This window comes from Orcinus orca, chromosome 20 (assembly GCF_937001465.1).
Source record: "Orcinus orca chromosome 20, mOrcOrc1.1, whole genome shotgun sequence".
Taxonomy (NCBI): Eukaryota; Metazoa; Chordata; class Mammalia; order Artiodactyla; family Delphinidae; genus Orcinus; species Orcinus orca.
In genome coordinates, this window is record NC_064578.1 from 46,227,069 (window position 1) to 46,470,861 (window position 243,793).

Here is a 243,793-nt window from a genome sequence, read left to right on the forward strand (position 1 = left end):
GCATGGGAACTTTTAGGATGAGAGTCTTCATTGCTACTGGCTTATCAGCTGGTCCAGTTTGGATCTGAACTTGAGCTGGTTTCTACACACAATAATAAAGCTAATTTGTCTTTGTCTTTAAAGTCAGAGTTGGAGGGACTTCCCTGGTGGTCCAGTGGTTGAGAATCCGTCCTGCAATGCAGGGGATGCCAGTTCGATCCCTAGTCGGGGAACTAAGATCCCACATGCCGAGGGGCAACTAAGCCCGCGTGCTGTGACTACTGAGCCCACGTGCTCTAGAGCCCGTGCACCACAACTAGAGAGAAGCCCACGTGCTGCAACTAGAGAGAAGCCCGCATGCCGCAACGAAAGATCTCACGTGCCACAACTGAGACCCTATGCAGCCAAGAAATAAATAAACAATAAAGTCAGAGTTGGAGATAAGAACTTAGGATGTGTTATACTGCCTTATCATTCCAAATACCTTCTTCCTTTCCAAAGTGAGGAATCCATTTCTTGGGGAAAATTATTAATCTCTGCCTTATTGACCTCAGGCTTGGCTATGTCACTTGTTTGGGCCAATGAAATGGGGATGGAAGTGGTGTGTATCATTTCTGGGCAGAAGTTCTAAGAGCCAGTGCATGGTACACCATGTACTCTTACAGAGGTAAGAAATAGTAATGTCATAGAGACAGGAGTAGGCAGAAGAGCATGTTTCCCCAGATTGCAGCCCCAGATTATTCATCTTCTTGCCCCCCTTCCATGGATACTGAATACAAGGACTCTTTGCAGCTTTTTATCAATGACAGTCTTTGAAAACCAATCAATACAATCCACCAAGACAGGCTAAAGAAAAGAAAATCACATGATCATATCAATCAATGAAGAAAAAACATTTGCCGGATTTCAACATCCATTCATGATCTTTTTTTTTTTAATTGGGCTGTGTCAGGTCTTAGTTGTGGCATGCAGGATCTTTCATTGCAGCACACAGGCTCTTCGTTGCAGTGCACAAGCTTCTCTCTAGTTGTGGCACGCGGACTCCAGAGCACACAGGCTTCTCTAGTTGCGGCGCACGGGCTCCAGAGTGCACAATCTCAGTAGTTGCAGCACACAGGCTCTTTAGTTGTGGTGCACAGACTCAGTAGTTGCGGCACACAGGCTCTAGAGCACGTGGGCTCAGTAGTTGTGGCACACGGGCTTAGTTGCCCCGTGGCATGTGGGATCTTAGTTCCCTGACCAGGGATCAAACCCATGTCCCCTGCATTGGAAGGCAGATTTTTAACCACTGGACCACCAGGGAAGTCCCCAATCATGATTTTTTTAAACTCTTAGAAAAATAGGAATGGAAAGGAACTTCCTCAACTTGAAAAAGAGCATCTACAAAAAACCTACAGCTGACATTTACACTTAATGGTGAAACTGAATGTTTTCCCCCTAAGATCAGGAAGAAGGCAAAGATGCCCTCTTTCACCCTTCTTATTCAACATAGTACTACAGTTCTATCCAGTGCAATAAGGCAAGAAAAGGAAATAAAAGACATACAGATCAGACAAGAAAATTATTTGCAGTCAACACCACTGTCTACATAGAACAATGCCCACAGTGGAACTTAATGACTTTTTGGTGACAACTCTCTCTGTGATATTTCTCCCAGCACATCGCCACCCTGACAATAGTCATCTCAGGTTTAGAACCACAGGAGGTTGGGGTGAATGTAACGCAAACACAATTATAACACATATCCTTAGAAATACTAACAGTTATAGACCGTAGGTCCATGATAAAGCCATGGTCCCGCTGATCTGACCCAGACACAGCCTCCTCTAGACATCTTATTACTTAATGTAATGATAGCTTGTGATGCAATGAAATCTTCCATTGTTGTGGCTGAAAACATCCTCAGTGATTTTTTCACTCCTCATTCATTTATTCTTTCATAATCTCTTCATCTCTCACTTCTCCTTCCAAATACAATACACGCACACTCAGAGGGCCACAGTCACATACTCAGTTGTGCAGTCACTTATACAGTCACATATAAACAAGGTCAATGTCATAGACAAATTGTTTATTTTCACACATTTTACAAAAAGTACAAGAATAAATATATTTTAGGGGCTTCAAAAACAAATAGGGATCTGGAAGCAATAATCCAGTGGAGGTAGTTTGTGCATAAATAATATCTAAGATGCTGAGACAGGGCTTCCCTGGTGGCACAGTGCTTAAGAATCCACCTGCCAATGCAGGGGACACGGGTTAGGGTGCTGGTCTGGGAAGATCCCACATGCCGCGTAACAACTAAGCCCGTGAGCCACAACTACTGAGCCCACGTGCCACAACTACTGAAGCCCACACGCCTAGAGCCAGCGATCTGCAACAAGAGAAGCCACCGCAATGACAAGCCCATGCACCACAATGAAGAGTACACCATGCTCGCCGCAACTGGAGAAAGCCCGTGCACAGCAACAAAGACCCAATGCAGTTAGAAATAAATTAATTAATTAAATTAAAAAAAAATAAAAAAGATGCTGAGACAGGTGGGTCTCTGGGGTCAGACACACTGGTCTCCACTGGCAACACATTTCAGGTCCCGGGTGAGGAGGCGGAAGAGGTTGAACACGACAGAGGCTTCGAGGCAGTCCCGGGACTCCTGGGGGCAGAGGGGGATGGCTCAGTAGCTCCCACGTCTGGGCTCCCAGCTGAGCCCAGCCATCGGTTTCCCCTCCCCGGTCACTCACCTTCTTCGGGGCCTCCTGGAGCCGGTGCAGCCAGTGGTGGAGGCGGTCCCGGGGCCTGGGGCCTGCTGTGGGCCGAGCTGGGACCTGTGGGCAGAGGAGGGTGGTGTTGAGGGTGTGAGGCAGGGCCTGGGACAGAGGGGCACGTACAGGTGGCCAGAGCCCAGACGCGGCCCGGGTGCCCCGAGCGCTCACACAGGCCTGGAGCTTGGAGTGGATGTGGTGCAGCGTGTGAAGGGGCTGGTCCAGGATGTGATCCAGGGATGAGTTAGCCGTGGCCTCCAGGACATTCCGTGTCAGGGCCAGCTCTGCCTCCAAGGCCACGGGGCGCTCCCACACCTGAGGAGGAGACAGAAGACAGGTGAGAGTTGCACGTGAGAGAGAACAGGCGAGGAGGCACAGGTGAGGGGGACAGAGGAAGGGACAGTGGAAGGTGAAAGTCGGGGTCAGGTGAGAGCCGATGTGGTTGGCTGAGGGGAAGGGGTCAGGGGACGGGTGGGGAGGGCAGGGAGAGAAGGACGTGAGGGAAGGAGGAGGTGAGGGGCCACCTGCAGAGCAGGAGCAGGGCGAGCAGGTGAGGGCAGGCGGGCCTGACTCTCCCAACTCACCTGCAGCTGCCTCAGGTCCCGGGTCCTGGGGAAGAGGCGGGAGCTGCAGTTCCAGTCCTTCTGCAAGAGCGACTCTTCCTGGAGAGCAAGGGCAAGGTCAGCCCATGGGGGGAGGGACAGAGGGAAGACCCCAGGGAGACTGGAGGATGGCCAACAACAGGAGGACGGGAGGTTGACTTCCAGAAGGACCGCAGAGGCAGGTCCACCGCAGGAGGACAGGAGATCGCCCACCGCGGGGAGGGTGGAGGTCAGCCCAGTGCGGGGAGGGCAGGCCCACCTTCAGCCCAGGTAGCCTGGGAGCGCACAGAGGGAGGGGTGGAGGGTCGCCCACTGCAGGAGGGGTCGGGAGAGACTCACAAAGGCATCCTTGGCCCTCTTGAAGGCCTGCAGCTCTTGTGGGGACAGAGACTTGAACTGGGCCATGTGGCAGCCCCTTGCACCTGGGAGGGCCCCGAGGGGTGAGGGCACAGGAACCGCTCCTGTCCTGCTCGGCGCCACAGTCAGCAGCACCAGCAGCAGCCTGCAGCCGGGGGCCACGTCTGTGTTAAGGAAGGACAGAAGGTGAGGGGAGGGAGGGCGTCGCGGGGGGGAGGGGGAGGCTCTGGGGAGGCGAGGGTCCCAGACAATGATGTAGAGGCTGACCCAGCTTCATTCCTGCTCTCTGGTCTCTGCAGCAGATGGGGATCAAGTGTCGGCTCTGAGGCTGCCGCCTGGGGTCTCTCAGTCTCGTCCGGCGTCTCTGACTTCAGCCTCCTCCTCTGGATCTCAGCTCGCTGCTCTGTCCTCGTCTCTGAACTTCCAGCTCCGTCTCAGGTGTAATTCCTGCCTGAGTTCCATGGCGCAGCTTTTAGCCTGTGCAGCTGGGCAATCCCAGCTGATGTAGGAAAAGTGAAAACACAGCTAGAGGCTGACACTGGCAACAGGGGAGGTGAGCACTGGGAAAGCCCAGAGCAGGGCGGGGCCTGTGAGCCATGTGAGCTGCTCAGGGAAAGAGAAACTGACATGGATTCATGTCCCATTTCACCTCCAAGAAAGTGAGTAAGGAAGTCAAAAGCAGGGCTGGGGCAGCTTCAGCCCCACACGGCAGGTCTCCTGCGCCGGTGCCCAGGCTGATCTAGGACTGCGGTGGGGAGGGGACAGAGGGACTTCCTTTTTGGCAGAGTCCCCAGTACAGGGAGTAGAGGGAAAAGGCACCTGTAGGAGGTGTTGCCATGAAGAGCCTGGAACTTCCAAGAGGGAGGCTGTCTAGGAGACGGCAGAAGGTCCAGGGGTGCTGCTGCGGGTGGGAGGGAGAGTGAGAAAGGCAAAACACTCGCGAATTCAGAGAGGACACCAGCTGCTCCCCACCCTTCCCCACGTGGTACCTATGGAGACAGCATGGGAGCCTGCACCGACCTGCTCTCTGACTGTCAGGCGCACAAGGACCCAGGAATAGGAGGATGTGCTATGAAATGGAGCTGTGACCAGTACTTCAGGGAAATCAGGTGGGGTTGAGAAAAATGCCTTCATTCATTCACCAAGTACCTATTTGCCCTCCCACCCCCGCTTTGGGTCAGACCCTGCTCAAGGTGCCAGGAAGAAAGCATTGAAAAAAGAAAAGACATGAAACAATCCTTCATGGGGCTTTTTACTGGAGAGAGGTGCAAGGTAGTACCTGTGTGGGACACGGGGATTAGGCATGTGGTATGTATTACGTTAGGTAAAGTCAGATAACGGAAAATGAAAGAAGTGAAGCAGGGACGAGAGCAGAGTGCGAGAGGAAATCTGTATTAAATAAGGTCATGAAATGACATTTGAGGGAAGACCTAAAGGAAGTGAGGGAGGAAGCTCTGCGGAGATCTGAGGGGGAGCCTTGCAGGAAAAGGGAACAGTCAGTGAAAAAGAGAAACAGAGACACGCCCCTCCTTCTGGGAGCCTGTACATCTCACCCTGTTCACAGAGGCCCTGCCACAATATGGTTTGTTTTCTTTGTTGTTGTTGTTGTTTTTGGCCGCGCTGCCTGCAGAATCTCAGTTCCCCGACCAGGGATTGAACCGGGCCCTCGGCAGTGAAAGCGCAGCGTCCTGACCACTCGAATGGCAGGGAATTCCCTCACAACGTGCTACTGAATACTCATGGTAGCACCGAGGACATCCTGTGCTTTGCCTACATTGCAAATACAGAGGACACTGCAGGGACTCAGAGGAGTTGAGAGACTTCTCCAAGGTCATACAGCAAACAAGTGGTGAGGGCAGGATATTAACTGAGTTCTCTCTGACACCAGAGAGTAACCACTACACTCAACGGCCCCAGCGTAGCTACATCTCCTGACTTGGAGGTAATGGACGTCTCGAACAGAAGGTGTGGAGTCCTTCTGACTATTACTCCCACCCCCTCTTTCCCTCATTCATAATTCCGGGGAGAGGGTGGACCAAAGTCCTCATTTGGGAATGTCCTTGAGCTCTGATACGTAACGTTTTTTAGAAATTTTTTTATTGGAGTATAATTGCTTTACAGCATTGTATTAGTTTCTGCCGTACAATGAAGTGAATCAGCCATATGTATGCCTATATGCCCTCCGTCCTGGACCTCATTCCCACGCCCCCATCCCACCCCTCTAGGTCGTCGCAGAGCACTGAGCTGAGCTTCCTGTGCGTTAGAGCAGGTTCCCACTAGCTAGCTATTTTACGCATGGTAGTGTATGTATGTCAGCCCTACCCTCCCACTTCGTCCCACCCTCCCCTGCCCCCACTCTGTCCACATGTCCATTCTCTAGGTCCACGTCTCTATTCCTGCCCTGCAGATAGGTTCACCTGTAACAGCAGGTGGACTTCCCTGGGGGTCCAGTGGGTAAGACTCTGTGCAGGGGGCCCGGGCTCCATCCGTGGTAGAGGAACTAGATCCTGCATGCATGCCGCAACTCAGACCCAGAGCAGCCAAAATAAATAAACATGTTTTTTAAAAATAAAAGCAACAGGGCTTCCCTCTTGGTGCAGTGGTTGAGAGTCTGCCTGCCGATGCAAGGGACACGGGTTCGTGCCCTGGTCCGGGAAGATCCCACATGCCGCGGAGCGGCTGGGCCCGTGAGCCATGGCCTCTGGGCCTGCGCGTCCGGAGCCTGTACCGCAACGGGAGAGGTCACAACAGTGAGAGGCCCGCGTACAGCAAAAAAAAAAAAAATAAATAATAATAATAAAAATAAAAGCAACAGCAGGGATGTGCCCAAGTCACCTACCAGTGTTCTTTCTGGTCAGTTTCTATTAATTGCATCGGCCTTACATCAGGGGAGGACGCATTGCAACAACTGTGAATCCTGAAAATTGACAAATTATCTCAAAATCCCTCAACATCATACTGTTTCTCTTAGAAAGGAAGTTCAGGGGAGTGGTTAGGAGCATGGGAGCTGGAGCTAGACTCTGGGGCTCAAACCTGGCTCCGACCCTCTCTAGTTGTGTGACCTTGGCAAACGGGCTTTGCAGTTGGCCACGAAGATTGCCCATCCACAGATGCAGACAGATTTTAAAAGTGCAATTGTTCTGCATTTACGTGTGTGATTATTTAATGCAGACCAATTATTAAGGCCATTCTGTGGCTTCAGCTGGAAGCTTCAGAAACATTATTTCAATGTATAGAACTCACTGCAAGGGAAGTGTAACAATGCCATGGCATAAATGAGTAAACTGAGGCTCAGAGAGAAGTAATTTGCCCAGACACGCAACACTTAAGGGGCAGGGGCAGACCTGAAACTCAGGTCACCTGATTTCCCTGTCTCAGCATTTTGTGCTGAACAGCCCCCCTCAAAATGATCACGGAATAAACAACCCAAAGTAATGCAAAAATAGTTAATAATTCGCAATAAATTAACAACAGAACACAGAACGGCAAATACACACAGGAACTTCATAAGCACAAAACACGCTTAAGTAACGGAACTCAAAAAACTACTTATCCAGAGGACTTTTGGCCCTTTCACTACCCAGTCCCTCAGGGAAAGAGACTTCCCCAGCGGGGACGTCCAAGAGTCACATATTCATGGAATCGCAAAGCGGGCACTGAAGGTTCAAAGCAGGGCTGGGACCTGTCATGAGACAGGGCTGTTCCTGTAACCGCAGAAGTAGATACTGGTCCATGGTACGTGGTGGTCAGTGACTAAGGCGGACACGGACTCCAGTCTTTTCCTGCCAGCCCGGGCCCTGGAAGATCTTAGGGCAACGCATCCCGCGGAAATATCGCTGCTTCCGGGGGAACTCGTTGTGGTCTTTGGGAAAAGGGCGCCTCTGCCACCAGCGCCGGCGGGTCCAGGCTGAGAGATCCACCTGGTCCGATGGGGCCACGGAGGAGGGCGGCGTCCGCAGCCAGGCGCCCCCAGACTTTCGGGTCCCAGGCGGAGCCGCGGCGGGATCACAGACAAGGACCCGAGTGCGCCACCAGCCGCAGGTCCCACGCGAGCAGGCGCAGGAGGTTGAAGATGACGGTGGCTTCGTGGCACCGAGGCGAGTCCTGCAGCCCGGGAAGGAGGCGGAGCGGGGCTGAGTCAGGGATCTCCTTCCCCGAGAGACCCCTCTCCAGACCCTCACGGCTCCAAGCCGGGCTCCCGTCTAGCCGCTTTCCCGCCTGCTCCACTCACAGCTGTGCGAGTTTGGGGACGCCTCCTGGGCCTCCGCAGGGACTTGCTCCGGGAGCCTGGCCGGACCAGCTCGAGCTGGAGGGAGAACAGGAGGTTAATGAAGGCGGCGGGGAACCAAGCCCCCCCCCCCCGCTTCCCCTCCCAGCCGCAGACCAAAGCCCGGATTTGGGGACACCGAGAGGACGTGAATCGTGTCTGCGCCCGTTTCTGGCCTCATGGGACAGATTCGCAGTCGGGGGGCCTGGCCTCGAGACCAGGGGCGCAGAGCGAGCCGGGAAGTGTGCGGGGCCAGGGCGCGGCGCACTCACGCAGGCCGCCACGTCCCGCCCCGCGGCCGCCAGCAGCTCCAGGGTCGGGCCGACGCCGGGGAACAGCTCGGGGCTCGGCAGGCTGCTCAGCACGTCTTGGGCGTCGGCGAGGCCGCGGGCCACCTGGCGGAGCAGCGCACGGGACTGCGGGCACCGGGCGGGAGTTAGACGGGGCCGCGCGCCAGCCCGCGCTCCCCACCCCACCCCCACCCCGCCCGCCGCCCTCGGGCCTCACGGAAGGCCGCGGAGGGTCCCTCCTCCGGCGGAACGAGCAGTTGCGCGGCCTCCAGCTCAGCGTCTCTTCTTCCTGCGGGGCAAGGGCTGGGGTGACGCGGGGTCTACTGGCAGGGGCCCCTGAAGCGCTGGGACGTCGGAGATTCCTGGACGTGGCTGGGGACTGGCCGGGACGGTTGTGCTTATCGTGTCCCGAACCAGGCAGCGCGCCGATGGCTGAGCGGGGCTGAAAGGTACCCGCGCTCCCCGTGCGGAGCCTATGCCCCGATGTGGAGCCGAGTCCGCCTGGAGGGGGCGCCCCTCTGTGACCCGCACCAAGGCCATGCCTGAGCTGACCACCGGGGCCTCCGGGAAGAGGTCGTGGTCACAATTCTGGACCCTGAAATCTGAGATGTGCCTGCTGGACGCTAGGACGCGAGGGCCCCTCGGGACAAAGTCTGGTGTCTCCGAGCCCGGTGGGCCCGCGGTCCAGGGGGCGGGGGCGTCTGAGCATCACTCAAATAGCAGTCCCTCAGTGCCTTGATGGCCAGCAGCGCCCGGGGGTCCAGGGAGCGGTAGTGTGAGAGGGAGCGGCGCGGAGGCTCCACCACTTCGGGGTCCGCTGCCACGCCCACCGTCACCAAGACCCACAGCCCCACGGCCACCGCGGCTGCGCCACTCGGCCCCATCTCTGCTCCTGCAGGACGCGACGGACGTCAGCGAGCTCAAGGAGAAGGCCCCGAGTCCAAGCCCCTGCCTGTGGTTAGACTTGCAGAGGGACTGACGCTCAGAGCGTGGGCTGTGGACACACGCAGGGGAAGAGACAGGATGGGCCCCTCCTACCCTCAGCCTGTCTCCTCTCACTCCTCAGCTACAATGTGTCTCTGGAGCCTGGTGCTGCAGCAGGGCCTGCCTTCCACTGTCCTCTGGGTGGTGTCCAGAGTGGTGTCCACCTGGGACAGCGGTGCCTGCACCCTCCGTGGTGGCTTTTAAGTGCCCAGCTGAGAATGGTGAGCAAGCGGGCTTCCCCGTGCAGGGTAAGCTTTCCCAACGTCATTGCTGGCCATTGACTAGCCCAGAGGGTTGCAGGCAGGGGTTTGAGGACTTTACCCACCTGTGGGCCAGTGCCAGCGATGACTCTGCTCAACCCTCTCTCCTGAGCCAATTGCTACATTTGTTTTCTGCACCTTTTGTGTTTTCTGTGTGTCGGTCTTTCTTTTGCACTCTAGGAATGAACTCAAAACACACCTTTTCCTTTGGCTGGAAGCTGCAAGCTTGGCAGAGGTACCCATACAAGTGCCTGCTGTCAGGAGTTCATACTCGGGTTTCTTTCTTTCTTTTTAAAGATTTTTTTTTTTCATATGGACCATTTTCTAAAAAGTCTTTATTGAATTTGTTACAATATTGCTTCTGTTTTAAGTTTTGGTTTTTAGGGCCAGGAGGCATGTCAGATCTTCGCTCCCCAACCAGGGACTGAACCCACGCCCTCTGCATTGGAAGGTGAAGTCCTAACCACTGGACTGCCAGGGACGTCCCCATACTAGGGTTTCTAATGCTTGCTCTTCAATCTCTCTCTTGTCATTATATCCTTCCTCTCCCTGTCTTTTTTTCCCTCTTTCTCTGCACAAATATCCTTCCCTTCTGTTTTCTCAGCTTCTTTCCTCATCTGGGACTTAGACAAACTCTCTCTGGCTTCCTTAGTCTGTTATTAAATGACATGTATTCCTTTACCAATTATAAAACCATTCTTCGTTTGCTGTTGAAAATTGGAATTGCAAACATGTTTTTCTCAACCACTGTTAATAATAATTATAGTTGGTACATACTGAGCGCTTCCTGTATGCTTGGCTTCCACTTTAAGCTCTTCTCATGTATTTACTGCTTTATTCTCCCCATCAAGTCTGTGAGGTAGGTCCTCTCACTGGCTGACGTTTTATAAGATGAGGAAACTGAGGTACCATGGCCGTGCATCTGTCCAAGCTCACACAGCTTGTAGATGTGATCCCAGGCTGTCTGGGTTATTACTGGTGATGCTCTGCCACTTCTCACCTATATAGACAGATCTATTCATGTGCAGAATAGTTAAGGTATGTTTTCGGCAAGTAAAGCAAAGTTTCCCACATGAGACCACCTTTAATTAATTATAAAGTTTATTAATAAATATTGATAATTACAGGCAAGTAATGGCTGTTTTTCCCATGTATGTCTTCCTCAGCATTAATATGAAAAAATTATTTTGTCTTTCAGTGTATACTTTCCTTATTGAAAGGCACAGAGGTTTTAAAAAACATCAAAGTGGTTGAAGCAGAAGTACTCTGAAAAAAACATGAGAGAAATTCTACTGAGACACTAGACGAGATCAGTCAATGTGTCCACGCGCAAACTTTCCAGGCTTCCATTACCTCTCCCCAACTCATCCCAGCATCCCCCCATTTCAGCTGGAGATCCAAATGGTTTGGGGAAGGTGACTTGACCCCCCGTCTCTGGTTTGGCATATGTGACTTGGCTGCAGCCATTGACCTCAGTTAGCCTCCTTGGCCACAGTGATTGCATTTGGGGGTGGGCATGTGACCTAAGCCAATCTAATCAGAATGAATCTCAGTGCTGGACATCTTATCCCCAGATAGCTGTGTGTATCGAGTTTGTTCCTTTTTATTGCTAAATGGTATTCCGTGGTATGAATGTACTACAGTTTTGGGGTTTTTTAAACAGTTACCTGTTAAAGAACATCTGGGTTGTTTTTTGGCTGTTATAAATAAAGCTGCTATAAACAATCATGTGCAAGATTTTGTATGAATGTAAGTCTTCATTTCTCTGGGAAAATGCTCAGGAATGCAATCGCTAGGTCATATAGTAGTTGCATGTTTAGCTTTTGTAAAAAACTACCAACCCTATTTTCCAGAGGGGCTGTACCATTTTGCATTTACACCAGCAATAAGCGATCAATTTCTCCATATCCTCGTTAGCATTTGACTTTATTTATTTATTTATTTGTTTTTAGGCATTCGGATGGCTGTATAATGATATCTCATGGTGGTTTTAATGTGCATCTCTTTGTTGGCTAACAATGTTGAACATCTTTTCATGTACTTAGTTCCCATCTTTCACTCTTCAGTGAAGTGTCTCTTCATGTCTTTTGCCCCTTCCCAAACGGACTGTTTAAATTTTCTACTGTTGATTTTTGAGAGTTCTTTATCTATTCTAGATACTAGTCCTTCATCAGATAGGTGGTTCGCAAGTATTCTCTCCCAGTCTTTAGCCCGTTCTTCTATCTTCTTAACATGGTCTTTTACGTAGCAAAAGTTTTGGATCAAATTCAGTTGATCAATTTTCCCTTTATGGATTAAGCCCTTGGTGTCAAGTCTAAGATCCCTTTGCCTTGCTCTAGATCCTCAAGATGTTCTTCATCACTTTTTCAAAACGTTTTATAGCTTTATATTTTACATTTAAGTCCATGATCCATATTGAGTTAATTTCTATTTTAGTGTGAAGTTTAGGTCAAGGTTATTTTTTGGCCTATGGAGGTCCAATTACTCCAGCACTATTTTTTGAAAAGGCTAGTTTTCTCCACTGAATTGCTTTCGTATGTATGAGTATTTCTACATGCAAGGAGTGTCACACCATGTATATTATTCAGTGATTTACTTTTTTCACTGTGTCTTGAAGATTTTTCCATGTCGGTGCCTATAGATCTGCTTCGTTCTATTTAACTACTGCAGGTCTAGCTTAACCTGGAGTTCCTGGACAATAGGATTCAGGGGAGGGTGAACTTGCATGGGAAAAAGCTGCATCTCCATCTTCACTGACCTCAAACTGAAATTGAGCATTTCTTTCCATTATGAATGTAAGCAACAAACCACAATAATATCAGCAGAACCTGTGACTTTGTCACTAAAAGAAGCCACAGATATTTCCTAACACATTACAGATGTGGCACATATCTTTTTTTTATTATTTTTTTTAATTTTGGGCTGCTTTAGGTCTTTGTTGCTGCGCGCGGGCTTTCTCTAGTTGTGGCAAGCGGGGTCTACTCTTCTTTGCGGTTCGCGGGCTTCTCACTGGGTGGCTTCTCTTGTTGCAGAGCACGGGCTTTAGGCACGTGGGCTTCAGTAGTTGTGGCACTTGGCCTCAGTAGTTGTGGCTCGCGGGCTTAGTAGCTCCACGGCATGGGGGATCTTCCCAGACCAGGGCTCGAACCCGTGTTCCCTGCACTGGCAGGTGGATTCTTAACTACTGCGCCACCAGGGAAGTCCTGTGGCACATATCTTGAAAAATCATTTACTCCCATTACTCCCTCAACAGTATAGTAATTATTAAACCTACTGCTATGTCTTGTATTTAGTTCATTAATAAAGAGACATATGTATTACTTATCACAAAGTTACTTTAATGTTGTGGTAACTGTGTTTCAAAATAATCGGTTTTCTTAATAGTCCTGTGTATCTAAAAACACATTTCTGAACAAATAAGTGATTATAGCAAGGTTGCAGGATACAAGATTAATATGAAAAATTATACTGCTTTCTTGTATAACAGCAGTGAACAGTTTGTAGTTGAAATTTAAAATTCCAGTTACATCAGCACCCCCAAAAATGAAATACTTAAGTACAAATACAACAAAATATAAATAAAATCTGTGTGAGGAAAACTATAAAACTTTGATGAAAGAAATAAAAGTACATCTAAAAATGGAAATATTCTATGAATATGGATAGGAAGACTCAATATTGTCAAGATGTTGGTTCTTCCCAACTTAATCTATAGATTCAATGCAATCCAATCAAAATCCCAGCAAGTTAATTTGTGGATATTGACAAAGTGAAAGTTTATATAGAGATTCAAGAGACCCAGAATAACTTTCACAGTATTAAAAGAGAAGAACAAAGTTGGAGGACTGACACTCTCTCACATCAAGACTTACTATAAAGCTACAGTCATCAAGACAGTGTGATATTAGTAGAAGGATAGACAAATCAATGGAATAGAATAGAGAGCCCAGGAATAGACCCACACAAATATAGTCAACTGATCTTTGAGAAAAGAGCAAATGCAATTCAATGAAGAAAGGATAGACTTCCAACAAATGGTATTGAAACAACTGGACATTCGCATGCGAATAAATAAAAAAATAAACCAAGCTAGACGCAGACCTTGAACATTTCACAAAAATTAACTTAAAATGTATCATAGACCTAAATGTAAAGTGCAGAATTATAAAACTCCTAGAATATAGTATAGGAGAAAATCTAGGGAACCATGGTGATGATTTTCTATATACACTGAAAGCACGATCCATGGAAGAAAAAAAATGGATGAATTGGAAACATTTTATACTCAGCCCTATGAAAGACACTATTAAAAGAGTGAAAAAGGGCTTCCCTGGTGGCGCAGTCGTTGGGAGTCCGCCTGCCGATGCAGGGGACGCGGGTTCGTGCCCCGGTCCGGGAGGATCCCACGTGCCGCGGAGCGGCTGGTCCTGTGGGCCATGGCTGCTGGGCCTGCGCGTCTGCGGCGGGAGAGGCCACAACAGTGAGAGGCCCGCGCAAAAAAAAAAAAAAAAAAGAATGAAAAAATGACTCCCTTTCTCTCCCGCAGTCTTGAGATCCATGATTTTAACGAAAGACTGGAAAGAATATCAATGCCCACCAATAGGGGATTGGTTATTCAATAATCCTGTTACAATGCAAGCCTTACCAGTGGTATATGCAGGATGTCTCCCATTTGCCCCTCCAAGTTCACTCTTCCCACTTCTCCACCCTCCTCTGGGCCCCAGGAAGCTGGCCTTTGGTTTCTGTTGGGTGCAGCCAATGGGGAGCCTAGCAGTAGGGCCAGAGAGTGGGGAAGGAGAGTAAAGTCAGAGTATTTATTCCCCAGGCTTCCTCCCTGCAGGGGCATCATGACTTCTCTGTCCCTCCCCCTGTGTACGTGACTCCCTCCTTCCCAGGTAAGGTAACCACTCCCTCCCTTCTCCCATTCCTTCAGGCCTAGGGATGACAGACCCTCATCCAGGTGGGCCCCAAGGCCTTGCATTCCTCCTCCTCTGTTCTCTTCACCATCCAATCCCTTTGTAAACACCCTTGATATTAAACCACCACAGATTATCCTACATTGATTAGGCCATCTGTTTCCTGCAGGGGACCTCACTGATACAGTACAATTAAAGATGTGGGCGAATGCAAATGAGAGGTAATGGTAAGACACACAGAGCAGGCTACCAAACTCTATACAGACTCGATCCAATATAGAAGTTGCTCAAAGAAAGAGAAAAAAGAAAAAAGAGGAGAACTAGCAACTAACTGCTAAAAAGATTACATCCAGGAAGTGGGATTAAAGACTTTCTTTAACTCTCCAAGTTGTATTTTTTTTTAATATTTATTTATTTGTTTTGTTGCACCGGGTCTTAGTTGCAGTAGGCAGGCTCCTTAGTTGCTCCTTAGTTGTGGCATGCACGTGGGATCTAGTTCCCTGACCAGGGATCGAGCCCCTGCATTGGGAGCATAGAGTCTTAGCCACTGCGCCACCAGGGAAGTCCCAATGGTATTTTTTTACTGACTGAATCTTTATAACAAATGTGTTACTTCGATAATCAGAAAACATATGTACAAATACATATATGTAACATTTCTACTCATTGGAAAAATTGTTCCAGATCTGGGGTGATGGAAGACAGGTGGGTGGTGAAATTATAGGTGGGTTTTTAGCTTTATCCAATGACCTTGCCTTGCTAATTTTATCAGGAAAAGTAGTAGATTTTATTTTTAAAGCAAAACAAAGAGACTGATTGAGACACATGGAGCCAGAGAGACACTGGCCTGAATGTTTGCTAGAAAAAGGAATGATAGACAGATGGAGTTATCGACAGAGACAAAAACAGGACCAGAGAGACAGAGACAAAAGAGGAGGCAAACAGAGAGGGAAGAAAGAGAAACAGAATGAAATGGGGACAGAAATGGAGAGGGAGAAGGAGGCACTGAATCAGATATTTAGGGGTAGTTGTGGCTTGGAGATCAGGCTTTGGAGCTGGATTGAGTGTAGGTTCAAATTCTGCCTCTGCCAATCACTGACTGTGTCTTGGAAAAGTTCCTTCACTTTACTGTGCCTCGGTCATCCCATCTATACATCGGAGGTGGAACAATTCTTGCAGTGTCATTTTTTGAGCATTAAATGAGACATGTACATATCAGTTACTTAGAACAGGGCCCAGTAACACCAAGCACTGTATAAGGGCTGGTTGTTATTATAGAACAGAGATAAGGACACCCAGGGTGATGAAAAGAAAGTGAGAGGATACAGAAAGGGACAGAGACCAGAACTGGTGGCAGAGAGCTGGGATAGAGTCATCGCTGGCACTGGCCCACAGGTGGGTAAAGTCCTCAAACCCCTGCCTGCAACCCTCTGGGCTAGTCAATGGCCAGCAATGACGTTGGGAAAGCTTACCCTGCACGGGGAAGCCCGCTTGCTCACCATTCTCAGCTGGGCACTTAAAAGCCACCACGGAGGGTGCAGGCACTGCTGTCCCAGGTGGACACCACTCTGGACACCACCCAGAGGACAGTGGAAGGCAGGCCCTGCTGCAGCACCAGGCTCCAGAGACACATCGTAGCTGAGGAGTGAGAGGAGACAGGCTGAGGGTAGGAGGGGGCCCATCCTGTCTCTTCCCCTGCGTGTGTCCACAGCCCACGCTCTGAGCGTCAGTCCCTCTGCAAGTCTAACCACAGGCAGGGGCTTGGACTCGGGGCCTTCTCCTTGAGCTCGCTGACGTCCGTCGCGTCCTGCAGGAGCAGAGATGGGGCCGAGTGGCGCAGCCGCGGTGGCCGTGGGGCTGTGGGTCTTGGTGACGGTGGGCGTGGCAGCGGACCCCGAAGTGGTGGAGCCTCCGCGCCGCTCCCTCTCACACTACCGCTCCCTGGACCCCCGGGCGCTGCTGGCCATCAAGGCACTGAGGGACCGCTATGTGAGTGATGCTCAGACGCCCCCGCCCCCTGGACCGCGGGCCCACCGGGCTCGGAGACACCAGACTTTGTCCCGAGGGGCCCTCGCGTCCTAGCGTCCAGCAGGCACATCTCAGATTTCAGGGTCCAGAATTGTGACCACGACCTCTTCCCGGAGGCCCCGGTGGTCAGCTCATGCATGGCCTTGGTGCGGGTCACAGAGGGGCGCCCCCTCCAGGCGGACTCGGCTCCACATCGGGGCATAGGCTCCGCACGGGGAGCGCGGGTACCTTTCAGCCCCGCTCAGCCATCGGCGCGCTGCCTGGTTCGGGACACGATAAGCACAACCGTCCCGGCCAGTCCCCAGCCACGTCCAGGAATCTCCGACGTCCCAGCGCTTCAGGGGCCCCTGCCAGTAGACCCCGCGTCACCCCAGCCCTTGCCCCGCAGGAAGAAGAGACGCTGAGCTGGAGGCCGCGCAACTGCTCGTTCCGCCGGAGGAGGGACCCTCCGCGGCCTTCCGTGAGGCCCGAGGGCGGCGGGCGGGGTGGGGGTGGGGTGGGGAGCGCGGGCTGGCGCGCGGCCCCGTCTAACTCCCGCCCGGTGCCCGCAGTCCCGTGCGCTGCTCCGCCAGGTGGCCCGCGGCCTCGCCGACGCCCAAGACGTGCTGAGCAGCCTGCCGAGCCCCGAGCTGTTCCCCGGCGTCGGCCCGACCCTGGAGCTGCTGGCGGCCGCGGGGCGGGACGTGGCGGCCTGCGTGAGTGCGCCGCGCCCTGGCCCCGCACACTTCCCGGCTCGCTCTGCGCCCCTGGTCTCGAGGCCAGGCCCCCCGACTGCGAATCTGTCCCATGAGGCCAGAAACGGGCGCAGACACGATTCACGTCCTCTCGGTGTCCCCAAATCCGGGCTTTGGTCTGCGGCTGGGAGGGGAAGCGGGGGGGGGGGGGCTTGGTTCCCCGCCGCCTTCATTAACCTCCTGTTCTCCCTCCAGCTCGAGTTGGTCCGGCCAGGCTCCCGGAGCAAGTCCCTGCGGAGGCCCAGGAGGCGTCCCCAAACTCGCACAGCTGTGAGTGGAGCGGGAGGCGGGAAAGCGGCTAGACGGGAGCCCGGCTTGGAGCCGCGAGGGTCTGGAGAGGGGTCTCTCGGGGAAGGAGATCCCTGACTCAGCCCCGCTCCGCCTCCTTCCCGGGCTGCAGGACTCGCCTCGGTGCCACGAAGCCACCGTCATCTTCAACCTCCTGCGCCTGCTCGCGTGGGACCTGCGGCTGGTGGCGCACTCGGGTCCTTGTCTGTGATCCCGCCGCGGCTCCGCCTGGGACCCGAAAGTCTGGGGGCGCCTGGCTGCGGACGCCGCCCTCCTCCGTGGCCCCATCGGACCAGGTGGATCTCTCAGCCTGGACCCGCCGGCGCTGGTGGCAGAGGCGCCCTTTTCCCAAAGACCACAACGAGTTCCCCCGGAAGCAGCGATATTTCCGCGGGATGCGTTGCCCTAAGATCTTCCAGGGCCCGGGCTGGCAGGAAAAGACTGGAGTCCGTGTCCGCCTTGGTCGCTGACCACCACGTACCATGGACCAGTTTCTACTTCTGTGGTTACAGGAACAGCCCTGTCTCATGACAGGTCCCAGCCCTGCTTTGAACCTTCAGTGCCCGCTTTGCGATTCCATGAATATGTGACTCTTGGACGTCCCCGCTGGGGAAGTCTCTTTCCCTGAGGGACTGGGTAGTGAAAGGGCCAAAAGTCCTCTGGATAAGTAGTTTTTTGAGTTCCGTTACTTAAGCGTGTTTTGTGCTTATGAAGTTCCTGTGTGTATTTGCCGTTCTGTGTTCTGTTGTTAATTTATTGCGAATTATTAACTATTTTTGCATTACTTTGGGTTGTTTATTCCGTGATCATTTTGAGGGGGGCTGTTCAGCACAAAATGCTGAGACAGGGAAATCAGGTGACCTGAGTTTCAGGTCTGCCCCTGCCCCTTAAGTGTTGCGTGTCTGGGCAAATTACTTCTCTCTGAGCCTCAGTTTACTCATTTATGCCATGGCATTGTTACACTTCCCTTGCAGTGAGTTCTATACATTGAAATAATGTTTCTGAAGCTTCCAGCTGAAGCCACAGAATGGCCTTAATAATTGGTCTGCATTAAATAATCACACACGTAAATGCAGAACAATTGCACTTTTAAAATCTGTCTGCATCTGTGGATGGGCAATCTTCGTGGCCAACTGCAAAGCCCGTTTGCCAAGGTCACACAACTAGAGAGGGTCGGAGCCAGGTTTGAGCCCCAGAGTCTAGCTCCAGCTCCCATGCTCCTAACCACTCCCCTGAACTTCCTTTCTAAGAGAAACAGTATGATGTTGAGGGATTTTGAGATAATTTGTCAATTTTCAGGATTCACAGTTGTTGCAATGCGTCCTCCCCTGATGTAAGGCCGATGCAATTAATAGAAACTGACCAGAAAGAACACTGGTAGGTGACTTGGGCACATCCCTGCTGTTGCTTTTATTTTTATTATTATTATTTATTTTTTTTTTTTTTGCTGTACGCGGGCCTCTCACTGTTGTGACCTCTCCCGTTGCGGTACAGGCTCCGGACGCGCAGGCCCAGAGGCCATGGCTCACGGGCCCAGCCGCTCCGCGGCATGTGGGATCTTCCCGGACCAGGGCACGAACCCGTGTCCCTTGCATCGGCAGGCAGACTCTCAACCACTGCACCAAGAGGGAAGCCCTGTTGCTTTTATTTTTAAAAAACATGTTTATTTATTTTGGCTGCTCTGGGTCTGAGTTGCGGCATGCATGCAGGATCTAGTTCCTCTACCACGGATGGAGCCCGGGCCCCCTGCACAGAGTCTTACCCACTGGACCCCCAGGGAAGTCCACCTGCTGTTACAGGTGAACCTATCTGCAGGGCAGGAATAGAGACGTGGACCTAGAGAATGGACATGTGGACAGAGTGGGGGCAGGGGAGGGTGGGACGAAGTGGGAGGGTAGGGCTGACATACATACACTACCATGCGTAAAATAGCTAGCTAGTGGGAACCTGCTCTAACGCACAGGAAGCTCAGCTCAGTGCTCTGCGACGACCTAGAGGGGTGGGATGGGGGCGTGGGAATGAGGTCCAGGACGGAGGGCATATAGGCATACATATGGCTGATTCACTTCATTGTACGGCAGAAACTAATACAATGCTGTAAAGCAATTATACTCCAATAAAAAAATTTCTAAAAAACGTTACGTATCAGAGCTCAAGGACATTCCCAAATGAGGACTTTGGTCCACCCTCTCCCCGGAATTATGAATGAGGGAAAGAGGGGGTGGGAGTAATAGTCAGAAGGACTCCACACCTTCTGTTCGAGACGTCCATTACCTCCAAGTCAGGAGATGTAGCTACGCTGGGGCCGTTGAGTGTAGTGGTTACTCTCTGGTGTCAGAGAGAACTCAGTTAATATCCTGCCCTCACCACTTGTTTGCTGTATGACCTTGGAGAAGTCTCTCAACTCCTCTGAGTCCCTGCAGTGTCCTCTGTATTTGCAATGTAGGCAAAGCACAGGATGTCCTCGGTGCTACCATGAGTATTCAGTAGCACGTTGTGAGGGAATTCCCTGCCATTCGAGTGGTCAGGACGCTGCGCTTTCACTGCCGAGGGCCCGGTTCAATCCCTGGTCGGGGAACTGAGATTCTGCAGGCAGCGCGGCCAAAAACAACAACAACAACAAAGAAAACAAACCATATTGTGGCAGAGCCTCTGTGAACAGGGTGAGACATGTACAGGCTCCCAGAAGGAGGGGCGTGTCTCTGTTTCTCTTTTTCACTGACTGTTCCCTTTTCCTGCAAGGCTCCCCCTCAGATCTCCGCAGAGCTTCCTCCCTCACTTCCTTTAGGTCTTCCCTCAAATGTCATTTCATGACCTTATTTAATACAGATTTCCTCTCGCACTCTGCTCTCGTCCCTGCTTCACTTCTTTCATTTTCCGTTATCTGACTTTACCTAACGTAATACATACCACATGCCTAATCCCCGTGTCCCACACAGGTACTACCTTGCACCTCTCTCCAGTAAAAAGCCCCATGAAGGATTGTTTCATGTCTTTTCTTTTTTCAATGCTTTCTTCCTGGCACCTTGAGCAGGGTCTGACCCAAAGCGGGGGTGGGAGGGCAAATAGGTACTTGGTGAATGAATGAAGGCATTTTTCTCAACCCCACCTGATTTCCCTGAAGTACTGGTCACAGCTCCATTTCATAGCACATCCTCCTATTCCTGGGTCCTTGTGCGCCTGACAGTCAGAGAGCAGGTCGGTGCAGGCTCCCATGCTGTCTCCATAGGTACCACGTGGGGAAGGGTGGGGAGCAGCTGGTGTCCTCTCTGAATTCGCGAGTGTTTTGCCTTTCTCACTCTCCCTCCCACCCGCAGCAGCACCCCTGGACCTTCTGCCGTCTCCTAGACAGCCTCCCTCTTGGAAGTTCCAGGCTCTTCATGGCAACACCTCCTACAGGTGCCTTTTCCCTCTACTCCCTGTACTGGGGACTCTGCCAAAAAGGAAGTCCCTCTGTCCCCTCCCCACCGCAGTCCTAGATCAGCCTGGGCACCGGCGCAGGAGACCTGCCGTGTGGGGCTGAAGCTGCCCCAGCCCTGCTTTTGACTTCCTTACTCACTTTCTTGGAGGTGAAATGGGACATGAATCCATGTCAGTTTCTCTTTCCCTGAGCAGCTCACATGGCTCACAGGCCCCGCCCTGCTCTGGGCTTTCCCAGTGCTCACCTCCCCTGTTGCCAGTGTCAGCCTCTAGCTGTGTTTTCACTTTTCCTACATCAGCTGGGATTGCCCAGCTGCACAGGCTAAAAGCTGCGCCATGGAACTCAGGCAGGAATTACACCTGAGACGGAGCTGGAAGTTCAGAGACGAGGACAGAGCAGCGAGCTGAGATCCAGAGGAGGAGGCTGAAGTCAGAGACGCCGGACGAGACTGAGAGACCCCAGGCGGCAGCCTCAGAGCCGACACTTGATCCCCATCTGCTGCAGAGACCAGAGAGCAGGAATGAAGCTGGGTCAGCCTCTACATCATTGTCTGGGACCCTCGCCTCCCCAGAGCCTCCCCCTCCCCCCCGCGACGCCCTCCCTCCCCTCACCTTCTGTCCTTCCTTAACACAGACGTGGCCCCCGGCTGCAGGCTGCTGCTGGTGCTGCTGACTGTGGCGCCGAGCAGGACAGGAGCGGTTCCTGTGCCCTCACCCCTCGGGGCCCTCCCAGGTGCAAGGGGCTGCCACATGGCCCAGTTCAAGTCTCTGTCCCCACAAGAGCTGCAGGCCTTCAAGAGGGCCAAGGATGCCTTTGTGAGTCTCTCCCGACCCCTCCTGCAGTGGGCGACCCTCCACCCCTCCCTCTGTGCGCTCCCAGGCTACCTGGGCTGAAGGTGGGCCTGCCCTCCCCGCACTGGGCTGACCTCCACCCTCCCCGCGGTGGGCGATCTCCTGTCCTCCTGCGGTGGACCTGCCTCTGCGGTCCTTCTGGAAGTCAACCTCCCGTCCTCCTGTTGTTGGCCATCCTCCAGTCTCCCTGGGGTCTTCCCTCTGTCCCTCCCCCCATGGGCTGACCTTGCCCTTGCTCTCCAGGAAGAGTCGCTCTTGCAGAAGGACTGGAACTGCAGCTCCCGCCTCTTCCCCAGGACCCGGGACCTGAGGCAGCTGCAGGTGAGTTGGGAGAGTCAGGCCCGCCTGCCCTCACCTGCTCGCCCTGCTCCTGCTCTGCAGGTGGCCCCTCACCTCCTCCTTCCCTCACGTCCTTCTCTCCCTGCCCTCCCCACCCGTCCCCTGACCCCTTCCCCTCAGCCAACCACATCGGCTCTCACCTGACCCCGACTTTCACCTTCCACTGTCCCTTCCTCTGTCCCCCTCACCTGTGCCTCCTCGCCTGTTCTCTCTCACGTGCAACTCTCACCTGTCTTCTGTCTCCTCCTCAGGTGTGGGAGCGCCCCGTGGCCTTGGAGGCAGAGCTGGCCCTGACACGGAATGTCCTGGAGGCCACGGCTAACTCATCCCTGGATCACATCCTGGACCAGCCCCTTCACACGCTGCACCACATCCACTCCAAGCTCCAGGCCTGTGTGAGCGCTCGGGGCACCCGGGCCGCGTCTGGGCTCTGGCCACCTGTACGTGCCCCTCTGTCCCAGGCCCTGCCTCACACCCTCAACACCACCCTCCTCTGCCCACAGGTCCCAGCTCGGCCCACAGCAGGCCCCAGGCCCCGGGACCGCCTCCACCACTGGCTGCACCGGCTCCAGGAGGCCCCGAAGAAGGTGAGTGACCGGGGAGGGGAAACCGATGGCTGGGCTCAGCTGGGAGCCCAGACGTGGGAGCTACTGAGCCATCCCCCTCTGCCCCCAGGAGTCCCGGGACTGCCTCGAAGCCTCTGTCGTGTTCAACCTCTTCCGCCTCCTCACCCGGGACCTGAAATGTGTTGCCAGTGGAGACCAGTGTGTCTGACCCCAGAGACCCACCTGCAATGTGTCTCAGCATCTTCGATATTATTTATGTGTCAAAACCCTTTTTTAATTTATTGCCTCCAAATCACTATTTTTATATTTATGTGTGTAATTTCTCAAGCTCAGACCCCATAAAATGTTTATTTTTCTACTTTTTATAAAAACTGTACAAATAAACGATGAAGAAAAGATGCTCTTTGTGGTGTGGGACTGTGTGTGTGTGTGTGTGTGTGGGTTTGTGTGTGTGTGTGTGTGTGTGTGTTGGTTTTTCTTTGCTGCCATAACAAATTCTCACAAACTGAGCATCACAACACAAATTCATTATCTTACGTTTCTGCAGGTCAGAAATCTGAGTGGGCTCAGCTAATTTCCCTGCTGTGGGTCTCACAAGGCTGATCAAAGTGTCACTGGCTGGATTGTTTCGGAGGTTCTGTTCAGGACCCTCTTCCAAACTCATTTAAGTTGTTGGCAGAATTCTGTTCCTTGCGCTTGTCAGACTGAGATCCTTTTTCCTTGCTGGCTGTGAGGGCCCATCCGTAGCTCTTTGCAACTTCTTTCTGGTCCCTGCACATTGACCCTACATCCCAGAGTCTGTAATGGTGAGTCAAATCCTTCTCATGCTTGGAATCCCTCTCATTTCTCCTTCTGCCACATTTCTCTTCTACCTCCAGCCTGAGAAAGTTCTCTGCTCTTAAGAACTCGTGTGTTTAGACCGGGTCCACTCAGGGAATCCAGGATAATTTCTCTCTTTTAGAGTCCATAAATCTTAATTACATCTGCACAGTCTCTGTGGCATGTAACAGGGGATATTCATAGGTCTGAGATTGCGGGTTGGCATCTTTGGGGGCCATAATTCATCCTCCCACAGTATGTGTGTGACGGTATGATGGTGTCATTAGATTGCATTCTGTTATAAGTAAAGTAATATTAACTCCAAGTGCCTTAATAATGAGAACATTTATTATTGTACAGGATGAGAAATCTCAAACAGCAGGGTCCATTTAAGCTGAGCTTCCAGTATGGCTCCCAGATCCCATGTAGCCATTGTGCACTTGAAAGGTAACTAGTGCAAGCCGAGCTGTGCTCTAAGTATAAAATATCCCCCAGAATTTAACGACTTCTTCCTTTTCTTATTTTTCTTTTTTCAGATGTTGCCTGCCTCGTTTCTCCACTGTATGCTTACTATTTTTTCTCTTTGTCGTTAATAAGGATGTGGAGAGAGTTTGAGACCATGTAAATTCCCGTTACTTCTCAAACTCTGACCCATTCATTTTAGCATCCGTTGTTGGAGTTTGCCTTACGGTTACTATTACGACCATTACCGAATAGTGAACCTCTCATGTCATCATTCTTTCTACATTTCTTAGTCGACATTCTACTCTTAGGAAGAGCTTTCCTCCCCTTCCTGATTCATGTATTTACCAATGGCTTTATATCAACATGGACTCATGAGTTATTATTTTATAATTGTAGTTCTTTACTATCATTTATCGTGATGCTCAAGTTGTCCCAGATGAGGCCAATGGGAACCTTTTCAAGAGGGCTCGTGTCCTTTTGATGTGTCCCCATCATTTGTTGAGCACCTCCTCGCTTTCTGGTATCAGATTCCCAGGCTCCTTTTGTAATTATCCTGCCTCATCTCTGTAACTCTGGCCATTTCCCCAAGGAGCTCTGGTTCCTTTTAGTGGAGAACAGTATTTAGAAACCAAGACCTGGGTGAACTGATTGCTACAAGGATATCATTGCTTCTATACTCTCTCAGTGGATAGAGCTAGGAAACAGATGTGTGTACATACAGAATTTTTATTTACTGTTTAAAAGATTTTAAATCATTAATAATTTTACATTGATTATATATTTAAATTATATTTTGGGTATACTGGGTCAAATAAAGTATATTTTAAATTAATTTCATATATATTTTTTAACTTTTTAAGCATGGTTACTGAAAATTTTAAATGGTATGCATGGCTCACATAATATTTATACTGAAGTGTGCCAGTTTAGAGAGCATGATGTCGTAGTAGAGCCAGGGTTTTTCCATCTGGCTGCTCCTCCATCCTCAGTGTATCAGTACTGTCTCCCCTCATGGTGATAAGATGGCTGCCACAGCTCCAGCCAACACACAACCACATAATTGTCTATAAAGCTGGATGGCAGAGACTCCAGCTAGCTGTCTCTATATCTGTTATCCCTTCTTCCTTTACCTAGTGGATTTAAGAGTGCTGTACTAAAGACAACATTTTCCAGCTTTCCCTGCATCTATGGCACTATGTTTTGGCCAATGAAAATGAGTGAAAGCAATCTGAGCACCTTATGAGTTGGTCCTTTAAAGGAAATGGCAATGCCCTCCTCGTCTCCTGTCTCCACTCTTGCTGAATGACAGAAATGAGAGCAGCCATCTTATTTTGCCAATTTTCTAGGATATTTACAGTGGATATAGAATTCTGTGTTGACAGCTTTCTTTTTCTTTCAGTACATTAAAGATTCAAGGGTAATTTATATACGGACTTAGGTCCTCTTTCTCTGGGGCTCCCTCCATATTAGGATTTCTCCTCTCAGTTTCCAACTACTCTTGCCTCCCTGAACTCTAGGGTCTGATACTTCAAGTCAATGACAGGTTTTCTGGGCTTCCCTGGTGGTGCAGTGGTTGAGAGTCCACCTGCCGATGCAGGGGCCACGGGTTCGTGCCCCGGTCTGGGAAGATCCCACATGCCGCGGAGCGGCTGGGCCCGTGAGCCATGGCCGCTGAGCCTGCGCGTCCGGAGCCTGTGCTCCGCAACGGGAGAGGCCACAACAGTGAGAGGTCCCCGTACCGCGAATAAATAAATAAATAAATGACTGTTTTTCTGCTTGAGTTCAAGCTGTCCCTTGCCACACGAACGGAGGTGCGTCCTCAGAGGAAAAGCCATATGAACTTGATCTCACATAGTGTGTTCCATTGTTTTTTTTTTCCTTCAGCTTTAATGAGATATGATGGACACATAACTTCACCTAAGTTTAAGGTATACCACATGTTGATTTGATACATTTATATGTGGCAAAATGATTACCACCCTAGCATTAGCTAACACCTCCATCCATCCCATCACATAATTCTCATTTCTTGTTTGTGGTGAGAACATTTAAGATCCAGTCTCTTGCAACTTTCAAGTATAAAATGTAGTGCTCTGATGAATTCTACACCTAAGTAACTGACATTTTAAGACATGAGAGGAATTCCCTGGAGGTCTAGTGGTTAGGACTCAGCGCTTTCACAGCTGTGGGCCGGGTTCAGGGAAATAAGATCCTGCAAGCCATACGGAGTGGCCAAAAAAAAAAAAAAAAAAAAAAAGACATGAAACCTCTACATCATCCTGTGCCTTTTTCAACTCAATTCTTTCTACGACATAGACAGTCACTAGTCTGCTTCTGGCTGCTGTAGATTAGTTTTTCCTGCCTGCTCTACAAATTCATGTAGTGGGAATTATCCAGAATTATACACTGTGTACTCTGTTGTGTGGGTTCTTTTTTCTTTCACTCAACATAATGGTCTTGAACTGCATCCACGTCGTGTATATCTTGTTTTTTCCTTTCACTGCTGAAAAGTATTCCCTTGTATGGGAATCATTACAAATCATCTGTGACTTTCCGTGTCTGGCTTCTCTAAGATCTTTATGGCGAAAAAGAGCCAAAAGAATTAGAATTGAAGCTTGTGGAGAGAGCTTGGGATTCCACAATGGGATAGAGGCAGTATATATTAGGGTCTTGGCAGTAGCCAGAATGGACCATTTTGTGGCCAAGAGAATGGTCTGTGACAGCCTTCAAATTGCGCCACCTGCTGAGTTGGAAGGAAGGTATTGGACGATCCATATAAACTAGAGATGCAGGGGAGGTACCATCAGGGGACCTGGGAGGTGTATCCATGTTTCCCTTGGAAGAGCTGATCTTGCCTCCCGCCTCAGATAATGGCTGTTGAGCTTCTTGCTGTTCTGACTGAAAATCCTCAGTATTTGGCTTTCTTGAGTTTTGCTCTACGATTCTTTTTTTTTTTTTTTTTTTGCGGTACGCGGGCCTCTCACTGTTGTGGCCTCTCCCGTTGCGGAGCACAGGCTCCGGACGCACAGGCTCAGTGGCCATGGCTCACGGGCCCAGCCGCTCCGCGGCATGTGGGATAATCCCGGGCCGGGCCACGAACCCGCGTCCCCTGCATCGGCAGGCGGACTCTCAACCACTGCGCCACCAGGGAAGCTCTGTTTTGTTTTTTAATATTTTGTTCAGAGTTGGCAATTGCTGTCTGTGGGGAAGTAAGACAGTACCCTCTCACCTGTCCATGTCGTGCCTTTCTCCTCCTCCTGTTTTCCCTCAGGTGAGTGATTTTTCACTTGGGGTCTTTCCCATGGTTGCAGTTGGATGTCAGCTGGGATTTGATTGACCTGAAGGCTTGACAGGGCTGGAGGGAGCTGATGGCTCACCCACAGGGCAGCTGTTGGCGGGGAGCTCAGCTGGGCACGCTGAGCGGAGCACTTACAGGTGGCTTGTCTGCCACCATCGGCTGAACCTTGACCCACCCACACTGGGTGCAAGAGGCATGGATTCTTTCCCAAGACCAGAACGAGCTCCCTGGGTGCAGTGACGTTTCCGTGGGATGCATGGCCAGAATATCTTTCAAGGCGGTCAGCAGAAGACTTGATTCCTGGGTTGCTTTGGTCACTGACCCCCACATACCATGAGCCAGTCTGACATAATTGCCTGGGCTCCTCTGACCATTACAGGCCTGGTCCTCTAATGTGAATCCCCAACACCTTTTGGGGATTTTATAAATCTGTTACTCTTGGACTTCCCCACCTGAGCAGGTCTCGTTCCCTGAGGGATTTGGGGATCACAGATGTCAAAGTTCCCAGTTATGATACTTTGGTTCCTGCTGTTTATGTGTCCTCGTGTTTGCAAACCCTGTACCTCTGGTGTCAATCTTTTCTCCCGGTGTCAATTCATTTTCATTATCAGATGGTGTTACACTTACTAGTGGGAGCAGTCATTTTGAGACAGTGTGACTGGAGGAAGCCCAACTCTGAACTCAGACCTGAATTTGATACCCAGATGGAACATTTATCTGCTGAGTGACATTTAGTAATATATTTGCCTCTCCTGGCCTCTAGATTTCTTCATCTGAAAATACCTTAGGGATACCTCTCTTTGAAAGGTTCATTTATTCATCCACGCAGCCATTCAGTCATCCATTCATTATATACATGGACAGTATTTCCTAGCTGCCTGTTATTTGCCAGTATTGGGAATACAGAGCCACAGGCCCCTCTCCTCGGGGAGCTTCAGACTGGGGAGGGAGCTGGTCATTAAAATTTGAAGAACAGAAAGGAGGCCAGTGTGCTGCAGTCCAGAACTCCACGAAGAGGTGGCTAGGAGTGAAGTTAGACAGGTAGATAGGGACCAGGGCTTTGGATGTCTGTGAGATCTTCAAGCACTTGGATTTTCCTGGAAGATACACAGGCAGTCACTGCAGAGTTTTAAGCAAAGAAGCAACTGCTCCAGTTTATGTTTCTAAAAGTTCAGGCCTCATAAGAGGAGAGCACCCAGGAATGCCTAAGAGTAGAGGAGGGAGTTTGGGTGTGAGATGATGGTGACGTGCATTCACGTAGAGAGGTTCTTCTGTAAATTAGAAACAATATACGTAAAGCAATTAGCATCTCACCTGGTGGACAGAAGTATCTCAAGTACGATAAAGGAGACAGTATGGTTGTAGTGGTTAAAAATGCAAGCTCTGAGGTCACAGAGATCTTAGAATACCAACTTCTGCTCGCTTAGTTACTGCATGACCTTGGGCTAGTCAGTTAAACTTTTAGTTTCCCATCAGTAAACGATATTATAATATCCTTCGTCACTGGGTGGTAGTGGGAATTAAATGTGGTAAATCATGTCAAGTACCAAGGCACAGTCCCTGGCACAACCTAAGGACTCGTTATTAAATCAATATATCACCATTAAAATTTTTTTCTAACATGTGAACTGTCCAAGAGGACAGGAAGCTTTATCCTAGGGCCCTAATCCCTAAAATGGATAAAGGAGACACGGTAGTTGCCAGCCCAGCAAAAATCTCTCACGTCATTCTTTGTGGCACGGCCCTTCCCCCACGTCATTCTTGATTGACCTAAACCAACCTACACGAGCCCTCTTGCTAAAGACTCCCATAGGCTTGGCTCTGTGTCTGCGTCAGCCAGGATCCCCGCAGGAGACCAAATGGTCAAATGGGGTAAGGGAGTTATTTAAGCAACAAAGTACAGATGTGGGGTACGGTTAGGGGAAACCAACACAGGGCAGCACCTGGGCCCACCCAACAGCCGGAAGCTATCACTGTTCCTAAACCACCAGAAGGGGCCTGGGAGGGAGCGGTTACCAGTCCCCTGACAGAGATTCTGGAACATCACTGCTGCCAGCCCACAGCCCATCAGGGAAGTAGGAGAGTCAATACCCACCTGCTCTCTTTGCCTCTCTCCAATATTCTGCTAACACTTCCCACTGCTGAACCCAGCTGGAAGACAGAAGGCAAGGGAGTCCCAACTGATGTAATCCGCATTCCCGGACCTAGAGCAGAGTGGAGAGTGAACCTAGAGGGAGAAGAGAGGACATGTTTTCAGACTTCCCTGGTGGTCCAGTGGTTAAGACTCAGTGTATCCACTGCAGGGGGCACGGGTTTGAACCCTGGTCAGGGAACTAAGATGCCCTCGTGACGCACGGCGTGGTCAAAAAACAAAAGGAGAGAAAACAAACAAACAAACAAAAAAAAAAACAAAAGGAGAGAGAACGTGTTTCACAGTGATCCAGTTGGCCCATGATTAGGGGAATTTGGCTTGCGGGGAGGTGGATGCTCTAAGAAACGTTTTGTTTTTGTTATCTTTCTTTCGGCTCTGTTGGGTCTTCGTTGCTGCGCGCGGGCTTTCTCTAGTTGCAGCGAACGGGGGCTATTCTTCGTTGAGGTGCGCAGGTTTCTCATGGCGGTGGCTCTCTTGTTGCGGAGCATGGGCTCTAGGCGCGTGAGCTTCAGTAGTTGTGGCTCGTGGGCTCTAGAGCACAGGCTCAGTCATTGTTGCGCACGGGCTTAGTTGCTCCACAGCATGTGGGATCTTCCTGGACCAGGGATCGAACCTGTGTCCCCTGCATTGGCAGGCAGATTCTTAACCACCGCGCCACCAGGGAAGCCCTCTAAGAAAGGTTTTATGATGTTTCATGCGGTAGGCTGAAAAATGGCTCTCGCAAAGATATCCATGTCCCAATCCCTGGAACCTGTAAATGTGACCTTATTTGGGGGAAAAAAAAAAGGGTTTTTTTAGATGTGATTAAATTAAGTTTTTGAGATGGGATTATCCTGGATTATCAGGGTGAGACTGAAACGCTATGGCAAGCATCATGATAAGAGAGACACAAAGGGAGGGAATTCCCTGGTGGTCCAGTGGTTAGGACTTTGTGCTTTCACTGACAAGGCCCCGGGTTCGATCCCTGGTCTGGGAACTAAGGTCCCTCAAGCTGCATGGCCAAAAAAGAAAAGAAAAGAAAAGAAAAGAGAGAGAGAGAGGGAGAGGGAGATTACACACACAGAAGAGGAGGAAGGAACATGACCAGGGAGGCAGACATGGAGAGATGCAGCCACAAGCCAAAGAGTGCCGGCAGCCACCAGAAGCTGGAAGAGGCGAGGAACAGATTCTCTCCTAGAGCTGCCAGAAGGAGCATGGCTCTGCTAACACATTGATTTTGGCCCAGTGGTCCTGATTATAGCTTTCTGGCCTCACAAAGGCGAGAGAATAAATTTCTGTTGTTTTATGCCACAAATTGGAGGTAATTTGTTACAGTAGCCATGGCAAACTTATACAGTCCATTACAGAGACCAGGACCAATTCTGGTTAATGTCTGCAGTAAAGGATTTATTATAGGGTGACAAGTGGCTTACAGAAGTGTCAGGAAGGTTGAACAAATAGACTCTGTGTTGACCATTCAAGTATAACTTTAAGAGCCAAACCATAAACCAGAGCTTTTCAAAGGCCCACTTCCTTTCTAGGATCAGGATCCTGACTGCTTAATTAGGAATTGGCTTCCACTGCCATGATCAGGAAGGCCACAGGCCACACACCGGGGATCTGTCACAGTTATGGGACAACTGCCATCTGGAAACTGCTATGATCAGAAAGACCACCACAAAAAAGCAGACACTTCCATGGGGGTAGAGCCAGCAGAAGAATGGCCTCCACCCCTCGTCCATCATTCAAATCTTGTCTGAGTGCATCTGGTTGGAAGAACACAAATGTAAGGCAGATCCCAGCTGCACCAGAGTCAGAAAAGTTGTTTTAAACCTTTCAGCCCCTGTAGGCAGGACGGCGTACAAGAGGGAAGTTGAAGTGAATGCAGAGCATCAACCTACATATTCAAGACAGGGTTCCTGGTTGCTAATAGGACCAGGAGATCCTTCCATCCCCTTCTTACCCTAGACGTCACTGTATCTCCATGTGATGCCTGGAGCTGCAGCAGCCATCTTGGGACCATAAGGATCTGAGGACAAGTCAATTGTCTAAGACTAGCAGATCAGAGACAAGGAAGGAATCTAAGCCTTCCATACTTCCTTCATCTTCTAAAATTCATTAACTACCCTCCAGAACCACCTACATTTAGATTCCTTCATTGTGATGAAATACATTCTCCTTAATGCTTAAGCCCAGGTGAGACAGTGTTTCCAGTTACTTGCAGCCAATGCCTCCTGGTGACCTCACACAGGCAATCTTTCTGTGTGGAAATAGAAGGCCTCATATAAAACAGCAGCGTTCTTTTATGTAAAAATTTACCAGTTTGCATCTGCCCATGTACTAGTCACTGGAGTTTTAGTAATGATAAGACAGACCCTTCCTTGTCCTTGTGGAGTTTCAGACATTCTTCTTTATCCTTTAAGATCTAACGAGATCCCCTCTTCCTCTGAGAGGCGTTCATTGGCTCTATCAGTAAGTCACATTCACCTTTCTTCCTACACACTTTGCACCCAACACATACTGAGTGTATGAGCTCTTTCTTAATGTGGCCTCTGAGTCCTCAGAGGGCTGAGATGGTGGGCCACACTGGATTCCAGTATCGAGGACAAAGTCCTGGACTCTGCAGATGCAAGAATACAGATGGCAGAAATATGTGATTCTTGGGGCTTCCCTGGTGGCGCAGTGGTTGAGAGTCCGCCTGCTGATGCAGGGGACACGGGTTCGTGCCCCGGTCCGGGAGGATCCCACATGCTGAGGAGAGGCTGGGCCCGTGAGCCATGGCCGCTGAGCCTGCACGTCCGGAGCCTGTGCTCCGCAACGGGAGAGGCCACAACAGTGAGAGGTCCGCATACCGCAAAAAAAAAAAAAAAAAAGAAATATGTGATTCTTATATGTGGAATCTAAAATATGATACGAATGAACTTATTTACAAAATAGAAACAGACTCACAGACATAGAGAACAAACTTATGGTTACCAAAAGAGAAATGGGGGTGAGAGGAGGGATAAATTAGGAGTTTGGGATTACCAGATACAAACTACTATATATAAATTAGATAAACAACAGGGTCCTACTGTATACTAGAGGAAACTATATTCAATATCTTATAATAACATAATATAATGGAACAGAATATGAAAAAGAATATATACATGTGTATATATATGTACATATGTATATGTACATATATATAAAACTGAATCAATTTGCTGTACACCAGAAACTAACATTGTAAATCAATTGTACTTCAGTAAATAAGTACATAAATAAGTAAAAGAAATATGTGATTAATGAATGAAGGAATGAACCAACAACTATAGTGAAAGTTATCACCCCTGAGGTGGGACATAACCTCAGGGGAGCCCCTAGGAGAGAAAGTCCAATTGCTCTTGGACCCCAGAAATCATCAAGAAATGTCCTCCCAAAGAATTTTGTCCACTTACTCAATAAGTATCTACTGAGTGAGTACCTACCCCTGTGACAGGCCCTGAACTAGGTGACGACTGGACACTGTGATGACCAAGAGAGCCCAGGTCCTACCCTCATAGAGTTCCCAGGCCAGTTACTCTCAAACTCCTCAGCACTTCGTACTTTCAGTCCTTGTATTTAAAACCATTCAGGTGAGTGAGTAGTGGTGCCTCATTGTGATTTTAACTTGCATTTCCCTAATGACTAATAATGATGAACATGGTTTCATACTGTTATTTACAATCTATGTATCTTTGTTGGTGAAGTGTCTGTTCAAAATTTTTGCTCAGTTTTATTGGATTCTTTGGCTTATTATTGAGTTGCAAGTTTTCAAAAATATATTCTGGATAAAAAGCCTTTATCTAATCATTGTTTTGCAAATATCTTCTCCCCATCCATGGCTTGTCTTTTCCTGTCTTAACCTTGTCTATTTTTTTTTTTTTTGAAATGAGGAGTGACTATTTTTTTTTAAATCAGTTTACTGTTTTTATTTATTCATTCATTTATTTATTTATTTTGGCCGCGTTGGGTCTTCGTTGCTGTGTATGGGCTTTCTCTAGTTGCAGCCAGTGGTGCAGTGTACGGGCTTCTCATTGCGGTGGCTTCTCTTGTTGCGGAGCACGGGCTTCTAGGCGTGCGGGCTTCAGTAGTTGCAGCACGCGAGCTCAGTAGTTGTGGCTCGCAGGTTTAGTTGCTCTGTGGCATGTGGGATCTTCCCGGACCAGGGCTCGAACCCATGTCCTCTGCATTGGCAGGCAGATTCTTAACCACTGCGCCACCAGGGAAGTCCCTATTTTTTATATATAGCTTTTTTGAGATATAATTGACATACAATAAACTGCACATATTTAAGTTTACAATTTGATCAATTTTGACATATGAAAACATCTGTGGAACCATCACCACAATCAAGATAATAGATCACCAACTGCTAAAGTTTTCTCCTGCTACTTTGTAATTCTTCCCTTCCTTGCACTCCTGAAATAAGCCAGAAAAGGGCCACATACTGGGTGATTCATTTATAGACCCTGGACTCAGAAACCACTCAGGCTGGGCTGATCTTTCCTCTGCAGCCTGATGAGGACACACATGGAGATCATCAGGCAGGGAAAATGCTCCTCTGGGGGCTTTTTCTCTCTTATTTTATTTTATTTTTTTAGTACTTTTTATGGTTGCCATAATAACTTACCACAAATTTAGGAGTTTAAAACAACCCACGTTTATTATTTTACAGTTTCTGTAGATCAGAATTTTTTTTTTTTTCGGTACGCGGGCCTCTCACTGTTGTGGCCTCTCCCGTTGCAGAGCACAGGCTCCGGACGCGCAGGCTCAGCGGCCATGGCTCACGGGCCCAGCCACTCCGCGGCATGTGGGATCTTCCCGGACTGGGGCACGAACCCGTGTCCCCTGCATCGGCAGGCGGACTCCCAACCACTGCGCCACCAGGGAAGCCCTGTAGATCAGAATTTTGAATGGGTTGAACTGGGTCCTCTGTTTAGGGTCTCTCACAAGGCCAAAATCAAGGTGTTATCAAGCCTGCCTGCCTTCCTGGAGGCTCTGGGGAAGAATCCATTTCTAAGCTCACTCAGGTTGCTGGCCGAATTCTCCTTACCGCTGCAGGGCCGTGTTCTCGGCTTCCTCCCTGGGTGTCCGGCAGGGACCAGTCTTTACTCTTAGAGGCTGCCTGTGTTCCTGTTCTTGTTTTCTATGCAGCCCCTTCCAGCAACCCTGGGTGGAATCCTTCTCACACTTTGAATCTCTCTGACTTCTCCCTCTGCCTCCACTCTCTGACCCCAGCCACAGAAAGTCCTCTGCTTTTAAGTGCTCATGGGATGAGATTGGGCCCACTCACATAACCCCGGATAATCTCTCTATTTTATTGTCTGAAACCCCAATTACATCTGTAAAGTCCTTTTTGCCTTGTAACATACTTCTGTCACTCGCTTCTATTTTTTTTTTTTTTTTTTGGCCACGCTGCACTGCTCGCTAGATCTTAGTTCCCCGACTAGGGATCAAACTGGGACCCTCGGCAGTGAAAGCCGGGCATCCTAACCACTGGACTGCCAGGGAATTCCCCTGCCACTCACTTCTGTCTTATCCACCCAACAACTTTCTCAGGCCCTGTTCCATCTTCCAATCAACCTGGATTTGCTCAAACTAACCTCAGCCTCTAAGTCTTCTAGACTCACCAGAATCCTTCGCTCAACCCCTGCAATCTGGCCCCCAGCCTCACCAGCCTACCCCGACTGCCAGTGGTAAAGCTTTCGGGGAGCCTTTTGTTCAGTGGGGAGAGGAGGGATAATTGGTAAAGTGACATCCTTTCAACCTCCTTCCACTGTATCATCCTGAATTGTAGAAGCTGGAAACTTAAAAATCTTTCTCAGACTCCTTTCCAGTCAAGTTCTGGATGCAAATTAGGTTTGGCCAATTAGGTGTGGTCACAGAGATTTAAAAGGGAGAAATGACACAAAGACTTTCCTCCCGCTGTCTTGATTTTGTTGTGCAGCAGCATTCCAGAAAATTCCTACAGAGAGATTCACAGGTGTCAAGAAGCAGTAGGGGGCTTCCCTGGTGGCACTGTGGTTAAGAATCCACCTGCCAATGCAAGGGACACGGGTTCGAGCCCTGGCCTGGGAGGATCCCACATGCCGCGGAGCAACTAAGCCCGTGCGCCACAACTACTGAGCCTGCACTCTAGAGCCCAAGAGCCACAACTACTGAGCCCACGTGCCACAACTACTGAAGCCCACATGCCTGGAGCCTGTGCTCCGCAACAAGAGAAGCCACGACAATAAGCCCGCACACCGCAACAAAGAGTAGCCCCCACTCGCCACAACTAGAGAAAGCCCACACGCAGCAACAAAGACCAACACAGCCAAAAATAAATAAATAAATAAATTTATTTTAAAAAAAAAAGAAGCAGTAGGGGGGTGCTTCCTGGTGGCGCAGTGGTTGGGAGTCCGCCTGCTGATGCAGGGGACGTGGGTTTGTGCTCCGGTCCGGAAGGATCCCACAAGCCGTGGAGCGGCTGGGCCCGTAAGCCATAGCCGCTGAGCCTGCGCATCCAGAGCCTGTGCTCTGCAACGGGAGAGGCCACAACAGTGAGAGGCCCGCGTACCACAAATTAAAAGAAAAAGAAGCGGTAGGGGGACTTCTCTGGTGGCGCAGTGGTTAAGAATCCACCTGCCAACGCAGGGGACATGGGTTTGAACCCCGGTCCGGGAAGATCCCACATGCCTCAGGGCAGCTAAGCCGGTGCACCACAACTACTGAGCCTGTGCTCTAGAGCCTGCGAGCCACAACTACTGAGCCTGCAGGCCGCAACTACTGAGCCCACGTGCTACAACTGCTGAAGCCTGTGCCCCTAGAGCCCATGTTCTGCAACAAGAGAAGCCACCGCAATGAGAAGCCCACGCACTGCAATGAAGAGTCGCCCCCACTCACCGCAACTAGAGAAAGCCTGTGCGCAGCAACAAAGATGCAACGCAGTCAAAAATAAATAAATAAAATTAATTAATTATTTTTTTTTAAAAAAAGAAACATAGGACAACCTCATAATCACTGAGTCCCAACACAGGATGTGTTCTTGAAGTCATCTGTTCCAGTGATAACCTCGTGATCTCCCATCTTCAGCTATTTGTGGCAGAGGGATCAGTCAGGGTCCAGTCAGGAAAAGAGAACCACGCTAGGTTATTTCAAGCAAGAGGGTTTTAAATTCAGATATTTGTGCAACTAGAGATTATCATACTAAGTGAAGTAAGTCAGAAGGAGAAAGACAAATACCATATGATATCACCTATATGTGGAATCTAAAATGTGGCACAAATGAACCTATCTACAAAACAGAAACAGAATCAGGGACATAGAGAACAGTCTGGTGGTTGCCAAGGGGGAAGGGGGTGGGAGAGGATTGGATTGGGAGTTTGGGATTAGCAGATGCAAACTTGTGTATATAGAATGGATAAACAGCAAGGTCCTACTGTATAGCACAGGGAACTGTATTCAATATCTTGTGATAAGCCATAATCGGAAAGAATATGAAAAAGAATGTATATATATATATATATGTATGTATAACTGACTCACATTGCTGTACAGCAGTAATTAACACAACATTGTAATTCAACTTCAATAAAAATCAATCAATCAATCAATAATGCAGATATTCGGTTGCACAGAGGTTTGCAAGGCTAAATAAGCAAAAAAAGGATGTCAGAGTAACTGGAAGATTGTAATGGAATAAATCCACTGTCACCTCTGGGACTGAAGGAACAAAAGAAGACAGGTGGTACTCTCAGAATCCAGGGTCTGAGAGATAAGGCCCCACTTGGTGGAGTCCCAGATTACCAAGAGCTGGGGCTGGAACCTCCAAGGAGGCACAAAGGCAGCTCATGCTCTGGCCTCTGAAGGGAGCCCCCTGCATCAGGTGCACAGGCTCTGAATGGAGAGCTGTGAAGCTGATTTTTCTGATCATCAAATGTAGGTTCCCTGCAGCTGGTTCTTTGATCATGCAAAAGTGCATGGCATATTGGCCTACTAGAATATTTTAGGGAAGGAACAGAGTAGCTAAGACTGGGAATACTGCAGTATTCCAGCTGAAACTAGAGTTATCCACTGTGTTGTAGATGCTACAATAAATGACCCAGACTCCCATTCAGGAATGAAGAACTTCTCCAGGTGCCGGCCTTGCTTAGCTGTCGGCTCTCTTTAGGAATTGCCTGAGTTGAAGGAAACTGCTTTGCCTAAATTCACACCTCACTCCAGGGCAGCCTGCATCCAATAACTGATGAACATGGAGGTATAAAGACCCAGATCCTTCACCCCAACTCAAGACAATTCTGAAGAGTCAGCCAGAGGTCCCACAAGGTCGAGAGAGATCGTTACTGGGAAAGCATCACAGCTCAACTTCCCCTCTGCCCAATGTTGATTCAGTTCCCTCTTTCACAGGTGTGAAGGAGCCCTCCCTAGTGCTCTCCCTGGGAACCCCAGCTGTGACACACAGCGACTGAGAGGATGCCGATCTGAGCTAGAAGCAGGAAGAAAGTTCCTGATCCCTTCTTCCCTCATTGGCAGAACTTAATCAGAAGATGGCAAAGGAGTCCAGGAAAATGTAGTCTGTAGGCTTTCGGCCCTATAATCATAGAGCAGAGTGGAGACAAATGAGCTGGAGGCTGAGACTATAGATGAATAATCAGTTCTCCCCATTTGCTCCTGAATTCAACAGTCCCGCTATAGTCTTTTGAACTCCCATCTTCTGTTTGTGGCAGAAAGAGTAAGTTCTGCAGCATTGTTTGAGAGTCATTTCTGGAGGCCAAGCCTACAGCTTTCTCCTCTGAGCCTTTAAGTGATTTTATACGTGTATTAGTCGGGGTTCTCCAGAGAAGCAGAACCAATAGGAGATATAGATTTAGATAGAGAGAGAGAGTCAGAAAGAGAGAGACAGACAGAGGTTTATGATTATGGAAGTTGGCAAGTCCAAAATCTGCAGGGTGCACTGAAAAGCCGGATATCCTGGAAAGAAGGGAGGTGGCCGTTCAAGTCCTAAGACTTTCTGCTGGCAGAACTTCCCCTTGTTCAGAGGAGGTCAGTTCTTTGTTCTATTCAGGCTTTCAACTGATTGGATGAGGCCCACCCACATGGTGGAGGAAAATCTGCTTTACTCCAAGTCCACTGATTTAAATGTTAACCTCATCCAAAAACACACTCACGGAAGCATCCAGGATAATGTTTGATCAAATACCTGGGCACAATGGCCTAGTCAAGTTGACGCATAAAATTAACCCTCACAGTAAGTGCTTAATACTTACTATCAAACTCCTTTCTGTTTAGAATAGCTAGAGTGGTTTATTTCTTCTAGAAATGAACCTGACTGATATCAATATCAGTCTTTTTGCAAGATACTTGGGAGCTGCTTCAAAGTCTTCCTCTTTACAAAGTCTCTTTGTTAAAATTGAGGTGAGTCAGATAGATAATCTCAGGTGAGATCACTGGATTCAGGTCCCAGATCTGCCACTTACTAGGTATGAGCCTTTGATCAAATCATCTAACCTCTCTGTACCTCACTTTCCTCTGAAATAAGAGTAAAAATGACACCTAACTCATAAGGCTATTGAAAATCTAAAGTTAGTTAATGCATATAAACCACAGAATAATTCTCAGCACATCATCTGTGCTCAATAAATGTTAGTTATCATCATCACCACCTCTCCGTGCTCCTGAAGCTTCATTGCCCGCTTGAGTTGAATGATTTCTCCACAAACACTAGAATATAGGGACGTTCGGCCAGTCTTTCCAAGAAATTCTAAACCAGGAGAGGGAAAAAATCAATAAGGACAGGAAGAGAAAAAGACAGACAGATAGATTCAGGCTGTGCGGGAATCTACCTACGAAAAGATTTCAAGAAAAAAGCAAGAAAAACTTGTTTCCACGTTGTTGTCAAAGAATACCAGACTGCTAAAAATGTTTCCATCTTTTTTTTTTTTTTTAAAGAAGATGTTGGGGGTAGGAGTTTATTAATTAATTTATTTATTTTTGGCTGTGTTGGGTCTTCGTTTCCATGCGAGGGCTTTCTCTAGTTGTGGCAAGCGGGGGCCACTCTTCATCGCGGCGCGCGGGCCTCTCACTATGGTGGCCTCTCTTGTTGTGGAGCACAGGCTCCAGACGCGCAGGCTCAGTAGTTGTGGCTCACGGACCTAGTTGCTCCGCGGCATGTGGGATCCTCCCAGACCAGGGCTCGAACCCGTGTCCCCTGCATTAGCAGGCAGATTCTCAACCACTGCGCCACCAGGGAAGCCCAATGTTTCCATCTTGATGCAAAATCTGCAGTGTTTATGCTAGAACAAAAATTGATATTTCAAAATCTTCAAGGCATTTTGTAACCATCAGTGGAATAAATGATTCAGATGAGGGTAATCCACGGATGCTAAAACCTTTGGGTGAAAAGTTGCTGGAACACAGGATATTCACACAATCTCCAGTATCCTCCCACAGATGACTTATCAACTAGAAGGAAGCAAAGAAACCTTTATGATGGAGAAATTTGGCAGACTCCACCTTAACCCAATCACCAAAAAGGAGATAATCTGACAACATGTTCCTTGAGATATGACACACTGAGGACACAATGTCATCTCTGAATTACTCTTGGCCAAAACTTTTAACTTGAATTGAAATCATGAATAAAGAATCAAACAGGGCTTCCCTGGTGGCGCAGTGGTGGAGAGTCCACCTGCCGATGCAGGGGACACGGGTTCGTGCCCCGGTCTGGGAGGATCCCACATGCTGCGGAGCGGCTGGGCCCGTGAGCCATGGCCGCTGGGCCTGCGTGTCCGGAGCCACGGCAGTGAGAGGCCCGCGTACCGCAAAAAAAAAAAAAAAAAAAAAAAGAATCAAACAAACCCAAGACAAAACATCCTACAGAACAGCTAGCTTGGAGTCTTCAAAAATGTCAATGTCATGAAAGAATAAAACAAAACAAAAAGGCTGTGGAACTGCTCCAGATCAAAGGACGGCAAGAGACATGACATTGACATCTAAATGCAATGCACTGTCCTAGACTGGATAGGATCCTGAATTTGAAAACATAGGAAGAACAAAGCTATTATTGGTATAACTGGATAAATTTTAACATGGAGTGCATATTAGATAATATAGTGTTGATCTTGTTACTCTAATGTTAAAATTGTGGACTATTGTGATTTATGTAGGAGATGTCCTTGTTTCTAGGAGCTTCATAGAAAGTTTCTAGGCAGGAAGTAGTGATGTCTGCAACTTACTTTCAAGTGGGAGAGAGAAAGGGAAGCAAAATATTAACAGTGGTCAATCAAGGTGAAGGGTGTATGAGTGTTCATTGTACTACTTTTATAACTTTTCTGTAAGAGTGAAAATTTTCAAAATAAAAAATTGGGGGCAAGTCCTTTTTTTTAAACTTCTACCACATTCCAAACGATTTTAAGTTTGTTTTTTGGTTTTTTTTCCTTCTCCTTGGAGTGTTAGCCAGAAGCACATTCATTCAATTCTTATTGAGTACCTGTTGTGTGCTAGGCATTGTTCTAGGCTCTGGGTAAGCAGTGGTGAACAGAACACATAAAAATCCTTGCTCTCCAATAAGTGGTGCTGGGAAAACTGGACAGCTACATGTAAAAGAATGAGATTAGAACACTCCATAACACCATACACAAAAATAAACTCAAAATGGATTAAAGACTTAAATGTAAGGCCAGATACTATAAAACTCTTAGAGGAAAACATAGGCAGAACACTCTATGACATAAACCACAGCAAGATCCTTTTTGACCCACCTCCTAGAGAAATGGAAATAAAAACAAAAATAAACAAATGGGACCTAATGAGACTTAAAAGCTTTTGCACGGCAAAGTAAACCATAAACAAGACAAAAAACAACCCTCAGAATGGGAGAAAATATTTGCAAACGAAGCAACCAACAAAGGATTAATCTCCAAAATATACAAGCAGCTCATGCAGCTCAATATCAAAAAAACAAACAACCCAATCCAAAAATGGGCAGAAGACCTAAATAGACATTTCTCCAAAGAAGATATGCAGATTGCCAACACATGAAAGGATGCTCAACATCACTAATCATTAGAGAAATGCAAATCCAAACTACAATGAGGTATCACCTCACACCAGTCAGAAAGGCCATCATCAAAAAATGTACAAACAGTAAATGCTAGAGAGGGTGTGGAGAAAAGGGAACCCTCTTGCACTGTTGGTGGGAATGTAAATTGATACAGCCACTGTGGAGAACAGTATGGAGGTTCCTTAAAAAACTAAAAATAGAACTACCACACGACCCAGCAATCCCACTACTGGGCATATACCCTGAGAAAACCATAATTCAAAAAGAGTCATGTATCACAATGTTCATTGCAGCACTATTTACAATATCCAGGACATGGAAGCAACCTAAGTGTCTATCAACAGATGAATGGATAAAGAAGATGTGGCACATATATATACAATGGAATATTAGCCATAAAAAGAAATGAAACAGTTATTTATAGTGAGGTGGATGGACCTAGAGTCTGTCATACAGAGTGAAGTAAGTCAGAAAGAGAAAAACAAATACCGTATGCTAACACATATATATGGAATCTTAAAAAAAAAAAAAACAGGTTCTGAAGAACGTAGGGGCAGGACCAGAATAAAGACACAGAGGTAGAGAATGGATGTGAGGACACAGGGAGGGGGAAGGGAATGCTGGGACAAAGTGAGAGAGTGGCACTGACACATACACACTATCAAATGTAAAATAGCTAGTGGGAAGCAGCCACATAGCACAGGGAGATCAGCTCGGTGCTTTGTGCCCACCTAGAGGGGTGGGATAAGGAGCGTGGGAGGGAGACGCAAGAGGGAGGGGATATGGGAATATATGTCTACGTATAGCTGATTCACCTTGTTATACAGCAAAAACTAACACAACATTGTAAAGCAATTATACTCCGATAAAGATGTTAAAAAAAAAATCCTTGCTCTCACAGAACTTTAACAGTCTAGTGGAAAATGCTTCTCAACCTGACATTGCTGTTATTCTCCACAACAGCACGCTCACCATCTGGCTATAGGTGCTGGGCAAAGACTGTTACTGGCCTGGGCTATATCCATTCTCTACTTTTTCAGTAACAGAACCCTGATTTAATTGCAGATGGCAATGGACCAGGTCAAAAGATGTTTACCAGCTTCCCTTGCTAAAACAAAAAAACTCAAGTCATTGGGTGGGGATTCCAGGAAAGTTTCTTAAAGGGAATAGGCAGCTGACAGGTGCCCTTTATGCCCTTTCCTCCTTCCATGGAATTTCTGCTTTGAATATGGCTTGGGCTCCAGCAGCCACAGTGAACCAAGCAAAGATCTCTTTTTTTGTTTTTGTTGTTTTTTAATGTATAACTGAGTTACCTTGCTGTACAGCAGTAATCAACATGACATTGTAATTCAACTTTACCTCAACAAAAAATAAATTTTAAAAAAAAAGCTGAGAAAACAGATTATTTCCTTGTGTCCTACACCATCCCGCCACCACCGTGTAAACCTCTGTCAGCTAAAATTTGCCAAGTGAGACACCTGAGCACCTTTTCTGGCCCATGGGTGAGAAATCGTAGTTCGTTTCTAGAGATCGCTTCATTCTTCATTCTTTGAAGAAACGATCTTAAGAATGGAATCCATGTGCTGAGACTGGCAGAGCAGGAAGCTGAAAGGAGCCTGGATTCCTGATGCAGAACTGAAATACCAACCCTACCTCTGGATGTAGGGCTAGTATTTTACATGGGAGAGAAATAAATCTCTATCTTGCATAGGTGGTCTCTGTTCTAACAGTCAAATATAATTCATAACTGACATAAGAGCCCTCAGGAACATCAACAATCCAGCCTGAGCTGATGGGGAAAGTGTCAATGATGGTACTATTTATTGAGTGCTACCTACATGCCAGGCATTGATCTAAGTATTTTGCATGCATTAATTTATTTAATCCTCACAACCCTATGAAATAGATAAATATTAACCCATCACCTCCTGCATAAGCCAATTACTTGTAATGCATCAATCTCTAGATATATAGGTAGGTAGGTAGATAGATAGATAGATATTCTACTGATTCTGTTTCTCTAGTAGAACCCTGACTGATACACTTGATAAAATGGTTTTTTAAAAAAGTTTTAAAAATCTACACGAAAGTAGAAAAAATAGCTACTAATCTCTGTTGAAATTAAATTTGAACTTATGATTTTAAATGCCGGATGTGGTTTTAGGTTCTGAGGATTCAACATGGACCAAGACGAACAGAGTCCCTGCCCTCATAGAGCTTGCATTCTAGTGGTGGGCAGGGAGAAAACAAACAGACACACAAATATATATATAATGGCAAGTAATGAATAGTGTTATACAGAAAAGATAAAGTGGGAAAAAGGGATAGAATGGTGGAAGCACTCATTTAAACAGGATGACATTTGAGCAGTGGATGAAGCAAAGAAGTAAGTCATGCAAACATCTGGGGGAAAAGCATTTTAGATAGCAGGAACTGCAAGTGCAAAGGCCCTGAGGTAGTATAGAGGACAGAGGTTATTTTTTCTGTCCAACATGTATTGATTGCTGTATCAGTCTGGGTCCTAAGAGAAGACAGAGACCACCCAGTAAGTTAAGCAGGAGAAGTTTCATATAAGGAAATATTAAGATATTAATATATTTAATATTATATATAATTATTTATTTAGTATAAAGAATTATTAAGCAATGGTAGGAGAGTGACTATGAAGATAAAAGAGAACGCTAAAGGGTACCCTAGGTCCAAGGAGGAATACCCAAGGAAGGACAAACTTGGAAGGGGGGTTCCGACCTCTACCACTGGATGGTGGGAAAGTTCCCTGGGTCACCAGGGCCAGAGCTGGTCACCAGTCATCAGGTAAGCAGAAAGAATGCTGTGGGTGCAGGTAAGCAAAGGCTTTTAGTGGGTGGGTTCACAGAGGGAGTTGGGTGGGCTGAAGGGTGCTATTGGAACTGGGTGCTAAAAAGGACATCAACTTCAGGGGTCTTGTGCACTTCTCTGTGTGGCTTGGCCAAGGCAGATCCAGGTCAGGTGCATGGGACGAGAACTGGATCATCAGCTCATTAGACAGCCAGCCCCATGTCCCCAGCCCCATCCCACCTCATTCCCCGGCATGCACATGCTTGGGGCTATTAACCTAAAATAATAAATCAGCCAGTTATTTTACCAACAAAATGCATTTATTCAGAAGCAGCAAAGAATTGCAATTCAGGACACACAGCTATGGTGAACCACATGCAAGTCCCCTAAGGCAAAGGAGAGGGAACTCTTTTATAGAGGAGAGGGAAAGTTGGGAGGGGCTGTTATAAACAAAAAGCCCATTAGAGGAAACTGGGAGTTTGAAGTATAGTGGCTTCTCCTTGGCTGAGCTGTGAGAGACTCTCATTGTCTCAGCTGTTGCCAGGCAAGTAGAACATTTTTCTTCCTCCTGCTGGTGGTAGCAAACTAGTGTCACTTCCTGCCCAACATGCAAAGTATGTACCTCCTGACTCCTTTTTAGGGAGGTTTCCCCTTTATTAATTTTCACAGGGCTGAGGAAAGGGGGTGAAATCAGTGACCCATCAGGACACAGCCCATGCTGCCTGAGGCTGCCAGATACCCTACTGCCACTCAGGTCAAGAGAGAAAGGACACAGAAGAAGAGAAAAATGTACCCTGCTGTAATGTGGCCAGGAGAAACCACACAGGACCAAGCAGTGGCCAACAAGCCACCACAGAAAGCCTCTTTCTCCTACGGTGTAACCTCTGGCGCCCTCTACTGGCCTGGCTGAACACCTTCCTGACAGGCCAAGGAAAAATTCATAAAAGGCCTAGCTCTATTATCAAAGAGCAGGCAAGGGAATGTCCTGGCTGTCCACTAGTTAGGACTCCATGATCTCACTGCCGAGGGCCTGGGTTCAATCCCTGCTCTGGGAACTAGGATCACACAAACTGTGGCCAAAAAAAAAAAAAAAAAAAAAAGCAGGCAAGAAGAGTGAATGTGGAAACAAGAAGCAGGATGTTTAAAACTGACAACAATATCCTCCCACATTTTGGTAATTTACCACATTACAAGACTCAGACTTCCTCAGGTAGAAGCCAAAAAACTCACACTCCCAGACTCCCTTTGTCCTAGATAGTATTTCTGTAGACACGTGACCTGGGCTCCACCAATCAGATGCATCTGCATAAGTTTGAGTTCAAAAGTGAAAATAACCAAGAGAAATGAAAACGTATACCCCCACAAAAGCTCGTACATAAATGTTCATAGCAGCATTATACATATTGCAAAGAGTGGAAACAACCCGGAAGTCCACCAACTGATGAATGGGTAAACAGAATGTGGTATATCCATGCAATGGAATCTTATCAGGCATAAAAAGAAAGTACTGATCCGTGCTACCATATGGATGAACCTTGAAAACATTATACTAAGGGAAAGAAGCCAGGCACAGAAGACCACATACTCTATGGTTCTATTTGTATGAAATGTCTAGAATAGGCAAATCCATAGAGACAGAAAGTAGATTAACAGTTGCCTAGGGCTGGGGTGGGGTGCGGGGATGGAGAGGAAAAGGGGAGTGACTGCTAAAGCATATAGGATTTCTTTTGGAGGTGATGAACATGTTCTAACATTGATGGTGGTGATGGCTTCGCAACTGTGTGACTATATTAAAATCCATTGAATTATACTTTTTTAAAACTGTAGTTAATTGACAATGTTGTGTTCGTTTTGAATTGTACTCTTTAAATAGGTGGATTATATGGTGTGCGGATTATATCTCAAAGCTGTTACCAAAAAATATGTAAGATGATGTCAGGTAGGGATACAGAGTTTGAAGTACATAAGACAGACTTGAATATAAAGCCTGGTGCCACTTAAAAACCGCTTGACCTTGCGAAGTTTGCTTCATCTTGCTGACCCTCAGTTTCCTCATCTATATAACTGGAATAATAATAATATCTACTTCAGGTAGTGGTTATGAGAATTAAATGAAGAAGATAACCGTATCTGGGAGATAATAAGTGCTCAATAAATGTTGGGTTTTGTTGTTTAAAAAAGGAGAGAGAGAGAGAGCCACAAGAGGTGGGCACAAAAGTGGAAAGCAGTCATCTGGTGGCCTCTGCAATACAAGCCTCTGGGAAAAGAATCTAAAAAAAGAGCGGATATATGTATGTGTATAACTGATTCACTTTGCTGTACAGCAAAAACTAACACAACATATTGTTTATTTTTTTAAGATTTTTTTTGATGTGGACCATTTTTTTTTTTTTTTTTTTTTTTTGTGCGGTACGCGGGCCTCTCACCGTTGTGGCCTCTCCCATTGCAGAGCACAGGCTCCGGACGCGCAGCCTCAGCGGCCATGGCTCACGGGCCCAGCCGCTCCACGGCCTGTGGGATCTTCCCAGACCGGGGCACGAACCCGCGTCCCCTGCATCGGCAGGCAGACTCCGCGTCCCCTGCATCCGCAGGCAGACTCTCAACCACTGCGCCACCAGGGAAGCTCTGATGTGGACCATTTTTAAACTCTTTATTGAATTTGTTACAATATTGCTTCTATTTTTTGTTTTGATTTTTTGGCTGCGAAGCATGTGGGATCTTAGCTCCCCGACCAGGGATCAAACCCACACCCCTTGCATTGGAAGGCGAAGTCTTAACCACTGGACCATCAGGGAAGTCCCCTGACACAACATTTTAAATCAACTATACTTCAGTAAAATTTAAAAAAACAGAAAAGCCTCTGGTTCTTTGGGGAAGGTTGTGAAGGATGTTCCTGGAGCCTGGTTCTGACCTTTAGAGATTCTAAGCCTCAGGTACAGGGTTTTTCTCCCCAGAGAGGCCCTCATGGTGTGGCTGGGGATTGTTCCCGGCTTTCGGCTCCATAAGCTGCCACTCTGCCCTCTCTGGTAATCTGTGAGCTTCCCAATGTCTTTAATTGAATGTCTTTACTGCTCTAGCCAGTGTGGATTCTGTTGTTTGCAGCTAAGAGCCCTGACAGATATAGGCAGGAAGGGGCTTGCTGAAGGGACAGCAGTAAGGTCATGTGGTGGAGGAGAGGGGGGTGAAGAGGGGGATGAGGTTAGAAGACCTGGAGGGCCAGCCCTCAAAGGGCTTTGTAAAGCATGGCAGGGAGTTTGGATTTGATTCTGAGTGAAATGGGAGCCATGAGAGGGTCTTGAATAGAAGGGGGACATCATCGCTGACTGTATGTGGGAGACAGACTAGGGTGGGGGTGAGGGACCAGGGAGGAGGCTGCTGTGATCGTCCAGGTAGGAGGTGAGCATAACAGGACCAGATGGGGGTGCGGAGAGGATGAGAAGTGGGTGAATTTGGAAACACTTTGAAAGTACAGCCAGCAGGATTTGCTGATAAATTGAAAATAGTACAGACCATGTGAGAGAGACAGAGGGAGAAAGAAAAACCGAGTATGACTTGATGGTTACAACGAAGCCTCAATTTCATCGACAGGAGGAGGAAAGCAATACTTACTGCATAGGGTCATCACAGGGAATCTCTATAACAGTGGGTATAAAACACTTAGCACATTTCATATACCACTGTCATCATTATTTATTATGGGATGTGTTTGAGACAACTCATCTAAACCCATCATCTTTATTCTGACACCCCCAAACCCTACATGTGTCCACTGAGATTCCAAGAAAGCCCTCCACTATGCCCCAATTTCTTCAAAAACATTTGACCCCTTATTTTGTGTCTCTCACAAGGAAAATAAGGGTGACTCCGGGCAACTTCCTCCCCTCCCACCATTCCATGGGTTCTAAGGATTTGCCTGTCCAGGAGTCTCTTGCAAGGATACCAGTCTCCCTGTTCTAGCCTCCTTTCTGGTACTCTTCCAAATTCAGTTTCCCATTTGTCATCTCCTGGCCACTGCCCACCTGGGCTTCCTCAGGCCTGCCCAAACCCTGCCAGCAAATTCCAATTCAGCTAGTGTGTTCATTTACTTACATAAACTAGGATTGTCCCTCCAGCTAATCTGGTGGTTCAGGGTCTTTGCTTGCTTTGCAATTACCTGGGGAACTGTAAAGACACCAATGTCTGGGCTGCAGTCCCAGAGATTTGACTGGTCTTAATTGTCACACTCAATCAGTGGTTCTCAAACTTTAATGTGCATCAGAATCAGCTGGAGGTCTTGCTAAACCTGACTGCTGGACTCCACACCCAGAATTTCTGATTCAGTGTAGCTCAGAGAATTTGCATTTCTAAGAAGTTCCCAGTGGACTTCCCTGGTGGCACGGTGGTTAAGAATCCGCCTGCCAACGCAGGGGACACGGGTTCGAGCCCTGGTCCGGGAAGATTCCCACATGCTGCGGAGCAACTAAGCCCGTGCGCCACAACTACTGAGCCTGCGCTCTAGAGCCCACACGCCACAACTACTGAAGCCCGTGTGCCTAGAGCCCCTGCTCCGCGACAAGAGAAGCCACCGCGATGAAAAGCCTGTGCACCGCAACAAAGAGTAGCCCCCACTCGCCGAAACTAGAGAAAGCCCACGCACAGCAACGAAGACCAAAAAATAAAGTAATTTTTAAAAAAAAAGTTCCCAGGTGCAGCTGATGCTGCTGGTCCAAGGACCACACTTTGAGAAGCACTGCTCTATACCAAGAGGTGGTAACTTGAAATAGTTAAAACTCTTGCTCCTCAAGTGTGATCCACAGACCATTGGCATCACCTTGGGAGAATGCTAGAAATGAAGAATCTCAGGCCTGACCCCACCCCCACCTACTGAATCACAAATCTGTATTTTAACAATAACTTCAGGTGGTTCATACATATGTTAAAGTTTAAGGAGTACCGGGTTCAATCCCAGTTCTGCCTATGACTAACTATGAGATTTGGAAGTGGCTTCTTGAGGTCTCAGTTTTCTCGTCTGTAAAATGGGGATAATAATAATACCTATCTCATCAGGGCATAGTCAGGATTAAATGAGTTAACATAAGTATAACAGTGCCTAGCATAGGATATGCACCAAATAAATATTTGCTATTTTTGTTATGAGTATTATCAACACCCCAGGTGTTTCTAATGTGCAGCAGAGGCTGAAAAACACTGAGCAAAGCTGAAGGCTGCCCCCTGGGGCCCCAGGAGCCATGGAAATATTGATAAAATATGAAAACAGACTGAAATAGAGATGCAGACACCAAGATAGAGGCTAGAGCCAGAAAACAGACAGCGGCAAAGTGCTAGAGACTGAGATCCAAGAAATCAAAAGCTGAACCCCAGACTCACGCAACGGGGGGAGACAGAGACTCCGGGAGAAATACACCCACAGAGAAGAAGTACCAACACTTTCCACAGCCAGAAGTTAGAGGCAAAGCTAGGTGAGGCAGACCTCCCTCCCCTGATCAATGCCCATCCATCTATCCATCTATCCATCTGTCCAATCCATGCCCCAGCCGTGACTCCCCTCTCCCTGCCATGTCCTTGTCCCTTCAGCCTGTCCATCCAACAGGTAGGGCTGCAGGTCCAGCCCTGTCCAGGTGGCACCTTTGGGGGCACACACCTGGGAGAGACTGCTGTATTCTGAGGTTCTAGTCGGCAGGCGTCCAAGAGAGCAGAGGCCATCACCTTCGTAAACCTCCCCCATGAGTGTTAAGAAGCTCTCAAGTCAGGCAGACGTGGGATTGAATCTGACTCCACCACCTATAAACTGTGTAGCCTAGGGCAGATTACGTTACTTCTCTGTGCCTCAGTTTCCTCCTCTGGAAAATGGGAGTTCGGTCTGAGTTCGGTCCTAAGACTATTCTGAGGATTAAGGGGGACAACACAAGTGACATATTTAGAACAGTGCCTAGTATAGGGTAAGCATTCAAATGCCACCACTGTGGTTTATGATTTCCCACTTGTCCGGCTAAAGGCTCGCCTCTGGTGCGCTCACTCCTGGCACTGCTCTCTCAGGTCGTCTGTGGACTCACACTCTCCTTCGTTGGGAGATAACAGTGGTAGCTCTTACTGTTGAGGTCTATTCCCCCATCCCTCGTGCTCTGGGCTGAGACCCCCTCCCGCCCTGCCGCTGTCCTCAGACCCACTCCTCTCTGAGGGACCAAGGCAGTAAACATTTGATCACCCAGGGCACACACTGGGGGCTCATTAATATATGATGAGAGAACAGATGAGAGAATCCTTAGGGACTTGGTGGGCATGGCTCCTGCCCCTCCAGAGGACCTGAAAGCTGGGACCTGCTGTAGCAAGCGAGGAGCTGGGGGAGCTTAAAGATGGGTACATGTGAGGGGCAAAGCTGAGCAGGACAGTGGGGTCAGGTGAAGGGGGACAGGTGATCAGTGAGAAGGAGACCCACAAAGTCAGGTTGAAGAGAGAGAGGTGAGGAGACACATTTGAGTGGCACAGGTGGTGGGCACAGGCAAGAAGCAAGTCAGAGAGGAGGAGAGTCCAATGGGCGTTTTAACTCTCCTGCCTCACCTGGCCGCCTCACCTGGCCGCCTCACCTGGACTTTTCATCCGGCTCTCCTCCCCCGCCTCTATAACCTGTCTCCCCTCACCTTTCTCCCTCTCCTAACTTCCCTCAACTCTCTCACTGTCCCAACTCCCTGCCCTCTTCACTCAACCTTCTCAACTGTTCTAATCCAGTTGTGGCTTCCCTCGCCTGCCTTGCCCACCTGTCCCCTCTCAGACACTCCTCACAGACCTCCCCCTTCACCTTTAAACCTCTGCCTCTGTCTTTTTCATCATTCCCCCTTCGCTTATTCCCCACTTGTCTCCTCTTCTGTATCCTTTTTGCTAGCAAGGGCTTCCTGTTTCCCACCCAGGGCGCCCCAAAGGCTCTCAGGGATTCTGGGCACCCTGGGCAGGGTTGGGCAGGGCTATGGACCTCAGGGCTGGGAAGGAATGTAGGGGCCGGGGAACTATTCAGACCTGCGCAGGAGGGATAGGCAAGAGATAGGGAGGAGCGTGCAGAAAAGGCTGTGTAGGAGATGGAGGTTCCCTGGGGTTGCAACCTCGGGGTGGCATCCAACGTTCTGCAGGGCAAGCCGGTGGAGCCAGTCCACCTCCTCTACCCCCAGCAGAACCGAAGTGCCCCTTTCTGCCGTCTCCCAGCTTCTGCCCTTGAAAACGCGCCCCCCGTGTTTGCCCCTTGGGTCCCCTCCACACCTGCAGTGGGGCTCCTGAGAGACGCACCAGAGATTTCAAGGTGGCCCGGCAGGCACCGTGGGAGTGATGCGCAGTGGGAGGGGGGCTGAGACCCCAATCAGGGTCCCCTGACTCAGCCCCTCCCACCCCCACCTGGGAACTCGTGCCTCCCCTTTACTTCTTCCCCCAGACCTACCCTGACCACCCAGGAAAACGCTGGGCAGTTCCAGGAGCACTGCAAAATGAGAAAAGCAAATTGCAGAAAAACATATGACTGATGCCACTTTTGTAAAACCAAAACGAGAATGTGTGCATGAATCTGCATTTGATATAAGTGTATAGGAAAAGCTATGAGTTAACAATGGTTATCTAAGGCGATTGGAGTAGGGCAGAGAGGGGCAGAAAGGGAGGTAAGAAAGAAAGGGGAAAAGGAGTATAAGCTGAAAGGAAAAATGCATATGGAATCATTTTTTTCTTTTAGTACATTTACTGCACAGTACATAAAAAAATAAAAATTTCTAAAATTTTACAATACCATAGACTTACAAGAAGTTGCAAAAATACTACAGAGAAGCTCCCTGTATCCATTATTACCTAACTATAGCACTGTCTCAAAATTAGGAAATTGACATTGTCACAATGCAATTAACTAGACCACAGATCTTACTGGGACTGGGACTTCCCCAGCTTTCCAACGCACTCTTTTGTTTGTTTGTTTGTTTTTGGACTTTTGTGTATAATTCGGTGACATTTTATCATGTGTATAAGTACCACAATCAAAATACAGAATTATCTTCTCGCCACAGAGGAATGCCCAAGTGCCACCCGTTTATACAGTCATACCTTCCCTCCTCTTCTGTTACCCTTGACAACTACTGATCTGTTCTCTATCTCTATAATTTGTCATTTCAAGAATATTATATAAATGGAGTCCTATAGCATGTAACCTTTTGAGATTGGCTTTTTTCATTCAGCACAGTGCCCTTAAAATGCATCCAATTTGTGCATCACTAGTTCCTTCCTTTTTATTGCTGAGTACTCTTCCATTGCATGGATGTGACAACAGAGGAATATTAACCACTCAGCCGTTGAAGGACATACAGATTGTTTCTAGTTTGGGGCTACTACCAACTAATAATATTAACCAGTTTAGCTAGCATTAAATAGTTTAATGGGCTATTGGAGCTGCTATGAATATTCATATCTGATTTTTGTGTGAACATGAATTTTTATTTCTCTAGGATAAATGCCCAGGAGCGTGACTGCTGAGTCACGCTGCAGTGTAAGTGTATGCTTTACTTTTTAAGAAATCTCCAACTGTTTTCTGGAATGGCTGTGCCATTTTACATTCCCATTAGCAATGCATGAGAGTTCCAGTTTCTTCTAATGCTCACCAGCATTTGGTCCTATCGGTATTATTATTAGCCAGGCTAGTAGGTGTGTAGTGAATGATGAATCATCATTTCATCATGATTTCAATTTGCATAATTTTAATTTGCATTTTCCTAACAGCAAGTGATGCTGACATCTTTTCTTGTGTTCATTTGCCACCTGAATATACTGTTTGGTGAAATGTCAATCTTTTCCTCCCCTTTTCTAATTGGATTTTTTGACTTTTAAAAATTGATGACTTCTGAGGTTTTTAAAATATATTCTAGGTACTAGTCCTTGTCAGATATGTGGTTTGCAAATATTTTCTTCCAGTCAGCTACTTATTTTCTCATCCTTTTAAATGAGCCTTTCACAGAGTAAAATTTTTAATTTTGATGAAGTCCAATGGATCCTTTCAGTTTTTTTAAAGAATCGTGCTTTTGGTGTCAAGTCTAAGAACTCTGCCTAATCCCAGGTCATGAAGATGCTCTCCTATGTTCTCTTCTAAAAGTTTACAGTTTTACATTTTACATGAAGATCTATGACCTGTTTTGAGTTAATTTGTGTATAAGGTGTGAAGTTTAGGTCAAGGTTCATATTTTTGCCTACGAATGTCCAGTTGTTCCAGCATCATTTGTTAAAAAGACTATCCTTGGGCTTCCCTGGTGGAGCAGTGGTTGACAGTTCGCCTGCTGATGCAGGGGACACGGGTTCGTGCCCCGGTGCGGGAAGATCCCACATGCCGCGGAGCGGCTGGGCCCGTGAGCCATGGCCGCTGAGCCTGTGCGTCCAGAGCCTGTGCTCCGCAACGGGAGAGGCCACAGCATTGGGAGGCCCGTGTACCGCTAAAAAAAAAAAAAAAAAAAAAAAAGACTCTCCTTCCGTTTTGAATTGTTTTTCAATTTTTGTCAAAATTCATTTGGGCATACTTATGTGGCCCCATTTTTAGGTTCCCTACTCTGGTCCATTGATTAATGCGTCTATGCTTCCCCCAGTACCACACTGTCTTGATTACTGTCACTATCTAATAAGTCTTGAGATCAGGTAGTGTGATTCCTCTAACATTTTTTTTCTTTTTTAATATTGTTTTCACTGTTCTGGTTCTTTTTCTTTCGCATATAAATTTAAATATAATAATCCATGCAAATATAAATTTTAAGATAAGCTTGTGTGTATATACTAAAAAAAATCTGGTTGGCATTTTGATAGGAGTTGCATTGAATTACAAATCAGTTTGGGAAGAACTGACATCTTTACTACGTTGAGCATTCCTGTTCACTGTATGTCTCTACCTTTATTTATTTCTCCTTTGATGCCTTTCTGTAAAAAGAGAAGAACAAACCTGATTCCATATCCGACCTATTCCTTTAGCTCTAACCCTTTGTGCTCTGTTGCCTCTGCTTAGTAATTCTGGCTCTTTGTAAAAGAATGTTGCCTATAGCCTGAAATATACATGATAGCCCATCTGACCTTTAAATATATAACACTTTTCCATTCATACAGAGATAAAAAGTTGCAGGATAGAGAATAACATTTGTCTTTTTGGAGGTTTATAGGAGCATTGCAACCAACCCTACAGTGAATAGCTGTGAGAACAAAGGATTTCCCCACCAAGAAGCTTGCAACGACGAACCACACCCCCTCCCTTTTTAGCATGAAAGGAGCGTGAATTCTAACTCGGGTAAAATGGTTCTTTGGGACACGAGTCCACCACCATCTCGGTCTGCTGGCTTTCCGAATAAAGTCCCTATTCCTTGCCCCAACTCATCTCTCGATTTATTGCCCTGTTGTGCAGAAAGCCATATGAGCTTGGACTCAGTAACATTTCATCAGAATTTTGTAACTTTTAACATACAGATTCTATCCATATTTTGTTGACTTATATCTAAGTGGGGTTTTTTTTAGCAATTGTAAGAGGTATCCTATTTTTAATTTTGATTTTCAATTGTTTACTGCTGGTATAAAGAAACATAATTCATTTTGTGTGTTTACCTTGTACCTTATTCTTGCTAAACTCACTTATTAGTTCTAGGAGTTTTTGTATTTTCCTGGTGTCTCTATACATACACATTCATGTCATCTACAAACAGAGTTTTATTTCTTCCCTTCCAATCTTCCTTTATTTCTTTCTCTTTTCTTCCTTCCTTCCTTCCCTTTTCCCTCCCTCCCACCCTCCCTTCTTTCTTCCTTCCTTCCTTTCTTCCTCTCTCCCTTCCTTCCTTTCTTCCTCTCTCCCTTTCTTTCTTTGTTTCTTTCTTTCTTTTTCTCTCTCTCTCTTTCTTTCTCTCTTTCTTTCTTCCTTCTTTCTTCCTTCCTTCCTCCCTCCCTCCCTTCCTTCCTTTCTTCCTTTCTTCCTTTCATCCTTCCTTCTTTCCTTCCTTTCTTTCTTCCTTCCTTTCTTTCTTCCTTTCTTTCTTTCTTTCTTTCTTTCTCCTTATTGTACTGCCTAGGATCTCCAGCACTGTGTTAAATAAGAGTGGTGAGACTTCTCACTCATTAGGATGGCTGTTACCAAAAAAATAATAATAACAAGTGATGGTAAGGATGTGGAGAAATTGGAACACTTATGCATTGTTGGTGGGAATGTAAAATGGTGCCACCCCTCTGCCAAATAGTATGGCAGTTCCTAAAAAGAATTGTAAATGCCATACCAACCAACAATTCCACTTCTGGGTGTATACCCCAAAGAATTGAAAGCAGGAACTCAAACAGATATTTGTACACCCATGTTCACAATAGCCTTATATACAATAGCCAAAAGATGGAAGCAACTCAAGTGTCCACTGCCAGATGACTGGATAAACAAAATGTGATCTGTACATATGATGGACTATATGTATTATTCAGCCTTAAAATTGAAGGAAATTCTGACACATATCAACATGGATGAACCTTGAGGACATTATGCTAGTGAAATAAGACAGTCACAGAAGGACAAAGACTGTATGATTCCACTTATATGAGGTGCCCCAGAGTAGTCAAATTCATAGAGATAGAAAGTAGAATGTGGTTGCCAGGGGCAAGGAGTAAGGGAGAATGGGGAGTTATCGTTTATTAGGTACAGAGTTTCAGTTTTGCAAGGTGAAAAGAGTTCTGTGGATGCATGGCAGTGATGATAGCACAACAATGTGAATGTACTTAATGCTACTGAACTGTGCACTTAAAAATGTTTGACGGTAAATTTTATATTATGTGTACTTTACCACAATGAAAACAACAAGAGTGGTGAGAGTCGGCATCCTTACCTTGTTCCTGATTTTAGTGTGAAAAGCATTCAGTATTTCACCATTATGAGATTACCTGAATGTTTTTCACTGATTCTCTTTATCAAGTCAAAAAATGTCCTTCTATGCCTCGGTTGCTGAGAGTTTTCAATCAGGAATGGACCTTAGACTTTGTCGAATGCCTTTTCTGCATTGACTGATATGATCACATGATTTTCTTTAATGTTTTAAATTTGTATACAACTTTAAAGGTTACTTTCCGTTTACAGTTATTACAAAATATTGGCTATATTCCCTGTGTTGTACAATACGTCCTTGAGCCTGTCTTACACCCAATAGTTGGTACCTCCCACTCCCCCTCCCCCTCCCCAGTATTGCCCCTTGCCCCACCACTGGTAACCACTAGCTTGTTCTCCGTATCTGTGAGTCTGCTTCTTTTTTGTTATATTCACTAGTTTGTTGTATTTTTTAGATTCCGCATAAGTGAGATCATCAGTATTTATCTTTCTCTGGCTTATTTCACTTAGCATAATGTCCTCCAAGTCCAACCATGCTGCTTCAAATGGCAAATTTTCATTATTTTTTATGACTGAGTAGTATTCCATTGTGTGTGTGTGTGTGTGTGGTGTATCAATCACATCTTCATCATCCATTCATCTGTTGATGGAAACTTGGTTTGCTTCCATATCTTGGCAATTATAAATAAGGTTGTTATGAACATTGGGGTGCATGTATCTTTTCAAATTAGTGTTTTTGGTTTTTTTGGATATATACCCAGGAGTGGAGTTGCCAGGTCATATGATAATTCTATTTTTAGTCTTTTGAGAAACCTCCGTACTGTTTTTCACAGTGGCTGCACCAAACTACATTCCCACCAACAGTGTAGAAGGATTCCCTTTTCTCCACATCCTTGCCAACATTTGTTATTTGTGGTCTTTTTGTTGATAGCCATTCTGACAGGTGTGAGGTGATATCTCATTGTGGTTTTGATTTGCATTTCCCTGATGATTAGGGTTGTTGAGCACCTTTTCATGTACCTGTTGGTTATCTGCAATTCCTCTTTGGAAAAATGTCTATTCAGTTCTTCTGCCAATTTTTTAGTTGGATTGTTTCTTTTTTTTTTTTTATGTTGAGTGTATGAGCTATTTATGTATGCTGCATACCAATCCCTTATAGGTCATATCATTTGCAGATATTTTCTCCCATTCAGTAGGTTGTCTTTTCATTTTGTCAATGGTTTCCTTTGCTGTGTAAAAGCTTTTATGATAGTATGATTTTTTTTTCTTTAGTCTGTTAATATGGTGGATTCCATTGATAGATTTTCAAATATTGAACCTGCATTCATGGAATAAATCTCTGCTTGGTCATTGTGTATGATGTTTTTAAAAAATATAAAACATCTTTATTCACTTTGGACTTCCATTCTTCCCATAAGGTTACCTTTTTCCCCCTTAATTATAGTAAAAAATATACATATAGTAAAATTTGCCACTTTAGCCTTTTTCTTTTTTTTAGATATTCATTTTTAATTATTTATTTATTCAGTTATTTAGTTTTGGCTGTGTTGGGTCTTCGTTTCTGTGCAAGGGCTTTCTCCAGTTACGGCAAGCGGGGGCCACTCTTCATCGCGGTGCGCGGGCCTCTCACTATCGTGGCCTCTCTTGTTGGGGAGCACAGGCTCCAGACGCGCAGGCTCAGTAGTTGTGACTCATGGGTCTAGTTGCTCCGCGGCATGTGGGATCCTCCCAGACCAGGGCTCAAACCCGTGTTCCCTGCATCAGCAGTCAGACTCTCAACCACTGGGCCACCAGGGAAGCCCTAGCCATTTTTTTATCTTTGGTATTTTTTTGTTTTTAGTTTTCTGTGGGTTTTTGTTGTTGTCGTTGTTTGTTTGTATTGGCTGTGCCACATGGCTTGTGGGATCCTACTTTTGCAACCAGTGATGGAACCCAGGCCACCTGCAGTGGAAGCGTGGAGTCCTAACCACTGGACCGCCAGGGGATTCTGCCATTTAAACAATTTTTAAGGGTACAATTCAGTGGCATTAGTGAAACCATCACCAACCATCACCACTATCTGTTTCCAAAACTTTTTCAACACCCCAAACAGAAACTCTGTACACATTAAGTAATAACTCCTCTGTCTCCCATGCTCCCAGACCTGGGTAACCGCTAAACTATTTTCTGTATCTATGAACTTGCCTATCCTAGATATTTCCTATAAGTAGAACCACAGAATATTTGTCCTTTTATGTCTGTCTTATTTCATTTAGCATAATGTTTTCAAGGTTCATCCGTATTGTTGCATGCATCAGAATTTCATTCCTTTTTATGGCTGAATAACATTCCGTTATATGTATATACCACATTTTGTTTATCCATTCATCTGTTCATGGACACTTGGCTTGTTTCCACCTTCGACTATTTTGAATAATGCTGCTATGAACATAGGCATACAAGTACTTTTTGAGTTCCTGTTTTCAATTCTTCTGGGTATGTACTGACTTTTTACATGTATTTTTATTGCTGGATAAAATTTGCTAAAGTTTTAGGTGTATTTTTTTGGTCTATGTTTATGAGGAATACTGATCTTCAGTTCCCTTTTCTTTCTTTTTTTCTCTATTTTTGTTATGTCTTTATCTGGCTTTGGAATGAAATGCAATGCTGGCCTCATAAAATGAATTGGAAAGTGTTGCATCCTCTTTAATTTTCCGGAAGAGTTTGTGAAGAATTCATGTTAATTCTTCCTTAAATTAATATTTGGTAGAATTCTACAGTTAAACCATCTGGGCCTGGTGATTTCTTTCTTGGAAGCCTTTTAATTACAGATTAAATTTCTTCAATAGTTAATAAGATTATTTATATTGCCTATTTCAACTTACGTGAGTTTTGGTAGTTTGTGGGTTTTAAGGAATTTGTCCTTTTTGTCTAAGTTGTTGAATGTATATGCATAGAATTGCTTGTAGTATTCCCTTATTTGTATTTTAATGTCTATGAGGTCTATAGTGATACCTCCTTTCATTCACGATAGTGGTCATTTGTGTCTTCTCTTTTTATTCTTCAGTCTTGCTAAAAGTTTATCAGTTTTACAATATTTTCAAAGAAACAGCTTTTTGTTTTATTGATTGTCCTTACTGTTTTTCTGGTTATTTTATTAACTTCTGTTCTTAGCTTTCTTATTTATTTCCTTCTGTTTGCTTGGGTTTATTTTTCTCTTCTTTTTCTAGCTTCTTGAGGATGCTTAGATTGTTGATTTGAGAAAATATTTTTCAAATATAAGCATTTAAGGCTACAAATTTCACTCTACGCACTGCATTAGCTGTATCTCACATTTTTTTATATGGTGTATTTTCATTTTCATTCAGTTCAGTGTATTTTTTATTTGCCTTGAGATTTCTTCTTTGACCCATGGATTGTTCAGGAGTGCATTATTTCATTTCCAAGTGTTTGAAAAATGTCCTGCTTTCTGTATTGATTTCCAGTTTGATTCCATTGTACCCAGAGAATACATTCTACATGATTTTAATTCTTTTAAATTTGTTGAGGTTGGTTTTATAACCTGGGAGATGGTCTATCTTGTTTAATGTTCCATGTGCCCTTTAAAAGAATATATATTCTACAGTTGTTGGGTGGAATGTCCTACGAATGTCAATTAGATCCTGTTGGTGGATGGTACTGTTCGGTCTACGATATCCTTGCTGATTTTTGTGTCTAGTCATTCTGAGAGAGAGACATTGAAGTACCCAACTGTAACTGTGCATTTTTCTATTTCCCCTTTCTATTCTGTTGATTTTTGCTTAAGCTCTGTACTTTGAAGCTCTGTTATTTGGTGTATACACTTTTAAGATTGTTTTGTCTCTTGGTACATTGACCCTATTATCATTATGTAATGTCCTTCTCTGTCTCTGATCATTTCCTAAAGCCTACTTTATCTAGTATTTCTATTGGCACTCCAGCTTTCTATTGATTGTTATATCTTTTTCCATCCATTTACTTTTTAAAAATTATTTATTTATTTTATTTATTTATTTTTGGCTGCGTTGGGTCTTCATTGCTGCGCACAGGCTTTCTCTAGTTTCAGAGAGTGGGAGCTACTCTTCATTGTGGTGCGTGGGCTTCTCATTGCAGTGGCTTCTCTTATTGTGGAGCACGGGCTCTAGGCACACGGGCTTCAGTAGTTGTGGCACGCAGGCTCAGTAGTTGTGGCTCGCAGGCTCTAGAGTGCAGGCTCAGTAGTCGTGGCACATGGGCTTAGTTCCTCCACGGTATGTGGGATCTTCCCAGACCAGGGTTTGAACCCATGTCCCCTGGGTTTGAGGATTGGCAGGAGGATTGGCAGGAGGATTCTTAACCACTGAGCCACCAGGGAAGTCCCATATCCTTTCTTAAAGAATATTTTTCACTGGATAAAGAAATCTGGGTTGACAGTTCTTTTATTACAGTGTTTGAAAAATGGGTCACTTTCTCCTGGCCTCTATGGTTTCTGAAGAGCAATCCACTGTCAATCAAATTATTGTCCCCCTATAAAATGTAATGCATCTTTTCTCTCTGGGTCCTTTCAAGTTTCTTTCTTTGTCCTTAGTTTTCAGAAGTGTTTTTATGATGCTCCTAGATTTGGATTTCTTATATTTATCCTGTTTAAGGGTTATTCAGCTCCTTGAATTTGTAGGTTTATATAGTTTGCCAAGTTTGGGATATTTTTAGCCATTATTTCTTCAAAAAATTTTTTCAGACCCAGTTTCTTTCTGTTTTTCTTCTGGAACTTCAATGATGTGAATATTAGATCATTTTTTATTGTCCCAAAGGTCCCTGAGGCTCCCTTTGTCCCAAAAGCTCCCTTTTAATTTTTAAAAATCTACTTCTCTTTTGTTTGGACTTTAGTCTGTTTACTCTCTGTTGTGCAAAGTGGATAATTTCTATTGGTCTGTTATGAAGATCACTGATTCTTCTCTCTCTCATCTTCATTCTTCTATTTACCCCTTCCAGTGAGTTTTATTTCAAGTATTGTATTTTTCAATTCAAAAATTTCCATTCAGTTCTTTTTTTTAATATAAATTTATTTATTTTTGGCTGTGTTGGGTCTTTGTTGCTGCACGCCGGCTTTCTCTAGTTGTGGTGAGTGGGAGCTACTCTTTGTTGTGGTGCGCAGGCTTCTCACTGCGGTGGCTTCTCTTGTTGTGGAGCACGGGCTCTAGGCGTGTGGGCTTCAGTAGTTGTGGCACACGGGCTCAGTGGTTGTGGCTCACGGGCTCTAGAGCGCAGGCTCAGTAGTTGTGGTGCACGGGCTTAGTTGCTCCGCAGCATGTGGGATCTTCCCGGACCAGGGCTCGAACCCGTGTCCCCTGCATTGGCAGGCGGATTCTTAACCATGCGCCACCAGGGAAGTCCCTCCATTCAGTTCTTTATGTCTTCTATTTCTTTGCTGAGATTTTCTATTTTTTAATTTGTTTCAAGAGTGTTCATGATTGCTCCTTGAAGCATTTTTACAATAGTTACTTTAAAATTCTTGTCAAATAATTCTAATATCTGCATCATCTTGGTGTTGGTATCTACTTATTGGTTTTTCCCATTCTGTTTAAGATTTTCCTGATTCTTGAGATATCAAGTATAATGAACTATTTTCTTTTGTATCCTGGATATTTGGAGGTTATAATATGAGGCTCTAATTCCTTTCTTAAAATGTTACTGCCAGAGCAATAATCAGAGCTCTGTTTATATATTCCCAGTGCTGGTCACCTTGTACAGTGGCTGAATCACATTTTTTGGAGTTTTGGATAATTTGTTTCATAGTAATTGTAACCAGATATGTATGTATGAATGTATGTATATATGTGTGTGTGTGTGTGTGTGTATATATATATATATATATATATAGCCATTTGTATATAAAAGGGGCGATTGTATATGTATGAATGTATGTGTGCCTATATAATTATTTTGTTCTCTGGGCCACAGAGGCCTGGGAGCAGTAGAGTAAAAATGGCTGTGTAGAGTCCTTGGTGGGGTGGGGATTAGAGATGATAGAGCCCCAACCAGAGTCTGGGGGTTCTGAGAGCTGGGCTGGATGTCCAAGATGTCTCATTCACATGGCTGGTAGTTGATGCTGAGTGAGGGTGGGAGCATGGTGGTCTCAGGTTATTCATCCTTTTCACATGGCAGCTGGCCTTCCCCAGAGAGAGATTCTCAAGAGAAACATGCAGGGACTTCCCTGGCAGTCCAGTGGTTAAGACTCTGCGTTTCCACTGCAGGGGGCATGGGTTTGATCCCTGGTTGGGGAATTAAGATCCCACATGCCCTGCGGCATGGCAAAAAAAAAAGAGAGAGAGAGAGAGAGAGAACCACACAGAAGCTACCTAAGTCTTTTCTGACTTAGACCCAGAGGTCATGCAGCACCTATGGTTACAAGTGAGCCACTAGGTTGTATGATAAGGCCACCCAAGATGGCTTTTCTCTTGCTCTCTGTACATCCCCTGCTTGACCAGTCCCTGCTTCACCTACACCCTACTCACATGACTGACCCTTCCTCTAAATCATAGAGCTTAATCAGTAAACACCTACAGACTTGCCTCCAGCCCCAGCTAGTGATTGTTCTAATCTTTAGATCAGAATGTCTCCACCAAGACAGCTTATCCGAGGGGTGGTGAGGGGCCATGCTCCTCTGCTGTTTTCCCTGGTAACCAGTGAACCAACCTGACATCAGTTCCCCCCTCTAACTGGTAACCTCCCTCCCAAACCCCCGTAGCAAATACTGCTACCACCATGTCCCGCCCACTGTCTGCCACACCCAGTGGGGTGTCACTCCAAGACCTTGCTTCAGAAATGTAAGATCCCCCCACCTATTAAACCATTGATGTCTCTGTCACTGACTCTGGGCTCTTTCTTTGACCTTGAGGCTGGGCAAGTACAGGGCTTGCAGGCCTGCAGGGCACAGCCCAACAAAGGTCAACCCAGATTGAAGGGAAGGGGACAGACCCACTTCTCCGTAGGGAAAGGGTCAAAGTTTTTGAAGACATGCTTTGAAACTACTACAGTCTGCTTTCTGGCCATGAAATATTTACATTCCTTCCACATGCAAAATTCACTCACCTCTATCCTCAACCTCAAAAGTGTCATCTATGTTGCATCAGGCTCATAGTCAAAGTCTCGGACCTCATCATCTAAGTCAGAGCTAGGTGTTGAGGAGGCCACCCTATTGCAGGGATACAGGATCTCTCGAGCACTTCCAAAGGGAATGAAGCAGGTGCAACAATTTGGGAGAACAAGATGAGTATTTAGAACTGCACTGCCCATTATGGAAGCCACCAGCCACATATAGCAATTAGATTTAAATTAAGGGAAAAAAAGAAATTGAAAATTCAGTTCCTCCAACACACCAGCCACATTTTAAGTACTCAACAGCCACATGTGGCTAGTAACTCCTGCATTGGACATTACAGATATAGAACCCTTCCATCATTGCAGAAAGTTCTACGGAATGGTGCTAACTAGACAATATAAGCACAGGTGTGCCCCCTGCCTCAGAAATCTTACTCCTGAATAGGGATCAGGATTTAGTTTGGGATCTCCCCAAAGCATGACCTGAGCAAAGGGTATAGGTAGTTTATCTGGGAGGTATCCCCAGGAAATACAAGTGAGTGGGAAAATTGAGACTGAAAGAGAAAAAAGCTGGGAGTTCCCTGGTGGCCTAGTGGTTGGGATTTGGTGCTGTCACTGCCATGGCCCCGGGTTCAATCCCTGGTCGGGGGCCTGAGATCCCACAAGCTGCAAGGCACAGCCCACAATTTTTTTTTAATTTTTTTTAAAGAAAGAAGGGAAAAGCCAATAAATGGTGCAGAGTGTGGACTAGAGTGAGGCAAGTGAGGCACCTAGGGCGCTTACCTGAACCTGAGGGGGGCTGGCTTCTTAAATTTTGCTCCCTAGACACCTTGTTTCCTCACCCTAGTCCCAGCCCCGAAAGGGTGACCACTGTGAACAACTAGAGCTCATTGGTACCCAGGACCCTCTAAGGAGTTGAGAAATCGTGTAGAACATAACTCAGAATTGACTCACTGAGGAAAAGGGAAGCAAAAGTATTTAGTCACAATCTCCTGAACCTCGCTGGTTGAAGATTGCCCATGGGGAATTAATCCTGGCACTTCCAGTCTGTTCTGCATGCCCACAGGAGAAAGACCTCAGATGGAGAAGCAGATAGATACGGGCACATGAGGTGGGAAGCTGTCAGCACGTGTGGGAACCAGATGTACAAGTGAGAGAGAAAATGAGCTGAAGCGATATGGTGGGGGCACCCGCTTGGGGCTACAGCAGCCTAGAAAACCTCCCACAGAGAGGATGTGTGTGAGCCTTATGGTGATAGGGAGCTGGAGGCAACCTAAATGTCCGTCACTGGAGGAATAAATAAGTGAAGGAGTGCTGTTGGCACACCATGGAATACAACACAGCAGTTAGAAACAGAGAGCTTGGGGGCTTCCCGGGCTTCCCTGGTGGCGCAGTGGTTGGAATCCGCCTGCCAATGCAGGGGAGACGGGTTCGAGCCCTGATCCGGGAAGATCCCACATGCCGCGGAGCAACTAATCCCATGAGCCACAACTACTGAGCCTGCGCTCTAGAGCCCACAAGCCACAACTACTGAGCCTGCGTGCTGCAACTACTGAAGCCCGCAAGCCTAGAGCTCATGCTTCCCAACAAGAGAAGCCACCACAGTGAGAAGCCCGCGCACTGCAATGGAGAGTAACCCCGTTCGCCACAACCAGAGAAAGCCCGCGCGCAGCAACGAAGACCCAACACAGCCAAAAATAAAATAAATAAATTTATTTTTAAAAACCAAAGAAACAGAGAGATTGAGGTACACCACTACATGCAGAGACCTCAGAAACATACTGTTAAGTTTAAAAAAAAAAAAAGAAGAAGGGGAAGGGCTTCCCTGGTGGCACAGTGGTTGAGAGTCCGCCTGCCGATGCAGGGGACGCGGGTGTGTGCCCCGGTCCCGGGAAGATCCCACATGCCGCGGAGCGGCTGGGCCCGTGAGCCATGGCCGCTGAGCCTGCGCATCCGGAGCCTGTGCTCCGCAACGGGAGAGGCCACAACAGTGATAGGCCCGCGTACTGCAAAAAAAAAAAAAAAAAAAAAAGAGGGGGAAGAAACAGAACAAGATTTATAGCCCAATCCCATTTATGTAAATTGGAGACATATACACACACAAAATCACAAAGTATAAAGATATATCTTCGCAGCTATGTATCAAGCACATTAAAGTGGGTGTCTGTGAAGGGGAGGGATGGGATAGGGATTGGGCATGAGGCTGGGGGTAAAACCTTAGAGGGTCTTTCATGGGCCAATTGTGGTTCTATATTATGATCCGAAGAGTATGATTAGTATCTTTCTGCACCTAAGGGCCAAGAAAAAAATAAAGGAATGAAAAATGTGAAGTGCCCGTACATCAGAGCAGTTCCCTTCTCGCTACACAGTGATTATCGCCGCAGGGGATGATGATAGCAAAGCGACCAGACTCTGCCTGCCTTCTGGAAGCCCTACTCACTGCCTTCTTTCCAGGCAGCCCCTCCAGTCCCCAGTACGTGCTCTTGCACCGCAGACGAGGAACTTCCTAGCCTTTCACGCTACCCAGAGGGAGAGAAAGGAAAGCTGGACATCTGTGAGTCCCAGAGGTTCCCATCTTCTGCTTTGGCTGTACACAGAATAGGGAGTAATTGCATGGGATTCTATTCAAACCCCAGCTCTGCCATTAAACACCTGTGGGACCTCAGGTTAAGTCACTTTACCCTCCTGTGCCCTAGTTCCTTCACTGGTAAAATGGGGAATGATCATAAAAATAACTACTCACGGGAATGTTCGGAGCCTAATATGAATGAGTTCGTGGAACACGCTTAAACCGGCGGAGGAAGCTCCCTCTCTGCTGCTCCAGCAGCCCCGCCCACACACACCCCGCCCACACACACCCCGCCCCAGCCCCTGCCCTGCTGTGACAGCTTCCCATTTCTCTTCCTGCCTCAGCCTCAGTCAGGGGCTCCCCAACATCCCAGGGTTTCCTCAACTAGGTTCAGGAACTTCTCAGGCTCCCTCCTGGGATTTCAGTTTCTCTTTCCTTCTGGGCATAGCTCTGAGCTCACCTGGTCCCACCCATACCTGTCAACTCACCTGGCTTAGCAGCTGGCCCCATCCATTCATGCCTTTTAAAGTCAAAGCCCTCAGCCAGGGTTGCGCATTTAGCCTGGCTAAAAAGCCGAGCCAGGCAGCTGGGGAAGCAGTTTGCGATTTGACCATGGTTGCAGACTTGACGCTATTTCTGGTGACGACCATGGGGCTGGGCTTGGCTAGAGCATGTCCTGTCCCCACCACAACCAGGAAGGGCTTCGACATTGGCGTGTTCAAATCCCTGCTGCCAAATGAGCTGGTGGCCTTCAAGAAAGCCAAGGATGGAAATTCCCTGGCAGTCCAGTGGTTAGGGCTCCACGCTCTCACTGCCTGGCCCGGGTTCGATCCCTGATCAGGGAACTAAGATCCCACAAGCCTCGGGGTGCGGCCAAAAAAAAAAAAAGAAAAAAAGCCAAAGATGCCTTGGTAAGTCCCTGTTGTGGGCTAACCTTTACCCCTCCTACCGTAGCCAAGCTGCTGCCCGCTACTGTTGGCCTAACCTCTATCCTCCTGCTAGCTTTTCGGCTATGACTAACATCTATTCTCTCTGCTGTGGATTAAACTCAAGCCCTCCTGCTAGACCTTCATCCTTGCTGCTAGCCTCTGTCCCTCCCGTTGTGGGCTGAACCTGCCCTTGCTCTCTGAGAAGTGTCGCTCTTGCAGAAGGACTGGAACTGCAGCTCCCGCCTCTTCCCCAGGACCCGGGACCTGAAGCAGCTGCAGGTGAGTTGGGAGAGTCAGGCCCACCTGCCCTCACCTGGCCCTGCTCCTCTGGCTTTGCAGGCGGCCCCTGATGTCCTTTATCTCACCTGTGCTTCCCTCTCTCTGGTCTCTCCTCCTCTGTCCTGGGCCCCTGTGCCTCCCCAACTGCTCCCTTGACCCTGTCCCTCCCCTGGGTTCCTTTTTATCATCTCTCTGCCTGTCCTACTTCCCTATCTCCCCCACCTGTCCCTCTCACCTGCACTCTTACCTTGTTCCTTCTCACTTCTCTCTTCTCTCCCGGCTCTGTCCCCAGCCTGTGCCCGTTGCCCTGCCCACCTTGTCACCATCTACTCTCAACACTGATTCCCTCTTCCCTTCTCACCTGCCCTCCCCACGCTCTCACCTCTCTGTCCCTTGTCATCTTCCTCCACTGATCTTTTCCCAGCAAACACTCCTCCTTCCTCCACGCTTCTCACCTATGCAGCCAACTGTCCCGCGCTCACCTACCTCCCCAAACTGTTCTCTTCTCACCTGTTCCCATCTCTGTTCTTCAGACCTCTGTGACCTCCCTCATGAGTCACTTTTCATTTGTCCCCATTTCACTTTTTCACCTGTTCCCTCACTTTTCTTTTCCCTTATCATTCTGCCTCACCTGTATCCCCTTCATCTGCCGCCTTCCTCATGTGTTCCCCTCTCCTGTCTCTCTCTTACCTGTCCCATCACCTTTCCCCACTTAACTGGGCCTTCTTGCCTATCCTTCCTCACCTTTCCACCTCACCTGTTCTCTCTCACCTCTCCTCAGGGGTAGGAGCACCCCACAGCCTTGGAGGCGGAGCTGGCTCTGACACTGAAGGGTCCTGGGGATGGTGGCTAACTCATCCCTGGATCACATCCTGGACCAGACCCTTCACACGCTGCACCACATCCACTCCAAGCTCCAGGCCTGCGTGAGCGCTCGGGGCACCCGGGCCACATCTGTGGGTTCTGGGCAGATAGGACCTCGCCCCTCTGTCCCACGACCTGTCTCACACACCACCTTCCTCTGTTCTCAGGTCCAGGCTCAGCCCACAGCAGGCTCCAGGCCCCAGGAGCCACTTCGAGTACCAGCTGCATTGGCTCCAGGAGGCCCCAAAGAAGGTGAGTGACCCGGGAAGAGGGTGGATGCCTGGGCCCTGGGTAAGGAGGAGGCTGACGCCTGGGCAATGGGAAACCACCTTCTCGTCTCTCCCACAGGAGTTTCAAGATGGCCTCAAGGCCTCTGTCACATTCATCCTCTTCCACCTCCTCACCTGGGACCTGAATTTCATCTGAGCACTGGGACCTACCCCAGCCCATCTGGGAGCCCAGACCTTATTTATGCACTAACCCCAGCCCTGCCTTAAGTTATTTCTTCTCACCCCTGCAGCCCTGACTAAGACCTGAAAGAAATGTTTCTTTTTCTACGTTTATATAATATGCAGAAATAAACAGTAAGGAATTGGAATCTTCTGCGATAAGTGAATCTCTGAGTGTGTGTGTGTGTGTGTGTGTGAGACTGTGGGTCTGTGACTGAATGTGGATGTCTGTGTAGTGCAGGCAACATTCATGACAGGTTGCGTATATTTGCGTGTGCCTGACTTCTGTGACTGTGTATGTATACGCCTCCAAGTGAGTATCTGCCCGAACCTGAGTCCAACTGAAGATGTATAACAGCATATTCATGCCCATGTGTGTGTAAGTGTGTGTGTATTTATGCACATGTTTATATATCTCTCCCTGTCTGTGTGAACTGTATATCTCTCTTTTCCATATGTACCTAGGACAGGTGGAAGTCTGTATCAGTCAGGATGCTTTATCCTATAATGTATCAGAAACCCAACTCAAATGGGTAGAACAAAAATGAATTTATTATGTCACAGTAAACAGTGCATTGGCAGGGCAGCTCCAAAACCCATTCATTCATTCATTCAACCATGTCATTGGGGAACCAGGTTCTTTCCATTTCTGTTGACTGATTCTTACTGTGGCTACCTCACGGTCTCAAGACAGCAGCCATGGCTCCAGCTTTCACACAAACAATATTCTCCAAGTCATAACAAACACCCCAAACTTAGTGGAGTAAAACAACAACTATCTTATTATGCTCACAGATTCTGCGGGTCACGAAATTGGACAGGGTCCAGTGTGGATCACCTGCCTCTACAGTTTGGAGTGGCCATGAGACTAAAGGGCTTCTTAAGTGAGTTAATTTATGTAAAGAATTGAAAACAATTCTTGGCACAGGTTAAGCCCCATATATGCGTTTATTGCTGTCATTTTTATTATTTTCGGATTTTTTTCTTCCCTAACACAAAGAAAACTCTTCCATTTGTTCCCTTCCTTCCTGCTTAGTTCATTGGTATAAGGATGAGAGACCTGGAGCTGTGGTGGCCAATGAGGCAGCAAGCCTGGAATATGAAACTATTCTTCCAAGGAAGGTGGAACAAAAGAGTAGGAGAATGGGTCATTGGTGATATCAATAAGCTGTTGTATTAACAGCTCCAAACTCCCAACTCCAGACATATTAAATGAGATAACCAAATATCTTGAGTCATGTTAATTGGGTTTTGTTTCTTCGGCCAAATGTATCCTCAAAAATCCATCTCTGTATGCCCAGCTAAGAACCCAGAGAAAGAGACCAATTATTTGATAATAAAAATTTGAATCATGTAGGACATGTCTGAGTTCAGGCATATACCCCTTTTCAGTATGAGTGATGTAATTGAAACAAGGTTGCAAACCTCTGCTTGGAGTTGCCAAGGCCTAACAAAGAAATTTTGAACTGGATATACTTTGGTTTGTCTGCCCAGCGTCCATTTCACCTGGTAAAGCTTCTCAATTTTCCTTTGGGGCAGGATCCCCCTTTCCCATTCCCTCATTGGTTGGACACAAGACTCAGGTGTGCCCAGTCAGAGCACTCCGTCTCCAGAGTAAAGTGACCGGTCTTCCCTTGCCTCCCTCATGACAGCCTTTGCATAAGCTGCTCCCTCTGCTTGGGACACGTCCCCACTACTCTCCCACCACTACCACATCTTCATCTAATTTCCACTCATTCCCTATGTCTCAGTAATATCACTTCCTCCACCAAAAATCCTTCTGAGTGGGCTTCCCTGGTGGCGCGGTGGTTGGGAGTCCGCCTGCCGATGCAGGGGACGCGGGTTCGTGCCCCGGTCTGGGAGGATCCCACATGCCACGGAGCGGCTGGGCCCGTGAGCCATGGCCGCTGAGCCTGTGCATCCGGAGCCTGTGCGCCGCAACGGGAGATGCCACAGCAGTGAGAGGCCCGCGTACCGCAAAAACAGAAACAAAATCCTTCTGAGTGGAGCACTGGGGTTGCTATTGCTTTTATATGCCCAATAAGTTTTCCCATCCTACTTTCCCAGTCACTATTTAGGTTCAACCATATGAAATTGCCAATGTTCTGCCATTTCTAACCTACAAAACTGGCAGTTTCATATGGTTCACCCTAATATTTTTAGCACCTCCCCCTTCCCCAGGCCAAACGATCTGGACATGTGACCCCAACCTGGCCAGTCAAAGCATTCCATTCCTTCGGATATCACAATCAATGCAGGGGTGGCATGTGTCCCCAGTCAGGCCAATCAGAGCCCTTCCCTGGGATTGTTTTTTTTTCATTTAGGACTGGAGATTTTGCCATTTTACCTCTGGGCTATGGTGCTAGAAGGATGGAGTCTGTGTCTGTAAATAAATGGCCATTTTCCCTACTACATGCAGTTGAAGGGGATAAATCTGAGTTGAGACAAGCGGAGAAGAGAAATGAATGGGAAGAGTGTCATGATGGAGTTGAGCCTGGGTTCCAGTCTCTAAGGCCAAGTTCCTGGTAGCTTTACCCTTGATTGTCTCCTTCCTAGCTACATGAGCCAACAAATGCACGCTTTTTACACGTAATCCAGTTAAGCTGACTTCCTGTCACTTGCTACCAAGACTCTAACACACTTCCCTGAACCTCCAGGCAGGGTCAGGCAGCTCTCCTGGGCTCTGATAGGCTTTACGTTTCTCCCACCGCAGCCCTATTGCCATATCTGTCTGCCTGAGCTCCAAGAGGGCAGGAACTGGAGCTGTCTTGGTCAGTCAGTCACTGTTGACCAATTGGTCACTGCTGGGTCACCAGTGCCCATCACAGGGCCAGGGCACAGAGCAGATGTTCCAATACTCCCCTCGAATGATACCATGCCCTCTCTCACTAATGTACCTGTTCTTGGGTTTAAAGCTCTCAATTTTGGGAAAAAACAAAACCAAGCATGTCATTGGCATTGATAAATACTTCTCTGTTAAATGAAAGACCTGAAGTTACAGGGGAAGGAAGGTGATGGCTGTCATCCAAACGGCTGAACCAGGGACCATGTGGGTCCCAAATGTGCCGATGGGTGGATGCCAAGTTCTGAGGTGGCGGTTCCTGATTTTGTTTTGAAGACAGGCACACCCTGCTCGAAGCTGGATTCTCCATGGAAATCAGGCCATATACTGCCCCAGCTGAAAACACTCCACGGACTTCCCACAGCTCTGAGAATAAAATCTTTACTCTTGACCACAGCCCACAAGGCTCTGCAGAACCTGCTCCCTGCTTGCCTCTCCCACTTGCTCTCCTCTCACTCTCCCCCTTATTCCAGTCCAGACACGCTATACCTCCAACACACCAAGCACACTCCTGCCTCAGGGGCTTTGTACATGCTCTTCTCTCTGCCAGGAATGCTCTTCCCTGGCTCTTCCCACAGTGGATTTCTTCAGCTCCAACATCACCTTCCTTGACCTTCTATCCTAAAGTAAGCCTCTCAGTCATCCCATCCCAGCATCCTGTTTTCATTCTCAACGTGACACTTATTCACTACCAGACACTCATTATTTACTTGTTTGATTACTGTCTCCTCGCTCCATGGGGCAGGGGTTTCTCGTTTTGTCTATTTTGTTCACTGTTGTATCCCCTGCACAGGGCCAGGTACATAGTACCTGCTCAAGAAAGCTTTATCAGGTGGATCAGAGACAATATAGTCAGATGGTTAGGTGTGCAGGATTTGGAGGCAGTAAACTTTCCAATCATGGCTCTGCCGTTTACTGCCTGCATGATCTTGGGCAAGTCCTTACCTCTCTGAACTTCAGTTTCCTTATCTAAAAAAAGAGGGTACACAAGGCCTCTTGCCTTCTGAGATGGCCCACACTCTGTCTGTGGAGCGTGTTTCTAAGTAAACCCACTTCTTACCTATCCAAAAATAAATAAGAGGGTGCACACACTGCACACATCTGTTGCAGAGTATAGATGTAATCATGCTTACTGTCTTGAGTCCATTTTGTGAGTGCTATGTGCCAGGGGCTGAGCTGCACACTCTCTATTCATGCATCAGGGAGGGTTTGTGAGCACAGTGCCTGGTGTGTGGGAAGCCCTCAGTACTCAGGAGTCGTGATGACTGAGATAGATAAGTGTGGCTAGGCCACTGGGTGATTCTGGCCTGTGATTCTCTGGTGCCTCTGTCCTTGCTGCCTACCACCCTGTCTGCCCAGATCCATTCCCCTCCCTCCTGCTCTGTTTCTATTTCTGTCTTTCTCTCCTCCTCCCCAGGCCTCAGGAGGCCCCTGGCTGGCATGAGGCCTTCTTCCTTCTTCCCCAGGATTGGGAAAGAGTTTTCACTGCAGGGCCCACACGCCAAAACAACTTCCCTTCCCCAGCCACAGCCCACACCTTCACCTGAGAAACTCCCCTCCCCACACCAAGCCCTGCGCCCTAAGCAGACCCCTTCTCTACCTAAGAGCCCTCAGATTCCAGACAGCATGACCAATGAGCCCTTTCCCTCGTCCCCTCCCCCACCAGGCTGGCTTTGGATACCCACGCTCAGCTAACTAAGGTCCTGGGGGCCATTCCCTAGCCTCCAGACACAGACATCAGAGGCTACATTTGGTAGTGGTGAGGGACAGATACTGAGGTCAAACTGCCAGGTCTCCAATGTCTTCACCAGGGGAGCCTCGGGCACGTGACTTCACCGCTCTCGGGTGCAGATTCCTGTCTGTAAAATGGGACCAAATGCATCTGCCTCCAACAGCCGTCCGACCTTGGAGAGATGAGCTGTGCTTAGCACAGTGCCTATGTGTAGAATGAACATTTCCTAGCTGCTCAGCACTAAAGATTCAGAAACCTGCCTGCCTTTTTAAAACCCAATTTTGCCACCTTCTGGTTATGTGACCTGGGGCAAGTTACTTTACTTCTGGGCCTCAATTTACTCATCTATAAAATGGGATAATGGTACTGATGTCCTAGGGCTGTTGTGAGGATTAAACGAATTAAGTGCTTGGCACACAGCAAGCACTCACTAAACCTTAGCTATTGTTTGTGCCTTTGGAGTTTTGTTTGTTTGTTTTGTTTTTGACGTATTATTCCCCACCTCTAAGTCTCTCAGAGGGTAGGAAACTGTCTGCAAATCTTCCTGGGCCCAGTTAGCTGTCCTACCTTCAGACTCACTTAAGAGCCCTTACGCTGTAATCTAGGTCACCCTCCCCCTCAACCTCCCCAAGACACATGGACACACACAGAGGTCAGCAGAGTGGCCTCAGACACAGAAAAATGTTTAATTCTCCTGCGGCGGAGGGTCCCGGCTCCGGTAGGGAGGGGGATTTGGTTTTGGATTTTGTTCATGTGGGGATTTATTTGGGGGTTAAGAGGAAGGAAGAGGGGTGAGTCTGGTCCTTCCAGTGGGACCTGCCCGGGAGAATGTGTACTGGGGAGATATAATCTGGAGAGACAAGGAGGCTGGACGCAATACGGGAGTTCAGAGGGAGAAGAGATGACGGGACAGAGAAATAAGAGACAAACAGGGAAGGACGTAAGACAGAGACGACAGAGGGCGTGACAGAGACAAACGAAGGGAACAGAGAAAGGGGCACCCCAAGCCAGACCCGACGGGACCAGGGAATTGAATGGGGTGGGAGTGGGGGCTTTGGAGGCCGCCGCGGGACAGAATAGGATCTAGTCCAGCCAGATACAAGAAATGGGTCCCTCGCCCCTGCCCCGGGTCCCGGGCAGGGGGAGGGGTCTCGTGTCTCAGTGCTGCAGTGTCGGGGGACCCTGCCCCTCCCCGCGCTTCGCTGTGTAAGGCACCGGCTCCAGCGAGGTCCGCGAGCGCGCGGGGGGAGGGGCAGGAGAGGGGCTTAAAGTCCGTGGGTGAGAGGAGCTCGGCGGCCCACCCTCCAACCCGCCTAAGCGCGGGGGCGTGACTTCGAGCCGCAGCCCAGGCCGCCCACCCCATCCAGGGAGGAGAAGGGCACGCCTCCCCTGCAGTCCGACGTCTTTGCTCGGAGCTTTGTCCCCCGAGTCCTGCCCCGGCGTCCGGGCGGCTGGGCGTTTGTCCGCGGCACCCAGGCGTCCCGGCGCCCGCCAGCCGCTCACACGGTACTCTCCAGCATCCACTCGGTGCTGGTAAAGGCCAGGCGCGCCCTGGCGGCGCCCAGCCCCAGGTCTCCGTCCTCCCCGGCCGCGCCCCCTCCGGCCCCGTCCAGGTGCGGCGTGGACCGGTGGCGCTTTGTCCGCCGGGCGCGGCGCGGGTAACTGTGGCTCTGGAAGAGCGCCCCGTAGTCCCCGTCAAACGAATAGCGCTGCTGCGGTCTCGGCCGGGCCGGGGCTCCCCCAGGAACCAGAGCTAAAGTGGGGGGCGCCGAAGCCAGCGGTCCCAGGGCCCCAGAACGGCTCCTCCGAGGGCCAGCCGCGGCCCAGGACTCCTCCCCGGAGGTTTCCTCGGACGGCAGCAGGCACAGCGAGGTGGCTGAGCCGCCCAGGGAGCGTCCAAGGACCGCCTCCGGTTCCGCGGAAGCCGTGTCGGCCGCCACGGCCTTTGCCTCGACGGCCACCGCCGCAGCCGGAGCTGGCACCTCGCGCAGCGCCTCGTAGCGGTCTTGCGCCGGCGGGGGCGGGGCTTGCGTTGCGCCTGCGCCTGCGCCGTTGGTCTGAGAGCACACGTGGCTGACCCGCGGAGGCGACCTGGAGGTGCCCTTGACTCGGCGGCCATCCCCATCGCCGTAGACCTTGTAGCGGATCATGAGCAGAACTATGAATACGAGGACGGAGGCGACAATGACACCCCCGATGGCGATGATCATGGTGCCGCCCAAGAAATGGGCCCTCAGTGGGCGGCAGGGCGCGGGATCCCCCGCCGTGGTAAACTGCACGCAGCCCACCACTCGGGTGGCGGGCAGCGCCGTGGCCCCATCGTCGTAGACGGCCAGCACGCACAGGTCGTAGGCGCGGCCCGCTGCCAGATCATTCACCAGGAAGGTCTGGCTGGTGGATGGGATCATCCTGCGGGAGGGGGCGGGATCAGCGCGGGGTTAGCTCCACTCTGAACCGCGATGCTTCAGTTGCATGTCCCACCCGGGGGGACCAAACGATACATCCCTACCAGTGTCTCACCCTCTACTGGGACAACAGCAGCCATTCAAGCAACAAATTCTCACCCTCTCAGGGCCTTTGACACAGCCCATGCCCCTTATCTGCATGCCCCACCCTCAGACCCACCCCCTGTCCGTGTCTCATCACCTACTAGGATAATTTTAGCCATTCATCTACCCTCATCTACATATCCTGGCCCCTGCCAGGGAGGAATGCTACAGTTTTTATGCCCTGCCCTCAAGGGGCATGCGCCCTAGCAGTGTCTCATTCCTACTAGGACAAATGCCATTCAAGCATTCTTATCTACATACTCCCACCTTTAAGGGGATGGATGCTACAGGCCATGCCCCCTTACCTGCATGCCCCACCCTCACTCAAGTGGACAGTGAGGTCACCTCACACCCCGTCTTACTCCTACTGGGGCAATGGGTGCTCTTCTAGTTCCTCTCTTCTACACATTCTTGTCCTTTCGGGGAAACCATGATACAGACCACTCCCCCTCATCTGTACATCCTTGGGTATACACATCTCATAGCTGCATCTATTTTCTGGGACAATTTCCAAGCCCCTCAACTACATATTTCCACCTACTAAGGGGCCAGGGCTAAAGGCCACTTCCCTTCTGATTGACAGGTGCCTTCCAAGCCACACCCCACAACGGTCCACTGGAGATGGTTCCCCTACTGTGCCTAGGACCAGGTCTACTCTTTGCATGTCCCGCACGTGTCCAGGTAATAAAGGCAATCACTCTGTGCATGCCCTGCCCCTATACTGCCTGAAGTCACTAAAGCATGCCACCCGGTAAGTTTCATCCATAATTGGGGCAAATGTAGCCAAGAAAGCATGCTCCTTTCTTGCTATGGGCCCCTGCCCTCAAATGAGCAGCAGTGTAGAGAAATGGTAAAGCTGACAAAGTCTGAGAGCCATGATGCCAGGGTTTGAGTTCTCTTCTGCTCCTTGCTAGCTCTGTGACCTCAGGCAAGTTTCTTAACCTCTCTGTGTCTCATTTCCCCCAAATGGGGGTATTAACAATTCCTACTCCATAGAGATGGCGTGAAGTATGATGAGTTAACATAGCCAAAGCCTGGCACTTAATAATTTCACTAACAGCTTGCGTCCCACACGATGCTGGCCAGTAACCCTTGCTGTGGCTCACACTCTCCTGCCAGCTGTGCTCCTCCGCATCTATAAGGCCATTCCCACTAGGCCTTGCCCCTCTTCTGTTGGCACACCCCTTTCATGTCCAGCCTCGGCTAACCTGGGACTGCCACATCCACATAGATTTGCATGCACTCAATCTCGCAAGCTCTCCTCTCCCACAAAGCTCTTAATGGGTCACCAGAGACAAGAACCGCCTCTTCATCTGCGTGGGGACTATGCTGCAGGAGCGCCACCTCCTCTAAAGGCCATGCCCCCATCTCCACAGGCCACCTTCTGGTCCTGAAACCCACCTCAGTTCCTCCACCTCCAGAAGGTTCCACCACCACCAAGAGCCATCCTCCCACCGAAAGACTTCAGGTAAGGCCCTCACCACCTCATAAAGGCCAACCACCTCTCTGACTCTCCCCCTGCCTGCCATTTCACAGACCAGTGCCCCCCCACCCCATCCAACCTTGGGCCCCTGGCTCTAAGTCTTCCTCTTCCTCTCATCATCCCTTCTCAAAGAGCCTTGGATTCTTTTTGCTCCTTCCCCCAAAATAACCAGTTGCTAGGGGCTCCCCCCTTTCCAAGGACAGAGGCTGGCTCCTTAAGAAAGCTTGAGCCCATGTGTCTCTAATTGGCTGTAAGACCCAAGCAAGCAGCAGAGCAGGCTTCTGGTTGGTTGTCACCTCCGCCCATGGCGGCAGTGAGGAAGTTAACCCCTGCAGTGCTGTAGCACAGGGGCCTGCAATGGGGGACGGAGGATTGGAACTGTGGCCCCACAGGGAATGGAAGAGTCCCAGGGTCTGTTGCCCAGCTGGAGACAGAGGGCCACCAACGTCAGCATACATGCAGCGTCTGGGGACCTGTAAACCTCCCTCCACTCCATCATGTAGTGACCATGGGTTAGAGAGAGAAGGAAAAGAGAAAGAGAGAGGTGGAGAATCACAGAAACCAAGAGCTGTTTACAGAAATGTATTATCCATCTCCCCTAATCCCTGCCTGGCAAACAGTAGGTGCTCGATAAACATGTGTTCAGTGTAAAAAGGGCAGAATTAGGTGTTAGAAGGGTAAGAACTGGAATCCTGGCTCTGCCTCTTTCTGTGTGACCTTGAGCAAGTGACTTCCCCCAACTGAGCCTCACTTTCCCGTCTGTAAAATGGGAGGGGGATCATGGCTGCCTCACAGCGGAGTTGGGAAGGTCGAATGGAGTAGAATCCTTGGTAGCACGTTATAAAAGTTTTTGTTTTGTTCATTTGTTTGCCCTAATGTTTGTAAGACTGGGCCAGTGTTTGATCCATCTCGGTAGGCCCGGGCCCAGCATGGAAACTGGCATGCAGTAGGCATTTATTCAGTGTTTGGTGACCAGATTCAAAAAGAGAGGAAAATGAGGATGACAGAGACAAGAAAAAAGGAAGGCATCTACTCATTCAACCAACAATGGGAAAATGCCTACTGTGTGCCAGGACCGTGGCCAAGAGAACGCTGGGCAAGGTGAAGATGGAGCCCAAGAGGCAGACTTCTCAGTGCAGGTCTGAGCACCCCCAAGATCTGAGGTTGCCCACGGGTGGGGAAATGGCTCCACCCGCTCTGGCGCCCCCACGTGAAGTCAAACACAGGATTAAGCATTCAGTGGGCACTCTACAGTGTGTCCAAGGGAGGCAGAGCCAGGATGAAGGAAAGGCGTCCACAGAGTCCACAACCACCTATCAAACTCTCCCACTGTGTGCCAGGTCTGTGGCTGTGAGCCACACTCAAGAACTACCCAGCTGGAGAGGCAACGCAAGGCCAAGGCTGTTAATTCATCGTGTACGGCCTCCTCCCTCTGGGCTGTGAGCTCCCTGAGGGCAGGGACTGCTCTCTTGGTCTCCCTGTGTCCCCTGCACCCAGCTCAGGGCCTAGCAGAGAGCCAGGGCTTAGTGCCTCATGAGGGCAGGAGGGAGAGAAGGTACAGACAGACAGAGACATGGCGAGAACAAGAGAAAAACAGATGATGGGGGAAAGTAACTCTTTAACATCTGTCTACACCATACGTGTCTGTCCTCACCGGGGCGATGGCTTCTAACCCAGTGGATGGTGGAAATAATTTGTATTTGTATCTTTTTCTCATACTTTTCTGTTTCTATAATGTACCCAATGTATTGATACAGTAGCACGGGTATATAATTTCCAAATATGAATGTAACTGTAAATATATATGTGTGAGTATATTTCATGCTCTAGAATGTTTAACTGACAAGGTAGACAATCAGATACCTTTGGCGAGCAGTGACGTAGACCACGAGCCCCACGAGAGCAGGGATCATGCTGGGCGCACTCACAGTTATAACTCCAGTGCCCAGCCCTGGTCTGGCTCATGTGGGTGCGAAACGAAGATATGCAAAATGTGTGAAACACAAAGACAGGGAGACAGAAAGAGAGAGAGAAGGAAATATGGCAAATGAGAGCCGGAGACCACTCTACGTACCCATCTAGAACCCCAGCTGAGCAAGAAGGCCTAGTGAACCGGCAGATGGGAGGGAGGGCCCCTGGGGTGGGAGGAGGTCCTGGGACTGCAGCACCCACCTGTAGACAAGGGAGTCATCCGCGGAGCTGTTGTACTGGACCTGGTACATGCGGATGCCAGGCACGGGCCTCTGGGCTGGCCAGCGGATGAGCACGGAGCTGGAGGTGAGCTCGGCAGCCACAAGCCGGCGCTCAGCCCCAGATTCATTGGCACCAGGTCGGCCAGGTGTGGCGATGTCCGAGGAGCCAGGCTCGGTGAGAGGTGGTGGGGCAGCCGGTGGGGGCGCCATCAGAGGCAGAGGCACCACGCACACCTCCACCGGTGCCGTGGCTTCCCCGGCGGCGTTGGAGGCTATGCAAGTGAACGTGCCACTGTCCCGCAAGGTGGTGATGGTTACATCCAGTGTCCCATCCCCCCGGACCCGGGTCCGGCTCGAGTTCCCCAGCAACCGCCCATCAGGTGCCACCCAATGCACTACCGGCTCAGGGTCACCCACAGCGCGGCACCGCAGGCTGACCGCCTGGCCCTCCACCACCAGGGCCCGGCCGCCTGCCTGCCGAGTGATCAACGGAGGTTCACACAGGAACTCCTCCTCGGGGATGGACCAGAAGTAGCGGTCGGTGAGGTGCTCAGGGGTGGCGCACGTCTCCAGGTCATCCTCCCTCGTCAGCCGCCGCAGCCAGAGCAGCTCGCAGTTGCAGTGCAGGGGGTTGCCGCCGAAGCTGACCGTGAGCGGCGTGGGTGGCTTTGGCCCGGGGCCTTGGGACCTCAGGAAGAGCCCGTCAGGGGGCAGTTTGTGCAGGCGGTTGGAGGTCATGTCCAGGCGAACCAGCTTGTGAAGCTGCACGAAGGTACCTTCGGCGATGTGGTCGATCAGGTTGTGGTCCAGCGTTAGGGTGTTCAGGTTCACCATCTGGCCTACGGCCTCCCACGGCAGGGCCTCCAAGTTGTTGTAGGACAGATCCAGGTCCTCCACGGTGGAGAGAAAGGCGTCGAAGGCGGCCGACTCCACCCGGCGGATCTGGTTATTGCCGAGGATCAGGTGGCGGAGGTTGCCCAAGCCGCGGAGCTGGTCGCCCCGGACCTCCGCCAAGCGGTTGCTGTCGAGGTGCAGGGCGCGGAGGGCGCGGAGGTCTGCAAAGGCGCCGGCCGCCACCTGGCCGATGGTGTTCCGGGAGAGGGTGAGGTGCACCAGGCTGGTCATGTTGGCGAAGTCTCGGCGGCGGACGGCCGCGATGAAGTTGTCGGTGAGCCGCAGCTCCACCACGCGCCGGTCGATGGCCGGAGGCACAAAGAGCAAGCCGGTCTTGGCGCACAGCATGGTCAGCGTGGGCGCCACGTTCTGGCAGATGCAGCGGCCGGGGCAGGGCTGGCCTCGAGATGCCCCCGCCCAGAGAAGCAGCAGAAAGGGCAGGGCAGCAGGCGGCAGCGAGAGGAGCGCCGAGGAGAAGGGGCCTGGAGCCATGGTGCAGGGGAAAGACGGGAGGAGTGGGAGGTGAGATCTGCAAGGAAGGAGAAGGGTCACCCAGGCATAGGGCTTGACCACCAGCCTGGCCACCCTGGGATTTCCTGCTAGGAGTCCGACCCAGATCCCTCCCTTCCTGACAAGCGGGTCCTTTAGAACAGTGACAAGACTGATCATCAGCTGGCATGCACTTGTTAATAGATAACAGTATTTCCATTGCTGCTTAGTAAATTACCACTGCCCCACCTCTGAGTGTCCTACCCACCTCTGCCCTTCTTCTAGGAGCTCCCAGACCTCTTATAATCTCACAACCAGAGGGATGTCATCTGGCCCAGCCTGTGTCTTCCACTACCCATGATATATTTTGAAAAATCACTGCTGACTAGGGCTTAAAGTCATGGATTTCAAAGCCATACTCCCTGGGTTCAAATTCCAGCTCTGACACTTACTAGCTGTGTGACCTCGGGCAAGTGTCTGAACCTCTCTGAATCTCGGTTTCTTCATCTGTAAAATGGAGATAAAAACAGGCCTTACCTCTGTGAGGATTAAATGGATTAATGAGCATGGTATACTCAGAACAGTGCCCAGCACATAAAATGTGTTCAATACATGTAAGTGGATAATTATTATTATTATCATCGTGTCCAATATGTGCCAGAGATAGAAATGTGCACTATTATTAAGAGCAAGGGCTTTAGATCAAATAGACTCAGGTTCAAGTCCTGGCTTCCCCAGCTTGCTAGCTCTGTGACCCCAAACCAATGATTTTCCCTAACTAGGCCATAATTTCCTGATTTGTAAAATGGTCTGATAATTGTACTGTCTTCATTGGGTTGCTGCAAGAGTTCAGTGAACTCATTCATAGGGGTCACTGAGCATCGGGCCTGGCACACAGTAAGTATTCAGTAAATGTTAAGGGTAATACACCCCCCGCAACCTCCGGCTGTAGCAGAGGGGTTCTGATGGTGGGAGAGGCTGAGAAAAACACATCAGTCTCCCTGCTCAGTCTTGAAAAGTCTTTCTCTGAGGCTGGTTTCATCCTGGGCTCTGCTGAGCTCCCACACAGGGGGCAGACTTTCATGCTCACATTAATGGGCACAAGGCCACATGCCTACACACACACACACACACACACACACACACACACACACACACACACACACAAAATCAGGCTGTGCCTCTGCTCCAGGCAAAACCTTCCGGCAGGGATTCCCCCTGCGGCAGCTGCAGCCCACGACATGTCAACTCCCATCACAACACAGGGTGGGTGGGGGGTGAAGAGAAAAGGATGGGAAGGGGGGGGTCCCTGAAACTGTTTTCACCCCACCCCATGCCCCAGTCCCTGCTGGCCCACCTCCCAGGAATCTGCATTTGGGGCCTGTGACCTGATGTGGCCTTGATCCTTCGGCCCATGGGGAGGGGGACTGTGGACACAGAGAAGGGACCAAGAGACAGAGACGAGGGGGAGGGAGAGATGGACTCGCAGTTACAGAGAGACAGATTCAGAGAGAGAGACAACGAGATAACAAGAGAAAGAATCTGAAAGAAAGGTGAAGAGGCAGTAAGACTGAAGCAAAGAGAGCCAGAAAAACTGGGTGGAGGAGACACACACAGAAAAGAGAGACTGAGACACAGAGATGGAGAGGGGGAGAGACAGGAAGAGAAAGTAAGAGTGTTATAGAGACAGATAAAGACGGGAAGAAAGAGAGAGACTGAGGGAGACGGTGATGGGGCTGAAGAGAGAAAAAGGCAAAGTCAGGGTATCCCACCATCTCTGAGGCCCCCCACTAATTTGTCTTGCACTCCCTCCAGGACACTGCTCTACAATGGACAGAAAACCCTGGCCTGGTCGGTGGCGCTCCCAAGGTAGGAGGCCCAGCTCTGTACCTGCTTGGCAGTAGGGTCTCTAGGGCTCAGAACCACAATCTATGCAACGGGAAGTCCCACAGCTTGGGTGGGACTCAAGTTGAAACTGTAATAATAACACTGAAAATAGCTAACATTCATCGAGAGGCAGTGCAGCCTTGCCGGACAGAATCTGGCCCCAACCTTTCCAGGTTCACACCCCCAATTCCCTGCTGTGTGACTTTAATCAGGTGACTTCCTCTCTTTGTGCCTCAGTGTGTTCATCTGTAAAACAAGGATGATAGCACCTGCCTCACAGGATTATTGTGAGGATTAGATGAGATAATACACTGTAACATGCTTAGAGTAGTTGCTGACAGAGTAAACACTATATAAACGTTAGCTGCTATTAGCGTTAAATTATCGTTTTCTCTGGCTTTTTCTCAGCCACCAGCAGGTCTGAGTATCAGGAGATTTTCCCACGTACATGCACATACACACACACAATGGTAAACTATATCCATGCCACTCTCCAAATGCAGGGTCATACCACGTCAGGAAACTCTTTTGGATCCTTTACTGATATGTGGAAACTTCCCTTTTCCGACCACTTGACTCATCCTGAAAGGGGATGCCTCCAGGTCTGAGACCACCACCTACCACCCATGCCATGGTTCTTTCGAGCCCTTACCCAAACACGATGTTCCTGACCTTGTCCCTACCCCCCAGCCTGGGGGGCACCTGGTCCCTGCCATACCCGCCACTGAAATCCATACAAGGCAGTGTTCCAGGGCTCCAGCTGGCTCAGAACAAGCCCAGTCACTCCACATCTCTCTCCCCAGCCTGTGGGACCCCCGCTCACCTCTCTTCAGGGAATCAGGGCCTGGGCCAGTACCTGCAAAGGAACAAAACCACACCGTTAACATTCTTCTGGCTCCTCTCCGGAGACCTGCCTCAGAGACCATCTCAGCCAAGGAAGTCCCTGGTATGATCACTCTCTCAGCTCTCCCGCTGCAGATTCTGCATAGTCTCAGGTGGACCCAGGAAGTCATCTCTGGAAACCAAGGAGTCTGGGCCTAAGACTGTTCACCCTCCAAAACCCAAGAGTCTAGGACTTTTGTCCTTTGTCCTCTGGGGGCTCAAGAGGCTAAGAACCCCACCCTCCCCTTCCCTCAGATTCAAGAGTCCAGGTCTCAGTTCCTGACTTTCTCAAGACACAGGACTCTGGCCCCCCAGCCCTCTTCTCCTTCAAACCCAGGATTCTAGGCTCCCAGCCTCCTCCTTCCAGAATCCACATCCCAGTCCCCCAACTTCGAAGACCTGAACAGTACCAGGAGCTGGGGGAGGACCAGAGATTCTCATCTTCACCATCACACCACTGTCACACCAACATGTGTGGACATGCCAAAACCCACATGGGCCCACAACCCACGACTCTCCATCTGGATTTCCATGGACACAGCAGCATGATCTGTGTGCCCCCCGCCCTCAACAGACTCTTGGTCCGGGATGTGGGCACACTTGTATCCATGGATCCCAGCATACCACAGGTCATGCCACATGGGCCCCAATTCACTGGGCCCATAAGTGGGGTCAGCCTTGTGTCAAGGACACAGGCACATGTGCGCATATCATCCTGAATATATGTATTTGAACATACACAACCCCACCTCCCAGAGACCAACGTGAACACAAAAGTGGACTCACAGTATAGACACATACCCTCAAGGCTGACACACCGACGCACTACCACACATACCATATTGCCTTTTCCCTTGTACACTCACACACAGATGCACACACACAAGAGTGAAACCCACGTGTCCCCAGGTGCGTGCACCTATAACCGATCTACCCTTGCACACTCACCAACACACAGGGGCACACACATATAACAGATGCTCACACGCACCAAGATACACAGGCGCATGCTCTTCAATGCCCAAACACACTCATGCAACTTCACATATCCCCATGATGCATGGTCACATACATTACTACACCAACAGATGCACGAATGCACACACTCGCGAATACACACCTCACACACATACACAGAACCACAACATGCACAGACACCTACAAGGCTGATACACACTCAAACAAGCACACAGGTACAGAAAGACCCACCTTTGCACAGACACTCCCAGGTGCTCACTCATAACAGACGTGCTCACACAACTGCCCTGTGAGGGATTTACACACTTACAAGTACACACAAAATATTGAACCACAGTGGCACAGTCAACAGATAAGCAGAGAACCCCACTCACACACAGTCATGGACACACATGCCTCCCAGACCTGAGGCACCCCCGCCCCACCTACTGCCCAGGCCAAAGAAATCCTAACATCCCTCCCTCCCAGCACAACCCCTCCCCAGCCAGGTCAGAGTTCAGCAGGTCGAATCTCAGAGGGTTGGGGGCCTGAGTCGTAGAGCATTGGTCCAAGGCAATCCTCCCACCAGCAGCCCAAAGGTCCCTCAGCCTGGCTATCTGGATGCAGGCAACTCCGGCCCCATCTGCGGAGATCTGGCCGGTGAGGGAGTGGGGTGGGATGGGTGTGGGAAAGAGCCGGGTCTGCATCCCTCCCCTAGGGCCCATCTGTCCATCCCTCGGCCTCTCATCCCTCCATCTGTCCACCTACCGGCTGCCCATCCCCCCCCACCCAGCCACCGGGAAGGGGAAGACATGGCCGTCTCCCCCAAGGACCGCCGAGGACCACCACCCCCCCGGAGTTGACATGGACCGAGGAAGCGGCAAACTCCCCTCCCCCAAACCCACACAGAGGCCTGGTCCCACGAGGCGCTGAGCCCCAGCCCCCCGCCGGGAACCTGACATGGACGCACAGACACACACCCTCGGAGACATACAACCCGCAGACACACACACACACACGCACAAATGGACACCCAAGCGGGCACACCCGGCTACACAGATCCTGGGATGGACATCCAACCCGGACACAAACACCCAACGCAGCTAGCCGCGCGAAGACACTAGCTGCGGGGGGATAGGGTGGGGGACCCACACCTGGGCACACAACCCACGCACACACACCTGCACACAGCCCCTCCGATGGGCGCGCGACAGCCCCCCAGACACACAGCAGGAGGGGCAGCCACCCGGGGGGACACACACGCACGGCAGGACACAGCACCTCGGCTCGACACCCGGCACACACCCGGATGGCCACACAAGCAGGGCGCCGCACACGCCGGCGCCGGGCACACAGAGGGCCGCGCGAGCGCACGCCGGGCCCGCCGCAGCGCCGCGGACACACACTCACACGCTCGCACGCTCACACCGGCGCTCACACCGGCGCCCCCGCCCGCCGCCTCCCTGGCCGCTGCGGGCCGCGCTCACCCAGTCAAGGGGGGGCCCCGGGCCCGGCCCCGCCGCCGCTGCCTCGCTCCGCGCCATGGTGGGGGGAGGGCCGGGGGAGGGGGCGCGGTGCCGCGGGGCCGCCTCCCTCCCGCCTCCCGCCCTCCCTCCCGAGCCGCCGCCGAGCTCCGCCCTCCGCACCGCCTGCCGCCGGAGCCCCGCCGCCGCCACCACCGCAAGCGGGGAGGGGACGCCGACCGGAGGGGCCGGGCGGGGCGGCTGCACGCCCCCGCCCCCCGCCCCTGGGCCAGCTGCAGACCCCTCTCCCCTGCTGAGCTGCCGGCCCGCCCCCAACCCCTCCCCAGCCCCACCTCCAGCCCTGCCGGCTTCCCGGGAGACCACCAGACCACGCCCCGACTGGCATGGGGAACCCTTGAAGCCCCAGTGGAGACCTCGGATCGTGTCCCAATGCCCAGGGGGACTCCAGATCATGCCTTACCTCCTTTGAGAACCCAGACCATGTTCCTCAGCCACCCAGGACCACAAATCATGTCCTGCTCTCCTTGGTGACCTCAGACTCTGCCCCAAACCCATCAGGGACCTTAGTCTGTACCCCCAAATCTAAGGGGACCCCAGACCACATCCCAGCATCCAAGGGGATCCACAGCACCCCCATCAGGGACCGTAAGTCATACCCCAACATTCAGGTGGGCCCCAGACCACACCCCATCACTCAGGGCCCCCACATCACACCCCAACATCCAGAGAGGATTCAGACTATATGTCAACATCCAGGGAGACCCCAGATCGCGCCTTACTCCCTTTGGGGACCCAAACCATGTTCTACAGCCACTCAGGACCACAAACCATATCCCACTCCTTCCTGGGGACCCTCTATGTCCTTCTAACCTCTCGACCTCAAACCATTCCCTGCCCCCCAATAGGAACTCCAGACCACGTCTAACATCTAGGAGGCCCAAATATGTCTCTTACCCACATGGGAGACCCTAAACGTTCCTGATTACCCCCATTAGATCCCAGACCGTCCTCCCCTCCAAGGCACCCCTTGGTTTACAGAATGCCCAATTTGCCCCAGATTCTTGATCTTCCTCCCCACCGGTGCTGCCCTCCTGAGGACCCAGCCTCCTCCCCATTCCTATTCTCTCTCTTGAACCCTGAAGACCTTTCCCCCTCCCTGTGACTTCTGTGGAGTCCAGAATGCCTTGTTCCTTCCTTGTTCAGACCTCTTTGCCCAACTCCTATCAAATAGCTGACCCCCAGCCCTTCTCCCACTGAGTATCTCAGGCCACTTTCCACCTCTTTTTGAGATATTCACTGGCCCCTAAACCCAGCAAGTCCTCCCCTCAAAATCTGTCTTATTGCAATTCCCCAGCTTCCTGGTGGCGCAAATCCCTCCCATTTTGAATCCCATTTGGATTCCAAGGTCTTCCCCTAAACCCCTTCCCTAAATTCTTCCCAGCCACATCATCACATGGAGCTTGCCCTGCCCCCCAGATCAAGGGCATCTCTGCAGAGCTTCCCTCTAGTGAACCTCCCTCTAGTGAAGCTCCAGTGAACCACTCACAACCATTAGATGCCCCTGGGGCCACTCACAATCCCACCTCCCAGCCCCTAGTCTTTAGATTTCACCATCACCATCACCATTACCACCACCACCCAGGCACCATCCCCACCTCACCATCACCCTGGTATTTGGTGCTCCCTGCCAGGATGTGGAGGACCAGGGCTGGGAGGACAGATGTGGGAGAATAATAACAGCAACAGCAAAAGTGGACACGTGTCAAACACTACTATGTACCAGGAGTGGATCTAAGGGCTTCACATATATGATTCCATTCACTCTTCACAGCAGCCAGATGAGGAAGTCGCATTATTATCCCCATTTTACAGATGAAGAAAATTGAGCCACAGAGAGGTTTAGTCACTTGCCTAAGGTCACACAGATGGTAAATGTCAGAACAAGGTGGAGGCGAAGGGGAAAGAGGGTGAGGGCAGGCCTGGGATGGACGGGAGTGGAAGGGGGCAGGGTGGTGAGAAGTTAATAATAAGAGAGACAAAGGTATACAGAGATGGAGAAACAAAGAGCCTGAGCCCAGGCAAAGACAGCCTCACTCACAGAGCATATCTGGCCCTGTGAGCTCTGGCCCCTGCCCACCTCTTGACATCATCCCTGACCACGTTTGTCTTTTAGCCTCAATAATGTATTTTCTCTTCCTCCAACATACCACCTCAATTCCAGCCCCTTGGCCTTTGCACTGTTTTCCCCTTCCATGGCTGATCCCATCTTTTCATTCAATTCTTAATTCAAATGTAATCTCTTCAGAGATCTCTTTCCCACGACCAATTTACATCCCACCACCACCAATTCTCCTGATGTCTGCAGATTACTTTGAAATACTTTAAAAATAAAAATGGATTCATGGATGGATAGATGGATGGCTATGTGATAAAGCAAGCACAGTCAAAACGTTAATGGTAGGGAATTCCCTGCCAGTCCAGTGGTTAAGACTCCAAGCTTCCAATGCAGGGGGCACAGGTTCAATCCCCGGTCAGGGAACTAAGATCCCACATGGCACATGGCGCAGCCAAAAAGAAAAGTTAATGGTAGAATCTAGGTGATGGATATATGGGTGTTCACTGTAAAATTATTTCAACTTTGCTGTATGTTTGAAATTCTTCATGATAAATGTTGGTGGGGAAAAAACCAGAGGACTCTTCTAGAGACTAAAGAGGCGGCAAAAAAAACACAAAACTCAGATGGGTCCCCCATTTTTATCATCCCATCACCTCATTTTATTTCCTTCATAGCCCTATCACTCTTGCTAATACTTGCTAATACTCTTGTTTGCTTGTTGTTTACCTGTTTATCATTTACTTATTCATTTATTGCTTATTGTCTAGTCATTGAAATGTAAGCCACCTGAAGGAGGTGGCATGGGCACCAATTTTCTCCGGTGTCCAGAGTAGTAATTGGCACCCAGTAGGTGTTCGGTAAACATGTGTTCTTGAACTCCTCTTAAGAGAGGGTCTGGAAGCTAGATCTGCTGCAGACTCACTGGAGAGCCCACACTCAGGAATACACAGGATCTCCCAGCCTGGGGTCCCTGCAAAGGGAAGGATATACCCCAGAGGCAGGGGAATGCCCCATGAGGTCAGGGAATGTGAGATGGCCTGAAAAACAGGGCAACAGGTGGAAGCTGATAGTATGATTAATTCCCTGGGGCCCTAATTCCTGACCTAGACCAGCTAATAGAGATCCAATCTAATTCTTCAACAACTTAGGCCCTGCCCCCAAGCATAGGCTCCACCCTCTGTCTCTAAGGCCCCACCCCACAGCAAAATCTCTCCCCTATCTGACCTAAATAAATAACACCCCTCGGGACATCTCTGGTGGGCCAGTGGTTAAGAATCCCCCTTCCAATGCTTGGGACACGGTTTCTATCCCTGGTCGGGGAATTAAGATCTCACATGCTGCGGGGCAACTAAGCCCACACGCCACAACTAGAGAGCCCATGTGCCACAACTACAGAGCCCACGCGGCCAGAGCCCACGGGCCACAACTAGAGAGAAGCCCACGCACCACCCCCCGCAAGGAAAGATTCCACATGCCGCAACTAAGACCCGAGGCAGCCAAAAATAAATAAATAAATACTTTAAATAACACCCCTCAAGCCTAGGTCTCACCCTCACAGCCCAAGCCCCACCCCTTTACCTTAGTCACCACCCTAAAATTTATAACATTCATACTTCTTCAGCCTGGGCCCTGCCCCCACCTAAGCCCCACCCCTCCACCTTAGGCTCCACTCCAAAAGCGTCAAGCTTTCAGCCTAAGCACTGGCCCTTCAAGCCTAACTTGGGTACCCCATTCTCAGCTCCGACCTAACGTCCAGTCTTCACCTGTTCAACATAAGCCCTGCTTACATTCAAGGTTAGCAGGGAGAAGTGCCCCAGGAAAAGCCTAGGGAGCCTGGATTTGTGGGAACCTAGAGAGGAGGTTGGTGGAAAGAGAGGAGGTGGCTCCCAGTTTGTACCGCCCCTCAAAGGCCTGGCCCCAAACCAAAAGCAACGCCCCATTGAGCCCACTTTGCATTGTACAGCGGTATTCTGTTCTGACCTCTTTGATTGGTCCCTCCACAAGCCCTCTACTCAAACCTACTCTGCATTGGACTGCCCCTCAGAGTCACCCTTTCTGATTGGTCCCTGCTTTCCAAACTCCTTGCTCCTGATTGGGCAAGTCCTTGCACATGCCTCTTTCTGATTGGATCGTTTGCAATCATGAACCTGGAGGCAGACAGTTTAACCGCGGTGTGGGGGGGTAGTGGGAGGAGAAAGAGGAGGTAGAGGAAGAGGAGCGGGTTCCCTGAATCCCCTGCCTAAGAGAGGGAGTGGCCGTGGACCACAGGATAGCTTTGGGTTAAAGTTCTAACTGTACAGACCACTAGCTGTGTGGCTTTGAGCAACTATTTTTGACTTCTGTGCCTCAGTTTCTTCATTTGTAAATTGGGGATAAAACTGGTACCTTCTTCACGGGTTACTGTAGGAATTAAATTAGTTAATACCTGTAAAGTGCTTATAGAAGTACCTGGCACATAGGAAGCCCTCAATCAGAGTTGGCTATTATTATCCATTTGATCATGTAAGTTCATGACCTTGGACAAGTCCTTTTGCCTCTCTGATCCCTGCAGACCAGGAGTTGCTGACCTCTTCATTGAATGACCCGTCCTATCTCCTCATCTCTAGCCTTCAGGAACTGAGGCTGTGCAGAGGGATGTGTAGAGACATCCCTAGCAAGAGAAATGGGATAGGAGCACCAGCATGGGTGAAAGAGAGGAGAGGCGCTCAACCCAACCCTCTCCCCACAGAAAACTGAGGGCAGTGGGGATCTCTCTATAGTCCAGTGTAGAGCGATTCTTTCCTGAATCCCTCATGCAAAGGGCTTGTCCTGACTGGGGACAAGGGGCAAGGGATGGGACAGAGTGGGGTGATGAGGACATGTTAAGGCAGGGAAGGAAGGGGAAGGGTTGGAGCTGGGCTTGTGGACCCTCCCCCAGGAATGACAGGGCCGGGGGAGGGGCAGCCAGGGCCCAAGGTCACTCTGTCCTTGTTACCATGGCAACAGCCACCTCTCAACTGGGAACCTGGAAAAGGGTGGGAGGAGGGAGTTCCCAGGTCCCTGAATCTAGGGACAGAGAGAGGAACAATCAGAGACCTGGAGGAGAGGCAGAGAGAGACAGTGATTCAACTCTGTGAAAACCTGCCCATCTCAGAATCCTCAGAGCCTGGTACACTGTGGGTGCTCAATGAATGTCCCTCAGAAACAGAAAGCCTGAGAGAGTCAAACACCCAGAGATGACAGAGAAAGAAAGAAGAATCTCCAGACAGGGGCAGGCAGTGTCCCTTTCCTGCCTCCTCCACCTCATACTCCTCGGGGTTCCACTGAGAGTCCTGGATCCTCTTAATCTTTCCCAGACCTGGGCCCTCAGGCCTACCCAACTGCACAAACCACCCACCCCCAGCAACTCCCCAGCCCCTAAAGCTGTTCTATTTCACTTTTATAGCAACTTCAACAACTTTTCTGCCTTTAAAATCTTCCTGCCTGGGGGCTTACTGAGAAAATTAGCATAGGTACAAGCTAATGCCTGCTAGGGTGGGAAGGTGAGAGGTGGGGAGACAGGCACTCTGCCTTCTTTACTCTCAGGGACGCAGGTGTCCTTGTCCCCCTTGGGAGTGGCCCCTCCACAGATTCAGATATCCCCCCAATCCTTCTAGGAGACCAGGCCTCCCTCATTTCTCCCTAGGAAATCCTGCAGGCCCCTCCCTTTCTTTCAGAGGAACAGGTACTGAATCCTCCTTTACTCCCAGGCCTCAGCAGGCGTCCACTGGATCTGCCTGCCCTCTACTGGCCAAAGGCTGGTACTGCAGGACTGCCACCTATACAGCCCACAGTGAGGAACAGAAACTGAGCCAGAACTGAGGGTCTCTGAGTTCTTGTATTTTAATTTCTTTAAGGTCTCAGATGTTCAGGTCCTAGGGGGCCTGAGTTCAGGTCCCCCACCCAGAGGTCAGCGAAAGAAAGACAACTTCTCCTGGAGCCAGGCCTCTGTGAGGTCATCAGTGGTGCGGATTTCAAACACCTGGGCAGAGAGAGGGCTCAGTATTATAATCCACTCAGGAACCGAAAAGAGTGAGGGCCCTGACCCCCTCCTCCTTCAGACCCAGGAACCCAGATCCCCAGCCCCCTCATGGCACAGACCAGGAGTCCAGACTCTCCCTCTCACACTCGGGAGCCTCAGCCCCAGGCCCAGACCTTTGTGAGCTCTGCCGTCTGCACCAGCCTGTTCTTGCTTCCTGCGTACATCATCTGTTGTTCAGGCTTGCAGCCTGTGTGGAAAAGAGAAGGAGGAAGCATAACTGGGGGATGCCAGAGTGTTCTCTAAGGCCCTAGTAATGTCCTGCAGACCCTGGAGTTTTCTAAGGGTCCCAGGAACTGTTCTAAGGAGGTCCCTGGAGGCTATAGTCAGAGTCCCCAGGTTTGTTTGGGGGCTTGAAGTTATTTTAGGGTCCCTGGAGATGGTTTGGGGCCAGACAGGGGTTTCTAGGTAAAAGGAAGAAGTGAGTTTGCTTATACGCCTCAGGACTAAGGAGGATGGGGGCTCAGTGTTTCCACCTCCACCCAATGCCCTCTCAGGACTCACACCACATACACCACACTCTCACACAGGCACCTACACACATGCACACAGTCACACAATCACCAGTCACAGGCATGCACACACACTTGCACTCAAACACACACACTTACACACCCTCACACAGAATCTAAGACTACTTTCTCAGGATGAGTAGAGCTGTGTCTCACCCACAGGGCTGGAGAAGATGAAACACAAGGGGTAGGACACTCGGCCATCGGCGTGCGTGTACTTGTAGCTGTAGACCACGAACCTACAGCAGCAAGAGGGAATCCAAACTCAGGACTTGGCCTGGAGCCCAGGCCCAGTGCCCATTACCTGAGACCACAACCTTGAAATCTTGACTGAGTCTGAGAACCTAGGGTTAACAACTGAGACGCAGGGTACTGGCCTCAAACACAATAAATGATTTAAAAAATAATAATAAAAATGGATAACTAATAAGAACCTGCTGTATTAAAATAAATTAATTAATTAATTTTTTAAAAAAAGATAACATAGAACTATACATACAGTGTATAAATGTCAGTTTCCCAGTTTTGATACTGCACGATAGGTAAGATGTAACCATTGGGAGAAACTGGATAAGGGGTACTATATTTGCAACTCTCTGTGAATCTATAATAATTTCAAAATTAAAAGTCTTTTTAATAATTAAAATAATAATAATAATAGTAAATGCTAAATAGAACTACCATGTGATCCAGCAATTCCACTGCTGGGTATTTATCAAAGAAAATGAAAACAATAATTTGAAAAGATATATGCACCCCCATATTTATTGCAGCATTATTTATAATAGCCAAGATATGGAAAAAACTTAAGTATCCATTGATGGATGAATGCATAAAGAAGATGCAGTATACACACACACACACACACACACACACACACAATGGAATACTATTCAGCCATAAAAAAGAACGAAATCTTGCCATATGCAACATGGATGGATGTTGAGGGCATTACGCTAAGTGAAATAAGTCAGAGAAGGATAAATGTCTTAAGATCTCACTTATATGTGGAATTTAAAAAATAAAAACAAAGAAACAAGCCACCAAGTTCATAAATACAGAGAACAGATTAGTGGTTGCCGAAGGTGGGGGTGGGCGAAATGGGTGAAGGGAGTCAAAACGTACAAATTTCCAGTTATTTTATTTCCCATTATTTATTTTAAATAAGTCCTAGGGATATGACGTACAGCATGGTAAGTATAGTTAACAGTGCAGTATTGTATATTTGAAAGTTGCTAAAAGAGTAGATACTAAAAGTCCTCAACGTAAGAAAAAAATTTTTTTAAACTATGTATGATGACAGATGTTAACTAGATTATGGTGGTGAACAGTTTGTAATACAGTATATACAAATATCAAATCATTATGTTGTACACCTGAAACTAATATAATATGTCAAATATATCTCAATAAAAAATTTTTTTAAGAAAAAATGGCTTAGGGACTTCCCTGGCGGTCCAGTGGTTAAGACTGTGCCCTTCCACTGCAGGGGCGCGGGTTCCATCCCTGGTCAGGGAACTAAGATCTCACATGCCAAGTGGTGCGGCCAAAATAAATAAATAAATAAGTGCTTATTTGATTCACAACAACCCTATGATGTAGGTACTATTATTATCCCCATACTACAGATGGAAAAATTGAGGCCCAGGGAGGTGAAGTCACTTGCCCAAGTTTCTATGGATAGATTTGAACCCAGGAAGTTGGCTGGTAGAGTATAAGTGCTCAACCACTATGTTTTACTATACAGAGAACTAGAATCAGGGGCTGAGACTACAGCCAGCTATATAATTTCCCAAGCCCAGCACAAAATGAAAATGCAGGGCCCCTTGTTATAAACACAGGAGAAAGGCTTTTTTCCTTTCTTCTGCAGTCTCTCTCCAGATTGATCTTTTAAAATTTCCTATTTAAAATCACGCTCTCTTGGGCATGGGGACACTCACAGAGGGAATGGAAATGCTCAAAGGCACACCCTGGAACTTGTGCAGGGGGTGAGTACCGACCCTGACCCTGACACCCCCGGAACCTGTAATCAGGTCCCCTGCCTAGGACAGAGGGCAGCAGCCATTGCTGGGCAATGCATGGAGTGGGTAGCTGAGAACCCATCCAGGCTGGAGATATGAGCTGAGGGAGGCTCCAAGCCCCCAGCACATGCTCCATTGTTCCATCACACTTCACACAAAACACAGATTCAAAGATATAACTATAAAGAATTTCAAGACAGCAGGCAGTCGTAGAGCATCAAGCCCTGCATTCAAGGCTCCCTTCTGGGTACGGGGCCCTGTGTGACTGCACTTGTCAGACGCCCAGGATGCTGGTCCTGGCTGAGATCTAGAGCCTGAGATCTCAACTCTGAGGCTCAGAGTTGTAGGGCACCCAAAAATCAGTTGAGATGAAAAATCTAAAGAGACCAGTTTTCACAGAAGTGTCGAAAAGCTCCTCCACACACAAAAGCACCAGGCTCCTCTGGCTTCACACAGGATTCTCCCCAATCATTAAAGGTCAAATAAACCCTTTGCTACTCAAAGTATGCCCAAGTATTGAAAAATAAGGAAATTTTAACTCTTTTTTTAAATGAAGCAAGTGCAATGTTGAGACCAAAACCTGACATGGTTTGTACAAAAAACAAAAAGCAAACTCTAACATTACATATGACTATTAGTGTAAAATTCTGCAATAACATTTTGGTAAACAAACCAAAAGTCCTAGGACAGGAACATTTGACTTCAGAGACATAGATCCCGAGCCCATGAATAGGACTGGAACCCAAACAGTCCCTCAGTCTGTATCCCTATCATCACCCTTCTCCCCATGGCCTGACCGTCCCCTTCCTTCCCCCAGCATACCTGGGCTGTCTCTCTGGCAACTCCATTTTTAGTTCCTCTGGAGAAATATTCTGGGGATGAGGGGAGAGAAAAAAAAAGACTGCCATTAAATGAACACTTACTGTGTGCCAAGGCACTAGTCCAAGAAATACACATACATGGATTAACTCATTGACCTCTCCCAAATCCCAGAGGGGTTGGTCTTATTGTTATCCCCATTTTACAGATGAGCAAACTGAAGCCCAGAGGTGTTAAGACACTTTTCTTCTAAACCCACTACAAGGATTGAATCATTGAATCCACAGACAACCCTAAGAGGTAGGGACTGCTATCACCATTTCACAGATGAGGAAAGAGAGACCCATACGGGTGAAGTCTCTCACCTAGGGTCACAGCTAAGTTGGGACTTGACCTCCGGGTCTTTCTGGCCCCCCATGCCAGGCTCTTAGCATCAGTCACAGTCGCTTGGGTCTCCCAGTCCCACCCTGCCCTTCTTGGAGGTCCCATCCCCCGATCCCCTCACCTGAAATTCTTCCTCCAGCACCACCATCTGTCGGTCTTTGTCCACCTTCACTGAGGAGGGAGGGCACATGGGGGTTAGAGGCCCCTCCCATCTGCCCCCACGCTTGTCCCCATACCCCATCCTTCCAGGAGGGAAGATGACACTCACTTATTATGGCCGCATTGTCCGTCTCTTTTCGGAAGCGAAATTTCCTCAGCTTTTCCTTTAGCTCTGGGTCCACCTCGCACACCACCAGGGAGTCAGACTGTCAGAGGAGCCCAGCAAGAGCTGAGTCGCCTGGCCTCAGCCCTGCCCCCTTCCCCAAACCTCAGTTTCTCCATCTACTAATGAAGAGGAAGACCCAATAGCCCATAGATTGCCTTTGTGAACATTAGGAAAAGTCTCCTTTCCCTCAGGGCAGATGCTGCCCCTTTGCAGAGCAGAGGCTGGACTCGAGCCCTCTCAGCAGGTGCCCTTGGGCAACGCCCAGGGTGGCCCAGGGATCTGCTTGCCTGGGCTAAACCCGGAACCACAGTCTCTTTTCCCCCAGCCTTGACCTCCCTTCCACAGCCTGACCTTCACCCTGGTGTCCTCCTAGCCCCAGCCCCACTCCAGCCCCTAGCCCTTTCCATACGACCCTGGCCCCAACCATGACTTTTCTGTCCACAGGCCTCTTCTTTTCTGGGTTCCGCTGTCCTCTACGGGTGGGGACCAGGGCTACAGGGGGCAGGGTGTGGGGTAGGGGAAAGGTTTCATCTAACACCACATCCTGTTTATGCCCATTCTGGGACAACTGTCACAGATGACTCCTCCCCCTCTTTCCTTCCCCTCATCTGCTGGAACCTCCCAGGCTTTGCAGTCACCCAGACCAGGTTCGAATGCTGCCTTACTGTGTGGCCCTAGCTAAGTAACTTCACGCCTCTGATTCAGGATTGTTATGAGGATAAAATAGTTTCACATATCTCCCAGCATGGTGGACACACTCAATACACAGTAGGTAATGATGAGCTTGATTATTTTTTTAATTTGTATTGGAGTATAGTTGATTTACAATGTTGTGTTAGTTTCAGGTGTATAGCAAACATATACACATACATATATCCACTCTTTTTTAGATTCTTTTCCCGTATAGGTCATTACAGAGTATTCAATAGAGTTCCCTGTGCTTTACAGTAGATCCTTATTACTTATCTATTTTATGTATAGTAGTGTATATATGTCAATCCCAATTTCCCAGTTTATCCCTTCCCCTCCTTTTGCTCACTGGTAACCCTAAGTTTGTTTTCTACATCTGTGACTCTATTTCTGTTTTGTAAATAAGGTCATTTGTACCATTGTTTTTAGATTCCACCTATAAGTGACATATATTTGTCTTTCTCTGTCTGACTTACTTCACTCAGTATGACAATCTGTAGGTCCATCCATGCTGCTGCAAATGACATTATTTTGTTCTTTTTTATGGCTTATTAATATTCCATTGTATGTATGTACCACATCTTTTTTACCCACTTGTCTGTCAATGGACATGAGGTTGCTTCAATGACTTGGCTATTGTAAATAGTGCTGCAATGAACATTGGGGTGCATGTATCTTTTTTCAAAAAATTAATTTATTTATTTTAGGCTGCGTTGGGTCTTCATTGCTGTGCACGGGCTTTCTCTAGTTGCAGCGAGTGGGGGTTACTCTTCGTTGCAGTGCATGGGCTTCTCACTGCGGTGGCTTCTCTTGTTGCAGAGCACAGGCTCTAGGCACGTGGGCTTCAGTAGTTGTGGCACGTGGGCTCAGTAGTTGTGGCACAGTCTTAGTTGCTCTGTGGCATGTGGGATCTTCCCAGACCAGGGCTCAAACCTGTGTCCCTTGCATTGGCAAGCGAATTCTTAACCACTGCACCACCAGGGAAGTCCCTGGGGTGCATGTATCTTTTTGAATTATGTTTTTCTTTGGATATATGCACAGGGATTGCTGGATCATATGGTAGTTCTATATTTAGTTTTTTAAGGAACCTCCATACTCTTCTCCATAATGGTTGTACCAATTTACATTCCCACCAACAGTGTAGGAGGGTTCCCTTTTCTCCACACCCTCTCTAGCATTTATTATTTGTAGATTTTTTGATAATGGAATAATGAGCTCTTTAGCTCCTCCTCCAGGAAGCCTTCCTGGATTCCCACCCACCCAATCTGGAATATTTTAATTCCAGAGCTGAAAGGGGGAACTTAGAGATGTTTGCTGGTCAAACTGCCACTTATTAGGTTGATGGGGAAATGGAGAATAGAGAGAAGATTCCACAGCACCCAAGTAATGATGAATTTTTTCCTGCTATTATTCAACCTCATGGGCCTTATGATGGCGCTACAACAATGGTGTTCCATCCTATCAGACCAATACCTCCTTTTTTATTAAGAGCATTTTGTATTGCCCCCCCCAAGTTCCCATCCTGAAATGAAATTCCTAGATAACGCAACATAGTTATACACATAAGTTCTCCCCCAAATCAATATAATGTCCTAATTGTCATATAAAGGAGAAACAAAAGGGAAGTGATTGATCAGAAACCTGTGCATTTCCGTGAGAAAATATAAGCAAACAATAGAGAATTGTTAAAGGATCCAGCCCCACGATGTCTGGCCCACTGTACTGACTTCCCTCCATAGCAGTGGGCAGATCCCACCCTCTCTCACCTCCTCAAGGGCATTGCTGCAGCTGCTCTCCTCCCTGCATCATCAATGTCTTCACCTCTACTGGATCTTTCCCTCAGCGTACACGCCGTGTTATGTCTTCCATCTTAAAAACTAAAAACCCTGTCTCCCGTCGAGCCACTGCCCATTCATTTCCTTCCCTTTTCAGCAAAACTTCTTGAAAGAACTGTCCACACTCACTGCCTCCAATTTCTCCTCCCATTTCACTCTTCAACTCTCTCCCAGCAGACTCACTCCTGTCTCTCTCCAATGACATACACTTGTCGGGGCCACCAAGGACATCTGTGGTGCTGGACCTAATGGTCAATTCTCAGTCTTCATCTGCTGTGCCCTGTCAGCCACATCTGACACCATCCATCACTCCCCATGCCCAAAACACTTTCTTCACTTGGCTTCCAGGACACCACCCTGGCCTGGTTTTCCTCTGGCTCTTCTGGCTGTGCCTGCTCAGACCTTCTTTTTTTTTTTTTTTTTTTTGCGGTACGCGGGCCTCTCACTGCTGTGACCTCTCCCGCTGCGGAGCACAGGCTCCGGACGCACAGGCTCAGTGGCCATGGCTCACGGGCCCAGCCGCTCCGCGGCATGTGGGATCTTCCCGGACCGGGGCACGAACCCGTGTCCCCTGCATCGGCAGGCAGACTCTCAACCACTGCGCCACCAGGGAAGCCCCAGACCTTCTTTTTTTTTTTTAAATTTTATTGAAGTATAGTTGATTTACGATGTTGTGTTAATTTCTGCTGTACAGCAAAGTGATTCCGTTATACACGTACATACTTTTTTTACATATTCTTTTCCATTTTGGTTTATCACAGGATATTGAATATAGTTCCCTGCGCTATACAGTAGGAACTTGTTGTTTATCCATTCTATGTATAATAGTTTGCATCTGCTACCCCCAAACTCCCAATCCATCCCCTCCCACACCCCTCCAACCACAAGTGTGTTCTCTATGTCTGCGAGTCTGTTTCTGCTTCGTAGATAAGTTCATTTGTGTCACATTTTAGATTGCTCATATAAGTGATAACATATGGTATTTGTCTTACTCTTTCTGACTTAGTATGATAATCTCTAGGTCCATCCATTCATTTGTCGATGGACATTTAGGTTGTTTCCATGTCTTGGCTATTGTAAATAGTGCTGCAAGGAACATCGCAGTGCATGTATCTTCTCGAATTACAGTTTTCTCTAGATATGTGCTTAGAAGTGCGATTGCAGGATCATATGTCAGCCTCCTTTTAACAGTCAGGTGTCCCAGGGGTCAGTCCTTGGTCCCCTTCTCTTTTCCATCCATCTTCCTGTCTTCCTGATAGCAACAGCTTCTTGGTTTTCAAAGGGGATACCTTAATTATTTCTCCAGCTGGGCCTCTCCCTGAACTCTAGGCTCTTATATCCAAATGCCAGTGTGACATATCCATCTGCATGTCTTAAGAGTCATCCTTGACCCGTCTGTTTCCTCTGACAACGTACCTCAGAAATTGTCAGCTCTGAACTTCAAAATATAACCAGAACTGGTCCACTGCTCCCCTCCACAGCCCATATTCTTCTGCCTGAAATCTCACAGCAGCCTCCTCACTGTTTCTCTGCTCCTGCCCGCCTCTCAACACTCTGTTCTTCATAGGACCGTCAGAGACATCCTAAAACAACCCAAGCCAGGAACTCCCTGGCTGTCCAGTGGTTAGGACTCTGTGCTTCCACTGCGGGGTCACAGGTTCGATCCCTGGTCAGGGGAACTAAGATCCCGCATGCTGCACGGCATGGCCAAAAAAGAAAACCAAGCCAGATGACATGCCTGCCCTCTCAAAAACCCTCTCATGGCTCCACTATTATTTGGGTGAAAGCAAAAGTCCTTATAGTGGCCTTAAAAACTCTAAATCATCTGCCACGACCCCTCCTCCATTACTTCTTGGACCTTGTCTTTCAATACTCTCCTCTTTGCTCACTCCTCTCCACCCACACTAGCCCCTTTCTGGTTCTGTGAATGATCCTGTCACTTGCTGGCTCCTCTTTCTGGAACCCTCCTTCCTTCATGGTTCACCCCTTCACTCCTTCAGATTTCTGTTCAAATGTCCCCTGATCAAAGGTGCTTTTCCCCATCTAAAACAGTGCCAGCCCCATCTCTCAATCCCCTTATAAGTTTTCTCCATAGAACTTATTACCAAGTTACATTGTATTTATTTGTTTCTGTCCCCCCCAACTAGAAGGTAAGCCTCATGAAGAGAGGGATTTTTGTCTGCCTCGTTCATTGCTGAATTTTTAGCACTTCGGGTAGTGCCTGGCACATTTTAGGTACTCAAGAAGTCTTATTGAATGAATAAATGAACCAGCACCCTTAGAGCACAACCATTCTATATGGTGTGAAAGTGGTTGCTTAAATGGAGGGGGTAATGCTTAGGGTTTGTGATATCCCCCCCCCACTCTGTTTTAAAATGGCCTTTCCAGGCTTCCCTGGTGGCGCCGTGGTTAAGAATCCACCTGCCAATGCAGGGGACACGGGTTCGAACCCTGGTCCGGGAAGATCCCCACATGCTGCGGAGCAACTAAGCCCGTGTGCCACAACTACTGAGCCTGCGCTCTAGAACCCGCAAGCCACAACTACTGAGCCCTTGTGCCACGACTACTGAAGCCTGCGCACCTAGAGCCCGTGCTCCACAAGAGAAGCCACTACAATGAGAAGCTCGCGCCCTGCAACGAAGAGTAGCCCGCGCTCGCCACAACTAGAGAAAGCCCGCTAGCAGAAACAAAGACCCAACGCAGCCAAAAATAAATAAAATTTTTTTAATTAAAAAATTTTTTTAATAAAATGGCCTTTCCTCACAGCGTCTGAGATGCCATGTTTTCCTGGTTTTCTTCCTCCTCTCTCTCTCTGGCTGTTCCTTCTCAATCTTTGTTGAGAGTGTCAATTCCTTTGCTCAAACCTTATACGTCTCCTCTTCTCAAGGTTCTGTCCAGTCCTTGTCTCCATTCATCCTTCATACCCACCGCACACTAGGTCACTAACTCCCACAGCTTCAATTACCATCTTTGATCACCCTCAGATCTTGGTTTCCAGCCCCAATTTTTCTCTTAAGCCCCAGCCCCAGGGGTGTGGAGCCGCCTAAATCCTCATGCTGGGTGGCACACACTGGGCTCAGCATCTTCCTAACCTGTTTCTCCTCTGGGTCTCCTTCTCAGGGAAGCCCCCAATCCCCCCAACCTTCTAGCCAGAGGGCCTCATCTTGAACTTCTCCCTCCCTACCCCTCTGCGGCCACCCAGTCCCAGAGCAGGTTCCCCGGGCCTCCTGGGCATCCAGCCCTGCCACCCACTCCTCCTCCCCTCCCCACAGTCCCACCCTGGTGCAAACGCCCCTCTCCTACCCCAGCTGCCTCCCTGGACTCTCAGCTCCAGTTCTATTTCCTCCAATCCATCTTCCATATAAAAGCCAGAGACATCTTTGCAAACCCCCACTGACTCTCCTTGGCTTGAAGCCCTTCCATGGCTCCTCAGCGTCCTCGGGACGAATCCAAACTCTCTCAAGTGGCCAAACTTTTGGCCGCGGTGAACTCTATGTTCCACTCCGACTGCCTTTCTTTGGGTTCCTCTAACAACCACGCCTCTGTCACCTGACAGCCTTCTGAGTGAGCGCCCCGCTCTGATTAGTTCACGCTGATCCAGGACAGTGTGCGGAATGAATAGATTACAACAGTCAGAGCAACAACTCCCACTTATTGAAGGCTTTGCGCCCACCGCTTTATCAACAATTTTTTTTAATTTTATTTATTTATTTATTTATTTTTGCCTGCATTGGGTCTTCCGTTGCAGGGCGCGGGCTTCTCACTGCGGTGGCTTCTCTTGTTGTGCAGCACAGGTTCTAGGCGTGGGGGCTTCAGTAGTTGTAGCACGCTGGCTCAGTAGTTGTGGCACGTGGGCTCTAGAGCGCAGGCTCAGTAGTTGTAGCACACGGGCTTAGCTGCTCCCGGACCAGGGCTCGAACCATTGCCCCCTGCATTGGCAGGCGGATTCTTAACCACTGCGCCACCAGGGTAGCCCTGCCCGGCACTTTTAAATGCTTCCTCTCTTTCAATTCCTATCTGAGAGAAGCAGCAACAGGTTCACAGACGGTTGCGGTGGGAAAGCTGAGACTCCAGCAGCCGGAGCGGTTACTCGCAACCTAGACAGTCAGGTGGTGGCGGGGCCCAGGCCTAGAGCGGAGCGTGCAGGCGGGTCGCACAGCCGGGCCTTGAACGCCAGAATCAGGAATTGTGACTTAGCTCGAGGCCGCTGAGGTAGACGCGCGCGAGACTGTCCCCTGCAGGCCGGGAGGCCCAATCCCAGGCTCCGCCGGGCTCCGCAGGGCCCGTTGCCCGTGGCAACGCCGCGCGCGCCCCGCCCCTGCCCCGCCCGCCGGGCTGACTGCCCGTCAGCCGCGCAGCAGGCCAATCCCACTGAGCGGGGGGCGGGCCTCGTGGGCCTCGTTCAACCCCCGCGGCCCCCTTCTCCGCTGGGACCCCGCCTTTCTCCGCGCACACCTCCCGCCCTTCGGGCTGCCCTCGCAGCCCGTTGGCGGGCGTACCGTTCCTCTCCGCGGCGTCAGCTAATGCCGGCGCGCGGCAGTCCCGTCGGGGCGGGGCCAGGGGCGGTGACGCACGGCGCGGTGACGCAGCGCGACGGCGGCGGTGGCGGCGGCGGCGGTGGTCAGTGAGGGAGGAGGGAGGGGAGCTCGCGGGCCGGAGAGGGGGCGACGGCAGTGGCGGAGGCCTGAGGAGGCCCGGGCGGCGGCGGCGGCGGAGGCCGAGGCGGTGAGTGGTGGGCAGGGTCGGGCGGACGCGGGGCGGCGGCGGGTCGGAGCGCGCGGGGCTCACCTCAGGGCGCCCCAGGCCGCGGGCGGCCCCGCCCCCTCAGGGACCCTGGGAGGCGGCGGGCGCGGAGCGCGGGCCTCCGGGGTCCCGACCCTCGAGAGGATCTCCCACACCCATCCCCCGAGTCGCCCTCACAGGCCGCTTCTCGAGCTTCTCTCCGAAATTCTTGCTCCTCGGGGTGGCCGGGGGGCCTGGCAGCAGCCTATCTCGTGACCCCCCCCAGGTGTACGTCGGACACCTCCCTGGAGGGCACGCCCACAGACCCCCCGAATCCGCCCGAAGCCCTCTGTACCTTTCCGCGGTGCGAAAGGCTTCCCGAGAGGCCACCCCTGATATTTCCACGTCTGCTCCAGACCCCGTCCTACGCCTCAAATATCTTCCTCAGAGAACCCCCGTCTGGTCCCAGATCCCCGAACCTCCTCCGTCCAGAAATATTTCCCCGGGGCCACTCCTCATATTCCAACGATATGTGTCAGATATCTTCTCCAGGAACCTCCCTCGTAAGCCCTAAAAATCTCCTTCAGATCAGAGATTCCCCGAAATCCCCTCCAGACCCTGTACATTCCAGAAATCTCCCCCAGCGACCTGCTTCGCACATCCCAACAGTCTCCCCCAGACTTCCTTCTCACACATCCCAAGAATTTTCCCTCCCACCTACCCCCATACCAGAAATCGCCTTGGAGATTTTCCACTCATAGCCCCCAAATCTCAGAGCCCCTCCCCTTGGAATCCTCCAGAATGCCCCTGATGTCCCCTGAAAATCTTCCTCAGAGACTCTCTGAAATGGCCTCGGATCCTCAAAACTCACTTGGAGCGCCCCCCACCCCCGCCGCCACCAATCCATCTCCCATATACACTCCCCCTTGACATATCCCGAAAGTCATCCCTTTGGCCTCTCCCACAGGTCCCAAAAATCTCTCTCAAAGACCTCCTCATGCTTCTCAAATCTCACCACCCTGAAATGCCCTAGAGATCACCCTCAGATACCCCAGAAATCTTCCCCTGAGACCCTCCTCACTTATCCTAGAAATCTTCTCCAGAGATTCCCTGAAATCTCTGGAGAACTCTTCTTCCACATTCCAAAAGTCTCTTCCAAAACCCTTTTTATGTATCCCAAATCTCCTAGTAACCCACACAAAATGTTACAGAAATTGCTTCCTCAGGATTCCAAAACGTTTCCTCATAGTTTCTCTCTGATATTTTCTAGAATCGCTCTTCGAATCCCCCTTTCAAAATCTCTCCTTCTAGACCTACTTTCAGATGAACTTTCCTCCTCACAAGCCCTGTAAACCCTAAGACCCTCTCTTCACGACCCCTCTGAGATGCAGCTTTTCAAGACCTCCTCCTGTCTTCACAGAGACCCCAGCCACCTCCTTGAGCCCTCTGAGATATGCCCTTGAAATCCCTCCCAGAGACCCTTCCAGCACAGAGACCCTTGAATCAGCACTTAGAGACCTCCTGCCTTACTAAGAGACTTTTCCTAGATAGTTCCCTCCCTGAACTCACCCTCACAGCTTCCCTCAAATCCTCTAGAACCACCTGTAGAAGACCCCCAGCACCAACCGGCTCCTCTTCTTAGAAAGTCCCAGAATTGTTTTTTGAAAAACCCTCTACTCTGATGTTCCCATATTCCCCCACCCCAAGACCCACCTTCCCCGTATATCCTATTGAGACCTTTACTCAGAGTTTCTCATCTGAGCTCTTTGAGAGCTGTTCCTAAAAAGGCCTCTGTCATCCTGCTCCAGTAAATCTAAGATCTCTCACAGAAGACCACACCTCCACAGACTCCCTTTAGAGAATTTTCTCCAAAATTGCTGTGCATCAGCAACTCCAGCACTTTGTAAGACTTCCTCAGAACACTCTCTCTCAGGTTCTCCCTCTGACATCCCCAAGAAACCTTATTCAGGGCCCTATCAGATATACCCCTTTTAGAACCCCCATTTACACCCTCTCATCTCCTCCATTCTTTCTTCTGCAATCAACTTAGAGATCCTTCTCAGATCTGAGCCTCCTTCCCCCATTATCCCACCATAGGCCCCCAGCATCCTGCAGACTCCTCCTCTCAAGAGTCTCTATGTCCCCTTTTATTAAACAGATCCTCAAGAGATACCCTCACCTCTTGAAATCCCAACTCTCAGAGATCTTTCTCTCAGACCATTTTTCTTAGGTTCTATCTTCATAGACCCCTCCTCCCTTTAGATCTTCCCTTCAGAGAGATGGAGAGACCCTTAACACCTTCCTTAGACTCTTTTTTTTTTTTAAGGTTTTTATTTTTTTGGCTGCACTGCAAGGCTTGTGGGATTTTAGTTCCCTGACCAGGGATTGAACCCAGGCCCTCAGCATTGAGAGCATGGAGTCCTAACCACTGAACCGCCAGGGAATTCCCACTCTCCTTAGACTCTCCTTGAAGACTCCCCTGATTTTCCTCTCTGAAGCCTTCTCCTTCCTTTTTCCACTTTGAGGGCCTCCTCACAAAAGAATCCCTCCCCCTGTAGTAGTGGTTCTCAAAGTGTTGTCCCTGGACCAGCAACATCAGCATCACCTGAGAACTTGTTAGAAATGCAAATTCTTAGGTCCCAACCCAGACCTGCTGAATCAGAAAACCTAGGAGTAGGGCCCAGCTGTTTTTAGGAACCTTCCTGGTGATTCTGATGCATGCTCAAGTTTGAGAACCACTGCCCTCTAAGAGGATTTCCCTTTCCCCACAGAAAGCCCCCCTGAAAGATATCTCAGCATATGCCTCTGTGCCCTACTGTCCACCCCCATTTTCCTGGGAGTCCCCTTTGTGAAGTACCTACCCTCCAGAAGATTCCTTACCCTCTTTGAAACGTTTCTGGTTTCTCCACAAGGTTACCCCACCCTCTGAGCAATTACTTCATATTCCGTCTTTGAATGGTTCCCTTTCAGATCTTCCTCAGCATTTTCTCCTTCTGGCTTCCCCTCCACCCCTCCATACCATCCCCTTTCTGTGCTTCTGCTTCAAGTTGCTCCCTTCTTGAACACACGTGTCCATCTCTTATCCTTATCTAATCCTCATCTATTCTCCACATAGGCACCCTTGCCTTAAGGCACCTTCCAGTCTTTTCATTCTCTGTGTCTTACTGCCCAGAGCCTTCCATTGTACTTCTTAGAGCACCGCTCATCTTCTTCCTTGTAGTTTTTCATGTACTTGTCCACTCACCCTCACTGACCTGGGAGTTTGGAAAGTACCAGGATGTAACTTGTTCTTTTCTGAATCCCACAAGCTGGGATCCTTCCCTCTGTAAGTTATGAGGAATCATTGGCTCATGGGCAGCTCTTCCTGCATTTGGTCAGAAATCTCTGAGTTCCTTACTCTCACTCCCCATCCAGGTTCAACACATCTTATCCCCCCCCCTCCTCTCCTCTCACCTCTTTTATTCTCTCTACCCAGCTCCTTTTGCCACTCCTCCTAGGAGAGGCTGCCTTCCCCACCCTCTCTCATCTGGAACTTTTCTTTGTGCTGTTTCCTGATTCTTAGCTACCCCACGTCCTATTCCTGGGGATCTGCCTCACCCCATCCTAGTTGGCTTCTCAGCCCTCCTCAGCCTTTGTAGGTTTGGGGCCTCCACAGGGCTCTCAACTTTCTCCAAGGGTTTTTGTTTCTCTCTAAGTTTGAGAAGAATAAACAGATCACGAGGTAAATACTGGGGCTGGCCTTCAGGGAGCTCACAGTACAGTAGAGAGGTTGGGCAGGTACACGGGACAGAACGTGAGGTACAAATTATATACTGTGGAAATTTGGCAGTGAGAGAAGGCACCCTCTATCTGGAGAGACTTCATAGAAGAAGTGGTACTTGTTCTGGGTGCTGTTCCACAAGAGTTGGGACAAGGATGAGTGGCTTTCCAGGCAGAGGATGCAGGTTATGCAGTGGGTTAAAGACAAGAAAGACTCTTCATCTCTAACCCATGGCATCTCTTCTCTTCACCTAAAGGACAGAGGTGAAAGAAAACAGATCTCTTCCATCTGCATTGTATTTGCCAGATGCACTTTAGTGACCCACAGAGTAATAATGTTAATGACCACTGTTTATTGAGTAATTATTATCTGCCAGTCACTGTTTAAGTGCTTCACATGTATTGTCTCATCTCATATTCACAGGAACTCTATGAGGTAGGTAAACTGTGATTATCCTCATTTTACAAAGGATGAAATTGAGGACAGGTGGCACAAATAGAAGGTCTCTGGGCTCTGTCCGTCCCGGGATGATAGTGTCTGGGGTCAGAGAGTTGGATTTTCTGTTCAGATAGGGTTGGGTGCAATGGGGCATTGTAGTGTAGTGATCAAGTATGCAGACTCTGGGGCCAGACAGGATTTGCATCCCACATCATTGCTTACCCCCTGTTTTGTGACCTAGGACAAGTTATTGAACTTCTCTGGTCCTTAGTTTCCAGAGTTGAAAAATGAAGGTAATAATGGTATCTTACTTCATAGAACTATTATAAGGATTAAATAACTTAATATGTATAAAGTATTTAGAACAATGCCTTGTATATAAGTGCTCAGTTTTAGCAAAAAAAAAAAAAAAAGTTCATATCAACCAAGACTCTAAGATATAGGTGACAGTATGTTAGCTCAAACTGGTTTAATAAAAATAAAGAGAATTAATTGGCTCATGTTACTGAAAAGTCCAGAACTAGGATGGCTCCAGACCTACCTGCATCCAGGAGTTCAGTCTTCCTAGTAATCTCTCCCCATTTCTCCACTGACTTAGCTTCATCCTCAACTGGTTTCTGCTTTGTGACGACAAAGATGACCCTCAGCAACTGTAGGCTTAAACCCCACCTTCTTAGCAGTCTCACTGGAAAGAGAACTCTTTCCTGAGAGCCCCAGTTTGAAAACAGTTTCCTCTCTGAATAAGTGTGAAATGGTGACAGAAGATCCTTTGAGACATGTTTAGGTGAGCGGCGCTCTTAGAGACTCTCTTACTTGCTAAACCAGACAGGACTGTGATTCCATCCCATGACCTTTCTGAGGGTTGATGGTAGTCCCCCTCTTCACTGTTCCCCAGCCCCAATCATTCTCTTCTCTATGGTCGTTTGGATCCAGAGAGTTTATGGTTGGTCTCACCCCACCAGACCTTCCTTTGGGATCTCACTGGGAGAAACAGGAATGAGATGACTGGCCTGGTTTGGTTATAGCCTTGGGGTAGTGGAATCCAGGAGTACTCATGTTCAGTTCCTTACCTCAGCTTTGGGTTTCTAGGACTCAGAACTTTAGAAGAAGGTTAAGCAGATTACTGTGCGTAGAGTTTTGTTTTGTTTGTTTTAGGGTAAATTTGTTGAATAGAGTCTGGTCGAGGGCAAGTAACAGAACAGCAGTGTAGAGTGTGCACATCTCAAACGTCTCCAGCAATTAAACAATTTATGAAAGCACTTTTCTAGGTACTGGAGATACAGCAGTGAATGAAACAGTCAAGGTCTTAGAGCTCTTGGGTCTTATATTCTGATGGAGGGAAGATACATAAACAAAAGAAATCAGATAGTGATATGTGCTATGAAGGAATTAAAACAGTGTGAAGGGGGTGGGAGGTTGGCCACTGTACACAGGATGGTCAGAATTGGCCTCTGAGGAGGTGACAGTTGAGCCTGATAACCTGAAAGATGAGAAGGCACCAGTTGTGGGAAGATCTAAGAGCTGGGCATTCTAATCTAAGCATAGTTACATGTGGAGAAAGGACTGCTGCAAGGTGGGGAAATTTTTCACAGATGCTTACTGAGGGTCTGTTATGTGCCAGGTACTATTCTAGGAATTGAAAATGTAGCCGTGAATAATACAGCCACAGTCTTCCTTTCCCTCGTGGATCTTACAGTCTAGGTGTTTCCGGAAGAGCTGCAGCCTTTGAAGAAACAGTTTTTGACGACGATATCAGACCAAAGACTCCTTCCTACTGGGGAGATGAGGAAGATTGGGGCACACATGAACCCAGATCTGATTGATGAGAAGGAACCAGCCATGTGATGATCTGGGGAAGAACATTTCGGGTAGAGGGGTCAGCCAGTGCAAAACCCCTGAGATGTGTTCAAGGAACATCAAGGAGCTCGTGGCTGAAGCATAAGTGAAGCAGAAGGGGCAAGGGCTTGGAGTGGTTGACAGAGGCCAGATCATGTGGGGCCTTGTGGGCTATGGTAAGGAGTTTACATTTTCACATAAGAGCATTGCGAAGCTATTAGAGGATTTTTTTTTTTTTTTTTTTGGCTGCGTTGGGTCTGTTGCTGTGCGCGGGCTTTCTCTAGTTGCGGCGAGTGGGGGCTACTCTTCGTTGCGGTGCGCGGGCTTCTCGTGCAGTGGCTTCTCTTGTTGCAGAGCACAGGCTCTAGGCTCACGGGCTTCAGTAGTTGTGGCTCGCAGGCTCCAGGGTGCAGGCTCAGTAGTTGTGACACACGGGCTTAGTTGCTCCGCGGCATGTGGGATCTTCCCGGACTAGGGATCGAACCCGTGTCAGCTGCATTGGCAGGCAGATTCTTAACCACTGCGCCACCAGGGAAGTCCCTATTAGAGGATTTTTAAAGCAAGACAGTGACATGATTTGTTTGTTTGGTTGTTTGTAAAGAAAATTCACTGGTTTCTGCAAGGAAAACAGGGGCAAGAATGGAAGCAGGAGGCAATACATTTGTCCAGATGAGAAAGGATGATGAATTGAATATGGTGGTGGTAGTAAAAATGGAGATACAGATATACATGTTCCATGTTGAGAAAACAGGAGTTAATGATGGGATTAGAGAAAGAGGAATCCAGGATGATGATACTAGGTAACAAGTCTGTGAGGGTATTTATGCCTCACAACACTATGAGAGTAGGTACTATTATTAAACCCATTTTACAGATGAGAAAACAGACACTGCAAGGTAAAATCATTTGCCCCAAATTATGCAGGTTTCCCAGAGCTCCCCAGGCTCTGTTATCTTCCAGGAGGCCCTGCCTGGCTTCTCCCCTCCTCTCCTTCCCTTCTCCAGGACCATTCATACAAGAGCCTCATTCTTGGCTGAGGCAGTAATATGCATATTTTGTATACATATTTCACGAGTTTCTGAAAATAATGGTTGGTTTTCATAAGAGAGAAGTTGGGGTCCCTTGGCTTCTGACATTCTCCTGTTCTTCTCAAGTTGGGATAGTGAGTTAACCTTAGGTAACTAGCCTATTACTTTACTCATGAAATGAACAAGCTCCTCCAAGGCCTATGTGGATGCTGTAGAAAGGCTAGGGTTAGGTGGGAAGGCTAATAGGACCCTCCCGTTATTTGTCCAGAGATGTTGGCGTTAAAGGGTGTATGCTTTGGTCCAGCTTGGTCCAGCTTTCTAGGCAGTGGAAGGGAACTTATAAATATATATAAATATATAATATATAAACTTACAAATATATGTATATGTATAAACTTATAAACATATATATATTTATAAGTTTATATAATTAAATATAAATAAATACGCTGTAGCATTATTTGCAGGAAGAAGCAGACTGCTTGGCCTTAAAAATCTCAGCTTAGCTGTGTGCAGTCTTGGGTAAGTGGCTTGACCTCTGTGTCTCAGTGTCTTCATCTGTAAAATGAGAATACTATTATATACATATATATATTTGTAGTTATAGTTTTTGAGATCAGATGAGCTCATCCATGGAAAGCTATTAGCATAAGGCCTGGCACATGATACAATAATATATGATGTGAAGACATTTGAAGCATCATGCTAGGTGTTTTTATATATATTCTTTCATTCTTACAACAAGCTTCACTGAGGAAGAAACTGAGTTACTTGCCAAAGGTCAGCACAGCAAGTTGGTATCAGTAGGAGAGCTCTGGTTCAGCCAGGTCTCACTCCACAGTGCTGCTTGTGGATGAGGAGAACTGACCTCCAGAGGCGCCTCCTGTATGTGGGCTGTTTTTCACTGGGGCCAAAGAAAGAGTCCAGTGGACAGTTTTTCCTGGAACCTCTTAGCCAACTTTTGACTCCATTTCCCACCCTCCAGGGTTAGAAGATGCTTCTCAAGAAGGTTACTTGGTCTCTTAGAGACCAAGTATGGCAGCCATATTGTTGGACTATTTGAAAGACTTTACCATAGGGGTTCCCCTCTAGTGTCTTTTCTCAAAGGCAGGGAGTCATTTTTGGTCACATAAGGATGGAGACTAGAGCAGTGGTGAATTCTCTTGTATGGGAGCAGTCAAGGCTTAAAGTTGAAACTTTAAGTGGTAGAAACCCAGCTCAAACTGACCTCAACACAAAAGGAATTTATTGGACCATGTAACTGAAAAGTCTGGGATGGGGAGGTGGGATGGGGGGCTTCAGGCTAACTGGAGACAGGTCTTCAAATGATGTGAACAGGTCTCTCTTTTTCTCCCCTCTTTTGACTCTGCTTTCATCTGTATTGGCTTCATTCTGAGGTAGGCCCTCACTGTGAGGTAGCAGAAGTGGCAACCAGGAATATCAGGAGATGTTGTATAATCTGAGCAACCCTAACCAAGAACTTCTTTTCCCCAATATTTCCAGCAAAAGTCCAGGGAGGCCTTTCCTTGGCCAGGCTTTACTCCATGTATGCTCCTAGATCCAAGAAAGACAGTTAATTCTCCAAAGGGAATTTAGGGGCCTGGTACCAGAAGATGGGCATGGATGTTTGGCAGACAAATCCACCAGAATGTATCATAGTAATTTGCTACCACAGTAAGATGTCTTCAAATAGTCAGGGCTGATGCCTCTTCCCTGGCCAGTCTCACCAAGCCAAGTCTTCCTTTCTCACTGTTGCCAAGCACGCAGGAGAGGAGGTAGCTGGGGGCCTCTGGCTTTTTGATGGAAGAAAGCCATGCAGTTCTCCTTTCCAGTCACCATCCAGACCAAACACCCAGCATTCTCCTGTCCAAAACATAGGAACACTTCCTTTAGGGATGATTTTTATTGAAGTATAGTTGATTTACAATGTTGTGTTAATTTCTGGTGTACAGCAAAGTGAATCAGTTAAGTGTGTGTGTGTGTGTGTGTGTGTGTGTGTGTGTGTATTCTTTTTCATATTCTTTTCCATTAGGGTTTATTACAAGATAATATAGTTCCCTGTGCTATACAGTAGGACCTTGTTGTTTTATCTGTTTTGTATATAGTAGTTCGTATCTGCTAATCCCAAACTCCTAATTTGTCCCTCCCCTAATAGTTTATTCTTAAACATGACTGTTACCTAAAGCCCCAGTGTTTCCTGAGGACTGTCCAAGCCATACTTGGGCACTAGATCCTCTCTGCCAATCATGTTTCCTGAGCAGTGGGGTGGCTTAAACGTGTAGGACCTTCTCTAGGCCCTTGAGAGGGATAGTTATCGGACTTTTGGTCTTATCACAGTTTGTGTCTATCTGGTCTAAGGACTGCAGGCCCCAGGCTTTGTTTGTTCTGTATAGTGGTTCATTGTTGCTCTTTTAATATGAATTATTTTCCAACATTTAAAAATAGGGGGATTTTATTTTAAAATCCAGATTTCTGGCTCCTCTTTAAAAAAAGTATATAATAATCTAAGATCTAACAATACTGGACCCAAATTCCTACATGGCAGCAGTTGATTAGAGCTAAATAGTAACTTCTCCCTTTAGACAGGGTGTGTGCTTTCCAGCTCACCGTAGTCCTCACCAGCCTGCTCCATTCAAAACCTGGCCTTGTAAGCATCATGTTTGAGATCCTGCTGTGTCCCAAGGCTTTGCTTCTAGCATTTGGCTCAGGGGAAGAAACTAGATTAATGTTCAGTCAGCAGTTTATTTGGGGGGCACAGTGCTGTTGGGGGGCACAGTGCTGTTGCTTGGGAAAAGTAACAACCCAGTAAAAGTGTTTATAGGAAAGAGTGTGCACAACTTTGGTCTGTTTGTGGATTTGGTCATCTTTTTGCCGTAAACGCTGTTGGCATAGCAAACCTCCCATCACAGTTGTTCCCTCTGAAATAGTAACATGTCCTTCTATCTTATGAGTTGCCACCCAGTGAAGGAATCCCTCCCACTCCCAAGGGATATTCATCCAGCCTCTGCTTGACCACTTCCAGCAGCCAGGGAGCTTATTACCTCCTCATATGGCAGCCAGTTCCGTTCTTGGACAGATACATTATTTTAAAATTCTTCCTTATGTTGAGGCAGCTGCTGTCTCCTTGGGACTGAAAGCCACAAAATGCTGGAGCTGGGAAGGGAAACTGATTTTTTTCAGGCACATGAGCTACCACTCATCCATCCCGTATCCAGGGCAAACATTGATAATCAATCACATTACTCTTTCTCACTGAGCCAGAAAGTAAAATGCAGCCTTAATTTTTTTAAATTAAATTTATCTTTAAAAATTACAAAAGTAATGTATGTTCATTTGCAACTAGTGAAATAGTACAAAGTTATATAAAGAGAGTGTTAATAATTCCTCCTTCTCTCAAGGTAACCAATATGAACAGCATGCACATTTTTCTACATACATACATAGACATTGACATATGAGATATATAAGGGCTTTTGTATATGGCTCTTTTTTTTTCATTTTACAAAAATGGCATGATTGTACATATTACTATGTACTTATGGACATCCCTCCATCTTCGTAGTTAAAGATCAAACACTGTACTTAGATCTAAATATATTGTTTGTATGCTGCTATCAAGATCAAGCATATTTTTAATTACTATCTAACATCCCCTTATATGAGGTGTGCTCCAATTTATTAGTCATTCTCCAGTGATGGATATTGCCATTGCTTCATTTCTTCAGGACCCTTCTCACTGCAGTGTTCCGGGCAGCCACTACCAATCGATTGGAGTTAGCCTGTGAGGTAAAACACATTTGTCATGTCTGACAAATGTCAGTCTCGCTCCTTATCTCACACATTCTAGAGAAGGGAAGCAGACTAGCTCAAAGATTAAAGTGACAGAGTGGCTGGGGCAAGACTAGAACTGAATTTTCTTGAATTTCAACATTTCCCATATCTAAGTGCCTCTCACTTAGAGCCATCTACCTTTTTTCTCCTCTGGAGTAAATAAACAAATCTAATTCTTCTTCTGTGTGCTACCCCTTCAGGTATTTGAAGTCAGTTATGCCATTCTTCCTGAGTCTTCTCTTCCCCAGGGGAAATTTCCCCAGTGCCTTCAAATTTTTCTCTTAGGGCAAGGTTTCCAAATCCCTTTACCATCCTTTGGGCCATTCCTTCTATCACCTTCTCCCCAGGGGCTGTAGAAGTCCCAAGTGTGGCTTCCATGCTCACTTTCATTTATTCATTCAATAAATATATATTGAGCACCTTCTAAGTCCTAGTCACTGTCCTGGGCACTGCGCAACTATATAGCTTGCATTTGTTGGGAGGAGAGAAACAACAAACAAAAATATGATATCTGAGGGTGCCAAATTATATAGAATAAATGAAATAGCATTAATAGAGTGACAGAGAGAAACTCCTTAGATTGGATGGTCAGGGAAGATCTCTCTGAGGAAATGACATTGAGCTGAGACCTGAGTGACGAGTAGAAGCCAGCCATGCATAGGTCTGGGGGAAGCCATGGATGGGTCCAAGTGAACAAGAGCTTGGTACACAGGGAGGGTGGAGGGGCCACCAGAGTCTTGCAGGGAGCCCTGTAGGCATTTTATTTAAATACGGTAGGAAGTCATTGGAGGATTTTAAGCCAGGGAGGCAACATTTGATATGTCTTTTGAAAAGATTTCTGGGAGGCTTGTTTAGCTGGGGGAGCAAGGTTTCATTCCCCCCCCCTCACACACTTTCTCTTGTTTCTTATATCCAAAGGGATTGACAGCCAGACCAGTTTGCTCTGTTCAACTGTCCCACTGAGGATCTATTGAGGTGAGTCACAGCCATTGTCAGTTGTACCTCACAGCCTTCCTCAGCAGGAGCGTAGACATTCAGGGAGATGGCAATAGCTCCCTAAAACCTAGCCCAGCAGGTTCAATGGGTCTTTGTATGGAGTTCTCAGTCCTCTTGGCAGCCAGAGGGAGATGGAGCCAAATGGTTTGGGGATGGAGCCAAGAGCACTGGTTGCAAGAGAGGCAGAGGGGAAATGTGAGTGGAGACCTGGAGCAGGAGACACTTAGAAAAAGCCTTAAGAGTAGTGTCCAGAAACCAGTCAACTGAAGAATAGGCCTGTTGTCTGCCCAGTTGACACAGCTCCTGTGTAGTTCCTGCCTGCAAAAGGAATTTGGACACTTTCTTGCTTGGGAGTTTTTAACATCTGATGTGTCGCCTTCTCAGGTTGGTATCCTCTTGGCTCTTAGGAGTCTGAGTGACAAGCTGCCATGTCTGGGAGCCAAGGGGACATCCCAACCCAGAGGACCTGGGTCAGGAGTAACCTTCAAGGGAATGAAGAAGAAGGGAGAGATTCACTTCAGAACAGGGATAGGTGGGATCTTAGAGATCAGAGTAGGAGAGCTGGGTTGGAACAGATGAGATTCCCCCCAGCATGTTGGAGATCTTTGAAAAGGACCTCTGCCCCTACCCTTAGGCACCCAGTTACTGATCAGTTAGCTATCCACATACCTGAGATCTCCACCAGGGTCACCACCCACCTATATCCTAGCCTTGTGGGTCTTAGCTTGAAATAATACAAAGAGTCCATAGGGTCCTTTTAGCAGGCGAGCAGTCACTCTGCCCAGCCCCCTGAAGGAGGTGACCAGAGACCAGCAAGGAAAGGGCATGTGCTCAGCATCACACGTCTGCTTAGTCATGTCACCTGGGGCCAGGTCTCCATTAATTCAGATATTTTGCCACAGTGTGCATTGTCTCCTATTTCCCATCTAGAATATCTTGCCAACTTACTCTGTGCTTTAAATCCACTTCCTTTGGCCCTGTGACAGCCAGACCTGAGGGGCAGCATCTTCTCCTTTGTCTGGGTCTCTGAGTCCCAATCAAGCCTTTTCTCTGGATCTGGAGATTGGAGGGAGAGTTGGTTTAGTATCTGGTTAGCTTCATCTTTCTCCCAGGAGCTCAGCAGGGTAGGTACCTTGAAAGAGGAAGGCATGAGGCCTCCTTACCCCTTCAGCCCACACTCACCAGGCCAGTTCCAGCCCCTTCATTCTCTCTGACGACCTTGCTTCCTTTTCCAGGAGCCTGGAGAGGAGTGGCTAGACCAAGACCTCCCCCGATGTGAGCAGGTGTCCTCCTCCCTGCACCACCCATTGCCACCACGCCAGGGAACATCCTCAAGCCCTGGCCCTCAGGGGAGAGGTAACAGGAGCCCGCAGCCGAGACCATGTGACGGCGCTGGCCCTTGCCACCGCCGTCCCCCCCACCCTGGCCCCAGGCCTGGCACCATGATGTTCCGAGACCAGGTGGGCATCCTCGCTGGCTGGTTCAAGGGCTGGAATGAGTGTGAACAGACAGTGGCCCTGCTGTCACTTCTGAAGCGGGTCACCCGCACCCAGGCCCGCTTCCTACAGCTCTGCCTGGAGCATTCACTGGCGGACTGCAATGACATTCACCTGCTGGAGTCGGAGGCCAACAGTGCTGGTGAGTCTCCAGCGATGGGTGCACAGCAGGAGGGAGACCTGGAACGGGAACAGATATCAGGTGTCTGAGGAGGCCTACCCAGCAATGGCACTAAGAAATGTGGGTTCTAGGCTTGTTGGTAGGTGAGAAATCCCTGACCTCCCAGGTCATCATCATGGCTCTTCTGGGGCTTAGTTGCCAGAAATCCTCAGACATGGAATGGGGGGCTCCTGGGGGAGTGCAGTGCAAACTAGAAACTACCCATAACAGAGGAAGGATCATGTAGGGTGGCTGGTCTGGGTGGCTAAAAGGAACAGACTAAAGTCATTACCTATGAAAGGGGGACGGAAGGTGAGCATTAGTTCATTTCTCAAGCTACGGGACATCAGAGCTAGGAGGAAATTTTAGAACTCTTCCAAAATTCACATGTCATCTTATACTGTTCTTTACCCCCTCAAAGGTAGGTTGCACCTAAGGCATAAACAGCTTCAAGAGAGTTTTGAATTTAGATATAGTCCGTATCAGTTTCCTGAACACTCAGTAGAGAAGTGCTCTTTGTCCCACGAAGTTGACATTGGGATGGGTGAGCTAGGCTTTGCTAGAACCTTTCCCTCAGGCCCCAGGTCTAGCTAGGAGTTAGTCCAGAGAACCATCTCAAGGGGCACTGCTGAAGTCATTCTGGCCTTTTGGGCCTCCACAAGGCTGGATGGAGAGGTGTTGACCTAGGTGACGGATGGGAGTGATGGAGGCCAAAGAAGGGGGGAGTATGTGCACCTGAAAGCTAGCTGGGGAGAGGACCCCAGGACCCCATGTAGCATGTGTCCAAACTTTCCCATGTTCTTCCTCAGGATAACAGTTCACATTGAGTCCCTACAACAAGCCAAGTACTGGTTTTACTTGTATAGTAACTTTGAAAACTGTTCTTTGGTGGCTCTAGAGTCAGACTGTCGAGGTTTAAATCCCAGTTGTGTCACTTGCTGTATAATCAAGTAACTTCACCTTTCTGAGCCTTGGTTTCCTCTTCTTTAAAATCAAGATGATAACTGTGCTACTAGGTTAGTTACGACCCCTCTGAGAACAGTGCCTGGCATGTACTAAACACTCAATAAATGTTAACTGTTATTTTTATTGTCAGTAACTCATTTAGTCCACGCAGCAACCTCATGAGATAGGTAATGTTGTTGTCTCCATTTTATAGGTGAGGAAATCAGCATGGGCTGCTAGGATTGGGATTTGGGGACCCCCAGAGCTGCTTCCTTCCTCTTCTCAGGCCTACCCGTCTTAGCAGCAGTCACCTTCATTTTTCTGAGTTTTTATGTACAATTCACAGAAGCACCATGGCTGTAGGGGAAGACAGTTCCTCAGGCCAGGAATCATCAGCTTAAGTCCCTGTCTCGCAGACAGTGGGCAGCAGGAACCCAGCTTGGCTCCAGCAAGCCCAGACCTCAGCTATTTCACAGCCCTCCCATCCTCCCCGCCAGGGAGGGTTCCCCTCTGCTCTAGCACCAGGGCAAGCATTCTGGGGTTGTGGTATGGCTCTGCCCCTAGAGTGGGGGCTCCTTTGGGGCAGGCCAGTGTCTTAAGAAGCTTGGTCACACATCCCCACCACCCCATCCTGAGCAGGGAGTTGGGTGAGCACTGGGTGCCAATCCTGACTGTATATCAGAATCACACCCGTGCTTACTGCTGTTTATTTATTAGAGCATTTTTAGTTTTTGCTTTTGTTTTCAAAATTTGTGGTAAAATCAAACCATATGAAAGGTAAAAAGTGAGGTCCCCTTCCAGACTTCCACGTTCCCAATCTGTGTATGTTTTATGAGATATTCTGTGCATGTATGCGCACATACAAGTTCTCCCTCCAGCTTTTTCATTGTTTTGATTGTTTTAGCACAAAGAACATTGCACATATTAACCAATTTGCTTTTTTCACTTAACAGTATTACTTGAAGATCATTCCTTATTCAGCACATACGTGTATACCTCATTGTTGTTAATGGCTGCTTGATTGTAAGAATAGTAAGGTAACAGAGCCTGACCTGTGTATCAGGCAGTGCTTTACTACCTTTATTACTCGTAACCCTCACAACAGCTCTGTAAGGAAGGTCTTTTAACTCCCCCATTTACAAACAAGACTGAGGTCTGCAGAGATTAGTGGCTTGCCCTGGGTTGTACAACTGGTCAGAGGTGGAGCTGGAATTTGACTTTAAATTTCTTCCTCTTGATCAGTAGGCTCTACTGCATGGTATGTTTTGTCTTACTCTTATAAGCAGTGCTGTAATGAGTACCCTTTAAGCATCTCTAGGATAAATTTCTAGAATTCTGTGGGACTGCTAGTTTGAAGTTATGTACGTTTAAAATATTTGTTGTTACCACATTGCCCTTGAAAGACATGGTACACTTTATACCATGGTATACTTTATGCCTGAGACCCATCTCAGACCGTTTACATTAAGATATTGTGGTTAATGCCTGTCCTTGAGAACTGCTGTGGAATGAGTTGACTAGTGAATGAATATGTGAATCAAGGTCTTTAACCATAGCCCCATGTCAGGTGGTGAGAGGAAAACAAGTTGGTACTTAGGTGGATGGAGAGTTAGGGAAAACTTAAAATGAGGGAAGAGAGGGAGGGCCATGGTGTGTTCCAGAGTCAGCAGGAAGCCTGCCAGGATTAGAGCAGAGCATGACTGGAGAGAGAAGTGATCACAGAGGTAAATCCTGTGGGGCCTTGAAGGCCTCTTCCTAATAGACATGGGGACTCCAAGACTGTGTCTCCTGTCGCCCTCCCAACCTCAGGTAGAGCAGCTGCCCTGCCTTATTTGTGAAGGAAGGAGCTGCTTCCTGGGCTTGGAGGCCTGCATCCTTTTGGAGGGCTTGGAGGAGCTCTGCATCCTCTGTTCATTACGGCTTTCCCATCCCACTGTGTTTCCCAAATTTGCATCATCAGAATCACCTGATGGGGGAGAATGTGACCTAAAATCCAGATTTCTGGGCCCCTAACCCAGACCCACTCAATTAGAGTCGTGAGAGGATAGGCCTGGTAGTGGGTACCCAAGTTCTCTTGCTGACCAGGCAGTTTGAGAGATGATGCTTTACTGATGATTCATTTGTCATGGGACATGAGAATAGGAATCAGGACACCCAGGAGTTCTAGATCAAGCTCTGCCACTAACACCTTTTGTGACATGGGCCAGCCCCATCCCTCTTGGGCCTGAGGATTCACTAGACAGTATGGGGATTGTTCTAGATACTCTCCAAGTACATCAGTAGCCCTTAGTATTTTATGGGGTGGGCCCCTCAGCGAACCTGTCCCTCCTTCCCACCAAGATGCACACTTACCCCACAAACCAAATCTTCAGTTCAGTTGGTCTACCAATTCTGGATAAGGGTTGCCTATAACAGGGTCTGAAGCTCTTCTTCAGCTTTTCAGATCCCATCAGGCCAGGAGGGCCAAACAGTGAGGCAGATCCTCTGCCTTTTTCTGGGTTTATACTCCATGTCCCACCCATCCAATCCTGCTACTTCCTTCAGTTCTCCCAGGGAGACCCTGGGTTCAGGTTTGGGTCAGAGCTGCCTACCCACCCATCTCCTTCTCAGAAAGGGCCAGGGAATGCAGAGAGCTCAATCTCGGTGAGTGGGTTCCAATGCTGGCTTCATGTCAGAGTCACTTTATAAAAAGAACCTGAGGCCTCGGTCCTATCTCCAGAGACTTTGGTGTTTTTTAAGCTCCCTACTTGGCCCTTGTGTGCATCCAGTGGAGAACTACTAGTTTTGATGCTGACACTTGATTCTGGGTGGGCCCAGGAAGATGGTGAAGGTACTGTCACATGACCTACTGGGAGTGGAGAGAAGAGGGGCATGGAAGAGGCTCTGGTCTGGGCTGTGTCCCTTCATCTCAAGCAGCTAGGAGGGTGTAGGGAAGTCCCCCAGCCCGGGCAGCCAGCATTGGTTTCATGGAAGCAGAGTCTGAGATAAAACCTGGGAACAGAAAAGGAACACCCAAGGGTCTCTGGAACAGGGAAGGAGAAGCCCCAGGTTTCCCCTTGTCATTATCCCTGTTCCTTCTCTCAGTGCTGTCTTCTCTGCCTGCTTGGAGCTATTACAGTAATCCTACAACCCACCCCACTTCCCATGCTGACTCGGACCAGAAGGGTGGGGCTGGGGAAGCTGAAATCTCCTTCCCTCCCTGGTCCTATAGCTTCCTGGGCCACATTTCCTGCATTTCTTCCCTCCGCCTGTCCTCTGAGTCAGAGTCCCCCTATCCAGCAGGTTTAAGCCCTGCCCTCTCTGGCTCATCGAATCTGGGTGGGGAAACCGAGGTCAGGAAGGGGCTGTGGGTGAGTGAGTCACCCAAGCTCAACTCTAATGCCTCCACCCTCCCCTTTCAAGCTCTACTAACACAGTTCATCAAACAAAAATGTGAACCCCCTTGCCCTCCCCTATGTTTGTGTGAGATGGGATGAAGCATAGAGGGGCATGTTTGGAGCCAAAACGCATCCCCTCTGGCTGGTGCCTCAGGCTGCCACGATTGTTGCAACAGCCCAGCATGTAAAAATGGATTTGCTCTTATGGCAGTCTCCAAGATATATTTGGCTCCTGTGATTTGCCAGCAACCAGGGTCATGACCTACTTAGCTCTGGTCACCTGGCCAAGGAGAGCACTCATATGCAGTCTCCCTCATCCTTTCTGGAGTCCAGGTTTGCAGCTTGGTGAACAGCAGTCATTGACATCACAGCATTCCCCAGTGCCCTCCCCCACCTCCAGAATTTCATCATTGCTTGTTGTGCCTCTAGCTCAGAGGAACCAGAGACGTGTCTGTTTTTGGTAAATAACTGCATGAAATTCCCCACCTCTGTGGGGGATCTGAAGGGGGAGACCAGATGTGCCCTCCTGTGTGAATTGCTCCCTCCAGCCCTGAAATAGCGTAGGCTTTAGATCTTCAACCATCAGCAATGACAATAATAGTTGAAATGCATGGAGCACTTAACACAGATCAGGTGCTTTGCACGATTGTCTCATTGAATCTTTACAATAACCCTGTGATGTAGGGGCTTTTAACTACCCCCATTGTACAGAAGAGGAAACCAAGGCTCAGAGAGGTTTAAAGGACTGGCCCACAGTTATGTTGACCTAGTCTTAGAGGCAGAGCTAGATTTCGAATCCAGGCAAGTTTGCCAGTTGAACTTGTACTCTTTACTCAGTATACTCTGCTAGGACATGAGACAGAGAGACCTGAGGTCAAGGGATCCTAGACAGGGCACATTATACACACACACACACCACTACCTTCCAGGGGACCATCAGGGTTCAGCTGTGCAGGTATTCATTGGGCCTCTGCTGTGCCTCAACTCTGGGCCAGACTTTTCTGCCCTGGGCAGGAAACTAGAAGTTCCATCCCTACCTATCATCTGCAGCCCCTGCTGGGCTCACCCCAAGGGGCCTGAGGCTGTGCAGATTCCTTGGACCAGTTCCAGTTCTCTCTGATGCTTTCCAGTCATGGGAGGCCCACCCTTCCCAGTTCACCGCTGTGCAGACACATGAACACACATTTCCCTAGGGTCAGCCTCCATTCTTCCAAAACCACTCTCCCCTTTCACTGCAGTAGAACAAGGTCCTTCATTGAGCCCAACCCTTGGGGCTCTTCTGTCATGTCCCCTGGCAGTACCAGAGGAGAAGCTGTGTCCCTTAGCCCTGGCAGTACTCTGGGGTGGGGGAGGGACTAGACAAGGCTTCTCTCTGTCCCAGATGCCTCTGGCTACCCTGCAAGGCCTGAACAACAGCGATTGAGAGCATCAGGGTAGGGCTAAAGGGGTAGGCCAACTCTGCTGGAGGAGAAGGGAGAAAAACACCAATCATTGAGTCACATACTGAGTGCTTACTATGGGCAGACTCTGTCAGGTGCTTTATATTCATTGTCTCCCTAAATCCTCTCAACAGCCCTGTAATCCCTCTTTTACAGAGGAGGAGGCATATTGCCCAGGCAACTGTACCACACCTGGGATGCAAGTCCGTAACTTTCTGTCCCTAATCTTCAGTCACTATATTTCTTCTTCCTTCTCATCAAAAACTAAAAACTCAGGGGCTTCCCTGGTGGCGCAGTGGTTGAGAGTCCGCCTGCCGATGCAGGGGACACGGGTTTGTGCCCCGGTCCGGGAAGATCCCACATGCTGCGGGGCGGCTGGGCCCGTGAGCCATGGCCACTGAGCCTGCGTGTCCGGAGCCTGTGCTCCGCAACGGGAGAGGCCACAACAGTGAAAGGCCCGTGTACCGCAAAAAAAAAAAAAAAAAACTAAAAACTCAGGGACTAAGTCAGGAAAATGGAGTACCAGGGAGGTCCTTCCCATGTGATCCAGTGCCAGATGGAGGTGGGAGAGCTCAAAAGGTGAAGACTCCCTGAAGTCAGGAAGGCTTATCCCACCTTGGAAAGATCTTTAGATATGGAGCTGACCTGAGAGATAGCTTCATGGTCATGGGGAGCTAGTTCAGAAGATGGATGGAGGGGATGAGGTTTCCTAGCCTTGTGTGGCAGGTCCTGAAAGGGATCTTGAAAGCCAGGGACAGGGGGAAGAAGAAGATAGGCAGCATTGGAGAGATAGTAGAGGGTTGTGGGTAAAAGTTCCTCCCAGTTTTCGAGGCAGAGGGACCTGGGTTCAGATCTTGGCTCTGTCACCTTGGACATCACCTTCCCAAATGTATTTTCTCATCTACAAGATGGGGGTGCTAAAACAAGAGTTGAGGTGAGGATGAAAGACAGTCATGTTCTTAGCATGTGTCTGGCTCAGAATAAATGGTCAGTAAATATCCATTATTACTATTATTGTGTAGTATTACTCTTCGTTCTGTTTTGGCCAGTACTGTGGGCATAACATGACTCTGAATAAAGGGATGAACCCTTGAACACTTTAACAGGGGTTCTCTAGGAAGCTTGGGTCAGAGAGGCGCAGGCAAGAAAATGTGCACTTATACGGCCAGGAGTTGAGAGGTGTATGTGTTTCATTTTCTTAGAGCTACAAATGTAAGAATTAGTTATGTGAATTCCCAAGCCATAGATTTCCAGACAGGTCATTAAGGGAAAGAAATGTGTGAAAAAAGTATTTCTCAGGTTTTTATGCAAGGCTTCCAGTGGCCAGGTGTCTGGTCTGTAGTGTGGCCAAAGGAGACCAGAGGTCCTTGGAATATTAAGCCTTAAGGAAATTGGGTTGAGACACCATCAGAGGCAGAGGGATCCAGATCAGGGCTCACTTGAAATCCAGATGGCTAGAATTCTGAGGCCCTCCTTCTATACATGCCCATTCCCAGCCTCTCTGTTTCCTGGTCCGGCAGTTGGCTTATGCCTTGAGAATCTCTGTGGGTATTCAAAAGGAGGGAGCCCCTGTAAGTTATAATAACCATGGTGTTAGAAATGACAGCTGATGTTTACTGAGGACTTACTTTGTGCCTTCCTTTGTGCTTTGGTCTCAATTCATAGCAACCATGCCAGGTAGGAATGATTGTGAGCCCCACTTTATGGACAGAGAAAGTAGAGCTCAGTGAGGTGATCACATTTACATCAGTAAGTAGGAGAGGAGGGACATAAGCCACATCACTGCCTGTTCTTTTTCATCACCCACCCCTCTGGGGTCCTAGCTCTGTTTGGTTAGAACCAGCTCCTTTGTCCCTTTCCAAGACCTCACCAATATCCCAGTAACTCAACTCTCAGAACTTCCTTGTTAGGTGTTTGAAAATCATTACCGTGGCTATAGATATGAGCTCAGTTGCCCAAGAGTGAGGGCAGAGTTGGTCCCAGTCTTTGATCATTGTCTCTTTTCTCAAGTATTGGTATACTTTGTCCCTTTCCCTTGCCCCATCAGCATTACCTGCCATCCTCCACTCCATTGAGCTAGTCATGGAAGTGGTAACAAGGTTTTCAAGGAGGACAGTCAGTCCTGTAACAGTTCCTTCCTGAGACGACCTTTTTTTTTTTAAATATTTATTTATTTATCCATTCATTCATTCATGCTGTGTCGGGTCTTAGTTGCGGCATGAGGAACCTTTAGTTGCAGCATCCAGGCCCTTAGTTGCGGCATGCATGTGGGATCTAGTTCCCCGACCAGGGATCGAACCCGGGCCCCCTGCATTGGGAGCGTGGAGTTTTACCCACTGGACCACCAGGGAGTACCGAGGCCTCCTTTATGTGGCTAGCTTGGGGCCTTATTCTTGGGGTGCTCACTTCTGGGTAGAGAGAGGAAGCCTCACTCATCTTCACAGGACAGACAGGCCCTCAGACGATGGGATGGGAAGGAGACATCACCAGATCACCAGGGCATGGAGTAGCCACAGAAGGCTTCCTGGAGAAGGGCAGGTGTAGGCAATCCCTAAAAGAAGTAGAATTTGGATAGGAGGAAGGAGACTGTTGCAGGCTAAAGCGTTGAATCTCAGCCTGAGTATGGAAGCTTGGATGAATATGGCATGGAGAGAGCCCCAGGGAGGATGGGGATATCCTAAACCAAGTTTTTATCTGGAGGAATAGGAGGTGGGGGAGTGCCCTGGAAATGAAGGTGATGTTGGGCTAGGAGCTCTTGAGCTTGAGTCCATTGGTGCTGGTTGCCATTATAAGCTCCTGGTCAGGAACATGATATCCTGGTGTGCTTTAGGAAGATCACTCCATCTGGGTGTATGGGATGAATTGGAAGGGGAGAATCTAGAGGCTGAGTCCAGTTTAAAAAGCAACAGTAAGCATTTATTAACTATGTTCTATATGCCAGGCCACTTTCCATTCTTTCTTAGCTTCTTGAATCTCAGAGCAACACTGTGAATTGGGTACTGTAATTATCTTCAGAATTTTTCAGGTGAGGAAATCAGTGCTCTGTGAGGTTCAAGTGACAGAGGTCCAGCTAGTGAGTTGGGGAGTCCAGACCATCTGATTCCAGAGCCCAAGGTTTTTTTGTTTTGTTTTGTTTTGTTTTGTTTGGCCAAGCCATATGGCATGTGAGATCTTAGTTTCCAGACCAGGGATTGAACCTGTACCCCCTGCAGTGGAGGTGTGGAGTCCTAACCACTGGACTGCTAGGGAATTCCTGAGCCCAAGCTTTTAACCACTGTATTCCATTGTCCTCCAAGTCAGGAAAGAGGGTGTTTTGATAGTCAGGGGAAAGCAGGTACAGGCCATGAAGATAAAGAGTCGGGATACAGCAAGAAGAGCAGGCCTGGGGGCAGCAGGAGGGGCTCAGATTCCAAAGTAGCAAGTTTGGCTTATTAGGAGTCAAAGCAGGTTTCTGAGAGTGGGAGTGATGGAACCAGAAAAAAAATTACTCTGGAAGCAGGCTGAGTGTGTTAGATATCACCTGTATGAGGGACAAGGTCGGAGTCATGAAAGGAGAAGGGAAATGAGATTGGAGCTGAGGGAGCAGGCTATAGGCACCTCTCCTGGTTTTATGGGAGTCCCCCACCCTGGCTCCCCTGACATTCCCTCTTGTCCCCTCTGCAGCCATCGTCAGCCAGTGGCAGCAGGAGTCCAAAGAGAAGGTGGTGTCCCTCCTGCTGTCCCACCTACCCCTGCTTCAGCCAGGCAACACAGAGGCCAAGTCGGAGTACATGAGGCTGCTGCAGAAAGTGCTGGCCTACTCGATTGAGAGCAATGCCTTCATCGAGGAGAGCCGCCAGCTGCTCTCCTATGCCCTCATCCACCCGGCCACCACTCTGGAGGACCGCAATGCGCTGGCCCTCTGGCTGAGTCACTTGGAAGAGCGGCTAGCTAGCGGCTTCCGCACCCGGCCTGAGCCCACCTACCACTCACGCCAGGGCTCGGATGAGTGGGGTGGCCCTGCAGAGCTGGGCCCTGGGGAGGCAGGACCATGCTGGCAGGACAAGCCACCCCGGGAAAATGGACACGTGCCCTTCCACCCACCCAGCTCAGTGCCGCCAGCCATCAACAGTATTGGGAGCAACGCAAACGCAGGTGAGGAGGTGGGAGTCCGGGAGGCCATGCCTACTTGAAAAGGGTCGGACCGGGCTCTCTCTTCACTCGCTCTGTGTCCCTGGGCAAGTCACATAACCTCTCTGGGCCTCAGCTTTATGAGACAGTGCAGAGGTTGTGAACTGGCATTCCCAGAGCCATTTCTGACCTGCAGACATGTTTTATTGAGCTCAAACTCAACAAAACTTCGGTTTTTGTTTTGTTATGTTTTTAAATAAATTTGGTGATGTAAGGAATTGGGAATTTTCTCCTAAAAATCTGGATTTTCAGCTTCTCTTGAAAAGTCAAAAGATCTGGCAACTCAAGGCCTGTATTCCTGGTGGCAACCGTAAGATGGAGTTGAATATTGGTCACCACCTTCTGACCCTGCACATGTGTCCCAGTCGGCCTCTGCCCCTACCATCCCACTTTGGGCATGTGTGATAACTGCCTGACTTCAGTTATAGACCATCATAATTTGAGGTCCCTTCCAGCCCAGACATTCTGAATTTTTGTATCTGGCTCCAGCCTACAGACTCATTTCTGAGAAATGTATGTTTGTAAGCCTGTTCATATTAGGTGTAACTCATGCTGCAAGGCATTAGTAATAGTAGGTAACATTGTTGAGCATTGACTGTGCTAGGTACTCTTTTATAGGCACTTTTCAGGCATGATCTCGTTTAATCCTCATCACAACAATATCATTAGCCCCATTCTGCAGATGAAGGCACTGAGACTCAAAGAGACGAAGTCTTGTATTCAAGGTCACAGAACAAGTGGTGGAACTGGCCAGGGTTTAGACCCAGGCAGTCTGATACCAGAGCTTGCATCTGACCACTGTGCCATCCTTCAACTAAGTGGCTTCTTAGCAAGCACCCGCAGAGGCTGGGGTCAGCGGGAGGAGCTGGTATTCCAGTGAGTTTTTGAAATATTAGTTGAACAGTATAAGGGAGAATGGCGTTTCCAAGGATTGATGAGGTGACAGGACCTGACTCAAAGCAAGAAGTTTCCAAATTTAACCTCAAGGTGGCCGGCCCCTTTTTGCAGGCACTGGGTAAAGCAGGCCAGGAGAGGGTGGCAGTGAAATGTTACCTGTGCCAGTGGGTGGGGTGAACCCTGGGTCTTCATTGCCCAGCTGTGTGGCACCTGTTACATATCAGTTACCCCTGAGCCTCTTTCTTCCCCAGCTGAATATGGATATCCTGGTCACCTGCCTCCTTCCAAGATGCTGGCAAGAATCAGGGAAGATAGAGGGGTAGAAGGGTACTTCCGGGAACTCTAGCAACCCAAGGTGTCTTGGACCTTGTTTTCTAGTCTCAGAGCATGACAGTTTCTGGGTCCATGTTGGGAGGGTATATTAATAATCGTAATTCTAGCTAAAATATATTCAGTGTTTAGTCTTTGCCAAGAGCTGTTCTGAGAAGTTTATACTTATAAATTCATTGGCTGAGGCACAGAGGAGTCACTTGCCCAAGGTGGTGTAGCCAGAATTTCAGTCGAGGCAGTCTGGCTCCTCAGCTTATATTCTTTGTTACTGTGCTACACTGCCCCCACCTAAAAGTGACCCTCCCGAAGATGCTCATCAAGGGGAGGGGTCACCCATGCAGGGTGCCCATACAGTCCTTCCTCCCCACGATGGGGACAGCAGCTTTAGAGGACCAAGCTGGAACAATGTTGAATAGGGGATTTGAACCAGAAGAGGAATTGGGCATTCCAGGTACAGGGCACAGCATGAATTGAAGGTATAGGGGTGTCAGATTGGAGGGGACAGTATGCAGACAGGTCTGGCTAGGATGGAGAAGTGCGAGGATTTAAATGAGTAATAGCAGTAGCAAATATTCATGTTTACCCTGTGCCAGAGACTTCACATGGAAGTGGAGACAGAGGGGGAAGATGAAGTGACTTGCTCAGGATCATGAAGTTAATAGATGGCAGAGCCAGAATTTGAACGCAGGTCTGTCTTGACTCTCAGATCTCAGTATGTTAGGGCCACATTCAGAGGGGGCCTTGAAGGCTAGGATGAAGCTTTTCAATTTCAATTTCAAGCAGTTGCAGGAAACAGGAAGCCATTAAACTATTTTTGAGTGGGGAGCAAGGATTGGCCTGTAAGGGCAGGCAGGGTGGGTTTGGGGTGCTGCCAAGGACAGGCCAGGGCTTCTTGGAGAGTGTGAGGCCCTGGATGTCTGGCCGGCATTCCTGTTTTTATGGTTCTCATGCTGTGGCCAGCCTCCACCCCAGTGTGGGTCCAAAAAGGGCTCCTCAGGAACTGCACAATCGTTCCAATGAGGATAATTTCCAGCCCTCTCAGCCTCGCCTTCCCGCTTCTTGGTTGAGAAGGGAGGAAGGAGGAAGCCAGGAACACCAAGACAGGCAAAAAAAAAAGGCCTGTGTTAAGGGTTACCCAGCCCCCCCAGGGCCCAGAGGGTGACATCTTCTAGGAGTCCAGAGGCTTGGAGGAGCCCCTTGCAGAGAACCCCAGAAGTCACAGATAGGGGGAGGAGGCTAGCCTTAGTGGGTGGGATCAATGCGCTGCCCTCTTCCTCAGGTGACTTCCTGGCTAGGATCATAGATAACTGTCACAGATGAGGGAAGGTGCTTTGGGGACCTGTACCAGGCTGGTTGTCCTTCTGAGGCTGGGTGTCAGTGTAGCACTGGCAGGAATCCCAGCCTTTCCATCAGAAACAAGGCTGGGGTTCTTCTGTCTCTGCCTCCCAACTCTTTGTGGGAATTGGGGCAAAGGACTTCAGTTCCCCAGGCCTTGATGTTCTCACCTACCCAGGGTGAGGCTTTTGGCTTTGTTTCCTTTTCTTTTTTTGACTTGGGATACTTCTAGATTTCCTGTGTCAAGTTCAGAGGCCCCCTTAGCACCCTTAGGATGGTGGGTGCCCTCCTTTTGGACTTAGTGAAACTTTGAAAATTCCTGTGTATCTTGCCCTGACCTGGAGGTACAGAAATGATTGGGCAGGCTTGCAGCCATCCTATAGAAGCCCAGAGTCCAGTGTGAGGCAGGCTAGTGAAGGGGGCAGTAAGTGCTGGACTTGAGGTAGCACAGGGCCCAGGGAACGCAGAGGAAGGAGTCACAGAAGAGGGAACACTTGAGCCAGGAGTGAAGGCTGAAGTGGCTGGCAGATAAGGGTGGACGAGCGGTGAGCTAGGGGGAGGGAATAGCACTTGTAAAGGTCTGGAAGCTCATGGGAACCTGCCCTGTCCTTAGAATGGTTAAAAATCAAGTTGGATCCTTTTTCTCACCTCAGGAATGGGATGGATGGAGGATGTGAAACATCCTGTGGATGAGGGCCTGGATTCACCCTGATTTGGGCTCAGTATAGGAAAAATCTTTGGGAGGTGGTGAAGCCCAATAACAGAGATGTTGAGGAAGCAGTTTATGTACTTCATTCACTTACTTTGCAAGTAGTTGTGAAGAACCTCCTCTAGTCGAGGCCCCATTGTAATTACTGAGGATACAATGATGTTTAAGACAGGACAGGGCCCTGCTGTCAGAGGTCCTGTAGGAGGGGCGTACAGTTAATAAGCAAGTGAACAAATAACTAGATAAGGTCATTTTAAGCTGTGATAGGTGCTGTAAGAAAGATAAGGCAGCGGGGCTTCCCTGGTGGCGCAGTGGTTGAGAGTCCGCCTGCCGATTCAGGGAACACGGGTTCGTGCCCCGGTCCGGGAGGATCCCACATGCCGCGGAGCCTGCGCGTCCAGAGCCTGTGCTCCGCAACGGGAGAGGCCACAACAGTGAGAGGCCCGAGTACCGCCAAAAAAAAAAAAAAAGATAAGGCAGAGTGATATGATAGGGGGTTGGTGGGGGACAGCTACTGCTGACTGAGGGTTCAGGGAAAGCCTCAGAAGAGGTGATTGTTTGAGATGAGACCTGGGGGAGCCAACTGCTAAGATCAGGAGAACAAGAAGAGCGAGCAAGCACAGAAGTCCTGAGGCTGGAACAAGCCTGACTGTTCCAGGAACAAATTGGGGCGGGTGTGCGGCAAAGGCTAGAAGGGCTTGAACCAAAGGGGCGAGTCATGAGAAGTCAGAGGTGAGCAGGGCCCAGATGCTGCAGGGCCTTGTAGGTGTCAGGGGAGGAGTTTGAATTTTATTCTCAGTGCAAAGGGAAGCTACAGGTAAGATTTAATAGGGGACTGACTGGGTCAGATTTGCATTTTTAAGAAGGATCAGTGTGGCTGTTGTGAGTTGATTAGACTGTAGGGGGCAAGGATGAAGGCAAGAAACCGGTGAGGAGGTTGTGACAGTAATTCCAGCTAGGGACGCCAGTGACTTGGCCCAGGGTGCTAGCAGAGGAAGTGGAGCGGTTCAGAGAGGTGGCTGAGAGCTTGCTGATGGATTGGGGGGTGGAGGAGTGAGGGAACCAGCAGTACCTGGTAGGTGGTTCCCCTCAGACCCCAGGGTCCCTTCCTCTTGTTGAATTCCAGGGCTGAGCTGCCGTCCATGGCACTGACCAGGGGGACACGGTCTCCTGTGGTCAGATCCCCAAGCCTGACCTCTTGCCTCTCTCCCCCTCTGGCCAGGTCTCCCCTGCCAAATCCACCCCAGCCCGCTGAAGCGCTCCATGTCGCTCATCCCCACGAGCCCCCAGGCCCCTGGTGAGTGGCCGAGTCCAGAGGAGCTTGGGGCCCGGGCTGCTTTCAACACGCCCGACCACGCACCCCTCTCGCCCCAGAGCAGCGTGGCCTCCTCTGGCAGCGAGCAGACGGAGGAGCAGGGCTCCAGCCGGAACACTTTTCAGGAGGACGGCAGTGGCATGAAAGGTACAATGTGGGAGAGTAACACTAGGACCCTCCTCAAGAGGCTTCCGCAGAACTTACAAGGACAGAAGAGAGCTTGTAGCTGCCACCCCACCTGTCCTGTCCCTCCCCACCCAATTCTTCCTCTCCCCCACTCCATCCCCGAGAAGGGGACAGGTCTGAGGAGAGTGGACAGGCCCTGCCCTTAGGGCTTAAGACTGGGCAGAGGGACCCCCACAGGTCCCAGTCTGATGGGGGAAAAGCCCCTGCCCTCAGGCACACCAGTCTGACAAGAAAGCCAGGACACAGAGGTAACTGATGGAATAGAGGTTCCAGGAATACTTTTAAAGACATCAGAGGTCATCCTAGTACACATCCAACCCAGCAACTCAGGAGGATCGGGTGTTCTGACCAGGGAAGGCCACCTGGAAGGGTCTGGCTGGACAGAAGAAGGTAGCTTATGGACCCTTGGCTTCTCCCTACCTCCTTCCAATTTTCTACAGCTTTTAAGGCTGCCTATGATGTATGCCTGGTCCTTCCCCACATCTGTCACAGGGCCAGATTCCTGATCTTAGGCCCTCCCTTCTTTTCCACAGATGTGCCCTCGTGGCTTAAGAGCCTCCGCTTGCACAAGTACGCGGCCCTCTTCTCACAGATGAGCTATGAGGAGATGATGACACTGACTGAGCAGCACTTGGAGTCTCAGGTAAAGCCGAGGGGACCATCGGGGCGGGGTTGGGGGCAGTACCATTTTGACATTACCCTTGCAGCCCAAGCCTCCTCTGCCTCTTTGGGCCTTGTTGGGGCACGTTCAGTACCTCAGCCTCCCATTTCCAGCTTCCTCTCCCCTTCTGCCCTACCGCAGAATGTCACCAAAGGTGCCCGCCACAAGATAGCCCTGAGCATCCAGAAGCTGCGCGAGAGGCAGAGTGTCCTCAAATCCCTGGAGAAGGTGAGGACCTGCTATCCCCATCCAAGGCCAACTGGCTACCCAGTGGTGCTAGTGGCTGAAGTCTCTGGGTCAGCCTTGTTGCCCATGTGGCCCCCACCTCGGGACCTCCCCAGCCCTAGGGAACCAGGGTCCAAGGACCAAGTGCAGGTCGGATCACAGGGTTCACTTGCTGTGGCTAAGCTAAGAGGCTCTCCTCCCTGTCTGTCCTGGCCTGTGTCTCCAGAATCCTGTTTGTTGACTCAGCCCCTCTCTTCCATTTCACTTTTCCATTTCTAGCAGCTCTTTCTGATAGAGCAGAATGTCTCCCCTGTGTGCATGATCTCTCTTTCCAGTTGGTTGTTTCTTATCCGCTCACTCTCCTTACACATCTGCCTTGATTTGCATCCCTTTTTCCCTTTCCCTGCCACTTACCTTCTGGTTTTTGCCCCCTTCGGTGTCTTAGTCCAGATCTCTGGGTCTGAATCTGGTTCCATCCTCGGTGGGACCCTGAGGCCCCACCGTCTAAGCTCCGTGGGACTCTACCTTGAGGGGGGAACAGGGACTGTGTACAAATGTGTGTGTTTGTGCATGTGTGTGTGTGTGTGTATGCTCTGGCAGTGCCCTTACCTGCCTTCTCTGTGTGCTGGAACCCAGGGTCCCACCAGCTCTCTGCAAGGACTGTTTGACCCCACATGTATAGTCATTCTACGTAGCTCTGGGGGTTGGCATGTGACCCAGGCTGTGTCTTCCCCACTCAGGATGTGCTGGAAGGCGGGAATCTGCGAAACGCTCTGCAGGAGCTGCAGCAGATCATCATCACCCCCATCAAGGCCTACAGTGTCCTTCAGGCCACTGTGGCTGCCGCCACCGCCACCACCTCTACTGCCAAGGACGGGGGCCGGGGGGAGCCGCCGCTGCCAGGTGCGGAGCCTCCCCTGGCTCACCCTGGCACAGACAAGGGCAGTGAGGCCAAGGACCCTCCAGCTGCAGAGGGCTACCCCCCTCCACCAGCTCCAGCTCCCACTGATGGCAGTGAGCCAGCCCCGGCTCCCGTCGCTGATGGAGACATCCCCAGTCAGTTTACACGGGTGATGGGCAAAGGTGAGACCACCCAGGGCCCAGCAGGAAATTCTGGGGCAGGGTGCCAAGTGAACCCAGGCATCAAAGGTCAAATCCAGTTTAAATGATGGAAGCAAAACTTTTCAAAGCACTCTGGGGTTTAGAGCACTACAGAGAGTGGCTAAGACTGAGATGACAGGGCCCCTGCCCTCAGGTGCATCCAGGCTGATGGTGGGAGACAGCCCTTACCCTCAAAGTGTCTCCAGCCTGAGCAGAAGATGGGACGTTGTGTCAGTGGAAACTGCATACAGTAAGGCGTGAACAGATAAGGCGAATCCGTTGGTTCTTTCAGAGGGGACTGAAGTCCACAGGATGGGTATGGTGAAGCTCTTAATGGGCTCGCCTTTTCCTAAGGCAGCACAGTGTAGGCAACTTTACACTTGGGTTTAAGTTGTTTCTTTTTTTTTTAATAAGTTTGTTTTCTTTTTTATATATATAAATTTATTTATTTATTTACTTTTGGCTGCATTGGGTCTTCATTGCTGCGCACAGGCTTTCTCTAGTTGTGGCGAGCGGTGGCTACTCTTCCATTTCGGTGTGCGGGCTTCTCGTTACAGTGGCTTCTCTTGTTGCAGAGCACGGGCTCTAGGTGCGCGGGCTCCAGTAGTGGCGCGTGGGCTCTAGAGCGCAGGCTCGGTAGTTGTGGCTCACGGGCTTAGTTGCTCCGTGGCCTGTGGGATTTTCCCGGACCAGGGCTCGAACCCGTGTCCCCTGCATTGGCAGGCGGGTTCTTAACTACTGCACCACCAGGGAAGTCCCAGGTCTAAGTTCTTTTAGCTGAGTGGCCTGGGACAAGTGACTCAACCTCTCTGAGCCTCAGGCTAAAAATGCCTACATTGATGAGACTGTTGCAAGACTTAAAAAGGAGAAAAGGTATCATTTACTTCACATCTGCTTTATGCCAGGCACTATGCTGGGCACTTTATATATCCTCGTGATAAGCCAGGTACAGTGCTTGGCACATAGCTAGTACTCATCCAGCATGAGTTTCCTGACCCACCTTCTGTGCCACCCAGCTGGGCCAGGGAAGCTGGAACATGGCAGAGGGCATGCTGGTAGCTAACCTCCTGCCCTCTCCCATGTCCCCAAGTGTGCACCCAGCTGCTGGTGTCCCGACCAGACGAGGAGAACATCACCAGTTACCTCCAGCTCATCGAAAAGTGCCTGACTCATGAGGTGAGGCCTTCTCTAGGGGTCCCAAGAAGGGAAAGGCTGCCCCATCACTCTCAGGACCAACATTCCTTATATAACCAATAGGGCCCTGCCTGACTGGCACGTGCCCACCTCTCCAGCCCTCATCCTTCCCAGTGTTGGGTTCAGTGGATGCCCCTGAGCACTCATTCTTAGAGCCTTAGTACATAATCCTCTGGGGAGTAAGTCCCCCTCCCGTCTGCTGGCCCCTCAGATCTCAGTTGATACGTCTGTATCTCAGGGATGCCTTGACCAGCCCCTCATAACATCAGGTTTCTTGTGCCTCCTGTGCTTCTCCCTCACAGCATTTATCACTTATGAATGCATGTGTATCTTCTCCCCAACTAAACTGTAAGCTCCGTGAGCACAGGTTACCTCTGTGTCCCAGCTTTGACCAGCACAGGCAGTTGATAAATATTTGAGCAAATGGATGGAAGGCAAATGTGAAAGAAGCACACACACCCCTTTCACCCCCCTAATTCTAGGCTTTCACGGAAACGCAGAAGAAACGGCTGCTGTCCTGGAAACAGCAAGTGCTGAAGCTCCTCCGGACCTTCCCGCGCAAAGCCGCACTAGAGATGCAGAACTACCGGCAGCAGAAAGGGTAGGCGGGCGGCCAGGGCACAGGGACTTCCCTCCCTAGGCCCTCGTTGGTTGACAGGTAGTGCCTAGAGGGGTGATTGCATTCTGGGCTGGGAATCCTGTTATACTCATTCAGTAACTGGGTGTCTTTATGTAAGTCACCCAGTGAGGACTTTGCCATAAGAAAATCAGGTGGTCCCTGATTTTCCATTAGAATAGAGTGCTGAGCTGGCAAGACCAGCACATGTCCCCATAGCTGGCCCCTTGCCTGTCCCTTGTTCTCCTCACCTGTGTGCAGAGGACTCTGAAGTCCCTTCTCACTCCAAACAAACAGCAGAAATATTGTGCTTGAGAATTGAAGTTAGGAGAACTACTTTGAGTGGACTTGAGGAAACCTTCGTACACTCCCCGTCTCCATCCTGGGAGTACCCTTGGGGCAGGAGGAGACAATGTACAGAGCAGGGCCTTGGACAGGGAATCCCTGCTCAGAGCAGATCTGTGTTCTGTCTACCCATGGGGGCTGCCGGGGGGCGGGGGCGGTGAGGAAGAGGTGAACAGATGGGCCCCATCCACCTAAACTGACACCCTGCCTTCTGCTCTCTCACAGCTGGGCATTCGGCTCCAACTCACTCCCCATAGCTGGCTCTGTGGGGATGGGGGTGGCCCGGCGGACCCAGCGGCAGTTCCCAATGCCTCCCCGGGCCCTTCCGCCTGGCAGAATGGGCCTTCTGAGCCCCTCGGGCATTGGGGGCATCTCCCCTCGACATGCCCTCACCAGCCCCAGCCTTGGGGGCCAGGGCCGACAGGTGAGCCAGCTGGAAGCAAAGGACCTGGCACTTCTGGGGTTGGGGTGGTGGTGCCTGAGATATGTGTCCATATCTCTGTGTCTGGGCCCAGTGTAGAGGGGAGGGGACGACTCTGCCAGCTCCACCACTTCTGGGTCTGGGCCTCTTCCCCGCTCACCCACTGCTTTCTCTCTCCCATGCCACATGCAGAACCTGTGGTTCGCCAACCCTGGAGGCAGCAACAGCATGCCCAGCCAGAGCCGCAGCTCTGTGCAACGGACCCACTCGCTCCCGGTCCACTCGTCCCCCCAGGCCATTCTCATGTTCCCTCCAGGTACAGTGCCCACCCTTACGACGCGGCCTCAACAGCATGCTTAGCTGGCCTTTCTTTTCTCTTCTGGGTCTTGTACACACTATCCCTTGCATGTGTTCTGTCTCTCTGTCTTTCTGTCTTTCTCCCCCTCCCTGTCATCTTCTCTCACTCCTCATTCCCACCCCCCCCAATCTCTATCTCTCTCCCTCCCTGTGTCATAATCTTACTGTTCATACTGGTCTCTGTCCCCATCTTCTTCGAGAATCATTAAGTACTCAGTTTGGAAGGGTGGAGGGGATGAGACAGTCACAGCAGCCAGGTGTCTATAGAAGGGAGTCCTGCCTATCAGTCCACTGGCATTCTTTCAGGAGCCAGTTGACCAAGCAGGAACCAGTAGACTTCAGCTCTTGGAATGGGTTCTACACTAAAGGGTGGAAGGTCTGTCTTCCCCTCTGCTCACAGATCAGCCTAGAGATGGGAGATTAGAATGAGGGCAAAGTGGGCAAAAGGGAGGTTAGAGAAGCGCTAGCCCTGCCTTGCTCAGTAAGTCAGGGGTGATTCCCTATGCCAGGCCTGCTGCTGGGCACTGAGGCTGCAGAAGCAGATAAGGCTGGTTTGGAAAGGGCTGCCTCTAGAGAGAGCTTAGATTTGCCTGTAACCCTAAACTCTTCATGTCACAAATAGCCAAATCAGTAGGGATTCTTTATGAGATTATGCGAACTGCCATCTGTGGGAGGCAGGAGACCCCATTTGTCCCATTCATCCTAGCACAGGGCTTGGCACATGGTAGGCATCTGTAAATGATATTAAATGACTGGGTGGATGAATTACAGGAGTAAAAACTGAGAACAGTTCTTTTCACCAGTATGCCGTGTGCTAGACTGTGTCAGACAGCTTTTCTGCACTGTTGAATGAAATCCTCCCAACTGCACATGTGAAGGCACTGATATTATTTTCATCTTATTAGTCATGAATCTGAGTCTCAGGTGATTTGCCCAAGGTCAAAAATTTTTTTTATTAAGGAGAGACAGTTAGATGGTCTGACATGGCTCATGGGTTCAGAGGGGAGGTCGTGAGAGGTGAGGCTGGAGCGCGAAAGAGCAGGGTCTTCTAAACCTAGGTAGAAAGCTTAGAGTTCCTCTAGAAGCAGTGAGGAGCCCAGGAAGGGTTTTAAGCAGTGGGTGGTGTCAGGTCTGCCCAGGGACCTGGTGGGCTCTTGCCCAGGTTCCAGAACAGGAGGCCCTTTGAGAGACTATGAAGACCAGCCCCCATGGCTGCTGTCCAGATTTGCCGTGCCTGCTAGGCCTTCCCCAACAGCGTCCTGACAGAGGAGCAAGTCCAGGTGGGAGGGAACGGCTCTAATTAAGCTTCCGCACCAAGTACAGAGCAAGTCATCAGTCAGGGAGCACGGGGCTGCCCAGTGCTCAGGGCAGATGCCCTCACTGTGCCCAAGGGAACGTGTAGTGTGTCCAAAATAGTCGTGGCCTCCAAGCAGCTCCCCCAGCTTTACATTACTTCCTGTCAGCCTTTCTCTGTGTTGCCAAGCCTCTGCCCTTGCCATCATCACCTCTGCCTGCTTAGTGGCACTCCCAGGCCTGTCTGTCCTTCAACTCTGCCCAGTCATACCTTCCATCCAAGTGTGTGCATGTGTTACATTGTCTGTGTCTCTGTCTCTTGCCTTTACTTTCCCTTCCTCCCTTTCCCTCTCGTCCCCCTCAGCCTCTGCCTCATGCCAGCCTTTGTCTTCATGACTCTACCTTTCACCCCAGTCCAGTTCTTACTGCTTCCATTCTCCTGTCTCCCACCCAGACTGCCCGGTCCCTGGGCCTGACCTGGAGATCAATCCCACTCTGGAGTCTCTGTGTCTGAGCATGACAGAACACGCCTTGGGTGGTGAGCATTTCCTCTTTCCCTGACCCAGCTCCCACCTACCCACCAGCGTCTCCACCTCTGAACTGAGCAACTCAGAGTCATCCTGAGGGGTCCCCAGGGGAGGCCGGACTCCAGGGAGGGCCCGACTGGGATGACAGGCTACCTGAGCACCTTTTCTTGGGCCTCCCGCCAGCTCCTGACCTTCCTCCCTTCCTCCCTTTCTTACCACAGATGGGACAGACAAAACCTCCACCATCTGACGGGACCCACAGCCCAGCGCACCCATAGGCTCCCCGGGCGGCGGGCGGGGGCCAACCCCCAACGGGCTTCTCCGCGACAGCGAGAGGGTGGGCTGGCTCAGCTATACATTCTAATATTTTTCTACTCTCTCACCCTTTTAACTTTTGTTTAACATTGGCACACGCCTTGCTCACTCCCAGGCCCGTCGAGGGATCTCTGCTGAGGCCCAGGGAGGTAGGGGGCAGCCAGGATAAAGGGGGCAGGGACTGGCCAGCCTGCCTGCCCCCTCCTTCCCTCCTTCATCCCCCACCTGGCCCCGTCCCACCCCTGCCTCCTCCAGACTGCCGGCCACCTGCCCCTCCCAAGGAAACAGTCTCCCCCAGAGACTCACTGACCCACTATCTTGTGGGGCCTGCTCAGAACCATCTGACATTTGGGGAGAGATGAGTGAGGTAGATAATCTGCTCTCCTGAACGTTATTTGAGAGGAGCTGAGGAGATAAAGGCGGGTGAGGAGCGTGTCTGTCTTGGCGCGCTCTCTGTCTCTCTCTCTCCCTCCCCCCGCCCCTCACCTCCTTGCCGCCTTCTTCTCCTTCCCCATTCCCATCATTCCCCAAGGACAGGAGCCACTCTCCTCTCCCTCACCTCCTTTTGCCCTGTTTATCAGAGGTTCTCTGCAATTAATTTCTTAGGCCTATTTAAGATACATATTTATATAGTTCTTAACGGTTTTTCTCTCTGATCATTCCCTCTCATTTTTAGAACCCCCAGGCCTCTCTCTGAGCCAAGAAAGTGGCAGGGGGAGCCTGAATTTTACGAGGGGAGAGGGCAGAGCCCTCTCCTCCAGACCCCTCTAGCCCTTCCCCACTTGCCCCCAGCCCTGGCTCCCCAGATGCAGAGGTTGAAGGCTGGGAGCCAGGGCAGCCAGTGAGGTCAGGAAGTCTGTTGCCTTAACGTCTCCTTCCCCCACCGAAACAAATCCTTCTCCACTCCCAGGTCTGGTTGCTGAAAGACTTGGGGGTAAGGAATAAGGGAAAGGGGATGGTTTTTGGTTTCTTTCCCCACCCCCATCCCCTTTTCTTTCACCCTTATCCCACCCCCACCCCCCATTCTGTCATGACCTCACTTAAGTGGAACACTATATCATAAGCCAGAGATTCGTCCCAGTCCCAGAGTCATACAGACCCTCTGATCCCTGTTCCTCCTGAGGGGTTGTGCTGGGGCCCAGGTGGAGGGAGGGGATTTGGGGGTTCAGGCTGTAGGGAAGCCAGGGTCCTCTATTCCAACCCCTTGTCCCCCTCAACCGGCCCCCGCCATTGGGACATTCTCAAGCTTTTCACACCGAAAAGGAAAAAATGTTATTTTTAGATACATTTTATGAATAACTTTTGTTATGAATATGGCTGGTAACCATTGTGTATGTTATTAAAGATACAAAATGTTGGGAAAAAAAAAAACCAAAAAAAAAAAAATTTTAAAACCACCACCCTCCCTGCACTCACCCATTCCCCAGACCTTCTTGCCTCTGCTCTCCTGGTCTGGACCTCCCTCAACTCTGAGCCCAGGGAGAGGGAGGAAGCCAGGGGGTGGGGTGGCCCTGGGGACCTGCTCTAGGTCCCCACCTCCTCTCCCAGTGCCGGGCTGGGTAGGGTGTCAGGTTTATTTATGTACCTCTTGCACACTCATCAACCTATGCAAGTCCCCCACCCCGGCCCCTCCATGTTTCTGTGCCTTTGCTCATTCCCCTCCAACTCCCAGGGCTTCTCCAATCCTCTTCTAGCCCGGGGAAGTGGGATGGACAGGGGCCACCTCGTTTTGGAATCAGCAGGGTGTTCCTCTTAGAGACCCTCACCTCTTCCCAGCCAGTCCTGTCTTGTTCACTACCCATAAGGGTGAGCTGGGTCTTCCTGGCCCTGGGAGGCGGTGAGGGACACCCCCATACACAGAGGGAGGCAAGAGTTGCCCCCCTCCCCCCACCTGTCAGCAGAGTGTGCAGGACGCAGGCGGCCCCACTCTGATGGGCAGGACCCTGATCCACTCCCGACCCTCCCCAGCCCCTCCACCATGATTTCACTCTCCCTTCTATTCCCAGCCCCACCGGCAGAATCAGCTTTGAGTAACTGTACAGTTTTTCTCGCTGTTGGAGAAGACTTATTTGTTGGAGTTTCACTTGTTTAATGGTCTGGGCTTATTTTGGAAAAAAAAAAAAAAACAAACAAACAAAAAGGATTCTGACCTTTGTTATGCTACATTTCATGAAAAACCTGGTGGCCCTGCCTTTGTGGCCTTTGCTTCTGTGCCTTAAGCACCAGGGGTGCGGGGGTGGGGGTGGGGGGCAGGAGAATGAGACCATGGTGCCTGGAGGGTAAGTAAAGAGAAGTTGGCTTTATTAACAGCAGAGGTTTGGAGGAGAGGGAAACAAAGCAAAAGGCTCACAAAGAGACCACTTGAAAAGTGCCTTCCTGCACGAAATAACTATCCGCATCAGCCCTGAAGGCCCTGGGACTCAGTCACTGTCACTTTCAGCTTCACTGGAATCAGAAGCTGCGGCTTCACTGCCATCCTCCTGAGCAGAATGCTCGCTGCCACTGGGGAAGGGGCTGGCGCTCCGGCTCCGCTGGCCACCCCCATCGCTGCCACTGTCTGAATCATTGTCACTGCCGTGGGCCCGTCCTCTGTCCTCATCATCAGAGTCAGCGTCGTCCTCCGAATCAGCATCACTGCCGAAGATCTCCTCTTTGTCCCTGGCAGCCCGGGCCTCATCCTCACTGCTTTCATCCTCACCGCTGCCACTCTTGTCACTCGCCTCGTCCCTGTCACCCTCCTCCCGTTCACTCTCACTGCCTGAGCGCTCATCCTCGCTGCCTTCCTTCTCACTGCTGCTGCCCTTCTCTCGTTCCTCATCTGTGAAGGAGCAAGAAACAGTAAGACCCAGTTCCCCACCCTCCCAGGGCTCCCAGAGTTTGACCTGTCCAGCTTTACCTGAGCCCCCAGCTTCTTTCTCTTCCGTCTCCATTTCCTCCTCTTCTTCCTCCTCGGGTTCGTGGTTCTCCAGCTGGGCCTTCCGTGCCTCCTGGAAGCAGCAGGGTTGAGGGGAAGGGGAGGGTGTTCTATCTGGTTCCTGCCCCACTCCTCACGAACTACCACCCTCCCCATGGGTGCCCTGGGTCAGTGGTGCTTGTTACCTGGGCTTCTAGTTCCTTCTCATTCATGTCCCGGTGTTTGACCACAAGCAGGGCATTGGTACCCGACTGAACCCCAGCCTTGGCTCGGCGCTTACTCAGGCGGACCCTGCGGTGGTGGAGTTGGGGGAGGGGTGTGTGAGATTCAGTTAAGGACCCCCGTGGGCAATCTGGTCTAATATGGTTCTTAACCATCCTTACTCATCTATGCTTAGCCTAGAGCAGACCAGAATAAATACAGACTGAATAAAGGAGACTAAACTTGGGGGTAAGGGACGGGCGGCATGACAGCCATCAGGATAGCAGTTTGGTTGCCCTACACTTTATATGTGTGTATATGTATGCCCTGTACACATACACATAAACGTATAAAGAAAGAGACTTTAATGTGAACTAGATACCAACACTTTAAAAGAACATAATCTGGATTTCTGGCTTTTGGAAAATAAGATTGTGTGACCCCCACCCCAGGCCTTTGTTGCCTCGCTGCCACCCCCCACCCCCACCCCAAGCATAGCGGTAGATGGGTTGCTGTGCTGGGTCACAGTGCCCCTTGGAGGTTGCCAAGAGCTCCAGGTCATCCAGCCCCCAGCAGCCCACTGTGCCTTTTAGATTTTGTGTGTGTGTGTGTGTGCAGTATGCGGGCCTCTCACTGTTGTGGCCTCTCCCATTGCGGAGCACAGGCTCCGGATGCGCAGGCTCAGCGGCCATGGCTCACGGGCCCAGCTGCTCCGCAGCATGTGGGATCTTCCCGGACTGGGGCACGAACCCACGTCCCCTGCATCGGCAGGCGGACTTTCAACCACTGTGCCACCAGGGAAGCCCCCTTTTAGATTTTTTTGCCTTAATGGGATCAGAATTTGGATCTCTCCTTTAAATAGAAACTCCAGGTCACACTTTCCCAACCTTACACCAAGGGTCCCAACACAGCAGTAAACTTTTAACCATCAGGGAAGTCTGGGGGGTCATGTTTTTTGAACTTGGGTATCTAGCGCTTCATTTAAAACATTCATGCTAATTTTATGTATTACTCCATACTTTAGCTATGTTTACTCTTACACGAAGTCTCTTATTAGTATCGGTAAACTTGGTAGTCCTACTCTACATAAAAGCTCTAAATACCTCCAGTGTTAAGTAAAGATTTTTTCTGGGTTCTTGTGTTAGAACCAGGTCCAGCCCACATGCATGAACAGGCTTCTGCTCTTACAAATGCACATGGCAAATCTTTAGGTATAAATGACCTCCAAGGTGGCTCTTGCATACCCCAGGGTACTGAAGTACAAGCCCAGGCTAATCTGAGTGAGGTAGGACTGTGCTGAGTACCTGGTCTCCAACTCATTGTAGTAAACCCCATCACCCTCTCGGAAGATGAAGAAGTAGTTCTCTTCGTAGCCCTTGCTAGCCTTGTTCTTCACATTCCAGTTGTACTCCCGAGCAATCTTGTAGTCGTACCTGAGGATAAAGGGGATAGGGTCAGCCCCATTTCTTCCCTGTGAGGGAGAAAAGGAGACACTTCTCAATACCCAAAACCTAACCCCAACCCACGCACACGTCATCTGGTGCATAATCCATCTCCTCTTCCTGGTCCCGTTTTCGTTTCTTCAGTGTTTCTTCCACAGGCAGGAAGTAAGCCACAAATTGGTTCCCTTCCTCATCCATCATGCCCCTGGTTGGGGGAAGAGGAGGAGCAGTTAAGAGTGAGTGAGGAGAAAGAGACAATAAGAAGCAGGCCAAGGTGGACAGCAGGGCCACTTACCTGATCATGGCCTGAGACATCATCTCCAATGCAGCTGCACCACTTGTGTCCTTGGGGGCAGGGTCTGAATCAAAGATTACCTGAGCGCAAGGGTTGATCCACATCTGGGAGATGGAGGGCACTGGAGTTAGACTGGGACAGGCAGAGATGGCAGGCTATCCCTCTCTGCCCCCTGCCCTGGATCTGACCTTAAAATCTGGAAAGACAGGCATGACCTCCACTGGTGTCACTCGGGGCTTGCTGTAATGCTGGGAGATCTGGCAGAGGCAAAAACAGGGTGAGAAGGAGTACAAAGTGCTCTGGAACCACACCTCTGTCTGCCCCACCCCCACCCCCTCATCCCAGTGCCTCAATTACGGATTTCTGGGCATCCTCAAAAGTCTTCTCAATAGCTGTGATCTGGCTATCCCTGTCTTTGTATATTTCTTCCTCAGTGAACTGCTGCTTCACAGAAACCCCAATCCTAGGGAGGAAGAAAAAGGCCTTTAGAGGCCACTGGATATACCTGAATGCTCCACCTTCCCTCCCTACCCACCACAACTTACTTAACCTCAGGCTTCTCATTGGAAATGCCATAACGATTGAACTCGGTGGAGATGTACTCTGTCTTCCGCATCCATGGCACCACCTTTGCATGCTGCTGGGATCTGGGGCAGGAGAATCGGGCACCTCAGGACCCCACTACCTTCCTCCCATCAGAGCCAGTCCTGAGTCCCCACTCAGCACCCCCTCACCTCTTGGAGCTGGTAGGGGCCTGAATCTCCTCTTCCAAAAGCTTCTCATCAGCTGGATCTAGGAGTACTAGAAGAGAGCAAGGTGAGAGAAGGACTATGACCGAGGACCACAGCCAGCCCTCGCTAGCCTAGGGGAGGCCCTCCCTGTCTCCCAACACACCATTGGGGTCGATGCGGTATGTATCAGGGTTGATGAGGTCAATGGTAACTCCCAGGTCTGGCTCAGTCAGGAGATCATGTTTGTGCTGTTTCTCCAAGGAAGTCGCTTTGTACTGGACGAACCTGGGTGGGGAAACATGCCCATTATGGTTGCCTAATTCCAGGCTTATCCCTCACATCCCTGCTTCCCAGAGGCTAAGCTCCTCCAGGAAGGAACTCAGAACGAAATGTCCCCCATGTTGGAGTCAGCAGGCGAGCAGCACTCGAAGAGACTTGGACACTGCTTCTTTACTTAAATATTTACGGGGCACCTACTATTATGTGCTAGCTACTGTTGTATGCCTGAACAGTCAACAAGAGCAGTCCTTGCCCTCAAGGAACTCATATTCTAAGTGAGGCGTTTCCCTAACCCCCATGCGCAGTCTCACCTGTTCTGGTCGAAGGGATAGGTGATGAACTTGGGGTCGAAGGGGATGTCAGGGAGGCTGTTGCAGTACTTGACTCGGCAGACCACTCCAGACCTGGGAACACAGTGGCTCAAAACCCAGCCCCTGATGCCCCACCTCTGTTCGCAACCCTCATTGGCCCACCCGTCCTAAGAAAACACAGTGGAGCTCACCTCTCAGGCAGAGTCCGGTGAGAATTGGGCCTGGTGGGTAAAAGAGAGACACTGACAAAAGATGGAAAGAAAGAGATTGACAGAGCAAAGGGGGTTTTTCCAAGCTTTTAAAAGGGAAGGAGAGAGTGACAAACGCTAATTCCTCTTGGAAGGGGTGTCCCAAGTGCTCTGAGAGAGTCACGTATTCCTTTCAGTGTCCCTAAAGGCTTTAATGAATGAAGCCAAGTGCTCAATCCCTTTTGAAGGAGATGTGTTCAAGTACTTTAATAAAAGTCACATGCTCAATTGTTTTTGGGAAAAGGGGTCTCCAAACGTTTGACTGGAAGAATAAAAACTCAATCCCTTCTGGGTAAAGTCCCCAAGAGCTTAATTCCAGAACTCCACGGCAGGGAAAGAGGGGGGCAACACGCCTTCTGAGACCCGCCCCCGTGAGCGGGTGAGCGCTCCGTGACGTCACGGGCTGACCTGGGGGTGCTGGTGAGGTTGTAGGCTGACAACTGGGCTCGACCCTCCCACCTCGCCGATGCCTACCCAAACGTAAAGAAAAACAGTACAGTCAGGCGCCGTATTGCCTACCTGTGGCCATCCTCGCGCTGGGCCTGGGTCTGGATAGTAGGCGCCATGGCGACGACGCGAGATAAGTCCTAACAAGAGCCTCAAAAAGCCACGGTAAAAGGCGTGCCGACTTCGGCGCACGCCCAGTCCGAGGCAGGGCTCGGGTGGACACCGCTCTCCTCAGGGATAGGGTCGGAGTGAGGTGGGCTGGTGAGAAGAGTTCCAGCAACACTGGAGTACTACGTAGTACTCAGGTAAACCCGCAAACAACGCCAGGGACTGACTCACAGCTCCAGAACACCAACTGCCGCCAATGCTCTGAGGACCGCAGGTCGCTTCAGGCGGCGACGCCTTCTGGGAAATAGAGTCTGATTGGAACCACACCCGGATTGGCGAGCGTCTGGGCAAAGGGCGGAGCGAGGCAATGTGATTGGTGAATCGGTATCTCAGTCTAGACGTCGGATTTGAGAGTCGAGTTGGAGGGTGGGTTCTTTCCCCCCATTGGTTAAATTCTCTGGGAGGCGGAGCTAACCTGCAAACGGGGCCTAGAGACCAAGACGCTAAAAAGAAACCGGGAAGACGCGCTTCTGACGCACTTCCCGCCCGCGAAGCGAGAAAGATGGCTGCCTCCCAGCAGCAGGCTTCCGCAGCTTCCTCTGCCGCTAGTGTGTCAGGTCCGGGTTCGGCCGGTGGCTCGGGTCCCCAGCAGCAGCCACAACCACCAACACAGCTTGTGGGACCTGCCCAGAGCGGGCTTTTGCAGCAACAGCAACAGGACTTCGATCCTGTGCAGCGCTATAAGATGCTCATCCCGCAGCTGAAGGAAAGTCTGCAGGTGATTGGTCGGGAGATTTGGCTCTCTGACACCACGGGGGCGGGCGGAGGGACTGTTTAGTCAGGGAGAGAGCAAAAGGAGCGTTAGGCAGGGGAGAGGGATGAGACTTGATCTTCTTCGTGAGGCCAAAGCGAAGCTCTGTGGATTGACAGTGTGAGGTGGGATCAGGGCGAATTATGAGCTTGAGACTGACTGGAATTCGAGGGGGAGGGAATTTAAAGGAGAAACTTAGCTCTGGTCGTTAAAGCCTGAGGAAAGGACTGGCCTGTACAGAGACTGACCGTGACTGGTGGGTGAGGGAGGACTCTAAGGTATGTCCGGGAGGGTATTGGCGAGAACCCCAGGTGAGAACGGGCCTCTGGGAAAATACAGGTGGTTATTGCTATAGAGGAATGGAAGCTGGAGTTACTCTGGAGTGACAGGAGGGTAAGTGCCAAGTGAAGAGGAGGCCTGAGATTGGGTGTATCTTAAGGAAGAGTGTAGATCTACCAAAAGTGTCACCTCTTCTCTTTCTCCATCTGCTGCACCTCTTTTTTTTTTTCTTTAAACTAGACCTTGATGAAGGTTGCAGCCCAGAACTTGATTCAGAACACTAACATTGACAATGGACAGTGAGTACTCCTCTTTCTCCAGGCTGTCCTAACTCCATCCTAGTCTTAGAAACTCATCCCCCTTGCACCACACCCACCCCACTTTTCTCTTATTTTCAAGCCTGGCTCCCTAGCGCCTGACCTTGCCCTTTTTGCCCCTTCTTCTATTAACTGTCCCCTAGGCCCTGCCTCGGGTCTCCTGGGCCTATACCTGGTTTTCTGATGGATACTTGGTTGGGTAGTCACTTAGTCCCAGAGATTGGAAATACATTCCGCACCTTCTTCTCCCGGACTGTAGGAAGAGCAGCGATGGACCCATTCAGCGCTTTGACAAGTGTCTGGAGGAGTTCTACGCACTCTGTGACCAGCTAGAGCTCTGCCTGGTAAGGGGTCTCCTAGCCACCGGGTGACCACAACCCTGCCTCAGTTCCTGGTGCTTCAGGAACCTTCATTCAGTCAGTCGACACACGCTCACTGAGCACCTCCTGCGGCCCAGACCTGTGCTGATGCTGCAACTGATGCTGGGGGCACAATATTGCCCAATCCTTGCCCTCACAGAGCTTCCAGTTCAGTGGGGTGACAAATATATCCTCAAACACTGACAGCTCAGAGTAGTCAGGGCTCTGATGGGAAAAGCTCAGGCCATGGAGGGCTCTGAAGGGGGAAGCATAGACAGAAGGCTCAGGGCTGGAGTCGTGGAGGCACAGGCAGAGGGGGCAGGATTAAAATGAGGGAAGCTCAGGGGGCTGTGGAAGTCCAGAGAAGGCACCTGACCCTGCCTAGGGCAGGTTTAGGGAGGAAGTGGCTCAGGGTAGACTACTAGTGGAGAGCACATCTGAGCGGAGGCTGGAACAAAAATGGAAGAAGGGCAGGAGTTGAGAGGAGGGCAAGTGTCTCAGAGCACAGCCTTTGGAGTCAGACGGACCACCAATCTCTACCTCTGAGCCTTGGGTTCCTCCTTTGGAAAATGGATTTTTGGGAAGGACTCAGCAAGATCTTGCATATAAAGCACTTAACCTGGTACTGGACACATGGCAAACGTTTCCTGTAGTATCCTCATTGTCATCATTATTTTGAACTGGACTTTGAAGGAAAAGTTAGTCTGAGGAGCCTCGTAGTGGCAGAAAGGTATTCCAGCCAGACGGAACAGCTTCTGCTTTAAGTTCCCTTTAGGAACATCATGAAATTCAGTCTGGCTGAGGTGTGCTAGGCGTTGGTGCTTGTTGCATTTTGAATATAGCCTGGAGGGTGCTGGGGAGCCATGGAGGGTTTCAAGCAGGGAAGGACATGGACCCATTTGCTTTTTTAGGAATATGCCTCTCTGGCTGCCACATGAGGGATGGGTGCAAGGGGCTGAGAGTGGAGGCTGGGAGCCCATGGCAGGATTCAGGAGGGCCAGGTTCCACCAGAGCAGGGTCCTGAGGAAGTGGGAAAGGGCAGGTGGGAGAGATACTCAGAAGGCTTTGTGCACAGGGCCATGGGACTGACGGGCTGGGGGAGGAGCCTCCAAGATGAGGCCCGGGGCTCTAGTTGGAATGGTAGGGCCGTCCCTGAGACAGGGACCCAGGAAGGAGAGTGGTTTGGGGGGCAGAGTATGGGAACTCTGGAATTTTAGGGGAGGCTGGGTGCACAGAAGTGGTGTCATCAGTACAGAGGTCAGAACAGTAGTGTGTGTGAGTGAGACAACTCCTAGAGGGCATGAGAATGAGAGGAGAAGAAGGGATACGGGAATTACCACATTTAAGGCTTAGATAGATTAAAAAGCATCTAGAAGGACCAGCCAGAGAAGTAGGAGGAAAACCAGGAGGAGCAGGTGCCGCCAGAGAAGCTAGTGCCAATGCCAAGCCTAGGGTCAGGACAGTCACAACAATAGTAGTTGACATTCATCAACTAGCACTTAAGTTAACTTGCCAGGACCTGTGCCTGTGTCTCTTGCACGCTGCTCTCACCATTCTCACCTTATTAGATAGTAGAAGTAGTTATTAAGCCCATTTTCCAAAGGAGGAAACAGACGCAGAGAGGAGCAGCCGCATGCCTGAGGTCACCCAGCGAGTGGCAGGGCCAGGCTCTGACCCCAAGACCCCAGGATTCCAGAGGCTAAAAAGGCTACCCCAGGCTGGCCCTTGGGGTGGGGTTGGCAGTACCCGGAGTGAAGGCTGATGCCACACCTTGCCTGCCTGCCCACAGCGCCTGGCCCATGAGTGCCTGTCACAGAGTTGCGACAGTGCCAAGCACTCTCCAACACTGGTGCCCACAGCCACCAAGCCCGACGCCGTCCAGCCTGACAGCCTGCCCTATCCGCAGTACCTGGCGGTCATCAAAGCCCAGATTGCCTGTGCCAAGGACATTCACACTGCCCTGCTGGACTGCGCCAACAAGGTCACAGGCAAGACGCCTGCACCGCCTACGGGCCCAGGGGGCGCCCTGTGAGCTGGCAGGGCTGGGAGCAGGGCTGGCAGTGGAGGAGGGAATGAAGAGTGGCCTCAAAGCAGCTGTGTCTCTGACTTTTTTTCCTGCCTGCGCACTGCGGCTGGCGCCAGCAGGGGGCAGCAGAGGCCAGCAGGGAGCGCCCAGGGCGGGGCCTGGCCTCTGCGGGCTGCCTTCTCTCTTCCCTGGCTGAGGGTGGACTTTGGATTGTGCCTGTTGGTGACCTCTTCCAGGGGCTCTCCCCCAACCTGGCCTGGCTCTGGAACCCTGACTGGGTCCCTCTCCCTCAGTCCTTCCTTGATTCTGTCCCAGTTTGGGGGTGGTCTCTGTCCTGCTCCTTTTTCCAGCTGTTCCTCTGAGCGTCTTGTGTCATCCGATCTCTTTGTCCCCATCTCCCTGTCTCTGACCATCTCTCTCCCAGTGCCCCTTTGCTGTCTTCTGCCCCCAGCTCCTAACTGGGACTCTGTGCAGGGGGCCAGAATGGAAGCCAGAACCCCTGGCTTACCTGGGGCTAGAAGGAGCTTCATTTCCAGGGACCACAGTCACATCCAGGGATCCCCAGCACCTCCCATGTCAGCTCAACCCCCAGTCTGTTTGACCCAGGAAAGAGGAAGTGGAGGGGTCTAGGCCCTGACCTCAGCACGCCCGATCGGGGAGCAACCCAGCCCGCCACCCCCGGTACCCGGGGTCTGCGTCAGCAGCACTCAAACGAGGGGCGTTGTGCAATCTGCGGTGAAGCCTGGCGCAGTTGGATGCCTGGGTCCCTGTATTTTTAGCCCCAAAGGAGAAGTGAAAAGGCCCCAGCAGGGGTGAATCATCAGTCCTGAGGAAGAAGACAGGCGCCTGGGCCCCAGCTCCGGGAAGCAGACCTTGGGGAGGGGGCTTCAGGGAGGGAGTGCCCCACCAGGCTTCCCCATGGCCTTCAGGCCTGGGCAAGTACAGGGCGGAGCTACCAGCCCAGGCCCAGCTGGTGGGTGTGAAAGGCTCAAGTGACTCAGCCTGGTTGGGGGACTGACCCACCCAAAACCTTCTGTACCCTGGTTCCCATGGCACCGCCCAGAGGCCTCCCGTCCTGGACTGCACATCTGTGAGGAAAACCCGGGACCATGGAGACCTGCAATTCACCCAGAGCCTGCAACTGTGTGTGTGTGTGTGTGTGTGTGTGTGTGTGTGTGTGTACACACATCCCAGAAGTTCCTTCCCTTTCTCCCTGACCTTCCTTGAAGTGCCAGGCACATAGGGCCAAGCTCCAGGCAGGGCAGCAGAACTCTTGGACACTAGCTGAAGCTGCGGCCCATAGGTAGAATTTCTTCTGAAAGGAAGCCACAGCTCTGCCCATTTATCTGACTGAATCAGCCCCCACCCCGCCATGTGACTCCCCAGATCTTCTAGGATAACCTACTTAAAGTCAACTGATTATAGACTTTAATCACATCTACAAAATACGTTCACAGCATCATCTAGACTAGTTTGATTAAATAACTGGGGACTGTAGCCTAGCCAAGTTGACACATAAAACTGACCATCATAACCTTGTCCTTGTCAATATGACACCCATACACATCTCCTTAACCATACGTAAGGTCCAAATAAATACAAAAACAAAGTTATATTTCCACCTAACATGATGCAATTACCTGAGTACAGCACACTTTCCTCAGAAGAGCCCAGTGGCTTCCAGCCTGTGGGCACACACCACATACTGGTAGAGATGTGTCAGTGCACAGGCCCACACACACAGAATGAAGGACAGCTGGCCCTGTGAGGCAGCATCAACACAACATCACACACAGATGGGGGCATGACATCCCAGCAGCCCTGACATGGGGCCCAGCAGTGCTTAAAACCATACCCAGGGAGACTGCGGAGACACCTGGTGGGCAGTGAGATGATGGACGCACAGTTCACACAGCCACACGGTGGAAATTGTGCACCCGAAAGTGGAATTCATTCAACACACGTTTGCCGAGCATCTATTTTGGGCCAAGCCCTATACAGTGTGAACCAAAGATCCCTGCCTTGCTGGAGCTGATATTTTAGTGACAGTTAAGTGTGATAAAGTAAAACACAGTATGTCAGGTAATGAGAAATTCCAAGAAGGAAAATAAAGCAGAGAAGTGAGATCAGAAGTGGAGAGAGATAATAGGAGGAAAAGAAAAGTATTTGGGAATAAGTAACACAAGATTTGCATATGGGGGCTTCCCTGGTGGCACAGTGGTTGAGAGTCCGCCTGCCGATGCAGGGGACACAAGTTTGTGCCCTGGTCCGGGAAGATCCTACATGCTGCGGAGCGGCTGGGCCCATGAGCCATGGCCACTGGGCCTGCACGTCCAGAGCCCGTGCTCCGCGACGGGAGAGGCCACAACAGTGCGAGGCCCGTGTACCGCAAAAAAAAAAAAAAGATTTGCATATGGAGAATTATGTTACTTTATTGGAAAACATGAAAGTTTGAGAGTTTAGGTTGGGTAGTGGTTCACGTGTATTAATGTGATCTGTAAATAGATGTTACATCTATTTATTATTTGTTAAATAGATGACAAGGTTATTTTTAAACCTGTTAAAGTCCTTGACCCAGGTCATGAAGGCCTCACTGAGAAGGTAGTATTGGAGTGAACTTGAAGGAAAGGGAATAAGTTGTGGACATTCCAGGGAGAGGAAACAGTAAGTGCAGAGGCCCTGCCTGAGGAATAATGTGGAAGCCTGGGCCACGGTGAAGAGGCAGGGATAGGAGAGGACCTTAGTGAAGGTTCTTAGTGGATTATTAAACCCAGAGGGAGACTGTACAGCCTCGTGCACAACCACCCACTCCAGGGAAGCATGCATATGAGATGCACAGCCACACAGGGCAAAACAGACCATGGCAAAACACAGGCGCACATGACACCCCTCTTCCCTAGCAGAGAATGGCATAACCCACCATCCTACCATCATGGTGTCCCTGGCGTCTCCATCCTGGGGGCAGTCCCACAAACAGACTCAAGGAACAATCCAACTATGTGAATATACAAACAACCCTCTAACCACCCCTTAACCCGCTATCTCCTACCCCATCTCAGACTTTGCCCATCACAGGCTGACTCAGCCCTGCCCTCAGCTCAACATTATCAAAAGCAGCGGAGGCTGGATTTAGATAATGCTTCTCAGGTTCGAGTGTGCGTGCGTGTTTTCCTCTGCTCTGCTCACGGAGGCCTGTGTGAACCGCAGGAGTGGGCCAGCTGCCCTCCCCATCATGTGCGCTTGTAGACGTCAGGAACCAAAGTTCAGTTTCACTGCCCTGTGACTGAGCCACAGAGGAACTGTTTCCAGACACTGGCCTCCTGGTGTTTTCAGCTACACCCCGAGGACACAGACACAGGAACACTATTCACACACCTGATGATCACACACACAGTCAGCTGCAGGCGCCCTGCACACAGCCACAGCTGCCTGCAGCCACGCACATGCTCCCACACACCCTCAGCTCCCAAGCTGTGTGCTCACAGAGCCTCATCACACCTGAGGACACAGACAGCGACTCTCGCCAGCCTCCCTCAAAGAGTTACAATCACTCAGTCACTACAGATCCCAAGGTGTTTCAGAGCTACACACAGATGTGCAGGGAGGTATGTAAGTCACACGTTCTCACGGATGCCACCTCAAAGACACAGCTGAGTACACACTCCCTCCCCCATAGATGGTGAGAGTAAATACAGTCTGGTCAGAAACGCGCAGGCATAGGCGGTTTCCCGCATTTATTCTCACAGCCATACGTTCCAGGTGGGTTGTAAGGACACAGCGTTGACACAGGAAAGTGGGCGCACTTGTGTCCCACACCTAATTGCCCAATTGCACATCCAGGCGCGCCAGGGCAGCCCCACCTCGCACCTACACCGCACACGCGGTCCACACGCCGCAGGGCCCGCGCAGCCGCGCGCACTGCCAGCCCGCGTCGGCCGCACCCGCTCCCTCCCAGTCAATCACGCCTGGGGCGCACAAGGCACACGTGCCGGCGCGTACACTGTCCCCAGCTCGCCCGCGCACTCTGGCCGGCTCTCACACCCCCGCGTTTCCCGTCCCCGCTTGTTTTTCTGGAAACTGCTCAACGTTCCCCTCCCCCTAGGCCGGAAGCGCTCGCCGTATTTTTAGCCTCTCTGGTTTCCGCCCCTTTCCCCCTCGGTCTGCCCGCCCAGGACCTGCCCCCTTGCGCCCCACGGGGGACCCCGGCCGTCCCCTTCCCCACCGTCATTCCAGAGGGGATTCCCGGCCTTAGCCGGTGCCACGGATTTTCCCGCTGGCTACGTGGGGAGCGGGGCGGAGCCCTGCCCTGAACTTCCTCCTGGGCTGGGACGCCTGAGGCCTGGATGGGAGGGGAGGGGGGTGAGGGGGGGGGTGAGGGGGGATGGGAGCCAGACTCCTAAACCTTTGGGAGAGGGGCCTCGGGGCTCGGACTCCTGCGTTTGAGATCGAGGGTAGCTGCGGGCCTGGACTCCTGGGTCTGGTGAAGGAAGGGGCTGGGGGCCGGGTCTCCTGGGTCTGAGCGAGGAGGTGGCTTGGAAACCCGGACTCCTAGATCTGAGCAAGGAGGGGCGGAGGCCCGGGCTCTTAGGACCCCCGCCCCCGTCAGTGTTTCCAGGGGTGGTCTGTTCTTCATCGCGCAAAGCCCCCTCTAGCCTCTTCGAGAGTCGCCCAGTCCGAAGCGTCCTGGCTCTCGGGCCGATGACTCAGCAGTTGGGAGAGGGCAGGGGGTCTGCTTGACTCAGGGATGGGAAATGCTCCCTGTCTCCAGGGAATCGAAACTGGTATCCCTCCTCCAGGATCGCGGCCAGAGCCGAGCCGGACACCGGGGACCCCAGGGTGCCTCCCACCTCTCGTTTTACCGCCGCCTTAGTCCCACTAGCCGCACAGGGATTTGGAGCCCAGCCGGGTGGCGGGTGCCAGGCACCTCCCCTTTCCCCCTTTTCCCGTAGCCCTCGAGCGTCTGTTTACAGGCGACAGAAGCCCTGGTTACAGAGAGGAACCCTGGCATCCAGGCCTAGCCTCCTCGTCACGGCTTCCAGGAAGCCCCCCTCCCTCGCCCCGTGCGAGTGAGTCACAGGCTAGAGTGAGGCTGCAACCGTGCCAGAGCCGCCCGCAGCCGCCCAGCTCACGAGACCGGCCGGGAAGGCCCCTCGGCCCCAGAAAGCGCCGCACCAGGGATTCCCCCGTGCTCTGTCGGACGAGCAAGTCGGCGTGTCTAGCAGAATCTCCCCACCTCAATACAAGCCCGCAGCCTGCAGTCGCAACCTGCAAGAATGAACTTTCCACCATTATAACTGCACTCCGTGTCAGCGGTTTATTTCTACCCCCGTGTTTTCACTCAGGGCAGCCAGCTAGCTCATCGAGACCCAGTTTAAAAATTAGTTTTTTCTCCATATCTTAAGAGAGCATCACTCAGTGCAACCCCTTGACAATAAAAGACTTGCCAATAAGGGGAGTGATTTCTGCACATTTAGAGTTTTCTCAAGGTACATCCCTTTATTAGAGACCCATCCGACCATCAGTTGGGGATGACCCATTTCTGCCATTCAAGACAGCTTTCCATCAAGGAAACCCGCCACCATAATAAAGATCTCCCCCTTTCCAATCTTGAGTTTTCTCTGAGCACAAACTCTTAACATAATTTAAGGCCCTGGTATTAGGCTGCTGCCATTTACTAAAGGAGGATAACTTGGCCTCTCTCTGCCAGGGTTTCCTGGTGTGTAAAATAGGCATAACAATACCTCTTTGAGTTAACGTGTGTAAATACAGCACTTTCATGCAACAGTGCCTAGCCCAGAGGAAGCGATCAGAAGTGCCATTATCTGCGTGAGGGTGAGAAGACACAGAGGAATTGGGAAATTGGGAAAGGAGGCCCCTTTCCAGCCTCACCAGGTGTCCAGAACCACACCCACCCCCAACCCCCGTGAGTGGGGGCGGGGAGGGCGGTCCAGGTCTCCCGATCTGGGCTGTTTGAGAGCGAGACCGTGCCAGGCCGGCAGGTCTCAGAAGAGAATTCTCCACCAGGCCCGTGGGTCTCCTCTCTCCGTTTTGCTCCTGCGGATTTCTGTCTGTGGATGCTTGTTTCTCCCAGTTTTCTCCCTTTTTCTCTGTTTCTTTATGTGACTTTCCCTCCCTCCCGCTTCCCGCTCTGAATTTGTCTCTCTGGGACCGTCTATATCTTGTCTTTTCAATCTGTGCCTCCCCACCTCGCCTCCTCTCCTTACCCTGTCTCTCTGCACGTCTCCCTGTGTGCGCAACTCCCTCCCTCTGTGTGTGTGTGTCCCTGTGTTTTTCTCTTTGGTCTCTCCATTTCTGTCTCTTGCTCTCCGTGCGTCTCTCCCCGCCCCTGTCGGTCAGTCTCTCGATCGCACGCCCTCTCAGCCTCTGCCCTTGTCAATTCCCCCAGGAGCCCTGCCCCCACCTCCGTGCCAGTTCCCTTCTCCGCGCCTCAGTCTCCAGCCTTTGAAAACTGGGCCGACACCCCCCACCCCACGCACTCCCCGCGGTGTTGCGACCGCCCGCAGGCCCCCCTCAGGCGAGTCCCGGCCGGGAGCCGGGCGGATGGGGTCCGGTCCAGGGCTGGGCGGGCTGCGCCGGGGGCGCGCGTCCGGGAAGCGCCCCTCCTGGCCCCGCCCGCCCGGGCCAACTCCTCAAGGCCCCGCCCCCCTCTGGCTGGATAAAAGCGGCGGCTCTTCCACCCCACCGCAGCCTGACTTCAGCGCTCCCACTTTCGGCCTGTACCTCAGCCTTCGGCCGTCTGCGCCGCCATGGATCTCACCGCCATCTACGAGGTGAGCCCCCGCTGATCGGCACCCCGAGGTCCGCAATGCCTGACTCCCTTCTCAAACCAGGGCTCTCTAGCGCCACAAACTCCCGCCCGGGACCCCTGGCTCCTTTCTCAAACTGGAACTCCTTAGTGCTTCACACTTCGGCCCGGGGTCCCTGCCTCCCGTCTCAGACCAGTGTGATGCTCTGGAGGTGAAAATGGAGCCCGTGACATTCTGGTCTCGGTCCAAACACGGGTGGGGTGGCCCTCGGAGATGGAAAGCTGGAGAACTTTTCTCAGACGGGGGCTGTCTGCAGGCGGAAATGACCCCACACCTGGCTTACCCCTGGTAGTTGCTGAGGGTGCGGTTTTGCGCGGAGGCGTTTCTTGGGCTGGAGTCTCAGGGTGAGGGGGAGCCGACTTCTGTCTCTTCACTCCCTGACCCAGAAGACTCTGGCAACTCTAAAACCGAAGAGATCCGGACTCCTGGGTTAACTTTGCCCGCTCCTCCACTTGTGAAACTGGAGAACCTCAGATCCCTAGAGGCCCAGAGGCTGAAAATTGGAGGACAGCGGTGTGTCCTGACTTGAGCCCCTCTGATCCAGCCGGGGGAGCCGGGATTCCTGGGTCCCTCGGGATGAGTTTCAATCGCGAATAAACTCAGAACCTCCAAATCGGGATCCTTGCGATCCGGAACCCATGTTTGTTTTCTGCGGACGGGTGGGGCTCAGTCTGGGAGCCCACAAACCGGACTGGCAAGCTCTTAGGTGCCCTGCAGCTGGGGCGGGGCGTCACCCTGCATTTTCGGTGTCTTGACCGATCCCTGTTCCCACAGACCCTCCAGTTGCTGAGCCCTGACCTGCCTTCCGACCACGGAGAGACTGAGTCCAGCTCGGCCTGGGCCTCCTCGGGACTCTGGAGCCTCGGCTCACCCGACTCCAGCTCGTCTGGGGTGGCTGCCCGCCTGCCTGGCCGCTCCACCAGCCTGGTGGAGGGTCGCAGCTGCGGCTGGGTGCCCCCTCCCCCAGGCTTCGCGCCCCTGGCTCCCCGTCCAGGCCCTGAGCTGTCGCCCTCACCCACCTCGCCTACTGCGACCCCCACCACCTCCTCCCGCTACAAGACCGAGCTATGTCGGACCTTCTCAGAAAGCGGGCGCTGCCGCTATGGGGCCAAGTGCCAGTTTGCCCACGGCCTGGGTGAGCTGCGCCAGGCCAGTCGCCACCCCAAGTACAAGACGGAACTGTGCCACAAGTTCTACCTCCAGGGCCGCTGCCCCTACGGCTCGCGCTGCCACTTCATCCACAACCCCAGCGAGGACCTGGGTGCCTCCGGCCACCCCCACGTGCTGCGCCAGAGCATCAGCTTCTCAGGCCTGCCCTCAGGCCGCCGAACCTCGCCACCACCAGCAGGCCTAGCAGGCCTTTCCCTGTCCTCGTGTTCCTTCTCACCCTCCAGCTCCCCACCACCACCACCCGGGGACCTTCCACTTTCACCCTCTGCCTTCTCTGCTGCCCCAGGGACCCCGGTGGCCCGAAGGGACCCCACCCCAGCCTGTTGTCCTTCCTGCCGAAGGGCCACCCCCAGCAGCGTCTGGGGGCCCTTGGGTGGCTTGGCTCGGAGCCCCTCTGCGCACTCCCTGGGATCTGATCCTGACGAATATGCCAGCAGCGGCAGCAGCCTGGGGGGATCTGACTCGCCTGTCTTCGAGGCCGGGGTTTTTGGGCCACCCCAACCATCTGCAGCCCCCAGGAGACTCCCCATCTTCAATCGTATCTCCGTTTCGGAGTGACAAGTGACTGCCTAGTGCAGATTAGCTGGATCTTAAGGGGGGCCAGTTCTCTTATGCTGTGGGTTCCACAAGGGGTCCCAAGGCTGCGGGGGAACTGAGGGACTCTTAATCAAGTAGCTTCACCCCACCTTCCAAAGTGCATTAACTCACTCCCCTGACCCAACGCTGGGGCAGGTCCCCGGTGTGCAAGCTGTTCATGCTGTTGGGGGAAGGAGTGTTTTCTGGGGTCTTAAAAAAATGTAGCAAATTGGAGGTAGTGAGGCCTCTTTCACCTCTCCCCCGCCCAATGCTGTGAATAATAAGCCCCCGCTGCCCCTTCCAATTTTTTCTAGATCCTGAGGTTCCGGTGTCTGATGGTGACTGGATCCTCCCCTGAAGGGGAATCCTGGTGCTCAAATTTCCCTCCAAAAACAAGCAGCCAAAGCCGTTGCCAACCCCCTGCTCTCCCACCCACCCACCCACGCCTTTGGGCCTTTTATTTATGACGACTTTATTTATTCTAATAGATTTTATAGTATTTATATATATTGGGTCGTCTGCTTCCCTTGTATTTTTCTTCCTCTTTTTTGTAATATTGGAAACGATGGACTAATTATTGTTATAAGTATACTATAATATATGAAGTAATATATATTGTTAAAATTTTATTTTTTTTGGAATTTTTAAATAAAAGAAATCTGTGTGTAAACTGGAATCCTGGCTCTTCTGCGGTCTAGAGGTAGTGAGATGGGAGGGGAGGACGGTGTGGCCTTTTTTAGAAGCGGGATGGAATCAGCCGATAGCTCCTCCAAACCTCCCCGGAGCCGAGCTGCCAGCGGCGCTTACCTGGCAGGAAGTGACGTCACCTGGCCCGGCCATTCACCTGAGAGGGCGGGGCCAGGTGAGATCACCGGGTAGGAACCTGGAGAGCCAGTTCCCGGGGCGTGGGAGGCGCTCCCGTCCCGCCGGGATCCTTGACCCAGCTCTCGGCCGGGCGCGGGCGGGGACGGGATGTTTCCGTCCCCATGGGGCCGAGGGAGGAGGGCGGGGCGGAGTGGGGAGGACGGAATGTGCCGGGGCACGAGCCCAGGGCAAGCGAAGGAGGCCGGCGCGGCGGGTGGGGGAGGGGTCGTCCCGGAAGCCGGGGCGTCCTGGGGTCCCACCGCCCGGCCTTCCAGGATCGGAGAGTGTGGGGGACTCAGGCTTTCGGCATCTCGGCGGAGGCAGCTTGAAAGCCTTCAGGATTCTAGAATGTCAACACTGGGGAATCTCAGACTTGGTCTCGGCGACTTCTAGACCCTGGGTGTCCCAGACGTTTAGGAATCGCAGAACTGTAGCCTCTGGCTTTCCGGGCTCCTAGACCTTCGGAATTCCAGAATCTTGGCCTGTCGGGATTCGAGAAGTTCGGGATTGCGAGATCTCGACATTTCTGAGCCTTGGAAACTCGTGGTCTCGCGCCCCAGGCGGGGTGGGGGTCGCGGCCGCGCCGGGACGGGGCGGGGCCCCCGGGAGAGCAGCGTCCTCGGACCATACAAGGCAAGAGGCGGCGAGAACCACACTGGGGCGGAGGAGCCCAGCGCCAGGAAGCCGCCTCGCGTCAGTGCCTGCGCCCCGCCCCCTTCCGTCGCGGCCTCCTACCCCTCTTCCCCCCGCCCCTCACTTCCCTCTCCTCTCCCTACCTCACCCCTTCTCCTCCCTCTCAGTTCCTCCTGCCCAGACCCTCCTGCGCCGACCTTCCCCTCCCCTTCTTCCCCCACCCTCCCCAGCTCTTCCCCTCCCCCACCACTCCTCTCCCCTTCCCCTTTTTAATATCCTTACCTTCCAGCCGCCCATTCCCCGTCCTCTATCCCCTCCTCTCTTTCCTTCCAATTCCCCTCCTCCTCCCCCTTCTGGCCTCCTTTCCTTCTCTCTCCACCCATTCCTTCCCTGCCCACACTCTTCATCCCCTCTGTTCCACCTCCCTCCTCACCCCATTTCTCTTCACCCCATTCCCTCCGTCGAGTGTTCTCCTCTTCCCCTCCCCTCCTCATGCCTCCTTGACCTCTCAGCCCTCCTTGGCCCTCTCCCCTCGCCCACTGGCAGGCCCTGACCTTTGATCTCCTCTTCCACGAAGCACCCACGCCCCCGCGCCCCGTTTTGGGAAAGGGCTCAGGTCCCCATACTTGGAGAGGAGGTTTGGGAAAGAGAGAGAGAGAGAAACCCAGAAACCCAAAGACGTTGGAGAGGAAGAGCAAGCCACGCAGACATTCACAGGCACTGAAAGAACAAGAAGTAACACATCTCTGGTCCTTCCCTTTGCGAAAAACAGATTCTCTGCCCCTTGAAAACAAACGAACTAACAAATCCTCACTTGCAAAAATGGCACCTAACACCAGCTACCAGTGCCAAACACCTGAGAGTCATTCCTTTTGACTCTTTCCTCAACCCCCACACCCCAATTCAACGTCAGTCCCGTCTGATTCACCTTCTAAAGAGATATTACAATCCACCCTCCTGCCTCCTCCTCTGGCCCCCACCCTGGTTCTATCGGGCATCATCTCCCACCTGAACCATCATAGCAGCCCCTTCCTGGTCTCCTGGCCCAGGCCCCTACCCTCAGTCTCTTCCCCACTCCCCCACTAGGCAACCAGAGGGAAGCTGTCATGACACCTGAGTCAGATCACATAAAAGTCAAAGTCTTAAGTCCTCACCAGCCTACACAGCCTGGCTCTCATCTTTGATTACTCTTGCTCTAGTCACTCTGGCTTCCAAACAGTGCATTTGCCATACTTCAGCCACAGGGACTTTGCACTTCCTGTTCCCTCTGCCTGGAATACTCCCCCAGGTATCCCAACAGCTTACTCCCCTTCTTCAGGTCTCTGCTCAAATGTTTCTTCAGTGAGATGGTCCCTGACTACTATTATTGCAACCCCCATCCTCCCTACCTTTCTGTATTTTTTCCAAGATGTTTATCACCACCTAACACATCAAATGTACTTAGATCTTATGTTTATAGCAATCTTCCTCCCCCACTAGAATGTCAGATCCTCAGGGGCAGGGACTCTGACTTTGTCTTGTTCACTGCTGTATCACTCACACCTAAACCCTAAACCCAGGAACCAGTCACATAGTGGTCACAAGCTTCAGAATTTGTTGAAAAAAAAAAATAAATCGATTCAGAAATGGGGAGAGAAAGAGAGAAAACTCCAAGACACACACACACACAAAATAGTGACTGTGTGAAGTAATGATGTTAATTAAACATTGTGGTAATTATTTTACAATTTATACGTATCTAAAATTATTATTTTGTACATCTTGGACTAACACAATGTTATACGGCGATTACATTTCAATAAAACTGGGGGACGGTGGGGGGGCGGGAATCCAAGACAAAAAGATGGAGAAGGAGACAGTATCACATAGGCAGTTTGCTGAGGACCCACAGCCTGACACATCTCCTACTGATTTGCAGACTCAAATTACCAGGCATCTAAGAGGCAATACCACCCCCTGGTGACCAAGAGGAAAACGGCATCTCCCCACAACAGAAAACACTCCCTAACAGATCGTCACCAGAGTCCCAGGATTCCTCCCAGCTTAAAAATTCAGGAGACCGAAACGTTTATTCTTTTAAGTGATATAGATGTTCGGGTTGATTAATAAGATGCATAAATTGACAAAAACCGGTAAGAGAAAACTAAAAGTGCTCCAGGTGAGGATCGAACTCACAACCTCGGCATCGCTCCGCTCGCACTGTTATATAAGTACCGCGCGCTAACCGATTGCGCCACTGGAGCTCCGGCCGCACCCTTGCGCCGCGGGGTCTTTCAGTCATTCCTGGCCACGTGACCTTGATGGATTGCTCCGCCTCGTCTTTGCATATACAAATAGGAATCTATGGATTGGCCAATAGGAGAAAGTGCGTTACCAGTTCCGGATTCTCACGCCTGGAAGGCTCTTGCTGTAAAAGGGAAAAGTCCGCGAGGCTTTTGGAATGTGGGGGTGTAGCCTGCCTGGGACTCGCCTTCTCATGAATATTCAGAAACCAGAGAGGAGGGGTCTTAACCCTTCGTTGGCTGGCCGGCCGGAAGGCGGCCCCTCCCCCCTGCGGGCGGGAACAGGATATGAGCCCGGGCGGCTGGGGGGAGGGGAAGCCCCAGGCGACCGCCCCCCGCCCCACTGCTGGGACCGGGCTCTCCAGCCACAGATGTATGTGGCGCCGCCGCCGCCGCCAGAGCCGGCGCCACCCATCCCGGAGCCTGAGGGGTCCACAGTCGCAGACTCCAGCCTCCCGAAACTGCACCGCGTCCTGAGGGACCCCGAAGCCCAGGCCCCAGCGTCCAGGCTAGAGGACCCCAGATATCCAGGTGCCCAGCGCCCCCTCCTGGAGGAGCTAGGAGTCCGGGACATCAGCGCCGCGCGACCCTGGAGGCCGAGCTTCCTGCACCCGGTTTCCAAGAATTTAGGATCCCAGACCGGAGATTCCCTCCAGAGTTTCCCATAAAGCTGAGCCCAGGACTCCCCGGGTTTGAGGAACTTGGGATACGGACTCCTAGCGCCCCATCCAGCCCGTTTGGGGTTGAAGCGCCAACTACTTCAAGAGGACCCTGGAATTTGGGGCTCCCTGCGCTCCCTCCTGGAGTTGGTTTAATCCCTGCTCTTAGAGTTAGGGGAACTCAGGAATCCGGCCCCCCCACCCACGGCCCCATCTAGAAGACTCAGGAATTTGGGTTCCCAGCACCCCCATCTGAGACTCAAGAGTCGACGCCCCCAGCATCTTCCATTTAGAGGACCAAAGAAATTTGGACCACTGCACCCCATCCTCCGAGAGACCCCGGATTCTGGCTCACGGATCCTGAGAGCCCGAAGTTCAAACCCCTGACTTGCAGAGAGACCCAGGAGTCCCGGCTCTGCGCCTCCCCGGGGACCGTGCTAGGGTCGAATAGGAACTGGGCTGCCTCGGTTCGGGGCTGGAGACTCCCCGGGAGGTGAGGGGGGAGGCGAGGGGCCCCGACGGGTTGGGGGAGGGGGCGGCGCCGCTGCCGCTGAACAATGAGGGGGCGTGCCGGCGGGGGGCAAGCGGAGGAGCTGGCGGGAGTTGGGGGCTAGAGGGGTGTGGGGAGGCGCTGCAGGGGAGCTGCGGCGGTGGGAACAGTGAGTGGATCACGGAGGGACTGGGTGGAAGGGGTCGAGAACTCAGGGCCAGCGCCCCAACTCGCAGCTCTCCGCGGGGGAGGGAGCCGTCTGCAGGACCCTGGCATCCGGTCCCCCAGCCTCCTCCGCCCTCCCCTGGGACCCCGCGGCCTCCCGCCCACGGCTTTTTCCCAGCCCTGCCCCTCGCCCTCGGCTCCAACCGGAGCCCAAACGTTCCCAGGATCCCTGAGCCTCCGGCCCCAGACACAGCGGACTCACAGCTTGGACGACTCTTTCGCTCGCTTTACTCTTTTGTCTCACCCTTTCCATCTTTTTCTCAGTGTTATCTCTCCTTGCTCCCCTCTTTCTATCACTTTGCCTCTGTCTCCCCCAGTAGTTACTCCCAGGGCCCCCTCCCAGGATTTAGACCACACTGTTCATTCTCAGACTCCAGCCTCTGAGCGTGGGGGGCAGGGAGGCCTATGGGGTCCTGATATCCAGGAAGGGGGTCTTTCTGCAGAAGCCGCTGAGCCACTCAGCCATGCCCGAAGGAGCCCGTGGACTGGGCCTGTCCAAACCCAGCCCTAGCCTCGGCCGCAGAGGTGAAGTGTGTGACTGTGCGGCTGTGTGTGAGACTCGGACAGGTGAGCCTGTGAGGGAGGGGTGGAGCCTGCTGGGCATTCATTCTTTCATGAAAGACACTGCAACGCTCTGGGGCTGACCCAGTGCTGGCAACACAGGCTGACCAAGACAGCCCCAGCCCTGCGTGCACAGAGCTTCAGGTCTGGTCCGGGAGATGGACCCATCCCCATACCATGATAGTCCAGAGGGGAAGCCCAGCATAGAATGGTCAGGGCTGGGATGAGGAAAGCCCCGGGGACTGTGGGAACTTAATCTGGGAGGTCCAGGGAGGCTTCCTGGAGGAGGGGACATCTAAACTGAGAATTGAAAGATGAGGAGGAATGAGTTGAGCGAGGCAAGGAAGAGTGTTCTGCACAGAGGGAACAGTATGTGCAGGGGCACAGAGGTGAGAAGAGGCTGCTTATTTGAGTAACTGAAAGAAGCTGAGTGTGACTGGAGTCCAGAGGGTAAGAAGTGGTGTGTCGGGACGAGAGCAGACTGGAAAGGTCTCTAATGGCCACCTTGCACAGGCCCCTGTGGATCTGAGGAATCTGGACTTTACCCTGAGGGCAGGAATGGGGTTATACTCATGGGAGTGACAGAGTCAGGCCAATTAATAAAGTTCTCCCAGGATGACACATGGAGGTGGATTTAAGGAATGGAGACCAGCAGTCCAGAGAGGACCCTGAAGGGAGAGGACAGGGCACAGTGAGGGGAGCAGGGAGCCCATGGGAGAGCTGTTGAGCAGGGGTGGGTGAGCGTGGGGGCTAAGCACACTTACTCAGTTGGGGAGACCCCCTGATCGCCTCTTCCACACCCCCAGCAGCCCCTGCAACCCCTGCCATGGCCTCCCCCCGAGGTTCTGGGAGCTCCACATCCCTGAGCACAGTGGGCTCAGAGGGGGACCCGGCTCCGGGGCCCACCCCAGCCTGCTTGGCCTCCAGGCCAGAGCCCCTTCCGGGGCCCCCCATCCGCCTGCATCTGTCGCCCGTGGGGACCCCAGCTTCGGCGAAACCCTCGAGGCTGGAGCGTGTGGCCCGTGAGATCGTGGAGACGGAGCGGGCCTATGTCCGGGACCTCCGCAGCATCGTGGAGGTGAGGCGGGTAGGCATCCAAGTGCAGTGGGGACCCAGGCCAGCCCCTCCACCCCTGTAACCCCAGTCATTCCCACAGGACTACTTGGGCCCTCTGCTGGACGGCGGGGTTCTGGGGCTGAGCGCGGAGCAGGTGGGCACGCTGTTTGCCAACATTGAGGACATCTACGAGTTCAGCAGGTCAGGGATGGGTGGGATGGGCAGCAGCGCTGGCTCGGGGGGTCGGGGAGGCAGGCTGTGTTCTAACCCCAACCTTGGCACCCCACAGTGCCCTGTCCAGTCTGGAACACGGGGCGTCGTGACGTTGGGCAGGGGTCATGATGGGGAGTGAGGATCCAGAGTGGTGGAGGAGTGAGGTGGATGGGAGCCTGAGGGCCCAGCTGAGGTCCAGATATCGGGATGGGTCCAGGCAGCGAGATGGGGCTATCGCTGTGTCAGGTCTGGGATCGTGATGAATCCAAGGCTTGTGTGGGGCCTGAGGACCATGACAGTGTGAGCATTTGTGTGACCAGCTCATCCTGGGAAACCCCTCAGTCCCAGACAAACCAGAATGGTTGGCCACTCAGTCCAAGGGGCATGACACCGAGTGTCTTGATGACACCTAATTACACTTATTATTATCATTATTATTATGATTTTTTGGCCGCACTGCTTGGCTTGTGGGATCTTAGCTCCCCAACCAGGGATTGAACCCAGACCTGGCAGCGAAAGCGCGGAGTCCTAACCACTGGACCACCAGGGAATTCCCTAATTACACTTAAAGTTACTGCAGGAGGTTCGTGAGTCACGACAAGGTCTCGGGGTCACAGTGGGATCTTAAGATCATCACAGCTCTGAGCGTCCTGACACCCCTCTCCCTGGGTTGTGCCATGAGACGCCCCAGGCTCATGCCAGCTGTGACAAGATCTGGGGCCGAGGAATGTAATAGTAACCAAGGACAAAGTCTGAGCAGGTTGCAGTCCCCCATGTCGCGATCAGAGGACCCTTCATATGGACATGACATCCCTTGAGAGATCTTGGCAGCCACCAGGGCCCCAGTCTCCTGGAGTCCTCCCATGGGGGGCTGGGGGGCAGGGCACCCCCTCACCCTCCCTCTCGCCTCCACAGCGAGCTCCTGGAGGACCTGGAGGGCAGCAGCAGTGCCGGGGGCATCGCCGAGTGCTTCGTGCAGAGGGTGAGGCGAGGGCCTGGGCTGGGGCCTGGGTAAGGGGGGAGCAGGCCTGGGCTAGGCGTTGCGGGGGGGTCATGGGGAGTCGGGAACTGAGGTCTCCCTGACTCCCTTGCTGCCCACAGAGCGAGGATTTTGACATCTACACGTTGTACTGCATGAACTACCCGAGGTGAGGGCCAAGGAGCCCCTGCAGGGCCCCAGGCTGTGCCCACGAGCTGATGTGCCAGCCAAGCTCCCTCCACCCGGACCCATCCAGCTCCTGCCATACCGTGACAGCGTCCACCCTCTCCCTAACCCACCCCGACCCGGGTGGGCCCCTGAGAGTTCCAAAACCCTGGCCACTCCCTGACCCCTCCCAGCCTTGCCCACTGTAGTTGCAAGTCTCCCTGACCTGTGCTGTGCCCCCAGCTCCCTGGCCCTGCTCCGGGAGCTGTCAGTGTCTCCGCCAGCAGCCCTGTGGCTGCAGGAGCGCCAGGCCCAGCTCCACCACTCACTGCCCCTGCAGAGCTTCCTGCTGAAGCCTGTTCAGCGCATCCTCAAGTACCATCTGCTGCTGCAGGTCAGCTGTGGCCCCTGGGGGGCTGCTTGGGGAGGGGCGAGGTCCTGTCCATTGGCCACCTGGTGGAACATCTGGAGAGTGGACCGTGGACGAGTTGGGCAAGGCCTGGGGAGGCATCCCGTCCCTAGAAACTGGGCCGGTGCTTGGGGCAGGGTCTATGCTGGCAGTGGGGGCTGGCGCCAGCTGATTTCACTTCGTGTCTTTGCCTGTTTGTCTCTCTCCGCCTCTGCCCCTGCCTTTATTTCTCTCTCTCTCTTATCCTTGTCATTCTTTCTTCCTCTGTTCCTCTTCCACTCCCTGGGTGCCTGTGGCTGCCCTCCAGGAGCTAGGCAAGCACTGGGTGGAGGGCCCAGACGCCGGGGGCCGCGAGTTGGTGGAGGAGGCTATCGTGTCCATGACAGCGGTCGCCTGGTACATCAATGACATGAAACGCAAGCAGGAGCACGCTGCGCGCCTCCAGGTGACCCCTGGGAGAGGGCTGGGACCGGCGGCATGGGGGGCAGCGGGCGTGAGGGCCTTAGTGGGGTTCGGTCCGTGCGTTGGAGGGCGGGCTGGGACAGCGCAGTCTGGTTGCTAACCCCCCTGTGTTGGTATGCGTACACCGCCCACCGGTGTGTTCCTGTGCCCGCTGCACCCGGCGTGGTCCCGGCAGGAGGTGCAGCGGCGGCTGGGTGGCTGGACCGGTCCGGAGCTCAGTGCTTTTGGCGAGCTGGTGCTGGAGGGCGCATTCCGAGGTGGTGGAGGGGGCGGCCCCCGACTTCGAGGGGGTGAACGGCTGCTCTTTCTGTTCTCACGGATGCTGCTCGTGGCCAAGCGCCGGGGACCAGAATACACATACAAGGGCCACATCTTCGTGAGTTCAGGGATGGGGCAGGGCCAGAATGTTACCTGCCAGGTATGTTCTATACACGCATACCTGTAGACCTAAAGGCTGGGGGCAGGATCCGCAAGGAGGGACAACCCAGCTTAAAAGGGCCATGTTTTCTTGAGTCCGAGGAGGGGGGGGCAGGGTTTAATAAGGAGGGGTGAGGCCAGTGGGATGCACGGGTGGTGCGGGCCTGGAGGGGGAGGACCTGGATTTGCCCACCAGACAAGCATCTTCATGGGCAGGCACGTCTTCTTGATCCAGATGAGGCGGGGAGGGCTGGTGAGGGAGAGCTGAGCCCAGCCTGGTGGGGAGGGTCGACAGGGGGAAAGGGGACATCTTTCTAGGGGGTAGGGACCCAGATACACACGAGGGGCACATGGATGAGTCTGAGGCCTCTGAACTTGCCTCCCCTCTCTGCCCCTCATCCAGTGTTGCAACCTGAGTGTGACTGAGAGCCCTCGAGACCCTCTAGGGTTCAAGGTGTCTGATCTGACCATTCCCAAGCACAGACACCTGCTCCAGGTGAGCAGAGGGTGGGGCTGGGCAGGCAGGGATCCCCCAGTCCCTAGACCTCACCCCGGCTCCCCATTCCACCCCACCCCACCCCCAGGCCAAGAACCAAGAAGAGAAGAGGCTGTGGATTCACTGTCTCCAGCGCCTCTTCTTTGAGAATCACCCCGCCTCCATCCCTGCCAAGGTACAGCTCCTGCCACCGCGGGGGGTCCTCAGGGTGCTGGAGACTCCCCTCCCCCAGTAACACCGAAAAACCCTGACTGCAGGGGGTGCCGTCTTAGAACATGGTAGTTAAATTGCAGTGTTACGTTGCCGGGGTTTCAATCCCAGCTCCATCACATCCCTGCTTTGTGACTTTAGGCAAGTAATTTAACCTCTCTGGCTTCAGTTTCCTCACCTGGAGGAATGATAGCATCAACCTCATAGGGTTGCGGTGAGGATTAGTCATTATCAGTCATGTAAGTCACCTGACATGTAGTAGCAGCCTTTTTTTTTTTTTTTTGCGGTACGCGGGCCTCTCACTGTCGTGGCCTCTCGCGTTGCGGAGCACAGGCTCCGGACGCGCAGGCTCAGCGGCCATGGCTCACGGGCCCAGCCGCTCCGCGGCATGTGGGATCTTCCCGCACCAGGGCACGAACCCGTGTCCCCTGCATCGGCAGGCGGACTCTCAACCACTGCGCCACCAGGGAAACCCAGCAGCACCCTTTAATAGGACCGTGACTGGGGCGCTCAGGGACCAGCCCCCTCATCCCTCATCCTTGTCTCTTTCAGGCAAAACAAGTTCTCCTTGAAAACAGCCTGCACTGTGAGTTGGGGCCCTGTGTTGGGAGGAAGTGGCAGTAGAGGAATCACTTCTAAGAAAAAGTAAAGTGTTAGCTCCAAATCTCTCCCTGCAGGTGCTCCTAAAAGTAAGTCTATCCCAGAGCCCCTGACACCTCCACTTGGGTCTCCCCGACCTCGAGATGCTAGAAGTTTCACCCCTGGACGAAGGAACACAGGTAAAAGAGATGGAACCCTGAGTTCCCTCTCCCTCCACTCCTCCCCCAGAAGCCTGGAGCTGGGCTCCTAACAAGGTTCTGATCCGCTCTCCCATAGCTCCATCTCCAGGACCCGCCACTACCCGCCGTGGCCGCAGACAGTCTGGTGAGTACCCTTCACCTAAAAGTGAACTAGGCATCAGGTGGGACCTGGCCCCTGACATCACTGTGTCCTCCCTCCAGAGCCCCTGAAGGACCCTTACGTCATGTTTCCACAGAACGGTGAGGGACCACCCACCCCGGCCTGCTCCGTCCCTGTCTGTCTGTCTGTTCCCGGGGATGCCCAGAGTTCGTGAGGGAGGGGTGATAGGGGCAGCTCATCAATGACAAGGAATAACACTTGTTCTTACATCTCACTCTTTTCTCTTTCTCATCTCTTCATCCCCAGCTAAGCCTAGACTCAAGGTGAGAAACATCCTGGGACAGGGTTTGTTTTGGGTCCTGGACTCCTGGGTCTGAGGCAGGAGGGAGCTTGGGTTCCAAAGTGCTGGGTCTGACGAAGAAGGGAGCTGGGGACTGGATTCCTCTGTCTCAGGGAGGAGGGGGATGGGGCCCTGGACTCCTGCCCTCCTTCCTTTCCTTCCTCACAGCACACTGGCAGTGAGGGGGAGCTCTACCCGCCCTTAGAGCCTCTGCCACCAGTTCCAGCTTCTGAACCCCCTGAGGACCTGGAGGACACTGGGCCCCCCACGCTGGACCCCTCTGGGACCTCAATCACTGAAGAAATCCTGGAGCTGCTAAACCAAAGAGGCCTCCGGGATCCAGGGGTGAGCCGGGCATCCCCTCACGGTGTCCTTGGGGCTCTGGGCCTGGGCAGGCACAGCCTGGGGGTCAGGGGGGCCAACCCACCCTGATAACGTTTGGCTTCTTCCTCAGTGCCCACTACAGCCACCCCCCCATGACATTCCCAAGTTCCCCGGAGATTCCCAGGTGCCAGGCGACAGTGACACCCTCGCATTCCAAGCCCTGCCCAGCCGGGACTCTTCAGAAGAGGAGGAGGAAGAAGAGCTGGATACGGATGAACGGGGCCCTTCCCCACTCCACGTCCTAGAGGGGCTCGAAAGTTCCAGTGGGGCTGAAATTCCTGACATTCCCAGCCTTTCCAAAAGTCCTGATGTACCCAACCTCCCTGAAATTCCCAGCCTTTCTGAAATTCCCCAAATGCCCCGCCTTCCCAGTCTCTCTGATATTTCCAGTGTTTTTGAAATGCCCTGCCTTCCAGCCATACCCAGTGTCCCCGACATTCCTAGTCTCTCCAACGCTCCCACCCTCCCCTGTGACTCCTGGCTCCAGGGACCTCTGCAGGAGCCGGATGAGGCTCTAGCCACCAGGAGAGAGCTCTTCCCTGGAAGCAGTTCTGGAAAACTGGGAGAGCCCTCCTCAGAAAGCAGGGCAGGCCAAGAGGAGGGTGAAGGAGTATCATACCCAGCTTTCCAGCCCCGGGATGTCACCCAAGGTCAGGAATTCCCAGATGAGCTGGAGTTCCGCCCTTGCTCAGAAATCCGGAGCGCCTGGCGGGCACTGGAGCAGGGGCAGCCGGCCCGGCCAGGTTTCCCAGAGCCGCTGCTGATCCTGGAGGATTCAGATCTAAGTGGAGGCAGCGGAAGCGGGAAGGCAGGAGCCCCAACTTCGGAGAGGTCAGCGTCCCGAGTGCGAGAGTTGGCCCGGCTTTACAGCGAGCGGATCCAGCAGATGCAGCGGGCTGAGACCCGGGCATCAGCCAACGCCCCCCGCCGCCGGCCACGGGCTCTGGCCCAGCCGCAGCTGTTGCCCTGCCTGCCCCGTGAGCAGGCTGAGCCAGGTGAGGTCCAGGTATGTGGTTGGCAGACGCAGCCCATGTGGGGGCATCCATCCTAACTCTCTCCACCTTGCTTTGCATACAGGGCCCCTGCCTGCCTTTGGACATGTGCTCGTATGTGAGCTGGCCTTCTCGCTGACCTGCACCCAGGAATCTGTCCCCCTAAGCCCTGCTGCCCAGGTTCAAGCTGCCACAGCTGTGACTAAGCAGCGAGGCTGCCTGGACGGCCAGCGTCTAAATGTTTCAAGTTTGCCTGAGCAACACCATCTGGGCATTCAGGTTCCAGCTGCTACCCCTCTGCCTGAGCAAGGAGGCCTCTGGAATATCCAGATTCCAGCCACCACACCTTTGCCCAAGCAGGAAGACCCCCCCAACGGCCAGATGCCAGCTATTACAACTTTGCCGGATCAAGAAGGCCACCCGGAAATCCAAGTTCCAGCTGCCACTCCTTTGGCCGAGCATAGAGGCCATGTGGATATACCGGTTCCATCTACCACCTCTTTTCCTGAGCAAGGATGCCACGTGGACATCCAAGTTCCAATCACCCCAGCTTTGTCTAAGCGGGGAAGTTGCTCTGATGTCATGGCTTTAGCCGCCACTCCTACGCCCAAGCGAGAAGGCCACCTGGACAGCCAGAGCTCAACCAACACCCCGTTAACTAAGCAAGGAGATTCTAGGGCTGTTCAGTCCCCAGCCACTGCCTGTGGCCAAGCCGTCGATCCTTTGCTTATACACAGAAGCAGCCTAGACCCTCAGATCCCAGCTGACACCCCAGTGCCCTTGCAACACGACCTCCCTGACATTCAGGTTCCGGGTACCTCACCTTTGCCTGCACATGGAGGCCACCTAGACCATCAGACCCCAGCCAACACTCTGCCGTCCTTGCCCCAGGACCTCCCACACTTTCAGGTTCCAGCTGCCGTACCTTCCCCGCAGCCACAAGGCCTCACGGACACCCAGGTCCAAGCCCTCCCACCTTTGCCCCAGCAGGGAGGCCTCCCGGACATCCAGGGTCCAGCTGCTGCACCTCTGCTTGAGGAGCAAAGCCTCACAGACCTCCAGGGTCAGAAACTGACACCTTTGTTGGAGCAGAAGAGCCTCACCAACGACCATGTTCCAGCTGCCCCACCTTTGCCTGAGCAAGGGGGCCCTCGGGACATTCAGGGCCTGTTACCCACCCGAGTCCAGACCACGGTGGTTTTGTCTAAACAAGGAGGCCACGCGGTCTCTCACGTTGCCAGGTCAGAGTCGTCAGACTTGAGCCCACCCCACAGTCCCCCACTCACAACCCGGCAGCTCCTGGGCTCCAACGCAGCTGCCCTGTCAAGATACCTGGCAGCCTCATACATCAGCCAGAGCCTGGCGCGGCGGCAAGGGCCTGGAGGAGAGGCTCCCCCGGCCTCCCGGGGCCCTTGGCCCTCCTCCGCCCCCACGTCACGGGCACCTTCACCGCCACCCCAGCCTCAACCCCCAGCGCCCCCAGCCAGGAGGCTCAGCTATGCCACCACGGTCAACATCCACGTCGGGGGTGGCGGGCGGCTACAGCCAGCCAAGGCCCAGGTCAGGTTGAACCACCCTGCTCTCTTGGCAACCCCCCAGGAATCAGTGGGCCTTCGCAGAGCCCAGGGGGCTCCCGACGCCCCTTTCCACATGTGAGCCAGGATGTCGCGCTTCTTGAAAAGCAGAGACTTCAGCCAGATGCCACAGACCCTCAGAATTCACCCGGAAGTCCAGACGCTGAACACAGGTCTAAAAATTGCCACAGCTTTCCAACACCTGGCGTCTTTGGCACATGGGCCTTATTACTTAACCTGGATTAACCCAACAGGGATGGGGAAGGGGATGTCATTAATATTTTGTTAATATTATGAAATTATGTATCTTTCCCATTCTGGGGGCCGTGGGGGATGACAGAAGACGACAATGAATGGGAAGGTCTGATACAGCACAAATCAGTCGTTCTGAAAATTTGGGGAATCTCAAACTCCTTTGAGAATTACTGAAGACTGGACCCATTACAGTTTGGTGTGTGATTCTAGAGGGTTTATGAACTGCTTGATGCCTATCTAGGAAGGCCAAGTTAAGAAGCTTTCTCCCAAGCAGATCCCTCAAAATTCATTCCCTTAGCAGTTTATCCAGTTGATGTGTCCCACCATCATCTATTCCTCTCATCTACTTAGCCAATTCTATCCACCCAGCTATCTCTCCGTCATCTCCCTCTGTCCATCCGTCTTCCAATCCATCATCCCACCCATATGTCTTGCTTTATTCAACTTTCTCTACCCTATTCATCCATCATCCTACCCCACCCCCCATCTAGCACCCGTTCCTCCGTCAATCCACTCATCTATTATCCCACCTGTCCATCTTCTCCAACCAACTCTCTCCATTCATCCATTTGTCCCTCCATATTCCCATCTATGTCCATTCATTCGTACATCTCATCACTCAACCATCTCCTAATCCATCGAGCCAACCGTCCATTTAACCATCTCTGCCACCATCCATCCAACCATTTTAATCTCTTTACATCCATCCCTCCTTAATTGGATTCTTCTGGGTCTTGGTACTACAAAATTTCGGAGACAAGTTCCCCGCTAATGCCAAAATGGATCAGGTTTGGGGTTCTGGCAGAAGGGTCCCACATCTGCCTTATTTCTCTTGGCAACCACTCTCCACCCTCCTAGGTATTCCAGTTCTTGTACCCACCCATCGAATTCTTCTATCAGATCTCTTTACTCCCTCTCTCTAGTTGGGGACCTCTACAGTGCCTCAATATGCCCCCACACCCCAAAGTAATTCAGGTCTTAGGGACAAAGGCTTTTATATTAAGATCGTTCTGTCCTCCTCCCAGCAGTGGTATGCCCAGTGAGAAGCACAATTTAAGCAGTTTCTTTGGTCATATTAGCTGCTTTTATTGAACACTTAACCGCTTTAGTGCATCATCTGTTTAGTCTTCCCTGGAATTCTCTGAGACACCGCAGCATCATGGCTGAGTTGAAGTCCCAGCTTTTCTAGTACTTGGTGTGCTAACTTCCCTCCGAGCCTCGGTTTCCTCATCTGCACAATGAGGACAGCAATACCTGCCTCGCAGGATCATCGGAAAGTTTCAGTGAGCGTATCCTTACTTCCCAAATGTATTTAAGCCTGACTCACCGAGGCAGTGTTCAAATCAGATGCCCCAGGATCTAGTCCCAACCCATGGAATGAGAACCTCCACGGCAGGAGCCTAAGAGTCTGGTTTTAACAATCAATTAACGGCAACAACAAAAAATGCTGTTATTGAGTACTAACTGCGTACCACAGGCATTAGTCACTTTATTTGAACTCGTTCACTCTGAGTCCTCACAACATCCCTAAAAGGCAAGTGAGGATGATTCTTACCCCCCACTTTAGAGATGAGGAAACTGAGGCACAGAGAGGATAAGGGACTTGCCCAAACAAGTGGGAAGGAGCAGAGCTGGGACTCATCCACACTGCCAAGCCCGTCGGCACTTTTACTTGAGTGTGTCAGGCGCTGTTCTTGTCACTGGGGGCACAACAGGGAATAATTCCTTGCCCACAAGGGGCTTGCAGCCTGGTGCTCCAAAGGCCCTAGGTAATTGGTCATTAGCTGGGTAAACTGAGTAAGTCCTGGCTCAGTAAGCGTCAGCTGCTGGCTTCTATTCAGTTATTGAGTGGTTACCATGCCATACACCAGAGCCTAGGCTGAGTCGGCTTCTTGGCCTGGACCTGCTCCGCTGCAGCCTCCCGACAAAGGTCAGGGCTGAGGCTGGCCCTCCCCTCTTCCGCCCCCGGCTGCACATTCCCAGCTGAAAGAAAGTTCCCAGCCTGGCCTGGGCTCCCAGCGGTGCCGGAATTCCTGGTATTTGAGGAGGCAGCAGGGAGGAAGGAGGCCATCTACTCCAAGGCTTGGAGTGAGGAAGGAGAGGCAAGCCCCCTCAGCCACTCCAGATGCATCCCAGCTGTGCCTCTGGGAGGGGGCTAAGAGTCTCAGTAAGGGGGTCTCCGGACCCCGTGCGAAAACCCTGGGCACTAGGCCTGCCTCAGGCCCTCCTACTCCCTGCCCCTGAATTCCATTCCTCCTGCCTGCCCGACTCCTACCTCTGCTTCATAACCCCAGCTCCAACGCCTCCTCAGGAATACCTTTCTTGCTGGTCTACTACAGCCTGCCTTTTGTAAACTGTCTTTAGAGCTGCAATTAAGACAGGCTTGAAAAGGGAAAGGGCAGCTGTCCACTGCCTTCTTTGGGACACTGCTGCCCTCCTTGGGATGTTTAGGTTAATGCCAGCCAAACCCAGTTAACCCGAGTTAACTCCAGCTCCAGTGCAAAACTTGGTAAGTTATTTAGCCACTAGGCTAACTTTCTCACCAGCTAACACGAAGACACCTGCCTGTCGCCAACCTCACAGGGATGTTGTAAACACTTAGCCTGGCAACCAGATGGAGCTCAATCAACCCCATTCTCCATCTGTAAGAAGCACTTTGTATGTTTTCTCTGTACACCAGTGCTGTCCCACAGAATTTTCCTGTGACAATGTTCTCATCAGTGCAGCCCAGCTTGGCGGCCACATGTGGCTACGGTTTTGGTAGGGCAGACATACAAAAAGGGCAACTAGTCAGTAAATCCCAAGGTCCTTCTTTTATAAAGAAAATTTGTGAAACTCTCCTTGATTAAGTGTGTAATGATGTTCTTGCCAGTACTCAGCAGGGGGAGTAGTGAGGAAGCCCACTTGGGGGCAGATCGCTTAAGTATCCAGGTTGGCTGCAAAGGCTGGTATGGAAGCACAGATGCCCTTCCCACCCCAATGATGTTCACTAGCTTCCTTTAAAAATGGGGAAAGAAACTGAAGGCAACTTAATTCACAAACAGTACTTCCCAATACGTATACCAGGGCCATCCCACAGAACTTTCTTCCATGATGGAAATGCTCTATCATCTCTGCAGCCCAGTGGTAGCAACTGAGAGCCCACCTAAGTCAGCTATTATCATCCCATGGCAGACACAATAGATGAACAAGTCCTCAGACCTATATGTTCCCAGGCCCATAAGGACAGTCACCACACTGAGCATAACTGGGACCTGCTTTAAGGAGGCCATGGGGGTGTGGCAGACTTTCTCAGGAGTTATTGTTGACATCCTGAAGGATGTGGCCAATCAGGGGGAAATCATGCACCCATCCACAATGGGGTGGTTACAGCCCCCTGCCCCAATCTCAATCCTATCTACACTACAGGTTGGCATTAAGGAAAATTCCTTTCCCAACACAGGCATGGATGGCTCTTAGTTGCTGACTTAAAGACTCCATCCAGGCAGTTTCTCCTCACTTTGTAGTAAAGATTATTGATCTTACACATTTCCCCTGCTCTTCTCTGACATGTCATTAAAACAACAGCAAAGAGACTTCCATTGTGGCGCAGTGGCTAACACTCCACATTCCCAATGCAAGGGGCCTGGGTTTGACCCCTGGTCAGGGACTAGATCCCACATGCCACAACTAAGACCCGGCACAGCCACATAAATAAATAAATATTTAAAAATAAATTAAAAAATGAAACAATAGCAAAAAGATTGGGGAAAAAAAAAACTCACAAGGATACCCCACACAACGAATGACCTAGAACCACGCCCACCTCAGCTGTGCCAACACACTGGACTCTACTGGAGGTGCACAGAAACTGAGACCAGGGCTGCTCCCACCATCCTCTCCAACCCAACCCATCTCCTACCACGAGTGGTAGCCTCTAGAAAGGCTTCTGGGGCATCTCCTGTATTCCTTTTAGACAAAGACCACCTCAGAAGACCACAGCATAGTCCTTGAAACCTTAAATCCCGTAACATTTTTATTATACAGGTGAACCCTGATCTTTACGACAGGCTTAACGGTAGGATTTCTGGTAGCGAGCACGGGCACCAGGACCTCCAAACTTTTTGGATTCGCAGCGACGGGGATCAGCTACCAGCAGGGTCCGGTCATACTGGATGAGGATGTCTTTGATCTCCTTCTTGGAAGCCTCATCCACGTCTGGGGATTAAAGTAGGGGTAAAGATTTAGATACGCCAGGAAGTGTCCTCCTGCTCTTTGTGACTAAATGCAAGAGTGCCAGAGCTAGACCTTGACCTGCCCCCCCCCCCCCACCTGATGGGAAGGACCCACCCTCACTCACATTTCTGGTAATAGGCCACCAAGGCTTTGGAGATGGACTGGCGGATTGCTGTGAGAAAGAAACACACACACAAAAAAGGTACATCAACTTTAGGAACACCCAAGGGTAGGACCCACCTTCCACCCATGTGCCCAGTTCCTGGGACTCACCATAAATCTGAGCTACATGACCACCACCCTTCACTCGGACACGGATGTCAACACCAGCAAATCGCTCCTTGCCCAGAAGCAGAACAGGTTCCAGTAGCTAGAGCAACAGGAAGCATGACAGGATTTTAGATCACAACTTGGGCAGCCAAGCCACCTCACCGAACATTCCTCCACAACTCTCTCCAAGTAGCTTCGGCCACCACTGGCCTCAAAGTATTAGTGGAAGAGGGTTGGGCTGTTACTCAAGGCACTCTGCACAGCCAGCAGAGCAGGGGCGTTTCCAAGACAGAAGAGATCACTGAAGGCAACCTGAAACTTGAGGTGGGCTCCCTCCTGTGTTTCCCTCTGGACATCAGATTACCTTTCTTTAAGACTGATTCTAAAAAAAAAAAAAAAAAAAAAGACACCCTCCTGAAAAAAAAAAAGACTGATTCTTAGAATGCTGGCACTTTAGCCCAACACTAAGGAACACCTCTGCAGCCACCAAGGCTGCCCCAAACAGTGAAAAGCCACTCCTGAGCTACGTCACGTGCTTTCCCCACCTGAGCTCTGTGCCCTCCCTTTGAGTCTCACAGATTTCCAGAAAAATTACAACTATGCTATAACCCTATTTTGTTTTACCTACTTCAGGCCTCAGCTCACAAGTCTCCCCCAACCCTGCTCTGAAGCTTCCACCCAGGTTTGAGCCAGAAACCTTCTCTGGGCTCCTGTACGCCAGCTTTGACTACTTTGGAGCAGTGTCTGGTACTGGGGTCCAATGTGTCTCCCCCACTGGATTGGGAGCTCTGTGGCGGCAGGCCCTGAAGCCATCAGGGTCACTGATTTGTCTCCAGCTCTCAACACAGGCTGCACACACAAAGCCTTCGAGTAAACTGACAGTAAGAATAAGCCACAATACTCAATTATCTGCTATACAAAGGAATCTCAGACACCACCTTATTAAGTTTTAACTAACCCTGCAACGGAGATGTTATTCTTCACCTTTAAAAGCAATAGACTTAACAAATGCATTCTCACACACACCAACAACCTCACAAGGAAAATCCAATTTACCCTCACAACAGCCCTCCAAGGTAGGAATTATTCCTATTTTACAGAAAAGGTAAGTTACTGCCTCAAATCACTCAGCTAGAAACGGCAGAAATCAAACTCGGATCTCTTTCCATTCTGAGCCAAAGAAACTGAGACCTTCCAATAAAACTTTATTCAGGGGAAAAAAAAAAAGAAACTGAGGCTCAGACAGAGAGAGGAGGAACTCCCTTCACAGCCAAGCAGAACAAACTCAAATTCTTATAATGCTTATTAAGTATGTACAATATTCAAACCCTACTTTATTCACAATGTTTCGAAGAACAAAACATTGATTCCTGTTGTCGAAGAGTGTATACTACCCTAAAAGTCAAAACATTAAGAAATAAACAACCTTACATCCCTATTAACTTATTGCAAGAAATCAGACCACATAAACTTGGGTAATCCCCATGCCATCCGGTCCCCAAAACTGAGTGAGCTTCCAAATAACCCAGTTAAGCACCTGCTTAATCTTCAACATCCACGTTTTCACTCTCAATTCAAGCTTTTGTAACATCGCCTGAACCCCCAACACCCGACTCCATTCATCGACAAATACCCCATTTTTCTGTCCCCTACTCAGCTTCTAAACGTCCCATTATTGACACCAGACCCTTCAGCTTCCAAGATCGGCGAACTCCAGGAACCCACTTACTCCAACATCTCCATCTCCAGAACCCTCCACTCAACCCAAACAACCATCCTTAATTCCGGTACCTTGTACTGCAGCGTGCGAGGTTCGATCATCTCCAGGGGTCGCCCGTTCACCTTGATGAGGCCGTTACCTCGTTTGCAGTGCGCCACGGCCGTGGCCGTCTTCTGCGGAAAGCGAAGGGAAAACAACGGAGCCACGTGAGCTCCGGGGCCCGGCTCCCAAGTCGACCCCAGAACCCTGCCCACAAGCCTCTCCCCGACCCAGGCCTCCTCTCGCCCCTACCATCGGGAGCCCGGCTTACCTTGCGTCCGAAGACCTGCACCGACTGCAGAGGGCCCTTAGCCGGCATAGCTGCGAGCGTTCACAGGAGCTCTTCACCGTGCGGCGCCGCAACCGGAAAAGGAAAATGCGGGCCCAACCTGGCTGCTTTTCACGGTCTGCGCAGGCGCGTTGTGCTCACCTTCGCGACAGGAGGGAGCTTTACGGCTAGTGGGCGGGGCTTTGGATTGGCGGCGGGAAGGTGGGTCCAGAGAGCGGAGGGGGCGGGCCCCGGGAGCGGAAGGGGCGGGGCTTGAAGGGTGTCGGGGGGCTGACAGAGAAGGGTGCGGACAAGACGAAATTCACATCCTTGGTCTTCCTTGATCACCGCCAGTTCTCATTTGCATTTAGGCTCTTTAATAACCTCCCTCCGCTCCCATACGCAACCGATTATCGCCCTTTTCGAAGGAGGTTTGTGTTACTGCTTCATCATCGGCAATCTTCTTCCCCTCTAGAGTTCCCTTCTGAGAAACCTGGCAGGATTCAGACTCCCCCTACGTCCTAGAACCCACCTCCTTAGAGAGTCCCCCCAGAATCCTTTTCCTCTTAGAGGCCCCTACCCCAGAGTCTGGCTTTCACCAGAACTTCCTTTCTTTTAGAGTCTCCTCCTGCCAGAATTTTTCTCTGAGAGGTCTTCTCCCAAAACCCCCTCCTCAGAATCCTCACACTAGACTCTTTCTTTCCCTGAATCTCCCTCCACTCAGGGCCCTTTCCCCCCGCCATAATTCTCCCCAGAATCTTTCTCTCCTCAGACCCACGAGCCCTAGAATCCCCCTTCTTCAGAAGCTCCTCCCCCAATCCGCTTTTCCCGCAACTGTCCCCCTAGAACCCGTTTTCACAAAATCATCACTTTCAGAGCCCCCTCCCTCAAAATCTACCTTTCCCAAGAATTTGTTTTCCTTCAGAGCCTCCTCTCCCCAGCAATTGTCTCCCCTGAAATTTGCCTCCCCACTAGAATCCCCCACTCCTTGGAGACGCTCCAAAATTCTACTCTTCAGAGTCTCTATCTGAGAACCCTCTTTCTCCGGACCCCCCCAAATCACCCTCCTCTCTAGGCTCCTCCCACACAGAATTCTCTATCCCAGGAGTCCCCAACCCTCAGGATCTAACGCCAGGTGATCTGAGGTAGAGCTGATGTAATAATAATAGAAATAAAGTGCACAATAAATGTAATGCACTTGAATCATCCCGAAACCATCCTCACCCCCACCCCCGGTCCTTGGAAAAATTGTCTTCCACGAAAACGGTCCCTGGTGCCAAAAAGGTTGGGGACCACTGCTCTATCCCCAGTCCCCCCAGCCCATCTGAGGAATCTCAGGATTGGGTAGCTCCCTGGCCCCCCACCACTCAGGATGCTCCCTTCCTAGCCCAGAGCTCCCTCTCAGGGCTGCAGGGAGCCCACCGTTGCCTCAGTTTCTCTGGCAGCACTGGGTCTGGAGTCCAAAGTGCAAAAGGGTGTGGTGGCTCACCTGTTCCTGGAGGGTCCAAGACTGGGTGGAGATTGGTGGGCAGGTCAGGGGCCGGAGGGAGGATCCTGCAGCTCAGAATCCAGCTCCTAAAGGGTGAGAGAGGGAGAGGAGCCAGGCCCCGGGGAGAGAGGAAGGGAAGACCCAGTGGCTGACTTGGAGGGACCCACGGACAGATACACAGCACAAGAGAGAGACAGGCACACATGGAGGAGAAGGCAAAGATGAGACCAACAGAGGAGAGGAAAAAGAAGAGAGACACCAGGTCAGTCAAAGATAGAGCCAGGAGACACAAGTGACAGAGATCCAGAGGCAGAGACGCCAACCCTCAGAGAAAGAAGACAGGCAGGTACAGGCAGGCGCGAAGATTCCAAGACACTTTCAACAGAAATAGAAGTAGAAAGCAGAGCAGAGACTCCCAAATATGTACCTGCAGACACAGATAAAGCCTAACCCTGGTGTTTTCCAGTGAGAAGACAGGCCACAGAATGCACATGCTTTCACACACTCTGTACTGCCTTATGGGCCTGTTTGGGGGGCAGGGGAAGCTTCCAAACTCTCCAGTTTCTCCACGGTGATCCTCGTAGCCTTGCTAAGTCTGGTATCTTGGGTGGGGGGAAAGAAGCGGGTCTGGGAGTCCCCTGACCTAGGTCCTCCCTACTCTAGCGTCACCATCTCCTCCAACTTCTTGGAGTACATTTCCTGGGTATCTGTGGATTGAGTAAAGCTGGAAGGGAGGGAAAGTGGGCAATTCCCTCACCTATTCCAGTTTTCCAACTTGCTCCCACTCTCTGTACCTCTTGTTTCCAGGACCCCAGGCCGGAACCAGAGAAAGTCTGGGGGTGGGCAGGGTGCCCATGTGGCCTCTCTGGACCATCCTCCTGCTGGTGCTGCCCTTGGGAGGCCTAGGACCACCCTTCTGCCCAAGGGAGACTTTCTGCTTCCTCATTGCCATCATGAAGTTGCTGGTGAGTAGGGAGGGAAGAGCCAGCAGACAGGGGCAGGCTAGTTAGGGAGTGGGTGGGGGGCATGTTTGAGGAAAGGCCAGTCTCTCCCCCCCACCAAAATCTGATTTTACTCCCTACCTCTCCATTGTAGGGAAGCAAAAATGATGGTACTCTTTACACCGCAGATGATCTTTTGGTGGGTATCTCATTAGCTCCTTACTGAAGTTGGAAGTTTAGGGAGAACCCACTAGGCTCAGAACATGCACATGTTAAGGCCAGGAGACAGGCAGGCTGGTATTCTGGCTGTCCAGCTCCTGACCCTCCCCAGCCTTGACAAATATATATGGCCTGCGTTGTGTCTTCATTGCTGCGCGCAGGCTTTCTCTAGTTGCAGGGAGCTGGGGCTACTCTTCGTTGCGGAACGCGGGCTTCTCATTGAGGTGGCTTCTCTTGATGCAGAGCACGGGCTCTAGGCCTGTAGGCTTTAGTGGCTGTGGCACTTGGGCTCAGTAGTTGTGGCGCATGGGCTTAGTTGCTCCGTGGCATGTGGGATCTTCCCGGGGCTCAAACCCATGTCCCCTTCATTGGCAGGCGGATTCTTAACCACTGCGCCACCAGGGACATCCAACAAATATATTTTATTCACTGCTGTCTCCAACACCTACTACGGTGACTGGCACATAATCACAACAAAGGATGATGGTGATGATTACAGCTATTCTCATATAGTGCTTACCCTGTGCCAGGTACTCGTCAGCATATTAGCTTAATTACTCTTCACACTGACCCTATGAGGTAAACAAGGCCCTCATGTATGGATGTGAAGGTGTACACTGCACGAGAATCCCACATCTACAAGGACAGTATTCTCATCCTGGATATATTTGTCAATTTCCAGCAGACGGCAGTAAAGTATCTTGTTCTAACAAAATCAGCACTTAGAAGTACTTTAAGGAAGGAGTGTCTTTTTCTAACTTACACAGGTGCACTTCCAGTGAAGGTAGCAGGTAGGGATTATTCAGAGCTCCACTTTACAGACGAAGAAACTGAGGCTCAGAGAAGTGAAGGGGCTTGTCCCAGGCCACAAGTCAGAAATTGTGGGGATGAGGACTTGGGATCAGCCCTTGCCCAGAGACACCAGATCATTCTGTCCCCACGGGTGTGTCCTGCTGAGGCTCTAGGCTGCTTCTGGCTGGAGCTGTCTGTGATTGGGTTTGAGGAGGGCCTATCCATGGAGACTGCTGTGTTCCGGCTACAGCACCTATTGGATGTCCTCAGGTCCTGGCTGTGGGTGACTGGCTGGGGCCCTTGTCCACCCTGTGGAGGACACCCTCAGAGACCTGTCCATCTTTTTCTGGCCAAACTCTTGGAGTTATTACAGGGTGCTTGTGCTCAGCATCTGCCCTCAGCACGAACCTGGGAGGATACAGACTCCCTGGTACTCCCGGAGAGGCTGCGTGGAGAGAGGGAGAGGAGATTCGGTCTTCAGCCCCAGTTCCCAAACCCCAAGCCTTCTCCTTCTAGGCCAGAGGATCTCACCCAGAGCCCCAGAAGCCAGGGGAAGAGGAGAGAAAGTAAAAAATAAGGTGAGATCTGAAGCCTGAAGTCTCTGACCTACTGGGGCAGAGGGTTGGATAAATTGCCCACACCTGTCCCCGTTTTTCTCCCTCTCTTTCAGATACTCCCTCCTCTCTCCTCTTCCAGGAAGGGACCGAGAATTGCACACCTGTCCTCCAAACTCATCCCCATCCCTTGAGGACAGGAAGAGTCTTGTGGCTCACATTCCTGGCTGCAAATAGTCACCACCTGGAAAACTTTTTTTTTTTTGCGGTAAGCGGGCCTCTCACTGTTGTGGCCTCTCCCATTGCGGAGCACAGGCTCCGGATGCGCAGACTCAGCGGCCATGCCCCACGGACCCAGCCGCTCTGCGGCATGTGGGATCTTCCCGGACCGCGGCACGCACCCGTGTCCCCTGCATCGGCAGGCAGACTCTCAACCACTGCGCCACCAGGGAAACCCTGGAAAACTTTTAAGTGATGCTGATGGCCAGGTCCCAGCCCAGAGAATTTGACAATTGGTCTCTGGTGAATCCTGAATGTCTATATATGTATTTTTTGAATATTTGAATTTTATTTATTTTTTTATACAGCAGGTTCTTATTAGTTATCTATTTTATACATATTAGTGTATATATGTCAATCCCAGTTCATCCCACCGCCCCCCCCACCCCCTGCCGCTTTCCCCCCTTGGTGTCCATACGTTTGTTCTCTACATCTGTGTCTCTATTTCTGCCCTGCAAACCGGTTCATCTGTACCATTTTTCTAGGTTCCACATATATGCGTTAATATACGATATTTGCTGAACATCTATATTTTTAAAATCAACTTTATTGAGACATAATTTACATACTTTTTTAAAATATAAATTTATTTATTCATTTATTTAGTTTTGGCTGCGTTGGGTCTTTGTTGCTGCGTGCAGGCTTTCTCTAGTTGCGGTGAGCGGGGGGCTACTCTTCGTTGAGGTGCGTGGGCTTCTCATTGCGGTGGCTTCTCTTGTTGCCAAGCATGGGCTCTAGGTATGCAGGCTTCGGTAGTTGTGGCACGCCGGCTCAGTAGTTGTGGCTCGCGGGCTCTAGAGCGCAGGCTCAGTGGTTGTGGTGCATGGGCTTAGTTGCTCTGCGGCATGTGGAATCTTCCCGGACCAGGGCTTAAACCCGTGTCGCCTACATTGGCAGGTGGATTCTTTTTTTTTTTTTTTTTTTGCGGTACGCGGGCCTCTCACTGTTGTGGCCTCTCCCGTTGTGGAACACAGGCTCCAGACGCCCAGGCTCAGCGGCCGTGGCTCATGGGCCCAGCCGCTCCGCGGCATGTGGGATCTTCCTGGACCGGGTCACGAACCCGTATCCCCGCATCGGTAGGCGGATTCTCAACCACTGCACCACCAGGGAAACCCCTACATACATTTTAAGCGTACATTTCAATGAGTTCTGACGAATGGATATATACCACCACATTTCCATCACCCCAAAGCATTCCTTTATGCCTCTTCCCAATCAGTCTCCATCTCTAGTCCTAGACACCCACTAATCTGCTTTCTTTTTGTATAGATTAGTTTCGCCTGCTCTAGAATTTCATATGAATGGAATAATACTGTACATATCCTAGTGTCTGGCTTCTTTCACTCAGCTAATGTTTTTCAGATTCATTCATATGTGTATCAATAGCTTGTTATTATTCCATTGCATGTATGTACTGCAACTTGTTTATCCATTTTCCTCATGATGGACATTGGGTTGTTTCCAGTTTGGGGCTATTATACATCTCTCTCTCTTATCTTCTCAACTATTCTGATGTGCTGCCAGGTTGAGAGTTGAGAACCACTGATACACCAAAGAAGAGCTTTCCACAGGGAGAAAATGACAGTTCCTGCTCCTTCCTGGAGTAAATGTCTTCCTGCAGAAGTGTCAATAGGCATTTTTACGTGGAATCCTATTTTAAAGAACTGCTGTTTAAAGGAACCAAGCTTATAGAAGGGGAAACTTTTTTTTTTTTTTGGCCTCACCCTGTGGCATGTGGGATCTTAGTTCCCCAACCAAGGATGGAACCCACGCCCCCTGCAGAGTCTTAACCACTGGAAGGCCAGGGAATTCCCGGGGAAACATTTCTATTGTGTGTGCAGCCCCTCCCCAATCTGTCTTGGGTTCATTTTGGGGTTGGAGGGGAGACTATATGCTTATGCAGAGATGCACCTGTGATGTATACTCACTCCATGGACTACATGTCTTATGAACATGCTGCCAGTCCAACAGCAACTCATTCCCTTTTAACTAACTAGATGTATATTAAATTTCTGTAAATTGAACCTGGATGTCTCAATGCTTATGTGGGAAATTTTAGCAATGTGCTCTAAAAGCTTCGATTATTTTTTCCTCCATCAAGTTAATTTTTCATATCTCTACCTCATCATACTTGGTTGTCTTTGCCATCTCTCTGACAAATAATTACTACTATGTAAATTCACATTTCAGTCAATTTAGGGAGATTGCTAAGGAAAACAAGGGCTTTGGGGTTACCTAACTTGGGGAGGAGTCTTAGGTCTGCCACTTTGCAGTTACATAGTTTATTTTTGAGCTTTGGTTACCTTGTCTACAAAGTAGGGGTATCTACCTCCTAGGAATGTTTCAGAGGCTGTGAGATAAAGTCTGATTTATTTGCAAATTTGTTACTATTTGCTAATCTCTTGCTTCCTCACGGCTTGGCACACCACGTTAGTGATCTGGACTAAATTCAAGCAAGCACTTATTTCTGGCTAGAAAAGGCCGATCCCAGGGTGTTATAACACTCCGATTTGACCATCCCAAGATGTCAGCTCCACGCTCTACTTTAAGACATCTCTGCCACTCTCAAGATGGCGTCCTGGAAGTGCGTCACCGGGGATGAGCCCCAGAAATCTCGCGTTAGGCGGGGCCAAATGGTAGGTTGTCGCGAGAGTCACGTCAGTCTCAGCCAGGCGTCGTGTGAACAGCAGCTGGTGCCGAAGGCGGAGGTGGCACCTGAACGGTGAGCGGTTGGGTTGGAGGCCGTGGTAGCAGGCCCGGGAGTCGCCGCGGGCCAAGGAGGTGTAGAGACCAGATTAGGGGACTCGGGAGGTATAGCGGGTGGCGTGTGTCGGGGGTCGGTCCCATTTTGGGATCACGGTTGCCGGAACGAGGCTGCCGGAAGTGCGCTGAGGGGTTTTTCTTCTCCCCGGGAACCCGAGGGGAAACTGAGGCTCGGGGTGGGACTCGGAACTGGGGGAAGCGCTGAGGCCGCCGTCTTTTCCTGCGAGCAGAAGATGTCGGACAGCGAAGACAGCAACTTCTCCGAGGAGGAGGACAGCGAGCGCAGCAGTGACGGCGAGGAGGCCGAGGTCTGTGGCTGGGACGCTGGGGGAGGCGTTGCGCCTGGGGACAGGACCAGGGCAGAACGGCCCATGTGGGAGCTTAGCGGGGATCAGAAGGATCTCTGGCCTCTGGGAGCTTCCAGGTTGTCGGGAGAGATAGGGAAGTAGGCAAGCCCAAGTCAAGCAGAGGCTCAGGTGCTGGAGACCCGGGATGTTCCAGGTCCAGTGATATAACAAGTGATGTGTTTGAAGGACTTGGCATATAGTAAGAACTCACTATTAGTTTTTATATTTAGGTGTGCTCAGTCATTCCAGAAATATACTTCTAGCGTCTACTACATGCTAGACGCACTTCTTTGCCCTTGGGCTACGCCAGTAAACAAAACAGATTTTTAGAATCTTTCTTTGCTCTGGTGAGGGTAAACAAACGTAACTGAGAAGTAAATCATCTAGTGAGCTAGAAGGCACTCTGGAGAAAAGTAGAGTAGAGACGGGGAATAGGGAGTGCTGGTTGCACTTTGGGTAGGGTGATCCTGGTGAGTCTGGGAGGGTGACATTTGGAAAAAGATTTGTGAGGTGAGTGAGTGAGTCATGTCATGTGGAAGAAGGGTGTTCCAGTAATGGGGAACTGCAAGTGCAAAGTTGGGAGCATGTCTGTGGTGTTCAGAAAGTAACAAGAAGTTCAGTTTGGCTGGATCAGAGTGAGTGCAACATAGAAGTAACAGGAGCCAGATCTTGTCGAATCTTAAAGGCTGTGGTGAGGAATTTGTCCTTAACTGAGTGAGATGAAGCCATGAGAAGGTTTTGAGCAAAGGAAGCATGTGATCTAATATTTTGAAAGGATCACTTTAGCTTCAACCCAAAGGGGTCTGTTGAATGTCACTGTTTTAGGAACCAAATAAACATTTCCTGGGACATAGCTGATTTCAGATATTACTTTATTAGCTATTAGCCTGTTTTATTTATTTCTCATTTACTCGTTTGTTGAACAGGTAAATGTTTGAGCATCTATTGCTATGTTCCAGACACTTCCTAGGCGTTGGAGAGAGTGGAGCAAGGCAAAGTTCTGCCTTCACAGAGTTTACAGTTAGTAGGCAACAATTACAGACAAAGAGATGGCAGTATGATTATAGAAACGTTACCTTATTGCTTAAGTTAGTTGCCAGCACTTGTAGAAATTTCATGCAAAAATCAAGCTCTCTTGCTTTTCTGGGACAATGGGAGGAGCCAGCGATCTGAGTGACACCCCAGCCCTTTTCTCAAGAAGTGGCACCCCTTCTTTAAAGTTAGGGATTTTCTCCAGTTCCCGGGATATATTAATTGCCATTTGTCATCATGCAGATTTAAGAAAAGGAAAGATTTCATAAACCTGTGTTCTGGAAAACATCAGGTAGGTGAAGAGTGCCATAGGTTTCCCTTGAGCTGCCCTACTTATTTACGTTTCCTGTTTGCCCTCTGCAGGCATTTGATTGTCAATCCTTGTTGCGTCCTTTGGGGAGTCCTCAGCTTGCCATGGTGGGAATGGGACAAGAGGGAAGATGACACGAAGGGCCTTTACTTGAAGCTGTCTCATTGAGTCCTTGGTCTCTGACTCTTGGCTTCAAGACACTTTGCTTGTGGTTAAAGCCTGATGGTAATGAGACCCTCATGAGCTCTCTGTCTTGAGGTGGAGGTAGTTTTATAAGCAGATGGTTACTCCAGGGGATGCTGAGGACGGACTGTGTAAGAGCACGTTCAAGCCCTGAGGTAACATAGAGATAGTAGTGAGAGCTATCTCCTCAGAGGATGCGGAGCCAGGTTTGGAAAGAAGACTGTTGGGACTGAGCCAGGGCGATGATGACAAGGTTCCTAGAAGTCAGGCTGTGGTCCTCTTGTAGTGTGAGTTGTTAAAGTAAGGGACGTTGTGGGCTAGTTAGGATTCTGTATTAAGCAAATAGAATTGACCCTTGAACACGATGGATTTGAACTGCTCGGGTCCACTTATATGTGGATTTTTGTTCAATAGTAAATTGTACTGCATGATCCAAGATTGGTTGAATCCTGAGATGCAGAACCGTGGATACGGAGGAACCTTGTATTCGGATGGCTGGCCATAAGTTATGTGTGGATTTTTGACTACACAGAGGGTTGAAGCCCTTGACCTCCATGTTATTCAAGGGTCAGCCTTATTTTTTTAAAGTCATTTTCTGTTCCCAGCCCCAGGCTGGGTGGTGTGTTAGGGACCCAGCAATGCCTGAGCTAGCATGGGCCTTTCACTTAGGGAGCTAGCTCTCGGTGGTCAGGGCTGTGATGGAGGAAGCCCAGAGAGTTGTGAGCCCAGAGAATGTGCCTGACTTTCCCTGGTGGGGGGAGAGGGCAGGCGTCACTTCCTGGGCATCATTTCCTGGAAGAGAGGGTATTTTTTTTTTTGGATAATTTTATTCTTTTATTAATCTTTGATATATATATGTATTTATTAATAAAATTCAGAGTTGCTATATGGAGAAATAGCTTTGTACCAATATTGTCTTTGTATGTGTTTATCAATAATGTATGAGATTGCCTCATATGCTCCTTTTCCTTTATTCTCTTGCAGGCAGTAGATGTAGTTATCAGTTGTTTTTAAAATTTCTAGGCAGCCAAAGGACTAACTAGTATCACTTAAATAAAGAAGGCAAATTGTCCCAAAGTAGGAACAATTTACCTTCATTATGGAACATAAAGTCCTCATATGAAGGGGGAAGAATTTCATAGCTAAAAGCTTTCAACTACAGAAGATTTATGAGTAACTATGTATGTTGTTTCCAAGTGGACTCTATAATTAATGTCTAGGGGTTATCTTTGGTATACAATGGATTTTGATTTTTTAAATATTATTAGATAATATACAAAAGAATATATTTAATTGTATGTAAGTTATGAGAAATAATAAAAAGGAGAGGGTATTTTGATTGAAGTATGAACAAGAGGCAGAAGAGAAAGGCTTTTTATGCTGAGGACTGGCATGGATGATGGACAGTGCTATGAGAGCATGCTGCAAGTGGTTCAGTGTGGCTCAAACCTTGCATTTAGGAGGGGGAGCCCAGCGAGGCGGATGAGAGGGAGAGGCAGAGGGCACAGTGTGCACTCCCAGACCAGGCTGCTAGGGAGCTGGTTCTTTACCTGAGGGCAGTAGGGAGCCGTGGCTGTGTTTTAAGCAGGGCACCAAATGATCAGATTCGTGTTTTTTTGTTTTGGTTTGGTTTTGTTTGTTTTTGTGTTTTGGCCACATGGTGCGGCGTGTGGGATCTTAGTTCCCTGACCAGGGATTGAACCCATTCCCCCTGCAGAAGTGTGGAGTCTTAACCACTGGACCGCCAAGGGAGTCCCCCAGATTCGTGTTTTAGGTCATAGTTTCCCAAGACTGTAGGACGTTTTCCAGGTGGGAAGTAATGAGAAGTGCTTTTAGGTGGAATAAGAATAAGACCTGAAGCCACATTGACTCATTTAGTGAGAAAGTTATTTTCTTTTTAGTTGTACACCCTATCTTTTAATTGGGTCATGGAGAAAGTTTCACTTTAGTGCTACTGTGTCTTGAACACCTTTCTGAAATTTGCTAGTCTCTGTGTTTGGCAGGGAGAACAGGCCTTAGACTTAGCCTGCAGCAGGCAACAATATCATGTTGGAACTTAGTAACATTGCTTTTCTTTTATCTTTATGGTTACTTTCTGTCTATAACTAGCTAACCTTTAAAGAGTTTTAACTTCTGAAACATTTCAAAACAAAAAAGTTTGCCTCAGAAGTAAAAATTTTAGTGAATTTAAAGAAAATATTAGATAAATGGGTTGTACCGATGTGGACATGGCAAAAAGTCATGAAGTTAAGGAGCGAAAGGTTGAAGTTTGGGGAACACTGTTTTGTGCGGGTCATTTCCTTTTGTGGTTTGTATGAAAAAGAGGGATTGGAGGCCAAGAGACAAAGGAAGCTGGGGCAAGGATTCAGATTTAGAGGGCAATGTTCTAGCCTAGGCTAGGGGCTGTGCAGATGGGGAATAAGGGACGGATTGAAGAGACGATGCTCAAAAAGCAGAAAGGTCAAGAATTTGGTGCCTGATGGGAGCTAGAGGAGGCAAGCACAGGTCTAGGGGAAGACACAGAGGCCAGTTTGGGGTGTGGTGGTTGTGAAGGGCTCAGAGGACATCTGAGGAAGGTATCCAGGAGGCTGCTGGCACAGGAGGGTCTCTAGTTCTGGAAAAAAGTAGGGGACTGGAGACCGATGGGATGTCATCTACAGAGACAGTAAGTGAGATCGTGGAAGGTAAAATGGCCAGGAAGAGGGTGCATGGAGGGAGAAGGAAAGTGGGCCCTTGGTTGAACCCTGGTGATTGAAGCCAGTATTTGAGAGGTGAGCACAGTAAAGGGAGCCTGCAGAGGAGCAGGCGGAGAGGTTGGAGAAAAGCCAGGAGAGTGCGATGTGGCAGACACCAAGGGAAGAGCGTTTCCCTGCATAAAGAGTGGTCGGTGGTGTGAGAGGTCTTATAGGTAAGGACCAAAGAATGTCCATAGAATAGCTGTGAGAGGCAGTCAGTGGCCTTGGCAGCAGTGTGGACTGGAAACAGACGTGGGAGTCATCACAGAGATGTCCACCACAGCCAAGGGAGTGGATGAGATGGCCCAGGGGAGTTGTAGCATGGAGAGAGACAAGAGCCAAGGACCAAACCTAGTGGAGTGATAACATTTAAAGGCTCGGTGGAGGCTAGCAAGGAGATCTAGTTGGGGGGGGGGGTCAGCTCCCAGATATTGGTTGGGTGGATGGCAGTGCTGTCACTGAGATAGGATGGCTACCAGGGAGGCCTGGCCAGGGTGGAAGGACATGTATGCAGAGCAGAGGGGGCTGTGATCGTCCAGGCAGAGCTGAGGTCAGATTTAGGGGTGGAGAGCATGGTGTCTGGATTTGGGGGTTTCAGTACACTGGTGCCCCAACCCTACCTGACCCTGCAGGTAGAGGAGGAGCGGCGGAGTGCAGCAGGTAGTGAGAAGGAGGAAGAGCCTGAGGAAGAAGAGGAGGAGGAAGAGGAGGAGGAATATGATGAGGAAGAGGAGGAGGAAGATGATGACCGGCCCCCCAAGAAACCCCGCCACGGCGGCTTCATTCTGGATGAGGCTGGTATGTGACAGGGCTGGCGAGTGCTGAGCAGAGGCTGGACTTCCACCTTCAGTTCTATTTCTCCAATGTACTTTTTAAACATTTTCTTTTGGTAAATGTCAAACACACAATCGTAGGGTAGTTTACGGAGCCCCCGTGTGCCATCACGTAGCATCAGTAGTGAACAGCTCAGTGCTGCACCTGTTTTGCTTATTCCTGCTCACTCCCACCCACCACTGGATGATGTTGAAGCCAATCCCAAATACACAATTTAACCCCAAAATATTTCATATGTATTCCTATAAGATAGATCCTTTTAAAACCCAGTTACAATGCCATTATCCTCCTTTAAAAAACTACTAATCGTGAAAAGCTCAGATGACCTAGAAGTAGGCAGCTGGACAGGGTAGTGGAGGCTGACAGATGCAGGTCCCTTCTGGCCTCGCTTTGCTCTTTTCTCCACGTGGCCCTGGGCAAGTTGCTGCCTGTCTGTCTGAGCCTCTTTTCCCCCTTGTACAGGGGGACAGGCAGTTCTGCCGACTTCAGCAGGGATATTTTGGGGATTTGGGGGACTATGCATGTAAAGCACATCAAGCTGATGGCAGCCCAAAGTATAATGCCCAGCCTGCAGTAGGCCCTCAGAAAACAGGGTTATTATTTATGTTACATAGACCCACAATGTCTCTGCTGTTCTGTAACTGCTTTTCTGTTCAATGCTTGTGGAGGTAGATATAACATAGATAGTTTAGGTTAAATGAGTTAATTCTTGTAAGGAAAGTTTTCTGAACATTTGGCAAGTACTCTGTAAGTTTTAGCTGCTCTCATCATCATCATCATCACTGTTGAAATATCTGTTTTTTTCCAATGGCTGCACATTGTTCCGTTCTGTGATGTGCTTTATTGAACCAGTCTCTTGTGGGACATTGATGTTGTTTGTAGTTTTCAGTAGTATAAGCAGCATTGCCTTGAGCATCTTCATATAACATTTAGACTCACATATGCAAGTTATTACCTAGATCAGGCATTCTTAATCTTTTTTGTACCGTGACCCCTTTTGGAGTCTGGTGAAACCTATGGAAGTGTGATTCCCTGACCCTTCTCAGAATCATGTTCTGAAATGCATTTAAAAAAATACACAGGATTCCAAAGAAAACAATTATATTGAAATACAGTATCTAAATATTAAGAGAACATTGTGATGTATGTGCTTCTTTTTTAGCACATTGAAATAACAAGATTTAGTGGAGGATCTGTTAAGAATCTAATTTTAAAGTAACACTAATTGTGAGTAATATTTTAAGATATTTATAGCTGTACTGTGCTATGAAAATTATCAGATTTCATGGCTAACACTACTGTGGTTTGTTGCCATTGCACATAATTGATGTAAATACTAAATTTCACTTAGAGATTAGTGAAAATGAAGATGCAGTTTTTTCAACTAACACAGACGTGGCACATTTTTTACACGGTAAATCCCTATAAGTCAAATTGCTGGACAAATGGGATGCATTTTTTTTTTTTTTTTTTTGCGGTACGCGGGCCTCTCACTGTTGTGGCCTCTCCCGTTGTGGAACACAGGCTCCGGACGTGCAGGCTCAGCGGCCATGGCTCACGGGCCCAGCCGCTCTGCAGCATGTGGGATCTTCCCGGACCGGGGCACGAACCCGTGTCCCCTGCATCGGCAGGCGGACTCTCAACCACTGTGCCACCAGGGAAGCCCGATGCATATGTTTTTAAAGCTTTTTGATATCTTTGGCCAAATAGCAGCTCCTGAAAATGTTGCTACTTGGTACTCCCACCATCCATACATGAGAATGCTTGTTTCCCACACGCAGGTAAAGAGGAGCGACTTGAAACACCACCCTTCATTTTCTTGGGACCTTCTTACCTGAGAGGAAACCAGGGAACAGAGGGGCAGGAGATGCTCTAGGTGTTCCTGGTTCTCAGAGAGCTTCGGCCCTTTTCTGAAAGGCTGAGAGGGAGGGAGTCCTTGCTTAGAGAGAAAGTCTTAGACAGCAGATGGGCTCAGATCAAGAGAACGGATAACATGCCATGTGACAAAGATGTGGGCCACTAGGGACACCTACTTGGTGGTGGTGGGAGTGACATTCAGCACTGCCTGTGGTGATGCCCATTAACATCTACCACATCAGGACCCTAGATCCAGCAATTCCCTTTTAGGACATCACCCCACAGGTACATAAGGATACAAGAACAAAGACACTTGCTGCGATCCTGTTTGCAGTTGCAAACGTTTGGTGATCTAAATGTCCATCGATGATAAGGGCCTGGTATAATGAACTATAGGACAGATAATGAGGCGTGTGCTGCTATGGAAGAACTCCAAGCTACTAGTATTGCTTTAAAAAAGAGGGTGGGACAGAACAGTGTGTTAGAAAGTTGTGTGGAAGGGGACTTCCTTGGTGGCACAGTGGTTAAGAATCCACCTGCCAATGCAGGGGACACGGGTTTGAGTCCCGGTCCGGGAAGATCCCACATGCCTTGGAGCAACTAAGCCCATGCGCCACAACTACTGAGCCTGCATTCTAGAGCCTGCGAGCCACAACAACTGAGCCCGCGAGCCACAACTACTGAGCCCGCATGCCACAACTCCTGAAGCCTGCGTGCCTAGAGCCCGTGCTCCACCACAAGAGAAGCCACCGCAGTAAGAAGCACGCAACCACAATGAAGAGTAGCCCCCGCTCACCACAGCTAGAGAAAGCCCGCGTGCAGCAACAAAGACCCAATGCAGCTATAAATAAATAAATAATAAATAAGTTTATAGGAAAAAAAATTGTGTGAAGGGAAAATAGTGGTGGGGGATTTATATGCATTTCTTGTATAAGGTCAGATTACCTCTAGACTAGAAGCTGGTCACACAGTTGCATCTGAGAAAGGGGATTGAAAGGCGTTAGAAATGCGAGGGAGACTCACTGTACACCTACATCCTCTGTACACTTTGGATTTTTTCGTTGTGTGTTGTTTCAGTTTTTACTGTAATATTCAATACATACAAGAGTATATGTTATGTAGTGGAGAGGTTAAGCGCATGGACCCTGGAGCCAGACTGCCTCTCAGGTATCAGCTGAGAGTCTTTAGGCAAGTTAGGTGACCTCTCTGGGTTTCAGAGCCCTTACTGTAAAATTAGAACAATGGTGGTACCTCCCTTAGGATTGCCAGGATGATTCAATGAGGAATTTGGGAAGTACTCAGAGGAGGGCAGGGCACACAGTACGCTCTCAATAAGGGTTGGCTGTTACAAATGTAAGCGAATAATAATAAAACCAACAAACCACAAATCCTATCTTTAAAAAAACAAACAAATGAAAAAAACTATATAGCAATTTTCCCTTCCCTTGATAGTTGGGAGGGAACTTTTCTGTTTGCTTATTTTTATCTTATTTTTAAAATGGATCTGTGGATGGTAGGGGGAGGGATGACTTCTAGAGTCAGGCGGATCTGCACATTAGACCTGACCCTGCTGCTTGAGGCAGTTCTGAGGCTTTGGGTGAGAGCCTCACCTGTCCGAGCCTCAGTGTCCTGACCTGTGAGGTGGGGATTTGTAGTGCCTGTTGCCCAGAGGAGATGTTTCCTGGGAGCTGTTGTCATGAGGTCATCTTTTCCCTGGATGCCCCCCTGATCACCTGGCGTTCCCATTCCAGATGTGGACGATGAGTATGAGGATGAGGACCAGTGGGAGGATGGAGCAGAGGACATCCTGGAGAAAGGTGTGTGTGGGCCCCACCTCTGGGAGACCACTGGGGGTGTGGCCGAGAGGGCCTTGAGAGCCCACCCCCACCCCCATGCCCGGAGCCACCCCAACCCACACCCTCCTCACCTTGCTTCTTTCTGTCGTTGCCAGAGAGGCCAGCTCTGCACCCTTTTCCTTTTAGGCCCATGAGTTGGGGGGATGGGGGCTGTGGGGAGAGGACTCTGGGCTCCTAGGGCCCCAGTGAATCCCTTCTGGGGGCTGTGGGGGTGGGACAGGCTCTATCCCAAGATACCCCCCACTTCCTGGGCCAGTGCCACCCCTTCCCTGTTATTTTCCGTTCTGTGCGCCTCATACATTTCGGCTTCTCCCCCCACCACCTGGTGCCTGGCCTTTACTTTTGATTTTCAACCTTCTTGTGTCCCTCCCTTCCCCTTCCCCCAACCCATTGGTTGATTTCGCTGCTATAATTTGGCTCATACTTTGTCTGCCCTCGCCCACCACCACCACCACCACTACCACCACCACCACCACCACCACCTCCTCTTCCTCCAAGTAGAAGAGATTGAAGGTAAGAACCTGAAAAGTGTGCTTCCCCGACCCTCCTCCCATATCCTGACATCTCCTCCTTCCTGCCTGTGGCACCCTCCCTCACCCCTGACCCCTCCCCGGCCCCGGGGGCTCTGACTCACGTAGGGTCCAGAGGCAGGGGGTCTGGGGCCAGGTCTCCAGCAGTTGTTGGCCTGGGAAAGCGTGTATGTGTTTATGTGTGCGTGTGAGTGTGAGCATTGCCGGTAGCAGGGTGAAGGGGTTGGGGGGCTGGGATGGAGTTCAGGATGTGCTTAGGCAGTGGCGATGAGATGGGGAACAGCTGGATGTCCCCAACTGCTGGGCCCCATCCCCAAGGAGGACACTGAGAAGCAGGATGTTGAGTAGGCCAGAATAGGAAGGTGAGGGTTAGGGGTTTCCTCAGTGAGGCATCTGTTGCCCCAGGACCCACCTCTGACCCCCTTAACCCCCATCGCTTTCTCCAGGCCCCTGCTTGCTCTTCATCTCCTCTTACTCACCCCATCTGCCCATTTTTTTTGCAGCCTCCAATATCGACAATGTTGTCTTGGATGAAGACCGTTCCGGGGCTCGCCGCCTACAAAACCTCTGGAGGTAAGCAGTGAGGGGAAAGGGAGGTTTGGGGGCAGGTCAGCCCACCCTCCTCTCCTCAACCTTCAATTCTTGTTTACTTTCCCCCTCACACCCCAGGGACCAGCGAGAAGAAGAACTGGGCGAGTATTACATGAAGAAATACGCAAAGTCATCTGTGGGAGAGACGTAAGGGTGTGGGCTGGGCTGATGGGAGGCTGGGAGCAGGTGGTTCCTTTCCGAGAAGGGTCAGGGGTCTGACAGACCCCCTCCTTCCTGACGGCCCTTCTCTCTCCAGGGTGTATGGAGGATCCGATGAGCTCTCGGATGACATCACCCAGCAGCAGCTGCTCCCGGGAGTCAAGTAAGGGGGTGGGACAGGAGGGCCGAGGTGGGAATTTTTACTGGGGTGATGTGCCCACATGGCTCACTCCCTGAAATAAATCAGGTCACAGTGTCACACAGACAGAGTGGTGGATGGTGGGAAAAGAGGGGAAGGGCAGATTGGCACTGTTCTCCTGTCTGCTTATGGATGGAAGGATGGAGAAGGGAGAGGGTGTGGAGGGAGAGGAAGAAGGATGGGTGTGGTGATTTGTATGTTTCATGATCAGGAGACAGTTTCACTAAAAGGCTTCCTTTTCCTCTCCTGTCAGGGATCCCAATCTGTGGACTGTCAAATGTAAGGTATGTGCTCTGGCCTCATGGCTTGGGGGAGGCAGGGGAATGGGAGAGGCGGCCTCATTGGGGGGAACTCTCCTTCTGTCTTTCCTGGGTCTTCTTGATCTGTCACTCTCTTCCTTCTGTCTGCCTCTACATCCGTCTCTCTCCCCCCACCCTCCTCCTCCCCTCCCCTCTCCCTCCCTCACTCAGTGTCTCCTCCCTGTTTTTCTTGCTGTCCATTACTCTTGCTCTGTAATCTCTCCATCTCTCTTGCTCCTCCCTCTCTCCTACTTTATCTTTTTTTTGGCCACGCCACGTGGCTTGCAGGATCTTAGTTCCTCAACCAGGGATCGAACCCAGGCCGCTGGCAGTGAGAGTGCCAAGTCCAACCACTGGACCGCCAGGGAATTCCCACTGTCTTACTTTATCTTTTTTGCTTGATGATTCTTTCTTTCTTTTTTTCATTGAGGTATAATTGGCTTACAATATTATGTAAATTTCAGGTGCACAACATAGTGATTCACAATATTTTAAAGATACTCCATTTATAGTTATTAGAAAATATTGGCTATGTCCCCTGTGTTGTACAATATATTCTTAAAGCTTTATTTTATTTTATACATAGTAGTTTGTACCTCTTAATCCCCTACCCTTATCTTGCCCTCCCCTGACTCTGTCTTTCTTGCTGCTGTCTCCTGCCCCCTTTTCTATGTCCTGTTCTCCATCTTGTCATTTCTCTTAAGTCTGCCTTTCTTCTTCCAGATTGGGGAGGAACGGGCCACAGCCATTTCCTTGATGCGCAAGTTCATTGCATACCAGTTTACAGACACGGTAAGTTGGGTAGGCAAGCAACTTGTGGGTGAGAGACAGGTAAAGCCCAGAGTGAGGGACAGTACAGGTTCAGGGGTACCAGATACCCCTTGCACTGAGCAGCACTGCCTGGTAGGTGAGCTGCTTCAGCTAGAAAATGACCACTTTCTGGATCAAAGTGTTCTTCATGCCTTATAGAGGTACTGTCTTTATTCTCTCTGCATTTCTGGCAGGATTCCCCAGCCTCTGCACCCCTCTGGAAGTCAACCATCTAGCTCCCTGAGCCTTTTCTGCCTGAGAACGAGTTCTGCCTGTTCACCAACCCTGGTGGGCAGCTGTCACCCTCTTACTGTTTGGTTGCGAGTCCCACCATAGGGCAGTGTGGCTAAGTGCATCACAGAACAGGCCTTTGGGGAGGAGAATTCCTTCCTTCTCTCTTTCACTCAGTTATCAAAATCCACTGAGCCCCTCCTCTGGGCTGGTCCCGGCATTGGGAGATGCTGAGGATACAGCTGTGACCATGCCAGAGCTGGTCCCTGCCCCTTAAGGCTCATTCACACACAACACACAAAACATGAAGTAATGCCGGCTGCGTGCAAGGCAGCAGATGCTGCATTAAGGGCACAGATTTTTCTTTAGACTCCTTGGTTTTGAATCCTGCCCCTGCTGCTTCCTCACTGTGTGACCTCTATCAAGCCGCTTCCCCTCGTTGCGCCCCTTGCTTGCCCCTCAGCATCGTTAGGATTAAGTATATTTGAATATGTCCAATCCTTAGCTGGGACTTGTTCTGCAGCTTGTGTTCAGTAAGTGTAATTGTTATCATAGGCGTAATTGTTAGTTTTGGAACCAGGACGTGCTGGTTGGTAACTTTCTCACTGAATATGATTTGTGTTAGGCTGAGTGCATAGCTTTTACCTGCCAAAACAGTGGGTGTGTGTCAGTGGGACCAAGTGGACAGTTGCAGGATTTGCAAATCATGATTTTGAATGTGCTCAAACTTCTACCCTATGCCCTGGGCGAGATTCTAGTGACCCCATTTGAGATGGGACTGAAGTGGTACATGTATATCATGAAAGCCAAAATCTCTCCATACCCAAGTCCCATTTTTCAGAAGTAATTACTGTTGGTTTGTGTGTCTTTCCAGACTGTCTTCTCTGCATATTGAAAAATAGGTATTAAAAAAAAATAAAATGGTATTATATACGTATCATTCTGCAGAGAGCCTTTTGTCAATACCATAGTCATCTTTCCATGACAGTAAACATAAGGTGGTTTCCATTTTTCACTATCACAGCGAATACAGAAACAAACTAGGTGCTTTTTAAAAAATTGAAATATAATTCACGTACTGTATGAAAACATGTTGCTGGATTTGGTCTTCTACTATTTCATTACAGATTTTTGCATCTATATTTATAAGGGATGTTGGTCTGTAGTTTTTTTATGATGTCTCTGTCTGGTTTTGGTATCAGGGTAATAATGGATTCATAGGATTAATTGGGAATGTTCCCCCCTCTTCTATTTTTTGGAAGAATTTGTGAAGGAGTGGTATTAATTTTTTAGATGTTTGGTAGATTTCACCAGTGAAGCCGTCTAATCCTGGGCTTTGGGTATGTGTGTGTGTCTGTGAGAGAGAGTGTGTGTGTGTGTGTGTGTGTGTGTGTGTGTGTGTATGTTTTTTGCTTATTAATTCAATATTTTTACCTCTTATAGGTCTATTCACATTTTCTATTTCTTTTTGAGTCAGTTGTAGTAATTTATGTCTTTCTACAAAACATTCATTTCCTTTAGGTTATCTAATTTATTGTCATGCAGTTATTCATAGTATGCCTTAAAATTCTGTAAGTTTGGTTGGTAGTAATGTCCTTTCTTTCATTCCTGATTTTGGTAATTTGAGTTTTTTCTTTTTTTTCTTGGTCAGTCTGGCTAAAGGTTTGTCAAATTTGTTGATCTTTTCAAAGAACCAACTTTTGGTTTTGGTGGTCTTCTCTATTGTTTTTCTAACCTCTATTTTACTTATTTCCACTCTGATCTTTATTATTTCTTCCTTCTGCTTGCTTTGGGATTAATTTCCTCTTTCTCTTCTAGTTTCTTAAGGTGGAAGGTTAGGTTATTGATTTGAAAAAAAATTTTTTTTCAGTTGGTGTTTACAGCTGTAAATTTATCTCTAAGCACGGCTTTTTCTGCATCCCATAAATTTAGTATGTTGTGTTTTTGTTTTCATCATCTCAAAATATTTTAAAATTTCCCTTACTATTTCTTCTTTGACCCACTGGTTACTTAGAAGTGTGTTCCGCATATTTGTGAACCTTGTAAATTTCCTTTGATTTCTGACTTCATTCTGTGTGGTTGAAGAATATATTATACTTCATATGATTTCAATCCTTTTACATTTGAGACTTGTGTTGTGGCCTAACATATGGTTTATCCTGGAGAGTGTTCAGTGTGCCCCTGAGAATTCCACTGCTGTTTGACAGACTGTTCTAGCTATAGATGTCTGTTAGGTCTTGTTGGTTTGTAGAGTTGCTCAAGTGTTCTGTTTTCTTGTTGATCTTCTGTCTAATTGTTCTGTCCATTGTCGAAGGTGGGGTATTGTAGTCGCCAGTTATTATTGGTGAATTACCAATTTCTCTCTTCATTACTGTTGGGTTTTGCTTCCTATATTTTGAGGCTCTGTTGTTAGGTTCATATATATTTATAATTCTTATATCTTCTTGATGGATTGAACTTTTTATCATTATTAAATGTCCTCTGTCTCTGGTAACAATTTTTGTCTTTAAGTCTGCTCTGCTGTTAGTATAGTCACTCCAGCTCTCTTTGGTTCTAGTTGCTTTTTCCACAGAACATATGTTGGATATCTTTCTGTGTCGCTACATATAGATCCATCTCATTGTTTTTTTTAAGTACTACATTGTATTTCATGGTACAGGCAGACCTCGGAGATACTGGTTCCAGACCCTCACAATAAAGTGAATATCATAGTAAAGCAAGTCACATGAATTTTTTTGTTCCCCACTGCATGTAACACTTATGTTTACACTATACTGTATTCTATTAAGTGTGTCATAGCATTATGTCTAAAAAAAACAATGTACAGACCTTAACTAAAAAGTAATTGCTGTTGGGAAAATGGCACCGATAGACTTGCTCCCTGCAGGGCTGTCACAAACCTTCAGTTGTAAAAAACACAATAGCTACAAAGTGCTGTAAAGCCAAAGAGCAGTGAAACGAGTTATGTCTGTATGGTTATTCCATAACGTAACAAGTCCTTCTTTGGGGGCATTTAAAAATTTCCAGTCTTGTTTGTTTTCTATGCTAAATGGCTCTGCAGTGAATGTCCCTGTGTGGGGGTCATTGCACAAACGTGTTTCTGTGGGATAAATTCCTAGAAGAGAGACTGTTGAGGTGGCAGTCATTACTGGTACCAGCAGTCGTGTGTCGCTGTCTCTTTTCACTGGCTCGGCCCTCCAGCCCCTGCAGATTAAGTCGGTAGTGGCACCAGAGCACGTGAAGGGCTACATCTACGTGGAGGCCTACAAGCAGACCCATGTGAAGCAGGCCATCGAGGGCGTGGGCAACCTGCGGCTTGGCTACTGGAACCAGCAGATGGTGCCCATCAAGGAGATGACAGATGTGCTCAAAGTGGTGAAGGAGGTGGCCAACCTGAAACCAAAATCCTGGGTCCGCCTCAAGCGGGGCATCTATAAGGACGACATCGCTCAGGTGTCTGGGGCTGGGCTGGGCTGGGGTGGCCGAGGAGGCCAGGGCTCTCTGTTCTGTCCTCCCCTCCTTTCTCTTTGTCCTTTCCAGCCCCCTGACTAGTGCAGAGAGCAGAACCCCACAAGGATCAGGTGAAGCAGAGTCTGGACTTTGTTGCGAGCACACAGGAAACGGATAACCATCTTCTGTGCATGTTCTATGCGTGTTGAGTAAAGATCTGAAGGTGGTGAGGGAGTGAGCCACGCGGAGTTCTCGGGGAAGGGGTGTGGCAGAAGGCAGCCCATGAGCTAGGACCGTCACTGGCCGAAGCAGAGTGAATGAGGGTGAGAGTGGCAGGAGATGAGTTCAGGAAGGCAGCGGGGCCTGTGACTCATCCTAGAGCTTTGGCTTTTACTGGAGTCAGATGGGAGGGTTCTAAGGGATACAGTGTGGCTTGGATTTTGATAGGATTACGCTGCTGACTGCATTGGGACTAGACCACTGGTTCTCAAGCAGGGGTACCCCCAGGGGACCTTGCACAATGAATGGAGACATTTCTGGTTGTTTCACCTGGGGAGGGAGTTGAGTCTGATATCTAGGGGCTAGAAGCCAGGGGTGCTGCTAACATCTGTCAAGGCGTGGGACGGCCGCCACGACAAAGGCTTACCCAGATGAGAAACCCTGCAATAGACTGGATGGGCCACGGGAGCAGGGAGACCAGTGAGGAGACTGCTGCCACAGCCTAGGTGGCAGGTGATGGTAGGACAGGACTGAGGCTGCAGTAGTAGAGGAGGGGGGAGAGGTCAGAATTTTTGAAGGCAGAGCTGACAGTTTTCCTACCAGGTTGGATATGGGTGTAAGAGAAAAAAAGGAGTGAAGAATGCCTCCCACGTTGTGTGCCTGAGAAGAAGGAAGGATGGAGAGGGACAAGATGGGGAGAGGAGTGGGTTTGGGGCAATCAGGAGGTTAGTTGCAGTTACGCTGGGTGTGCGGGACTTTCTAGACATCCAGGTGGAGATGTCAGGATGGTAGTGGATACTCAGTTTCAGAATGGAGGGAAGACAGGCTAGAGAGTGAATTTGGGGGACTTGTTAGCAGTTTCATTTCTTCCCCATCACCCTCTGTCCCTTGCCCTTCCTGGCATCTCCTTTCCCTTTCTGTGTCCGGGGTCAGGAGGGGAGGGCTGGGCCCCTGCTGACCACCTGTCTGGCCTTCTCAGGTGGATTACGTGGAGCCCAGCCAAAACACCATCTCCCTAAAGATGATCCCGCGCATCGACTACGACCGCATCAAGGCCCGAATGAGCTTGGTATCGTGGGGATGTGCTGCCAGTGGGGAGAGGAGGTGCTTGATACCCCTGCTGGTGGCCAAGCCCTCGTCCCTCACCCTTCCTACTCATGCCCCTTTTCCTACACAGAAAGACTGGTTTGCCAAAAGGAAGAAGTTTAAGCGGCCTCCACAGAGGCTATTTGATGCAGAAAAGATCAGGTGAGTGTCCTTGGGCTGGGCCAGGCCGGGTGCCCAGAGCTGTGGTGTAGGATATGCCCTTGCAGGTTCCCCCTCAGGGCTGGGCTCCCGGAGCCATCCGTGGTTTGTGAGTGGTTAACTTGGCAGTATAGCCTTAGCCATGTTATTTAACATCCTTGTGCCTTGGTTTCCTCTGCTGCAAAGATTATAATAGTAACCCCCACTTCCTAGGATTGTATTGAGACTCAAATGATTTAATATGTGTGTGTACCCAGAACAACACTTGACACGTAGTAAGTGTGATTAATGGTATCACATATTGCAATGAGATTTATCGACACATCAGGCTTTATAAAGTCTCTTACCCTCATCCCCTGATGCCTGGACACCTCAGTTGTGGGCACAGAGCCCCTTCCACGCAGGGTGTCTCCCTCCCCCTCCCCGCTGGATAGAGCATTGGAGCAGCCCAGGGTTTCCAGTGTTCCAGGGCTGCCGGGGGCTCCAGCGGGAGGGCAGGAGAGGAGGAGTTGGAGAAACAAGAGCCAGTGACACTTTTCCTCTGGTCCTGTTCTGGAAACACATCATAAGCAGCCAGTTTTTCATTCTCTTAAAGGCTGGACTGTAGAATGAGCCTTTTGATTTGCCAGCCTGGGCTAATACCTCCAGGCCAGGCCAGATTAATACTTCACATGCCTGAATTGGACTCATTTACACCAGTGGTCTCCACCCATCTGGACATCCCCTGCTGAGCACAAACTAGAGTGACCCTTCCCTGCCCCCCAGTAGCCGGTCTGACGCAGTGCCCAGACATGCGCAGCTGAGCAGTCTCGCCTCTTGCCAAATGTAGCGTGGGAATGAGAAGATGATTGAGCAGTTGGCAGGAGGAGCTCAGCCTGTTCCCTAGCGCTCCGTTTTTGAGAGCGGGGCAGGCTTTCCCTCCCCACTCTAGAAGCATGGGCAGGAACTAAGGTCCCCCTGTCCCACATGCAGGGCCATTAGAGTTAAGCACAGGCTTGGGAGTCCCACCGCCCTGCATTTGAATCTTGACTCTCAGACTCAAGGGCTCGGCCATGTTGGCCATGTGGTGTGCCCTCCCTGAGCCTCCTTCTCTCATTTCCCTGGAAACAAGGCTCATATTACTGATGTCATGGGCTTTGGGGAGGAGTCGGTGAGGTCATATGTGTCCGTGAGTGTTAACTGTTAGCAGTGTCTGATACTTTGTCTAGCTAGTACTCACCGAGTGCCTGCTGTGTGCCAGGGCCTGTTATAGGGGAAATAGTGAATAAAAGATGCTAGTCCCCCCCTTCTGGAGCTGCCATTCTAGTTAGGAAGATGGGTCAAACTTGTTGTAGTGGAAAATAAAGCAGGGACGGGGGGCAGCAGGGTGCAGGAAGGTGGGTGCTGTGCGCCCTTCTGTTGAGGCGGGGCCTTCGGGCTTTGTGAGAGGTCACTCTCGCCAAGGGGTGTGTGTTTTGGGAGGGGATGGCTCAGGCATCCTGTGCCCTTTTCCCCCTTTGCCAGCAGAGGAGACTGAGGTACAGCAAGATTCTCCTCTTAACCTCCACTTCCAATGTTCTCTCCCCCACAAACTCCCAGGTCCCTGGGGGGTGATGTTGCCTCTGATGGTGACTTCCTCATCTTCGAGGGGAACCGTTACAGCCGGAAGGGCTTTCTGTTCAAGAGCTTTGCCATGTCTGCTGTGGTGAGGGTCCCAGAGGGGGTCGTGCTAATGGCGGTGGGAAGCGGGGAGGCCAAGCTTTCTCCCTCCTGCAGTCCAGGCCCCAGAACAGTGGGTTATCTGGGCTTGTCTTGGATCCTCAAGTTAGGAGTATCCCCAGGGGATTAATCTCACCATCTCTCCAGTCCACTCAGCCGGGCTGTGACACTGACTTTCATCCACTTCCTTCTCTTCCTCTTGTCTCTTGGGGCTCAGATCACGGAGGGTGTGAAGCCCACACTCTCTGAGCTGGAGAAATTTGAGGACCAGCCAGAGGGCATCGACCTCGAGGTGGTGACTGAAAGCACAGGTATTTGGTCCTGGTCAGTAACCCAGGCCAAGGAGGGGGCGGCCCATGGTGAGCAGCCCTCAAGTTAGCCCTGTGCCTGCCCCCACAGGGAAGGAGCGGGAACACAACTTCCAGCCTGGGGACAACGTGGAGGTGTGTGAGGGTGAGCTCATCAACCTGCAGGGCAAGATCCTCAGCGTGGATGGCAACAAGATCACCATAATGCCCAAGCACGAGGACCTCAAGGTGGGTACCGTGCTGCCCGTGTGTACGTGGTGGGTTGAGGGCATGACGAAACCATGGAGTAATCTTGAGGTCACTGATTTTAGTTTGCTTAGGGGTGGTTGTGTCTGAGGCTTGTCTAGGCCCAGCATGGTGTGTCTGGGGTGAGGCTGTCTCCAGGTGGGTCTGAGGAGGTGTCTAGTCTGGTGTCATATGTCTTGGGGACAGGCTGTCTCTGTGCGGGGTAAAGGGTTGTCCAGGCTGATATCCTGAGTCTCCGGGGCAGGCTGAGGTTGGTCCAGGTGGCCTGGGGTAGTCTGTGGTTGGGGGTGTGAGCCTGGAGTGGGTTTTGGCCAGGGTCTTTCTGAGACCACGAGTGGAATCTGAAGATGGGGAGACAGATGGGTTGTGGTGACTTCCCCTGACTTGCTTGTTGTCCTCACACCCGATCCCTAGGACATGCTGGAGTTCCCGGCCCAGGAACTTCGGAAGTACTTCAAGATGGGGGACCACGTGAAGGTGATTGCCGGCCGGTTCGAGGGCGACACAGGCCTCATTGTGCGGGTGGAGGAGAACTTCGTCATCCTCTTCTCGGACCTCACCATGCACGAGGTAGCTAGTGGAGGGCTGGGAGTGGGGTGAATGTGCCAGGAGGAGACCGAGGCCGATGAGCCACGTGGACCCTGCTTCACCCTTTCCCGTCTCCCCCAGCTGAAGGTGCTCCCCCGGGACCTGCAGCTCTGCTCGGAGACGGCATCAGGTGTGGATGTCGGGGGCCAGCATGAATGGGGGGAGCTGGTGCAGCTGGACCCCCAGACTGTGGGTGTCATCGTGCGACTGGAGCGGGAGACCTTCCAGGTGTGTGTGCTGCACGCAGAGGCAGGCTTACTCTAGGGACTTCCTCTCCCTCCAGCTCCTCATCCTGGGAGGTGGCCGCGCATGGTGGCTAAGATCCCAGACTGCTCAGGGTTGCAGACCTGGCTCTGTCACCCATGGCCAGCTGTGTGATATCAGGCAAGTGCGTGTCATTTACCCTCTCTGTGCCTCAGTATCACACCCTGTAAAAAGAAGATAGCAGCAGCATATACTTCGTTAGTTGTGACTGAATCCGTGACATCAGATACGTACCCAGGCATTCGGTGCTTTCTCAAGGGCTGGGTGCTGCTGGTGCCTTCCTCCCCTTCACCGTGCATGTGGGAGCCACAGAGCGTAAATGCTTAGGACCCTGGGCTCTGGATTCACATCTCAGCTCTGTTGCTCTGTGCTGTATGACCCTGGGCTAGTAACTTGCTCTCTCTGGGCCTGAGATTTCCCCTCTATAAAATGGGAATTGTGACAGCATCCATCTCAGAGGGAAATTTTGAGGCCTCAGTGAAATCTTGTGTGAAGAATTTAGCATGGGTCTGGCACAGAGTGATGGGTAGACATTAGCTGTTATGTTAACATCTATTCCTCTGCTCATCTCTCAGGTCCCTGATGCTCAGTTGGAATGGAGGCTCCTCCCAGAGGGTGTTTTGGAATATGACTGGGGACGTTTTCGGTTGACCCAGTGCCTGGGGGGTGGTTCCCTGACATTACCTGCCCCAGAGTCAGGGAGTCTAGACGTCCTGCAGAGCTTGGGACAGTCTCCTACAGGAATAATCATCCCACTGTAGGGAAGCCCTGCTCCACATCACCCCTTTCTACTCTCATCCCCTCAGTATCCCCTCCCCTCCCTCCGTAGGTGCTGAACATGTATGGGAAGGTGGTGACTGTCAGGCACCAGGCTGTGACCCGGAAGAAGGACAACCGCTTTGCCGTGGCCCTGGACTCAGAACAGAACAACATCCATGTGAAAGACATTGTCAAGGTCATTGATGGCCCCCACTCAGTGAGTATAAGCTCCTGCCCGTCTGTCACATCTGAAGGAGTTGGGGTGGGGCATGGCCACGAGAGTGACTGTCCTTCCCCATCCAGGGCCGGGAGGGCGAGATTCGCCATCTCTTCCGCAGCTTCGCCTTCCTGCATTGCAAGAAACTGGTAGAGAACGGGGGCATGTTTGTCTGCAAGACCCGCCATCTGGTGCTGGCAGGGGGCTCGAAGGTGAGACAGGCATGGTGGCACCCTGTCTGTTGGCCACCTGACTCGGCTCTCTGACCTACCCTGGCCCCAGGAGTGACAAGAATGGGCTTGTGGAGGATTAGGAGGGCAAGTGTCAGTGTCAGGTCCTTGGCAAAGTATGGAAAAAAAGGGTTATTGGGATATTGAGCTATTTACCAAATAATTTGTTCATTCAGTTTTATTGTGCACCTGTTAGGTGCTTGACACTGGGGGTATGGCAGTGAACAAGACAGAAAAATCTCTGCCTTTCTAGTGCTGCTGCTCTGGAGATGAACAGATAAATAAATACATGCATAATACAATTGGGACTGATGGCAAGCACTATGAAGGAAAATAAAAACGGGATAAGGAGACAGAGAATGATGGGCGCTGCTGCAGGTGGCATTTGAGCAGAGACCTGAAGGAAGGGTCAGAGAGCCACCTGAATGTCTCAGGGGAAAGCAGAGTTCCTGAGGTGGGATTTGTAGGGAAGTTGTACAGAACCAGGTATCAGAAAGGAAATCAAACCTGGGATCTGGGGAGCTGGGACCAGGAGATGGTTTTCTCAGGCCCTGCAGGTGGAATGCTGAATTCCCATGGCTTGCAGTTTCTGTGTCACTGGGGGTTTAAATTCCTGACTACCACATTTTAGTCTCCTTGCCCAGGGGAGGCCTGGGCCTCTTGATTGACAGGCCCACAATGGCATAGGGGTGACTGTTTTCCCAAAGGGAAATTGAGGCATTGTGACCAGAAGGAGGGAGGCATGGCTGCTGGGCAGGTTCAATCAGGAACTGTTCCCAAATGGCAGCAGGCAGTGTGGTGCAGGGGCTGGGAGCCTGTCATCCAGGCCCTGCCTTCCTGTTCACTTCTTGCCCTTTCCCCAGCCGCGAGATGTGACCAACTTCACAGTAGGTGGCTTTGCCCCTATGAGCCCCCGGATCAGCAGCCCCATGCACCCCAGTGCTGGAGGTGAGGGGAATTTGGGGTGGGGATATGTCTGGGGGGTGGAAGAGAGAGGCTGTTCAGCCCACACTCACTGAGTGTCTGCTCTGGGCTGGCCCGACCATGATGGGGCTCACTGCCCAGGGGAGACCCGACCCCTACCACAGTGCAGCTCAGGGTGGCTAGGGCTGTGACGGGAAAGCCCAGGGCTCTGGTGGTGGGCCCCCAGAGGAGCCTCCTAACCCAAGGGTGGAGGGAGTCAGGTGAAGAGGGGGCTGGAGGGTACCCTGACTGTGGGCACAGCACATGAGAGGATGGCCCCAGGGACTGGTGACAGTCTTCTTCCCCAGGTCAGCGTGGTGGCTTTGGCAGCCCGGGTGGTGGCAGCGGCGGCATGAGCAGGGGCCGGGGGCGGAGAGACAACGAGCTCATCGGCCAGACTGTGCGCATCTCCCAGGGGCCTTACAAAGGTGACCTGCAAGACTGTGTGGAGGCCTGGGGAGGGGCACGGTGAAGGAGAGCCCACCCAGCCTGACCTCCTGCCTCCCCACCAGGCTACATTGGCGTGGTAAAAGATGCCACGGAGTCCACAGCCCGCGTGGAGCTGCACTCCACCTGCCAGACCATCTCAGTGGACCGTCAGCGCCTCACCACAGTGTACGGGCCAGGGCAGGGCTGGGAGGGAGGTTGTTGGGTGGTGCAAGGGCCCTACTCACCCCACTTGTTCTCTGTGTCTACAGGGGCTCACGGCGCCCGGGCGGCATGACCTCGACCTATGGGCGGACACCCATGTATGGCTCCCAGACGCCAATGTACGGCTCTGGCTCCCGCACGCCCATGTACGGCTCTCAGACGCCTCTCCAGGATGGTGAGCACTCCCACGGGACGGGGATGAGGGGCAATGTGGGGGGATCTGGAGCCAGGACAGAACTGATGGACACACATCTCTCCCGTTCCAGGTAGTCGCACCCCGCATTATGGCTCTCAGACGCCCCTGCATGATGGCAGCCGCACTCCTGCCCAGAGTGGGGCCTGGGACCCCAACAATCCTAACACACCGTCACGGTGAGGGCCAGGAGCTTGGGGGCTGGGGCAGGGTTCCCTGAGCCACTGGGTGTGTGTGCCCATGTGCGTGAATGGTTCTGCTGTGTTTCTGTGTGATGGACCGGTCTTTGTGGTCCACCCTGTGTTCTCTGCTCTCAGCCCCAGGCTGGTTATGTGAAGGGGTAGGTAAGGCTGGGGCTGGGGGCAAAGTAATCTTTCCAGCTCCCATCGTAGTAGCATGCTGTGGTCAAGACCTGGGCTTGGAGACAAATTGTGTGATCTTGGTCATGTGACTTTGGGCAACCTCATCTCTATTTCCCAAGTCTCCTCACCTGTGAAATGGAGGCCTCTGGATGGGGCTGTTTGTGAGGATGAAGTTGCCTTGGTTTTGCCTGGTGTTCAGCGCTGTTCTGGAAGCATTTGCTATATCATTGCGATCACCACAGTCATTCTCAACAGACGTCTCTTCCCAACAGGGCTGAGGAAGAATATGAGTACGCGTTCGATGATGAGCCTACACCATCCCCACAGGCCTATGGGGGCACCCCCAATCCCCAAACACCTGGCTACCCAGACCCCTCGTCCCCGCAGGTCAACCCACAGTACAACCCGCAGACGCCAGGGACGCCAGCCATGTGAGTCCACTGCGGCTAGGCCTTATCAACCGCTGTCCAAACCCTCCCCACTGCCACCACCTCCTTCTCTCCCCTTCTAATGCCCGCAGCTAATGCCCCCCACCTCTCCTTGTCTCTGCAGGTACAACACAGACCAGTTCTCCCCCTATGCAGCCCCCTCCCCGCAAGGCTCCTACCAGCCCAGCCCCAGCCCCCAGAGCTACCACCAGGTGGCGCCAAGCCCAGCAGGCTACCAGAACACCCACTCCCCAGCCAGCTACCACCCCACCCCCTCGCCCATGGCTTATCAGGTACTGCTCACTTGGCACGCCCTTGAGGGTGGTGGGCTAGGATGGGCCTTGGGCCTATAGGGACAACCAGGCCAAATAACCTGTTCCCAATGACCCCATCCCTTTTTCCCTACAGGCCAGCCCCAGCCCAAGCCCTGTTGGCTATAGTCCGATGACACCTGGAGCTCCCTCCCCTGGTGGCTACAACCCACACACACCGGGCTCAGGCATTGAGCAGAACTCCAGCGACTGGGTGACCACTGACATCCAGGTGAAGGTGCGGGACACCTACCTGGATACACAAGTGGTGGGGCAGACAGGTGTCATCCGCAGTGTCACGGTAAGCGCCCAGGCTGGTGGGTGGGCGGGCATCCCTTCCTTTGGGGTTCCCAGTCTCTCTGGTTACTGTTCTCTGTTTTCTTTTTAACTGTCTATCCCCATTTTCCAGTACTCATTTATAGCTGGAAAAATAGATGTGGAAAGGTTTGGCATGTAAGCTCTACAGGCCAGGGACTTCTGCCTTTTGTGCTCATGGCTGGGCCCCCAACGGCCTGGGACAGTAACTGGCACCCAGGAGTGTGGTTACTTTTTGACATACTCTTCTAAGATCAGTTCAGTAACATGGACTAAGTGCTCCTCTGTTCCAGGCTTCGGCTTAGTGCCAGGCACCCACGCCCCCCGGGCGTTCCCAGCTCCAGCTCTGCTGGCCTCTCTCCATTCTTCTCAGTCACTGAATTCTCAGCAGCCTCAGGGCCTCTGCTTATTACTTTCCTCTGTCTAGAACTCTCTTCCTGCCATTCTTTGTCTAGTTAACTCCTACTCATCCTTCAAGAAAGCACTTGGGCTGTCTCAGATCTGTCTCTTATGGGTCCATGTAATTCTTTTTCATGTTATCTACCTGTTTAAAAGCTTAAAGTTTACCCTGGTGTGGTTCTTTGATTACCAAGCCTATATTTTCTTCCCAAGTAGCCCCAGTTCCTAGATGAGGGACTGACACCTTGTTGGCCCCTCAGTAAATATTAATTGAATTAATTAAACACCAGAGAGGAAGACAGCTCCAGGCCCTACCCTCACAGATTTCACATTCCAGTGGGGGAGACAGACACGTCTCCAGACAGTGACAGCCCAAGTGGCCAGAGCTGGGATATAGGAAGCCCAGAGGGCAAGGGGAGCTATGTGAACCCAGGGAGGCACCTTATCCAACTTTGGAAGGGATCAGGGATGGCTTCCGGCAGAAGGTGACATCTGCACTGAGACCTGAAGAATGAACATGAGTAAGCCGAGAGAAATGGCTGGGGAAGGGGTTGAGTGTGTTCTAGATAGAGTGCACGTGCAAAGGCCTGGAGGTGAGGGAAAGCCTGGCACATTTGGGGGGTTGAAGTCTCTTCATTGTGGCTGGAACATAAAGATTCAAGGGGGAAGGTGAGTGATGAGGCCAGAGGAGTGGCTGGAGCTGGTCACATGCCAGCCTGGGGAACTTGGATTGTGTCCTGAGGGCACTGGTAGGTGGTGGAGGAATCTAAGCAGGGGAGTGGTGGGATCAGATCCGTGGTTTGGAATCAATTCACTATGTTGCTCTGTCATAGTTGGATCGGGGCTGGGAGCCCAGAGGGAGGTCAGGCTGTACTACAGGGCTGTGGGGAGGAGAGGAAAGAGGGAGGTGGGAGAGACCCTCAGGAGGCTGAATGGACAGGCCTCAGAGCTGGAGGTTGTTGGTGAAGTTGCTGACTAAGACGAGGTCTAGAGCTCTGGCTGGTGCCGGGGACCATTGGGCCATCCTTGAGACGGAGACCCAGGATGAGAAGCGAGTGTGGGGAAGAAACTGAGGCCAGTTTAGGACACGATGAGTCAAGAGCCTGAGAAACAGTCTCCCTTTTGGCCTAAGTTAGCTTCATGCTGGAGCTTCCCTTGCTGATCTGATCACCCTGCCCCCATACACCACAGACCCCAGGCCTTGGAACCAGGCCCAGCCTTCACCTTTCCTGCCCCTGTGTCACTTTGGGAAAGTGACTTCTTAGAATAAGCCCTGATCCTATGTCCCTTGGGGGGGGGCGGTATCAGTCCTGTGTTGGGAGCAGGCCAGGCTGACCAGGCTGTCCCCACCCCCAGGGAGGCATGTGCTCCGTATACCTGAAGGACAGCGAGAAGGTTGTCAGCATCTCCAGTGAGCACCTGGAGCCCATCACCCCGACCAAGAACAACAAGGTAAGGGAGGACAAAGGGATGTGGGGGCATTGGGCTGCTGCCAAGGACTGTGACCCCATGTGTCGTGTCATCCCCGCCCCCCCCCCCAGGTGAAGGTGATCCTGGGTGAGGATCGGGAAGCCACAGGTGTCCTGCTGAGCATTGATGGCGAGGATGGCATAGTCCGCATGGACCTTGATGAACAGCTCAAGATCCTCAACCTCCGCTTCCTGGGGAAGCTCCTGGAGGCCTGAGGCAGGCAGGGTGGACTTTGGCAGATGAATCTGGTAGATGGAGAGTGTCCCTCCTTCCTTTCCTGGCCCTTGGCTCTGACACAGGATCTGGGCCCTGGAGCAGGGCTAGCCGGGTTGATCAGGATTTCTTTTATTTTCCTTTCTGGGTTCCTGTCTCCCTCCCTGATATTCATGGGAATCAGAGTAGAGTCGACAGGGACAGTCCCCACCTTCCCCAGCTTTCTTTTGTGTTACGGTCTTTCAATAAAAAGCTGTTTGGTCAAAAGTCGTGTGTGTGTGTGTGTGTGTGTGTGTGTGTGTGTGTGTGTGTGCGCGCGCGCGCGCTGGTTTGTAAGTGGGGTCATTTGCAGACCCCACTTACTTCCACGCTGTGTGGTCTTAGGCAAATAACAGTCCTACAAAAGCCTGTTTCCCCATCTAGAAAATGATACTCCCTACCCCAGAGGGCTGTTGAATGTTTAAGACATTGGAAAGAGATTATTAGAACAGAGCCTGCCATGTGATTGACAAAGTTACATCTTACTCATGCTCGAGTTAAGTGAAAATCAGTGAGTATCCCTCAGGAAGCCTAAATTGCTCCTTTGGTGCAGGTTACAGCATTTGATAGTTTTTTCTCTTGAGCCCACATAGCAGTGACACCAGAACTACTGTAGCTTGTGTTAAGGGCGTGGGGATGGGGAGCAGTGTGGAGAGTGGGCTTAGTACTTGACCTTTCTTCACTTTCCTCATTTGATATTCACATGTCTCTTTAAAAATGTAATATAAACTGTATTATAAAATAGTTCAAATGTTTAAAAAGGTATGTCAGTAGCACCCATGTCCCCACCACCCAGCATAGGAACCATATGTGTACCGGATAGTAAGGACCCACTCGAGCAGCACACCCAGTCCATTCCCCTCCAGAAGTAACCGCACCCTGAATCCTGTCTTTTCCTGACTTTGTACATTTACTACCTTAGTAAATGTCCCTAAATGTTGTGTGGTGATTTACATGTTTTTAAAGTTTACATAAACAGTATGACTTGTTTTCCTCTCAAAATAATTTGAGGAAGATTCATCGTGGTTCCTGTAGCCTCTAATTCATGGATTTCCTCTTAATACCCCGAGTCCGCCAGATACGGGCAGCTGTTCTTTTGGCTGAACCTCCATGAAACTGGCTGGTTTTCCAGACCCATTTTAAGAAGCTCACGGGAGGAGGGGCAAGAAAGGGTTCGGAGAATGGGAAGGAAGACGGATGAGGCCTCTGGGCCGCACGTGAGTAAGAGGGTGTGTGAAGGTGGCTTTCAGGTTTTAGGACAAATCACGCAGCCACAGGTTCCCTCCGTTAGGGCTTCCGCTTCACCTCGGAGCAGTGGGTGTCCGGCGCCGACCTGGGGCGTGGGCGGTGGAACGCCGTCCGGCGCGAGGGGGGCGTGGTGCCGTCTGTCTCCCAGTCCTAGTTGGAGTGCCCGCGGCAGTGCGCCCGCAGCCCTTTGTCTCTCTCGGGCTCCCGTCCACCCGCCCCTCTCCTGCACCACCCATTGGCCGCGGCCCCGGCCCGGGGCGGGGAGAGAGTGAGGGGGCGGGGTAGCGTGGCGTCAGCGCAAGATGGCGGCCTCAGCGGCGCCGTTCCTGCGATTGCGGAGCGGGCTCCGGCAAGGCGCGCGGGGGCTGTGCGCGAGGCTCGCGACGCCGCCCCCTCGGGCCCCGGACCAGGTGAGCGGGGTGGGGGTGGGGGTGGCCTCCGGGTGCTGGGGCTCCTTCCTGGAGTTCCAGGCGGACCGCCGCCGCCCGGAGGTTCTGGGACGCAGCACCTCAGGGTGCTGAATGGAACACCGCCAGCATTTTGGGTCTCTTCCCCGCTTCCCGGGGTAGGCAGCGCTTGCGTCCCGGGCTAGATGCTTGGGGGCTCAAGTGCGTCCTCTGGACCCCACCTCCTCGACCGCACGTGGGCGCCGGGGGAGGGGAGTCATCTGTTCCCCCATCTCAGTGACTGTTCAGGTAATACTTGAAGGGGAGGATCCGGGGACGCTGGAGTCCCAGCCTGGCCTTGCGGGTATTTCCCCCGCGGTGGTGGTGGTGGTGGTGGTGAGGTAGATGTTCGGGCTTCTGATTTGACCTGCCTCCATCTTGACAGAGACCCAGTCATTCTGACCTCCGGGTCCATTACTTCCGTGCCCTAAGCCGCAGCAAGCGATTGCCCCTCCGGCCCCGCTCCCATTCTCTCCCCCTCCATACCCCGCTACTGTGAGCCCCAGGCGTCCGGAGGACTTAACTCTCCGTCCTATCCCCTTGAGTGTCCTTCATTGTCTTGCTCCAGGAATCCCAGTGTTCAGCTAGGCTCCCTCATCTTATCTCCCTGCCCAGCTTTTTCCGGCTCCAGGCCCTCCAATCTTTTGCTTTTGGGATCCCGGGCACCAGAGCTTGTCAACTCTTGAACCCCTGGGATCCTGGCGCCAGACAGTTTAGTTCTTGACCCTTCTGAGAGACCCAGTCTCCTGCCTGCCCCTCCAGGCACACAACACCTGGAGGCCATGTGGGTGGTTGCTTCCTGGCTCCCAACCTCGATTCTTCTCAGACCAGGGTGCCCAAATCACCCTGACCTTCTTTCTCTCCTGTCTTGGCCAACCTACCCCCTTTCAGTTGCAGGCTACAGAGATTGGGAGCCGAGCAGGCGCTAAGGCCCAGACCCAGGGGCCACAGCAGCAGAGGAACTCGGAGGGTCCCAGCTATGCCAAAAAAGTTGCACTCTGGCTTGCTGGGCTGCTCGGGGCTGGTGGGACCGTGAGCGTCATCTATATTTTTGGTGAGGAACGTACCCTTGCCCACCAGTTTTGTTCTGTTGGCCCGCTATTCTGCTTGGGAACTTCCCCCTCTTTCCCCTAAGGGCTTCACCCGTCTTCATTCCCTGGCTCCTCCCTCAATAGGGCAGCCAACTAGAATTTGGAAATGAGGGAAGTCTCCCTACTGCCTCTCTACTCAACGTTCTACTCTTTCTAGTTGGTTCCTGCACTAAGCTATGGGGGGAGTCAATTGGAAGAGAAGGAAGGATAGGCTGGGCCCACCCCCCTAAGCTACCTCTTCCCTCAGCACCCAAAACTCCAACCGTCCCCCTAGTCCCTTCATTCCTCAGAGACCCAGGAGACTCTGCCCCAGCCCTTCTTGTCTCAGAGGCCCAGGTATCCTGGCTACCAGCCCCTTCCTCTCTCTCAGGAGGCCATGATGTTCTAGCCCGCTTCCCTCAGACCCAGGAGGCTAGGCCCCCTGCCCTTTTCCTTCTGTAAAACCCAGGAGACTGGATCCTCAGTCCTCTCATTCATCACTATCTGCCTTACAGGAAACAACTCTGTGGATGAAAATGGTGCCAAGGTGAGCTGGAGAGAGACCCAGAGCCTTACCAGGGGTCCCATCCTGTGGGTCTCCTCCCATTTGGCCTGTTCAGGCTCTTTCTGGTCTGGGGTGAACCTCTCCCTCCCAGGGACCTTTGCCTACTCTTCCCAGGGCCCTGGAGATTCCTTTTCTGGGTGTGATGGGGTTCTGCCTCTGCCATCCCAAACCCTCCATTTTTCTCTCTACCTCCCAGATTCCCGATGAATTCGACAACGGTGAGTAAACAAGCACAGATTCTGGGGTCCCCTGACCCTCTCTACTGTGCCCTCCCCATTTGGTGCTCCCCCACCCCTCCATTGGGAGGTAGGGGAGTCAGCAGCTGGATGGCTTGGGGGGAGGGGCATACAAAACTCCAGCCCCCTTCCCTGGCCCCTCAGCCCAAGAGCAGATGGTCAGGGACAGATAGATGGGGGAGGGGAATCCTAGGTGGGTGGGAGTGCTTGGGGAGAACTGGGCTTTCTATCGCCAGACACATGACTTCCTGTGCCTTAGATCTGAGCATCTGCAGCCCCTCACCCCCTTCTTTATGACAGCTTCTTTTTTTCCCACCAGGTCCCTACCCCATCCAACTCCTCATTTCCGAAACAATGCCTCCTTCCTTCCTCCCCCTTATGATTAACCAGCTCTTAGGGAGCTTCTGACAAGTTGGATAGTAGAGAGTAGTTGTTAATTTTATCACATCTGGTCCCTCCCAAGAGAAATATAAAATTGGTAGGTCCAGAAAGCCACTTGTGGTAGGGATGTTTGCAAACTGGCATGTTAGTACATTGATTGTTTTAAACTAGGCAGGTAGGTAAGTATGCTGGTTTAACTGGGCAGATGTAGAATCATACTGGTTTAAACAAGGCAGTATACTGATTTAAGTTGGGCAGGTAAACTTGTAGTTTTAAAGTGTGTGTGTTTATTAGCTTAAGTGGTGTTTCGATATTTTGGTTTCAAAAAGGCAGGCCCACAGACAGTAGTTTAACTGCACTAAAAATATTGTATTGAAGAAGGTAGTCATGTAAGATTTCTGTTTTAAACTGGATTTGGTGTATTCACTTATCCAAAATTTGTCAGCCTCAGCCATTCTGATGCTATAGATCATGTAATTCTTTGTTGTAGGGGAGTGTCCTATGCATTGTAGGATGTTTAGCAGCATCCTGGGCCTCTATCCACTAGATGCCAGTATTGTGACGGTCAAAAATGTCTCCAGACATCGCAGAATTTTCTGGGAAGCGAGGAACAAAACTGCTTCTAGTTGAGAACCACTAGTTTAAAGTGTATAGATGTGTGTATGTTTATCGTGGCTTAACTAGATTTCACATACTTGATTAAAGTGGGCACATCTAGAAACCTAGAGGTTCAAAATGGACTAAATATACTGGCATGATGTCAGCAGATTTATTTATATGTATGTGGGATCTAAGTGGGCAGATGTATAAGTATTCTGTTTTATATCTGGGGTGGTGTGTGGATATAAGTATTCAGATTAAAACTTGACAGGTGAATAAAAACATTTGTTCATACCTGACAGTTAGATACGTCATTGCTTTTTATCTTTGTACTCGGAAATGAGCTGTTTCAAACCAGGTGGGTATGTAGACCTGTTTGTATCTGGTAGATAAATAAACCCCTGGTTTGTCCAGGAGGTTGAGCAGTGGCTTATCTTGGAATCCCTTTGTGCCCTGGTGTTCTCCTAGATCCAATTCTGGTACAGCAGTTGCGCCGGACATACAAATATTTCAAAGATTATAGACAGGTGAGCAGGAGCCCTGGGCCCAGTCCCTATCCCTTCACCCCCAGCCTCCTGCCTCCTTGTCTGAGTGCCCCCATTACATCTCTCTTTCACAGATGATCATCGAGCCCACCAGCCCCTGCCTTCTCCCAGACCCTCTGCGGGAGCCGTACTACCAACCACCATACACACTGGTCTTGGAGCTCACTGGTGTCCTCTTGCACCCTGAGTGGTCGGTGTGTCCTGGGGAAGGCAGCGGGTTAGGGACACCAGATAGGGCTGGGTGGCCGGCTTATGATGATGTGGTTAAGAGCATAGACTCTGGAGGCCCCAGTTCCACTCTGTGATCCGGGGGAAGAGGTATCACCCCTCATTGCCTTGCTTCCCTCAACTGTGCTACTCCGCAGCCCGGAGGTAGTTGTAAGTGTGCCTTGGCACACAGTAAGTGCCATAGGGGAGTCACGTCCTCCATACTCCTGGGCCCTCAGCCACAGCCATGTGCTCCTGCACCCCTCCAAGAGCCACAGAGATGGAGAGAGCATTCTGGTTCCGGGAATCCCCCGAGACTGGGTCTTTGTCCTCTTGGGGCTACAGGGACCTCTGGGTCTCAGTGTTTCACTGTTCTCACTGCCTTTCCAGCTGGCCACTGGCTGGAGGTTTAAGAAGCGTCCAGGCATCGAGACCTTATTCCAGCAGCTCGCCCCTTTGTATGAAATCGTCATCTTTACATCAGAGACTGGCATGGTGAGGCCCCCGGGGCAGGGGCGGGATGGTCGATGTGGCAGGAGGTGAGGGAGAGCTGCAGGGCCAAGGCTCAGCCTGACCTTGTTCTCCCCCCGACCCCACCCCCCAGACTGCCTTTCCACTCATCGACAGCGTGGACCCCCACGGCTTCATCTCCTACCGCCTGTTCCGGGACGCCACAAGATACATGGATGGGCACCACGTTAAGGTGCCATGTGGGGGCCATGGTGGGGCTCTGGGATTTGGGGGAGGGCTGGCACTTCCCAAAGGAAAGAGGACCTAGCTCTGACCCCAGCCTCAATCTGTTTCTGGTTGAGAAGCAACCGGCTGCTTCTGGTTCTGCCCCAGGTCTGAATCTGGTAGGACACTAGCCTGACGCCAGCCTGGGCTGGGCCTCTACGCCCTTTTCTCTGTCCCAGAATCTGGGAGTGGGAGCAGGGGAAAATGGGGTCTCTCCAAAGAAAACAGTTGGGAGTACGGGGTAGGGACATGACATTTGGAAGTGGATTTTTGTCTCTGTATCTGGAGCTGAGTGTCTCTGGGACTATGTAATTATAATAGTTTAAATGAGACTGTGTTGGAATTTGACTTGGGATCTGTTGCTGTGACCAATGATATATCCAGGGGTCCAGGAGTCTGTGGGGCTGTGAATGGGCCTCTTTGTGGGTCTTTGTCCAGGTATCCATGGGTCTTGGTGTCTGTTGGGTTTCTCACTGTGTCTTGGGTCTGGGGGTCTGTGTAGTTTTTCAGGGTTCGGAAGGACATGGGCTGTGATTGAGGGTCTTGAAGGGTCTGTCTGGGTACCTGTCTTTGTGTGACTCCCTGTGTGTTGCTGTGGATCAGTCAGCACCTCTATCTGTGAGAAGTTTACAAACGTGCAGCTTGTCACAATCACCTGGGGCAGTGGTTAAATACACAAGTGCCACCTCCCTCCCCAGGGAACCTCCAAGTCAGCCTGCCTGAGCATCAGGCCCTGGGTCTAGGAATCTGTGTGACTAGCTCCTCTGCTCCCTGCTAGGTTTGATGTCTTCATCCCAGCCTGGTCTTCAGGAGGCCGTGTCGTGATGATCCCAGTGTGTGATACCAAGTGCATGTGTAGTCTGTCCACCTCTCTCTCCCTCTGGGGGTTCCTGGTGGGAAGGGAAGGAGCACAGGCCTTGACCTGACCTGTCATCCACTTCCAGGACATTTCGTGTCTGAATCGGGATCCAGCCCGAGTAGTAGTCGTGGACTGCAAGAAGGAAGCCTTCCGCCTACAGCCCTACAACGGTGTCGCCCTGCGGCCCTGGAATGGCAATTCCGATGACCGGGTCTTATTGGACCTATCTGCCTTCCTGAAGAGTAAGGCTGACCCCTGACCTCCTGGCCTCTGACCCTGGAGCCTTTGACATTCAAGAGGAATGATAAGATGCTTGATTCTGGCTTGTTTTTTATATGAAACCAGGGACTTGCGATGCAGGAGATCCATGAGCATCTTGCAGTCTTTAGAAGCTTCTTAGAATGTTTGGGATGCTTCTCTGGAATGTTTAGGGGATGCCTGGGAATATTCAGGGGAATCCCTTTTAGAATGCTGAGAAATGTTCCACGTAGCTCTGACCCCACCCCGGTCTGACCTTTACCCTTGCGGGCCCTGCCTCCCTCTGACCGTCAGCTGGCTGACCCCCACCTGCTATCCCCACAGCCATTGCTCTGAATGGTGTGGAGGATGTCCGAACTGTGCTGGAGCACTACGCCCTGGAGGAAGACCCACTGGAGGCTTTCAAGCAGCGGCAAAGCCGGCTGGAGCAGGTGAGTCCTCAGCTTCCCAGCGTGGATGGGGGGTGTCACTGTCAGTTCCCCAGGCTCTTGAAGGCGGAGCCCTGGAGCAGCTTGTCTCCACTCCGGCTGTGTGACCTTGAGCAACTGCCTTCTCTTTCACACCACCCGTCCCAGGGGGCCCTTTAATGAGGGGCGAATTGATTCTGCAGCCTGCGCGGAGCACAGGAGGCAGGAAACGCTAAGCATTTGAGATAGGTCCAGAGGCCTTGATGGTCTGGGGGTCCTGGTATTTTGTGGGGTGGGGGTTTGGATCAGGTCTGGGAAGAGGGATCCTTGGACACTTGGCCCAAGGGTTTGGGCAAGGAGTTCTGATGACCTGTGATCCTCTAATTTTTAAGTGGGGATAAGAATATGAATTGAGTCTGAGAAAGAGATTCCGAGGAGTCTAGGCTGAGGTTGATCGAGTTTGGGGTTGTGTTCCTGGCTAGAGCTCCTGAGTACCCAAAGGAGGAATCCCTGGAGATTTGGGCCTGGGGTCCCTCAGCATCCAGACAGGGGTCTTAGGGCTCAAGACTGGGCACTGGGGGCTTAGGGAGTAACATGTTGTAGTCCAGTGTAGGGCCTGGGTTAGGTTCCCAGGGTTCAGGGGACAGGCCCCCTGGGATTTGAGTCTGGGCTTCTGTGGCTCAAAGCTGGCTTTTGCCAGTGTCTGAACTGGGTCCTTAGGTTCTGGGTGCATCCTGTGTCTGGGCTGGGCAAAGGTTTAAGGAAGGTGGCCCCTGGGCTGACTCTCCCACTCTGTCTGCCCCCAACTCCAGGAGGAGCAGCAGCGCCTGGCTGAGCTCTCCAAATCCAGCAAGCAGAACCTCTTCTTTGGCTCCCTTACCAGCCGCTTGTGGCCTCGCTCCAAACAGCCCTGACCTCTGGGCCTCCTCAAACTCAGTGCCTGGGTTCTGGGCCCCAGGCCCAGTGCTCCCAGACCACGGCTTGGCCAACCACATGTCCAATAAAGTTCATCCCAGACGCCACACTGCTGTGTCCGGAGAGTGTCCAGATGGGGGCATCAGGGTGCAGTGTGGGACTCTTCGGGGGTCGTCCCACAGCGGCTGATCGGCTGCTGAGCAGCAAGGGCGCTCTGGGGGGTGATGGTTGGTTTTAACTCTGGCCTGGGAATCCGAAAACCTGTGTAGGGCCCTGCCCTAGCCGTGTCTTCCCATGTGCCACGTGGTCTGTGAAAGTGCATCTCCCTCTTTGGCCCCAGATTCCCTATGGAAAAGAGAAGAGAGGACGGCACTGTGGGTTGAAATACAGGTAGCCGCCAGGCTGCTGTGTAAATGTGTGAAGTGTGGGCGCATGGGGCTTCAGTGGACCAGAGGCTGCCCCGCCCCATCTCACGAGGGCAGCTGCTGCTCAGCTCTGCCAACCATGGCCCTGTGGGAAGGTGGGCCTAGAGTTGCTTGATCTTCTGGTTTTTCAGTAGAAGCCAGGAAAGGGGTTGTTATATTAAATCTCCCAATTTAAAAATGTTGGCTCCTAACTAAAACAGACTGTAGCAGCACTCTGCAGTGGAGCTTTCCGCGATGTGTACCCCGTGTCATGTATCTCCACTGTCCGGTAGAGCAGCCAGTGGCCTCATGGGGCCATTGAGTACTTGAGATGTGGCAAGGGTAACTGAGGGATGAGATTTTTAATTTTGTTTCATTTTAATTAAATAGCCGCGTGTGACTACTGGCTCCTGCAATGGACAGCACATTTGGGTATTATCTAGGAGTGTTGAGTTCCAGACTGGTTGTTATTGGCCGCGCAGCAGCGCAGCATATGGGATCTTAGTTCCCTGACCAGGGATCAAAGCCTGCTGCAGTGGAAACACGGAGTCTTAACCACTGGACCGCCAGAGAAGTCCCTCCAGACTTTTATAAACCCAAATCCAAGTTCGGATCCAAGCTCTATGCCACGTCCTGACTTGTGTGATCACAAGCAAATGAGCAAGTTACTTCCCCTCTCGGTGCCTCAGTTTCCACGTCTGTGAAATAATAGTCCCTACCTCATAGGCTAGGCTTGAAGGCTCAGTGAGGTCCCCCAGGTAGGCACTCAGATGGTAGCTGTATGCACCTTGGGAGCACCTTTCTGCCTCCCTTGCCTCATCTCTAAAATGGGGGCGATGATAATACCCATTGTAATAGAGTGGCTGCGAGGAGTAAATGGGACAGCTCATGCGCAGGCTGCATGTATATTCAGTGGGGCTTATTGTTACCAGGCCATGCTGGTTCTTCCCAGACTGAAATGTCCTGTACCATTTTGGCAGTTGCCTGCCCCCCGGCTGTCTCAGCCTCTCCTGCTCTAGCCAGCATTTAGTGCTTGTACCAGTTAGATACTTTTAAAAACCCTTCCCTGGTATTTGTGAAAAGAATTAAAATGTATTTGAAACTGTGTGGGCCAGATTGAACTTGAACTCTAGATTTTTAAGCAAGGCTCACAGATGTCTACAAATAAGTAACATTTGCAGCTCTCCACCCCCACCCTGAGGTGTACCATTTGTAATCCAGGAGAGAGTTTCCTCGATATCCTCAGGATTCCCTAGCTTGAGAGCATCTGCAGGATTGAGGGAGGGCCTGTGTTTCCTTTGCAGGTGGCTTTGAGTGTTGGAAACTCCTAACTGAAAGCAAGGTATTTGGGGAACATGATCCTGGGGAGAGGGTTTGTGGACAGAGGGAGCCACTGCAAGTGAGTGCTCGCCGACCACAGGGGGTGACCCATGGGACCTTCTGAGAAGCTTTTGAAATGTGACTCAGATCTGTCCATCCACGGGGCATGAAAGGAGGAAGTACGTTTGTCCATTGGCCCGTGGCCCTGGGGGTTAAGGTTAGCACTCTGGGTGGCACATGCTTCAGTGTCCAGTGGGTTCCTCCAAGGCCTCTCCCCGACATTGATGCTGGTTCAGGGATGGTGCTGTCTGTCAGGTCACACCTGCTTAAAGCTGGATGGGAGGAGAAGGTTTGACTTGTGCCAGGTGGCCTCTGAGACGCTGCTACGTGACATGGCGTAGGATGTTTATATCAAATGCTCGGTGCTAGGGCTGCATTAGGGCGTCATCCAGTGGGCAGGATTGGGCCAGTGTTGAGGCATATCCCAGAAGGGGCTGAATTCCCAGGTTGCACACCACTTGCAAGCCCTGTGACCCTGGGCAAGGTCTCAAGCATCTCAGTTTACTCATTCATAAGAGGTTAATAATAGTACTTCTCATTTGCTTACTCAACAAATATATCCTAAGTACTGACTGCCAGCCCTCATTTTAGGCACAAGGGTGTACTGGTGAACAAACTAGAGGAAAAGCTCTAGAAAAAAAGGAGCTGATGTTCTCATGGAGGAGACAGAAAGTGGTCAGATATTTCTTGGGGTAAAATAAATGCATACAGGAAAGCATGGTAAGGAGATAGAGTGGTTTGGGAACAGGAGTGCTGTTTTAGATTGAATGGGACAGTCAGAGAAGGCCTCTTGGGAGGGTGTATTTGAGCAGAGACCAGAATGAAATGAGACAAACCATGGGGATATCTGGGTGTGCCAGGCATGGTCACCCCAGGGCCTTTGCACTTTCTATGCCCTCTGCCAGGAATGTTTTTTCCCCAGGATCCATATAGCTCACTCCCTCCCCTCCTTCAGGTCTTTGCAGATGTCACCTCAGCATAGCCTTCTGTGGGCTCTAAGGTGGGCACATAAGGAAAAGTCCTAGATAGCCAAAAAGATGCTTGGAAATCCCTTAAAGTACATGTACAGACTTGAGAGAATTCACATGAAACACTATCGTGCCTGGCAGAAACCCTCAATAAACGCTGGCTATTTTTACAATCTTTAAAAATTTTGAGCTATCTCAGACGTGGAAATTGTTACCTCCCCAGTTATTATCCACGGCAGGAATTTGCCTTCTCCCACAGCTTCTAATAACTGTCCAGATCTCATTTGAATAGTTCCTGTAATGGGAGGCTCACTCCTTTACCTACCCCAGTACAGGCCCTAATTTGCCTCCCATTAACTGGGGTCCACAAGGTCTGGCTCTGTGCTTTGGGGCCACAGAACCTGTTTGAGTAGGGGGATGTGGAGGGAGGGCCTTAAATGTCAACCTTAGAATTTCAGAAGCTGGGAGGCACTGGGGAGCCATGGAAGAGTCTATGTAGGAGAGGGACATGGTCAGATTTGTGCTTAGAAAGACCTCATAGGCCAGAGTGGTTGGGGCTGGGATAGAGGAGTCCCCAGGGGCTGTGGGAACTCAGAAGAGGTGCCTGACCCCCTTGGGGGGTGTTAGGGAAGGCCTCCTATAGGAGGTGAAGTCTGGTAACAATTTAAAAAGAAGGAAGTGGAAAGAATATATCAAGTAGAAGAAAAACCTGTGCAAAGGAACCTGGGATGTTCTGCACAATTGACCATGGCCCTCCCCTGTTCAAAACCCTTCCATGACTCCCGTCCTCAGGATTATGACAAAACTGTTTAGATTGAGTTCTTTCATTCATTAAAAATGACTGAGCACTTACTGTATGCCTGGCTCTACTGGGCTGTGCTTTATTGAGCACCTTCTCCAAAAGAAAAATATGTACGTATATAATTGAACCTGTATCTCCCCCTATAATTATTAGCTTCTAAGTGTTAAATTTTTTTCTTCTGGAAAAAAAAAAGTTTACTCCATCTAAAGGGCTTTGCTCAGCACCTGGCAGAGTAAATGATTGGGACCGGAGGGCTGGAACATCTGCTCTAACTGGCTTTCCTTGCGGTGGTCCTGGAATACTAAGGAGCTTCTGGAGGGCGCCGGGTGCCCCCCGCCCCCCATTCATCCTGGAGTGAGGGAGCGGGCCCCTGATCTGTGAGGACCGAATTTCCTGCCCATTTGCTGCTCACACCTTCCGGAGGCCAAACGGGCAGCCCAGCTGCGGCCCAAAGGGGGAGGGGCGCGGCCGCCCAGCAGATGGCAGCATTTACATACAGCTGGGAGCCCCCTCTGAGGCGGGGGCTGCTCGCCCTAGCGTCTGGTGCATCCGTGATGCGGGTTTGGGGAGGGTGGCTTTGTTTTGGGGAGGGGAAACACACTCGAGCATGCGCGCGTGCTCACACACACACACACACACACACACACACACGGGTCCACAAAGAACACTGGATCTTCATCGTATCCACACAGGGCTACACTCATGGACCTCCCACACCCAGCCTCCTTGACACACAAACCCTCAGCCATTCACAACCTTGCACAGACCTTACTACACACACAAACACACACAGCCACCTAGAGGCACCTGCACAGACCACAAAGTCACAGGTTCCTATGACTACACACAGTGGCCCAGGAGCTAACACATTTTTGTACACCTGAACAGAGAAGCATCTACACAGCCACGGAATCTCAAAAGTCACACAACCATGAAATCATGTACATCTCCATTCTCCCATGCAGGTGTGTGTGTGCGTGTATACATACACACACACACGCACGCACACACACACACAGAATCTTAGAATTATTTACAACCTCACAAAGAGGCTTAACCATATACAATTTCAAGCACACGTGGAGCCACACAATCTGACCTAGACACACAATCACAGTCATGTACACCCTCCAGTAGCTCTGGCTCACACACCACACACAGAGTTTTAAAATCATATGCAACCTCACACACAAGCTTAACCCCCCCCCCCACCCCACCCTATCCTCAGCCACACAAATCATGCCCACAACCGCATATAAGATGTACACTCACTGCATTGCCTGTGGCCACGACACGGTCTCACGGCTGCTCCAGCACGCTCTCCTTCCCCTGCGACCTCCTCCCCTAGGGTCCCCTGGAGCCGGCGGCTGCCCGAAGGGGCGGAGCTGTCCTCTCAGATATAAGGCTCCGGAGCCAGCAGCTGCAGCTCCCAAGACCTCCGGAAGGCCATGGTCTCCCCGCAGATGCCCCAGCTCCTCTCCCCGACGGTGATCCTGGCGCTCTTTTTCCTTCCCCAGGTCGGAGCCCGAGTGGAAAGGGTGGATGGGAGGGTGTGCGACCCGGGGGTCTTGGGGAGGGGGGCGCGGGGCGGATGAGACGTCTGGGTCCCCTTAGTCCCCTCACCCTGTACCCCTTTCCGCCCCAGACACGGCCGGCCGGCGTCTTCGAGCTGCAGATCCACTCTTTTGGGCCGGGACCAGGCCCGGGCGCCCCGCGGTCCCCCTGCAAGGCCGGGGACACCTGCCGCCTCTTCTTCAGGGTTTGCCTGAAGCCAGGGATCTCCGAGGAGGCCGCCGAGTCTCCGTGCACCCTGGGCGCGGCGCTGAGTGCGCGCGGACCGGTCTACACTGCGCAGCCCGGAGCGCCAGCGCCTGACTTGCCGCTGCCAGACGGCCTCATGCGCGTGCCCTTCCGGGACGCCTGGCCGGTGAGACCCAGCCCCGGGGCACGCTCGTGCTGGGGGCCTTACCCAAACCTCGACTGCCATCTGCCCTCCAACTTCCAAGACTCTGCCCCCTGGGGACCCCAAATTCCCAGTAACTCCATCATCTGGAATCTCACATTCTCAGACCCATAAACCCTACCCATAAACCCAAATTTTCTGATTCCGAATTTCCCTCTAGGGAATCCCAGATCACAGCCTTGCATGCCTGGAACCCTGAATTCCCAGAACCCCAAACTCACCTTCTAGAAATCCTCAATTCACAGGACCCTACCCCTGTTCCTTGGGGATCCTTAAACACTGGTATCCTCATCTTTGTCCCCAAATTTCCTTGCACCTAGGGAGACTTTCACACTCTGTCTTGGGGACCCCCAATATCCTCTCACCTTATCTCTTCTCAGACCTTCCAGTTGGGGCCTGTATCCATGACTTTTTCACCTCCAAAATCCTACTTCCCATCCCACAACCCCAAAAGCATAAAGGTGAACAGAATTGTTTTTGAATTCTAGATGCTTATGCTTTTGGGCAAGTGACTTTCCCTTTTCCAGCCTCAGTATCCTCATCTGTAAAATGGGATCATCATGGTACATTACAGTGGTCCCTTTTGAGAGATTCAACCAGGTATCTTGAGTATAGTGCTTACCACATAGTAAGTGCTCAATAAAGAAAGCCAAAACAGTCATTCCTTGCCTGGGCCAGCCTCTGGGAATTGTCCCTTGCCTGTCTGGTCCCTGGAATGGTCATCACTCTTTACCTCTTAAAATCTGGGCTTCATTGAGTACCTACCTGCCCTGACCACTGTCTTCATTCTTCCCTCTCCACCTTCCTCCACCCAACCAGGGCACCTTCTCTCTCATCATTGAAACCTGGAGAGAGGAGTTAGGAGAACAGATTGGAGGTGAGTATCTTCAATTCTGGGATTTCAGTGTAGAGTGTGGGAGAGCCAGGGAGTTGGGGCCCGATGTGAGGTCCAGGAGGGTGACATGGGGCTGTCTGTAGGGTGGGGCATTCATGGGATTGCTGGACCCATGATGTCATCACAGCTCCCGGAGTGTGGTGCTGGGTGTTGACAGCCCCAGGGCTCTTGGCATGTCGACACAGAAATGTCCTGATACCAGGCAAAGCGGGGTGGGGGCAGGGAGAGGCGGGAAGAAGCTCTCTTACTATCTTGGAGTCGAAGCAGCAGCGTTTCACAGTCCTGCTCTGTCACCATCTGATTTTGAGAACCCAGGGTACAATATGAGTTACTTTCTGGTTCTTGTAGGCAAAGCTCTGTCACCTTGTCCATACAGAGGGCCTCAGGACCCCTTTGGGACGTTGCAGTTTCACCAGAGAGGTTTCAGGGAGGGATATGGGATGATCTTAACCTTAATTCGAGGGGGACTTTGATGCTATATAAGGCCCAGAGCGGGGGGGTTCTGTCACCATTTTGATATAGGAAAATCCTGAGACACAATTTGGGGGTGTTTTTGACCTCACTTCAAAGACCTGTCATTGCCCTTTGGCCATATTAGGGATATCATATGTCCCAGGGTGTTAGGGGTCTCATAGCTACTTTAATATACAAAGATTCTGGGGCAAAATATAGGGGCACTTCGGCTTCTCTGGGAGAACTGTTATCATCATGATGGTCATAGGGTTCGCGTCATCGAAGATCCCAGGGCGCATTAGGGGAGTTTGCAGCCTTGCTAAGTAACTGCCATTCTCAGGACTCAAAAGGGGTGTTTTGGCTTCTTAAGATGGGAAGGGAGAGTGCGAGCCTGCGCTCCGTCTCCATCCCGAGACCGCGGCGGGCCGCAGCCTAGCACATCTCCCTTCTCACCTCAGGGCCCGCTTGGAGCCTGCTGGCGCGCGTGGCGGGCCGGCGTCGCCTGTCGGCCGGGAGCCCGTGGGCCTGGGACGTGCAGCGCGCAGGCGCCTGGGAGCTGCGCTTCTCCTACCGCGCGCGCTGCGAGCCGCCGGCCGTTGGGGCCGCGTGCGCGCGCCTCTGCCGCTCGCGCGGCGCCCCCTCGCGGTGTGGCCCGGAACTGCGCCCCTGCCCGCAGATTGAGGACAAATGCGAGGCACCGCGTGAGTCCTGCGTTCAACCCCACCCCATCCCGTCACGGCCCCTCCGGCTCCTTTCACAACCTAGTTACCCTCTTCAGGGAACTGGGGACCCGAGAACCCCTCGCCAGCTTCACTCATGGTCTTCAGCCTGCTCCCATGATCCAGCTACCACTTTCTGGGAAGCTAAGGACCCTAGACTTCTCTCCAGCCCTGCCTGGGCACTCCAGCCCCCTTCCCTCTTCCCAGCACACTTGTCTCCCCAAATAAGAACCGCACACCCATTTCCCGCCCTTGTACCCCCAGTTCCTCCCCTAATCCATACCCATACCCCTTTCCAGATGCTCGGACCCCAAAGCTCTTCTAATTCTGGCGCCCTGCCTACCCCCACTCAGGAGCTTTGGAAGCTCCTCCCATCCCCCGCAGGGGTTCCACCATCCTCCCTCCCTGTGATTACACTCTAGACCCCACTGCGTTCTAAAGCTTGGGGTCCCCCAACCCACCCTAGATATCCCAATGTCTGAGCCCCACTGAATCCCCTAGGACCCCCAGGCTTATCCAGATCCTCCCAGACCTCCCCTAATCCAAGGCCCTCCCATTTCCCCTGAAAGGCCAAGGGTCCCTCCTCAATCCTCTTCCTTCATTCTCCTCTCTCCAAGCTCAGACCTGGGAACCTCCACTCCATTTTCCTTCCAAGAGCACAGACTCTGGAACTCATTGGTCTGGGTTCAGATCCTAGCTGTGCCACTTCCTAGCTGGGTAAATCACCCTGCCTCTCAGGGCCTCAGTTTCCCTGTCTGTAAACTGGGAGTCGCAATACCATCTAGCCCATTGGGTTGACAGTCACAAAGATGAAACAAGTGATGCCCGGAAAGTGCTCAGAAATTTCTCTGATTTCCTATCCTCCCTTCATCAATATTCCTCTTCCCTCTGCCTCTCCTTCCCCCATAGCGGCATGTCGAGCAGGCTGCAGCCCAGAGCACGGCTTCTGTGAGCAGCCCGATGAATGTCGATGCCTGGAGGGCTGGACTGGGCCCCTCTGCACAATCCCTGTCTCCACCAGCAGCTGCCTCAGCCCCAGGGGCCCATCCTCTGCTACCACTGGATGCCTCGTACCCGGGCCTGGGCCCTGTGATGGGAATCCGTGTGCCAACGGAGGCAGCTGTAGTGTCAGTATCACACACACCCCCACCCCCCGATCCTGGGTAATACTTTTCCCAGGGAGTCCCCTGTCTGGGGCTCCATGAGACAACAGCCTTGCGGGGGGGGGGGGAGGGGCGGCTGGGACAGCTATCAGGGAGGGCTTCCTGGAGGTGTCCAGCCTGCATCTGGGGCCTTGAAGTAGGATGACATGTTGGGGAGAGCAGCCCCAGTGGGTGGCACCTAAAGGTGTAGATGTGGGAATGATGAGGGATCCTATCGGGCCACAAACTGCCCCGCCTATGGGGTAGAGAACAAGTCAGAGCTCAAGGTAGGGGTGGTGGGGCCGAGTGGGTTGAGGATTAGGGAAGGGCGGGCATCAGAGAAGGCTTCTGAAGATGGACCCGGGCTGGGGCTTCTGAAGTAAGCCCCATTTGGCAGACAGGAGGCGACTGGAGAAGCTAGACCGGACGAGTGGCCTGGGGGAAGCGAAGGTGTGGTGGTAGGAGTGAGCCTGGGATGAAGCAGAGCCTGGTGTGGGCCACCTGGACACTGCCACCATGGGACAGTGAGAAACACTCAGCGTTCAAGTTAGGGGGAGGGCCTGAGAAGGGGAGATCCAGGGAAGGCTCCATGGAGGAGGTGGGCTTAGAGCTGAGACCTGGAATTAGGCCTGGGCCATGAGGACAGCATCGGGGAGGGCAAACAGGGCGGGCAGCATTTGGCAGCAAAGGTGTAGAGGTGGGAACGGGATCTCTCCGGGCCTCCAGAGCCTCCCCTCTGTGGGGTTGGATGTGCAGACCCAGAAACATGGAACAGAGAGTTTGTCTCGGCCTCAGGGACTTCCTCGGTGAGGCCCCTACACCCTAGGAGGTGGGACTAGACCAGGAGCAGCCCCCCAGTGGTCAAGACTGAGGAAGGGGGGACTTCCCTGGCGGTCCAGTGGTTAAGACTCCATGCTTTCACCGCAGGAGGCATGGGTTCAATCTCTGGTCAGGGAACTAAGATCCCTCATGCCGCACTGGGCGGCCAAAAAAAAAAAGAAAAAAGACTAAGGACAGGGATGGGATTTCTAAGGAGATGCTGATCCAAAGTCCTCTTGCCTGTGCTCAGGAGACCCCGGGGTCCTTCGAATGCACCTGTCCCCGTGGGTTCTACGGGTTGCGGTGTGAGGTGAGCGGGGTGACATGTGCGGATGGACCTTGCTTCAACGGCGGCTTGTGTGTGGGAGGTGCAGACCCCGACTCTGCCTACATCTGCCGTTGCCTGCCCGGTTTCCAAGGCTCCAATTGTGAGAAGAGGGTAGACCGGTGCAGCCTGCAGCCATGCCGGAATGGTGAGGTGGGGAGCACAGAGCGGTGAGGGTGGGGAGTGGGGGTCCCTGCATGGTCAGTGGGCAAGAGCAGGGCTTGGCTCACACAGTCCCGGGTGGGGATCCTGACTTTGCCTCCTCTCGGTCTGCGGCTGGGCTCCCCTCTGCCCAGCCTCAGTTTGTTCTTCTGTAAAATGGGCAAGGTGACATTCCTATCTCATACCTATTTATTGAGCATCTACTGTGTGCCAGGCCCTGTTCCGGGGATACAGTAGGGAATGAGATGAAAACCCCCACCCTCACAGAGCTGATGGAGCAGAGAGACAATAAAGAAGATCAATGAGTAAATATAGGAGGTTTTGTGGTGATAAGAACTAAGAATAGGGAATCCCCTGGTGGTTAGGACTCTGTGGTTCCACTGCAGGGGGCATGGGTTCAATCCCTGGTCGGGGAGCTAAGATCCCAAAAGCCGTGAGGTGCCGCCAAAAATAAAACAAACAAACAAAAAAAATGAAAAAAAAAAAAAAGCCAGAAGGGGGATGAGAAGTAGTGTGTATGGGGTGGCAGGTTGACATTTTAGCTAGAGTGGGTAAGGAAGACCATGCTGCAGGTAGGGAGGCAGCCGTGGGGGGATATGAGGGAAGAGTATGTTCCAGGCAGAGGGATGAACAAGTGCAAAGACCCTGAGGTAGGAATATGCCTGGTGTGTTCAGCATCGCAGGGAAGCCAGTGTGGTTGGAGCAGAGGGAGTGAGGGTAGGCTGGTGAGAGATGAGGTCAGGGAGGTGACTGGGACAGATCCTGTAGGGCTTCATGGGTTATGGGGAGGATTCTGGTGTTGCCCTGAGATGGAGCCAGAGGAGGGTTGGGATGCAGGAAGAATCGGATGGCTTTCTGGAGGAGGGGACACCTGAGCACAGACCTGGAGGATGAGCTCGAGAAGAGAACAGGTGAAAAGAATGAGAGAAAAGGAGGAAGGGAAAAGGGAGAAGAAGGCACGGGCAAAGGCCAGGTGGTTCAAACCCGTCGTTCCAGAACTGTTGAAACTATTTCAGTACGGTTAAAGCCGAGAGAAAAAGAGAAAGAGACCCAGAGAATCAAAGAGGTGTGAGGCCGAGTTAATCCAAGACTTCACCAGGGGAAAAGAGGCGGGTCGGTTTTACAGGCAAACTCCCAGAGGCTGGCCCTAGAGTTAGACGGTAGAGGGGCGCCCAGAGAAAAAATGAGGGCGGGGATCACCGAGCTGAGAAGAAATCGCGGGCAGGCTTCGAGCGGCGGGCCTGGGGGACTCCCCTCAATCGAGCCGCGCCCCTGACGCCCTCTTCCTCACAGGCGGGCTCTGCCTGGATCTGGGCCACGCCCTGCGCTGCCGCTGCCGCGCGGGCTTCGCGGGGCCACGCTGCGAACACGACCTGGATGACTGCGCCAGCCGCGCCTGCGCCAACGGCGGCACCTGCCTGGAGGGCGGCGGCGCGCGCCGCTGCTCCTGCGCGCTGGGCTTCGGTGGCCGCGACTGCCGCGAGCGCGCCGACCCATGCGCCGCGCGCCCCTGCGCCCACGGCGGGCGCTGCTACGCGCATTTCTCCGGTCTCGTCTGCGCCTGCGCGCCCGGCTACATGGGCGCGCGGTGCGAGTTCCCGGTTCACCCCGACGGCGCAGGCGCGTTGCCCGTGGCTCCGCCGGGTCTGAGGTCGGGGGACCCGCAGCGTTTCCTTTTGCCACCGGCTTTGGGACTGCTGGTGGCCGCGGGCTTGGCCGGCTCTGCGCTCTTGCTGGTCCACGTGCGACGCCGTGGCCCTGGCCGGGATACTGGATCTCGCTTGCTGGCGGGGACACCGGAGCCATCGGTCCACGCGCTCCCTGATGCACTCAACAACATGAGGACGCGGGAAGGTGCCGGGGATGGCCCGAGGTGAGGGGCTTGGCCGCAGACGTAAGCCTTGTCCCTCTCGGCTTCTTGCATCAATCTCCGTAGTGCAATTGGCCTGATTCCTTGATGGGCCTTCCTTGATTGGTCCCTTTCTCTTATCCCAGCTCCAACCTTTTTCTGGTTGGGTCGTTTCACAATTCCTCTGGTTGGCTTTGGGTTCCCTTCCTTGGTGGGTGGGAAAACAAGATATGAGAATTTAAAGTGTCTGGATCTTACTCTTTTCCTCCCGCAGCCCGTCCTCAGATTGGAATCACCCTGAAGATGGAGACGCTCGTTCGGTTTACGTCATATCTGCTCCTTGTATCTATGCTCGGGAGGTAGTTACCCACCTTTCCCCACCCTGCGCACGTTGGGCATGTTGGGCAGAGGCAGCTCCTGCTTTTCCTGTAGCTCTCCTTTATCTGTAAAATGAAGAGGGTAGTGTCTCTGGAAGGTCCTCTGCCCATTTTTCAGTTTTGACTTAATTTAGTTCTACCTTGCATGCCTTTTGCTATCGTTTTGAGCTACTTGGCATCTTCTCTTTGGATGACCTTTGGGCCTCAAGAGGTCACAGTGGGGAGCCTCAGCCAGAGCTTCTCCACTGATTTCCACTCACTGGGGAGAGGGAGGGGAGGTGGAGGGGCAGACCTTTCTAATGCTTCCTACTTTGTTTCTAGGCCTGAGCTGCCCCTTCTCCATCAGCACCTGGGGACAGAACATGGATATTTTTGTATTCTCTGCTTCAGACACTTTGGAGTTCAAGCTGGAAGAGGTGAAGGGGAGGGTTTTACCATTGGACGTTGTACATAATGGTTATTTATATCCTATCTTTTTCTTTCCCCATCTCTCCAGAGACATCTATAAAGGCTCTTAGTTTGATCAGCTTTGACTCATCAAGTTGTGTGCTTTGTATGTGGTTTTGGGGCTGAGGGGAGAGATTTTGTCTCCTGAGAAGAATAATAGGACTCTACTGCAGGGGTCAGAAACAACTCAAAGTAGTTTAAATAAACAAGAGAATTTATTAGTTTATAAAAGTGAAAATCCTGTGGCAGGTGTAGCTTTAGCAGGGCTGGATTCAGGGGCTCAGTGTTTTCCTCCAGTTGTCTCTAGGATGACTTCATATGTAGACAAGCTTTCATTGGCCCTGGCTTGTCACATGGCCTTGCTCAAACTAGGGGCCAGGCAGTATGGCTTATTTTGATTGGCCAGGCTTGGCCGTCTGTCTAGTGCGTGGCAGGGATTAAGGTCAGCCTGTCCAAACCACATGGAATATGTGGGCAAAGGAGTGTCCCTTTCTGTATCAAAAATCAGCATTTGTTACTAGATATAAGTACTGTACCTGGCAGGCAAACGGACAGAACCAGTCAGTGAGAGCAGAAAGTAACTATTTTACAGGGGAATGGGAGGCTCAGAGAGTGGAGTAACCGCTGCAGCTCCTTCCTGATGAGATGGAACAAATCTAGGTAAGATCTAGCAGAGAGGGGTAAGCTTCCTAAATTTGGGGACTATCCTAAGACAGTTCATCACACATCTAATACTGCTTCTACCACTGAAAATATAAAAAGCCTGCATCAGCCAATTTCTGCCAATCCTCCTTCCCCATATTTTCTAGTGGGGAGTAGGCTGGAACAGTGCCCAAGCACTTGTGGAAATGAGCAAAATCATAGGAACTGAAGATGAGAGAACAGAGAAAAGTAACAAATGGAATATAGCAACAAATGAACAAATGAAGGAGTCCTTTTATTAGAACATCAGCCAAGGGATCCACATATTTTAATTCAGTCAACAATACCATATATTGAATAAATACTTATACATACAAATTCTCCTTTCAAGTTTCGCTATATTGAATTTCTGTGTCATGAGATTTAACTGTACCATTAAGGAATATGGACATTGAAACAAAAGCGTACTATCAAATGATATTTAAATTGAGATTAAAGGCAGACATCAACACCAGCCCATTGTTCCTTCAAAGACAACGCGATATTCAGAGGCCGAGTCTTTGCTGCCTTGAACAAATTATACCACCTGCCGAGAGAGCAGAACTCAATTTAAAAGCAAAGATGGGAAACTGTGTTACATTCATCACGTATTTTTTAAAAAATGTATTTATTTTTAGCTGCGTTGGGTCCTCGTTGCTGCGTGTGGGCTTTCTCTAGTTGCGGTGAGCGTGGGCTACTCTTCATTGCGGTGTACGGGCTTCTCATTGTGGTGGCTTGTCTTGTTGCAGAGCAGGGCTGTAGGTGCGCGGGCTTCAGTAGTTGCGGCATGTGGGCTCAGTAATTGTGGCTCGCGGGCTCTAGAGTGCAGGCTCAGTAGCAGTGGTGCACGGGCTTAGTCGCTCTGCGGCATGTGGGATCTTCCCGGACCAGGGGTCGAACTCGTGTTCCCTGCATTGGCAGGTGGATTCTTAACCACTGCGCCACCAGGGAAGTCCCTTCATCGTGTATTTTTGATCAGTGACTGCATGCAAGCTGAAGGCAGGCAGCTGAATCCCATGGATTCCCCCGTTTGATGCACTTCTGGTGTCAAGGATGCCTCACCTATCTCAGAGTCTTGGCACCATCACTGTACATGTCGGTGAGTCATCACAGGAACAGTACTGGCTGGATTATCAAAGAGGGATGACCAGAGTCCTCTGATTCACCACCACAAGGGAAGAGTCCCACACCCAAGTCTGGAGGCCCTTTAAAGTGCAGGCTCTGTTCTATCGCTTTGTCTCATAGGCTGCTGCAGGCTCAGCCTAAGGTCGTAGCCTCTGGGGCAAGGAAGACTATCTCAGATGATCAGAGCTTGCAGGGAAGAGAAAGTTATTCTCTGGTCCAAATCCTTCAGTTTAAAGGTGAAAGGAAGCAGGGCCCCAGAGGAGTAAGGTGGAAGGCATTGCACACCAAGGAGAAACTTGTCATTTTTTTTTCTCTTTTGACAGAGCTTTAAATCTTTAAATCAGGCATACACTTATTGCATTTAGCACAATGGCAGTAGCAAATAAAGCAACCTAAATGATCACTCCAAAAAAGCACAAACCAAGACAAAAAACCAAAAAGCCTACAAATGCACAGAAATCAGACTGCTTTGGTTCAGACCTGGTTCTGCCATGTATTCAGACAAGTCACTTTACCTCTCGGTGCCTTAATTTCCTTATCTGTAAAATGAAACTAGTAGTAGAATCTGCTTCACAAGTTTGTGAGTATTAAATGAGTTAATAAGTACAAAGCATTTTACAACAGAGGCTGGCATGCAATAGATGCTCAGTAAATATTACTTCTCAATATGCTATAAGAGGAAAGCCCATTTGAAGTTCATTTCACAGAGGGGCAAAGTGAAGCCCAGAGAGGGGGAGACGCTTGCCTAGAATCGCACAGAAAATTCAGTGTCTTTCTTGATCTTCCTGGTTTCGGGGACCCAGGCCCAAGGTTTAGCACAGGAGGGGCTCTCAGGGGTTGGGAAGCACAGTGGACTTCTGTTTGAAACCCTTCCATTAATCTGAATAAGGTCTGTACCTGACCTAATAGTATTGGACTGGACTTCCCTGGTGGTCCAGCAGTTAAGAATCCACTTGTCAGTGCAGGGGACATGGGTTTGATCCCTGGTCCGAGAAGATCCCACATGCCTTAGGGCAACTAAGCCTGTGTGCCACAACTACTGAGCCACACGCCGCAACTAGAGAAAGCCCGCACGCAGCAATGAAGACCCAGCACAGCCAAAAATAAATAAATAAATTGAGAAGTTAAAAAATATGTTTATTAATTGATTATAAAATAAAATCTGCATTTTCAAGGAGAAAAGTCCTTTCCAGAGGTTTAGCAGATATGCTCTTAAATCTGATTGGCCATACTGGGGTCAAATGTCCATCTCAGGCCAATCAGTCCCTAGCAAATAGGAATGGATTGCCAAGCTCAGAGCAGCAATGCTCAAATTGTTTGGTCTCAGGCCCACCTACACTTGTAAAAGTTATTGATCGTCCCAAACAGCTTTTGTTTATGTGTATTCATCTACTGTTATTCATATCTTAGGAATTAAAACTGAGAAATCCTAAAACCAATTTAAAACAATAAGCCCATTACATGTTAACATAAATAATATTTTTTATGAAAATATAATCATTTCCCCAAAAAAATAATTCAGTGAGAAAAGTGACATTGTTTTACATTTTTTGCAAATCTTGGAGCATTTAGTCCCTTTATATTTAAGGTAATTAATTAATTATTTTTATTTTTTTGCCGTACGCGGGCCTCTCACTGTTGTGGCCTCTCCCGTTGCGGAGCACAGTCTCCGGATGCACAGGCTCCGGATGCACAGGCTCAGCGGCCATGGCTCACGGGCCCAGCCGCTCCGCGGCATGTGGGATCTTCCTGGACCGGGGCACGAACCCGTGTCCCCTGCATCGGCAGGCGGACTCTCAACCACTGCGCCACCAGGGAAGCACTACTTTTTTTTTTTTTTTTTAATATGTAATTAATTAATTAATTTTTGGCTGCACTGGGTCTTCACCGCTGCACGCGGGCTTTCTCTAGCTGCGGCGAGCGGGGGCTACTCTTCGTTGTGGTGCACGGGCTCTAGGCGCGCAGGCTTCAGTCGTTGTGGCGCACGGGCTTAGTTGCTCCGCGGCATGCGGGACCCTCCCAGACCAGGGCTGGAACCCGTGTCCCCTGCACCAGCAGGCGGATTCCCAACCACTGTGCCACCAGGGAAGTCCCACAATTACTGTTTTTTGACATCATATTTTACATCTAATTGTTTTGTGTATGCCTTAACTGCTTATTGTGGATACAGATTGTGCATACAGATTGTGGATACAGATTTTACTACTTTTGTCTTTTAACCTCCCTACTAGCTTTGTGTGTGGATGATTTCCCACCTTTGCTGTATGTTTGACTTCGCCAGTGAGCTTTTCTTTCCGTAGTATTCTTTTTTCTATTTGTGGCCTTTTTTTTTTTTTGGCTTAGAGAAGTTCCTTTAACATTTGTTGTGAAGCTGGTTTGATGGTGCTGAATTCTTTTAGCTTTTGCCTGTCTGTAAAGCTTTTGATTTCTCCATCAAATCTGAATGTGAGCCTTGCTGGGTTTCCTCATTTAAAAAATCTTATTTCTCTTTCCTCTTCTACTTGTATCACAGAGTTCTATCTTCAAGCTTGCTAATTCTCTTTTCCATATAGTGTGCTCTATTTCTAATGCTTTCTAATGCATTCTTCATCTCGTTTATTTTGCTCTTCCGCTCCAGAATTTCTGTTTGATTCTTCTTTAGAGTTTCAATCTCTTTGGTAAAGTATTTCTTCTGTACATTAATTTTATTCCTGAGCTCATTGAACTACCTTTCTGAGTTTTCTTGTAGCTCCTTGAGTTTCTTCATAGAGCTATTTTAAATTCTCCATCAGTGAGATCTCAGTAGTCTGCGACTTTAAGTTTGGTTTCTGGAGAATTGTCATTTTCTTTCGTGTTACAGTGTTACCGTGGTTCTTCATGGTGCTTCATGAGTTGCTCCTCTGCCCAAGCATCTGAAATAGGGGACACCTTTCTGCTTGATGCTAACGATTTAACAAGTTAGAAACTGAGGCGTTTCAGGGAGTTCCCTGGCGGTGCAATGGTTAGCACTCGGCGCTTTCACTTCCATAGCCCCGGTTCAGTCCCTGGTGGGGGAACTAAGATCCGGCAAGCCAAGGGCCACGGCCAAAAAGAAAGAGAAAAAAAGAGGAAAAAAAAAAAAAATTGAGGCGTTTCTTCTGTTTTCCAGTAGGTGGAGATATAGCACAAGGTTTGGGTTTCTCTTCCCTGCGCTGCCTCCGGTTATGTTTGAGAGTCTGTATTTTCCACACTCCACTACCTTTATCGTTGCTTCAATCCCTTTTTATTGCTCCTTGTGCCTCCGGGGTCATTGGTACCTTGTTTCCTGCTGGAAACACCAGTAGGTGTTTCCGCCTGGGGCTCGGAGATGATGTGCTCTTCTCTTACATTCGGGATCCCCACCCCTTGCAGACTCCGCCCCTGGGGGAGGGCGATGGTGGCGGGCGAGTGGTGTTGCACCTGGCGCCTCTGCCAGCATTGTAAGGTTTGCCGGCTCCACCGCTGCGAGTGGGTGGCCAGGGGTCAGAACTGTGGATGCCTCAGCAGCTGGAGGGATGGGATCTCAGGCTCCACTGCTACCGGTGACTGTGGGCACCGCTGCCGCTGGGAGGTTAGAGTCGTGTGTGCCGCTTCCTCTGCTATTGTTACTGGCTCTCTGGGACTGCGGCCTCAGCTGCCATCGCAGGAGAGCTGGGTTTGCAGGAACCACCTCCCTGTTCCCTCAGTTCCGCCTCCTCTGTGTGTCCCTGTACATCCCCCTGTAGCTGTTCAGATGTGTGAATTCTCTGGACACCTGGTGTGTTGGACAGAGGTACCTTTGTTGTGTTGTGGATGTTTTAGCGGTTGTAGATTGAAGAGACAGAGTTTTTCATCTGCCATGTTGCTGACATCATTCTTCTGAAACAGTTATTTTTCATAAAACTGTTAACATGTAACTTTTTTTTTTTTTTTTTTTTTTTGGGTGTCTGTGCCTGACAGGCCTGTGGGATTTTAGTTCCCTGACCAGGGATCAAACCCGGGCCCTCGGCAGTGAGAGCTTGGAGTCCTAACCACTAGACCGCCAGGGACTTCCCTAATGATTTTTAAAAATATTAAAAAATGAAGGGCTTCCCTGGTGGCGCAGTGGTTAAGAATCTGCCTGTCAATGCAGGGGACACGGGTTTGAGCCCTGGTCGGGGCTCCACATGCCGCGGAGCAACTAAGCCCTTGCATCACAACTACTGAGCCTGCGCTCTAGAGCCTGCGATCCACAACTACTGAAGCCTGCGCACCTAGAGCCTGTGCTCCGCAACAAGAGAAGCCACCGCAGTGAGAAGTTCGAGCACCGCAACTAAGAGTAGCCCCTGCTCCCCACAGCTAGGGAAAAGCCCGCGCACAGCAACGAGGACCCAATGCAGCCAAAAATAAATTAATTTAAAAAAAAGAAAAGAAAGGACATGAAGTCATCACTTGTCTTACTTGTAGGCTTTGGATAATTTTTCATAATGTAACTGTCGATATTGTTAACATTACCCCCATTTTACAGATGAAAGACTGATCCAGAGAAGTAGAGTAATTCACCTTAGAGCTCACTGCTGGTAAGAAGTGGAATAGGGATTTGAACCTTGACAGTCCAGCTCCAGTATTCGAGTATCTCATTGGCTCAGCCTAGTTGAAGTGCCACCGTTGGTCAAATCAACTACAGTTGGAGGGGAAGTGAAGTCACAAAGGTCAAATAGCATTAAGAGGGTGGGGTGAGATTCCTGGAGAAAGGAGGACGTAGTGGGTAGCCATCTCAAGAAGTGTCTTCTAGAGTCAGAGTGGAGTCCTGGGAAAAAATTTTCTGGTCAGCACTCCAGTTCATTTCTAAAGGTGGTCCATTTTGGCAATCACTGATGAATTGATTATTAGTATGAGTTTTGGAGGCAAGAAAGCTGGGTTTGAGCCCTAATTCTACTGCTTCTTAGCTGTGTGAACTTGGGTAAGTGTGATGATAAATTCTGTGTCCACTTGGCTAGACTATGATGACCAGCTGTTTGGTCAAACACTAGTCTAAGATGTTGCTGTAAAGATATTTCCTAGAAGCGATTAAGATTTATAAACAGTTGGCTCTAAATAAAGCAGACTTGCCTCATCTAATCACTTGAAGGTATATATATATATATATATATATATATATATATATATATATATATATATATATTTTGGCCGTGCAGAGCCAAAAAGATCTTGCGGGATCTTAGTTCTGTAAGAGCAAAAACTAAAGTTTCCTGAAAAAGTGGAATTCTCCTCTAGATTGCAACATAGATATTCTCCCTGAGTTTCCAGCCTTCACATTCAGGACCACAACATTAACTTTACCTAAATCTCCAGGCTGCTGGCCTGCCCTACAGATTTTGCACTTGCCAGACTCCACAATCCTGTGAATGAATTCCTTAAGATCTCTTTCTCTCTCTGTATATACAATATATATGTATACATATACAATATACATTACACACACACACACACACACACACACACACACACACAGAAAGACAGAAGCCCATGTGCCTAGATCATGGCTTTCCTATTGGTTCTATTTCTCAGAAGAACCCTGACTGATACAGCTAGTAAGCCTCAGTTTTCTCATCTATAAAATGGATATGCTAATACTCTTTACCTCACACCATGGTGAGAATTCTGTGAGATGCCATAAATAAAGCACCAAGATCTGTGCCTGGATCACCATAAACTCTCAACCAATGGCGATGGTGGTTATATCATCTGTGGTGACCGGTTTCCGAAGATGGCTCCCCATAAACCACAGTGCTCAGGATTCACTTCCTTGGGTATTGCCTCTCCTCCCTGAAATGGGCTGGGCCTGTGTAACCCACAGAATGAGGCGGATGTGTGCTAGCTCTGGGCCGGAGTTTGAAGGCCCGGCAGCTTCCCACCTTTGCACTTTTGGAAGCCCTGAGGCGGCCACATAAGAAATCTGGCTACACGATTGGAGAGCAAGGTGGAGAGGAAGAGGGTTTGAAACTGCATACAGGGAGAGGCCCAGCCTTCCAGCCTTTTCCCACCAATATGACAGGCACGTGAGTGACCCGTCCAGGACATTCCAGCCCAGCTGAGCTCCTGGCCACCATCACGTGGAGCAGAACTGCTGAGCTGATTTCGGTCAACCTACAGAAGAGTGAGCAGTGATAAAATGGCTGTTGCTTAAAGCCATTAAGTTTTAGGGTGGTTAGTTACACAGCAAGAGATAACTGGAACATCAGTATTAGGGGACAGAGACTAATTTCCCCCAGAATTCGTAAAGAGAGGCCAGTATTGGTTTGGAAGAACCATCATGTTAATTTGATTGGACTTTGTCCCTAATTCCCAGAAGGTAACCAAATTCCAAATTCCAAATCTTTGGAATTTCCAGCGATAGTGTTACCGAATGCAAGTCTGTGTGCCCGACGCACAGTGAGGCCAAACAATACCAAAACGTCCGAGTTTGGAGCAGAGAAAGGTTTATGGCAGGGCCATGCAAGGAGATGGGTGGTTCATGCCTGAAAAACCCTAAACTCCCTGAAAGCTTTCAGCAAAGCCCTTTTATAGCAATGGTGAGGGAGGGGCGTGGTTAGTTGTAAATTTCTTGGTGTCAGATCCTTTGTTCTTGAGGTCAGGTCACGGTCAGGTAATGACGTTCCTGTAAATCTCCACCCAACAAATGTTACTCTCTGTTCTGACAAGAAAGGGCAAGGTCCTAAGGCTCAACTTTCACCCTCCGAGGTCCAGGTCCTGGCTAAGAGGAGGGGGTCCCTGCGGGGGCCAGTGACCCTGCCCAGGAGCGTTCGTCCGGCACCCAGTCTGGGTCCTCCCGGCTGAAGAGGCAGATCCCAGCTGGCAGTGCCCTCAGGACCAGGTCCCCAGACCCTGCACAGCTGTCATCACTGAGGGAGCCAGACGCCTAGGACCCAGCCGGCCCTCAGGCTCCTCAGGCCGCCCAAACGGCGGGGGCCAGGTCCCGCAAACTGCGTCCCACGCAGACTGCCGCTGCCATTAGGTCGCGGAGGTGGGGATGGGGGCGAGGTTCACCGCAGCCTCAAGGCCTGGGCCCGGCCAGTGGGGGGCCTTGGCGAGGGCTCTGGAGCCCTGCAGGACACAGGCCCCAGCCTATCCCCAGCCCCCCAGCTCACCTGCTGGCCCAAGGCCAGAGTGCCCGGAGGGCCCCCGGGAGAAGGCCGGGATCCGCCTCTTACCTCACTTTTCCCCAGAGAACCACCAACCGCCTGACTGGCAGAAGGGGCCCTCTAACCGGCCAGGCTAGCGGTCTCGCTCTAACGGTCCCGCATTAGCGGTCTCCCGGTAATGGTTGCCTGGTAACTGTAGCGCCAGAGGCAGCTATGCGAGGGACCTGTTCGTTACAGAGCAACGGTTGCCCGGTAACTGTCGCGCGGTAACGGCCGCCCCATCCCCATTACAATAGGAGTGTCTTTGTTACTGGTGTGTGTGGGGAACCCCTTGGGCCATCCCTGAGTCTTAGAGGGTTTAAGCCTCGCGATTTCGGCCTAACTTCAGGGCTCGTTGAGCGTCCCTGGTTGGTAAATGCTCTGCACGTGCCGGAGGATGATGCATCCCTGAGGATGGCAGTAATATCATGTTTGGGACTCTCCCAGACTTGGTCCTACTCGTCTTTCCCTTTAGCTGGTTATGATTTGTATCCTTTGCTATCATGAAATTGTAATCATAACTGTAATGCTTTCTTGAGTTCTGTCTTTTTTTTTTTTTTTTTTAGCAAATTATTGAAACTTCATGGGAACTGGGAATCCTCAAACTTGTAGCCTGCTGGTCAGACGTGGGAGTGGCCTGGGGACCCCTGAACTTAGAGCTATGGTGTCTGTAACAGAGGACTGTGTCCCTGACCTGGGGAGTTTGGCTAAACTCTGGGGAAGAAGCCACTGTACGTGCTGACACTGCAGCTGAAATTGTTCAAGCAAGAGAAGAGGCTCCTTAAAATGCTTTGAGAGACAAGAAGAGGACTTGATTTTGCTCCTGAGATGAAAGGTGAAGAGGAGGGAAGGGGAGAAGTTGAAAGGAACCAGCCAGGTGGGGAGGCTTGTCCTTCAAGGGATGACCCCAGCCCTGCGACCCACCAGATTTTCACTCAAGTCTACCAAAGTGAAGGGGTCGGTCATGTGAGTGGATTTGATTGGAAACGTATGAAGGAACTGTCAGGGAGGGGGAAATTTTCCCTTGGACCCATCTTGAGGTTTTGTGGCTGGACTAATAATAAAATTGACACAAGACAGATTAACAGGAGAAAAAGAAACAAAATTTAGTTCATGCGCATGGAGGTCTCATAGAAATGGGATCTAAGAAGTGGCCAAGGGAATTCCCTGGCAGTCCAGTGGTTAGGACTTGGCGCTTTCACTGCCGGGCCCAGGTTCGATCCCTGGTTGGGGAACCAAGATCCTGCAA

General features: G+C 50.7%; 17 protein-coding genes, 1 long non-coding RNA gene and 1 other non-coding gene across 40 annotated transcripts; 11 read left to right on the forward strand and 8 right to left on the reverse strand.

Moving 5' to 3' along the window:
• Window positions 1-2,533: 2,533 nt before the first annotated feature.
• On the reverse strand, window positions 2,534-3,977 carry LOC101280138 (interferon lambda-3-like). The gene is made up of 6 exons (XM_004271379.1): window positions 3,968-3,977; window positions 3,683-3,864; window positions 3,326-3,403; window positions 2,913-3,056; window positions 2,721-2,804; window positions 2,534-2,632 (listed from the first exon to the last, which is right to left on the reverse strand). Exons 1-6 carry the CDS (start codon window positions 3,975-3,977, stop codon window positions 2,534-2,536), a joined length of 597 nt encoding a protein of 198 aa, XP_004271427.1.
• A 3,728-nt stretch (window positions 3,978-7,705) lies between these two features.
• LOC105748076 (interferon lambda-4-like) lies at window positions 7,706-9,141 on the reverse strand. Its single transcript, XM_049703642.1, has 5 exons — window positions 8,970-9,141; window positions 8,475-8,542; window positions 8,240-8,383; window positions 7,932-8,006; window positions 7,706-7,804 (listed from the first exon to the last, which is right to left on the reverse strand). The coding sequence occupies exons 1-5, from the start codon at window positions 9,139-9,141 to the stop codon at window positions 7,706-7,708; spliced, it is 558 nt and encodes a 185-aa protein (XP_049559599.1).
• Window positions 9,142-16,238: 7,097 nt separating this feature from the next.
• Window positions 16,239-17,678, forward strand: LOC125962732 (interferon lambda-4-like). Its single transcript, XM_049703641.1, has 5 exons — window positions 16,239-16,406; window positions 16,834-16,905; window positions 16,997-17,140; window positions 17,375-17,449; window positions 17,580-17,678. Exons 1-5 carry the CDS (start codon window positions 16,239-16,241, stop codon window positions 17,676-17,678), a joined length of 558 nt encoding a protein of 185 aa, XP_049559598.1.
• Window positions 17,679-21,408: 3,730 nt separating this feature from the next.
• On the forward strand, window positions 21,409-22,852 carry LOC125962636 (interferon lambda-3-like). The gene is made up of 6 exons (XM_049702755.1): window positions 21,409-21,418; window positions 21,522-21,703; window positions 21,983-22,060; window positions 22,330-22,473; window positions 22,582-22,665; window positions 22,754-22,852. Exons 1-6 carry the CDS (start codon window positions 21,409-21,411, stop codon window positions 22,850-22,852), a joined length of 597 nt encoding a protein of 198 aa, XP_049558712.1.
• Window positions 22,853-66,377: 43,525 nt separating this feature from the next.
• Window positions 66,378-68,399, forward strand: LOC101279894 (interferon lambda-1). Its single transcript, XM_012533456.2, is given in 7 exon segments — window positions 66,378-66,512; window positions 66,878-66,937; window positions 67,719-67,769; window positions 67,771-67,863; window positions 67,969-67,992; window positions 67,994-68,053; window positions 68,150-68,399. Coding segments are annotated over 7 exon segments (501 nt in total). The 3' UTR covers window positions 68,228-68,399.
• A 5,091-nt stretch (window positions 68,400-73,490) lies between these two features.
• On the reverse strand, window positions 73,491-85,763 carry LRFN1 (leucine rich repeat and fibronectin type III domain containing 1). Of its 6 annotated transcripts, none has more exons than XM_049703334.1 (5): window positions 85,645-85,763; window positions 83,037-83,174; window positions 80,884-80,938; window positions 79,029-80,471; window positions 73,491-75,233 (listed from the first exon to the last, which is right to left on the reverse strand). In XM_049703334.1, exons 4-5 carry the CDS (start codon window positions 80,432-80,434, stop codon window positions 74,324-74,326), a joined length of 2,316 nt encoding a protein of 771 aa, XP_049559291.1. In that variant the 5' UTR covers window positions 80,435-80,471; window positions 80,884-80,938; window positions 83,037-83,174; window positions 85,645-85,763; the 3' UTR covers window positions 73,491-74,323. The 6 variants fall into 6 exon arrangements, with proteins under 6 accessions (XP_049559291.1, XP_033286873.1, XP_033286874.1 ...); XM_033430982.2 differs by having other exon boundaries at window positions 82,971-83,174; XM_033430983.2 differs by having other exon boundaries at window positions 83,142-83,174; window positions 85,645-85,747.
• A 5,831-nt stretch (window positions 85,764-91,594) lies between these two features.
• On the reverse strand, window positions 91,595-96,417 carry GMFG (glia maturation factor gamma). Its single transcript, XM_004271308.4, has 7 exons — window positions 96,300-96,417; window positions 95,819-95,915; window positions 95,672-95,721; window positions 95,170-95,219; window positions 92,483-92,565; window positions 91,931-92,004; window positions 91,595-91,757 (listed from the first exon to the last, which is right to left on the reverse strand). Exons 1-7 carry the CDS (start codon window positions 96,300-96,302, stop codon window positions 91,686-91,688), a joined length of 429 nt encoding a protein of 142 aa, XP_004271356.1. The 5' UTR covers window positions 96,303-96,417; the 3' UTR covers window positions 91,595-91,685.
• Window positions 96,418-102,729: 6,312 nt separating this feature from the next.
• On the forward strand, window positions 102,730-139,819 carry SAMD4B (sterile alpha motif domain containing 4B). 7 transcript variants are annotated; one of them, XM_033430974.2, is made up of 15 exons: window positions 102,730-103,125; window positions 109,017-109,332; window positions 114,934-114,990; window positions 116,247-116,649; window positions 126,092-126,562; window positions 131,092-131,331; window positions 131,904-132,013; window positions 132,173-132,259; window positions 132,997-133,339; window positions 134,448-134,533; window positions 135,034-135,152; window positions 135,738-135,936; window positions 136,126-136,249; window positions 138,038-138,121; window positions 138,332-139,819. In XM_033430974.2, the coding sequence occupies exons 4-15, from the start codon at window positions 116,454-116,456 to the stop codon at window positions 138,358-138,360; spliced, it is 2,088 nt and encodes a 695-aa protein (XP_033286865.1). In that variant the 5' UTR covers window positions 102,730-103,125; window positions 109,017-109,332; window positions 114,934-114,990; window positions 116,247-116,453; the 3' UTR covers window positions 138,361-139,819. The 7 variants fall into 7 exon arrangements, with proteins under 7 accessions (XP_033286865.1, XP_033286868.1, XP_049558687.1 ...); XM_033430975.2 differs by lacking the exon at window positions 102,730-103,125 and adding an exon at window positions 107,697-108,104; XM_033430977.2 differs by lacking the exon at window positions 109,017-109,332.
• An 890-nt stretch (window positions 139,820-140,709) lies between these two features.
• Window positions 140,710-145,643, reverse strand: PAF1 (PAF1 homolog, Paf1/RNA polymerase II complex component). Of its 2 annotated transcripts, none has more exons than XM_033430979.2 (14): window positions 145,366-145,643; window positions 144,790-144,840; window positions 144,599-144,691; window positions 144,172-144,293; window positions 144,012-144,078; window positions 143,823-143,924; window positions 143,635-143,740; window positions 143,466-143,534; window positions 143,278-143,381; window positions 143,071-143,187; window positions 142,845-142,973; window positions 141,525-141,630; window positions 141,322-141,412; window positions 140,710-141,243 (listed from the first exon to the last, which is right to left on the reverse strand). In XM_033430979.2, the coding sequence occupies exons 1-14, from the start codon at window positions 145,410-145,412 to the stop codon at window positions 140,846-140,848; spliced, it is 1,602 nt and encodes a 533-aa protein (XP_033286870.1). In that variant the 5' UTR covers window positions 145,413-145,643; the 3' UTR covers window positions 140,710-140,845. The 2 variants fall into 2 exon arrangements, with proteins under 2 accessions (XP_033286870.1, XP_012389017.1); XM_012533563.3 differs by having other exon boundaries at window positions 144,790-144,819; window positions 145,366-145,641.
• Window positions 145,644-145,832: 189 nt separating this feature from the next.
• On the forward strand, window positions 145,833-149,260 carry MED29 (mediator complex subunit 29). Its single transcript, XM_012533564.3, has 4 exons — window positions 145,833-146,179; window positions 146,732-146,790; window positions 147,068-147,152; window positions 148,957-149,260. The coding sequence occupies exons 1-4, from the start codon at window positions 145,964-145,966 to the stop codon at window positions 149,197-149,199; spliced, it is 603 nt and encodes a 200-aa protein (XP_012389018.1). The 5' UTR covers window positions 145,833-145,963; the 3' UTR covers window positions 149,200-149,260.
• A 6,566-nt stretch (window positions 149,261-155,826) lies between these two features.
• ZFP36 (ZFP36 ring finger protein) lies at window positions 155,827-158,436 on the forward strand. Its single transcript, XM_004271303.4, has 2 exons — window positions 155,827-155,984; window positions 156,795-158,436. Exons 1-2 carry the CDS (start codon window positions 155,961-155,963, stop codon window positions 157,746-157,748), a joined length of 978 nt encoding a protein of 325 aa, XP_004271351.1. The 5' UTR covers window positions 155,827-155,960; the 3' UTR covers window positions 157,749-158,436.
• A 2,977-nt stretch (window positions 158,437-161,413) lies between these two features.
• Window positions 161,414-161,506, reverse strand: TRNAI-UAU (transfer RNA isoleucine (anticodon UAU)). Its single transcript is given in 2 exon segments — window positions 161,414-161,449; window positions 161,469-161,506. It is a non-coding gene; the product is annotated as a tRNA-Ile (tRNA).
• Window positions 161,507-161,697: 191 nt separating this feature from the next.
• On the forward strand, window positions 161,698-175,170 carry PLEKHG2 (pleckstrin homology and RhoGEF domain containing G2). 5 transcript variants are annotated; one of them, XM_033430971.2, is made up of 19 exons: window positions 161,698-162,697; window positions 163,348-163,486; window positions 164,287-164,558; window positions 164,637-164,737; window positions 165,665-165,731; window positions 165,851-165,897; window positions 166,137-166,287; window positions 166,610-166,747; window positions 166,940-167,140; window positions 167,585-167,677; window positions 167,766-167,852; window positions 168,440-168,473; window positions 168,565-168,666; window positions 168,764-168,811; window positions 168,889-168,927; window positions 169,094-169,110; window positions 169,296-169,472; window positions 169,582-170,506; window positions 170,589-175,170. In XM_033430971.2, the coding sequence occupies exons 2-19, from the start codon at window positions 163,384-163,386 to the stop codon at window positions 172,157-172,159; spliced, it is 4,173 nt and encodes a 1,390-aa protein (XP_033286862.1). In that variant the 5' UTR covers window positions 161,698-162,697; window positions 163,348-163,383; the 3' UTR covers window positions 172,160-175,170. The 5 variants fall into 5 exon arrangements, with proteins under 5 accessions (XP_033286862.1, XP_033286863.1, XP_049558683.1 ...); XM_033430972.2 differs by having other exon boundaries at window positions 163,363-163,486; window positions 164,290-164,558; XM_033430969.2 differs by having other exon boundaries at window positions 161,699-162,697; window positions 163,363-163,486.
• Window positions 175,171-176,317: 1,147 nt separating this feature from the next.
• Window positions 176,318-179,008, reverse strand: RPS16 (ribosomal protein S16). 2 transcript variants are annotated; one of them, XM_004271300.4, is made up of 5 exons: window positions 178,848-179,007; window positions 178,609-178,710; window positions 176,821-176,917; window positions 176,672-176,719; window positions 176,318-176,529 (listed from the first exon to the last, which is right to left on the reverse strand). In XM_004271300.4, exons 1-5 carry the CDS (start codon window positions 178,893-178,895, stop codon window positions 176,384-176,386), a joined length of 441 nt encoding a protein of 146 aa, XP_004271348.1. In that variant the 5' UTR covers window positions 178,896-179,007; the 3' UTR covers window positions 176,318-176,383. The 2 variants fall into 2 exon arrangements, with proteins under 2 accessions (XP_004271348.1, XP_012388945.1); XM_012533491.3 differs by having other exon boundaries at window positions 176,672-176,917; window positions 178,848-179,008.
• Window positions 179,009-180,754: 1,746 nt separating this feature from the next.
• On the forward strand, window positions 180,755-182,862 carry LOC117201829 (uncharacterized). Its single transcript, XM_033431029.2, has 4 exons — window positions 180,755-180,798; window positions 181,058-181,298; window positions 181,429-181,473; window positions 182,419-182,862. Exons 1-4 carry the CDS (start codon window positions 180,755-180,757, stop codon window positions 182,860-182,862), a joined length of 774 nt encoding a protein of 257 aa, XP_033286920.1.
• A 2,847-nt stretch (window positions 182,863-185,709) lies between these two features.
• On the forward strand, window positions 185,710-212,650 carry SUPT5H (SPT5 homolog, DSIF elongation factor subunit). Of its 4 annotated transcripts, XM_012533587.3 has the most exons (30): window positions 185,710-185,840; window positions 186,112-186,189; window positions 191,121-191,286; window positions 194,931-194,996; window positions 195,537-195,548; window positions 196,069-196,138; window positions 196,235-196,303; window positions 196,413-196,478; window positions 196,768-196,798; window positions 197,537-197,605; window positions 201,056-201,307; window positions 202,503-202,592; window positions 202,701-202,771; window positions 204,347-204,452; window positions 204,684-204,777; window positions 204,866-205,002; window positions 205,435-205,590; window positions 205,690-205,836; window positions 206,702-206,848; window positions 206,935-207,060; window positions 207,942-208,026; window positions 208,350-208,469; window positions 208,554-208,656; window positions 208,740-208,867; window positions 208,959-209,064; window positions 209,520-209,678; window positions 209,800-209,968; window positions 210,084-210,287; window positions 212,057-212,152; window positions 212,242-212,650. In XM_012533587.3, exons 2-30 carry the CDS (start codon window positions 186,115-186,117, stop codon window positions 212,383-212,385), a joined length of 3,264 nt encoding a protein of 1,087 aa, XP_012389041.1. In that variant the 5' UTR covers window positions 185,710-185,840; window positions 186,112-186,114; the 3' UTR covers window positions 212,386-212,650. The 4 variants fall into 4 exon arrangements, with proteins under 4 accessions (XP_012389041.1, XP_033286856.1, XP_049558812.1 ...); XM_033430964.2 differs by lacking the exons at window positions 185,710-185,840; window positions 186,112-186,189 and adding an exon at window positions 186,204-190,418; XM_033430965.2 differs by lacking the exons at window positions 185,710-185,840; window positions 195,537-195,548 and having other exon boundaries at window positions 185,925-186,189.
• Window positions 212,651-212,786: 136 nt separating this feature from the next.
• Window positions 212,787-221,001, forward strand: TIMM50 (translocase of inner mitochondrial membrane 50). 2 transcript variants are annotated; one of them, XM_033430967.2, is made up of 12 exons: window positions 212,787-214,080; window positions 214,240-214,365; window positions 215,008-215,170; window positions 215,702-215,733; window positions 215,948-215,969; window positions 217,437-217,495; window positions 217,588-217,707; window positions 218,111-218,215; window positions 218,325-218,423; window positions 219,400-219,556; window positions 219,897-220,003; window positions 220,792-221,001. In XM_033430967.2, the coding sequence occupies exons 1-12, from the start codon at window positions 213,973-213,975 to the stop codon at window positions 220,891-220,893; spliced, it is 1,200 nt and encodes a 399-aa protein (XP_033286858.1). In that variant the 5' UTR covers window positions 212,787-213,972; the 3' UTR covers window positions 220,894-221,001. The 2 variants fall into 2 exon arrangements, with proteins under 2 accessions (XP_033286858.1, XP_012388943.1); XM_012533489.3 differs by lacking the exon at window positions 214,240-214,365 and having other exon boundaries at window positions 213,922-214,080.
• A 142-nt stretch (window positions 221,002-221,143) lies between these two features.
• DLL3 (delta like canonical Notch ligand 3) lies at window positions 221,144-233,678 on the forward strand. The gene is made up of 9 exons (XM_004271378.4): window positions 221,144-225,965; window positions 226,094-226,375; window positions 227,231-227,288; window positions 228,218-228,460; window positions 229,388-229,605; window positions 230,690-230,912; window positions 232,220-232,799; window positions 233,050-233,134; window positions 233,474-233,678. Exons 1-9 carry the CDS (start codon window positions 225,897-225,899, stop codon window positions 233,477-233,479), a joined length of 1,764 nt encoding a protein of 587 aa, XP_004271426.2. The 5' UTR covers window positions 221,144-225,896; the 3' UTR covers window positions 233,480-233,678.
• Window positions 233,679-234,605: 927 nt separating this feature from the next.
• Window positions 234,606-242,372, reverse strand: LOC125962653 (uncharacterized). The gene is made up of 3 exons (XR_007474088.1): window positions 241,408-242,372; window positions 239,924-240,041; window positions 234,606-234,827 (listed from the first exon to the last, which is right to left on the reverse strand). It is a non-coding gene; the product is annotated as an uncharacterized LOC125962653 (long non-coding RNA).
• Between the last annotated feature and the right edge of the window lie 1,421 nt (window positions 242,373-243,793).

Excerpts from the sequence above, each read along its gene's own strand:
- DLL3 (XM_004271378.4), top strand. The coding sequence starts at position 225,897 with ATGGTCTCCCCGCAGATGCCCCAGCTCCTCTCCCCGACGGTGATCCTG. Across the intron at positions 230,913-232,219 it reads CCTGCAGCCATGCCGGAATG|GCGGGCTCTGCCTGGATCTG; the intron begins GTGAGGTGGGGA and ends TCTTCCTCACAG. Across the intron at positions 232,800-233,049 it reads GGTGCCGGGGATGGCCCGAG|CCCGTCCTCAGATTGGAATC; the intron begins GTGAGGGGCTTG and ends TTCCTCCCGCAG.
- ZFP36 (XM_004271303.4), top strand. The coding sequence starts at position 155,961 with ATGGATCTCACCGCCATCTACGAG. Across the intron at positions 155,985-156,794 it reads ATCTCACCGCCATCTACGAG|ACCCTCCAGTTGCTGAGCCC; the intron begins GTGAGCCCCCGC and ends CTGTTCCCACAG.
- TIMM50 (XM_033430967.2), top strand. The coding sequence starts at position 213,973 with ATGGCGGCCTCAGCGGCGCCGTTCCTGCGATTGCGGAGCGGGCTCCGG. Across the intron at positions 214,081-214,239 it reads CCCCTCGGGCCCCGGACCAG|GCAGCGCTTGCGTCCCGGGC; the intron begins GTGAGCGGGGTG and ends TTCCCGGGGTAG. Across the intron at positions 214,366-215,007 it reads CCATCTCAGTGACTGTTCAG|TTGCAGGCTACAGAGATTGG; the intron begins GTAATACTTGAA and ends ACCCCCTTTCAG.
- SAMD4B (XM_033430974.2), top strand. The coding sequence starts at position 116,454 with ATGATGTTCCGAGACCAGGTGGGCATCCTCGCTGGCTGGTTCAAGGGC. Across the intron at positions 116,650-126,091 it reads GTCGGAGGCCAACAGTGCTG|CCATCGTCAGCCAGTGGCAG; the intron begins GTGAGTCTCCAG and ends TCCCCTCTGCAG. Across the intron at positions 132,260-132,996 it reads TCCTCAAATCCCTGGAGAAG|GATGTGCTGGAAGGCGGGAA; the intron begins GTGAGGACCTGC and ends TTCCCCACTCAG.
- LRFN1 (XM_049703334.1), bottom strand. The coding sequence starts at position 80,434 with ATGGCTCCAGGCCCCTTCTCCTCGGCGCTCCTCTCGCTGCCGCCTGCT. Across the intron at positions 75,234-79,028 it reads GATGACTCCCTTGTCTACAG|GATGATCCCATCCACCAGCC; the intron begins GTGGGTGCTGCA and ends CCCCTCCCGCAG.
- RPS16 (XM_012533491.3), bottom strand. The coding sequence starts at position 178,895 with ATGCCGGCTAAGGGCCCTCTGCAGTCGGTGCAGGTCTTCGGACGCAAG. Across the intron at positions 178,711-178,847 it reads TGCAGGTCTTCGGACGCAAG|AAGACGGCCACGGCCGTGGC; the intron begins GTAAGCCGGGCT and ends CGCTTTCCGCAG. Across the intron at positions 176,918-178,608 it reads CTCGCACGCTGCAGTACAAG|CTACTGGAACCTGTTCTGCT; the intron begins GTACCGGAATTA and ends CTGTTGCTCTAG.
- LOC105748076 (XM_049703642.1), bottom strand. The coding sequence starts at position 9,141 with ATGGGGCCGAGTGGCGCAGCCGCGGTGGCCGTGGGGCTGTGGGTCTTG. Across the intron at positions 8,384-8,474 it reads GGGACCCTCCGCGGCCTTCC|TCCCGTGCGCTGCTCCGCCA; the intron begins GTGAGGCCCGAG and ends CGGTGCCCGCAG. Across the intron at positions 7,805-7,931 it reads GTCCCCAAACTCGCACAGCT|GACTCGCCTCGGTGCCACGA; the intron begins GTGAGTGGAGCA and ends CCCGGGCTGCAG.
- LOC117201829 (XM_033431029.2), top strand. The coding sequence starts at position 180,755 with ATGTACCTGCAGACACAGATAAAGCCTAACCCTGGTGTTTTCCA. Across the intron at positions 180,799-181,057 it reads CCTAACCCTGGTGTTTTCCA|CTGGAAGGGAGGGAAAGTGG; the intron begins GTGAGAAGACAG and ends GATTGAGTAAAG. Across the intron at positions 181,299-181,428 it reads TTGCCATCATGAAGTTGCTG|GGAAGCAAAAATGATGGTAC; the intron begins GTGAGTAGGGAG and ends TCTCCATTGTAG.
- PAF1 (XM_033430979.2), bottom strand. The coding sequence starts at position 145,412 with ATGGCGCCTACTATCCAGACCCAGGCCCAGCGCGAGGATGGCCACAG. Across the intron at positions 143,925-144,011 it reads GCCCCTACCAGCTCCAAGAG|ATCCCAGCAGCATGCAAAGG; the intron begins GTGAGGGGGTGC and ends CTCCTGCCCCAG. Across the intron at positions 142,974-143,070 it reads GATTATGCACCAGATGACGT|GTACGACTACAAGATTGCTC; the intron begins GTGCGTGGGTTG and ends CTTTATCCTCAG.
- SUPT5H (XM_012533587.3), top strand. The coding sequence starts at position 186,115 with ATGTCGGACAGCGAAGACAGCAACTTCTCCGAGGAGGAGGACAGCGAG. Across the intron at positions 197,606-201,055 it reads CATACCAGTTTACAGACACG|CCCCTGCAGATTAAGTCGGT; the intron begins GTAAGTTGGGTA and ends TCGGCCCTCCAG. Across the intron at positions 210,288-212,056 it reads GTGTCATCCGCAGTGTCACG|GGAGGCATGTGCTCCGTATA; the intron begins GTAAGCGCCCAG and ends CCCCACCCCCAG.
- GMFG (XM_004271308.4), bottom strand. Across the intron at positions 92,566-95,169 it reads TTGCCAGAGAGACAGCCCAG|GTTCGTGGTCTACAGCTACA; the intron begins GTATGCTGGGGG and ends TTGCTGCTGTAG. Across the intron at positions 91,758-91,930 it reads AGACGGCAGAGCTCACAAAG|GTGTTTGAAATCCGCACCAC; the intron begins GTCTGGGCCTGG and ends CTCTCTGCCCAG.
- LOC125962636 (XM_049702755.1), top strand. Across the intron at positions 21,704-21,982 it reads AGAGGGCCAAGGATGCCTTT|GAAGAGTCGCTCTTGCAGAA; the intron begins GTGAGTCTCTCC and ends CTTGCTCTCCAG. Across the intron at positions 22,666-22,753 it reads TCCAGGAGGCCCCGAAGAAG|GAGTCCCGGGACTGCCTCGA; the intron begins GTGAGTGACCGG and ends CTCTGCCCCCAG.
- LOC125962732 (XM_049703641.1), top strand. The coding sequence starts at position 16,239 with ATGGGGCCGAGTGGCGCAGCCGCGGTGGCCGTGGGGCTGTGGGTCTTG. Across the intron at positions 16,407-16,833 it reads AGGCACTGAGGGACCGCTAT|GAAGAAGAGACGCTGAGCTG; the intron begins GTGAGTGATGCT and ends CTTGCCCCGCAG. Across the intron at positions 17,141-17,374 it reads GGCGGGACGTGGCGGCCTGC|CTCGAGTTGGTCCGGCCAGG; the intron begins GTGAGTGCGCCG and ends TTCTCCCTCCAG.
- LOC101280138 (XM_004271379.1), bottom strand. Across the intron at positions 2,805-2,912 it reads ACTCCAAGCTCCAGGCCTGT|GTCCCAGCTCGGCCCACAGC; the intron begins GTGAGCGCTCGG and ends CTCTGCCCACAG. Across the intron at positions 2,633-2,720 it reads TCCAGGAGGCCCCGAAGAAG|GAGTCCCGGGACTGCCTCGA; the intron begins GTGAGTGACCGG and ends CTCTGCCCCCAG.
- MED29 (XM_012533564.3), top strand. The coding sequence starts at position 145,964 with ATGGCTGCCTCCCAGCAGCAGGCTTCCGCAGCTTCCTCTGCCGCTAGT. Across the intron at positions 146,791-147,067 it reads ACTAACATTGACAATGGACA|GAAGAGCAGCGATGGACCCA; the intron begins GTGAGTACTCCT and ends CCCGGACTGTAG. Across the intron at positions 147,153-148,956 it reads ACCAGCTAGAGCTCTGCCTG|CGCCTGGCCCATGAGTGCCT; the intron begins GTAAGGGGTCTC and ends GCCTGCCCACAG.
- PLEKHG2 (XM_033430971.2), top strand. The coding sequence starts at position 163,384 with ATGCCCGAAGGAGCCCGTGGACTGGGCCTGTCCAAACCCAGCCCTAGC. Across the intron at positions 164,738-165,664 it reads GACATCTACGAGTTCAGCAG|CGAGCTCCTGGAGGACCTGG; the intron begins GTCAGGGATGGG and ends TCGCCTCCACAG. Across the intron at positions 165,732-165,850 it reads CCGAGTGCTTCGTGCAGAGG|AGCGAGGATTTTGACATCTA; the intron begins GTGAGGCGAGGG and ends TGCTGCCCACAG.